At 38.6% G+C, this 288,358-nt stretch overlaps 3 protein-coding genes across 9 annotated transcripts; 1 reads left to right on the top strand and 2 right to left on the bottom strand.

Moving 5' to 3' along the window:
- Window positions 1-39,366: 39,366 nt before the first annotated feature.
- On the top strand, window positions 39,367-87,777 carry TMEM45B (transmembrane protein 45B). Of its 2 annotated transcripts, none has more exons than XM_079104142.1 (6): window positions 39,367-39,449; window positions 80,610-80,806; window positions 83,139-83,345; window positions 84,612-84,796; window positions 85,225-85,370; window positions 86,226-87,777. In XM_079104142.1, the coding sequence occupies exons 2-6, from the start codon at window positions 80,626-80,628 to the stop codon at window positions 86,338-86,340; spliced, it is 834 nt and encodes a 277-aa protein (XP_078960268.1). In that variant the 5' UTR covers window positions 39,367-39,449; window positions 80,610-80,625; the 3' UTR covers window positions 86,341-87,777. The 2 variants fall into 2 exon arrangements, with proteins under 2 accessions (XP_078960268.1, XP_078960269.1); XM_079104143.1 differs by lacking the exon at window positions 39,367-39,449 and adding an exon at window positions 41,405-41,425.
- A 2,172-nt stretch (window positions 87,778-89,949) lies between these two features.
- On the bottom strand, window positions 89,950-124,851 carry NFRKB (nuclear factor related to kappaB binding protein). 4 transcript variants are annotated; one of them, XM_079104120.1, is made up of 26 exons: window positions 124,437-124,844; window positions 123,470-123,625; window positions 121,526-121,727; window positions 118,734-118,861; window positions 117,521-117,695; window positions 116,858-116,995; window positions 116,173-116,246; window positions 115,203-115,287; window positions 114,686-114,866; window positions 114,327-114,435; window positions 113,832-113,958; window positions 113,465-113,530; window positions 104,427-104,506; window positions 104,274-104,320; window positions 103,286-103,346; window positions 102,719-102,893; window positions 101,752-101,858; window positions 100,900-101,023; window positions 100,607-100,686; window positions 100,217-100,437; window positions 99,643-99,913; window positions 98,762-98,974; window positions 95,488-96,255; window positions 92,336-92,442; window positions 91,087-91,222; window positions 89,950-90,975 (listed from the first exon to the last, which is right to left on the bottom strand). In XM_079104120.1, the coding sequence occupies exons 1-26, from the start codon at window positions 124,479-124,481 to the stop codon at window positions 90,850-90,852; spliced, it is 4,002 nt and encodes a 1,333-aa protein (XP_078960246.1). In that variant the 5' UTR covers window positions 124,482-124,844; the 3' UTR covers window positions 89,950-90,849. The 4 variants fall into 4 exon arrangements, with proteins under 4 accessions (XP_078960246.1, XP_078960247.1, XP_078960248.1 ...); XM_079104121.1 differs by having other exon boundaries at window positions 116,858-116,959; window positions 124,437-124,843; XM_079104122.1 differs by lacking the exon at window positions 91,087-91,222 and having other exon boundaries at window positions 124,437-124,851.
- Window positions 124,852-130,391: 5,540 nt separating this feature from the next.
- PRDM10 (PR/SET domain 10) lies at window positions 130,392-230,537 on the bottom strand. Of its 3 annotated transcripts, none has more exons than XM_079104125.1 (23): window positions 230,021-230,537; window positions 203,949-203,991; window positions 200,078-200,257; window positions 189,298-189,462; window positions 187,199-187,258; window positions 178,648-178,873; window positions 176,681-176,922; window positions 174,253-174,456; window positions 168,661-168,733; window positions 166,216-166,333; window positions 163,168-163,297; window positions 162,318-162,536; window positions 155,762-156,109; window positions 154,047-154,202; window positions 149,277-149,456; window positions 147,962-148,072; window positions 146,770-146,970; window positions 145,710-145,853; window positions 145,149-145,319; window positions 138,815-138,955; window positions 137,662-137,833; window positions 133,129-133,232; window positions 130,392-131,353 (listed from the first exon to the last, which is right to left on the bottom strand). In XM_079104125.1, the coding sequence occupies exons 3-23, from the start codon at window positions 200,144-200,146 to the stop codon at window positions 131,150-131,152; spliced, it is 3,438 nt and encodes a 1,145-aa protein (XP_078960251.1). In that variant the 5' UTR covers window positions 200,147-200,257; window positions 203,949-203,991; window positions 230,021-230,537; the 3' UTR covers window positions 130,392-131,149. The 3 variants fall into 3 exon arrangements, with proteins under 3 accessions (XP_078960251.1, XP_078960249.1, XP_078960250.1); XM_079104123.1 differs by having other exon boundaries at window positions 162,318-162,560; window positions 230,021-230,535; XM_079104124.1 differs by lacking the exon at window positions 203,949-203,991 and having other exon boundaries at window positions 162,318-162,560; window positions 230,021-230,535.
- Window positions 230,538-288,358: the final 57,821 nt, after the last annotated feature.

Raw genomic sequence — 288,358 nt, forward strand, 5'->3', positions numbered from 1 at the left:
GGGTGGTGCTGGGGATTGAACCCAGGGCCTTGTGCATGCTAGGCAAGCACTCTACCAACTGAGCTATCCCCAGCTCCCGGGTAGGGAACTTTTAATTTATTTTTTTAAATTTTGATTCACTGTACACAAATGAAATACAACTGTCATTTCTCTGGTTGTACACAAAGTAGAGTCATACCATTTGTGTATTCATACATGTACATAGGGTAATGATGTTTGTCTCATTCTATTATCTTTCCTTCCCCAGACCCTCCCCACCCCTCATTTCCGTCTACACAATCCATCCTTCTTCCATTCTTGCCTTACCTCCCCCTGCCCCTGTTATGTATCAACAACCACTTATCAGAGAAATCATTCAGCCTTTGGTATTTTGGAATTGGCTTATTTCACTTAGCATGATATTCTTCAACTTCATCCATTTACCTGCAAGTGTCGTAATTTTATTCTTCTTTATGGCTAAATAATATTCCATTGTATATATATACCACAGTTTTTTTATCCGTTCATCTGTTGAAGGGCATCTAGGTTGGTTCCACAATGTAGCTATTGTGAATTGAGCTGCTATGAACATTGATGTGGTGGAAACTTTTTAATATAAATGACTTCTTGCACCAATTTGCCTAAAGGACTAGATTGAACTATCAACATTGAGTTACTCCACTTTTTATGCCTTGCATTGTGATGATGGCCAACAGGGTAAAAGCCTTCAGTTATGCTATGGGATTTGTGTATCCTCATTACTGTATCGTTTGTGGGGTACACCCCTTCACTCCCCCCTCCCTTTTTAAATTAAATACAGCTCATTCTAACTGTGACTTGTGACATCTTTGGCCTACTAGACCTCCCTGCTTCATCTCTCTTACCCTAGCTCCTTCCCCCTGTCCTGGTAGAAGTATATTTAAGAAGAAAGAACAAAGCACACACCAAATGAGTCAGTTTGGGGTCAGTGTTAAAGAAGAAGTATGTTATAAACAAACCTTTTAATAACAGTTGACTATAATCACTCCTTGCCATGTCTGGCACTGAAAATAAGGGGGGAAGAAAACTACTTCTAAATAAAAGTGACAAAGAAGAGAGAGAGAGAGAGAGAGAGGGAGAGGGAGGGAGGGAAGGAGGGAGAGAGAGAGCGAGCGAGAGAGAGAGAGAGAGAGAGAGAGGAGAAAGAATGTTCCAGAAAGGGGCTAAGCGCTGCAGCTGTCCACTCTTGGGTAGTGCCTGGATATCATGCAGAGCCATCTGTAGGCCATGTATGGTCACAATTCTTAAAAGAAACTTGTCTGTGTTCTGCAGAGTAGAAGGGTAAAATAGGCAGCAAGCTTGGATTCCTTCCCAGGCCTCTGAAGGATGTTGTGCTCCATTCTTCCCTTCTAGTTTCTGGTGGGTTGATAGCAAGCTCTGGGATCCTGCAGCTTCTGCCACATCACATCACCTTCCGCTTTCATCTTCACAAGGAATTCTCCCTCTTGTGTGTGTCTCTGTCTAAATTGCTCTTGATAAGGACACCAAATATATTGGACTGGGGGCCCCATCCTACTCCAGATGACCTCATCTTAAAGTAATTACTTTTGCAATAACCTTATTTACAAATTAGCTCACATTTTGAGGTAGGATGGGTTAGAACTGCCACATATGAATTTGGGGTCAGAAGGACACAATTCAACCTCTAATATCCAATAAAATTATCTTTCAACCACGAAAGCCTAATAAAGATTTTTGCAAATTTACTGCCAACAGATCAGCAACAGAGAATAGTTAAAGGAAGCATTTTGAATAGAAGTAAAATGATACTACATGAACATTTTGATAAAAAAAAAATAAAGATCATGAAAAATAGTAAGTAGGTGAGCAAATATAAAAGTTCTTCTCATTTTAAAAATCTCTTTAAGGTATAATTGGACCTCAAGGGTCTGGTCCAACATGTAAGATGTCTGGAAGTTGCTAGTGTGTCCTAACAAGTAAAAAGTTGAACAAACTGAAAAATCAGTAACTTTCCTTACATCCATAAAAGAAGTGAGGCCCCAAGCAAACCATTGCCCCCCAAATTGGAGAGACTTTCAGGCAAATACAGAGAATCATAACTTAGCAGAGCAGGAACTCACTAGCATAAACCTCCATGGAACTAAATCATAATTGGGGATTGTTGGAGGCTCATCATGAAAAAGTCTAAGAGATAAAATTTCCAGGGGACTCAGTTATCAGGAGGCCTCCACACATTTGTGAGTTTTACCTCCTAGAGCTCAACCAGTTCTCACAGTAAATATCAGAGAAAAATTCTCTCATGGTTCTAGCAGGAAGAAGGGATAAGGAAGCATTTTTAAATGTGCCAGTGCACACTGTTTCTTAACAAGGCCTGCCCCAATGAGTAATTATTTAACCAGAGCCCATATGCTGGAGCTTATCAGAGCCTAACTGACCATGGAGAAGAAAATTACCCAAATCCAGCCCACCTTTATTTAGCTTTCCATGTAGGAGAAGGGAAATACCCAATATAGCCCATATAGCCATCCTGTTCCAAAGTTTGAAGGATGGAGACGCACATCTGAGATTCACAGTCCAGGGGTACATGCTCACTAAAAAACTGAGACCAAATCATAGGACTACAGAACACCTCCTCTCCTCCAACACCATACCTCCACTGTCCTAAAGGTCTATTCACTGCAGTTCCTTCAGCCAAATACATTGTGCCCAGTTATCAAGAAAAAAATGAGAAGGCATGCTAAAAAAATTTTTTTGAGAGAGAGAGTAAATATTAGAACCTGAATCAGATACGATGGAATTATTAGACCAGGAATTTAAAACAACTATGACAAAATGTAAGGGTTCTCCTTACATGTTGTAGCATGCACAACACCTTGGGTTCAATCCCCAGCATATTGTTTTGTGTTTTGGTACTGGTGATTAAACCAAAGGTGCTTTAGCACTGTGCTCCATCTCCAGCCCTTTTTATGTTTTATCTATCAATAGGGTCATGCTAAATTTCCCAACTTAGCATTGAACTTGTGATCCACCTGCTTGAGGCTCCCAAGTCACCAGAATTACAGGTCTGAGCCACCACACCCAGCTGGTCCCCAGAACTACAAAAAGAAAAAAGTGATACTAACAGCTCTACTGGATGAAGTAGGCAGCATGCAAGAACAGGTGGCCAACTTAAGCAGAGCAATGGAAATCCTAAGAAAGAACCAAACAGAAATGCTAAAGATCAAAAACACTATAACAGAATTGAAGAATGCCTTTGATGGGCTTATTAGGATATGGGATATGGCTTAGGAAAGAAACTCTGAGTTTCAGGATATCACAATACAAACTTCCAAAACACTGAAAGACAAACAGAAAGAAAAAAAAAAAAGATGGAGGGAAATGTCCAAGACCTGTAGAACAACTACAAAAGCTCTAACATACGTATAATGGGAATAACAGAAGGAGGAGGAGGAGGAGGATGTGGGCGGAGATAAGGAAGGAGAAGGAGAAGAAGGAGAAGGAAGAACAGAAAATTATTTGAGATAATAAGACTGAGAATTTCCCCATATTAAGGTCAAACAGCAAACCACAGATCCAGGAATTGAAGAGAACACCAAGCAGGATAAATGCCCCAAATTTGGCAGCTAGGCATATCATTTTTAAACAGAAAATTGAAAATAAAGAAAAAATCTTTTTTGAATATTCATCCCTTATAGATACATGGTTTGCAAATACTGTCTCTTATTCCATAATTTCACTTTTCACTCTGTTGTTTCCTTTGCTGTGCAGAAACATGTTAGTTTGAGAATCACTTGAACCCAGGTGTTGGGGGCCAGCCTGCAACACACTGTACCTTAAAAAAGAAAGAAAAAAAAAAAAGAGTCAGAGTCAGAGGCTACTTGGAAGAAAATGGAAAGCAGGAAAAAGAAAAAAGGATGAAGGAACAAATGGAATGAATAAAAAACAAATGCCATCGTGGAGAAATGATAGTCTTTTCAAACAAATGGTGCTGGAATAACTGTACATTCGCACTCAAAAAAAATATTCCAGATACACCTTATACCCTTCACAAAAATTATCTCAAAATGAATTATGGACATAAATGTAAAATACAAAACAATAAAATTCCTAGAAGATAACTAGGACAAAATCTATGTGATCTTGAGTTTAACAATAACTTTCTTGTTGTGACATCAAAGACATGACACCTGAAAAAAATAATTGATCAGCTGAATGTCCTTAAATTTAAAAATTTCTTCTCTGCAAAGGACACCATCAAGAGAATATTTGCAAAAGACATATCTGATAAAGGACTTTTATCTGAAATACACAAAGAACTCTTAAAACTCAAAAGTAATAAACCACATAATTTAAAAAGGCTAGAGACCTTTCTTTTCTTGCTAAAGAAAATATAGAGATGATAAATAAACATGTGAAAATATGTTCCACATCATACATCATCAGGTAAATGTAAATTTAAATGACAATGAGATACCATTGTACATCTACCAGAATGACCAAAATCCAGAACAGTGATGCCACCAAATGCCGGCAAGGATGTGGAACAATAGTAGCTGGTGGGAATGCGAAATTCAGATTTTTTTCTAATAAAACTAAACATATTCTTAACATGTCATTCAGCAATTGCGCTCCTTGGTACTTACCCAAAGGACTTAAAACTTACATTCATATAAATACTTACCCCCAGACGCCTGTGGAATTTTTACTCCTAACTGCCCAAAACTGGAAGTAATCAAGATTCCTCCCATGGTTGAATGAATAAACAAACTGTGGTACATTCAAACAATAGAATACTATGAATCATTAAAAAGAAATGAGCTATCAAGCCAAGAAGATACAAGAAGGAAACTTATATGCACATTACTAACTGAAAGAAGCCAGACTGGAAAGACTACATAATATATGACGGTCTGATGAAGGCAAAACCAAGGATTTGGTAAAAATATCAGTCATTACCAAGGATTTGCATGAAGGAGGGATGACTAGGCAGAGCTTGTAGGATTTTTAGGGCAGTGAAATTACTCTGCGTGATAGGATAATAGTAGATGCATGTCATTATATGTTTGCCCATATCAATAGAATGTACAGCTCCAGGAGTAATCCCTAATGTAAACTATGGATTTGGGGTGAGACTAATGTGTCAGTGTAGGTTCAACAGTAATAACAAATGTACCACTCTGATGGAGGATGTTGATAATGAGGGAGAATGCATATACGGGGGCAGGAATAAGTAGGAAATCTCTGTACCTTCTGCTCAATTTTACTGTATCTAAAAATGAAAAAAATGTAATTGATTAAAGCAAAAATAATAATGAATTTTAGTGTCTATAACATATGTAGAAGTATAATGCTTAAATAGTAGCTCAAAAGCCAGAAGGGAGGGAAAAAAGAGATTATTACAATTCTTTTTATTGCAAATAAAAATATAATAAATAGTATTATTTGAAGACACAGTGTGACAAATGAAGACCACACAGCACCTACTGAAATAAAAGTAGAGAAAAGAGGCAGAGCCAAAATCCAAAAGCAGTAAGTGTGCTTGTTAGAAAATCTGAAAAGAGATGAATCCCACTATCGCTCTTGTGTTTTCGTGTCATTAGAAGAAAACAGAGCCCAGCCTGAACAGTTCCAACAACTAATTATTTCCACTGGAACTGAGGACATAAAAACAAGTGGGATTGTTGGCGTGCCAGCCTGTAGTCCCAACTACTCAGGAGGCTGAGACAGGAGAATCACTTGAGCCCAGGTATTGGGGGCCAGCCTGCAAGACCCTGCATCTTAAAAAAGAAAGGTGGGGGGAGGTAGGCAGAGACAAAGTCAGAGACTTACCTGAAAAACAGGGAAAAGAAAAAAGACCAAGGAACAAATGGAACGAATAGAAAACAAATGCCAACGTGGTAGATTTGAACAAGTGTATTGATGATCCTGATACTAATTATAAAAGTACAAAGCATTCAATTACATGCTATGTATAGGAAACACATTTTTGCTCTGATTTTGATTTTTAATGCCACATAAGATAATACTTATTATTCCATTTCTTTCTTTTATTTCTGTTGGCTACAGTTATTTACAGAAAGTAAAAGAGAACTCCTGTGGCCTTATTCTTTTTCCATAGGCCATCTCAAGCTTTCTAAATATGGAACATTCAATCAAGCTGAAGGGAAAAGGGGAGCTCTAGGGAAAACTCTGGGAGAAAGGAAGCCTACTTTGATAATTGTGGCCTAGTGGGTGATTAACTGCTTACACAATTACCTCTCACTTTTAATAAATTGTGTATAAATTTTAATTAAATGTGGGGGTTCCCTTCTTAGAGCAGCTCTTCCTAACCAAGTGCGTATACCAAGTGATGTCACGTTCAGGGCAGGTGAGGGGGCGCGGCGGGAGTGGCAACCAGTCCACCTAGCAGTCTTAATCCTCAGAAGTCAGTCAGGGATGAAGTACTTGGCCCAGGTCACTGGTGACTCAGAAATTCATCTTTAAGATTACCGAAGAAAGCAAATTCCATAAAGTAGTCCTCAGTTGTTGTTGTTTCTATTTCCTGGCAAGGATTTCCTCAGCAAGCAGGTCTTAGTCAAAAACAGAATCACAGCAGTGGTGGCAGTCATTTCCTATTCCAGACCCTCTTGAAGAAGGTCAGAGCCTTCTGCAGGCTCTCAGGTTGTCCTCCCAGATGAACACACTGTAACCACTGCTGACTACCATGAAGGTGATGGAATCACGTCATTGCAGCCCTGGATCGATTTGCAGCAGTCCTTGCGCTGGTCACCCATGTCCTCCGCATGAGTTGACTTCGTCTACCCAGAATTTGTTTTTAAGGATCCCGGAAGCCAAGACACAGCATCAGGGTAGGTCCTGGATGCCTGGCACAGAGTGACCTGCGTGCCGATCTCAGTCTGTCCAGGAAGAACACAGTACAGTCAGCAGGTACTGGTTGGAGCACTCGGCAGGCACATACTCCCCATCCTCCCATACAGCCCTGACCTGCTTGTAAGAATTCGGTTGTTAAAGAAAAGTCAGGCATGGTCATCACACTCAGAATACAGTCCACTGAGAACTGGTTCTCCACTGGAGGCATGAGCTTGCTCATAGCAATCATGATTCAGTGGCCTCTTTTAGGGTGTCTCTGATGTCCTGCACTTTCCTTGCCTTCTCACTATGACTATTGCTCCTTGCAGCCTACAAGTCCTCTCCATGAAACCCGTTAATATGCAGGATCCTCATCTACTTCACAAGGGTATGTTTCCAGATTTTCCAGCACCCAGCAGCCATGGGGGTCTGTATTTCTGTTTGTCTTTCTGCAGCTGCTTCTCAACTTTTTGGTTGCCTTTATATTGAGCCTTCTGCTCACTGCTCTGGATTTCAGTCTTACTATTCCTAAGGCAGTCCAAGGAAAGAGCTGACCAGGCACTGGCTGGGTCTTTGCCAGGACTATGCTGGGCATGCTGGCAGCATGGGTCAGACAGAGGGGCACATGCTGCTCCAGGACCCCTGGGCTGCCACCAACCAAGGTATACAAGAGCAGGAGCAGAGTGAGCTGCTCAGGAAACCCATTTTGAATTCAAAGACACAATCATGTCAAAAAAAAATGGTGAGGAAAATTCTACCATAATTAACACTGATCAAAAGAACACTGGAACAGTTATCACCACTGGTATTTTATACTGTTTTGGAGTATTTAGCTAAGGTGGTAAGGTGAGAAAATTAAATAAATAATATAAACGGATGGTATCACAAAATTATATATCTTAGATCTGCACCTTATCCCACTGATATGACCACACGCCACAACTTTACTAACAGCGCTGAAACTAGTATTGTTGATCTCTTCAACCAATATATATTCAGAGGAAGTTGCTATAGTGGTTGCTGGGTTAACATTGCTTAGCATATGTCCATTACATCATCTGTCTGGTCTAATTTTTCTCACTTGATTCCTTATAATGCATAGTTTAATAGCTTCCTGATTTGCTTTGATTATAATTGGAGTTGGAAGGTTACCTCATCCTTCTTGGGGGAGGTAACTTGAATGGTTTTAATTGCTTGTTGAATAATTTCAATGTAACTTCTCAACATTTATAAAGAAAAAATAATGTGATTTTGAGGTTCAGCAAGTTTGTTGATGAGAAATGCTGTATCTTGTTTGATGCCTAGTACACCTCTTCCATTCTCCATTCCAAGGGAACACAAAGAATATCCATTAACTACGTTTTAGCCAAGATTTCACACTCTTGCCTCATCAAAGCTTTTAGCAGCAGATGCTGCCTCAGAAATTATAGAATTGGCAGATTTCCTTTCGCTGCTTCTTGGTGCTAATAAATCAAAGCATTTTTAAGAAGGAATAAAAACAAAAGCCAGTCTGATACATTATTTTCTCTGAATCCTCTAATATTTAAAACATGAAACTAAAAACTCTTTTTCTTTTTTAACTTGGTACTGGAGATTGAACCCAGGGGCACTTTGCATTCCCAGGTCTTTTTTTTTTTTCTTTTTTAATTTTGAGACAGGGTCTCACTAAATTGCTGAGGCTAGTCTTCAACTTGTAATTCTCCTGCCTCAGCCTCCTGAGAGTCAGTGGGATCATAAGCATGTACCACCACCACGCCTGGCCTTTTGCCTCACTCTTGACTTCTTTCTATTCTTCCTGAGTTCAGTTGTTTATTCCTCCCTTCTCATTGATAATTATGTTCCTATCTGTATTCCTAATGAACATATTTCAAATACAAAAATTTTAAAACAGCATATATATACACTAATGTATGACTATTCACTATTAAAGAGATGTGACTGTTTTGAAATTTTTACTTTAGGTCTAACAGGGAACATTTGTAATATACTTGATATGTGCTAGACACAGTAGGTGCCATGTATATATGGATATATTCTCATATAAGACACATATATTTTATCACATCAGACTTATGTGGTAGATGATTATCATTTCCATTTTACATATGGAGAAACTGAGATATGCATAAGCTTCTACTGTCTCACAGCTGATAATAGGCAGATTTGAGAATAATCTACATGCCAGAGTTCACGATTTTAACCTTTGTACTACATGCTGCCTCTGACTAATACAGAGGCTAGAAAATAAATTATTAAAGAGAAATGCAACTGCCCTATTGAACTAAGCCATCTTCCTTCCTCTCTGCAATTGTAAACAGAGATGCATTAACCATTTGTGTTCTATTGTGGGCTTGTTTTAGAAATACCTTAGAATATATTAATGCTTAATTTAAATTTAGGTAATTTAACTTACTCTTCAAAGAAAACGATACAGTCAAAATTCCCCCAGCAATGCAAGAGGGTCGTATTTTTCCTGTATCTTTACACTTGGTATTATCAAATCTTTAACTTTTCTAATTTCTAATTTTCTAATTTCTAGTAGTTGGAGTATCTACATAATTTTCATTTGAGGTTTCTTATTTGGAAATTTCATATTTAGATCATGTATCAAATTTTCTATCATGTTTCTCATTGTTAATTCACAAGAGTTGCTCATATGTTCCAGTATTATTCTCTAATTAGTCTTAGATATTGCAAATATATTCTCCCAATCTATCAGTTATGTGTTGACCTTAACTATAGGATGCTAAGTGTAATAGAATATTATAATTTGATGCAAACAAACCCTTTTTTCCATATGCTTTATGCCTTTGAAATCTTAGTCACAAAGATATTCTTATACAAGCTTTTAAAAATAGGTACCTTTGGGCTGGGAATATATATATATATATATATATATATAGACATATATAAAGATATATATGTATATATGTCTATATATTTATATATATCTTTATACCTTTAACCCACCTGAAGTCTACCTCTATAAGTAAGGTAGGAGCAGAGTAGGAATCCAGGTTTTATTTTTCTACATATTGTTCATATTTCCAGTATAGTCTACTGAGCACTGATTTGTGGTATCACCTTTACCATAAAGGAAGTGTCTATATAGAGGTGGGTCTAGCGCTGAACTCTCCATTCTGTTCCATTAGATTATTTGTTATCCCCGTTGAATTGCCTTTGTCTAAAATCAGGTGTCTGTTAACATTAGGGTTCATTTCTGGATTCTCAGCTGTGTTCCATTGAGCCATAGGTCTATCCTTACACCAGTTCTACACTTATGATTGACATTCGATTAATATTAAACTTTAAAATCATATAGTATAAATCCTTCAACTTTTTTCATATGTAATAAGGCTATCTTCAACTTTTTAAAAATATTTTATGATGAAAAACTGTTAATGTTCAGACGTAAAAGAAAGTGTAAAATGGACAAGTGTAGTGATACACACCTATAAACCCAGCACCTATAAACTCAGGTGCTAAGGTGGGAGGATTGCAATTTCAAGGATAACTTGGGCCACTTAGTGAGACCTTGTCCCAAAGTGAAAAATAAAAAGGGCTGGGGATTGTAGCTCCAAGGTAAAGCACCCTTGGGTTCAATTCCCAGTACCAAAAAAAAAAAAAAAAAAAAAGTGTAAAATGAACTTCCAGGTGTAAAATGAACTTCCAGTACCCATCAGCCAGCTTCACATATGCTTTTCCACCCCTTACCATTGCTGGTCATTGTTGGTATCAGATCTGCTATTATTCTCCCTCCCCCACAACATTTTACAACCTAGATTGTCAGTCTATGAACATCCTAGCCAGCTATTTGTCCACTCGTCAGCCTGTGAACATTCTCGGCAGTCATTGGTCCAGATTGTCAGCCTGTGAACATTCTCATCAGTCATTGGTCTGTTATGAGCCTGCGAACTACTTAAGAAGAGCTCCCCCCCCCCCCATTTTCTCTGTCTCCCCTCCTGGCTTTCACTGTCTCTCTCTTGCGTGTGCACATGCTCTCTATTTTCCTCTCATTTTCTCTCTCTCTCTCCCTGCAGGAAGACACTCTGCCTGTTTGCTTAATAAAATCTCTTGCGTGAGTTTTCGCATCTGAATTGGTTTCTGGGTGCTTTCAGTCATCATTTTCAATATCTTTAGTGAGGAGTAACATACATATCAGTTCACCCATTGTAACTGCACAATTTAATGAGTTTTAGTAAATTTATAACGCAGTACAGCTTCACCACAAGAATTCTTTATATATTATATATACAGGACTTTTTCAGACATTCAACTTAAATATAGCTTCTTCTAGTATATGCCTTGCACAGCATTTTCACTTTATTAATGGTATATTTTGAGTTTTTAATTTTGATAAAGTCCAATTTTTTCTTTCAAAAAATGGTGTGGTCCTTTCCAGTCCAGCCAATGCATCTATGTAAAGAACTTATCAAGGCCCAGTGCCTAATATTCCAAATCCTATTAAACTTTTTATCAATTTTCAGTTTATTGCTTGCACCAACCAGGCCTGTAACTAGGAGATAGATGAGGTACTGGTTGTCCCCAAGCTCAGCTACTTGGGGCTTGCCGAGGATGGCTTTTTCCGTGTTCTGTTCAAAGTTCAAAGTTGAGTCATCTCTGGCGGTGGAGCTGTGTACTTTTGCAGCTGGCACACCCTGGTAGAATTTCCCACCTGACAGAGGAGAAGGGAGGGGAAAAGGGAGTAGTCCCAGGCAAGATTGCTGGAGACCCCACTGTTTTTGCCTAACGTGCAGTTTTCATTAATAACCAGCTCTAAATTGGTCATATGCATTTAGGCAGCTTCCAGGGTTTTAGAAATGGTTATTTTTGACAGTTTAGTTTAGTTTTATCATGAGTTTATATGGGGAGAATTTCATGAGCTCCAAGCTTCACTAAGAGTCTCATCCATTCATCTCTCTCTTTTCAGCTTTGTAGGTTTTTTTTTCTCCAAAATTGATTAGTTTTATTTTTGGAACTTTACTCTTCATGTATACTTTTTAATGGCTTTGTTTCCCTCAAAACCAAATCTAGCCAAATCTAGACTGGTAATTGGAATTGCACTGATGTTTATGAATTAATTTGGAGACAATGGTCATCATCATAAACTTAAATCATCTTATCTGTAAATATGGGGTTATGTCTCCACCTAAATCTGGTTTTGAGGTCTAAGGTATGGGGTTAAATTTTTCCCTACAAATGTCTAATGCAAAATCTAGTAATCTTTAGGGCTTTTTTTTTGCAGGGGGTGGGGGGTACTGGGGATTGAACTCAGGAGCATTTGACCACTGAGCCACATCCCCAGCCCTATCTTGTATTTTTAGAGACAGGGTCTCACTGAGTTGCTTAGCGCCTTGTTTTTGCTGAGGCTGACTTCGAACTCACGATCCTCCTGCCTCAGCCTCCCAAGCCACTGGGATTATAGGTATGTGTCACTGTGTCTAGCTCTAGGTTTTTTAAATGATATTTTGTTGCTCTATTAAAAAGATTCTTATTTCCTATTATTTTTTAAATAATTAAATGAATAAATCATTCTATTTATTATTCCCATGTATGATTTTGTACTTTCATTGTGTATGTATGTGTTCATAAATCATATATGACTTTATATATTTTAAATTTGCATTTATATTACAAATTTGCATTTATAACATTCATCATTTTTTAGATTTATTCATGTTGACACATGAAGATCTGGAGCTTTCATTTTCATTCCATTTTAAAACTAAAACACAGGGTATTTATTCATTTCCCTAACTGGGGACAATTAGGATATCACCATTTGGGGGCTACAGGGAAGTGATGCCATGGTCATTCTTGAGCATACTTCCTAGGCAGCTATTGTCACTGTTCTGCACCACCAGGATCCCCCACAAAACTGAAGTGTGTATGCCCCCCAGCTCTTTGACAATCCTTTCTAGAAATTTCCCTCAGCTGAGGAGAGCCTCCTTGCCAATGACTATGCTCCTTTCCCAGGGGTAGACTATATCTAATGACTATTTGAGACAGAGCTATTAAGTTCTAGCCTTGTCACCTCAACTCAGGACAACTCTGAATAGCCAAGCTGCAGTGACCCTCACAGTGTTGCAGATTCTCTCTTGCTTCATTTTGCTTCTTTCCCTAGTTCCACAAGTGTTTCTGTAAAAACTATTCCCTAACTACCTTATCAAGGGCCATTATTCATCTCAGGATCTACTTCCCAGGAAACCTGACCCATAGCAATTGGAACCAGGAGAAGTCTGGAGCTGAATCATGTACTGGCCAGTTGGACTACTGGGAGGTGGGACCTAGTTAAGGAAATAGGTCACTGGGGACATGCCCTGGAAGAATTTATCTTCTTTCTGTCCTTTCCTCTCTCGCCTTTCCCTCTCCTCTTTTGTCTCTGATTCCTGGCTGCCATGAGCTGAGCTTTCCACCACAATGCCTTTCCACCATGATATTCTGCCTCAGCTCTAACCCAGATGGATCAATGGAGTTGGCTGACAATAGATGGAATCCTCAGAAACAAGGAGTCAAAATAAAACTTTCTGTCTCTTATTTGTCCTTGCAAAGTATTTTGGTCATAGCAACAAAAATCTGACTAACACTAGTGATACATGGATCATGAATAATACTGAGAACATAGTAGCAACACAGTTGTTACACTTCACTGGTGGTTAACTGGATGTCTTAATCTATATTACAAAATATTTGAGGAGGGGTAAATTTTTCTGCTACGTACAGTTGTGCACACCTGAACTTCTAGCAACTCGGGAGGCTGAAGCAGGAGGATCACAAGTTTGAGGCTAGCCTAAGCAATGTAGCAAGAACCTATCTCAAAAAATGAAAAGGGCTAGAGATGTAGCTCAGTGATAGAACACCCCTGTGTTCAAACACAATTACTGAAAAAAATTTTTTAAATTAATTTTGTTACTGGGGATAGAACCCAGGGGTGCTTTTAATCTTTTATTTTGAGACAGGCTCTTGCTTGATTGCTAAGGTCTTTCTGAGTTTCTGCCTTGAACTTGGAATCCTCCATTCTCAGCCTCCTGAGTCACTGGGATTGCAGGTGTGGCCAGTCAAATAAAATTTTTCTGCTGTACAGAAAACCATGTCAAAGAATGAAAGGTCAAGCCATAGACTAGAAGAAAACATTTGCAAAAGATATAGCTGATAAAAATACAAGAAATTCTTAAAACTCAACAATAAGAAACAGTACACTGTACTGGGAGCTGAACTCAGAGCTCACACATACCAGGCAGGTGCTCTATCACTGAGCTGCATCCCCCAACCCTAGTCTAATTATCTGAGTAGGCCAAAGACCTTGATAGACACCTCATCAAAGGTAGATGGCAAATAAGCAGATGTTCCATACCCTACGTACATGTATGATTACATGAATGGTGTGAATCTACATCATGTACAACCATAGAAATGAAAAGTTGTACCCCTCTTGTGTACAATGAATCAAACTGCAGCCTGTAAAAATTAAAAAAAAAAAAAACAGATGTTCCAGTACGTCTTCAGGAAAATGCAAATTAAGACAAAAAAGAGATACTCTTGAACTCGTCTCAAAATTGTTCAGATCCAAAATATTGACAATGACAAATGTGGACAAGGATGTGGATCAACAGTCACCTTCTGGATTACTGTTTCTGAGTTTTTCTTTTGTTTGTTAATTGATCTATTCTTGTGCCAATTCTCTGTTACCATGACTTCATAAAGGTCTAGACACTTCAGAGTTCTTCTTCAAGTCTGCCTTAGCCAATTCTTACACCTCTTACATCTTCATATTTGTCTTAAAGTCAGTTTGTTCTCTCTCTCTCTCTCTCTCACACACACACACACACACACACACACACAAACACACACACACACACAAATCCTCCGCTAATTGAGATTGCATTGCATATATACATCAGTTTGGAAAATATGACCATTGTTACCATATGAGTCTTCCAATACCTAAACATAAAATATTCCTTCTTTATATAAGACTTCTTTAAACTCTCTCAATATTATTTTACAAAATCCAGTGCAGAAATCTCCCACATTTTTGTTTGACTTATTTTATTAATGTTCATTGCTTGAATCAATCCCTTGTTTCATTAGGAATAGATGAATTGTAATTTTCTAATTCTATCATTTACTATGCATTTATTAGCTAGAATTCTTCTATAAATAAAAACTCTCCCTCATCTTCTGAGACTATTTCATTTTCCTGATACACAGTTCATATAAGAAAGTCAAGATATGTTCCTAATTCTTTTCCCTAATAACTAATTTTTAAACTATTAATTTGGGCTTCCAGCAACTTCTAAAAGTGTCTAATTAGTTTTGTTTTGTTTTATTTATCATTCCTTTTTGAATATCATTATGAATTGATGGATATGTATTCAGGATGTTTCTACAAATTGTGGACATTTTGTTGAATTTTCAAATTGTTCCATCTTTAGACAGAATGTCCCTTAAAGCTAGCTCCTGGACTTCCTTGACAAACTCCTGTCTTTACCTAGGTTTCCCTAACTCAGAGACTGAGACAGAACTTGTGTGTAGGTAGTACATTTGGAAAGGCAAGCAATGTGGGAAGTGACATCAGGAAGGAAGAACAAGTTGACCATCAGAACTTTTTTCATTTTTTCTGACAGGTACTTTTTAAGGAGCTTTTAAAAACATGTCTCAGAATTTTCTGCTAAAGAGGACAAAAGGTTGAAGCATTTATCCTTTGGCTACTACTTCTGATCCATCAAGATTGACCTCATGGGCCTTTATTCCCCCCAAATTCCCAATTGTATTGGATAACCATGAGTGGGTTCCTACCAAGTTTCTGCATTCTACTTATCTTCAGAGAAGTCTCAGGGCAGGAAGCCAGGGATCTGCAGCCCAAGCAGACAAAAGAAGTGCTCTCTGTACCTGTGCAAAGCCTGTAAAAACCGATCACTACAGTTGTGACTGAAATTAGAGTTGGAACAGAGAGGATGCTGGAGGCACTGAGTGCTGTTCACTTCAAGCTCCTCACTCCTCTCTTTTGTTAGCTCCACCACAGAGCCTCCTTCAGTGTAGTAGCTAGACACAATTTCTGCAAGGACTCCATGCAAGAGACTAATGAAACAAACTATAATCCCCAGGGCTCAATTGGTCTTCCAGGCCATGATTGGGATAGCCCTCATGCACCATCAACCTAGATTCCCTCACCCTCACTCTTGCTTCAGAAGTAACACACCTCTGAAAAGAACCATCTTTCCCCGGCCCTACTCCTGTTGAATGTAATCCCTGTGGAGTAACCAAGGTCATTTTCCATGCCTTCCTTTTATCCTTATATATGTAACACACACAAGGGAAATTAAGAAAATGTGTGCGCAGTATGATCTCATAACGGCTTAACAAATGAACAAACGAAAATGAAAGAAAATACATACCAGTACACTTGACAGGCATGTATAGAACATTCCATTCAACAATATCAGAATATACATCCTTCTCAAGTGGAAATGGGACATTCTCTAGGGTAGAACCATATATTAGCACACAAATCAAATCTCAGGAAATTTTAAAAGGTAGACATCACACAAGGTGTCTTCTCTGATCACAATGGAATGAAGTTAGATATAAAGAAGGAAAACATGAAAAATCACAAATTTGTGAAATTTAAAACAAAATATGCTTACTTAACCAAAGTGTCAAAGAAAGAAATACAAGGGGGTTCTTGCCTTCTGCTTGCTTCCTGGTTCCTGCTACCTCTAGACTGCTCTCATGGCCTCAGTGCAAGAAGACTGAGATGACAGAGGAGATCACTAAGGCACAGGTCACCCAGTCTGGTGGTAACATGATCTTTGAGAAGATCATTCACAAGGAAATCCAAGCCAAATCATTTTTTTAAATTTATTTACTTGATTTTATTGTACATAATATTTTATTTGGTTGATTCCAATGTTCACAGTGACTTGAGGAAGATGTTTTGAATTTCTATGCTCAAAGTTGCTCAATTGCTGCTGTTGCTGCTGCTGCTGCTGTTAATTTGTTTTCTTTCAGGATCAAGGTGGGTGCTTTCGTATAAAATCTGATTTTTAATGCCTTCTCTGGCAATTCTTTCCCAGATTCTTTGCTTTGCATAATTCTTTGCTTTGCTTTTCCTACAGGGAAAGCAATATCCTAAAGTCACCAAGATAAATCCTCCTACTCCAATATCATATGCTCTTCTAATTCTACCTTCCCCTTCCTGTACTCGACCAGCTCCTGCTCGGCCACCATAGGGACCAGTCTGCTCCTCCAGCCCCACCTTTCATACTCCAAGTGCCTCTGAAGTGGAAGCCATCCAATATCATTTTTAATGATGACCAGTGTCTTGTTTTTCATGTCATTTACCCTAAAGCACCAACATATTTTCTGCTACCCCAAAAGCATATATCCTAGATTTCTACAGCGTCAGAAGAAGATGGTGCAAGTCTTCTTAAACATTTAATAATTACTGGTAAGAAATATGCTGCCAAGAAGAGGATTCAAGATGGTGGACTAGAGGGAGGCTGCATTCCTTGTCGCTACATAACTTGGGTTTCAAGCAGAGGATATCTCTTGGTGAGGTAGTTTTTGCAGCTTATCCATCCCCTGCTGTTTACCTCATTTGTTTACCTCATTTGTCTACTGCGATCACCTGCAGTCTGCCCCCATATCGACTACTTTTTCAGTGCAGGTTGCTCACTGTCTGGCACCTACCATCTGCCATTTGCCTGCCGTTTGCCCATCCATCACCTGGCTTTCACCTACCCATCACCCACCACCTGGGGTTCACCTCCCAATCGTCAGACAGCAGATTGGCGTCAGACCACCAGTAGAGCACCAGCTGCCTGCTGTTGCTGGATGTTCACTGTCACAGTACCTGCAGGTTTGGTTACACATGGCTGCCGCCATTTTGAGACAACAGCCAGGACTTAGCCGGACTGACTGATTCCCATCTCCAGGATCCCTCAGCCCTACTGACCACTCTCTGCCTCCAGGGCCCTCACATCAACTGAGTGCTCCCCGCCACCAGTTCACCCAGACTGACTGACTGCACCCTGACTCCAGTATCCCACAACGAGACCGACAACACCCCACCTCCAGGACCCCTGCCCAACCAACTGCACCCTCCTCCAGGACCTCCAGCTGAACACGCCCACACCCCAAACTGCAGCTCCCCATTTGCCAACACATTTGGAAGACAGAGCAGCCATCTTGGATAATCCTGGAAGCTGTATCTCCCATGTTAGGTGGGGCAAATCCCAGCCTGAGATGCCTGCTGGAGACTGGAAGCTCATTGTCAGGTACCCCTCATACATCAGGTTACTGAAGACTGGGAGGTTTGAATACTATATGACTGTTCTAGTGTAGATTTTCCTTTTTCCCCTTATTGAAAAATTTAAAGTTTTTATTTCTTTACTTTTCTTGCTCTCTTTTCCTTTTGTTTACCTATTCCCTCAGAGTCTTGTTCTCCCTTTTTGCATGCTAACAACTGACTTCTTTTGATTACACTCTCACTCTTTCTATGATCTAAAACTTCTATATATTCTTTTCTTATTCATTAACAGCTACATCCTACAACCCTCCACATCCTCTTTGTCCTCCATTAGAAACTGTAGACCTTATTGCAAATCTATTTGTTATACTGAAGATAATAATTGAACTCATTCTCTTTATTATGACAATATTCTTAACATCCAAATAGGGGCTATTTGGTTTTGGGTTGCATACTGTCTGAACTGGGCACTGCTAATATTGATCTCCCCCTTAAAGAAAAGATTTTGGAAACCTATAGGGCCACTATAAGCCTACAGGGGGGAAACTGCAATACTCCAGATCTGCACTGCTAGAGGGAAAGATACATGAACAACATGAAAAAACAAAGGAAGAAAATGATCCAAACAAATCTAGATTCTATATTAATAGAATCCAGTGACAGTATGATAGACGAAATGTCAGAAAAGGACTTCAGATTATACATGATTAAGCTGATTCATGAAGCAAAGGATAAGATAAGAGAGCAAATGCAGGCAATGAATGATAATACCAATAAGCAGATGAAAGAGCAAATGCAGGAATCAAAAGATCATTTCAACAAAGAGAGAGAGATTCTCAAAAAAAAAAAAAAATGAAAATCCTTGAAATGAAGGAAACAATAAACCAAATAAAAAAACTCAATGGAAAGCACAACCAAAAGACTAGACCACTTGGAAGACAGAACCTCAGACAATGAAGACAAAATATTTAATCTTGAAAATAAAGTTGCTCAGAGAAGATGGTAAGAAATCATGAACAGAATCTCTAAGAACTATGGGACATCATGGAAAGACCAAATTTAAGAATTATTAGGATTGAGGAAGGCACAGAGACACAAACCAAAGGAATGAATGACCTTTTCAATGAAATAATATCAGAAAATTTTCCAAACCTGAAGAAATGGAAAATCAAATACAAGAGGCTTACAGAACACCAAATGCACAAAATCACAACAGATCCACACCAAGCCACATTATAATGAAAATGCCTAATGTACAAAATAAAGATAGGATTTTGAAGGTTGCAAGAGAAAAGCATCAGATTACATATGGGGGAAACCAAAACAGATATCAGCAGATTTCTCAGCCCAGACTCTAAAAGCTAGAAGGGCCTGGACCAACATATTTCAAGCTCTGAAAGAACGAGGTTGCCAACCAAGAATCTTATACCCAGCAAAACTAACCTTCAGATTTGAAAACGAAATAAAATCCTTCCATGATAAACAAAAGTTAAAAGAATTTACAAATAGAAAGCCTGCACTACAGAATATTCTCAACAAAATAGTCCATGAGGAAGAAATGAAAAACAACAACGTAGGTCAGCAAAGGGAGGAAATACCTTAAAGGAAAAACTATTCAAAGGAGAAACCAAGTCAAGTTAAAAAACAAAAATAAGCCCAAATGACTGGGAATACAAATCATATCTCAATAATAACCCTGAGTGTTAATGGCCTAAACTCATCAATCAGAAGACATAGACTGGCAGAATGGATTAAAAAGAAAGACCCAACAATATGCTGCCTGCAAGAGACTCATCTCAGAGAAAAAGACATCCACAGACTAAAGGTGAAAGGATGCGAAAAAACTTACCACGCACACAGATGCAGTAAAAAAGCAGGGGTTTCCATCCTTATATCAGATAAAGTGGACTTCAAGCTAAAGTTAGTCAGAAGAGATAAAGGATTTCATACTGCTTAAGGGAACCATAAATCAGAAAGACATAACAATAGTAAATATTTATGCCCCAAATATCACTGCATCCATGTACATCAAACAAATTCTTCTCTGTCGCTGGCTCTTTGTGGTACAAAATCCGTGGATATTTGTCACCACTTGCAGCAACAACTCACATGGGTCTTATGGGTGGTGGACTGGAAACTGAGGCACTTCTATCTTTCTCTTTAGTGCACTGCCTTCTTGCTTGTTTATAGAGGATAGAGGAAATGAGGTTTACTTGCTTTGAGAGGAGAGAGAGAGAGAGACTTTGCTTATCAGAGAGAAAGAGAGACTTTGCTCAAGAGAGACTTTGAGAGAAGGACACACTTTGCTTAGAGCTTAGAGGAAGAGAGACTTGCTACACCTCACTTAAGGTCTACTGCTTTTTACTGGTGCGTCCTGCATCCTGTGAACTAAGGGCGTGTCTACCTAAGGCGCTTTACTGATGCGTCTCAGTTCTCCGCTCTGTGATCTGCCTTCTGCCGCTTTTCTTTCTTCTTGCCATTTCTTTTGCTAGCTGCTGTGTGTCCCTACTAGCTGCTGTGTTCTTCTTTCTTCTGGCTGCTGCCGCCGCTTTTCCCTACTAGCTGCAGCCACGTGTGTGTCCCTTCTAGCTGCTGCCGCGCGTCTTCTTCTACTAGCTGCTGCCGTGTGTTTTCTTCTAGCTGCTGTTCTGCTATCTTTTCTGCTAATGGCTACTGTGTGTCTTCTTCTCTCTGGCTGCTGCCTCGCGTGTCCTAGCTGCTTCTGTGCTGTCTCCTTCTGCTTACGCTTATATCACCTCCAGGAGGCGGAAAGCAGGGCCACGCCTCTTACACAAAGATTAGCAAGACACTAGATGTTCGAGCAGGCACAATTAGGAGTGCTTGAGAACACATGCGCATACATTGTGTGCGTGGGCGACAAATCACCTGAGTGTGCTTATGTCAATCAACCTCCTCACTGCCGATGTGGTCAACATGGCACAGCCCCCAACACTTCTCAATTCCAGGAATCAAATAGACCACAACACAATAATACTAGATGACTTTAACACACCGCTGTCACCACTGGATAGATCTTCCAAACAAAAACTGAACAAAGAAACCATAGAACTCAATAACACAATCAATAACCTAGACTTAACAGACATATATAAAATATTCCATTCATCAACCAGTGAATTCACTTTCTTCTCAGCAGCACATGGAACCTTCTCGAAAATAGACCATTTGTTATGCCACAAAGCAGCCCTTAGGAAATGCAAAAGAATAGAGATACTGCCTTGTGTTCTATCAGATCATAATGGAATGAAATTAGAAATCATTGACAAAATAAAAAACAGAAATTACTCCAACAACTGAAGACTAAATAATGTGCTACTGAATGAAACATGGATAACAGAAAATATCAGGGAGGAGATAAAAAAATTCTTAGAGATAAATGAGAATGATGATACAACATATCAAAATCTCTGGGACACTATGAAAGCAGTACTAAGAGGAAAATTCATTGCATGGAGTGCATTCATGAAAAGAATAAAAAGTCAACAACTAAATGACCTAACATTACAGCTCAAAGCCCTAGAAAAAGAACAGAACAACACCAAAAGTAGTAGAAGACAGGAAATAATTAAAATCAGAGCTGAAATCAATGAAATTGAAACAAAAGAAACCATTCAAAAAATTGACAAAACAAAAAGTTGGTTCTTTGAGAAAGTAAACAAAATAGACAAACCCTTAGCCACACCAACAAAGAAAAGAAGAGAGAAAACTCAAATTACTAAATTCATGATGAAAAAGGAAATATCACGACAGACACCACAGAAATACATAACGTAATGAGAAGCTACTTTGAAGATCTATATTCCAACAAAATAAAAAATTACAAAGACATCCACAAATTTCCAGAGACATATGATCCTCCCAAACTGAACCAGGAGGACATACACAATTTAAACAGATCAATATCAAGCAATGAAATAGAAGAAGCCATTAAAAATCTACCATTCAAGAAAAGCCCAGGACCAGACTGATTCTCAGCCGAGTTCTACAAGACCTTCAAAGAAGAACTCATTCCAATTCTTCTCAAAGTATTCCAGAAAATAGAAAAGGAGGGAAGCCTACCAAACTCATTCTATGAAGCTAATATCACCCTCATACCCAAACCAAGCAAAGACACATCAAGGAAAGAAAATTATAGACCAATATCCTTGATGAATATAGATGCAAAGACCTTTAACAAAGTACCAGCAAACCCTATCCAAATACATATTAAGAAATAGTGCACCACGATCAAGTGGGGTTCATCCCAGGAATGCAAGGTTGGTTCAACATCCATAAATCAATAAACATAATCCATCATGTCAATAGACTTAAGGATAAGAATCATATGGTTATTTCAAATGACGCAGAAAAAGCGTTTGACAAAATACAACACCCCTTCATGCTCAAAACACTAGAAAATATAGGGATAGTAGGAACATACCTGAACATTGTAAAGGCTATTTATGCTAAGCCCACAGACAACATCATTCTTAATGGAGAAAAACTGAAAGCATTCCCTTTAAAAATGGGAACAAGACAGGGATGCCCTCTTTCACCACTTCTATTCAACATCGTACTTGAAATACTAGCCAGAGCAATTAGACTAATGAAATTAAAGGGATAAGAATAGGAAAAGAGGAACTTAAGCTGTCACTATTTGCTGATGACACAATTCTCTATTTAGAGGATCCAAATAAACTCCTCCAGAAAACTTCTAGACCTCATAAATGAGTTCAGCAAAATAGCAGGTTATAAAATCAACATGCGTAAATCTAAAGCATTTTTATACATAAGCGATGAAACATCTGAAAGGGAAATGAGGAAAACAACTCCATTCACAATAGCCTCAAAAAAAATAAAATACTTGGGAATCGATCTAACCAAGAGGTGAAAGATCTCTACAATGAAAACTATAAAACATTGAAGAAAGAAATCGAGGAAGACCTTAGAAGATGGAAAGATCTCCCATGTTCCTGGATAGGCAGAATTAATATTGTCAAAATGGCCGTACTTCCAAAGGTGCTATACAGATTCAATGCAATTCCAATTAAAATCCCTATGACATTTCTCATAGAAACAAAAAAAGCAATCATGAAATTCATCTGGAAGAACAAAAGACACAGAATAGTCAAAGTAATCCTGGGCAGGAAGAGTGATGCAGGAGGTATCACTATACCAGACCTTAAACTCTACTATAGAGCAATAGTATCAAAAACGGCATGGTACTGGCACCAAAATAGACAGGTAGATCGATGGTACAGGATAGAAGACACAGAGACATACCCACATAAGTACAGTAACCTCATCCTAGATAAAGGTGCCAAAAACTTACAATGGAGAAAAGATAGCCTCTTCAACAAATGGTGCTGGGAAAACTGGAAATCCATATCCAGTAAAATGAAATTAAACCCCTATCTCTCACCCTGTACAAAACTCAACTCAAAATGGATCAAGGATCTAGGAGTTAGACCTGAGACCCTTCACCAAATAGAAGAAAAAGTAGGCCCGAATCATAATGAGAACCCAACATACCAAAACTTATGGGATGGATCAAAAGAAGGGCTGGGATAGAATTTTATAGCTGAAAATACTTAGATTTTTTTTTAAAAAAGATTGCAAATCAACCACTTAACTTTACAACTTAGGAACTTAAAAAATGAACTAAACTCAAGGCTAGCAGAGAGAAGGAAATAATGAGGATAAGAGTAGAGATAAATAAAACAGAGAAGAGAAAAGCAGAGACAATCAACAAAGCCAAAAGTTGGTTCTTTGAAAAAGAGTAATAAAATTAACAAAACTTTAGATTGACCAAGAAAAAAGAGAAAGGCTCAAATTACTAAACTCAGAAATAAAAATGGAGATATTACTACTGATTTGGCATATATAAAAAGGATTATAAGCGAGTGCTATAAATATTTGTACTCCAACAAATTAGATAACTAATAAAAAATGGGGAGGATACATTTTGAATGTTTGTGTCTCTTCCAAAATTTGTGTTGAAACTCAATCCCTAATGCAATAGTGTGAAGAGGTGTGGTGGGTGTGGTACACGCCTGTCTTCCCAGCTACCCCTGGGGCTGAGGCAGGATGATCACTTAAGCCCAGGAGTTCAAGACCAGCCTGGACAACGTAACAAGACCACGTCTCAAAACAAAAGGGGGTGTGGCCTTTAGCAGGTAATTGAGTCATGAGGACTCTGCCTCTGTGAATGGGATTAGATGCTTTTATAAAAGGGCGTGATGAAAGGTGTTCACCCCGTTTCCCCTTCCATCCTTCCACATGTGGGGTGACAGTGTTCTCTCCTCTGGAAGACACAGCAACCAGGCACCACCTTGGAAGGACAATTGGGCACCTCACTAGTCACTAACCCTACCCATATCTTTATCTTTGTTTACATTTTTTATTAGTGCATTATAGATATAAATAAGATTGGGGTACATTTTGACATAATTATACAAGCATGGAATATAATTCTTAAGCATGGAACATAATTTTCTCCATTCATTCCCCAGTACTTCCCCTTTCCTGCCCCTCTTCCCTCTGCCTGTCCCCATTCCTCCATTCTGCTTGTCTTTCTTCTATTTATTTATATATTTTTTAATGAGTGCATTATAGGTAGAAATAAAGATGAATTCACTGTGGTATATTCACAGATGTACACAGGATAGCGTTACCAGCGTCATCCCACCTTCCCTCCCTATCCTATCCTTCCTCCCTCCCCCCATCTTCCTCCACTCCACTGATACCTCTTCTATTTTCATGGAATTCTGCCTATTTTTTTTTAATTTTTTTTCCTTATTTTGGTCCTGCTTCCACTTATGAGAGAAAATATTCAACCCTTGACTTTCTAGGTCTGACTTATTTCACTTGGTATGATAGTCTCCAATTGCATCCATTTACTGGCAAATGCCATAATTTCATTCTTCTTTATGGCTGAGTAAAACTCCATTGTGTATCTATACAACATTTTCTTTATCCATTCATCTGTTGACTAGCGTTTGGGCTGGTTCCATAACTTGGCTATTGTGAATTGCACTACTAAAAACATTGATATGACTGCATCCCTATAGTATGCTGATTTTAGATATTTTGGATATATACAGAGGTGTGGGATAGCTGTGTCATTTGGTGATTCCAGTCCTGGTATTTTAGGAACCTCCATACTGCTTTCCAGAGTAATTGTACTAATTTTCAGTTTCACCAAAAATACTTGAGTGTACCTTTTTCCCCCACATCTTCAATATAAAATGTTTTTATTATTTTTATTCTTGATAATTATCATTCTGACTGGAGTGAAATGAATCTCAATGTAATTTTGATTTGCATCTCCCTGTTGCTAAAGGTGTTAGAACTTTTTGAATGTATTTGTTGGTCCTTTGTATTTCTTTTTCCCAAGATTGTTTGGTTTTTTGTTGGTTTGATTGTTTGTTTTGTTTGTTTCAAGGGTACTGTGAATGGTTTTCCAGTTTTCTTTCTAATTAGATTCATCACTGGAGTATAAGAAAATGATTGATTTATGTATGTTGATCTTGTCTTCTGCCACTTTGCTGAATTGCTTATCAGTCCTAGAAGTCTTCTGGTAAAGTGTTTTGGGTCCTCTAGGTATAGAACCATGTCATCAGCAAACAGAGATACTTTTACTTCTTCTGTTTCTATTTGTATCCCTTTTGGTTTCCTTCTCTTGCCTATTGCTCTGGCTAAAGTTTCAAGCACTATGTTAGACAGGAGTGGTTAGAACTGGCATCTTCATTCCTGTTTTAGGGAAAATGTTTTCAGCTTTTCTTCATTCAGTATGATGTTGGTTTGGGGTTTGCCATATACAGCCTTTACAATGTTGAGATAAGTTTTTTCTATCCCTATCAGAACTTAATCTTGATCTTCCTAGCCTCCAGAACTGTAAGTAATAATTTTTGTCTTTATAAAGTACCCAATCTCCAGGATTTTGTTATAATAACACAAAGAAGAGCTAGGTGTGGTGGCACATGCCTGTAATTCTAGTGACTCAGGAGGCTGAGACAGGAGGATTGCAAGTTTGAGGCCAGCCTCAACAATTTAGCAAGGTCTTTGGCAACTTAACAAGACACTGTCTCAAAATAAAAAATAAAAAATGTTAAGAGATGTGACTTGGTGGTTAAGCACCCTTGGGTTCAATCTCCAGTACAAAAAAGAAAAAGAGCACAAATGGACTAAGACAAAAATCTATATGAAATAGGCAAATTGCTAGAAACCTAACAACCTGATAAAACTAAATTATGAAGAAATAGAAAATATGAATAGACCATAATTAGTATGATTGAATCAGTAGAGATCTCCTGATAAAGAAAAGGCCTGAACCTAATGACTTTATGGGTAACTCAACTAAAAAAGTTAAAGTTAACTAAAAGTTAAAGAGGCCAATTCTTCCCAAACTTTTCCTAAAAATAATTGAAGAGAAAGATATGCTTCCTAAATCATTTTATGAGGCCAGCATTATTACCCTGATAACAAAGTCAAACAAAGACACTACAAGTATCAACCAATATCCTTGTAAATGTCAATGCAAGATCCTTACCAAAATATTAGCAAATTAAATTCAACAGCATATTCAAAGGATTATAAATTATGAATAAGTGGCATTTATTTCTGGAATGCAAGAATATATCAATATTTAAAAATCAATCAATATAATATAACACACCAACAGGATGAAAGGATAAAAGGCACATGATCATCTCAATTGATGCAGAAAAAGCACTTGACAAAATTCAAAACCCTTTCATAATAAGAGGATTCAAAAAACTTGGTGGTAGAGGACATGCTTAGAATATGAGGGGTCCTGGGTTCAATCTTTAGCAGAGAAAGAAATAATGGGGAAGAACGGAAAGAAAGGACGGAAGGAAGAAAGGAAGAGAGAGAGAGAGAGAAAGAAAGAAATCAGGGAGGGAGGGAGGGGTGAATGTGCAGAAAACTTATGACCAAACAGGTCAAAGACTTATGAAGCCAAGCCCTTGTCGCAGAGCAGCAGAGCTGCCAACCAGGAGGGCTGGAGCGTGGGAGGCAAGCCCAGCACCACTGCCATGCAGAGCCCACCATACTGATATGGGCCTGAAGCCCAGTGAGCCAGGGCCTGCCAACCTGTGGCCCATGTGGCCTGACCCTCACCAAATGAGCAGCAATAAAACAGAAGTTGGGGCAGACCCAAATGGTGATTACAGAGCTAACCAATAGTGCTGGCACTTTTCCAAACACTGATTAGCATAAATTTGGACCAATAGCATTGACCGGAGAGCTGTATGAACCTCTAGACCAGCACACTTAAGGAGCAACCTGCTCTCCTCCTGAGAGAGTTCTCTTTCTTTTCTTCACACTTGAATAAATCCTACTCCTGGCACTCTTGCCTTCTGTTGTCCACAAATTTCATTCACTCTCCCGGCTGCCACCCTTGGAGATGACACCTGTAGGCATCCCTTTCCTTGATTACCTGCTAATGCTCAAATGGGCTTTCTCCGCCATAAGAGGCCAGCAGCTTCCAGGGACCCCCACCCACAAGCAGAAGCAGAAAATGGAATTTTCTCAAATTCCAGTTTCACTTGCACACTGAAAACTACAAAATATTGCTGAAATAAATGTTAAGGAATACATAAAAAATGGAAGTTACGCTGTGTTCATAGACTGAAAGACTCAGCATTGCTAAAATGGTAATACAACTCAGAGCAATCTAAAGAGTCATTACAATCCCTATCAAAATCCCAAAGACATTATTCTTGCAAAAACATAAAAAATAAAAATCCTAAAATTCATATGGAATCTCAAGGGACTTCAGACAACCAAAACAAACTTTAAAAAGAATGAAGTTTGAGGACTTGCCTTTCCGGATTTCAAAAGTTACTACAAACATAAGAAAACTATAGAACTGACATAAAGACAGACACGGAGACCAGAAATAAACCCTTTCATATGTGTTCAAATAATTTTTGACAAGTGTGTTTCCAAGGCTGGGAAGTTTAAGATCCAGGTGCCAGCACGGGCAAGCATGGTTGCACACACTTGTAATCCTAGCAATTCGGGAGCCGAGGCAAGAAGACCCCAAGTTCAAGGTTATCCTCACAACTTAGTGAGACCCTAAGAACCTAGTGAACTCTAACTCAAAAAATAAAAAGGGCTGTGGATGCAGCTCAGTGATAAAGCACCCCTGGGTTAAATCCTTAATATTAGGAAAAAAAAAAAAAAGTGCCAACAGGTTCCATATCTGGTGAGGGGCTTGGTCTCTGGTTGGAAGGTGGAGTCTTGTTGCTGTGGCCATTCAATGAGGAAAGGACAGTCTTTTCAATAAATGATGCTGAAGAAACTGGATATCCACATGCAAAAGAATTAAATTGGTTTCTTTCCTAATACCATATACAAAATGAACTAAAAATGAACTAAAGACCTAAACATAAGCACTAAACTATAAACCTCTTACAAGAAAGCATAAAAGAGGAGCTTCATGATATCAGATTTCACAATGATTTCTTGGATATAACAAAAGCATAGGCAATAGAAGCGAATACAGCAAATTGAACTTCACTAAAATATTTTTTACATCAATGGACACTATTCAACAGAGTAAAAATGAAACCCACTGTATGGGACAAAAGATTTGCATATTATATATCTGAATAGGCATTAATATCCAGGCTATATAGAGAACTCTTAAAACTAAACAAAACCAAAATATCCAGTTTAAAAGCAAAGAACTTGAAAAGATATTTATACAAATGCCCAATAAGCACATGAAATAATGTTCAATAGCACTAATTGTCAAGGTAATGTAAATCAAAACCACAGTGAGATAACACTTTATACCCATTAGGACAGTTACTCTCTAAAAACACATAAAGAACAAAAGCTGGTTTACATGTGGAGAAATTAGAATCCTTATACACTGTTTGTGGAAGTGTAAAATGGTGTAGCTGCTATGCAAAACAACAATAATTCCTCAAAATCTTAATCATAGAATTACTATTTGATCTAGCAATTTCCCTTCTGAGAGTATCAACAAAATGATGGACTTATATATTTGTATATCAACATTCATAGCAGCATTACTCACAATAACCAAAATATGGAAACAATTCAAGTGACCACCAAAAAATGAATATTTAAATGAAAAGTTGAAAAAACAACATATAATGGAATATTATCCAGTCTTCAAAAGGAGTAAAATTCTAATACATAGCATAAAATGGATGAAACTTGAAGACATTATACTAAGTGATAAGTCAGACACAAAAGGACAAATAGTGTGTGATTCACTTACATGAAATTCATAGATACAGAAAGAACACTGGTTATCAGCGGCGAGGGGAGTCAGGAATGTGGAATTATTAGTTAATGGATGAGCTTCAGTATTGAAAGATGAAAAAGTTCTGGAGATGGACAATAGCAATGCCCAACAATGTGGGGGTAGTTAGTGTCACTGAACTGGATAATTAAAAATAGTTAGCCTTTCTGCACAGAACCAGCTCCAAGTCCCTGAGCCAGTGCGTGGCGAGCTCCGGCCCGCCCGCAGGTTGCTTTAGAGACAAGGACAGGGCAGCCAGGGACTTCCCCAAGCAGCCCAGCTCCCTCCGGCAGGAAGTGCCTTTCTAGGCTAGCTTCTCGGAGCAGACTGCCCAGTGAGAGCCTTTCTACAGAGACAACCACAAGTCCCCAAGCCAGAGGAGACCTCCAACCGGCAAGCAGCCTCTGGGACCAGGGCAGGGCAGCCAGAGACCTCTCCAGGTCTCTCTCCCTGAAACCAGTAGCAGGCTAGGGGCAGCTTTCTTCGGAAGCACTGCATTATCAAGTTACTCCAAGACTTCAGGCTACAGAAGGCTGGGAGGTGATATACTGGAAATCCACAGGGACACTATAAGCCAATAGAGGAATTCTGCAATATCTCAGAGTCCCACTCACATCTGAACAATATGAGAAAACAAGGGAAGAAAATGTCCCAAACAAACCTAGATACTATATCAATAAAACCCAATGACAGCACAGCAGAAGAAATGCCAGAAAGGGAGTTCAGAATGTACATAATTAAAACAATCAGGGAAGCAAACGAGGAGATGAAAGAGCAAATGCAGGCATTGAAGGAGGAGATGAAAGAGCAAATGCAGGCATTAAATGATTGCACCAATCAACAGTTAAAAGAGCAAATACGGAAAGCAAGAGATCATTTCAATAAAGAGTTAGAGATACTGAAAAAAAACCAAACAGAAATCCTTGAAATGAAGGAAACAATAAACCAAGTTAAAAACTCCATAGAAAGCATAACCAATAGGATAGAACACCTGGAAGACAGAACCTCAGATATTGAAGACAAAATATTTAATCTTGAAAACAAAGTTGACCAAACAGAAAAGATGGTAAGAAATCATGAACAGAATCTACAAGAATTATGGGATATCATGAAAAGGCCAAATTTAAGAATTATTGGGATTGAGGAAGGCTTAGAGAAACAAACCAAAGGAATGAACAATCTACTCAATGAAATAATATCAGAAAATTTCCCAAATATGAAGAATGAAATGGAAAACCAAGTACAAGAGGCTTATAGGACTCCAAATATACAAAATTACAACAGACCCACACCAAGGCACATTATTATGAAAATACCTAACATACAAAATAAAGACAGAATTTTAAAGGCCACGAGAGAAAAGAATCAAATTACATTCAGGGGGAAACCAATAAGAATATCAGCAGATTTTTCAATCCAGACCCTAAAAGCTAGAAGGGCCTGGAACAACATTTACCAAGCCCTGAAAGAAAATGGATGCCAACCAAGAATCTTATACCCACCAAAACTTACTTTCAGATTTGATGATGAAATAAGATCCTTCCATGATAAACAAAAGCTAAAGAAATTTACAAAAAGAAAGCCGGCATTACAGAACATTCTCAGCAAAATATTCCATGAGGAAGAGATGAAAAACAACGATGCAAATCAGCAACCAGGGGGTATTGCAATACCAGATCTTCAACTCTACTACAAAGCAATAGTAACAAAAACGGCATGGTATTGGTACCAAAATAGAAAGGTAGATCAATGGTACAGAATAGAGGACACGGACACAAACCCAAATAAATACAATTTTCTCATACTAGACAAAGGGGCCAAAAATATGCAATGGAGAAAAGATAGCCTCTTCAACAAATGGTGCTGGGAGAATTGGAAATCCATATGCAACAGAATGAAACTAAACCCATATCTCTCACCATGCACGAAACTAAACTCAAAATGGATTAAGGACCTCGGAATCAGACCAGAGACCCTGCAGATTATAGAAGAAAAAGTAGGTCCAAATCTTCATCTTGTTGGTCTAGGACCAGACTTCCTTAACAGGACTCCCATAGCACAAGAAATAAAAGCTAGAATCAACCACTGGGATAGATTCAAACTAAAAAGCTTTCTCTCAGCAAAGGAAACCATCAGCAATGCGAAGAAAGAGCCTACAGAGTGGGAGAATATCTTTGCCAATCATACTTCAGATAGAGCACTAATCTCCAGAATCTATAAAGAACTCAAAAAACTCTACTCCAAGAATTCAAACAGTCCAGTCAACAAATGGGCTAAGGAAATGAATAGACACTTCACAGAAGAAGATCTACAAGCAATCAACAAACATATGGAAAAATGTTCAACATCTCTAGTAATAAGAGAAATGCAAATCAAAACCACCCTAAGGTTCCATCTCACCCCAATTAGAATGGCGATTATCAAGAATACGAGCAACAACAGGTGTTGGCGAGGATGTGGGGAGAAAGGTACACTCATACACTGCTGGTGGGGCTGCAAATTAGTGCAGCCGCTATGGAAAGCAGTGTGGAGATTCCTTAGAAAACTTGGAATGGAACCACCATTTGACCCAGCTATCCCACTCCTTGGCCTATACCCAAAGGACTTAAAATCTGCATACTACAGAAATACAGCCACATCAATGTTCATAGCTGCTCAATTCACAATAGCCAGACTGTGGAACCAACCTAGATGCCCTTCAATTGATGAGTGGATAAAGAAACTGTGGTATATATATACTATGGAATATTACTCAGCCATAAAGAATGATAAAATTATGACATTTGCAGGCAAATGGATGAAATTGGAGAATATCATGCTAAGTGAGATAAGCCAATCTCAAAAAGCCAAAGGACGAATGATATCGCTAATAAGTGGAGGTTGACACATAATGGGGGGGAGGGAAGGGTTAGAGTTAGGGTTAGGGAGGGGGGCAAGTATAGAGGAAGGAACTACTGTATAGAGGGTAAAGAGGGGTGGGAGGGGTGGGGGGAAGGGAAAAAAATAACAGAATGAATCAAACAACATTGCTCTATGTAAATTTATGATTACACAAATGGTATGCCTTTACGCCATGTACAAACAGAGAAACAACATGTATCCCATTTGTTTACAATAAAAAAAAAAAATAAAAAAAAAAAAAAAAAATAAAAAAAAAAAAAAAAAAAAAAATAAAGGAGAAACCAAATCATGTCAAAAAACAAAAATGAGTCAAATGACTGGGAATACAAATCATATCACAATAATAACCCTGAATGTGAATGGCCTGAACTCATCAATTAAAAGACATAGACTGGCAGATTGGATTAAAAAGAAAAATCCAACAATATGCTGGCTGCCTGCAAGAGACTCATCTCATAGAAAGAGATACCCATAGACTAAAGGTGAAAGGATGGGAAAAAATATACCATGCACACAGATACAGCAAAAAAGCTGGCATATCCATCCTCATTTCAGATAATGTGGACTTGAAGCCAAAACTAGTCAGAAGGGATAAAGAAGGACATTACATACCGCTTAAGGGAAGCATAAATCAGCAAGACATAACAATCATAAATATCTATGCCCCAAAAATTAGCTCATCCATGTACGTCAAACAAATTCTTCTCAATTCCAGAAATCAAATAAACCACAACACAATAATACTACGTGATTTTAACACACCTCTTTCACCGCTGGATAGATCGTCCAAACAAAACTTGATTAAGGAAACCATAGATCTCAATAACACAATCAACAATTTAGACTTAACTGACTTATATAGAATATACCATCCAACAAAGAATGAATACACTTTCTTCTCAGCAGCACATGGATCCTTCTCTAAAATAGACCATGTTTTATGCCACAAAGCTACTGTTAGCAAATACAAGAAGATAGAGACACTACCTTGTACTCTATCAGATCATAATGGATTGAAATTAGAAATAAATGACAGAATAAAAAACAGAAACTTCTCCAATACTTGGAGATTAAATAATACACTATTATATGATGAATGGATAACAGAAGACATCAGGAGGGAAATTTAAAAATTCTTAGAAGTAAACGAGAACAAAGACACATCATATCAAAATCTCTGGGACACTACGAGAGCAGTACTTAGAGGAAGATTTATTTCATGGGGCACATTCAACAAAAGAAGTAGAAATCAACAAATAAACGACTTAACACTACAGCTCAAAGCCCTAGAAAAAGAAGAGCAGACCAATACCAAAAGTAGTAGAAGACAGGAAATAGTTAAAATCAGAGCCAAAATCAACGAAATTGAAACAAAAGAAACAATACAAAAAATTGACAAAATAAATAGTTGGATCTTTGAAAAAATAAACAAAATTGATAGACCCTTAGCCACACCAACAAAGAGAAAGAGGGAGAAAACTCAAATTACTAAAATTCGGAATGAACAAGGAAATATCACAACAGACACGAGTGAAATACAAAACATAATTAGAAGCTATTTTGAAAATCTATACTCCAGCAAAACAGAAAGCCTCAAAGACATCAACAAGTTTCTAGAGACATATGAATTACCTAAACTGAACGAGGAGGACATACACAACTTAAATAAATCAATTTCAAGCAATGAAATAGAAGAGGTCATCAAAAGCCTACCAACAAAGAAAAGTCCGGGACCAGATGAGTTCTCAGCCAAGTTCTACAAAACCTTTAAAGAAGAGCTCATTCCAATACTTCTCAAAGTATTCCATAAAATAGAAGAGGAGGGAACCCTCCCAAACTCATTCTATGAAGCCAATATCACCCTGATACCTAAACGAGACACAGACACATCGAGGAAAGAAAATTTCAGACCAATATCCTTAATAAACATTGGCGCAAAAATTCTCAACAAAATTTTAGCAAATCGCATACAAAAACATATTAAAAAGATAGTGCACCACGATCAAGTGGGTTTTATCCCAGGGATGCAAGGATGGTTCAACATCTGGAAATCAATAAATGTCATTCACCATATCAACAGACTAAAAGTTAAGAATCACATGATTATTTCAATAGATGCAGAAAAAGCATTAGATAAAATACAGCATCCCTTCATGCTCAAAACACTAGAAAAAATTGGGGTAGTGGGAACATTCCTTAACATTGTAAAGGCCATCTACGCTAAGCCCATGGCTAATATCATTCTAAATGGTGAGAAACTGAAAGCATTCCCCCTAAAAACTGGAACAAGGCCCTCTTTCACCACTTCTATTCAATATCGTTCTTGAGACTCTAGCCAGAGCAATTAGACAGACCAAAGAAATTAAAGGGATACGAATTGGAAAAGAAGAACTCAAACTATCCCTGTTCACTGATGACATGATTATATATTTAGAGGAACCTGGAAATTCCATCAGAAAACTCTTAGAACTCATAAGTGAATTCAGTAAAGTAGCAGGTTACAAGATCAATGCTCAGAAATCCAATGCATTTTTATACATAAGTGATGAATCTTCAGAAAGAGAAATTAGGAAAACTACTCCATTCACAATAGCCTCGCAAAAAATAAAATACTTGGGAATCAATCTCACAAAAGAGGTGAAAGACCTCTACAATGAGAAGTACAGAACACTAAAGAAAGAAATTAAAGAAAACCTTAGAAGATGGAAAGATCTCCCATGTTCTTGGATAGGAAGAATTAATATTATCAAAATGGTCATACTACCAAAAGTGCTATACAGATTCAATGCAATTCCAATTAAAATCCCAATGATGTACCTTACAGAAATAGAGCAAGCAATTATGAAATTCATCTGGAAGAATAAGAAACCCAGAATAGCTAAAGCAATCCTCAGTAGAAAGAGCGAAGCAGCGGGTATCACAACACCAGATCTTCAACTCTATTACAAAGCAATAGTAACAAAAATGGCATGGTATTGGTACCAAAATAGACAGGTAGATCAATGGTACAGAATAGAGGACATGGACACAAACCCAAATAAATACAATTATCTCATACTAGACAAAGGGGCCAAAAATATGCAATGAAGAAAAGATAGCCTCTTCAACAAATGGTGCTGGGAAAACTGGAAAACCATATGCAACAGAATGAAATTAAACCCCTATCTCTCACCCTGCACAAAACTCAACTCACAATGGATCAAGGACCTCGGAATCAGACCAGAGACCCTGCAGATTATAGAAGAAAAAGTAGGTCCAAATCTTCAACTTGTTGGCTTAGGATGAGACTTCCTTAACAGGACTCCCATAGCCCAAGAAATAAAAGCAAGAATCAACAACTGGGATAGATTCAAACTAAATAGCTTTCTCTCAGCAAAGGAAACTATCAGTAATGTGAAGAGAGAGCCTACAGAGTGGGAGAAAATCTTTGCCACTCATACTTCAGATAGAGCACTAATTTCCAGAATCTATAAAGAACTCAAAAAACTCTACACCAAGAATACAAATAATCCAATCAACAAATGGGCTAAGGAAATTAACAGACACTTCACAGAAGAAGATGTACAAGCAATCAACAGATATATGAAAAAATGTTCAACTTCTCTAGTAATAAGAGAAATGCAAATCAAAACTACCCTAAGATTTCATCTCACCTCAATTAGAATGGCGATTATCAAGAATACAAGCAACAATAGGTGTTGGCGAGGATGTGGTGAAAAAGGTACACTCATACATTGCTGGTGGGGTTGCAAATTAGTGCAGCCACTCTGGAAAGCAGTGTGGAGATTTTCTCAGAAAGCTTGGAATGGAACTACCATTTGACCCAGCTATCCCACTCCTTGGCCTATACCCAAAGGACTTAAAATCAGCATACTACAGAGATACAGCCACATCAATGTTCATAGCTGCTCAATTCACAATAGCCAGATTGTGGAACCAACCTAGATGCCCTTCAATTGATGAATGGATAAAGAAACTGTGGCATATATATACAATGGAATATTACTCTGCCATGAAGAATGATAAAATTATGGCATTTGCAGGCAAATGGATGAAATTGGAGAATATCATGCTAAGTGAGATAAGCCAATCTCAAAAAACTAAAGGACAAATGATCTCGCTGATAAGTGGATGAGGACATATAATGGGGGGTTGGAGGGGTTAGCGTTAGGGTTAGGGTTAGGTTTAGGGTAGGGATAAGGAGGGTGGTAAGAATGGAGGAAGGAAGGACTGTATAGAGGGAAAAGAGGGGTGGGAGGGGAGTGGGGGAAGGGAAAAAATAACAGAATAAATCAAACAACATTGCCCTATGTAAATTTATGATTTTTAATAAAAAAATAAAAATAGTTAAAATTGTGAATTTTATGCTATATATATTCTACCACAACAAAAAAGAAAGAAAAGTCCCTCACTAATCTGTAACTTTTGACTTCAAAAATACATACTATCTCTTTTCTTGGTCAATAAACACAAATCTAATTCATCATTTTCAGTGTAATACATCATAGAAATATATACTTTACCATAGAAAGAGCATACTATAATATGTTTACTCCCATATTGAAAGAGATTTGGTATTATAAACAATGCTGCAATAAGAATCTTTAAAATTCTTATTATCTAGAGTCCCCAAATGGTGATTGCTGGGCAAAGCAAATGATATATTTAGATTTTTTTCTTTAACCCATCTTTAATTTTTGTCTGTTTATGGTCAACAAACAAACAGGAGGGAAGTTATTCTAAACTAGTTAAGATAGGAATTTAGCTTTATGTAGCAAACTTTATTATTAATGGAACAGATTGGAGGTGGACATCATAGCACTAATGCAGAGGCTACTTCATGAGATCATTCTGGATCCAAGAATCCAGTCTCCTTTCATCCACTTGTTTTCCCATTGGTCCATAATGGCTGTTCACCGAGGTCCAAGATTGACTCAGTTCCATGTCCATATCCCTATCAGCAGGACAGCAGAAGGGGAGAAGATAGCACATCCCCTTCCTTTCAGGACACGCACCACAAGTAGCCTATCTCCTTTTTCCTCTCAGCCCACTGGTCTGAACTTAGTCATCTAACTTCTCCTCGCTAAAAGTCTGACTGGGAAAATAGTCCTTATTTGTTCATGTACCCAACTGGTACCATGATGGCCAAGGGGAGACTGAATACTGAGCAGTGATCTTTAAAAAGAACAGTCAATTATACTGGGGACATTTATGAAATAAACCATTTCCTGTTCAATTAAAATCCCATCCTTTGTTTACCAAGGTCAGCATAAGGGCCTGTTTCTAGACACTAATTTGTTCTACTTTTATATTAAAATAGCTTGATAATAATTATTAACTGTATTATATTATTTTATAGTTGATTTAATAGTAATTTACCTTTTGTTAGATACTTGCTTGAAACTGATTTAGATTATTTTTACAGATCAAGTTAAAAATGGTCAAACTTATTTCAAAATGTAGTTTGTCCTAATACCTGAATATTATAGGCAGAGATTATTTTCTTAGTTCTAATTTTTTTCCACATTAAGAAGCATCTCTACCCACTAGTAATTATACAATTAAGAGGTCACACGTTTGTTTCATGATCCTAGCCTATGAGAAAAATAAAATATTACTAAAGAGAAAGACCATAGAAGAGATCTGGTGGCAGAGAATAGCCTCACCCAGGATGACAGACATCCAGGGTTCTAACCTATTATCCATTTCAAAATCCATGGGTGAAGCAAGTACCAGGGTTAGGCCTGGCACTAAGTTTGGGAACTAATGTAACCACCATGTCTCATCTTGGCACTTGCTCCCACCAGAGGAATTTGAAATGAATGAAAGGGTTGAGCCCTGAATGCTTGCCACCCTGGGAGAGGCTATTGTTCTCTGTCACCAGATCCCTCTATGGCCTTTCTCTTCAGGAATTTAAATGATGCTCCTCTGGGAATCTCCGGGCTCTGGCACCTCATGCATCTAAGATGTATGGTTTCATTATTCTTTTAACCAATAGCACAGTTTCCTGGACATTATCTTCTCACACTAGGTCCCATTCATTCTGTTTTTCAGAGGAAAAGATCTGCTACAGGTAATGTTTTGTCCTCCACAGTGTCTTTCTTTGACTTTTTTCTTTCTTTCTTTCTTTTTCTTTCTTTGACTTATGGAAAAGAAAAGCTATTTGATAAAAAGTGGCACTTGGGGATTCCATGCCCTTCTTCTGCCCAGTTCTTGGACATCCTTTTTCTTCCTCTACAACCCGAACACAAACATTAGTTTCCACAAAGCCCTCAACAACGGAATAAACTGGAAGGCATTTTAGAGCTCTAGATCTGTGGTTCTGGACCCTGACTTCTTTCTGTCACTTGAGAAGTTTTTAATAGATACCTCGGTTAGCATTCCTCCCAGGGGTGCTTATCAGTAGGACTGAGATAGAGACTTAGCTCTCTCATTCTTTTATGTCCTAAGGGGAGGTAGGAACAACATACCCTGTGCAGATGGAGGTCAATCTCTTAGTTCAGATGCTACAAAGATTCGCAGCATCTTCTACTACAAAGAAAGTCGTGAATTCTTCCGTAGAAAGCTAGCTCCCCCCAGGCCAGGAACTGTGTCTCCTTCAAGCACACAGAACTGTGTCCATCTGTCAGATTTGTGGTCAGATGAGCACGTGGCAGATTTGTTGAATGAATGAGTGAGTGAATGAGTGAGTGAATGAATGAAATGAATGAGCGAACTATGCGACACTCAAAGTTAGCTACCAAGTTTTACCCAGAAGAACTTGATTGATTCTCGACTGGCTTCCAGTGTGTTTGCAGTGGTTGATTGGCCTAGGTAAGCTGGCTTCCATCTCTGCTCTGAGTTCTTGCTGCCTCTCAGCCTTTGTGATTGTGATTGTTTTGCGTCGGAGAAGGTCAGTCCACCCAGGAACCCGCTCCTGGTAAAGCACACACTCTAGGGAGGACCTACGGATCAGAGGGGAGGAAGTGTAGGAGGGAAGTGCAGTTCCGACGCCTAGAGGTCCTACACGCTGGTAGGTGCGGGGGAAGGGCGGTCAAGGGTGGGCAGAGCCCTAGTCGCGGCGGGCGGGGCGGGCGGCTGGCTGCTGCTTTTGCACCTGCTCCGCCACCTGCCGCTGCACTTGGTTTGCGGCGTTGGCAGCGGACACCTCTGAGGAGCTCAGCTCAGGTCAGACTCCCACTGCGGGCAGAGTGGGACAGGAGCTCAAAACGGGAAAGGGAACTCGGAGGGGAACAGGGCCCGCTGGGAAGGACACTCGGACCCAGAAGTGCCCTCAGATTTGGAGCGGGGTCTCAGACTAGGAAGAGGCGCTGGGATGGGGAGGAGGGCTCACCTACGGAAGGGGCGGGAGAATGCTGCTGTCGCAGAAGCCCACCTGGGAGCCCCTCGGGGCTGGGAAGCATCCAGGGCTCCCACCTGCGCTCGGCGCCTCGGTCGCATTGCCGGCGGCCCCGAAATGAATATCATTCAGGGTCCCCAACGAGTCGGGTAGACCACGCTGCGTGGTGAGAGGAAAGCGCGAAGCCCCTGGCCTCCATTCCTGTCCTGCAGGGTGGCTCAGAGGACACCCCGCCCGCTGGGATGACTGGAACCTGGACCCAAGGACCTGGAGCTATTTTTAGTCAGCGCATGCAGCTGTGGGAGCTTGTACCCCGGCTGCCACTCCTTGTGAGCTCCGATCTACTCATGCATGAACTTTCTTTAGACCAGGAAGTCTGGTATCTAATAATGCGGGGCGATGAATAAAGTTCCAGTCACTAGTATCGAGCAATAGGCAGAAAAGCTGTGTGGAGAAGAGGCTGAGTTAAACCAAGGGAGAAGTTTGAGAGGAGAACACTCTCTGGGTCCAGAAGGATGACCCGTGGAAATATGATCTATCCCTAAACGAAAGAAAGACTTTGGTTTCAGCCAGCGAACCTAGCGCTTTATGAAATAGAAATCATTTTTAAATTTTAAGGCATGCCTTTCTCCTAAAAGTCACAAAAAATGATCATATCCTTCACTTTCTTGTCGGTTCCTACCATTTTCTTCCTCTCCAACACTTCCCATATTGCCCTCCCGGGTTCTAATTGGCTTCCCCAAGTGACACAGTCTTCTAAACCTAAAGGCCTATACCATTTTACCTGTAATTATACAGTTATTTTAATAAGTGGTATGGTTTATTGTCCATAAGAAACGTGTACTTGTTTAACCAGTTGTGCTCCGTATTCAGTAGAATCTGCGTTTTGCACCTATGTGCAGAAAACTCAGGTAGTGAAACAAAACACGGCGAGATGGGGGCCCAGAGCCACTGCAGACTTGAGTGAGCTTCTTGACTTAATAATACTGTGATCACGCTCTGCGCCTGCAGGTTCTAGACAAGATGTGGAATTGGTTTTAAGACGCTATTGAATATGGCCCCTTGCTTTTACCAGAGGAGGGAGTGCCTGAGATAAGTAGAGGGTGAGACATTCTCTCTGGTGGCACATTATTTGTTCTGGTATTGTAGGAGCCAAGCGTTCAATTTCCTTTGTTCGAAAGAGTTTGATTTCCTCTCGATTCTTCTGTGGAAGATGGTAATAGAAGAACTACTTACTTCTCCTCAAACCACACGTTTTTCCTTATATCCTGTGGGTTCCACCCCACCCTTCTGGTGGAGTTTGGTTGTGATGACTTCAGTGAAGCTTTTAACTCTCACATGTGGCACCAATTATTCTATTTGCACCCCTCATATCCTTGATTATGACATGACTGGCTTAATTGAACTTTGAGACAGAATTTGATGAGGGCTGGAGAGAAAAAGAGGTAAAGAGAGAGATTTCCATTTTTTATCTCTCCACCACTTCAAGGTAACAGTGGCTGCCATGCTTGATTGTTTAAGATACAGATGTTGTTTACATTGGGTATAATCAAAGGACTGCCTTCTCCTCAAATGCATTTGCTTGTTGAAAATGGATGAGGGCAGTTTTATCATAAGCCACTCCCATAGCCAAAGTCCTGCCATTACAAAGGTTTTTAACTGTAAAAAGCTGAAAACTAAAGTATCAACAAATACATACATAGACACATTTTATATCTGTATGTTTCTACAGGCGGGTCATAAGACAAACACTAGATTATTCACATACTAGACCATACTGAATATGAACCATTAGACACCCCAGGTAAGCACCATAATCCCATACTTCATTTTTGTTTATTTGTGTGTGAGGGGGTAAGTGTGTTGATGTGTGTGTGTGTGTGTGTGTGTGTTTATGTGTGTGTGTGTTTTGCTAGGGATCGAACCTAGGGCCCCCTGGTTGGCTCTACCACAGAGTTACATACCCAACCCCAACGTTTCTTTTTTCATGGTGCTGGAGATCAAACCCAGGGCTTCAGTGTGCCAAGCAAATGCTCTGTTATTGAACTACATACCCAGCTTTTTTACTTGAAATCATAGCTTCCTCCCTTTTAACCAGCCAGCACTCTTCCCCAAACCTTCACTGGAGCTAGAAACAAACAAAAAGAGATCATTTAAATTTTAGCTGTTTTTGTTTCTTTTTACCTATTCTCTTGTGTAAAAATTAGATAGCCACAAGGCACATTATTAGGGAGGCTAGAAAGAAAGTCAAAAGATCTACCAGCTACCTACATGTGATGCAGAATTACACTGAGGATATCAAGGCATGCCGCAGTCTTTCCCTTGCTAGAATTTAGATGTTATAAGCCATTATCAATATCTTTGGTGGTCAAATCATAATGGGGCTTTCAGTGTACAAAGTGATTTCTGTAAGCAGTCCTATGAGATAAGAGCAAACAGAGGTATTGTTTATGTGGCCCAGGGTTTTCCAGTTATTAAATAGCTGAACCAGGACCCCAACCAGAATTTCTTCCAGAATACCACAGCTCCCACTAGAGTTTTTTGTTTTTTGTTTTTTGTTTTTGTTTTTGTTTTTTTTTTTTTTGTCAGTGTTTGCTGTTTGTCTGATTTTTGTGATAGGGAATTGTGATTTGTTTCTCCTCAACATTTATTTAATATATTCTCTGACTTGAATTCTTAGAGCCTAAATTTAGAGACTCTTTAGTCCATTTCATGCCCATCTTTGTTCAATGTAATCACAAAATTATCTTAGAGCTAGGTATAGCCTTAAAGACTATCAAGTCTAATATTTAAAAAAAAAAAAAAAAAAACACTAGGTTCAGGAAAAATTAGGTAAGTACTCTATGTTGAGTGCCAAAATCTATTTCACTAAAAAGTTAGAGATAAAATCTAGGTCTCCCAGGGTTCATATTATAGCTCTTTGTGGCATGCGGTCACATGTGGGAATATAAATCTAGTAACCTATTTTGATTCACTCTATTTGTTTAAGGTCTATTGGTTTGACCATAATTTTCCTGAATCCCAGTTTCAAATATAGATGCTCCTTGACTTAGGATGGAGTTACATCCCGATAAACACCTTGTGAATTGAAAATTATCATAAGTCAAAAAATGCATTTATGCACGCCTGTAATCCCAGTGGCTTGGGAGGCTGAGGCAGGAGGATCATAAGTTCAAAGCCAGCCACAGCAACTCAGCGAGGTCCTAAGCAACTCAGCAAGACCCTATCTCTAAATAAAATACAAAAAAGGACTGCAGATGTGGCTCAGTGGTTAAAGGCCCCTGAGTTCAATCCCTGGTACACCCTACCCCCCTCCCCCAAAAATGCATTTACTACACCTAACCTCCAAACATCCTAGGTTAGTAATGCAAAACAATGTAGGCTGTTTCCCTTTGTGATTGTGTGACTGATGGGGAGCTGTGATTTGCTGCCACTGCCCAGCATCGAAAAAGAAGATTATATTGATTAGTCCAGGGACAGATTAAAATTAAAGACTTACAGTACAGTTTCTACTGAATGTGTGTGACTTTTGCTCCATCATAAAGCCAAAATTTCTAAGTCAAACTATCATAAATTAGGGACATTCCATAACCTGTAGATCCTTCCAACTGTTTTGGTCTCTGCGAAGCAAGCACCTTAACTGTGATTCCTAGCACAGTGCCCACTAATAGGCACTCAGTAAAACATGTTGAATACATGTGAAAGAAACATTTGGACAAGCATGAGATGGCACTAAAATTTTGTTCAGTTACAAGAAATAAAACCCTTCTACACTGGCTTAAACAAGGAGTTTGTTTTCCTTATATAACAACAGGTCTGAAAGTGAGAAGTTGGGAACTACTAAAGTTGTTCCAGAATGTCACCCAGAACAGGCTACTTTTTTCTTCATGCACCACTGTTCTTTGTATGTAGTTTACATGCTTGGCTCATTGAGGAACTTAGTCCTCCTGCATTTCAGCAGAAAGAAGGGCATAAGGTACTGTGCCAGCTGAGTTGGTCTTTTTTGATAATTAATAACGATATCTTTCCTGGAAGCTCCACCCAGTAGAATTCTTATATTTCACAGACTGGAACTATGTCACTTAGCCACTCCAACTGGAAGGGAACCTGAGAAAATCTAGTGTTTAACTTGGATGTATCATCAGTGCAACAAAACTGAAATTCTGTCAATAAGGAAGAAAGTAAAATGAATACTGGGTGGACGACTAGCAATGTCAACCATAGTGTATACTTTATGAGTCAGAGACTCTGTTTCCAAACGGGTTGTTTGGTTGGTTTGGTTGTTGTTTGTTTGTTTTATTTTAAAAAAGGAATAGATAATGTAGTGAGTCTAGGGGAACTTTTTAAAATTGTAGAATATGAGGTCTATCCTGAGAAATGCAGATTACAGTCAGACCTCCATATCGGGGGTTCCCCATCCACAGATAAAACCAACCACAGATCAAAGGTATTGTAAATATACAGCAGGGTTGGGTGATGTACATCTGTAATCCCAGATTCTCCTCGGGCTGAGACAGGAAGATTGCAAGTTAGAGGCCAGCTTGGGCAACTTAGTAAGATTCTGTCTCAAAATGAAAAAATGAAAGGGCTGGGGATGTATCTTAGTGGTAAAGTATCCCTGGGTTCAATCCTCAGTATCACAAAAAAAAAGTATATATTATATATAATATAACATAATCATACATAGTATTATATATTATATAGTGTATATAATCATATATATACACACATATGGTATTATGTATATTGAACATGTACAGGATTTTTTCTTGATGCATAACAGTATAACAATTATTTGCATAATACTTGCATTAGATTTGTTAAGTAGTCTAAATATACAGGAAGATGCATATAGGTTAGATACAAATAATGCATCATTTTATATAAGGGACTTGAGCATTACAGGTTTGGGGATCCTGAAACTTATGGCACATGAATACTGAGGGAAGGCAGTATTTAGGTCTGGTATGAGTCTATAAATCTGAATTATGGACTGGTAACTCCAGGTCTCTGAATGTGGGTGGCAGCAGGACTATATTTTAAGAGACACTAAATTCGGGGAAGTTTAGCAGAGGTTCCTTTATTTTATTCCCAACAGCTTCCTCCCTCAGTCCTCTAGAGATTATTGCTTTCTTTTTAAATTTTCTACTTCGGTCAACATAAATCAGTGTAGTTTCAGAAGTCATTAGTTCTAGAAGATTTCCCTTGAGTTTACTGAATTGCCTCTCCTAGCAATGCTTTTGGCTGTATTTTTCTGATATTTACCACCATGTTCCTAAATAAGCTGATAATACTGGCGATTTTGTTTTCTCCTTTCCAGTTCTGGATAGCATCTGTTGACATCCTGCCTTGAAGGAGAAGATTTAGCGCTTTCACGCCCCATCATTCCATCTCACAATCTTTTCCCTTTTTCATAAGTTGCTAATATAATCATATCCTATGGAGACTGGGTGGCACACACCTGTAAACCCAGTAACTCAGGAGACTGAGGCAGGAGGATCTCAAGTTTGAGACCTGCCTCAGCAATTTAGCAAGAATCTGTCTCAAATTAAAAAAAAAAAGAAAAATGACTGGAATGTAGTTTAATGGTAGAGAGTTCAATCCCCTGTACAGAAAAGAAAAAAAAAAAAATACATGTATATTCTAATGTCAATGGTTAGTGTTTACATTTCAATGACTAAGTAAATATAATTTTCATTGAAGATGTCTGATATACACTAACCTTTACCCTTCCTGTCTTCTTCAACCTTTTTGTTTCTCCTGGAGTTAGTAATTGCTACATTTTCTTCAGTCACTTAGGGTTTTGAGTACTCATCACCAATGCTTGCTTAAAGTTTGGCAGAATAAATTCCTCTCAATAGAGTAAAACACCGAGTTATCAATTAGTCTGATTTTATTTTTTTTCTCTTGAAAACATCCCTGGTCAGTCCTCCATTCTCAGGGACTGGTTATTCTTAGGCTCCTAGTTATACTGGGATTTCTCCTCACTGCCACCCTGGGAATCGTGCTGAATTCCCATTTCTTAGGTACCATACCCTCTAATTCCTTGGTTTTACTGGAGCATAGCTTCCTGAAAAAGGGCACATTGAGGCAAAGGCAGATTTCACCCAGGTACTGAGGAAGCTCAGGGAGCCCCTGTGAGTGCCTTGAGTTGCTTCTAGTTGTCCAGTGAAGGAGAAAACCAGTTTGCCATAAAGAAACATTGTGGGTGAATTTTCTTAAGAGATCTTAAAAGGAAGATCCCTCCATGGTCCTAGTTTGCTGTGATTTCTTTTCTCATCTAAATTAATATTCACTTTCAATCCTAATTTTGTATTTGTAATTTTAAGTCTTTTTTAAAAGAGGGCTCCCAAAATCACATAAGTCTCAGTCTCCCAAAGACCCAGCTGCTTTTTGAGACCTTGCATGTTTAAGATGCCGCTTTGCTTCCTTCACACTGGATTAAAGGTTTTTGGATATTAATTGCAAATAATTCTCTTCCCAATTTTTGAGAACATTTCTCCATTCTCTTCCACTTTCTTATGGTGCTGTTGAGAAATCGATGCCATTCTAATTCCAGATCCCTTGTGCTTTTTGTTTTTTTTTAGTTGTCAATGAACCTTTATTCATTTATTTATATGTAGTGCTGAGGATCAAACCCAGTGCCTCACACATGCTAGGCAAGCACTCTGCCACTGAGCTACAACCCCAGCCCTTGTACTTTGTTTTAACTCTGGAAATTTGTAGGACTTCCTTTTCTTTATGCCTTATATTCTGGTATTTCATGATGTTGTTATTTGGTGTTGGGGATTTTTTTTTCATTGTTCTAGTTACTTTATAGGCATTTTCTATCTTAAAATTGTATTCTTCAGTCCTGAGGGATTTTTTTTTCCCTGTTTTATAATTTCCTCTGTTATCTCTTTCTGAAGCTTACACCTCTTAGATATTGGATCTTGGATATCTTCTAATTTTAAAAATATATCTTATATTTTACTTCTAATAGAACATCCATTCTTTCTATTAAACTTTTACTTTTCTACCATCATATTTTTAATTCCCAAAAGCTTTCATTGCTGGGGGAGGACAGTACTCAATTCTAAATTTTCTCTTTTCATAGCATCCTCTTCTTATTTCACAAATATAGTATCATTTCTTTTTTATCTGAGAATTTTAACTCTATTTTTTCAACATTTTAAGAGATTTTACCTACAAAATGTGTTTTTTAATTTGTTTTAATTAGTTATACATGAAAATAGAACGCTCTTTGATACATCGCATACAATGGAGTATAATTTCCCATTTTTCCAGCTATACATGATGTAGAATTAAAGTGACCTTTTCTGTCATTTTTGGTTCTTCATTTCACATTGCAAGCTTTATTAAAATGTTCATGGTTAAGAATGGTGTACATGGTTAAGAATGGTCTATAAACTTGATTTGGAGATTGGTGGGCTTCGTGTAGTATAATTAGACAAACAGGGGTTTTTTGTTGTTGTTTTTGTTTTTGTTTTTTGTTTTTTGCGGTGCTGGGGATTGAACCCAGGGCCTTATGAAGCAAGCTCTCTACCAACTGAGCTATCTCCCCAGCCTAGAGCAGGGTTTTTAATGGCTTATTAAATGTCTCTAGCAGCTCTGTAATGTAATCGGTTTTCAGTAGAAAAATCCCATCCCTAGCAGTTTATTCCCATTTGAGAAAGGCCATTAATAACTTAGATTTATTTATTATGTAATTTACTTAATAGTAGAAGATCTCATGAGGTGTTAGTTTACTATAACAAATAACTGAGATAATCAATTTAGGAAGAGTTTGTTTTGGCTCACAGTTTCAGAGGTTTCAGTCTATGATTAGTTGCTTTGGGCCTGTGGTAGCAGATCATGGTCAGAGCAAAACTACTCTAATAGATAAGATGTGACAAGGGCCAGGCTTCCACAATCCTCCAGTGACCTGAAGACTCCCAGTAGGCCCCACCTCTTAAGGGGTACACCACCTTCTGATAGCACCAAGCTGGGGACCAAGCCTTTAACACATGGGCTTTAGGGAGCATTCCAGACCCAAACTATAGCAAGTGCGTAAGTGGTATTCCAGGACTCAAAACTAACTAAAATTTTTTCTTGACTCTGCTCCCACCTTAAAGTTACTGATGTGTTTCTGTGTATTTTCCTTTTTCTCTCTCTCTCTCTTTTTTTTTGGTACTAGTGATTGAACCCAGATTTGCTTTACCACCAAACTATATCAGCCCTTTTTATTTTTTATTTTAAGATAGAATCTTGCTAAGTTGCTGAAGCTGGTCTTTAACTTGTGATCCCCCTGCCTCAACCACCTGAGTCACTGGAATTACAGGCATGTACCACCACACCTGGCTTGTATATTTTCTTTTCTATGGAAAAATACAAATAAAAAGCCCCAAGATTTTAGGGCAATGAAAGCTCTTTGAACACATGTACAACCAATTATTTTGCAATAACCATTTGCAAGATATTCACTACCCACTTACAATGACATACTTATTAATCCTAAATAAATTAGGGCCTTTGGGGATACTCTCCATCATGTCAACTTGTTTAGGAGAAAATTCAATTAAGATGAAGATGAAAAAGTACTATTAGCACAGTGTTTCTCTCTAAGAGATTATATTGGGAAAAATATTTTCCTAATATTTCCAGAGGATGTCTTGGCAACAGAATTTGGGAAAGAATTTCTGCCTTTTCTGAAAGTAATTCTCCAAATCCATGCCATTTCTTCCTCTGTGCATTCTGACATGTGATCATCAAATTGTAGAACAGATATATCACTTCTTATGCTGGTAAAGTTTTAGAATATGAGATGGGACCAGATAATATGTATTCCAGGAATAATTCCTGGTTTCACATGCAAAGACCTCTTAATTGGAAAGCATATCATTAGTCACTAGATTTTCTACCATGGATTTTACCTTCTTGGGCACCTTCAAAGAGGACTATAACCTCCCAGAAATCCCAGTCCCAGTTCTTGTTATGTCTGTTCCCCTACCACAGACAATGCCTTATACCTAATAAGCACTCAACAAGTACTGGTTAAACTAAATTGACCCCATTATCCATTTTAAACTAGCCTTTCCTACATGTTCCTTGCTATTTCTTGTGTCTTTTATATCTTTTTACTTCACCTCCCCTTACTGGCTTCCTTATTCTCAAATCTGATGGCATGTAACAGCTATGAGAAAATAGACTTGGAAGATCTCAAGCTAGTAGGACTCTAAGTAGAATTTCCAGGGATGAAACTCTCCATCATCATCTTACTAAATTTTTAATTATTTCTTAGGTTCCTTCATTAAGCACAGTTCTATTGGGATTCTTTTCTTTGTTCAGCTTACACACCTGAACTATGGTACTTCCTTCAATTCTCTTTGATTCAAAACTTCTCTTTGATATGTCATACTATTATATTTTGTCCTTTCCCCCTGCCTTTACCTGCCATCTTGTATATCTCATACAAAGCACAATATTGACCTAATTTCAGAATACCTACCCTGCCAATCATGAAAACACCTTTTCAAACCTAACTCAGACTCAGGATGAAAGTGCATCTCTTCTGGATGTTCCTGAGACCGTTTCTGCTTTGGTCTCACTGGGGTTATTTGTAGTGATCTCAGTGCTTCTCAGTCATTACCACTAAGAATGGAACCGGTGGACATGGAGGCTTGGCTGAGAACAGCCTGGCATCAAACAAAATGCTTCTCTCTCTCTCTCTCTCTCTCTCTCTCTCTCTCTCTCTCTCTCTCTCTCTCTCTCTCTCTCTCTCTCTCTCTCTCTCTCTCTCTCTCTCTCATGTGTGTGTGTGTGTGTGTGTTCCTCAAGACTGAACCTAGGTGTGCTTTACCACTGAGCTTCATCACTAGCCCTTTTTATTCTTTGAGACAGGGTCTTGCTAAGTTGGGAGGAGAGGAACTAACCTATACACACGTCTATGGAGGAACAATACTAAATGATCAAAGGATTCATCTAGCTCTACAAATGATGTGAGAAAGTGATGGTACCTGCAACCTTACCAGTAACTAGATTCAAGACATAGTTCCCTCATGATTCACAACTAAAGCTAAGTTCCATCAATTAGTTAAGTTCAAGAACTATTTTATTTATCAAGCTTATGCTAGGTCATAAGAAATTTACAATGAAGTAAACAAGGTTTTGCTTTTTTTTTTTTTGAAGTTTCTGTTTTCACACTTTATTATTATATATACAGGGCTGATACAATCGAACACTACTTTCAAAAAATTAAATACTTTGGTGTAAAAAGTAGTGCTATCAATTGGACTTCTTAAAAGACATTTTTAACTTTTTAAAAATTTATTTTTATTGTAAACAAATGGGATACATGTTGTTTCTGTTTGTATATGGAGTAACAGCATACCATTTGCATATTCATACATTTACATAGAGTAATGATGTTTGATTCATTCCGTTATTTCTTTCCTTCCCCCCCACCACTCCCACCTCTCTTTTCCCTCTATACAGTCCCTCCTTCCTCCATTCTTGCCCCCCTCCCACCCCTCATTATGTGTCATCATCCGCTTATCAGCGAGATCATAGTTTTTTGGATTTTTGAGATTGGCTTATCTCACTTAACATGATAGTCTCCAATTTCATCCATTTGCCTGCAAATGCCATAATTTTATTATTCTTTATAGCTGAGTAATATTCCATTGTATATATATACCACAGTTTCTTTATCCATTCATCAACTGAAGGGCATCTAGGTTGGTTCCACAGTCTGGCTATTGTGAATTGAGCGGTTATGAACATTGATGTGGCTGTATCTCTGTAGTATGCTGATTTTAAGTCCTTTGGGTATAGGCCAAGGAGTGGGATAGCTGGGTCAAATGGTAGGTCCATTCCAAGTTTTCTAAGGAATCTCCACACTGCTTTCCAGAGTGGCTGCACTAATTTGCAGCCCCACCAGCAATGTATGAGTGTACCTTTTTCCCCACATCCTCTCCAACACCTGTTGTTGCTTGTATTCTTGATAATCGCCATTCTAATTGGGGTGAGATGGAATCTTTGGGTTGTTTTGATTTGCATTTCTCTTATTACCAAAGATGGTGAACATTTTTTCATATGTTTGTTGATTGTTTGTAGATCTTCTTCTGTGAAGTGTCTTTTAGCCCATTTGTTGATTGTGTTATTTGTATTCTTCATGTAGATTTCTTTCTTTATAAATTCTGGAAATTAGTGCTCTATCTGAAGTATGAGTGGCAAAGATATTTTCCCACTCTGTAGGCTCTCTCTTCACATTGCTGATAGTTTCCTTTGCTGAGAGAAAGCTATTTAGTTTGAATCTATCCCAGTTATTGATTCTTGCTTTTGTTTCTTGTGCTATGGGAGTCCTGTTAAGGAAATCTGATCCTAAGCCAACAAGTTGAAGATTTGGACCTACTTTTTCTTCTACAAGATGCAGGGTCTCTGGTCTGATTTCAAGGTCCTTGATCCATTGTGAGTTGATTTTTGTGCAGGGTGAGAGATAGGGGTTTAGTTTCATTCTGTTGCATATGGATTTCCAGTTTTCCCAGCACCATTTGTTGAAGAGGCTATCTTTTGTCCATTGCATATTTTTGGTACCTTTGTCTAGTATGAGAAAACTGTATTTATTTGGGTTTGTGTCCGTGTCCTCTATTCTGTACCATTGATCTACCTGTCTATTTTTGTGCCAATACCATGCCGTTTTTGTTACTATTGCTTTGTAGTATAGTTGAAGTTCTGGTATTGCGATACCCCCTGTTTCATTCTTCCTGCTAAGGATTGCTTTAGCTATTCTGGGTTTCTTATTCTTCCAGATGAATTTCATGATTGCTTGCTCTATTTCTGTGAGGTACGTCATTGGGATTTTAATTGGAATTGCATTAAATCTGTATAGCACTTTAGAGAGTATGGCCATTTTGACAATATTAATTCTGCCTATCCAAAAACATGGGAGATCTTTCCATCTTCTAAGGTCTTCCTTAATTTCTTTCTTCAATGTTTTGTAATTTTCATTGTAGAGATCTTTTACCTCTTTGGTTAGATTGATTCCCAAGTATTTTATTTTTTTTGAGGCTATTGCAAATGGGGTTGTTTTCCTCATTTCCCTTTCAGCTGTTTTGTCGCTTGTGTATAAAAATGCTTTAGATTTATGCGTGTTGATTTTATAGCCTGCTATTTTGCTGAATTCGTTGATGAGGTCTAGAAGTTTTCTGGAGGAGGTTTTTGGATCCTCTAAATATAGAATCATGTCATCTGCAAATAGTGACAGCTTAAGTTCCTCTTTTCCTATTTGTATCCCTTTAATTTCTTCAGTCTGCCTAATTGCTCTGGCTAGAGTTTCGAGGACAATGTTGAATAGAAGTGGTGAAAGAGGACATCCCTGTCTTGTTCCCATTTTTAAAGGGAATGCTTTCAGTTTTTCACCATTTAGAATGATATTAGCCATGGGCTTAGCATAAATAGCCTTTACAATGTTCAGATATGTTCCTACTATCCCTATTTTTTCTAGTGTTTTGAGCATGAAGGGATGTTGTATTTTGTCGAACGCTTTTTCTGTGTCATTTGAAATAACCATATGATTCTTATCCTTAAGTCTATTGACACGATGGATTACATTTATTGATTTACAAACTTTGAACCATCCTTGCATTCCAGGGATGAACCCCACTTGATCGTGGTGCACAATTTTCTTAATATGTTTTTGGATATGGTTTGCCAATATTTTGTTAAGGATCTTTGCATCTATGTTCATCAAGGATATTGGTCTATAATTTTCTTTCCTTGATGTGTCTTTGCTTGGTTTGGGTATGAGGGTGATATTAGCTTCATAGAATGAGTTCGGTAGGGTACCCTCCTTTTCTATTTCCTGGAATACTTTGAGAAGTATTGGAATGAGTTCTTCTTTGAAGGTCCTGTAGAACTCGGCTGAGAGTCTGTCTGGTCCTGGGCTTTTCTTGGATGGTAGATTTTTAATGGCTTCTTCTATTTCATTGCTTGATATTGATCTGTTTAAATTGTGTATGTCCTCCTGGTTCAGTTTGGGACGAGCATATGTCTCTAGAAATTTGCCAATGTTTTCAGTACTTTCTATTTTGTTGGAATACAGATTTTCAAAGTAGCTTCTCATTATGTTCTGTATCTCAGTGATGTCTGTTGTGATATTTCCTTTTGCATCATGAATTTTAGTAATTTGAGTTTTCTCTCTCCTCCTCTTTGTTAGTGTGGCTAAGGGTTTGTCTATTTTGTTTACTTTCTCAAAGAACCAACTTTTTGTTTTGTCAATTTTTTGAATTGTTTCTTTTTTTTCAATTTCATTGATTTCAGCTCTGATTTAAATTATTTCCTGTCTTCTACTACTTTTGCTGTTATTCTGTTCTTCTTTATCTAGGGCTTTGAGCTGTAATGTTAGGTCATTTAGTTGTTGACTTTTCATTCTTTTCTGGAATGCGCTCCATGCAATGAATTTTCCTCTTAGTACCAGTTTCATAGTGTCCCAGAGATTTTGATATGTTGTATCATCGTTCTCATTGACCTCTAAGAATTTTTTAATCTCCTCCCTGATGTTTTTTGTTATCCATGTTTCATTCAATAGCATATTATTTAGTCTCCAGGTGTTGGAGTAATTTCTCTTTTTTATTTTGTCATTGATTTCTACTCTCAGTCCATTATGATCTGATGGAACACAAGGCAGTATCTCTGTTTTTTTGCATTTCCTAAGGGCTGCTTTGTGGCATAACATATGGTCTATTTTCGAGAAGGTTCCATGTGCTGCTGAGAAGAAAGTGAATCCGCTCATTGATGGATGAAATATTCTATATATGTCTATTAAGTCTAGGTTATTGATTGTGTTATTGAGTTCTATGGTTTCTTTGGTTGGATTTTATTTGGAAGATCTATCTAGTGGTGACAGTGGTGCATTAAAGTCACCCAGAATTATTGTGTTGTGGTCTATGTGATTCCTGAAATTGAGAAGGATTTGTTTGATGTACAGGGATGCACCATTGTTTGCATAAATATTTACTATCACTATGTCTTCCTGATTTATGTTTCCCTTAAGCAGTATGAAATGTCCTTCTTTATCCCTTCTGACTAACTTTGGCTTGAAGTCCACTTTATCTCATATAAGGATGGAAACCCCCACTTTTTTACTGAGTCCATGTGAGTGGTAGGTTTTTTCCCCATCCTTTCACCTTTAGTCTGTGGATGTCTTTTTCTATGAGATTAGTCTCTTGCAGGCAGCATATTGTTGGGTCTTTCTTTTTAATCCATTCTGCCAGTCTATGTCTTTTGATTGATGAAGTTTAGGCCATTAACATTCAGGGTTATTATTGAGATATGATTTGTATTCCCAGTCATTTGGCTTATTTTTGGTTTTTAAGTCAGCCTGGTTTCTCCTTTGAGTGCTTTTCTCTAAGGTAGTTCCTCCCTTTGCTAACCTACATTGTTGTTTTTCATTTCCTCCTCATGGAATATTTTGTTGAGAACATTCTGTAGTGCAGGCTTTCTATTTGTAAATTCCTTTAACTTCTGTTTATCATGGAAGGATTTTATTTCATCTTCAAATCTGAAGGTTGGTTTTGCTGGGTATAGGATTCTTGGTTGGCAACCATGTTCTTTCAGAGCTTGAAATATGTTATTCCAGGCCCTTCTAGCTTTTAGAGTCTGGGTTGAGAAGTCGGCTGCTATCCGTATTGGTCTCCCCCTATATGTAATCTGATGCTTTTCTCTTGCGGCCTTCAAAATCCTATCTTTATTTTGAACGTTAGGCATTTTCATTATAATGTGGCTTGGTGTGGTCTGTTGTGATTCTGTGCATTTGGTGTTCTGTAAGCCTCTTGTATTTAATTTTCCATTTCATTCTTCAGGTTTGGGAAATTTTCTGATATTATTTCATTGGATAGGTTGTTCATTCCTTTGATTTGTATCTCTGTGCCTTCCTCAATCCTGATAATTCTTAAATTTGGTCTTTTCATGATGTCCATAGTTCTTGGAGATTCTGTTCATGATTTCTTACCATCTTCTCTGTTTGGGCAACTTTATTTTCAAGATTAAATATTTTGTCTTCATTGTCTGAGGTTCTGTCTTCCAAGTAGTCTAATCTTTTGGTGATGCTTTCCATTGAGATTTTTGTTTGGTTTATTGTCTCCTTCATTTCAAGGATTTCCATTTGGTTTTTTTTTTTTTTTTTTTTTGAGAATCCCTATCTCATTGTTGAAATGATCTTTTGCTTCCTGCAGGTGCTCTTTCAGCTTATTGGTATTATCATTCATTGCCTGCATTTGCTCTCTTATCTCATTCTTTGCTTTGCGAATCATCTTGATCATGTATAATCTGAAGTCCTTTTCTGACATTTCTTCTAACATACTGTCATTGGATTCTCTTAATATAGAATCTAGATTTGTTTGGATCATTTTCTTCCCTTGTTTTTTCATGTTGTTCATGTATCTTCCCCTCTAGGAGTGCAGATCTGGGGTATTGCAGATTTCCCCCTATAGGCTTATAGTGGCCCTATAGGTTTCCAAAACCCTTTCTTTAAGGGGAGATCAATATTAGCAGTGCCCAAATCAGACACTATGCAATCCTAGACCAAATAGCCCCTATGGGGACAATAACAAAATTGTTATAGTAAACAAAATGAGTTCAAATATTATCTTCGGTAAAACAAACAGGTTTGCAATAAGGTCTGCAGTTTCTAATGGAGGACAAAGAGGATGCAGAGGAATGTAGAATGCGGCTGTTAATGGGATAAGAAAAGAATATACAGAGGTTCTAGAAAATAGAAAGGGTGAGAGTGTAATCAAAAGAAATCGGATGTTAGCGTGCAAAAAAGGGAGAAAGAGACTCCGAGGGAACAGGTAAACAAAAGGAAAAGAGAGCAAGAAAAGTAAAGAAATAAAAACTTAAATTTTTTAAAAAGGAGAAAAAAGAAAATCTACTGTATAACAGTCATATACTAATGAAACCTCCCAGTGTTCAGTAACCTGATACATGAGAGGTACCTGACAATGAGCTTCAAGCCTCCAGCAGGTGTCTCAGGATGGGATTTGCCCCACCCAAAGATCAGAGCTATGGCTTCCAGGATTATCCAAGATGGCTGCTCTGACTTTGAAATGTGTTGGCAAATGGGGAGCTGCAGCTCAGGGGTGGACGTGGTCAGTAGGAGGTCCTGGAGGCGGGATTCAGTTGGTCCAGCGGGGTCCTGGAGGTCTGGAGAGTTTGGTGTGGTTGTGGGATCCTGGAGGCCGGGTACAATCAATCGGTCTGGGGTCCTGGTGATAGGGTGCAGTCAGTTGGTCTGGGGGTCCTGGCGGCAGGGAGCAGTCAGTCGATGTGAGGGCCCCAGAGGCAGAGAGTGATCAGTTGGGCTGAGGTATCCTGGAGATGGGCTCAGTCAGTCCGGCCAGGGGTCCCTTAGGGTCTGGCTGTTGTCTCAAAATGGCAGCAGCCATGTGTAATCAAACCTGCAGGTACTATAACAGTGAACTTCCAGGCGACAGCAGGCAGCTGGTGCTCCACTGGTGGTCGGCGATCAGTTTGCTGACTCAGGGTTTCTGCTTTTGATGATCCTAAGGTCTAATGGGCAAGACATATGTAAATACATAATTTTCATACATTTGTCTGTCTTCCATTATGATAATAAAATAGTTGAAGCTGGGAAATAAAAGAGGTCTAAGGGTTGGGGATGTAGCTCAGCTGGAAGAACACTTACCTAGCATGTTCAAAGCCCTGGATTCAGTCCCCATCAGCACAAAAAGAAAAGAGGTCTGCTTAGCCCCAAATTCTGAAGGTTAAGGTCATGGTACCAGTATCAGCTTGGCTGTAGTCAGGACTCCATAGTGGATGGCATCACAAGGACGGGACAGGAAACCAGAGTGTAAGAAGGACCCAGTAACAACAACCCATTGGGTCCCACCCCCAAAAAGTCTCACCACTCATAATATGGCCACACTGAGGACCAAGGTCTCAATACATGAACCCTGGGGAAACAAGCCCAAACCATATCCATGACATAACACATAGTAAGTGATAAAAATCAAAGTATGTATAAGGTACACTGGTAGCACAGAGGTGGGGCTCATGCCAAGTCCATAGAGGACTTTCTAGAGGAGAGTAATGGAAACTGAATAAAGGTATGTCAGATTAACAGAATAAAAAGATATACCAGGTGGAGGAAAGACATGAGCAAAGGTACCCTGTGAGGCTCATGATAGGGAGAAATGAGAGTTGAGGCTGAGGAAGAGTCTGGACATATGCAATACAAAGGGATGTGGGCTGACTCCCGTGGTGGTTAGACAATGGAATATATTACATTCTATAGTAGTAAATTCACATTGTAGGTGATGACTGGCTAGAGAGTGGAAGAAGGACTCGTGGGCAGTAAGACCAGAGGCATTGTAGTAATCCAGGCAAAAGACAGGAGAGCCTAAATGAGATAATTGTTGCAGGAATAAAACAGAAAAAGAGAACACCAGAGTATTTGGGGAAATGAAAAAAGCAGAATTTTGAGTGTGTGGGGGAACCAGGACACTGTAGGGAATAGTGAGGGAAGAAGAGGAATCCAGGATGATTCCCAGGAGTCTGACTTTATGTGATGTTAAGCCATTCTGAGTTTGAGATATGGCAAGAGAAGCCAATTGGTGGGGAAGGAAGATGGTGAATTCAGCTTTGGCCACGTTGTCTTTGAAGTGTCTAAGAAACATCTATGTGTGTCTGTCTATAAGCAGGTGGTTGGATATATGAGTGAAAATTAGGGATGAAGTCAGGTCTAGAGATACAGTTATGGAAGACATTAGTATACAAGTGGTACTTAATCTATGGCTATGAGTTCTGGCATGGGGAAAAGCAATTGGAAGTAAGATCTTGCACATGATGAGAAGGGCTTTTGGGTAAAGTAGAAGGTCTAACTAGCACCCACCTTGTTCACTAATGTAAGTGCTAAACCAGTTCACTGATAATAGATGTAAAATGAAGGAAAGGAGAGAGGGGAAGTAGGGGGGCGGAAAGGAGGGAAGGAGGATGGAAGGAATGAATCACCTGAACTATTTTTAAGAATTAGAGAAGGCAGAGACTCTCAGCCTCAGAGATATGTTTCTCAATGGCCTGGCATCTTAGAAATTTGTCTCAATGACTTTGGAGAGATCTTTCATTATTATTGCTCTTGAGTCTCCAGAAAAATAATTCTGAACTTAATGTATTCTTTGAGAATAATGTTAATTACTGAAAAATATTTAACTTTTTCTGATTGCTTGAAAAACAAGCAACCTTTTAGTCCCAGAGAAAGAAAACACTTTCACTCTAATGTATACTGACATGTCAACTCCAATGCATTGTGGTCGGTAATATCCACAACCTGCCTTCTACTCTCCCCTCACCACAATCCCTACATTTCCTACAATGCTCTAATTCCTACAGTTCTATTTTGTGATATATTAATAAGGACAAAGGGGATTTTAGAACTAGGAAGGGTCATAGGAAATTTCTTCTTCCAAACTACTCATTTAAAAAAAAAATAAGACCCCCAAAAAGTTATGTCTCACTCAAGGTCAAAGGGAGGTCACAATAGAACTTGGGCTAGAAATCAGGTCTTTTGACCAGAAGCCAATGACAAACAATGGAATGTAGCCTAGCTTTGTTCTTCAGTCCATAATTTAGGACTCCAGTAAGATTGCCTAATTTTCGCGACAGTTTGAAAGCAGTAAGGAGGAATAGCCCAGATCAAACACTGCTCTCTTTATAAGGCCTTCTCAGATTCTCCTATGAGTTTTGCTTTCTATTTTATGTACCCAAGGACTGCTGTCAGGATATTTCATGACATTCAATCTCAGAGAATTATACAGCTCTCTACTAGATCATAAAAAAATTTTTTTTGATACCAGGGATTGAACTCAATGGCACTTTTCACTGAGCTCTATCTCTAACCCTTTTTACTTTTTATTCTAAGACAGGGTCTTGATAAGTTGCTTAGGGCCTCCCTAACTTGCTAAGGATGGCCTTGAGCTTCCAATCCTCCTGCTCTCAGCCTCCCAAGTCACTGAGATTGCAGGTGTGCACCATTGAACCCAGTTAGGTTATAAACTTATTGAGGGTAGGATTTACTTCTTATTCATTTTATTATTTCTTTGCAATCCAGTATAACCAGATATTTAATTGAAGAGAGAGAGCTAGAGAGAGAGAGAGAGAGAGAGAGAGAGAGAGAGAGAGAGAGAGAGAGAGAGAGAGAGAGAGAGAGAGAATGCACAAGCAAGATTGAGGCCATCTTGTACTTAGGCAACAGCTGTTGTTCATGGTAATTTTGCTCCATATCATAGTGAAGTCATGCCCAAACAAGGTTCAACCTCTTATTCTGGTCTTACTCCTTCTGACTGTGTTGTTCCTAAGAACCACCTATAGAGGAAATAGAAATAATGGTAGTAGCTGTCACATTTCAAAGACCTACTTAAACTACTGTAGAGCAGGGCTATGCCTTGGCTGAAGTTCAGGACCATTACCACAGTCACATCATCCAGTGAGCAAGAGAAGACTTTCAACACTGAACTTGGGCTTCCCCTGCATTCTGTTACTAAGCAGCTGATAGAACAGGAAAAGTTATTCATCTTACTATTTTCAAGGTAACAAAAAGCTGAGTCAGGTAGGGTTGGCCGAGTTCCAAAGTAAACTCAAATAGAAGCCATCTGAGTGTTCCTGCTAGAAAGGACAGACTTAGAAAGTATAAAAACCATGTTCTGCAGCAAAATAATATCCTATGATCACCATATAACCTGCTTTAGCACTAACCAAACACATATCCATTCCTATTAAAAAGCCACTGCCCCCTCCAGGATTAGGTGATGTCAAACAGTCATTTTTTTTTTTTTTCCCCTCCTGAGATCAGTGACTACAAAGCAAAGGACAGCAGTGTAACTTAAACAAGTATACTTCTCTGAGGAGAGAAATCCAGGTTTCTCCCCCATGAACATTAAAACTAGGTACAGAGCACTAGACTTGGAGAAGAAACTCCCACTTATAAAACACTTACTCTGGTCAGCTGTTAAGATATTTTCAGTTAATCCTGACAAAACCTCTGAAGGTAGGTATTAATGTCCCTGTTTTAGAAAAAGGAGTATGAGATTCAGAGAGGTTAGGGAACCTGGCCAAGATTTTACCAGCATAAATGACCAAGACTATGATTAAATTTAGATCTGACACTCCACAGTTGATATTCTTTCTATTACGTGACTATATTTCCCTCTAAAAGAAAATTTAGGAACCCAGTTTCCTTTAGGAAAATCTAGGAAATAGAATGCACCTGTACTAATATAACACTTTACTTAACTCTTTTCTAACTCAGCCTTACATGGGCCCAGGGTGAATTGGTTTATATCTTTTGCCAGACACTCTTAGTCACATAGAACCATAACATCTGATAGATTTGACTTTTAAGTATACTCTTTTGGTCAGTCCTAATCCAACACAATTTCAAGACATAACATATTGGTGGGCCCATGGAGAATGATACAAGGTTTTTCTTGGTAAAGAAAGTAGTGTTAGGTAAAGAGAACAGATAATATTATCTGCCCAACTCTACCATATAGATTATTGGCCTTAATTGCCTCTCGGCCTTTATGTGTTATTTGCTTTTCCTGGCACTCCACCCACACTGCCTGACTATGCTTGCTTGTTTTTCAAGGAAGCTTTCATGACACTTTCCTCTATAATCTTTGCCCTATTTCCCCCAGCTGACGAGGAATCCTCCCTCTACTTTCATAACACTCAGTAGACTCTATTAAAGTATTCATTATATGTGTCATAATAGCTTATTAATCATAGTTTGAGCAGGTTAAAGCCAAATTCCTTCTTTGAAGATTCATGAAATCTACTTTCAAGAATAGAAGAGTAGATAAGGTGCCCAGACAATTGACTGAGTGAGGGTTAGAAGATAAAAGAACAGTCCTTCAGCAAATAAGTGGGACACTTGATATTCATAAGTGAAAGAATGAAGTTGAATCCCTACCTAACACCATATATAAAAGTTCATTCAAAATGGATCACTGACATAAATATAAGAAGAGTTAAAACTATAAAACTCTTAGAATATGGGGGTGAATCTTCATGACCTTTTGTTAAGTAATGATTTCTTGGATGTGACACCAAAAGCACAAACAAACAAACAAACAAAATAGATAAATTGAATTTCATCAAAATTAAACATTTCTGTACTTCAGGGAAACTATCAAGAAAGTAAAAAGACGGATTCATGTAACAAGAGAAAGTATTTTGCAAACCATTGATCTGATAAAGGAATTGTGTCTAGAATATATAGAGAACTATTACAACTCAACAAGAAGATAAATTACCCAATTTAAAATGGGGGCAATGGATTTAAATAGGTATTTCTCAAAGAAGATATGGAAAGGCTCCATAAGCACACTTAAAAGATGACCAACATCACTAATCATTAGGGAAACAAAACAATGAAATACTACTTCACACCCTTAGGATGGTTAAGATAAAAAAAGACAGACCTAAGTGCTGACAAGAATGTAGAGATATTGTAAACATCATACATTGCTGATGGATTATAAAATGATATCACCACTTTGGAAAAGTCTGGCAGTTCTTGAAATATTAAACTCTGAGTTACCATTTGCCTACTAGTACTAGGTAGATGCCCGAGAGAAATAAAAACACATGTATACACAGAAATATGCATACAGATGTCCATAACATCATTATTCATAACAACTCAAATATTCCATCAACAGATAAATGGATAAAATATGATATATCCATACAATATTATTAATAAAAAAGAATGAATCATTGATACATGCTACAATATGAATGAACCATGTAAGAATTGTGCTAAGTAAAAGATACTACATATTGTATGATTCCATAAGATTGCATTTATATGAGATATCTAAAATGGGCAAATCCACAAAGACAGTAAGTATGCTAGTGATTTTCAAAGTCTGGAGGGTTGGAAGAAATGGGAAAATGACTGTTCATGTGTATTAGATTTCTTTTTGTGTTGGCAAAAATTCAATCCTAAATTGAATTATTGAAATCTTTGTTTAAAATTAGATAATGGTAATGATTGCACAACTGTGACTATACTGAAAACACTGAACTGTACACTTCAAAAGGGTGACTTTGACATGATTCTATATTTAGAAGATCCAAAAAGTTCCACCAGAAACCTGCTAGAACTAATAAATGAATTCCGCAAAGTAGCAGGATATAAAATCAATACCCATAAATCAAATGCATTTCTATACTAAGCAATGAATCCACTACAAGAGAAATTAAGGAAACTACCCCATTCACAGAAAAAATAAAAATACTTTGGAATCCATTAAACAAAGGAGGTGAAAGACCTCTACAATGAAAACTACAGAGCACAGAAATTGAAGAAGACCTTAGAAGATGGAAAGATCTCCCATGCTCTTAGATAGGCAGAATTGATATTGTCAAGATAGCCATACTACCAAAAGTGCCAAACAGATTCAATACAATTCCTATTAAAATTCCAATGATGTTCTTCATAGAAATAGAAAAATCAGTCGTGAAATTCATTTGGAAAAATAAGAAACCCAAAATAGCCAAGGTAATCCTTAGCAAGAAGAGTGAAGCAGGAGGCATCACACTACCAGATCTTAAATTATACTACAGAGCAATAGTAACAAAAATGGCATGGTATTGACAGCAAAATAGACATGTAAACCAATGGTACAAAATAGGACACACAGAGACAAACCCACATAAATATGGTTAACTTATACTAGACGAAGGCACCAAAAACACACATTAGAGAAAGATAACCTATTCAAAAAATGATGCTGGGAAAATTGGAAATCTATATGTAACAAAATGAAATTAAACCTCTCTCACCCTGCACAAAAATTAACTCAAAAATGAATCAAAGATAGGCACTAAAAAAGAGACCCTGCACCTAAAAGGAGAAAAAGTAGGCCCAAATCTTCATGTCAACTTAGGACCTGATTTCCTTTACCAGACTCCTAAAGCACAAGAAGTAAAATTAAGAATCAATAAATGGGATGGATTCAAACTAAAAAGTTTGTTCTTAGCAAAGGTAACAATCAATAACGTTAAGAGAGAGCCTACAGAATGGGAGAAAATCTTTTACCAGACACACCTGAGACAGAGGCACTAATCTCCAGGATATACAAAGAACTCAAGAAACTTACCACCAAAAAAAATGAATAACCCGATCAATAAATGGACCAAGGAACTGAACAACCACTTCACAGAAGAAGATATACAATCAATCAACAAACATGAAAAAATGTTTATCATGTCCAGCAATTAGAGAAATGCAAATCAAAACTACTCCAAGATTTCACCTCACTCCAGTCAGAATGGAAATTATCAATAATACAAGCAATAATAAGTATTGGCGAGGATGTAGGGAAAAAGGTACACTTATACATTGCTGGTGGGACTGCAAATTGGTGCAACCACTATGGAAAGCAGAATGGCAATTCCTCAGAAAACTTGAAATGGAACCACCACTTGACACAGTTATCCTACTCCTCAGTTTATACCCAAAGGACTTAAAATCAGCATACTACAGAGACACAGCCACATCAATGTTCATAGCAGCTCAATTCACAATAGCTAAACTATGGAACCAACCTAGTTGCCCTTCGACAGATGAATGGATAAAGAAACGATGGTACATGTACACAATGGGATATATACCAGCCTTAAAGAAGAATGAAATTATGACATTTGCAGATAAATGGATGGAACTAGAGAATATCATGCTAAGTGAAATTAATCCCCAGAATCCAAAGGCCAAATGTTTTCTCTGATAAGTGGATGCTGATCCATAGCGGGGTGTGGGTAGGGAAGAATGAAGGAAATTTGGGTTGTATAGAGGGGAGTGAGGGCAAGAGTAGGACAGTGGGGACGGGAAGGACAGTAGAACGAGACAGACATCACTACCCTATGTATATGTTTGATTGCATTACTGGTGTGACTCGGCACCATGTACAGAAGAATGAGAAGTCATGCTCCATTTGTATACAATGTGTCAAAATTGCATTCCACTGTCATGTATAACCAATTAGAATAAAAAATAATTTAAAAATAAAATGGTGGATTTTATGGAATATGAATTATGTCCATTAGGGTGTTACTTTTCCCTCATGAATAGATCAATACTATTACTGCAGGAGTAGGTTCATTATCAAGGGAGTGGGTTCCTTATAAAAAGATGACTTCAGTGTCCTCTTACATGTGCACTTGCTCACTCCCTATCTTTTTCTCTCACCTCCCTCTCTTTGTCCTTTCACTCTTCTGCCATAGGAAAACACAGCAATGATGACTTTGCCAAATGCCAGCACTTTGAGATTGAACTTCCCAGTCTTCAAAAGTGGGAACCAATATTTCTGTTCCTTAGGTAATTTCTAATGCCTTGCCTCAGGTATTCTATTATAGTGACACGAAATGGACTAAGATAATTGTGGACAGAAGGTTGGCAGAAATATGAATGTTAAAGGTACTTCTGCTGATATCTTGGATAGAAATGAGTAATGTGTTATTGGAAACTGGTCAAAGGTGAGCCTTGTTTAAAGTGCCAAAGAATTTGGTTGAATTGTAGTCTAGTGTTTGTGGAAAGTAGAACTCATAAGTAACAAACCTGAACATTTAGCAGACAGGATATCTAAGCTAAGTGTTGAAGATATGATATAGTTTCTCCTAGCTGCTTACAGTAAAATGTAAGAGGAGAAAGACAAACTGAAGAGGGAATTTTTTATAAAAAAAGGAACCAAAAATTCGGAAAATTCTCAGCCTATCCATATGGAAAAAAAAAAACAGAAGGCAAATTCTGGAGAGAATATCAAGGGTATGGCTGGACATCTAAAAAGATTACCAATATGACTCATGATTACAATCAACTCTGTCAGAAAAAGTCAGTTGCAAGGGTCTGTGGAAAACCTCTTATCTAGCGGGTTAGGCCCCTGTGAATTTTGTGGGAGGATGGGTTAGTTCATTTTCCATTGCTACAATGGAATACCTGAGATTGGGTAATTTACAAAGAAGAGGTTTATTTTGGCTCACAATTCCAAAGGCTGGGAAGCCCAAGATCAGGCAGCCACATTGGTGAGAGCTCGATGCGGCTTCACAACTTTGGCAGGGAAGTAGAAGGACAAGCAGGTACATTACAGGGGTAACAACCCACTCCAGTCCCTCGAGATCAGGTTGCTATAAAGCAAGTCTGCCGCTTGCACTTTCAAGTTTGCACTTGCTTTTCCTTTTGCCTTTCACCATGGGCTGATGCAGCACAAAGGCCTTCACCACATGCTGATGTCTTGATATTGGCCTTCCCAGCCTCCAGAACCATGGGCCAAATAAACTTGAATTGTTTATAAATCATCCAGTCTGTGGTATTGTTATATCAAAGGAAAACAGATTAAGACAGGCAGATTTTAATTTAATTGCATCTTGAAAGATACTATCTCTAAATTCAGTCACATTTGGGGTACCAGGAGTTAGGACTTCAGTATCTGAATTTGGAGTACAATTTCTGCCATTTTTATGACACCATAACATCTCCTCTGGATTTAATAAAGCTTTTCACTACTTTTTTTTTGTTAACTACATAAGCCTGAGTATTTTATACCATAATATATTAACCTGGTATATAACTATAATTCAGTATTGGTTAGGTTATGCTGGATCAAAAGCAATCCACAAAGTTTACTGGCTCTCTCATGCCATGTGTTCCTCATGGTTATCTTGGGGTTCTGCACCAAGTTTCTTCCCTCTGGAATGTAGATTGTATGAGGAACTACCCTAGTGAACACTGACAATCAGTGTGGTTGAGAGAAGAGTGTTCCCAGGGAGTCATGAACTGACAATTGCATGCTTCAGTCCAGAGATAACATGTGACAGGTCTACTCAAAGTTCACTAGCCATACCTAAGGCCCAACACCCCCACTCCCCAACTATAAGGGGGCCATAAAGTATAATCCTACCAAATCCTGGAATACAAAAAGACTTAAGTACATTAAATACCTTCTATACTCTTCCATATTGCTTTTCTTACTCATATAATCACACACACACACACACACACACACACATATATATATATATATATATATATATATATGTTGTTGTTTCATAAAATGGGGTCACAATACTTTTTTTTTTTTTTTTTTTGTATCCAGAGGTGCTTTACCACTGAGCACATCCAGCCCTTTTCTATTTTTTATTTTGAAACAGAGTCTTACTAAGTTACATATGGCCTAAGTTACTGAGGCTGGCCTCAAACTTGCAATCCTCCTGCCTTAGGCTCCGAAGTTGCTGGTATTACAGGTGTGAGTCACTGCACTGGGTCACAGTAGTCTTTTTTATCTTGCTTGTCTCAATCAAGAATACCATGTGGGAAACTAAGACAGCTGGTGTAGCTCTAATTTATTCTTTTCAATGGTTATATGATATTACATGGTGATGATAATATATAATTCATTCAGTCAAAAGTATGTTTAGAACTCAGTAGTGGTCCAGGCTCTCTGTGATATTTGATAGTCTATTCATTTTGTACCCTATCACTGTAAATTGAAAGAATTCGGCTTTACCGGTTTCCCTTGCAATGCAAGGCAAGTCCCTGGTTCTCAATGCACTTCCCCCTTTTTCTGATAGTCCCATTCATCTAAACACATCTCTTCCTACTGTCCTCCTCTAAAATAAGGGGGAAATCCTGCTTTACTTTTTTTAAAGCACCATACCAAGTTTTATTTTCTAACAATAGGAAAATGGCAATCAACCATAATTTCTCCTTTCTTCTGCACCATTTCCTCTTCTAGGATTCTCCTTCCTGATTATTTCTTTTTTTAAAAAAATTTTTTTAGTTGTCAAAGGATCTTTTATTTTCTTTGCTTATATGTGGTGCCGAGTATCAAATGCAGGGCCTCATACATTCCAGGCAAGTGCTCTACCATTGAGCCACAACTCCAGCCCCTGTTTCTTTTTTATTTGTTCTTGCTAGATAATCTATGACAGCAGAGTGTATTTTGACATATCACACATAGAATAACTTTTTCCAATTAGGGTCCCGTTATTGTGGTTGCACATGATGTGGAGTTACATTGGTTGTGTATTCACATATTAGGATAGGAAAGATATGTCCCATTCTACTATCTTTTCTATTCCCATCCTGTTACCCTTCCCTTCATTCCCTTTTTTCTAGTCCAATTAACTTCTAATTTTCCCCTCCCTTGTTGTGGGTTAGTGTCCACATATCAAATAGAATATTCTGCCTTTGGTTTTTTGGGACCGGCAAATTTTATGTAGCATGATAGTCTCCAGCTCCATCCATTTACCTACAAATGTCATAATTTCATTCTTCATTATGGCTAAGTAACATTTCATTGTGTGTGTGTGTGGATATATATATATATATATCACAGTTTCTTTATCCATTCATTTGTTGAAGGGCACCTACATTGTTTCCATAGCTTGGCTGTTGTGAATTGAGCTGCTATAAACATTAATGTGGCTGCGATTTTAAGTTGTATGCCGATTTTAAGTCCTTTGGGTATAAAGTGAGGAGTGGGGTAACTGTGTCAAATAGTGGTTCCATTTCAAGTTTTCTGAGGAATCTCTATACTGCTTTCCATAGTAGTTGCACCAATTTGCAATCCCATCAGCAATGTATAAGTGAACCTTTTTCTCCACTTTGTCACCAACATTTACTGTTACTTGTATTCTTGATCATTGCCATTCTGACTGGGGCAAGATGGAATCTCAGTGTAGTTTTGATTTGCATTTCTCTAATTGCTAGAGATGTTGAACACTTTTTTTCATATTTTTTGACCATTTATGCTTCTGTGAAGTGCCCATTCAGTTCCTTAGCCCATTTATTGATTATTTGTTGTTGGTTTTTTTTATTGTTTGTTGTTAAGTTTTTTGAGCTCTTTAATAAATCCTGAAGTTTAATGCTTTGTCTGAGGTGCTGGTGGTAAAGACTTTCTCACATTTTGCAGGCTCTCTGTTCACGTTCTTGATTGTTTCCTTTGCTATGAAGAAGCTTTTTAGTTTGATACTGTCTCATATATTGATTCCAGATTGTACTTCTTATACTTTAGGAGTCTTATTGAGGAAGTCAGTTCCTAAGCCAACATGGTGGAGAGTTGGGCTTACTTTTCCTTCTATAGGCACAGGTCTCTCTGGTCTAATGCCTAGGTACTTTATCCATTTTGAGTTTTGTGCAGTGTGAGAGATAGAGGTTCAGTTTTATTCTACTACATGTGAATTTCCAGCACCATTTGTTGAAGAGGCTATCTTTTCTCCAAAGTATGTTTATGGTATTTGTCTAGTATGAGATAGTTTAATTTATATTGGTATGACTCTGTGTCTTCTATTCTGTTCCATTGGTCTCCATGTCTGTTTTTTGTGCCAACACCATGCCGTTTTTGTTACTACAGCTCTGTAATATAATTTAAGGTCTGGTATTGTGATGCCTCCTGCATCACTTTTCTTGCTAAGGATTGCTTTGGCTATTCTGGGCCTCTTATTTTTCCAAATGAACTTTATGACTGCTTTTTCTATTCTATGAAGAACATCACAGGAATTTTAATAGGAATTGCATTGAATCTGTATAGCACTTTTGGTAGTATGGCCATTTCGACAATATTAATTCTGCCTATCCAAGAACATGGGATCTCACTCACATCCCACATGGGTGAAGAAAAGGGTTCCTGTTGGAGGGATGGCCTAGCTGTGAAATAATAGCTAAGAAATTTATTTATCAGAAATAGCGACAGGAGACAGAATTATCTTTAGAATAGGGGCATGACCAGTTGAGCTGTCCAGAAGGGTCTGACTAACAAAGGAAGGAGCCCGGGCTTGGTTTATTCGTAGTGGTACAGATCAAAAGGGGGTGGGTAGGAGCTTCTTCCATGAAAAACAGATAAGGGGTGAAGTTAAGCAAGCCATTTGGTTCTAGTGGATCATTCCCACATCCAGGGCCTGATTTGAATTTCCACAGTGAACTAACACAGGAAAATCTCTTGACTCAGGCGATCTGGATCAGTTATGATAGCTGAGAGTTCCTAAGACCAGATTTTCCTGGTTAATGGTCGGCTATGCTGGATTCGAATGCAGGCCATGGGTGGCTTCCCACAATGGGATATCTTTCCATCTTCTAAGGTCTTCTTCAATTTCTTTCTTTAGTATTCTGCAGTTTTCATTATAGAAATCTTTCACATCTTTTGTTAGATCATTTCTTTATTCCCCACTCTTCCTTACTCTTACCTCCTTTTTCTCTGACCTTCAACCTTTTCTTTCATTTCACTTTTCACAAATGAGAGAAGAGACAGAGAATGTAGATTGGGAAAGAGGTTAAAAATAAGGAAAATTAGGTCAAAATCTCTTAATAAAATTATATTCTTTTTCTAGTGATCTCCCTAGATACACAATGAAAAGAAATAGTTGCCCACACCCTAAAGGTTTTTGGGCTACCAGATTTAATTCGAAGCTGCTACCTTTCCAAAACACTTCATTCCTTTTACACCTCCATCATAACTCGTGAATATCAACAGAGAGTAAATATATTGAAATAAAAATTTGGGTGAATTATCTTTGTGAAAGTATTTTTTTTTTTCCTCTTTATGACTTTTTCATCAGAGTGGAAATTTTATTGTGTAATGGCCACACCATCTGTGTATATTTGCACATCATGAAGCATTTGCCTTTTTTATATTGATTTTAAATAAATATTTGATTTAAATTATTTTTAAAGTTAGAACTTCTCAGGGGCTTGACCTTTTTGATTATCCAAAGTATTATCCAAAGTCTAAATTTTTCTTGTTCTATTTGAAGTTTGTTATTCCCTTGATTTTTCCTGGGAATAAAACTGAACCATTGCAGGGTATAGTGGCCCACACCTGTATCCCAGCAGCTTGGGAGGCTGAGGCAGGAGGATAATGAGTTCAGAGCCAGCCTCAGCAAAAGTGAGGCCCTAAGCAACTCAGTGAGACCCTGTATCTAATTAAATTAATTAATTATGTAGTAATTAAATTAACTAATTAAATTACTAATTAATTAATTACAACATGTAAAGAGAGGATGGAGCTTGACAAACTGCTATCAAGTGTATAGAGAAAGACTCAATCTTCACATGGTAAATGAGAAATGGCAGGGAGAAGAGGAAGTCAGCTTACTCATGTATGTTTTGACATATATTTGCAAAGCTGGTTTTTCTGCACCTTTGGATAGTAAAATTAAGGAGGTACAACAGGCTTGATCTTGAGAGAAATCGGTGTTAAACATTAAACAAAAGTGCAGATTTTTTTTATCTTGATTCAAAAAAAGATTCACAAAGAATGAGAAGAGAGCCTTCCAGTTATGGCCATATGACAAACTAGGCAATTTTTTTTCTACCAAAAGGAAAAAAAAATCCAAAAATGTATAAAACTAGACAACATTGTCACAACCAACCATTTCATGGAACTGGAAATTGACCAAATGCAAACAAACTGAAAAGCATTTATTCTTGAAAAGCTATTAGATCCTCATGTAAGACTGGTAGGAGACTGTGGCATTTTTGCCTAGGGCTACTTTCATCACCTCTTATCTCAGTCAGTGACTTTTTTTTTTTTTTTTTTTTTGGCAGTGCTGGGGATTGAACCCAGGGCCTTGTGCTTGCAAGGCAAGCACTCTTCCGATGAACTATCTCCCCAGCCCACTCAGTGACTTTTAAGTAAGATGGAATTGGCCATGAAAAATGGTGCCTTCAGTGCCACATGAAAGACTCAATCCAGAGAGGTGGCCGAGGGATTGAAAATCTTTCACTTGGATAGCTAAATATGGGAATGAACACTTGGAAATGAGCAATGGGAAATCTACAGCTTTGCTATCCTAAAAGCTTCCAGTCCCAGTTGGGGCAATCATCAGGCCAACTGAGAATTTAACAAAGACCCTGGAAATAAGGAAATCACAAAAGGGTTGAAATAACCCTCCACATATACCCAGCTGACTGAGCCTAAAAGGCAGGAGAGAGAAAATTAAAGAAATATTGGCTGAAAACTTCCCAAATTTGATGCAAAATATTAACTTATAAATCTAAGAAGTTCAATCAACAGCAAATTAAAAAAAAAAAAAACAAAAAAACAACCCCACAAACAGAACCACATATAGTCAAACTGCCGAAGACAACAAGAAAAGATTAAAAGCAGTAGGAGAAAAATGATTCGCTATATATAGGGGAATGACAATATGATTAATGACTTATTTCTTATCAGTACAATGAGAAGACATAAGCCAGTAGAATAATATAAGTATTGAAAGGAAAGTCTGTCAATCTAGGATTCTATATCCAACCTAACTACAACCAGGCATCATTTAACAACAAGGATATGTTCAAGGAAACACATCATTAGGTAATTTTGTTGTTATGCACAAAAGACTGCTACAATGAGAGTAGGCAATATAATCTTATGGGACCAACTGCCATGTATGCAATCTGTAGTTGATCAAAACAATGCAGATCAAATGAAGATATTTCCAAATAAGCAAAATTGAAAGATCTCACTGGTAACAGAACTTTCCTAAAAAAAAAAAAAAAAAAAAAAGGACACAACATCAGGAAGATGATAATACAAGCTTTCTACCATCTTCCCCCAACCAAAGCATCAATTTAGGCAACTATCTAAGGGCAAGTGCATCTTTGTAGGAGTCCAAGTGTCTAATGGAGAAGTTCTAGCACACTGTTGAATAATAAAATCCAAAATGGATACATTGAAGAAGTGCTGTAGTTTGGAAAAGGGTCCCCCAGAGGTCCATGTATTAAATCACTACCAGGTGGAGCTATCAGGAAGTGGTAGAATTGTTAAGAGGTGGAGCCATGTGGAGGTCTTCCGGTCATTGGGCATGTACCTTCAAAAGTTATTGTGAGACACTGGCTTCTTCCTCTTTGCTTCCTGGCTCACAGTGTAAGCTGTTACCGTTTGGATATGAGGTGTTTCACAAAAGTCTCCTGTATTGATACACAAATGTTCAGAGGTGAAATGACTGGATTGTGAGAACTGTAACAATCAGTCCATCCTAGTTTGAATGAACTGACTGGGTGGTAATGTAGGCAGGTGCACTGTGGCTGGAGGTGGGTCATTGGGGATGTGCCCTGGAAGGGTGCATTTTCTCTGTGGTTCCTTGCCCTGACCATTCTGCTTCCTGACCCTGCTATGAGCTGAGAAGTGCTCTTCTTCCTCCTGAGCCCTCCCCCCATGATGTACTGCCTCATCTTAGACCCAGAGCAATGGAATCAGTCATCTACAGACTCAGACCTCTGAAATCATAGCCCTAAATAAATTTTCCCTTTCTATAATGTTCTAGTGAGGTATTTTGGTCCTAGCAATAAAAGCTAACTAAAGCATTCCCCACACAAATGCATCAATTTAGACAACTATCCACAGACAAATGTGCTGCAACCTGCACAGGTGAACCAGAGAAATGGCAAGGGGAATTAAGAAAAACACACAGAGATATTAAGAATAAAAGGCTGGAATCAGGTGGAACACTGCTCTCTGATGGAGAAACAGTGACTAAAGAGTTGGCCTAGCAAGTTTATTTATATAGGGTGTCATAATCAAGAAGTTAAGGACTATAGAGGCATTGTTCATTGTGCACTAGAAAGTTGCAGGACTAGAAACATTCTTGTAGCTACTTCACTGTTGCAATGTTTGGGGCTTCCTGCAGCACCCAGGAATTCCATTGTCCAAAGTTTCTACTAAGCAGGCAGGCTTGAGGGTTAAAGCACTGATGAAACATTGTAGTTATTTGCTATGCTCAGAATCCTCTATCCCTGGGAGCTGGCATCTGAATGCAAAGCTATGAGCTAAAGAATTCTATGACAAGCACAGTATTCTCCCTTTTAATGGGTCACCATCAACTGGGCAGTTTTTAATTGGTACCATCCCACCGAGAAATTCCCAGAAGCAGTGCCACCTCTGTCCAGGGGTCAGTTTGAAGCAATGATTCATTCACCACTCCTGACAAAAATGTATCTTTGTAGGAGTTCAGAAGTCCCATGATGAAGTTCTAGGGCACTGTTGAATAATAAAACCCCCAGAATAGATACATTGAAGTGGTGCTATAGTTTGGATAAGTATCCCCCAAATGCCCATGCATTAAAGGCTTAGTACTTCAAACAAATAGAAAAGACAGTCTTGGAAGCAGCAAGACAAGAAGTGTTCCTTACATACAAAGAAATACCAATAAGGCTACCAGAAAATTTCTCAGCAGGAACTTTGCAGATCAGGAGAGAGTAGGATGATATCTTGAAAGTACTGAATTAAAAAAAAAATGGCCAATGCCCTCTCTCTGCTGCCTAACCACCATGAGGTAAGCAGCTTTCTTCTGCCAAACCCTTCTGCTATGATGTTCTACCTCACCACATGCCCACCAAAGGCAAGTGACTCTGAACTGAAACCTCTGAAACCAGCTGAGAGCAATGGAGAAAGGTTAAATAATTGAAGGACCAGCATCTTTTGACTCCAAAATAAGTCTTCACCAAAAGATGAGATTACAGAAAAATCCGTAGGATTCTCCAGATGTGGTTTGGATCGGGGCCCTGTATTCTGAGCCTTTCCCTTGACCCCATAGGCCTCCATTACCTTATTGGGAACAGGCAATGAAACAAACCTAATGGGTGGGAGTTGATGAAGGGAGTAAGTGGGAAAAGAGCCAGTAGGTCCTGGTTATTTGTGTCTCACTGGGAGGCCCTAGCAGGAGTATTTATCAGAAAGACAGGTTCCTGGAACTCCATCATCAAACTATCCAGGGTCACTTCATTTCATCTTCTGTGGAAGAAGTCTGTTTCTTGGTGGAAAAGATGGCATGTTCAAGATACCATGGTAGGGATCCCAGGGAACGGTGTTCCTGAGGAAACGTCTGAGAGTACAAGGCCAATCTTAAGAAACAGGGTCAAGAGTAGAGAAGGAACAAAGAGGTTTTGGAACAGTGATGATCAAGGTCCAGGTAAACTACTGGCCACTGCTCTACTGTACCTTCGATTCTGAAAGTACTAGAGCCATACTGCTAATGAGTCGTTGACATGGAAGTAACAGGGAACAGACAGCTCTGATTGGTGGGAACACAAGGTTAAGGGAATAATTCTATAAAATGGGCCTTCTGTGCTGACCCCACATGCTTTTACTAAGGAGTAATTTATGGCTAAGAATCCAAATTAGAACCAGTTAGCATGGGCCGAAGTGACCTCGAGTTGCCACAGCAGTGGGGATTTGAAAGTCTGATGTCATTTTGCTGTCAGTCAAAAGTCAAGATGTAGACCTGGGCAGGATTCTCTGGAAACCGCTCTGGGATCCCCAATAACACTGGAGTGCAGGAAAAGTCTCTGTCCCTCTCCTGAGAGGAATCACTCTAACCCGTGAGTGTTCCCCTTTCCCCTTTCCCATCCCTTGTAATAAACTCATTGCCTATCACTCTAAATGACATGTCTTAAATCTTTCTGACTTGATCACAAGAATTGGGATTTGAAAGGGGGTCTTTGCATTGCCTCAGTTTTCTGAAAGAACCCAGCCTTATAATAGGAGCACAATCTGGTCTGATTAGTAGCCTTTTTTTTCCCCCCACCATTCCACTTTCATTGCAAAAGCTCTATCCCCATGTAAGTTTATGATTACACAAATGGTATGCCTTTACGCCATGTACAGAGAAACAACATGTATCCCATTTGTTTACAATAAAATAAAAAAATAAATAAAAAAAAAAGCTCTATCCCCTATGGAATAATTCACATACTGATGCATCATGAAAGTATCTTCAACCAGATGCAATGGTGCAGGCCTATAATCCCAGCTACTCAAGAAGCTGAAGCAGGAGGCTCACAGGTTGGGGTCAACCTCAGCAACTTTAGACCCTGTCTCTAAATAAATAAATAGTCTGGAGATGTGGCTCAGTGGTAAAGCATTTGCTTAGCATGTGTCAGGCCCTGAGTTCAATACCCAATCCCAGGAACAAAAGAAAATGTCTTTGAACTTTTGTTGTAGTAAAAAATACATTTGGATTTATTTTTTTCTGGTTGGTCTGATCCAAATATTTATATTTAAAAAAGACTGCTATGGCCTAAATGTTTGTGTCCCTTTCACCCCCAAATTCATGTCAAAATCCTAATCCCCAAGGCCTTACTCCAAGGAGGCAGTGTTTTGAGGCAGGTGATAAGATCACATGGATGGAGCCCTTCTAAATAGCATTAGTGCCCTTCTAAAATGATCTCAAGGGAGTTTACTCATCCCTTCCACCATCTGAGGACAGAGGGAGAAGGCACTACCCGTGTACCGGAGAGCAGTCCTCACCAAACATCGAACCTGCTGGTGCTTTGATCTTGGATCTTCCAGCTCCCAGAACTGTGACAACAGGAAAAGTAAAACTCCCAGCCAAGAATAATTTACCAGGCAAAGATGTCCTTCAAAAATAAAGATTAAGACTTCTCAAGCAAAAGCTGAGGGAGTTTATCACCTCTAGAACTACCTCACAATGCTAATAGGAGCTCCAAGGTCTACCTCTAGGCTAAAACAAAAGGTTGATAATAAGTAACACAAAACATATGAAAGTATAAAACTCTCTGGTAAATGTAAATATGTAATCAAATTCAGAGTATGGTAATATTGCGATGGTGATATATAGACCACTTGTATCTCTAATGATTAAAGACAAGATATGAAAAATAACTATAGCAAAAACAATTAGTAAATATAGTAAACTGTGACATTTGAAACATAAAGTGGGAAATAAATGTAGAATTTTCATATGAGATGAAAGATAAATTGTTATCAGCTTAAAATGAGGTGATATATAAGCCTCATGGTACCCAAAAAGCAAAAACCTATAGCAGATACGTAAAAGGTTAAGAATATAATCAAAGCATATCATTATAGAAAGCCATCAAATCATAAAGGACAGAGGATGAAGAAAGGAACAAATGGTCATTGAAACAGCCAGAAAACAATTAGCAAAATAGCAATAGGAAGTCCATACCTTTCAATAATTACCTTAAATGTAAATGGATTAAATTCTTCAATTGAAAGACACAAAGTGGCTGAATCATTGTTTTAAAAAACCTAAATATGCTCTTGTATATGCTAAATATACAAGAGACTCTCTTCAGCTTTAAGGACATAATAAACTGAAAATGAAAAGATGAGAAAAGATATTCTATACAATCAGAAAGCAGGGGTAGCTATAATTACATCAGACAAAATAGCACTAAGTAAAAACAAAAAACTTGTAAAAAGTGACAAAGAAAGGCATCATACAATGATAAGTGGGTCAATTCATCAAGCAAATATAATAATTGTAAATAAGTAGGCATACAATATTGGAGCACCTAAATATATAAAGTAAATATTAATATTTATATAACAGGGGATTTCAGTACCCCACATTCAATAATGGATGGATTATTCAGACAGAAAATCAATAAAGAAGAACTGAACTTGAACTACACTTTATCAAATGGACCTAACACACATATATATAGAAAGTCCATTAACAGTAGAACACACATTTTTTTCAAGTACACAAGGAACATTCTCCAAGATAGCTCTCCTTATTCATGTATTACTGAATTCATTCAACTATGGGTTAAAAATCTTTGGGAAAAAAATTGTTTTTGTACTGAATATGTAGAATTTTTCTCTTGTCAGTACTCCCAATACAGTATAAGAACTATTCACCCAGCATTTACATTATGTTAGGCATTACAGATATTCTGTGAGATGATTTAAAGTATTCAGGAAGATGTGTATAGGTTAGATGCAAATACTATGCCATTTTATATAAGGACTTGAGCATTCATATTTTGCTATCTGCAGGGGGTACAAAAGCATTATAATATACATCATTAAGGCTAAAAAATACTAATGGATATCCTTTGTTTTGAAAGATGATGAAGCTAGACTTATTCAAATGGATAGGAAGGGATCAAGAGCACTGGAAATAGCAAATATGTGATTAAATATGAAAGAATATTAACAAAGGCTCAGTTTAGGATTTTTCAACTTTTTAATGGTGTAAAAGTTACATACATTCAGTAGAAACCATACTTCAAATTCTGAATTTTGATGCTTTCCCTGGATAGTGTTATGTGGTAATATTGCAGCAGCAAGCCACAACCAACCAGCCACAAAATCCTGGAGTCACCAACCAATATCGTACTCTGATGTGCTGTGTTCAGTAAATTTCACGAGATATGCAACATCTTATTATAAAATAGGCTGTGTTAGGTGAGTTTGCCCAACTATAAGCTAATATAAGCATTCTCAACATGTTTAAGGCTACACCACACGTTGAGCTATAATGTTTGGTAGATCAGATGTATTAAATGGATCTTGAACTTAATTTTTTCATCTTGTGAGTTTTTTGGGATGTAATTCCATTTTAAGTCTAGGAGAAAAATTGTATATTCATTCTTTGAAAAATATGAAATTGTTCAGAGCAATAATTGCAACACTGTTGGACTGTATGTGTATGTAAAGAAACTGCCTTTTCATTGGAATAGTTCAGTCCTTTCACATTGTTTCATGTGTGTGCGTTTATATTCATGGTATAATTAGTTCATTACATATATGTGTGTGTGTATATATAAGTACGTATTTTGACATGAAGAAAGGGTAGGAAATGGAGCCATGCTGGAACACAGTTGCAATTTTTTATCAAAATTTAGTATTAAATAGAGTAGACTATAATAAAGATACCTACTATAATCCCTGGAGCAAGCACTAGAAAAAAATTAAATATAGCCCCAAAAAGAGGAATTTAAATGGCATGTTATTATTAAACTACTTATTATTATTTTTTACACTCAAAAGACAGCAAGAAATGAGGATCAGAGGAACAAAAAATTAAATTCTAGACATTCTAACATCAGGAAAAAATCATGAGACATAGAGAACAAAATGACAGATGCAATACAACCACATCAATAATTACATTAATATGAAATGCATTGAATAAACCATTCCAATAAAAAGTCAGAGACTGTCAACCAAACCATGCATATTCTCAAAGGATCTTTTATGTACATTTTTCGAGAATAATAGAGAAATACTAATGGAGGTAAACCAAAAAAGGAAAATAAATGACACATAAAAAACAAGAGAGCCAAAATAGGAACAGGGCAAAGAGAATGTGAAAGGTGGTGCTGGATGCTCCAGGATGGCAATCAGCTCAGTTCTGGAGAATGCTCAACCTCCAGGAATAAAGCAGCTGACAATGTCTAGAATTTTATTTGGTAGACATTTGACAGATCTGTTAGTTCTTCTGTGGATAAACAAAGTTAAAAGGATGTGGGAAACTAAACAAATACAAAACAAGGCAACTGTTAACTCTGGAAAATAAAACAAGGTTGAAGAAAACAACCCTTAATATGTTAATTGGTTAAGCAGCCATTCATTTCATGGCCATTTACTGAGTACTCCCTGTTGCCTGGCCATGTTGTAGGTACTGGTCTGATAGCAATAACAAAATAGACCAAACCCCTATTAAAGGAATTACCTTTTAGTGGATGGACACAGATAACTTGAAAAGGAACCTGTCTGTAATGTAAGTGATTCATAGGTGAAGGAAAACCTGCAAATATGTATGGATTGAAAAGTGGGACACACCTGCTATTTTCCAGAGAATAGCCAGGGAATAAAGTGACACTTGAATTAAGACCTATGTAAAACAAAGGCAAACCACTGGTCCTCTGTGGAACACTGTTCTGGAAAGAACAGATAGTTCAAGGGCCTGACAGAGGAATGGACTATATTCAACTGTTTGAAAGAACAGAGGGATGGAGGGTGGCAGGAGAAGAGAGCCGGGCATTATGAAGGACATAGCCCAGGACTAGACCATAAAGGCCCTTCCTGGCCCTGGTGAGGACTTTGAATTTACAGAGCCATAACAGTGAAACTAGTGATTGAAATAGCACATATGTTGTAACCACTATGAAAATAAAGATGTAAAAAAAGAGGAAGTTGTAGGAGAGTACTAGGAAGTTGGTAGATAATGCCTAGCAATGATAAATTAATAGATTGCAGCATGCACACAGTAGCTGTACCTATGAAGGTAAATACCAGAAGAAACAGCTGAAAGAGTTGGAAGTAGCTTCACTAGAGAGATGAGGAGGGATGGAGCATGAAACTGCTGCTTTTCATCATAATTCTCTCATAATACTTGATTTTTTTGAAACTATATGCATTTTTTAAAATTATGAAAGATCTCAATGTTGGGCCAGGGGAGATCCCTTAACTGTCAATGTGCAAGATATGAAATGATCCTGAAAATCTAGTGGGTAATGACACAGAGACCAATAGCTAGGACTGAAATGGTGGTTGTGTTAGTCAGCTTTCTGGTGCTGTGACAAATACTTCTGAGATAATCAACTTAAGGGAGAAAAGATTTATTTTGGCTCCCAGTTTTGGAGGTTCCAGTTCATGGTTGGTTAGCTTGTTGCTTTTAAACCTATAGCAAAATAGTACATCATCACAGAAAACACATGATATAGCAAAGCTGCTCACATTGTGACAGCAAAGAAACAGGAAGGGACTAAAGTGTACACCCAGAATGACCTAACTTTATTCCACTAAGCCCCACCTCCTGAAGGTTCCACACCTCCCAATGGTGCCAAACTGGGGACCAAGCCTTAGCTCATGGAACTTGGTAGGATATTCCAGATCCAAAGTATAAAAGCTATGTAGATCTAGGGAATTTTTTCTCCATCAGCTTTGGTCTGTCTTCTGCTTCTATAACAGAATACCACAAACTAGGTAATGCAGAACTTTATTTCTCACAGTTCGGGAGGCTGAGAAGTCTAAGATCAAGGCTCCACCAATATGGTGTCTGGTTAGGGCTACATTCTCACATGACAGAATGGCAAAAAGGGGGACCAACCCCATTCATCAAACTCCTTTACAAGGGTACCTAATGGTTCCACGATGGAGGAACCATCGTGGCCTAATCACCTCTTAAAGACCAAACTCTCTTAATGCTACCATGCTGGCAACGCCTGAATTTTTTTTAATGGATCTTTTATTTTATTTATTTATATATGGAGCTGAGTATCAAACCCAGGGCTTCACACATGCCAGGCAAGCACTCTACCACTGAGCCACAACTCTAGTCCCCAAGCCTGCATTTTGGAGGGCACACATTCAAACCATGGTAGTCACCAAAATGGTCATGTTCCTCCTGTGCTACATATTCTTTATGCCCCAGGGAAAAATAAACATTTTTGTTCCAAATAAATCCTAGCTAACATGCATAATTTTGATCCTATAGTCTCATGCTATTGTAAATGAGATAAAAGCAAACCATGCCTGAAATCTTTTTATAATGAGGTGAGGTTTACATAATTACTTTGACATTTATAACTTTGAATCATATTAACCATATTCTTATGTGAATACAGTAACATGCCCAAAGTCAAATTCAAAATAATTTGAAATATTTTCCAAATTATTTTCAAATTAGATGAAAAATAGCATTGATTCCATTTGTACATATCTAATTACAATGAGATTTTTCATCAATTATTTTATGAATCATCTATTCATGTCTTTTGCTGATTCATTTTTTATTAATTTGTAAAAGCTCTCTAGTGCAATAGCCATTTACCATACAGCTACAGTTTGTACTTTTTTCCCCCCACTCTTTTTGGTATATAAAATGCTGATGCAGGTGGATATTTTTCTTTTTTACTTCCCTCCTGTGTTTACACTTAGGAAGGTTTCTCTAACCTGAGACCAATGAATATTTACCCATCCCCCACTGAAGTCTTTTTACTACAGTCTTAGGGTTAGTAATAATCTCTTCATCACATAACTCACCTTATGAACAAGGTTTCAGTAACAGAATATAATCTCTTATTTGATGAGAATGAGTTGACCTTCTTGATCTGGCTTATGATTTGGACTCCTCAGGCATATAATTTATTTCTTGCCAAAATACACATTTATATGTCTTCTTGAATGGTCATCTAACAGCTGTCCCCAATTTTTTAGGTGTCCTATAACGCTGATGGCTAACTTCAAAGGCCATGCTCTCCCAGGGAGCTTCTTCTTGATAGTTGGACTGTGGTGGTCAGTGAAGTACCCACTGAAGAACTTTCACCAGAAGGGAAAGAACAGCAGGCTCAACCATTACTACCAGCGTCTAGAGGTCATCGAGGCTGCTGTCAGAATTCTGTTTTCAGTCATTGGTAAGAGCAGGGTCGTTTGGTCAGGGGAATCTCCCCATCATACCCAGATGATTTAATCCATTTTCTGGACTCTAAAATAGATGTTTCACTGGCGGGACAATACAACAAGGATTTTCAAGTAGCCACTAGGCTGTTTTATCATAACACCGACTGGGTATATTGTTAATAGAGCTTTACATTGTACATAGACTATGAAAAACTACCAGATAAACTATACTCTTTGTCCTAAAAGGACACAGGTATAGGAGATTGTTGAAGCAAAAAGCATACTGTATGAAAAAGATGTAACACCAAAAAAAATTTAAAAAAAAGCAAAGAAATACATTAAAGCAGAGTAAACTTATGTACATGAAGTAAAAAGAACTAAATGGAGTTTATAGTTAGTCTAGGAAAAACCATTTTTCCCCCATTTGTCTTTCCCTCTAGAATCTTAGGGTAGTTAAACATTCAGCTGGTTGGCATGCCTTCCCTCCTGAAATCTCAAGCAACTATATGGAAGGGAAGTTTACACAGGGGGCTAATAAGGTAAGCAGAAAACCAGTCTGGAAAAAAAGCCAAAATAGTTCACAGGGATTTTCTTTTACTGTCTCATCCTGATCCTGACAAAGACCCACTCACTTTTATTCCTTGTCATCAGTTCACTACTGGCAATGCTCAAGGAAGGAGCCCTGACAACAGAAGTGTCCCTCCTCAGGATCAATCCTGCACTGCATGAAGTTAATTAGGGCTCTTGTTCCACAATTGTGCTTGGCCACTTGCCATCCTTGACCTAGTTTTCCAGGAGGGAAGGAAGCAAATAGCTTCCCTTGGAACAAGCAAAGCTCACCCAGCTGAGGTTTTATGTTCTCATTTCAGACGTCGGAGAGCTGTCTGGAGTTGAGAAATGACAGGGACCATAATGATTTACATGAAAGAGAGCCTCAATTTTGCCTAAATAAAACTAGAAAAATTGTACTTGGCATCTCAGCTGGGTGGAAGTGATACTTGTTCAATAACTATCTCTTGAGCTCCTACCATGTGTGGAAACTTCACTGTTCTGAATATTAGGTACACAACAAGGAACAAAACAGACTCCACTCACAAGGTTTCTATTCTGCTGTCACTGGCACTTTTCCTAGGTCATTTTCACCAATGAACCCTTATGAGTTCAGAAAGGGGCTGGTTTGAGAAACAAAGGTTTGGGGAACAGCATCCAGAATGTTGTTGTGGAGGATTCCCAGGCTTCCCCAAGAACATTTTGAGTACAGGCAAATCTTCTAAGGGTGGTAAGAGTACAAGGGACAGGAACTGAGACCTGCACTGGGTTACAGCTGCAAAAACTTCTGGCCTGGCTTGCTTCTTGGACAGTACGGCCAAAACAAATTGCAACACCTTCACCCTATCAGTGTGCTTAAACACAGGGCTGGAGGAGCCCACAGGTTGCAAAGTTTGCTTGATGCTGAGGACCCGTTCTTGAAGTCACCCCTACAGACACATGGGAGCTGCTGCCCTCCCTCAGGTATTTACAGGAATCCTCACCACAGTGTGTCTCTGCTTGGAGTCTAGTTCAGCCCGATTCTTTGGGGATACCTTTCACGGCTCACTTGGCAAGGGAGCCCAAAGATTAGTGATGAGCTGCATTCTTACTTAAGTGGTATGGCCTTGTATTCATCTCTGCTTCTGAACAAATTTCCTGGGGACCTGTATGTGGCTGCTTATCTTTCCCCACCCACAACTCCCTAAAAGGAGCAACAAAGGCCGGTTATCTACACAGATTACTTGGCCAATATCTTATTTCATACTGAAGGAGCAAAGGCCCAAGGTAGCAAAGCATGGGCCACCCTCACCCCCATGTAGACTTGATTCATGCCTTTTATGGTTTGGGTGTGAGGTGTCCCCCAAAAGCTCTTGTGTGAGACGATGCAAGAAAGTTCAAAGAAATGATCGGGGTGTAAGCCTTAACCCAATCAGTGAATTAATCCCCTGATGGTATTAACTGATTGGTAACTGGAGGAGGGAGGCACTGGGTGTGTGGCTTTGGGATATGTATTTTGTATCTGGAGAATGGAGTCTCTGCCTCCTGATCATGTGAGCTGATTTCCTCTGCCACACTCTTACACCATGATGTCCTGTCCCCACCTCAAGACCCAAGGAATGGAGCCTGCTATATGTGGATTGAGACCTCTGAAACCGTGAGCCCCTAAATAAACTTCTACTCCTCTACAGCTGTTGTTCGGGTCTGGCCGTTCGGTCAGCAGGGACAAAGCTAGCTAAAACGATGCCTTTGGGTGTTTATTATTTAAATTGTCTTGGAGCTACTCTTCTATTCACTTTCCACTCTCATTTCTGGCAGGGATCCTGGCAGAACAGTTTGTTCCTGATGGGCCCCACCTCCACCTCTACCAGGAAAACCACTGGATGAAGCTAATGAACTGGCAGCACTGCACCATGTACTTATTCTTTGCAGTCTCAGGAATCATTGACATGCTCACCTACCTTGTCTCCCACGTCCCCCTGGGGGTAGACAGATTGGTTTTGGCTGTGGCAGTATTCACTGAAGGTAACTTAGTAAAATGGATGGAGAAAAGGGAGAGTCAGACAAGTTGAATTTATGAGATCAGAACGTAAATGAGCAAAAATATTGCAAATATAAATTACCTTCCCCAGAAAGTCAAACCAGGACTTTCAAACTTTGAATAGGACTTCATCCTATGCTCTGGATGGTTCAATCACATATTCCATAAATCAGCTCATGAAAGCTTGAAGCTTGTAGACAGTTCTCAAAGGTTCTGGCTAACACTGCAGACCCTCCCTGCCTTCCTACTGCTACCAACCCTGCACTTAAACGTGTGCACACTCCTTCGCATGGGCACACATGTGCACATACACTCACATACATACAAAATGCTCAGGGCTGACTGCCACTGTACATGGGGTAAATCCTTTTGGTTAAGGAAGACATATCATACCCCACTCCACCACTTGGGGTGTTATTACATTGGCCTCCACTACAAGTCTCAAGAAACCCACTGTATTAGTCAACTTTCTATCACTATTATTAAACACCGGACATAAGCTACTTAATGAAGAGAGGTTTATCTGGCTCATAGTTTTGAAAGTTCAAGTCCAAGACTGAACAGCTCTGTCTGTCCTCAAATCGTGAAGACTGCATATCAAGGCAAGAGCACATGTAAGAGCAAAATGGTCACATTTTGAACCAGGAGCTAAGAGAATGAGAGATTGGGTTTCTCCTTGAAAAGAGACCTAAAAACCTCCCACTAGACCCCACCTCCTAAAGATCCACAGCTACTCCTAATACCAGCACCTGGGAGCCAAGCCTTTACATTTTGACCTTTGGGAGACACTCAAACCATGGCACCCACCCAGCTGCTCAAAGATGAGGGGTGGAATTCCAATATACCTCACATTAACTGAAGCATGAAGAAAGCATTTTGTAATCTAATCACTTCTACCTCAGCAGAGTTGAAACAGAAGGTTGAAGGAGGGCAAAACTGAATTTCAAGTATACATATACACAACTTGTTACAAAGCAGCACCATGTATCTATCACCTATTCATTCTGTATGGAACCTTACCTTGGATTCTGTAGATTGATTTTTTTAAGAATACATCCTTCTTGATACTCTTACTATACCTATGAAATAAACTTAATCTGCACCCATTTGTTGCCCTGGAACACTTCCTAAATGAAGATTCTAGCTTTGAGACAGATCTAGGAGGAAATTCCAATAACAGGAAAAGCCCAGGGTAAATTCTGAAGTATTAACAAGCAAGTCTCTGATAGCTGTCATTTGGTTCCTGGCAGGTTTTCTCTTCTACTACCATGTTCATAACCGACCTCCACTGGACCAGCACATCCACTCACTCCTGCTGTATGCTTTGTTTGGAGGGAGTATCAGTATCTCCCTAGAGGTGATCTTTCGGGACAATATTGTGCTGGAACTTTTCCGAACCAGTCTGGTTATCCTTCAGGGAACTTGGTTCTGGCAGGTGATTATTCACACCAACACTCTTCATATGCTGAGTCTGGATTGAGGAGACCCCTCAAGCACGCCCAAGAGAAATCCTGAAGGCAAAACATTGTCTGAAAATGCAGCACACACACCCCCAACCCCCGCACAGCAATGGTTCAAATGTTTCCTTTCTCCCCAGGCCCACACCATGACCTATGTAATTTTCCTATTAATATTCTGCTGCTGCATTAACCTGTGGAACACACATGGCAAGCCTTCCCCAGTGCAGGCACCGGTACCTTGTATAGGGTCCAACTTCCTAACTTTCTCACAAGTAACATTCCTGTGTGAAAAGGCCTGAGGTAGTGGGGAGCTTGAGTCAACCTGATGGCCACTGGAGAAGGCTGTGTTGCTTCTCAGGACAACTAACCAAAAGACCAATTTCTTCTTCATCTAACCCAACAGATTGGGTTTGTGCTATTCCCGCCTTTTGGAACACCTGAATGGGACCAGAAAGACGAGACCAACATCATGTTCATCACCATGTGCTTCTGCTGGCACTACTTGGTTGCCCTCTGCATTGTGGCCATCAACTACTCTCTTGTTTACTGGTATGTTTTGAGAGAATAAAACTTTTGTCAAGTGCTAATCACAGTAACCCAACAGACCAAAGTCTCACATGTAGTTCTGCTAGATATTAAGGCTATAGTACAATGGGGAAAACTCTAAAGTAGAGACCACTATTGGGTTGTAGACCCTGCTGTTACAGTTCATCTAGGACCCATCACTAATTTCTGGACTTGCTTTGCCTATTCCCAGAAATGTTACGACTATCAAAACATATGCCAAGGCAGAAAGTACTCTCTAGAGTGCTTCTTAGCAGTACACAGACTACAACTTCCTGTCACTGTGTCACAGGCATAGCAAACTCTCAAAACTGTATCACCCCACTTTGCTCCATAGCTTTATGATGAACTGTTAATTTTTTACAGATGGGGAAATCAAAGTTTCAAAACACTGAGTAACTTTATCAAGGTCATCCAATCAGTAAATGTCAGTGCTGTGCAGTGCAAAGGTGACTTATAGCATATGGTTTTACAGTTCTATTGTTGTAGCTGCCCCTCCTTTTTTCCTAGGTGCTTATTTCCCTAGACCCAAAGCAAACACACTACACCCAGAAGAGTCCACACAGACCAAACAGAAGGGAATTATAGTCATGGTCACCATCAGTCTACTCCCTGGTCAGTGAAACCGCAAACTGGACAGCAGACCCGAAATGTCAATTATGACATTTCAGTGATCCCGAGTATTGCCTGAGATGTCAAACATGTAGACACATAATCACACTATTTAATAGAGATGTGAAGAAAATGCATTAAGAACCAATAGGTGCTTTCACATCTTCGAATGAGGAAGGAGATTTTTTTGCCTAATCTGATTGGACCTCACTGGTTTTTCTATTACAGCCTTCTGACACGGATAAAGGAACGTGGAGGAGAAATCATTGGGATTCAGACACTGAAGTCCAATCACACTTACCAGACTGCACTTTTGAGTGGCTCGGATGAGGAACGAGATTAGGCTGTGGGGTCATGGGAGACCTCCCATCCCTTTGAGTCCTAAGGGGTGAATGTAGCTTATCTCCTCATTTTGAGGCTTACCTTGGTCTTCTCCTAAGGCTCCATACATTTGTACCTCCTCATTTAATACAAGGCTGGAGGCTCTAGTAAAGGAAATGAAGCCTCTGGTGTTTTGTGTATCTTGTTGTTTGGATTTTTAAACATAAATTAACTTAGTTGTGTTAGTGTAATATCCTTCATAAAGAGAAATGAAGTAAGAGCTGTAAGAAACAAGCCTGTGCACCTGTGGAGAGAAATCCGAGACTGAAAACCTGAAACAGGAAGTGACCTTGTAAATGAAATAGAGTCCAGTAGGACAGCACACTTTTGATAACTTGCTGCTTTTCCTTCAAGAAAACAGGTACTTTCTTACCAGAAAAACATCAGGACATATGTGAATGACAGTGCCTTTACTTTAGAGCTACAATTCTAACTTGTATTTTGTTTTTTTTAAGTAAAGCAATTTACAAGCTTTGGTATTTTAAATATTACTTGTAAAAACATTTTCTAACTAATCTACAGCACTGCAATGCCACTGTTGATAAGGGACAAAATTGGGCCAAAGATATATATACAAAATATATGTATTTTAAATCAGGAAGCTAGTTAGTGGCCCAGCCAAGGGTGTGGAACTCAGCTTTCTGACTCCTAAAGTCACCCAAAACAGGGTGCCAAAAGGAAATCTGAACAGTGAGGTACAGAGAAAAACATCAGGTTACGGAAGGCCTTGAATTTCAAAAGCAAAAGACATGAATTGCGAATTAGTAATTTAAAATCATGATATTATAGTCTTGGTTCCAGATCTGTTTTGTCTTTTAAACTTCTTTCAACAGGTATTTATTAACGTCCAGTTTGCACCAGCTCTGAAATGGTTGTCAGAAGTAATGAAATATGTTTCCAGCAAGGAGCTGACAGTCTAGTGTTAGGGGGAGACAGTGCAGGCAGTTACACAGCGTGGTGGTGCTTTCAGGGTAAGTACAGACCATGACGACAGAGGAAGCAAGAGAGGAGTTCCTACAGGAAGTTTGCCCTACAGACAGCTCGCTCCACGTACAGAAAACAATACGTGCAGAGGCAGTGAAAAGCAGGGAAGAAATTTGATAATTAAACATATGAAGTTCTACAGGCAGATAAAAGTGGGCTATCACAAAGCTGAAGGGTCTTAGAGACCACCTACCATCTTTTGTTGGTACAGCACTTTCTGGACGAGATGCATGCACTCATTTGGTTCTCACAACTGTCTTTCAAAGTTGAAGTCACAGCTTAGGGATTAAAAATGAGCTACTAAAAACAATGATTAAGTTACTAGAGAACTGGATCCCCTTTTACCATCCACCTTGGTCTTGCCAGCTGAATGGGAACTGAACCATTCATTCAACAGTGCCAGGCACAGTGGTGCAGGCCTGTAATCCCAGCAGCTCAGGAGGCTAAGGCAGAAGGATCACAAGTTTGAGGCCAGCCTCAGCAACTTAGTGAGGCCCTAAGCAATCCTGTGTCAGAATAAATATATAAAAGAGGGCTAGGGATGTGGCTCAGTGGTAATTACCTCTAGGGTCAATTTCTAGTACCAAAAAAATAAAAAAGTACTGAAGGACTCATTATTAGCAATTAACATAAAATAGATACTTTCTATGGGGACTGGAGGTAGGAAGAGGAACCTAGTTTGTTTTATTTTCACAGGAAAGATATACATTTGAGATTTTTTTTTTTTTAAGGGGTAGACTAAGAAATATAATACTCCCTAGAGTGAGGGATTGAGGTGTGAAGATCAGATATGATATAAAAATTTATTTTGGGGCTGTGGTTGTGGCTCAGTGTAGAGCACTTGCCTAGCATGTGTGAGGCACTGGGTTCAATTATCAGCACCACATATACATAAATGAGTAAAACAGAGGTCTATCAACATCTAAAAAAATTTTTTTTTAAAATTATTTTGCTGCATGTCATGCATCATGGTTTGAGGTACCTTAATGGAAGTGATCAACCCTGGCATAAATGTTCTTAGATGTGATATTGAAGTCCAAATGGACCATGTTGCTGTCCCTCAAATCCTCTCTTGGATATGCTGTCTGAATAATTTTACCAACCTCTGCCAACCAGCTCAATGGCTGTTTTAAGAACTGTTCCCACCACAGCTGCCCCATTACCTGGAGCCCTAAAGCCTACATTTGAAGAAAGCATGTGTGGTACAAATACTGGTGCTCTCACCAAGAACAACTCCCACAGGAGTTTCCCATTCTGTGCTATTCCACCGTGGGATCAGGTAGTGCCAAAATTAAATTTCTCAGGGAGTCAACCCACTCTGACACCCTGAAACAGGCCTGCATTTCACATCCCTGCTCTCTAAAACACACGTCTGCAACACAAAGCAGCTAGGTAACTTCGGTAGATTAACACGTAGGGTAGGGCTGAGGCTGAATGCCACAGCTACTTTTATGGCATCATTTGTTAAGTAAATTCAGGTTTGTTCTTAACCAGCAGTAAACATCTGAGACAGAATATTTCAAATTTCTATCTTTTTCTCTTTTGTGTCACATGCCACATGGCTTTCTATGTGAAAAGTGACTCATGGAAATAACGATGCTCTATATTATAAAACACAAATGAACCCTCCTTTACTCAGGTAAAGCATCCTGTTGTTCTCTCCATGTAGTCCCTACCTCTTATCATTTCCAGTCATATTTCTGTGCCAGTACTCCACACACCCATCAAGAACTCTATCTTACCTCTGTCTCCTCAGCCCTCTGTGTAATTTAAAGTTCCCACTTCCAACTCTGATTGTTCCCAAGGCTCAGCATGATATATCCTAGCCATCCTCCCCTTAAGAATGCAGCAGAGAAGGAATCTTAGATCAGAAGTCTAAGTTTTCACCTTGGTTCTGTTTGTCTTCAGCTCACACTCATCTTCTCAGCTAAAAGGAGGATGATACACCTATTATACAGAACTACTATATGAAATTGTAAAACCACTGGGTAACCAACAAGTCACTCTAACTTTTTGTGCTCCTCAGCACCTTGCCTAATGCCCACCTGCAACATAGCTACCCTCTAAACCAGGCCATTTCCATTCTGTCCTCCAGTTCTATTTCCCCACCCAGATCCCATATAAGACTATCACAACAGTCCACAGGTTCAAGATAAATTTCTTAATAATATGAATAACTTCCAAGAGAGATAGGGAAGCCTTATCACTGTGAAAAAGCATTCCTATTGACCCCTGTCCCATGACAGGAGAGGTATATGTTGGTAATGACCAGTGCCTTAAGTACTTAGGACATTTTAAAACATTATTCTGAGTTCCACCTATAGCTGATGATGGCTGAGGACTGCAATAGTCAGGAATACATGACTTCAAATCCAGACTAATCTCTTCTGAAGTTGGTAAAGCAAGGTAGTGCCCAACCTTGCACACTGCCAACTCTCCACCTGCCATCCTTCCTGCCTGCCAGAGATCAACATACTTTTTCTTAAAGGGCTATAAAAGAAACACTTGAGGCCATAGTCTCTATGACATCTACTCAATGCTGCCTGCTAACATGAAAGCAGCCACAGATAATACATAAACAAATGGGTGTGGGCTGTGTTCCAATAAAACTTTATTTACAAAAACTGGTGGTTGGGTCCAAGGGCCTGGGGTTTATGACTCCAGCTCTAGAACAAAACAGAACGCAGAATCTCTCAACTGCAACAAAGTTGGTGTTGTAAAACAAGCACATCTGTGTCATTGTCCTACTCTGCCCACTGGCTCTGGACTTCCATATGAACAGACTTGACAAGGACAGATGGGCAGACGAAGGTATGGACCACAATCAAGATCCCAACAAAGAGGTGATGCCGGAACAATTACATTTTGAGGAATCCACACTACCTAACTTCTATGTTTCTTCCCATTTTACAGACTCTCAACTACTATACAGTTATCAAATCAACCACCAACTGGCTAGGATTCTCTCATTCTGGTCAAAAGAACAAGTGGTCATTTTAGAGGGGGGCTAAAGCCCATATTTCTATTTGACAAAGATGTGCAATAGGATTTTTAAAAAAATAAGTTACACAAAATTTTCAGAACACAAAACTCATATCTAGATCACAAGTCACAAAGAAAACCAAAAACTAAAAAATACAACCCTTAGAACAAGGCTTACACACTGCCTGCCCACTCTAACTAATAAGCCTTCCCTGGGCATCCTACTCTCAGGAGAGAACTTTGGCTTGAATGATGGAACCGTGACCTTCCACAACTCTAACAGAATCTTCTCCTGGATTGGTTAGAGCAGACTCAGGAACCTGGAGGAAGCCATTCTCAGGGCTCCATTGTGGCGTGTGGCAGCAGAATCGAAGCCGTTGCTATCATCCCCCACTGGCATGCCTTCAACAGACAAGCCTGGAGGAATAATGTAACCTCCCTGCTCCCTTCCTCTGAGCCAGGGCAGACCACAAGTGGTCCTTTATGGAAGCCACCTCTATTACAATCACTGCTGTTCAGGTGCCTGTTTAGGAGATGGAGCTGTGGTCACAACAACAGTGGAGACTGCTTTGGAGGAACCAGAAGCTGTGCCTTGCTGGAGATGGGATGCGGGGACAGTCTGGATGCGCACCTGTTTGCAAAGAGAAGGTACGGTCAGTGGACTACAAGTAGGTGCATTGGTTAAGAACAGCAAAGGAAACAGAAAAGTCTGATGTGGCCAAGAGTCTGCCTTGGACCTTACCTGTGTGGCCTGACCTTGTTGCTGAAGTTGCTGCAACTGCTGGGCAGTGAGGAAACTAACAGGCTTATTGCCAGCAATGAGCTTAGTACCTGCTGGCATGGTGGTGAGGATGATATTGCGGCCCAACCCACTCAGGCTGTGGAGGGAAAGCAGGAGTAAGGTATGACCATATTACGGGATAGTCTCTCTGGCCCAGATTTAGGCCATGCATTGAAGGACAACAGGGAGGTCTGGTGCTCAGTGAAAACTCCAGCATTCTGGATTCACCTGGACACAAGCTGCTAAGACCACTCTTCTTTCAGTTTCTATGCTTTCCAAGGAAGAAAAGGGCAAGCACAGAAAGCCCTAGCACTCTGGATAAAATGATCCTAGACTCTACACCCTAACTAGGAGGAAGATAGGACCCACAAGGGTTGGTGCTCCTGGCAAAAAACCCTCCTGAGCCAGGTGCAATGTTGTGTACCCATAGTCCCAGCTACTCAGGAGGCTGAGACAGGGATCGCATGAACCCAGAGTTCAGGGCCAGCCCGGACAACACAGCAAGACCTGAACTTTTAAAACAAGAAAATGGGCCAGGCACGGTTGTAAATGCCTGTAATCCCAGAAGCTCAAAAGACTGAGGCAGGAGGACTACAGGTTCAAAGCCAGAGTTGGCAACTTAGCTAGGCTATAAGCAACCTAGTGAGACCCTGCCTCAAAATAAAAAATAAAAAGGGCTGGAGATGTGGCTCAGTGGTAAAACACCCCAGGGTTCAATCCCTGGTACCAAAAAAAAAAAAGGAAATAGGAAAAAGAAAATAAAGCCCTCCCCCAAACAGCCGTATTACACACGCTGGTGTGACAATGGTAGACTGATTTCATCCTGCCCTTTATCCTTTTAAGTCAGGACCACAGGAAGTCGTCATTCTCTGAACTGTCCTGGGTTCAGAGCTCAATGTCAAAGGCAGGCTCCTCACACTCCCTTTCTACCACTTAGTACATTAGTTTTCTTTTATTATTATTATTCCTCTCCCCATTCTGCATTCTAGGTTTGGAGACAGCACAGATTTTTGTCTATTTTATTTACAGCACCTAAAACAGTATTAGATGTTCAATAAATATTGATGAGCACGGAAAAGAAGAGGCATTGGCAATGGCAGGGGGGCACAGAAATACAAAATTGCTGTTCCATTCTGTGTCAAGGGCTGACACTTACATGCTGCCCCCACCTCCACCCCAGAGTTTGCTCCTTCACTACAAAATGACTCACTTGGCTCCAAGGTTGCCTTTGATGATAGGGGCTGTGACCACACTTTTGCCCTTCATTGGTTGGCTAATCACAGAGAGTGGAACTGTGATCCGCGTAGGCAGCTTCCCCTGCAGAGAAAAAGGAATCAGTTTTTGAGGAATAGGAGGTAAGGAAGACCACAAGTGTCACTATAGGGAACAAGAAACGAGGAGCAAGCACTGCAGATACTTTCATTTCCTATTTCTACCATGATCCAAATATTCCTGAGGTCTGGGCCCAGGCGGCCCTAACATAAAAGGTTTCACACTGGTAGTAAGATGTCACCTGGTCTGTTATCATATTAGCACCTTCTTTGGTGGGGATAAAACCTTTACCTGAACTACAAAGGAAAGTGTGTGTTCACTCACCATGGTCCTAAGTTCTGAGCCCCTAGGAGGGGGGTCTTATGCATCTCAGTATCCCCCAACACATGGTGCAGCGCTGGGCACACAGTAACTATGTGGTGGAACAAACATGAGGAAGGACAGAGAAGCCCAAGAGTTAATAAAGAAAGGGCACAGCTACCCGCTCACTGCAATGCAGGCTCACTGAGGGGGAACGAACAGCCAGGAATGCAGGATGAAGAACAAGTCACATTTTCCAAGTGCCTTCTGTTTCTCCAAGATAAGAGAGGTCAGTTAGGGGACACCAATAATAAACTCAACCAAGTGAAAAGTTCACTAAAGCTAGTAAGTCACAAGAAGAACCCAGATGAATAAAAGGGTAAAGACTAATATCTTAGGGGCTTTGGGAGAGATATAATGATCACCAGTTCCCATGCATGAGAACAATAAAATTTCTAATGCATGGTTTCTAATGTATGGTTAATAATACAATTTGTTTTGGGCAGTGCTGGGGATGGAACCCAAGGCCTCATGTACATCCCTCTGAGCTATACCCCCAGCCAAGTAATACAATTTCTATGTAGTAAAACCTTAGGTAAATTAAATCTTAGCTTTTAAAAAAATTCAAGAGGGGTGGCTGAGCCAGGTGTGGTGGTGCACACCTGTAATCCCAGCAACTCCAGAGGCTGAAGCAGGAAGATCCCAGGTTCAAGGCCAGCCTGGGCAACTTAGCAACCTGTCTTAAAACAAAAAAGGACCAGGGATGTAGTTCAGTTATAGAATGCCCCTGGGTTCAATCTCCAGAACCACCACCTGAAAAAAGAGGGACACAGTTGGTAGGATGCCAAGTAAAGATATGGACGGGCATGCATATAATTCTAATACCTGGGGAGTCTGAGGGAGGAGGACCCAGTTATATTTGCCTAGACTGAGTGTCTGAATCTCACAGGGAGATGCCACTGGGTGGGACCTTCGGTATCAAGAGGAGAATTTAGGAGGGCAGAGGTAGATTGGGTAAGCATGGTTTCCTCACTTCCTTCCTTTACCCTTCATGATTTTGAAATTTAAATATTTTTCCTTAACCACACTATGTAAGGGTTTTTTTAGTTTGTTTCTTTGTTTTAAGAACATGTATATCCACATTCCTTCATCACCCTGGCTTTTATCCTAAATTATTCAACTTTTCCTATGTAGCTTGCTTAGAAAAATGAAGACATGTTTTATATTCTCCATATATTAGAATGGTGCTCCTTACTCAGAGACCAAAGAAAACACACATCTAGAAAGACATTGATGTTGATATGGGGAATTGGTTCACAGTAAACAAAGACTTTCATGTTGGTGAGAAAAGCATAAACTGGTTGATGATCTGGGGATAATTTGAAAAATACGAAATGAGATCGCCACTGCATGACACTCACAGAACTGTTTCAAATGGACAATAACTTACAGACTCTTTTTTTAACTCAGAAGTTTATGAAAAAAAAAATTTTTAGTCATCTTTATAACCCTGGAGAAAGGTAGGCACAGGCACAAAACCTAGAAGATGTAAAAGCAAAATGTTGATAGACCTAATCAATATTATTGCAAATACCTATAAAGTGAGAGGTACCAATTCAAGGATGAAAGATGACAGATGACAGACTGAAAGAAACATTTTCTATACACATAAAGATATAAAGGTCCACTCCCAAAAATATGAAAAAACAAATACCTCCCTTCCCTCAAAAACAAGCAAAAATTTATTCTCCACTACAGAGCACATGCCGATCTCCACATGAATGGATGCTTAACCTCATTCTCGATCAGGGAAACAAAGGAACGTCCTTTCCACTAGTAAGACAGGAACATAAAGTTAAACAGACTTCTAACTTGAACCAGTCAGTTCTGGTTGTGGTTGAAAACTTGCTGATAGGAATGTAAGATCATGTGTGGTCTTTCTGATAGCACAATTGGAATATCAAAACCTCCAATGTCCCATTGTGTATCCTCCTCACAATTTCCATCCTAAATACAAACAACTCAGAAGTACATACATATTCAAACACACATACCAGAACATTCACTGTGGTGCTGGGACAGTGGAAATGTATTTTTTTTTTTGGTAGTGGGGATTGAAGCCAGGGGCACTCAACCATTGAGCCACATTCCCAGTCCTTTTTGTATTTTATTTAGAGACAGGATCTCACTGAGTTGCTTAGGGCCTCACTACGTTGCTGAGGCTGGCTTTGAACTTGTGATCCTCCTGCTCAGCCTCCCGAGCCGCTGGGATTATAGGTGTGCACCACCACACCCAGCTTGGAAATGTATTCTTTAACACAATCCCTTTTATGGATTGCTACATCATCAGCCAGAATCTCTCTGTGGCCTATGATCCCCAAGACTTCTTTAAAAATATAGAGTAGGTTATTTTTTTACTTTTCTTTAAATTATGTGCATATGTACGAAAATGTATAGGAAAAGGACTCGTGGGATAAATGCTGCATTACTACCAATAATTAGTAGTTATGAAGGAAGAACTGGTAGGGGGATGAAATAAATTTTACATTTTACTCTATACTGTTAGCACTTGAGTTTTATGTAAGAATGTATGCACGTATTACACTACTATAAATTGTGGTTCAGAAAAATATATAAATCGGCTTGGATCAAAGAGAAAACAGGACTTCTAATTTCCATTCCTAGAAAGAAGTTTCTTTGGTCCTAGGGAGTCTTCTGAGGGATGGGGAGCAAACAACCTTAAGAGATTTCCTGAACAGAGGGCTACTCTTTACCACTGATATTACTCACAGCCTGGGAGGTGGACACAACCGTGGTGCTGACGGGAACCTGCCGCACAGTGGGGGCTCCTGTACCGATGCTGATGGGTGTGTTTGCAGCCCCAGAAGCTACAGCCACAGTCTTGGACACGGCAGCATTCATACTGGGCAAGGATACCGCTGAAGAATGGACAGTTCCAGACCCACTGGCCACTGAGGCCCCTTGCTTGGCATGGGCTGCAACAGTGATGGTCTGGCCTGCTTTGGGAGGCATCACTCCCAGGCCCTGCACGATGCGGATTGTGGCAGCTGGTTTCGCTTCTGAAGAGGCCACTGTGTTTTTTCCCTTCTGATCTGCCACACTCACACCAAGGGCTGGCATCAAGCGAAAAGCTGAACTAGAGGGCTCTGCTGGCTTGAGGTCAGGAGTCACTTTGACCACAGTGGTGCCTGCTGGAGCAGATGAAGGGGCATTGGCTGAACTGGCCTTGGCAGGGCTATCAGTTGCATGGACTGGATTGGAAGTGACGTGTAAGGTGGCAGAGATGCCTTTGCCTGCAGTACCGCCTCCTGTCCCGAAGAGGTCCTGGGTCAACTTTACTGTGGTAACCTGGGACTTGGCCAACGTGGCCATCATGTCCGGTGTGATTCGCAGAACCGTCTGGCCCTTGGCATCTGTGGTGATGGAAGAGGGCGGCAGTCTCAGTACATCCTTACCCTGAATACGGAAGTTCGTGGCTGTGAGAGGAATGCTGTTGCCTGTCTGGGGCTTCACACCAAGCTGCCCAGTGATGGCCACCTGTATTGGGGGAGACACAGCACTAATGAATGGGTTCATGTTGAGCTGGTTACACAGGAGAATTAGGCAAGTCTCCATTTCATATATGTATGTTTCATACATCTTTACCTTTTAGTAGAGAAGAGCATAGCATATACCCTTCTCCCAACTTCATGAGTAATCACTTTGAATCCTTTCCTGCCTTGGGAAGAGAAGGGTAGAAGGGAGGAACTATAATTTTTTGTGGAGTGGATGTTGGGGTTTAAACCCAGGGCCTTATCACTAAGCCACACCTAAACCCTTAGCCCCTAGAAACTGGAATATTTTAAGGTAAATCCAAGATTGACCATTTTACTGATCAAGACTTATCTATACAGAAGTTTAGTAGATTAGACAAAAAGGAATGAAGAGAAGGGAGAAAGGATAGGAAAGACAGTGGAATGAATCTGACATAATTTCCTATGTATATGTATGAACACACCACAGTGAATATCATGTACATCCACAAGACTAGGACCTTAATTAGAGTAAGATATAGTCCACATTTGCATAAATATATCAAAATAGTCTACTGTCATTTGTAACTAAAAAGAACAAATAAAAATTTTAAAGACTTATCTATACATTCCCTAACCCAGGAAAGGACTTTAAAAAAAAAAAAAAAAAAAAAAACACAGTGCTATCATCACTATCTAACGTAATTACATCTACATATAATCGTATTTCTCCATCAGTCTCCAGCACATTTCATCATATTTATGGTTGGGCACCTTGGTTTTGAGAGCAATAGTGTGGTGAGGAAGCTGTAGTACAGGCTCTGGAGCCAGACTCCATGGGTTCGCAGCAACTCTGAGAAAAGGTCAACTGTCCCATGTATTACAGATCAACACTTTTAGCCTGCTCGGGCCTTCCTCTCTATGGCTCCTCCACTGGACCACTGCCAGAGACACAGACATGCCGTGACACTGCCATCCTAAATAAAAACAACCCTGGCTCTGCTCCTTACTGCCCCCCCTCCTCCGCTCCCTACCCTCCACATTCCATTCCAATCCAGTTCTCTGCTCTCCTCTCTGCTTCTTCACCTTACACTCTTTGAACCCATTCCCCAAAAGCCCCAAATCCCTGGAACTAGTCTCATCCTTCAACTACACACAGTGAGTCTCTTCTCACTCACACTCACCATACCCAAAACAAGTACTGCCTCCTCCTGCATGAGCACACCTTTCTGTCTGCCTGCTCTGTAGTCCCACCTCAATTTTCTTGCCACCAAGGTCCATGGGGGCCATTTTTAACTCCCTTCTTTTGAGCCATGAAGCTTGAACCACCAGCATTGGCTCTACCTTCAACTTCTCACCACTTCCAATAACTGCTCTCACACCTCTCACCTGGGCTACTGCAATGGCTCCTCCCTAGTTTCCCTACTTCTGTTCCTGTCCCACATAGCTCACCAGACACAGCAGCTAGGGGTTCTTTAAATGTACACCAGATCTCGTCACACCGGCCCACAATCTGCCAGCAGTTCCCCATCACGTTTAACATAAAAATCAAAGCCCAATATAATCTCTAACCACTGGCAACCTCTCCTGCCCTCACCGTCTAAAATGTTCATGCCCGCTCACTAAGTTCCAGTTACAATGGTTTTCCTGTTGTTCCTCAAATGTGTTCACTTTCCATGCCTAAGCCTGGAATGCTTTACCTCTCAGTCATCATTGTAACCAGAGCACACCAAATTTGTCTCCCTCAAATGTCATCTCCTCATGGAGACCATCTCCCATCTTCATGGATGAAAACCACTGCCCTGTCTATGGACCCTCACAGTATCTCTTATTCTCTGACACTGATGTAGTTATCTGTCTCCTTGTCCTATGAGAACACGAGTTCCACAAAGGCCGGGGCCCAGTCTACTTAAGAGACTACTAAATCCCCAATCCTTCACATAGTGAACAAGAGACAGTGAACAACTGCTGAGTGAAAGGCTACTCCATTGTTATGTAGCTCCACTTCTTGATCTATGCAATGAGGAAAACAGAAGTGTCCACCTCCCCCCAGTGCTTGGGAGACAGACAACTAACATCTACTAAATGCATGGCATGGTACAGGCACACAGGCAGCACTCCTGTCAGTACTCCTGCTGGTTTGCCTCAGTTCTTTGAAATGCAATGATGGTCCTTTTATATTCAAAACTAAGAAAATATGTCTTCTACCTTTACAGGTGGTAAACTGAAGGGTCAGTTAAAATATTGCCATGGGAGTTTAACTAAATAAATAAGTCCATGGAGAGTCTACACTAAATCCAGAAACTACTACCAAATGCTGAATTATATGGAAAGAAACGGAAGAAATCCCTTGAGCATCCACAGAAGTTGCAACTGCCTTGGATGGAAACTTATACCTGAAGTACCTATAACAAAGGGCTCAAGACGACAAATCTTTTTTCCACAGACATCTGTCTGTTCAAGGACCTCCCACTCCAGTGGTCCTTTGCTTTGGGACAAAAAAAGAGAACCACCTGGAGAATTCCACATACCTGCTTGATGATGTTCTGTCCTGTAACATTTTGAATGACTGCAGTTGTGGAGGCACTTGGAGCTGAGCTCCCAGGGGAACTTGTGGCTGGCTTGCTCACAGGGCTGGCTGCAGTAGGGAGACTTGACACCGTGAGCCCTGTCTGCATGGGTCCAGGCCGCTGCACAGTGGGTGCCCCAGTTTGTGCTTTGATTGGAACAGTGGCCATGACTGCCTAGTTCAAGGTGTGAGGCAGACAGCTCAATTAGACCCTGAGATAGAAATCAGACTCGGAAGCAGGTCTCCCCATGTGACCGACCACCCAAGATTCTTCTAAAAGTACTACTACTCTCTCAGTGTTCAAGGCTCAACACTGTCTGAAACGGACACTTCAAATTTCCTGTATTTGTATAGAACACTTTAATTTTCAGAACATCTTTACATTTAACATCTTGTGTTATTCCTACATACCCAAGGCAAATACAATTATATTCCTTTTGCATACAATAAAAGAAACTGAGGTAAAGAGGATAAAAATTTTGTGTAAAATCATACAGTTGATCAGTGGCATGGCCAAGACACATGGCTACAGCATAAGGGAAGGAGGCTGAGATTTAGCTTAAGAAGGTTTAGATTTATATCCCACCTCCACAAGGGTCCTATTGTTTGAACCATGGGAAAATTACTAAACTTCTCTAAAGATCTGATTTCCAACATATAAAACAGAATACCTAAAAATGCTCCCACAGCTTTGAACAACAAATGAGTTGTCTTGGTGAACTTTATCCTCAGTAGCAACAATCTATGATTCTTGGGTCCTTCCACAGACTCTGACCATTTGACTCATCAGCCTACCTCACAGTCCACAGTCCTGTTTCCCAATGACCTGCAGTTTCCATTTACCTGGGGTACTACTTTGGTCTGTGTGGCAGTGGCTGGCACCCGGATCTGTGGTCCTCCTGGCATCTGTGGCAGCGTCTGTGCTGGCCCTGCTGACTGCTGGGGGACAGCAGGAAGGCTTGGCTGGGCCACCACCCGCACCTGAGGCAGTCCAGCTGAACTAGAGTGGCTTACAACCCGGGCAGCAGCCTGTGAACTGGGTGGAGTCTGGCTGGAAGCTGGGGATAGCATTGTTCCTAGCTGTGGCATTGTTGGTGAGGACACCAGAAGAACCCTATGAGGAATATAAGGGAGGGGAGAAAAAAAAAGAACTTAGGTGGTAGCGCACACCTGTAATTCTAGCTACTCAGGAGGCTGAGGCCAGCCTGGGCAACTAAGCAATACCCTATCTCAAAAACAAAATTTTGAAAAAAGGGCTGGGGATATAGCTCATATAATGCTCCTGAGTTCAATCTCCAATACTACCAAACACAAACACACACAAACACACACATACACATACACACACACAACCTTACAACATGCATACAAGAGGATTTTGGAGGGGAAAATACAGAAATGAAACAGAGGCACTTACCCTGAACTAGACTTAGCTGGTTCTGAGACAGAGGTAGGGCCACTTTTGTTCACTGATGACACAGGCGGAGGGGAAATTGGGGTAGTAGGCAATGCTGGTGTGGTGGGGGTTACAGGAGTGACTGGGGTGGGTGGCATACTTGAATCACTGAGGCTCATCTGGCTCTGTTCAGAAGGTCCACTGCTGAGGATTTTTAATGAGGTCTCCTTGCTATTGGACTTCTAGAAAAGATGAGAAAGGGAAATTTACCACAGCTGTCGTGAAGGCTCCAGGAAGGAAGATGTGCGCTCGGCAGCTCTTGCTGCAGAGTTAAGTGAACATTGAATACCTAGACCTAGTTGCTCCGCCCCAACAAGACTCCCAAGAGGGTGCTTTCATAAGATCACTTACCACCTTGGATGGGGGCTTGGGTTTTTGCTGAAGGGCTTTTCTGGCTTTAGCTGCAGCTGCTTGTGCTTGGTGAATCCGTTCTATAAACAAGAGTGGGAAGCTTCAGCAAGAGTTGGACCTTAGCATACTAAAGGGGTGGGGGTTGGCAGGGTTTGCCAAAAACCCAGGGCCTTCCTGGTGGTAGGATCCTGCTCTATAATCCTATCCTGCCTGAATGCCAATGATGGAACTGTGACAGAAAGTCACAATCATCACTGGTCTACTTGGACACACTACCCAGAAGCCTCACACACCAAACTCTTCCTCGCTCCGGTCACGATGCAGGTAGATCCACAGTTTCCGTCCAATGTCATATTTCACACAAGGATCTTTTTCATAATGTAGTCGATCCAGAGCACCACTCACAACTGTGTTCACCTGAGAAGAGAGGAAAGGGATGTAAGGGTCAGGTCAGACCCAAGGTAATACAAGCTATCTGGAATCCAGAGAATAATTCCAAGATGAGTCACAGCTGATAAACAGATTACATCTCAGTATAGCTATGTCTTCCCAATGGCTCACCAAATCACTTGGCAAAACAAAAATGCTGTAAGATTCCTGAGACAATGATATTTTCACTATAAGAATATTGTAAACTCTGACTATAGTGACTTTTCCTTTACTATAAGCTGAAAGAAAGCTTACAGCCGCATTTGTGCTTCACTGACAGTAGGAGTTTTGGTCGTCACTGTCTGCATTTTTCAAGATGTCCTTTTTTTCTGTTCTTCATTTAGTTGTTTTTTTTTCTTGAGACTCACTTATGTTGCCCAGGCTGGCATCAAACTCACAATCCTCCTGCCTCACCCTCCTGATCAGCTGGAATATAGGTACACACCACTACACCTGGCTTTCTTCATTCAGGCTTTATTTTTGGGGGGTGGGAGGTGGGGGAGGGTGTGACCAGGGATTGAACCCAGAGGTGCTTAACCACTGAGTCATATCCCCAGCCCATTTTTATTTTTTATTTTGAGAAAGGGTCTCACTAAGTTGCTTAGGGTCTGAGTTGCTGAGGCTGGCTTTGAACTTGTGATCCTCCTATATTTCCTAATAAGTTTTCTTAACTCCATTCTGGAACAAAGCAAAGCCAGGTTGTTTCTCCAACTTACCTGAGTGCTGGTAACATCTGGTGCAAGAAACTGGGAGTCCTTGAGCAGTTCACAGATCTCTGCCCGTGTGCCTTCTCCATTGGGCAGCCGAGCTGCAGCATCCCGAACTGATGACATTAGGAAATGCAAAGCCCAGAAGTCAAGCAACATCCCCACACTTGCTCCAGTGGGGTGGTACTCCCTGTAGTTAGTGCTCCTCAGCCTCCCAACTCAGCATCAGTGGCACACTGCCCCCTAGTGGCTGGCAGCTCTGCCACTGGTATTTCCTACACACTTTTCACACAGGCAAGAATGAAGGTCCACAGACACCTTAGAATTCAGTAGGTCCACAAATTCAGGTAAAAAAAATTTATCTTTCACTGAAATTTAGCATCTCCTTTGATTACAAATACAAGATCATAAGCCATGTATTGGCAATGCTTCGATGTAAGAGAAATCAAATATTTTCATATATTACAGATGTCAAACACAACTCTCTATCTGGAAGTTAAAGAAATTTATAAGACCTGTTGCTTGATCTTGTCATTTAATATTAAAATAAAAACTCACATTTCTGCACACTGTTTTAATTATTTTGATAACTATTTCAACATGATTGGCTTCTTTTCTAACTGAAGCATTTTATTTTATGCATTTAGAATTAGCATAACTGTGGGAAGGGATCTCTAAGTTTCACCAGACTGCCAAAGGAAAAAAAAAAAAAATCTTTAAGGAAGCAAAGTGCTACCTATTCAGCGGGCCTGTGAGCACTTCCTGAATGAACATAAACAGGAGCACAACTTCAAGAAAATAACACTGATTCTTGCCATCCATCTAAAAGGGCAGAATTCCCTCTTCATCTCCCAAATCCAAAGCTTCTGAATGCTATGCAGTCAACCCCCAAGTAGAGAAGGCGGGTGGACGTATGCAGGGAGGACAGAGTTGACTTGAGAAAAGATTCAAGATGAAAAAATAAAGTGCCACATACCAAGAGACAGGATGGTGACATAGGCAGGCCGATCGGAGCGCAGTAGGGAATGCTCACGAGCTTTGTTGAGGGAGGTCTCCTTGTCAAACACACCCTTCACTGGCCCCACCACAGACTCAAAGCCATGCATGCGAAAGGTGAATGCCTTATGGGGTTGGCTGTATCTGTAACGTTCCTACCCAGAGAAAAGGGAAAAGGCTTCTGAGTCAGAATCAGTAGTGTTCACTCTAGATCCACATGGGGCAATTAAAACAGGAAGGGAACAGAAAATTCCCCTATGGATGAAGAGCCATTCACAGTGGGAAAAGGATGGACCTCAGAACCAGTCACTGAGCAAAGGATGAGGAAGTAATATTTTCATTTTGCTAAAGAAGTCATCAAAGTAGTTCACACTGCCTTTCTCCATACCACTTCTGCCCCAGTTATCAATCCCAACCAACAGAACATCCAAGGTGAAGGTATGAATTTCCTCTAAGAAGGTGAACTCAAGGAGAGTCAGGCTCAGCACTTCTCTCTGGAGGGCCTCACAGAGGTAGAGACTTACTCCAGCTTCTCCATATTTCTTACCTGCTCCTGGAAAACCCGTTTCTCCTCCCCTGTGCTGGGCCGCACCACATAGTCAGTTCTTCTGAAACAAAGAATTTTAACTCTGAGTGCTAGCAGATGGGTCACAGATCCACCTCCCTTAATACCCAGAACCATTCTCTTTGCAACGTGAAAAAAATGTCCCTTCAGAAATACCCCTTCAGAAGAACTCAACTCTTACAAAGTCCACTCTCCAGCTCCTACCAAGTAACTCTTGTTGGTATTTCCAAAAATTACTTGACTCTTAGAAATCCAGAAAAGTACTGGGCAGGTGGAAATTAAGCTGACATCTTGCTACTAAGTCCAATTTAATGGCAATAAAAAATGTTAGCTAGTAATGAAATTTTTCCTGGTTCCCAGGAAAATTACACAGAACTTGAATTTTACATTCACTTCTAATAAGTACACGGGTTGGGTCCAGTCCAGTGCAGCACTGGCCTAACATGCATGAGGCCCTGGGCTCAATACCCAACACTGCAAAAAGGAAAAATAATCTAACGGCAGAACCACACCAGATAGGAAAGAGCAGTATGAGAGGAGTCAAGGGATGTAAATTCTAGTGGAGGTCATTCCTGTCACTAATCTTCAGCTAATCATGTAACCTCATAACCCAATTTCTTTATGGTAGAAATGAGGAGGTTGGATTAGATAATTCATTCTCAAATGGGGAAACCTAGGAGGACTACATATGGAAAATAGTATGTTCACGTACAAGGTAGATCAAGTCCCCTCAGAGACTCTACTCCACACCCTCTTCTGGAATCAAGAACTCCTTCCACAGGGAGCCACTCATATCAATGAATATATATTGCCCTCCTTAGGTACATTAGGCAGGTGAAAATTAATGGTTTCGTATGATCTCTCAGGCCCACTACAGCTCTAACATACTAAGACATGTCAGCAGAACCATGGCAGTACCAGGAACCATGTTTTCATGGGACACCACCCACCATTAGAGTGCTATACTCACACCCGAGGGATAGGTGTTGTGGCATCTGAGCTGTCTTCATTTTCTTGCTGGAGAAAAGGAAAACATTAACAGGTAAATGGACTAGAGAATTTTCACTAACTTGAGGGTTCTGGAAACCCAAAAAGGAAGAGCTGGTATTTTTAAAAACCATACCTTACAAAAGGCCTGGTCTTTAGTCTCTAGCCATAGCTGGAAGAGTGCAGTTAATTCCTTTTCATTATCTTGAGACTGGCCTATAAGAAAGGGGAAAAAAAAATAGACAAAATCTAAGGTGTTACTTGAAATTCCACTTTCTCTTTACTTGCCTTATCTGTGACAAAAAGAGACTATATCAGGACTGCTGCCAAGACCCTTTGCGCTGCTTTTCCCCTCACGGCCCACACCATTACTGCTTAATGTCATCTCCTTAGACAACTGAGTAACCACCTTGTGCCAGGTACTGCATGTGGAGAAGCTGTAGTCACCCAGTGAATTCAGTCTCTGCTCTCACGGAGTTTATAGTCGAGTGAGGAAAGAGTACATATTAAATAAAGCAAATATGGAAAGTGGTAGGCATCACAAAGGATGTTATGAAAACTTACAACAAGGAATGACGAGTGGGCCACAAAGGCATTACACACTGGCACAGCAATATTCTTATTCCCTGCCTAAGGCAGGGACTCCTGACCTGCCTATAAAGGAAAACCACTCTGTCTGTGCCCTCCTCTCATGTCACTTTGTTCAGACTCTTTCTCAAGCTCTTGGAACATAATGTACCTAAATCTCCTACCCAGGCTAGAAGTTGTCATGTAATCAGCATCATCCAGGTCTGCTTGTGAAAGAATTCCCAAAGAGGTCACATTCACCGAGATGCTTTTCTTTGATTTCACTACTCAGCACACAATACCACCAACACCTGTCTTTAGGAACCTCTGTGTTCTTCCTGTACTGCTGTGCCTTCCATTCAAAATCAGGTGGTTCCCGTATCACCCCATCTTTTTCTCCTATTTAGTGTTCCTTATATATTTTATTTTAGATATTAGCCCTTTATCACACATATGGTTTGCAGGTATTTTCTGAGGAGAAAATTGGTTCTCTCTTAATCATTAACTGTGGGGAGGCTGACTGCTCATTCTCCCATAGCCATGTCCTTCAATAGAGTCAGGAGGCAGAGGTGAGATTCTTCAAAGATTTCAGACATCTCTCCTAGTTTTTTTAGAAAAATAAAAACAAAAGCCTGTTCCCCAAACACAGAACCCAGAAATAAACCCACACATACAGTCAATTCATTTTTGGCTAGGGTGTTAAGAACATTCAATGAAGTAAAAACGGTCTGCAAAAAGCAGTGTTTGAGAAACCCGATATCAACATTTAAAAGAATAAAATTGGGGCATGTCCTGGGGCTCAGTGGTAGAGTGCTTGCCAGCATGTGTGAGGCACTGAATTTGATTCTCAGCACACATTAAAAAAATATAGAGATATCATGTGCACCTACAACTAAAAATATTTTTTAAAAAAAGAATGAAATTAGGCTCTTACATCACACTAGGTGCAAAAAACAATGGTTTAATGATTTAAACGATGTGGCCTGAAACTATAAAACTTTTATGAGAAAACAGTGGAAAGCTCCATGGATTAGTCTCGATTTTTTTTTGATATGATACCAAAAGTACAGGCAACAAAAGCAAAAACAAGTAAGTGAGATTGCGGGAAACTAGAAAGTTTCTGCACAACAAAGAAACAATCAACAGAGGGAAAAGTCAAGCTACAGAATAGAAGAAAATTATTGCAAACCACATATGTGATAAAGGGCTAAAACATCTAAAATATATAAGGAACACTTACAAATCAATAACAAGAAAACCACCAACATGAGCAAAAAAGGAACAAAGAACCTAAATAGATTTCTCATATTTCTACTCAAAAGAAGAAATACGAATGGTACACGAAAAGGTACTCAACATCACTAATCAACAAGGAATTACAAATCGAAAGTACTATGAGATATCACTTCACACCTGTTAGGATGGCTACTATAAAAAAAGAAAGAAAGAAAAAAGTAGTGGCATGGATGTGGAGAAAAGGGAAACCTTATGAATTGTTGGTAGGAATGTAAAATGGTGCAGTAACCATGAACAATAGTATAAAGTTTCCTCAAAAGAATTAAAAATAGAACTACCACACAGTCAAGCAATCCCACTTCCAAATGGAAGCCAAATAAAACCCTGAAATCAGGATCTCAAACACGTCTGCATTCTAATGTTCACTGCAGCATTATTCACAACAGCCAAGATATGAAAACAACCTAGATGTCCATGAATGGATGAATGAATAAAGAAAACATGCTATAACATAAAATAAGAGTATTATTCAGTCTTAGAAAAGAGGGAATTCTGCCATTTGCAACATGGATAAACCTAACAGACACTATATTAAGTGAAATAAATCAATCATAGGACAAAAACTGCATTATTACACTTATACAAGGTGCCTCAAATGCTCAAATTCACAGAAACAGAAAACAGAATGATAGTTACCAGGAACAGGAGTGATACAATTAAAACACGGAGCAGCTGCTCCACAGGTATGAGTTTCCACTAGGAAATGTCAAGATGAGTAAGTTCGAGAGACCTGCTGTAGGACACAGACCTATACTTAATAAAACTGAACTGTGTACTTCAAAATTTGTTCAGAAGATGCATATCATGTTAAAGGTTCTTACCAGAAAAGGGGCGGAAGCGGATACAGAAATTTGAAAGGTTTGGCTGGGACTATTATCTTGACTGTGGAGATGATTCACAGGTGTATACATATGTCCAAACTCAACAAATTATATACATTAAATAAACGGTTTCTAATGTATCAATTATATCAATAAAGCTGGGGAGAAGCCTGTTCCCTGAGGCTTTTGCTCTCCCCCGTACACCCCAATCCCCACTCCTGCAGTTTTGCACCTAATCCTTCCTCCTCACAGGCACTGGCTCACCTTCTCTCACCACTCCACACCCTGCCACTATGTGCAGTACATGGGCAGCACACCCGATATTCTAACCCCTCAGTTGGTGAGAACTCCTCCTCCATAGTAACCTCCTCCCTCCACTCCACTCCACTCACTCATTTCCACAAGCACAAGTGGACTCTACCATTTCCTAAAGATGCTCTTTTTTCAAAATACCTAGTTCAGTGTTTCTCAACTAGGGTTGCATGTAAAAGAATTACCTGAAAACATGAAAACTCAGACCCCAATTAATCAGAATCTCTGGTAAGGCCCAGGCATCAGTATTTTTTAAAAATTCAACTGACCAGAGTACACAGTCAGCCAGGATGGAGAATCCACACTCTGCTTTCTAAACATAATGGCCTGGACTTCACCTGGCCTGCTTGCTCCCATCAAAGCTTCACTTTGACCCAGCAGGATGGTTCCCACTGACACCTCTATTCCTCAGCTGCCAGATCCATCTCTTTTCTCTCCCTTCAGTGCAGATTCCAGGTCCACTATTTCAGTAACATGCTTCCCAAAAAAGTAATATCTTTACCTCTACACGCTGATCTTCTGCATCATTCCAATCTAGCAAAATTCAAATTCTGCTAGATTCACATTCTCCAGGCTTCAAACCAAGCAGTTGAAAGGCTGCCAGAGAAAATGCACACAAACAGGCAGAAGAGAGCCAAAGAGGTAAACAATGAGCAGCCACACAGCTGCCTGGTTATCCTATGTCACCTGTGGTCACACTGCTTCGCACACTCCACAATGACCATCTCCCACTCTCCTCAGACCTCCCTTCTCATGAGCAACAGAAAACCTCACCTCTCTCACCTCCTACTTCACAGTGAACAGTCAACAGACCAAACTTCCCACAAAAGACCAATAAGCCCACTGCTATGTATTCATTATTTCCTTCTTTCCTCCTGCTGGATAAGAAGATTTGTGCTAGCTCCTGCCATGCAGAGCCTACCCTCTCCCCACTTCTAGAGGATGTATGTGATGCACTTTCCCTTCTCTCCTACACGTTCAATCTTCTCCTCAAGGTCCACAGTACCCTTCCCTTCAACATTTAAACTCACTCAAGGTTGCTCCCATTTAAAATTCCTCTCTTAGCCACAAATCTCCTTTACTACCCTGCCCTTGCCCAGCTAAATCTCTAGAAAGAACTGTTTAGATTCACTGGCTCTTTAATAGGTGATATAATGGCAAATGTTTAACTGGTTACAGAAAAGGGGGCCTGACTGGTCACACCTGCAGATTTCCATGGTGTACACTAATATGCCAATCCATATATTAATCTCATCTGAAGGCGTACTACACTCCTGAGCTGTCCCATCTCTTGGTCTAAAAACTGATGCTAGCAAACCAGTCACCTGCTTTTGCAAATGTGTTTTTGTAGAACACAGACCCACCTGTTCATTCCCCTACTATCTGGATCTAAGCATTATAATGGCAGAACTGAGGGGTAGTAACAGAAGCATCTACTCCACAAGCTTAAAGTACTTACTACCTAGTCCTATAAGGACAGTTTGCAGAACCAGTGTAAATATTATCACTATGGCTGACTCCAGTCACCAAGCTGAAGACCACAGGCACAGCAGCACCATGAATCACCTTCAATTCACACTGTCTTCAACCCTCATCCTTTCACTAAGGATTCACTCTTACTAAAAAATTTGCAATTTCTTCCACATCCACTATCTCCTACCTTTACCCTACTGCATCTTTTAGTCACTTGGCTCCCAAGAGTCAACAATCTCAGGATTTTCCTCCTGTCTCTATAACCATGTCCTCTCCACATGAGCTGCATTCAGCTGTCTCTACTGTGGAATTTCTCAAGGCTTAGTCTTCAACACTCTTTTTTCCTCACTTGACAGTTTCTCCCTAGATGACAGCCTCATCTGTGCCCTTCTGGTGCAGACAGCCAACAGTCTGGACCCACAGGTTCCATGTCTGTGAATTTTAGTAGAAAACCAATAATGAATTGAATTACTCTCTTATCACCATCACCAGGTAACAGCCAAGTTACTTTAGGTGCATCTTACAACAATAGAGTAAACAGGACTTTATAAATTTAAAACAAAAGTACCCTGTTCATTAGAAACAGCTTTACTTGGGGCAGTCCTATATCTCACTGCACATCATCCATAATGGCAAAGCCCATTTTTAGTAAAGAAAAATAACTATAGGGCTGGGGAGATAGCTCAGTCGGTAGAGTGCTTGCCTCGCAAGCACGAGGCCCTGGGTTCGATCCCCAGTACCGCAAAAAAAAAAAGAAAAGAAAAATAACCATATTACAAATTAATCCCACACCACTGATATGCTTAATATAAATGTCAATGCTATTGTAAAACACCATCACCAGACTATATCATAAAATATACCATCACCAGACTATATCATAATAAAAAGACTATTCCACTTCAGCTTTGGGAGAAAAGTCCAAATGGGAATAGAGACGAAACCCATACTTTAAGAGTACAGGGGTCTTATACACTATGCCACAAAGAAGCCATTAGTAAATACAAAAAAATAGAGATACTACCCTGTATCCTATCAGACCATAATGGAATGCAATTAGAAATGAACAATAAAATAACAAAAACTACTCATATACCTGCAGACTAAATAATATGCTATTGAATGATGCAATGATAACAGAAGACATCAGGGAAGAAATAAAAAAATTCTTAGAGGTAAATGAGAACAATGACACAACATATCAAAATCTCTGGGACACTCTGAAAGCAGTACTAAGGAAAATTCATTGCATTGAGCTCATACATTAAAAAAATAAAATGACCTAACAACTAAATGACCTAACATTATATCTCAAAGCCCTAGAGAAAGATGAACAGATCAACACCAAAAACAGTAGAAGACAGGAAATAATTAAAATCAGAGCTGAAATCAATGAAATTGAAACGAGAAGCAATTCAAAAAATTGACAAAACAAAAAGTTGGTTCTTTGAAAAAGTAAACAAAATTGATAAACCCCTTGCCACACTAACAAAGAGAAGGAAAGAGAAAACTCAAATTACTAGAATTCGTGATGAAAAAGGAAAGATCACGACAGACACCATTGAAATACATGACATAATTAGAAGCTACTTTGAAAATCTACACTCCAACAAACTAGAAAATATAGAAGATATTGACGAATTTTTAGAGACATATGTTCCTCCCAAACTGAATCAGGAAGGCGTACACAATCTAAACAGATCAATTTTAAGCACCAAAATAGAAGAAGCCATCAAAAGTCTACTAACCAAGAAAAGCCCCAAGACCAGATGATTCTCAGACAAATTCTACAAGACCTTTAAAGAAGAACTGATACCAATACTCCTTAAAGTATTCCAGGAAACAGAAAAGGAGGGAACCCTTCCAAATTCTTCTATGAGGCTAGTATCACTCTGATATCAAAACCATACAAAGACACATCAAGGAAAGAAAACTTCAGACCAATATCCCTGATGAACATAGATGCAAAAATCCCTAACAAAATACTGGCAAATCGCATACAAAAATATATTAAAAGGATAGTGCACCATGATCAAGTGGAGTTAATCCTAGGTATGCAAGGTTGGTTCAACATCTGGAAATCAATAAATGTAATTCATCACATCAACAGACTTAAAGTTAAGAATCACATGATTATTTCAATAGATGCTAAGAAAGCATTTGATAAAATACAGCATCCCTTCATGCTCAAAACACTAGAAAAAATAGGGATAGTAGGAACATACCTGAACATTGTAAAGGCTATCTATGCTAAGCCCACAGACAACATCATTCTTAATGGAGAAAAACTGAAAGCATTCCCTCTAAAAACTGGAACAAGACAGGGATGCCCTCTTTCACCACTTCTATTCAACATCGTCCTTGAAACACTTGCCAGAGCAATTAGACAGACCAAAGAAATTAAAGGGCTACAAATAGGAAAAGAACAACTAAAACTGTCACTATTTGCTGATGTCAATGTTTTCTATATTTTCTATTGTCACTATATTTAGAAGATCCAGAAAACTCCACTAGAAAACTTCTAGAACTAATAAGTGAATTCAGCAAAGTACCAGGATATAAAACCAATACACATAAATTTAATGCGTTCTATTCATAAGTGATGAATCCTCTGAAAGAGAAATTAGAAAAAACACTCCATTCACAGTAGCCTCAAAAAAAATAAAATACTTGGGAATTAACCTATCAAAAGAGGTGAAAGAACTCTACAATGAAAACTACAGAACACTGAAGAAAAAATAGAAGAAAACCTTTGAAGATGGAAAGATCTCCCATGTTCTTGGATAGGCAGAATTAACATTGTCAAAATGTCCATTCTACCAAAGGCGCTATACAGATTCAATGCAATTCCAATTAAAATTCCAATGACATTCCTCACAGAAATAGAGAAAGCAATCATGAACTTCATCTAAAAGAACAAGAGATCTCCAATAGCCAAAACAATCCTGAGTAGAAAAAGTGAAACAGCGCAATACCAGACACTAAACTATACTACAGAGCAACAGTAACAAAAACAGCATGGTATTGGCACCAAAATAGACAGGCAGACCAATGGTACAGAATAGAAGACACAGAGACAAAATCACATAAGTACAGTCACCTCATAATAGACAAAGGAGCCAAAAACATACAATGGAGAAAAGATAGCCTGTTCAACAAATAGTGCTGGCAAAACTGGAAATCCATATGCAGTAAAATGAAATTAAATCTCTTTCTCTCACTCTGCACAAAACTCAACTCAAAATGGATCAAAGACATAGGAATTAGACTAGAGACCCTGCACCTAAAAGAAGACAAAGTAGGCCTGAATCTTTATCATGTTGGCTTAGGATCAGACTTCCTCAACAAGACTCCCAAAGCATAAGAAATCAAAGCAAGAATCAATAAATGGGATGGACTCAAACTAAAAAGCTTTTTCTCAGCAAAGGATACAATCAAGAATGTGAAGAGAGAGCCTATAGAGTGGGAGAAAATCTTTTCCACACACACTTCAGATAGAGCACTTACCTCCAAAATTTATAAAGAACTTACAAAACTTTACACCAAAAATACTAAGAACCCAATCAATAAATGGGCTAAGGACCTGGAAACTTTACAGAAGACACACAGGCAATTAAAAAATATATGAAAAAGTATTCAACATCTCTAGTAATTAGAGAAATGCAAATTAAAACAACTCTAAGATTTCATCTTACTACAATTAGAATGGCTATTACCAAGAACACAAACAATAATAGATGTTGGTGTGGATGTGGGGAAAAAGGCACACTTTTACATTGCTGGTAGAGCTGCAATTTGCTGCAGCCACTCTGGAAAGCAGTATGGAGAATCCTCAGAAAACTTGGAATGGACCCACCTTTTGACCCAGTTATCCCACTCCTCGGTTTATTCCCAAAGGACTTAAAATCAGCACACTACAGTAACACAGCCACATCAATATTTATAGCAGCTCAGTTCACAATAGCTAGATTGTGGAACCAACCTAGATGCCCTTCAACAGATGAATGGATAAAGAAACTCTGGTATATATACACAACGGAATCCTATTCAGCCATAAAGAATAATAATATTATGGCATTTGCAAATAAATGGATGGAACTGGAGAACATCATGCTAAGTGAAATAAGCCAAGCCCAAAAAAGCAAAGGCCAAATGTTTTCCCTGATAAGTGGAGAATGATATATAATGGGGGTCGGGGGTGGGGAGTGAGAAGAATGGGGGGAACTGTAGATTATGTAGAAGGAAATGAAAGGGAGCGGGGGTAAGGAAAATGGTGGAATGAGACAGACATCATTACCCTATGTACGTACATGTATGATTACATGAATGTTATAAATCTACATTGTGTACAACCATAGAAACGAAATGATGTACCCCATTTGTGTACGATGAATCAAAATGCAGTCTGTAAAAAATTAAAAGATAAAAAATAAATAAATAAAAAACAAAGCCAGGCTGGGCGTGGTGGCACACCCCTGTAATCCCAGCAGCTCAGGAGGCTGAGTCAGGAGGGTGGCAAGTTCAAAGCCAGCCTCAGCAATTTAGGAAAAAGAAAAAAAAAGAGTACAGGGGTCTTAAAGGAGTCCTTTAAGACAAAATAAAGTCTAATATTGCCCTTCTTGCCAGCCTCCTGCACTGTATTGAGTAGAATACAAAAGAAGCTGGGGAACATGAGAAAGGTAGGTAGGTAATATGAATTACTTACCAAGCAATTTCCACTGCTGGGTTTTCTCTTTGAATTCAACAAATGGAGAGAAACTGGAAGGAACAGCTGCAAGAAATAAATCACAAGAACAAACCACACAGGTCACAGAGCGTCCTAAACTCAGGACAAAAGGTGCATCCCTGAGCTCTGAGAGCTTCTGAGAACATTATGGTATAGCAGAAGACATGACGTGAAGCAAAGGCAAAATGGAACAAATGCTCATTTGGTGGAATGAGCTTAAGATTAACACAGGGCTGGGGATATAACTCGGTTGGTAGTGCTTGCCTTTCATGCATAAAGGCTCTGGGTTCAAGCCCCAGCACTACAAAAAAAGAAAAACAGTGACCCTTCAAAACAATGACCCTACCTCGACTTTCTCCAGCAAGATACTGGAGGGCAGGCAATACCAACTCGGCCCAGTTGGGGGCTGCAGAGAACCAGCTGTTGAGGGAGCTGGCTGGAGATGACTGCCAGTCCAAAACTCGTTCTTCTAGCTGAGGAAGAGGAAAGGCAGAAGTCAGAGTTCTCTTCTACATCAGCATTTCAAGATGTGTCAGTACAAGTTGGGTTCATTTGCTAAGGTTGCCCAAATCCCAGAGCAAGTTGGCTACAGAGCTTTGGAAGGAATCCCCTCAAGCTAGGGATTTCAACAATTTCCAAACTTTGATGTATAAGGATGGGGTTGTGGCTCTGTGGTAGAGCGCTTGCCTAGTATGTGTGAGGCACTGGGTTCAATCCTCAGCATCACATAAAAATAAGTAAATAAATAAATGAAATAAAGGTATTGTGTTCATCTATAACTATTAAAAAAAAAAAAAAAAAACCAACTTTGATGTACATCTGATTTTTCCAAAACTCTTACCATAGGAAGGCTAGCCTGATTCTCCAAAAGCAAGATCTCTAATAGAAGAGAAAAAAAGCTGGAAGATATCTCATTGATTCCAAGGCAAGGCTTGAGGTCTTCCAGGGGCCTAATGAGGAAAGAAAAATAAAAGAACCACCAAAAAGACCAAGAACACATTCTAGATTTGTTCAAGTCCCCCAAACCTCTGAGCAGTTATAAAAGCTCAAGAAAGGGGCACACATTTTCCTAACAGGATCCCTGGCACTCAGGGCTTGCAGGTCCAACTCTCAGCCAACTCACACATGACCCAAAGGAACTGGTACAGACCATGGCTTAATCTCCCATCCTGAGCACCATGTAATCTGTTGCTCACTTACTCTTCCTTGATAGAAGGTATTGCCAGAGGAGATGGGGCCTGTGAGAGAGGTGGGACCCCTTCAGTGTTGCTCAGGGTCTCAGCCAGATCCTCTGCCTCTGATTTGATCAGCTTTATTTTCTTCTTCTTCTTTTCCTCTTTCTCCTTCACCTTTTTTTTAAGGACAGCCAAGTCATATAAGACTGGGAAGAAAAAGGAACACAAGTCACTGAACTGCTTCTTCTATATCAGGAAATTAGGGGTTTATCTGCATATTTCCCAAAACCCACCGAAGACAGAAAAGTCTCAGTAATAAGCTAGAGTTTTTAAGACGAATGGAATGAGTGATTTACAGCTTAATTTTAACATCTACTGATCCTTTGTACTAATTCTGAATTCCTAATGGCAGTAACAAAGCAAAAGCCGTCAGCGTGAAAGATGTCGATTCATTTATTTTTGCCACATGTAGACAGACTCATACAATTTAACATCACAGTCAGGTAAAGACCATCTGGAGGATGGGACCCACAGTCCTTTACCTGCTAGTGAGCCCTTCCTGCCAGCATTTACTCGAGTCATGATGTCACTGAGGGTCAGGTCCCCTGTCAAAAGGTCCGGGTGATCCTAGATGTGATATTCAGAGATGTGGTTATGGAGGCCCAGAAAGGGAGCAAAAACTGATGGTGACTGTGTCAATTTACCTGACAACCAGATGTCCCAGACACCTGAGGAAATCATGTTGAATTAAAAATAGAGATAAAAATAACTGCTCTTCATAATGGTTCACAGGGGAAACTCTGGCATTCTGTTGCATGGCATTTATTTATAAAGCTCTTCTCCATTCCTTATTTCATGTGCTCCTCAAGCAGTCTTCCTATTATTGTTATAGCTTTTAAAAAGTCTAAAAAAATTGTTCAGAGGAGTTAAAGGATTGGCTCAATGTTCTGACTTCCAATGTGCTCTTCCTATGTCACTATTCTGCCCCAGATTGATATCTTTTCTCTAAGGTACACTCTGGCTTGATTTAGTTGAGTGGAAGAACAGAAATATTAAAAAGTGGGGACATGAGCTGGGGAGATAGCTCAGTTGGTAAAGTGCCTGCCTCGGAGGCACAGGGCCCTGGGTTCGATCCCCAGCACTGCCAAAAAAAAAAAAAAAAAAAAAAAAAAGTGGGGATTAAACCAGGGTCTGACTCTCGCTCTAGCACTTACTGGCTGTATGACTGAAGATGAACACCTTAACCTTGCTGAGCACTGAAGACATGAAGACAATTCATTCATATACCACAAAGTGTCATGGTGAAACTTGAAGCTTGCCTTATAAAGCCAAATCACCTGTCATCCTCTCACCTCTGATGCTAATTATAATTATCCTCTCTAGTTGATCCTATCCCCTAAGAATAACAGAGATGCACAAAAAAGGTGATGACTACTAGTATCCTCCTTGGGATAACCATGCCAATGACAGTCAACTGAAAACCACAAATGGCCACACCCATCCCAATCTTACTGGTTGATGTTTCCGCTTCTCATGGTGCTTCTTTAACATTATCTTCAGGTCACTGTCCCCCAGTTCTATTTTATCTGAGAGAAAATGAACCAAACCACATGGACTAGGAAATTTACTACAATGATGCTCTAATTTAAGTCTTCCTGGTCACTTTTGACGTTCAAAAGTAAGATACTCCTCTGAGTTTCCCTTCTGATTTCTGTGTACTACAAGTACCAAAAACCTTTAGTTAGTCACAGACAGCACGTCTACTTTTCTATATACTGGCCACTAAGTGATTTTGTTATTTAGCTGGTTTAAAAACACACTGAAGTTTCTTAACATTCATCTTTGATTCCTATTCTAAATTTGAATTCTTCTCCAAATTCGTAGACCTTCAAAGCTATGGTTATCCCTTTTGATCTATGACTGAATTCTCCCCTAGTATTGTTATTTCAAGATTCTGCTTTCTATAACCCCAAATACCAGCTGATCAGTTCCTGACAATTTTTTTTTTAAATGTAAGAAGGGCTACCTCTAGATATAAAAAAGCAGAATGATACATAAACTTCTCCCTGTCGCCTTTATTTAAGGAGCACTGCTTATTTCTGGGAAGGCAAGAACCTAGACAGTACCTTCCTTTAAGGAGTTCTCACTTCTACACAGTGATTTCCCAGAACAGCAGTGGCACCAGCTCAGTTCTCACCTGTGGTTTTCATATCCGTGGTGGAAAGCGTGGGCACCACCCTCAGGGGCACCGCAGGACTAGGAGAACGCGCTGGAGAGCTCGGAAGCCATGAGCTGAGATCTTCAAAAGAAAATTTTTCTTGTAAATCCAACGTGGCTGTGGACTCCAATAGGGGAGATTGGGTAAGTGGCCATTTGGGTTCAACAGGGCTAAGTCAACAACATGGAGGCCAGGGTTCCACATTCCTTTCTGACCCTTCCCCAGATGAGCTGGAGCACACTTAGGTCATTTAAACGGCTCTTCCAGGAAGAGAGACTTCAACAGAGTGATGGGGTCGCATTGCAGCAGGCCAACAGTCACTACTACTCTCCTGTAAGGGGAAAAGCAGTTCTCTCAAGTGGCACAATGGCACCAGAAGGCCTACTGTGGAGAGACCCTGCCCTGCAGGGATTCATCCAAGAGGTTCTCGTCTAACTCAAGTGCCGCATAAGCAGAGTAAAGACGGCATGGAGTCACTCCCACCTAACTGCAGTATTTCAGTGACTCAAAGACCACGGGCTAATGAGTCCCACTATCCACCCCCCAGACAAGTCAACTCACAGAGGACTTCTTCACTAAGGGGATAAATGGCTACCACTGGCTCCAATGCCCCAGCTAACCCGAGTGCCCAAGGACACTCACCCTCTTCATCAGAGGACAAGGCTGTGTCACCACACTCCTCCTTCACTTCCCTCAAGACTTTCAAGTAGCGCTGCTGGGTCCGCCACTCCCGCTCCTCAGGGCTACGGGATGGTGAAGGACGCTTCTGTCGGAAGGGAAGGGTTGGGCCACTCCGTCGGGCCATCTCCAGTAAGTCCTAGGACGAAGTCAGATGGGGATACATGTGATCACCAGACCTTTAATGTACACTCTGTAAGTCTACATTTCAAGTTTAACTCCCCACTCCATCACAAAGGAAGATGCAGATAGGTATGTCAAATAAAAAGGACCCATATTAATTACAGGTTGAGCATCCCTAATCCAAAATCCATAATCTGAAGTGCTCTAAAATCCAAAATTTTATGAGTGCCAACATGCCAATGAAAGTGGAAAATTCTACACCTGATTTCACTTAAGAGGCTTAAGTCAAAACAAAAATGTACTGAAAATAGTGTGTAAATTACCATTAGGCTATGTATATAAGGTATATGTGAAACAGATGAATTCATGTTTAGACTTGGATCTCATACCCAAGATATCATTATATGTGTGCAAACATTCCAAAATCTAAAACAAAAATTAAAAAAAAAAATCTGAAATCCAAAACACTTCTAGTTCCAAGCATTCCAGATAAAGATTACTCAACCTGTATTACATGATGAAAAATCCCAAATCTGAATATTGACTTGCTCCACAGAAAATGAATACTTATACTACATCCAAATATTTCTGTATTTCAGTTCAAAAAACTACTTAAAGAACTCAGAACAACTTTGCCTCTGAGAATTACCTGGCTGGAAAAGACCCAGAGGCCACTGAGCTTTATGTTCTACAGGTCCATCACAGCAGAGACCTGTGCACACTTCAATTCCAGAGCATCCTAGTTTTCCTCAATAACCCAGGATGAGTCTGAAATCCATTTGTTTATCTTAGTAAATAAGAAGGCTATATTTCATTAATTTTAGGAAGCACTTACTGTTTCATGTTTTAACATCTCTGAAATCAGAACACATCTTAAAAATGATAAGAAAAAAAAGACATAGCTGGGGAAGGAAAATAAAAAGATACAGCTTAAATGTACTGTAGCATTTTTCTCTTAGTGGTTATCTTCTACGTTTTGCCTCTGACTTCTTAAAGTCATGATACCTATGAGTGTGCTGCCCACATTTTATATCCAGTTCCCATCATTACTTACACTCCGGGAAGCAAGAATCTGCTTTAGCAGTCGATGGAAATACTGCTGCTGAGAGCTGAGGTATCGCTTGTACTGTGACTTGAAGCAGAGCTGTCGATACTTGACCACCTCAGGGTTAAAGTGTCCATCTTAAAAAAAAAAAAAAAGAGGTATATAACCAAAGAAATGAAAAGTTGCACTCCGTTTGTGTACAATGAATCAAAATGTTATGTATAACTAAATAGAACAAACAGTTTTAAAAAATAGGGGTACTAGTATATTTACATCAGTTAACACATATTTAATGAGTGTTTAAGGTACAGCTGTAGCACAGAACTAAAAGGAAAAGTGAACATTTAAGAGAATCAGAAAAGAGAATCAAAAGCAAAAGAATGCTGGAAATGATAGTTCAATTAAGACTTATAACCACAATAACCATGTGTCTCAACAACCAAGCAACACAGCTGTAATCAGCAAAACTAGCACTGAAAGATGGCACTAGTCGAAATTGAAATATACAGAAATGTCTGTCCTGACATTCCTTGTTTGTGTCCTTACCAGACTACCACACTGTTTGGAGGAAGCATGTCACCCTTACATAACCCCTCTAAATCAACCAGATTTCCCTCACTCTGTTCTACAGGAGAGGACAATGTACTCCCACCTGAGGCCCCAGCTTCAGCAAAGACTCTTGTCAACCACAGAGGAGAAATCCTCTTTAAGTTAATAACGAGATGGGAGGAAATGTGCCCAGGAGTGGAGTATGCCTATAGTCCCAGCTATCTGCGAGACTGAGATGGGAGGATCACTTGAGCCCAGCAGTTCTGGGCCAGTCTGGGAAACACAGCAAGCAAGACTCTGTCTCAAAAACTAACAGGAGTCTGGGGGTGCGGCTCAGTGTTAGAGCACTTGCTTAGCATGTTTGAGGCCTTGTGTTCAATTCCCAGCACCATAAAAACAAAACACAACACAACAAAAGGATAAAATGCTAATTTTAAATCCTTAAGATAATGAAATATTTGAAATTAGAAGCCTGTTCTCTGTAGTCTTTAGCAATTGTCAAGTTGACCAATTTAACACAACGCAAGATGTGCTGCCCTTTCAAGGCATCCTGCCAAAACAAAATCACCCCATAAATAAAGTGGGAGCTTCTTGTTCCTCTCCTTAGACCACACAGCAAACTATGACTTAAGTGTGGCCATTTTGAAAACCTCTGAATAGTTGACTTGGGCAAGAATCAAAAATGAAATAACTAGTACGTAAACCAAAGGTTTTAAAGATATAAGATTATCACGTGAGACCAAAATACCACTCCACAGATGGCCTATTAATTACAAAGGATAAAAACTGCCTTTATAATCAGAGGTTGAACAGACACTACTTAACCAAGTGATCATACATCACACTACCAACAATGAAAAAGTAGCACAATGTGCCTCCTGAAATGATGAAATGGGAAGAACATTTTCCATATGGTGTTCCTATCAAAAGCATTTGACACAAATCTAATCTTTAAGCAACAAGAAGACGAATTCCCAGAGAGCAGGACTTTTACAATCCAAGTGTACCAGGCCCTTCAAAAATGCCAGTGTCACTGGGTGTGGTAACACATGCCTGTAATCCCAGCAACTCAGGAGGGTGAGAAAGGAGGATCACAAGTTTCAAGGCCAGCCTTGGCAACTTAATAAGGCCTAGAGGCCCTAAGCAGTTTAGTGAGACCCTGACTCGAAAATAAAAAAAAGGTTGAGGTTGAGGATGTGGTTCAGTAGTAAAAAAACAAACAAATACCAATGTCTACAGAGACAACAAAAAAAAGGGTGAAGGATTCTCAAGGCAAAGAACAGAAAAGACACAAGACCCAAACAAAAGCATGAACCCTGAACAGATCCTGGATTTAAACAACTTACAGAAGACAATTTTTTAAAATCTGAACATGCAATATTCTGTATTATTTGCTCTATATAAAATTTTCTTGGGTCAGATAACAGGATTATGATTATGTGGGAAAATGTCCTTGTTAACAGAGATACACAGCAAAGTGCTTAGTAGTAAAATATTCTGATGGAATAAAAAGCAAATGGCAAAAAAAAAAATCCCTGGGGGTACCAGGGATTTAACTCAGGGGCACTCAATCACTGAGCTGAATCCTCAGCCCTATTTCAGATTTTATTTAGAAACAGGGTCTCACTGAGTTGCTTAGCACCTTGTTGTTCCTAAGGCTGGCTCTGAACTCAAGATCCTCCTGTCTCAGCCTCATGAGTTGCTTGGATTACAGGTGTGCATGCACCACCAAACCCAATGGCAAATTGTTTTTTAAAAAACTTTAAAGCCTGGTCATAAAGAGCACCTCTGGGATGCTGGTAATGTTTATTTCTTGTTCTGGTTCTGGGAATAGCTAAATTCCTATTATGTATTTTCTATATATGTCAATAAAACTTTAAAAACATACCATAGGCAGCAAAGTATTACACAATGCAATTCTCTACTGGGTCATTACCTATACATGAAAATAAACAGAATAAATCAAAGACAGAGCTGGGTGTAGTAATACACACTTGTCCACCCCACCTGCTCAGGAAGCTGAAACAAGAGGATCACAAATTTGAGGCCAGCCTAGGCATATTAGCAAAACCCTGTCTCAAAATAAAAATAAAAAGGGATAGGAATGTAGCTCAGTAGCAGAGCACTTGCTTAACACAGGTGGGGATCTGGGTTTGATCCTTACAGAAAAAAACAAAGAAAGGCATAACTACAAAGTGAACAACCCCTCCCCCTACTCCACACTATCAAAAATAGAATGCTGAGCTTCAGACCTCGGAAAAGCTTCTGAGCAATGTGCAGAGGGTTTCCAAAGCGAAAGTTCTCCCCACTGAATAGAGCTAGGATGAGTTCATTCTGCTGCTCCACACTGTCTGCAGGAAAATGAGGCAGAAACTGCTGGAGGTGTTCCCGCTGAGAGTCGCTTAATACTTCCTGCCATGTTGAGAGGCTGACGACATCAAAGAATATCTCAGGCTAGGAAAATTTAGGGAAAAAGTAAATAACAGGGAAAAAAGTTTACGTTTATGTAGTAAAATAAATGTAACATCATTTATCATTTTTAAGGGTATAGTGTAATGGTTTTAAGTATATTCACATTTGACTTTTTGGGTTTTTAAAAAATTTTTATTCTCTTTTTTACTTTGGTTTTGGTTTTGTCTTTATTCTAGTACACTCACATTTGTTATGCAACCATCACTACCATCTAAGTTTTTTGCTGTGTTTTGGTTTGGTTTTTGGTGGTCCTGGGGATTGAACCCAGGGCCTCCTGAATATTAGGCAAATGCACTACCACTGAGTTACATCACCAGCACTTTATTTTGAGACAGGTTCTCACTAAGTTGTTCAGTGTGGCCTCAAATTCTTGAGTTCAAGTCATCTCCCGCTTCAGCCTATTGAGTAGCTAAACTACAGGCATGAGCCATCACACCTGGCTTACAAGCATGTTTTATTACAGTTTAACTGTACCTCATATACTCTTCTTATGTATGATACATTTCATCTTCTTTTAATTAAAAATTTTTTTCAGGCAATGTCTAGCTAGATAAAGTAAGGATAGGGAGGACAGAGAAGTAAACAGAAGAGAGAAATAAATAATTTATAAACCTGTTAGGTAGTTATGACTTTATTCCAAGCATAAAAACTAGCCATGAAGGGTTTAAGGAAGAGACAACCAAGTAATCCTACTACCTACCAGGCATCTTTGCTCAAGTGTATCAAAAGCACCTCAGACTCAATGTCTAAGATCTTCCCCTACAAACCTATTTCTGCACACCATTTTATTCCTAGTTCCTAACTCAATGTCTCACACAGAGCAGGTATTAATAAATGTTTGCTGAATCAATGATGACACAAAAAGATTTCCTTAAAAGATATATAAAGAAAATATAGATGTGACTGGGCAACATAACTAGACCTCATCTCAAAAAAAAAAAAAAAAAAAAAAGAAATCTATATATATATATATATATGAACTATATATGCCAAATGCAATACAGTTGCTACTGCAAGTGGAATGGAGGATCAGAAAAGAGCACAATAATGGCCCTCATTTTCTCTATGATGTTTGACATTTTAAGAAGAATCTAGAACAAATATGACTAGAAATGATGTCCTAAAACTGAGTGATGCACAGGTACATATTTGCATATCTGATTATACTATACACCTACATGTTCAAAATATGGCAAATCAAACGTGTTTAAATGAATGTCTTCACATACATAGGCCTTGCACATAAGCACTTTATAAATGGTAACCACTTTAATGATGATGATACATCTTAGCTGTGAAAGTGATTAAAGGCACACTGACATCCTATCCCAGGACATGTACTCTTACTTGACTGGAGGGTTAACGAATACACAGAGATAATATGTCTGGGTTTTGTTTAGTGATTCCTAACATAATAACCATTTTAATGTAAGCATATATACAATTATGCTCTTAAAACATATAACCTTTTTAAATTAATATTATCTTGTTAAAAATAGTGTTTACACTACCAAATTATTCTGATATGTTATATATTCTTCCTTAATCAGCATAATAAATAGACTTCACACTTAAAAGAAAAAAAGCACTGAGATCACTGTCTGCGATGCAGAAAATAAAATGAATGGAAGCACAAAAAACTAAAAACTTAGGAAAATGTTCAGAATAGCTGCTATGGGAAAGCTGATAAGGGGGGAAATGCTTGCAATGATGTTACTACTTACATCCTCCAGAAGGTCCTCGGGTAGACTAACCCTGGTGCCTCCCAGGAGGCAGTCCTCCATGATTCGTGTTCCATGGCCATCTCCACATGGACCAAGTTCCAGGGGATCTGTCAGCATATGGTCCAAGGAATCCATTGTTTCTTCTTCACCGGTATTCTAGACAAATAGATAACTTTTGAGGCAGAAAGGCAGAAATCCCAGGAAAGCAACATGCTTCCAGAAAATATTCAATCCTTACTCCCTAACAAGTAAATGGCTATTCTTCCTCCATTCCATCACAGTATTCCACTGCAATTTTCATGTACTACCAGGACTCTTTGCTCAAAATGCTTCTACAATAATTAGTAAGTCACAAGTTTCTTATACTTTCATTTTATAGAAGAATAAAATGATTCAGAAATTAAACAAGAAGATCCACAGAGTTCCCAGGTCAACAATCTAACACAACATTATTTAATAGTTTTTTGTTTAGCAATTAATTCTTTGCTGCTAGAAAGTTCACTGGAAAGCCACGTACACTAGTAAAGCTGAGACACTAGCTATAACAAGTTATTTCATGATTGCCTATTAAGTGCCAGACCTTTCACATATCTCAATTCTTACAATTGTGCTTATTATACCTACTCTCTAGAAATTAAAATTGAGGATTAAAGTAACTTTCCCAATCCCAAATACAGTACTGAAATTCTGCATGCCCACAAATCCATGTTCTTAATACTATACACAATACCTCTTCCATAAAATCTCAATTTAAATCATGAAAAAAAAAAAAAAAGCTTCTTGACATGATTTTATTGGTCCACATCAATTCCTGCAGCTCCAAGTACCTGACCATGACAACCAGTGAAGTTGGTGGCCAATCTACCTTTATTTGGTCCATCTGATCTTTATAACCACATAAATTAATGCAACTTTTCTTTCCTACAATAACCTGAACACTACTGACCACCTTTGGAAAAATACATACCAAAACATTTTCAGAGCATCTCACAAAGCTGATGGCTGGAATCATGAGTAAAGTTGAGACCACAGGAACAAATGCCAACAGGACCACAGGGAGTTTGAACTCACTCTACATTTACTAAATCCATTCTCTCTAGTTCCTAAATCCTACCAAATGGGCTAACAAGCGTGCTAAAATGGGAAGAAAAAAAAAAAATGGACTTAGTCAAAATATAAGACTTCTAGCCTACATCTACCACTAATTCTCAATGATTTTCCACAAATCTTACCTCACCAGGTGTCAATTTTCTAATCTGTGAAACAAAGAGGAGTTGGACCAGATCTTACCTACTGTTACTTCCAATCTTGGAATCTTGCAATGAAGGCTCTCCAGCTAAGTAACAGCTTATATCACTAATGTAGAACTTCTCATTTCCAAAACTCTTATATGATAAAGGGCAGACCTCTTTCATATACCACATATAAAATAATGCACCTTCCCACTCAATTATCTCAAGTTCTCCTAAAGTGATTTCAGATTTATGTAAATACACAGAAAGATTAGTGTTAGATCAAGGCAGCTGAGGGGTCCCCAAGCAACTGTGCCCCACCCATTACCCTTCAGCACACGATGAAATTAAGACATCGTGAACATGTTTGGTGCTTAAGTAACTAAGGCAGGTAAGAAAGCCCATGGCACATGTGTTGAACAAAACTTTAAAATAGAAGGAAAATATAAAAGCAACCTGATGCTTAGAATTAATCCTCTTAACAGAACTGGCACACAACAGTCACAAATGCAAAGTCAGTGTCCTGGCTGACACTCATATACACAACTTACACAACTCGCTTACAAGTTTCTTCAATTACGGCGGATATTTAGCTAAATTTAATATATTCCAGTGACAGTCTTTGCCCTGTCACTATTCCAAAGAGGATCTCAAAATACCAAAAGCAGCAGCTACTAGAGAGTTGAAACCCCGGAAGCCATCGAGTTCTGTCTTGGAGCGCCCCGGACTCCTCACTAGAGCAGAAGGCTGATTCCACTGGCCTTTCCTCTGCACCTGAGCTAACGTTCCCATCGAGACCCTTCCCAAGCAGAAGTCAGACCCTTACCTTCTTCCGGAGCTACGGCCCGCTCTAAACCCGCGGACACCTGCAGCAAACTTCACCTCCCAAACCCGCCTGGGGCCGAGGCCTGAGTCCCGCCGGTCTAGACTGCGCCCCTTGCCCCGCCCTCCCCCACACGGCGCCTGACCCTAACCCTCACCCCCCCGGGCCGCCCGGCTCCCCGCGCCCCGCTGCCCAGCCTCAACGCACGGAGGCGACGACCTCGGACCGACTTCCTCCCTCCGCCCACCGGTACACTTCAGCCCTATCACTGCTCCCGGCCCGCCCTCACCTGAAGCGCAGGCACAGGTCTCCTAGCCGGTGGCCCTCCTCCAGCCCCCCACTCCCTGACGAGCACGCTCCCGCAAAGCGTCCGGGTGCGTGCACGCTCCAGGCTCGGGCGGCGGAAGGGGCGGGCCTTGCGGGGCGGGCCGTAGGGGGCGGGCCCGGGCCGGGTGAGGCGGGTGGGGCGGAGCCTGGAGCCGCGCGAGCCGGGTCGCTAGCGCGCCTGGAATTCACTGCCTGCGGCGGTCTTTAGGATGCTGGTGGCACGGTTTGGAGCTTCCGAAGGGTCGAGACAGCGTCGGTTTTTTTTGCCTGGCCACAGATCAAGGCTTGGGAAGCTAACGCATGAAAAGCACACCCTGCTCCCCACCGCTCTACGCTAACCACTTTCGAACTACTGTCTTTGTACTGCGCCCGTGAGCTCTGTGCACTGAGTGCCCCTCAGAAAGTGGAGGAAATCATGGTTTCTCGAGATTCAATGAGAATGCGGACTTCAACCTGTGTCTCCTAGTGTTCTCCCTCCGCTCGGTCCCCGGGCTCTCAACGTCCAGAAAGTACAAACATCGAAAAAATATATCTTGAAGTCTATGATGCTCTTCTTAATATCAAGGTTCCGTCCCTCTTATTAACTGGGTTTTATTTAGAACGGCTTCAGATTACTTATTCCACAATAGACAAACCATCCTCAGGTTCCCTTGGTTGAATGGAAAAAGTCAGAGAAACCGGTGAGCCAAGTTAACGTTCCTCCCTTGATGGAAAACAGTGCCTTCAAAAAAAAAAAAACCGATCTCTGCTTCTCTACTGGCCGTGATGCCCATAGTTCCTCTTAGACTTGAAAGTTTCTTGAATTATATAAACCACCATGTACAAAATGGCACTGGGACATCATTCCACAGTTGTCATATTTCCCTTACCTTGGGACTATTACCAGACTGGAGATAGAGTGCAAGTCAAAACACTAGAAATTGTAATTTTCAGTAGACTTTTTAGAGCAGTTTTAGGTTTTCAGCAAAATTTAACATATCAGAGATTTCCCATATACTTGCTAATTCCATACATGCATACCCTGCCATTACCAAAATCCCCCACCAGAGTGGTACATTTCTTACAACTGATGAACCCACCTTGACTCATCATTAGCTACCATTACAGTATAAATAGTTTCACTACCCTAAAAATCATCTGTGCTTCACCTATGCATCCCGTCTTCTCCCCTACCCTAGGGAACCAGACAGATTATTGCTCTCTTAAACTATGGTTTTTGCTATTTGGTATGTCTTATAATCTTTTCTGGATAGCTAGACAGAGTATATAGATTTCAAAGCATTTCTGCAAGTGAGCCTTTAATAATGTGATAAGGGGTAGGGAGGGGACATTTTCAACAGCCCTGTTACTTGGTCATAGTATTCTAGTGAACGAACCTGTGTATTTGAACATTGACCTTCACACATGCTTCTCAGTTTTCCCCCTTAGCTGGTGACTGCTAGGAGGAGTTGGGTATTTTCCTTCTCCCAAGTCAGTTTGGCTGTGATAAAACCTCTACAGGTTAAGGTCCAGTCTCTCAAGAGAACAGGTCTTGTTAAGAAGTAGTGCTCTGCTATATTTCAAAAGGGTTCCTTTTCCCTTACCTCTCCAGCAGCATGAGGGAATTTTTCTCCAATATTCACCATGAGAACCTACTCAAGTTCATGGAGGTAAAACTCAGAAAAATCTGGGTCTCTTCCTCTCCCGATGACTGGGTTACCTGGAGCTTTTGTGTCTCAGGCTTGTCCACAGTAAGCTTTCAGCAATTCATTTAGTGCAATTTAGTACTACCCTGGCACTGATTCCCTTAGAGGTTTCTGTTCATAGGTTTTTGTTCATGGATTTCTGCTGATTTAGGTTGTGATTCTGCATTCACTTGTCAATCTGTCCAATTTTGAGGGTGGCAGTCTGTTCTGATGGATCTAAGAAGAGTTGTTGAGTCACATGTAATGGAACATGCATGCATTCCCAGTTACTCAGGAGGCTGAGGCAGGAGGATCACAAGTTTGAGGCCAGCCTGAGCAACTTTGAGAGACTCTGTCTCAAAAGAAAAAAGGAAAAAGGGCTGTGCATATAGCTCAGTGGCAGAACACCCCTGAGTTCAATCCCCAGTATTGAAAAAAAAAAAAATTAAAAGTTCTTGATTTTTCAGTTTTTTCAGCTTTTTGTTTATTGGTAGGATGGAGTAGCAACTCCCAAGTTTCTTAAATGCAGATTGGGAACCAGATATTAAGTTGTAAAATTTAAAAGGGGAAAAAAAAGTTTAACTATCTCAGTAGCTCTTGGCTTTATATATACAAACAAGAAACATGTTTATTAAAAAAAATATTTATTAATTTTTACACCTGCTGTGTAGCACAAGACTATTAACACTATAACTCACTGAATGTACAATAAATGTTCACATTTAAATAATAGGATAGGGTCAACATTTTCAATCAATGGGTCAGCTTTAGCATCTCATGAAGTGCTTTTTAGCCCTAGCTATAGTAAGAGTTTTCTGAAAGGATAATTCCAAGTCAGAAAATAATTCAAGATCAAAACAAAAACTTTTTCCAGAAGAACAGGAATTTTACATGATGAAATGTCTTTGTCTGGGTATAAATCAAACAGTAAAAATGTAAAATTTATATCCAACCTACTCCAAAATACCACACTGCACTGAATGAAGTCTACAGTGTCAATGTATCTTGGGAGAGGCCACAATACAAACATTGGCTACATACATGTTTCCCAAATTAGGTCTTCACAGGAATTATAGTCTGCTATCTCTTCAAATCCAAGTCCTTTTGAAAATATTACCTTGGAATTAATGTGCACAATATCTGATCCTAAAGCAGTGTTGTTTGGCTTTACAACCACCTGCATCTCTGGTTGATAACATATGTTAATTTTAGAGTCTTTATTCTACATAAGGACCAGAAAAGACAACGAAGAAAAAATTAGAAGGGAAAGAGACAAAAGAAGTCCCTCAACAAGATCTTCCTCTCTGTATTTTAAAACTTAAAGTAACTGGCATAAAACGAACATTCTATTTTATTTTAATCAATAAGTTATTCCTGAGAAGAGGGAAAATTCCTTGCTGGATCAAATTAAAAAGAACCCAACAGGGCCAAATATAAGTTACAAAAACCCAAACTGGACCTTTGGGAAAGTCTAGTATTCTCCTCCTAGCAAGTCTTTCTAGAGAATAATAGGTTACTTACAATCATTACATTGTGGAACTTTGGGAACCAGAGTCTGCATTTTATGACTCGGGGTCAATATTGATGTTACCTCTTTGTCACCAAAGATAGAAAGTCCATTTTCAGTTTCCACACATTTTTGAAGAAACTTTCTTAAGTTCTCCTTAGTGCCTAAATTTTCAGAGATAGCCATGAGAATGAGGTCTCAAAAATAAAGTGCAAGATCTACATATTAGTAAAGTTAGTTCAAAAGAACTCTTTTTACTTTTCAGAAAGATATCTTTACCATAAAGAAGCTACTATGCTTCTTAATTCATCGGACCAGTTTTTACTCAGAAATATAAATAAATTAACTAGTTGACTTCATTTTAAACATATTTAGGTCTTCTTGATCTGGATTGATAAATTCACTATACAATAATTATTCTAAAAATGCATGTCACAAAATGTTGCTAAAATATGTACTGATTGAAATGTTTCACGGGTACAATCGGAATGTACAGTAAAAAGAGGGTAAATACTTTTCCCACTGAATTAACAGCACACAAGACTCCTAAACAGGAACACATATAAGACAAACCATCATCACAGCAGATTGCTTTTCCTCTCCCACCTGACAGTATAATATTCATAAAGACACAATTTCTTTCAGATCCTTTAGTATTATCCTCATGTATTATATAAATGGTCCCTGCATTTTAATTTTCCCCCAAGTGTAAAGTTGGTCATCTTATAAAAAGGTCCAGATGAGTTATAATATGTTTAAAATTAAAAGTCTTTAGAAATAAGGAAGGCCACCTTTCCATCCACCTTTAAAGAATGTTCATTTTAAGACAGCATTGAAAGTATTAAAATACACTGAATGCTGTGAATAAGAGTTAAATGTAAGGGCTGTGGGTGTAACTCAGTGTTAGAGCACCTGCCAAGCATGCTTGAGGTCATGGGTTTAAGCTCAGTACAATCAAAAAAAAAAAAAAAAAAAAAAAAAAAGAGAGAGAGAGAAAGAGAGAGAGAGAAGGAGTTAATGTATACTTGGTAAGAACAAGGATTTCATCTTTTACCAATTCATGGTAAATGGATCCTACAAGGCAGGACAGGGTTTCAGGTCCCCCTGCCCCATAATAAAGTTTTAGTTTGGGTAATTTCTCTTGGTACCAATATCTCCTTAATACAACTGCAACCAGAGAATGGGAGGCAAAGGTTTAATGTAGGGGCTTAAATTCTGCTAACATCAAGCAGTCTTTTTCTCTTTTTGAGAGTCCACTCTTGTAAAAAAATAAAGTAAGAACAATCAAGACATGAGGTTCTACCCTAATCTGCTGAGGGCCAGAATCTGTGAAAAGCATTACCAACCGCCAACCATAGTCTTCAACATAGGAAAAAAAAAATCATGGTGGCCTGCCTGTAATCCCAGTTACTCAGGAAGCTGAGGCAGGAGGATCGCTTGAGCCCAGGAGTTCAGGACCAGCCTAAGCAACATAGCAACACCCCAATTTAAAAAAAAAAAAGAAAAAAAGAAAAAAAGAAAGAAAAAGAAAAAAGAAAAGGAAATCAGCAATAAGAAATTTTTAAATGACAGTTTTTCCTTCAGAACACTACTGTCAAACTTTGTCTCATCATTTTTATTTTCTTATCCAGTAAGCTTCCTCTGTTAAATTACCAAAAACTAAACTTACAAGTCCTGATTTAAATCACGCCTGTGAAATGCCTGTTCTCCTCTGGTGCCATGGCTTGGAATTCAGAAGTCCAATGACCATGGACTTGGCACATCCTGTCTCCACCTTTGGTATGAACACAAATATGCCACTTAATATTTCCACGAAGGGAAAGTAAGGCTTATCAGTGTGGTAAAAAACCAACTCAAGAGCAAGGCAAAGTTTCTCCATCCTGAAATCTACTTTCCCCTGAAAGATCTCCATTCCGTGGCAGAAGCCCTGAGGGCTTGAAGAGTCAATTTGGTAAAGATGACCTTGGCAAAATAATCTCCATGTATGTGTGGGCATCAAAATTGTAGTCTTCAAACTCTTTGAGTGAATAATAAATCTTAAAAAAGAGGTCCAGATGTCAGAAGCTTCAGACCTATGAATGAAAAAAGACATGATGTGAAGGCTCCACTCGAGGTCCAGGGTGAGAACTAGGGTTTAGTGATGTGCACTTCACTGCTTCCATTCCCATTGGTGGTGGTGGTGATGATGTACTGTGTGGTCTGCTGTTGGCTGGTGGTCTGGGAATCCAGAGAGTCACTGTGTGCAGATGTCTGAACCTGGACTCCACTGGAAAGGGCAGAAGTTTGCTTTTCCTCCAATTCTGGTTGACTGTCTGATAATACATAATGACCCTAAAGCAGAAAAAGAAGAATCTTTAGAAACTTAGAGCCTATGAGGGAGGAGTTGGGGCTACTGGAGGAGAGGAAAGGGGAATATGTAAAGAAATGTAAAGAAATGTTATAGAGGATCCAAAATAGGCACCTATAAGAGATGCTTTACCTACATCCTTTAGAGAGGATGGGTCAGTCACAGTAACTGAATACAAAGATACCTTTGCTGTTACCAAATGATATAATAAAGAACTTCAGGTATAGAAATTTGCACATGGTGGTAACCTATCTGGCAAAGAAAATATGCACTTTTGTACTTCTCCTAAGAACTTATAATTTCAGAGGAAAATTGCTGTCAATCAAATGTTAAGATTACTACAAAATGGATCAAAGAAGAGATAGTCTCCTTACAGAGGCAGACTGGCCTCTAAGACAGATGGTCAAGATCAGTGGTTCCCAGACTTTAAAATTTCAAAAACCAGCAAAATTAAAAATTACATTAATGGTCCCAAAATTTTGTTTTGCCAAGTAAGGACAATTAAAATATGCTACCATCAAATTTCACTTTAACATTCATGAGTATAGGAAGGGGTGACTCAGAAGGCTGAGGCAGGAGGATCTCAAGTTTGAGGCCAGGCTAGGCAACTTAAAAAGACTGTCTCAAAATAAAAAAATTTTAAAAGGGTTTTTGCATGTAGCTCAGTGGCAAAATGTCCCCGGATTCAAAAAAAATAAAAATAAAGTATAAAATATCAGGTTTACGAGATGACTAGACAACCCTACCACCCCCTTGGGAAATAATCTTCCCCTGGGACTATTCCAATGTCCCTAGCCACTTAAGAGTATTGTTCTTTTTTTCCTCCCAGCTTCTTAAAGGTATAAATGAAAAACAAAATTGTATATATTTTATGGTATATAACATGATATTTTAATATATGTATATATTGTGAAATAATTAAGTCAAACTAACATAAATGAAAAAAGGAATAAATCAAGCTAATATACCCATCACCATATACTTACCTCTTGTGTGTATGTGGTAATAACATTTTAAATCTACTCTCTTAGTAATATTCAAGTTTACAATGCATTACTATAAGCTATAGTCACCATTCCACATCTGTACTCTAGCTCTCCAGAGCTATTAATCCAAGAGTAATTTTCTTTTCTTTTTTTTGGAGATAGGGATCAAACCCAGGGTCTCATACCTGCTAAGCATGAAGTCTACCACCAAACTATACCCAGCCCAAGAATATTTTTCTTAATTTAAATTTGTGTACTCTGTCTCCCTAAAATTTAAGAGGTAGACCAAAACAAACACATGAAGATAAAAAGATAAGGAGTACATACAATCAATAAACTTGCCAAATTCAAGTATTATGGAAATGTTTTTTACCTTGCAGTAGGTAAATTATTTAAAATAGCTCCATAATTGATTCATTATATTATTCTCTCCCAGACCAGTTGAAGGTCAATAGTTTTGAGGACTTGTAACATTTCCAACAAATGCATAAAAAAGTGATCATATGATGGATCTAGGAGGCTCATTATAGTTATGGATCTAGGAGGCTCATTATAGTTATTAGTTTAATGGATTTTTTTTTTTTTTTTTTTTTTTTTTTTTTTTTTTAGCATTTGCTATAGTCTAGCCTCCAGAGAAAGGTAGAGGATAAAGTGATAAAGACACGGGTTTCAAGAAATCATATACTGAGAAAATAGAGAATAAAGCAATAAATAAAGAATAAACCATGACAAGCATTCTAGCACAGCATTACAGTGTGGACAGAATGGCTTACCGGAGTAACTGCCTTCACTTGGCCAGAAGTGACAGGAGTTGCTACACCACTGTCTGTAATCACAAACTGACCTGGGGGAAGTGTCATCATTTGAATCTCAGATGCTGAAAACAGGAAATACATAGATATTTTAATACAAGTTCTAAAAACAAATACAGATGCTCCTTTACTTATATGATGGGGGTCACATTCCAATAAACCTATCCTACCTTGAAAACATCCTAAATCATATATGCATTTAATACACCTAACTCCTGTATTATAGCTTAGCCTTGCCTGACTTAAACATTCTCAGAACATTTATAACGGCCTACGGTTGGTCAAAATCATCTAACACGAGATCAATTTTATAATGAAGTGTTGAATATCTCATGTAAATTAGTAAATACTGTACTGTCAGTATAAAACAGAATATGGCCAGGCATGGTGGTGCAAACCTGTAGTCCCACCTACTCACGAAGCTGGGGCAGGAAGATCTCCTAAACCAGGGGTTTGATATCAGCCTAGGCAACACAGCAAGACACCATCTCAAAAATAAAAACAAAAATCTCAGAATGGTTGTATGGTTATGCTTCTGCATCATCATTAAGGTGAAAATCCTAAGTTGAACCATAGTAATTGAACCATCTGTACCAGTGGCCATAGTCTTCATTTAGGTATTTCCCACAGATTTGCTTGCTGTGAGAGTCTTAGGATGCAGTAACTCCTTGATAGACTGAAAGCATCTCGGATAAGAATCAATCATATAAGAAGGCACTACTACAAAGCTATTGAATGTTAGAGACAATCTTCACTCAAAAGTGGCTTCCAAATATCTACAAAGACAAATACTCAACTATTTTTAAAAACCTAGAAATATATTACAAAGGCTCACCATTTAGCTCAAAATTTTTAGCTTTTAGATTCAGGTCTGAATTTATGACACAAATATATCCATAGTTGCCTAGTAATCACAACTAAATCTAGATTGAATTATTGTTATTAAAGAAAATCAAAAGCAAATTTCACCCCAGCACCCTAGGTGAAAAATAGTCTGAAAAATATTTTCTACTAAAAGGAATTAAATATTCTTGGGAAAATGGATGATTCCAGCTCTGAGCAGAAGATGTATGAGATGAGCATGGAACATCATTGTCTTACCAGCACATAAGATGCTATAGGGTCATGTGGGAAAGATGCAGGAGACAGTTTGAAGAGACTCCTGTTAGGCAAAGATGGAGTAACCTGAACATCAATAAGGATAATACTGCAATAGGTTCAAACATGTCATGTGTTGAAATGCATGAGTACAAAATGACACTAAGCACACATATCCTTTATTCATTACTGTGGCTAACACTGGAAAATCAACTCATTATTTTGAAAACTGGTAAGTAAAGGTGATTAATCAGGTATCTAAATCATTTATCCTCCAGAATCTGTGCTGCCTCAAGAATCATCTGGTAATTAGGGTAAAATGTTTTTCTTTATAGAAGTTTTCTAATTAGTTAATAAATAAGAATGATAAAGGGCTGGGACTATAGCCCAGTGGTATAGTGTTTGCCTCACACACGTGAGGCACTGGTTTGATCCACAACACCACATAAAAATAAATACATAAAAAGACTTTGTGTCCATTTTCAACTAAAAACATTTTTTAAAAAAGAATGATACAATCCAAGTATCATTACTTCATAAGCCTTAATAAAATAAGAGCTAAGGAATAAGTATCATTGACTCCTTATATCACAAAAAGACAACCAAACATTGTATGCCTTCAGATGGAAGCACACACACCTGCTGTAGTACGAACCTAAACCTGGTCAAGTCTCTAGATCTAATGGCCAGTCTACAGGAAATAAAAGAGATGGACAAAGTATATCAAAGGACAACAATGTGCTGGGCGGGGGGTGCACACCTACCATCCCAGTGACTTGGGAAGCTGAGGCAGGAGGAACACAAGTTCAAGGTCTGCCTCCGCAACTTGGGAAGATACTCTCTCGAAATAAAAATTAAAAAGGTCTGGAGATGTAGTTCAGTGGTAAAGCACCCATGGATTCAATCCCTAGTATCAAGGGAAAAAAAAAAAAAACAATGACAATGTCTGGTCCTTATCTGACCCAATTTGAACAAACCAACAAAAATATTAAAATTTCTGAGACCATCACAGAAATATGAATACTTACTAGATATCTGAAGTAAATTCGCAGGTATTAAAGAATTATTTTCAGGTGTGATAATGTTGTGTTGTGATAATGTTGTATGTTTTTTAAATGCTCTTTTGGGCTAGGGATATAGTTCAGTGATAGAGCACATGCTAAGCATGTGCAAGGCCCCTGGTTCAATCCTTAGTACAGCACCCCCCGCCACACACACACACACACACACACACACACACACACAACAACAACAAAGAACAAAAACAACAGAATTTTTAATTTTACTTATTTTCTTTTCTTTTGGTGCTAAGATTGAACTCCAGGTCATGTTACCACTGAGTTACATCTCCAGACCTTTCCATTTTTATATGGAAACTGGGCCTCTCTAACTTGCTGAGGCTGACCTTGAACTTAAGATCCTCCTGCCTCAGTCTTCTGAGTCACTGGGATTACAGGTGTGCACTACCATGCCTAGTCAACTTCTCAATTTTAAAATACTTATGGATGAAATGATACAATGGATTCTTACTGATTTGGAAGATGGAGGAGAAGGATGGGGTAGAGAGGAGGCTGGACATGACTTGGTAACTACTGAAGCTGAAGGATGAATACAGGGATTCATTATACTATTCTACTCATGTATAATTTTGGAATTTTTTTCTAATAAAAAATTTCAGTTCCAGAATCTTTTCTTCATGTTAGAATGTTAACTCATACTATTAGCACCATGGATAGCTGGGTATCTTTACCATCCTACTGTGTTTCACAGGAAACAAACCAAACATAAATGTCAAGTCTATTTCCCAGGATTCTACTGGTATTTACTCTGGAGTCAGAGACTCTTTCTCTGACCATAAACTAGATTCAGCCCTCAATGGAACCACCAGTATTTCTATAAACAGATTTTCAAAACAATTAAATGGCAGAGCTCAAATCTGACTCCACAACAAATCTATATAACACAGCCAAGGATCAACCATAACAGTGATGGGCCCCCCCAAAAAAGAAATCAAGACTACTTCCTCCCTTCTTAGTGCTCAGAACTCCTACTTGCTACTATCAAGGTCAATTATCATTCTTCCTGTTCCTTTCACATTTTCAATAATAAAGTCTCACATACTTTCTAGCCCATACCCAAGGTTTTCATCCCAACCTTGATTTCTATCTACTCTGACTTCAGGCAACTAACTTGTTACTGTTTCTATAGCACTAACCTCAGGGTTTTGTAATATGCTACTCATATATGCATTTCCTCTGCTAGATGATGATCTCTCTTTCTCTCTTTCTTTTGGTACCAGAGATTGAACCCAGGAGCATTTTACCACTGATCTACATCCCCAGTCCCTTTTACTTTTTATTTTGAGACAAGGTCTTACTAAGTTGCTAAGGGTCTAAAAAAGTTTCTGAGGCTGGTTTCAAACTTGCCATCCTCCTGCCTCAGCCTCCCAAGTCACTGGGAATAGAGGAGTGTCCACCCTACAAAACTAATGATGATCCCTTTGACCCAAAGACTATTTCATGAGAAGTGGCACAGCAGGGTGATTTGGAGCATTGACAGCCTGGGTTCTAGTTCTCCGGTGACTAGCTACATCTCTTAGATAAGTTTTTGTGACTAAACACATTTTGCCTCATCGGTAAAATGCAATTAACAACTGTACTTATCTTGCAAGTTATTGTAAATACTGAATGTGATACATATAATTTCAAATCATTCCCAGCATATACTAAGCTTAATGAAAGTTGGCTTATAGCTGGGCATGGTGGCACATGCCTATAATCTCAGGAGTTTGGGAGGCTAAGACAGGAGACTCACAAGTTCAAGGCCAGCCTCAGCAACTTAGCAAGGCCCTAAGCAACTTAGTAAGATGCTGTCTCAAAATAAGAAATAAAAAGAACTGGGGATGTAGCTCTGTGGTAAAATGTCCCTGGGTTAAATCCCCAGTACCCAAAGAAAATTTTTTTTAAAAATTATTATTGACATTGACAGTATTACTGGGTAGTATTATTGATATTAATGTCAACATTAATCTTTGTATACCCAGGGTCTAGCACAGTGATTGATATACAGGCATTTAATAATTATTGATGGAAGGGATGAACCATTACCATCAACATACTCTTTCTCCATCTATTCTATATAAGTCACCTACCTACACTTCCTCTAGCAACATACCTAATGTATCTGAAAATGTCCTGTCAAACTGGCTCTCTGAGGTCAAAATGCTGCCTTGAATTTTGTCATGAAACTCATTCAAATACATACACCATAGAGGGGGAAAAAATGCACAATTGATATTTTAATCTAAAAACCTATTATAAAGCTGATGAGATGAAAACACATGGCTGGAGTTCCCCTCATGACCTATACAGCACTGTATCCATTTTTCTTACTCACAGTAGCCTCGGAAAGAATTCCAAGCATTGGGAAGGTATGTGTGCTGGACAGAGGAGTTTTGCTGCTGCTGCTGCAAAGTCTGCCCCTGTGTGGAAGAACTGCCTTGTATATGGGAGGGGCTGAGCCCCTGCTGAGGCTGCTGTGCAGAAGGGCTCAGTGGCTGCCCAGTCACCTAGGGAGAGGGAGAAAATAAGAGCAGGAAATTATGAAATTTTACTAGATTTAAGACTTGCAAATAACTGAATGAAATAAAGCAGAATAATGTGAATTTTATAAGACAAACTATATTGCTGCTAAAGTAATTATAGTTTTAATTAAGTATGGAATGAACAAAAAGCAATCATAACCCTGAAATTCTAATGTTTTCAGAAAATAATCTACAGAGGTATAAAAAATTAATTTCAATAAACTTGTTAGTAAGATAAATTAATGAAAGTATAATTGCCTATATTATATAGGATTCAGACATCTAGTGTAGGTAGAGGCTTACTCCTGACTACCAGATATCAGACCACACTCTGTTGCCTGCTGTTCAAGGTCCTCCAGAATCCAGCTCCAAGCTACCTTTCCTACTTTCTTTCCAAACACAATTTCCTATTCCTAAACAGAATCATTCAGTTTCTTCCAAATGTACTACAATTTCACAACTCTGCATTGTAACTCTGCATTGTAAGATCACAATGCCTCTTTTGAATACCATGTCAAAACCATACCCTCTCAAGACCCAATTCGAAGATCATATCCACACATAATTTCTACACAGTCTGCTATATGTAAAACCTCTCTCTCCTTTGAACTCCCATGCTTACTTAAACATCTCAATGACAGATTCAAACACAACAACACAATAGTACTCCACAAAGTCATTGTTCCAAATCATAGAAGCAATTTAGCAATTGCATTTAGAATGATAAGAAAGGCTAGTGCTGTTCCTAGGATATCATACCACAGAGTTCCATTGGGACAGGGAAGTTAATAACTTAATGCAAATGTGTCTACCATATTAATATAAGAAGTAAAGGCAAAGGTAAAACTTATTAATTAAGGTCCAAAAATAATAACATAATCTCAATAGTGGTGAGTAATGTTTTTACTATCTCTTACGGTCCCTGAGGCCACATTAATTCCCCTGAACAGTCCATAGAGAAGATACCTGAGATGATGACGGGGCTGAGGTGGTGGGCTCAGTGACTTGGATGTGCTGCACCTGGATAGCATGCTGTGTGTAGGTCTGAGGATCATGGAGCTGGCCAACATCCACAGTGGACTGCTGAGACTGGTGAGGAGAAGTGGCCTGGTGGGAGAAAAAACAGGCCCAGAAACCAAATATATATCAGCTGAGGTTAAGGGAAATCTTACCAGAGAAAAAGTTCAGTTAAAAACAATGACCCCTACCATCCAACCAAGAGCGAATACACTTTCTTCTCAGCAGCACATGGATCCTTCTCTAAAATAGACCATATATTATGCCACAAAGCTAATGTTAGCAAATACAAGAAGATAGAGACACTACCTTGTATTCTATCAGATCATAATGGATTGAAGTTAGAAATAAATGAAAGAGTAAAAAACAGAAACTACTCCAACACCTGGAGATTAAACAATATGCTATTATATGATGAATGGATAACAGAAGATATTAGGAAGGAAATTAAAAAGTTCTTAGAGGTAAATGAGAACAAAGAAACATCATATCAAAATCTCTGGGACACTATGAAAGCAGTACTTAGAGGAAAATTTACTTCATGGAGCACATTTAATAAAAGAAGTAAAACTCAACAAATAAACGACCTAACACTACAGCTCAAAGCCCTAGAAAAAGAAGAACAGAACAGCACCAAAAGTAGTAGAAGACAGGAAATAGTTAAACTCAGAGCTGAAATCAACGAAATTGAAACAAAAGAAATAATACAAAAATTGACAAAATAAATAGTTGGTTCTTCAAAAAAATAAACAAAATTGATAAACCTTTAGCCACACTAACAAAGAGAAGACAAGAGAAAACCCAAATCACTAAAATTCAGAATGAACAAGGAAATATCACAACAGACACAATTGAACTACAAAACATAATTAGAAGCTATTTTGAAAATCTATACTCCAACAAAATAGAAAATTTCGAAGACATCAACAGGTTTCTAGAGACATATGAATTGCCTAAACTGAACGAGGAGGACATACACAATTTAAATAGACCAATTTCAAGTAATGAAATAGAAGAAGTCATCAAAAGCCTACCAACAAAGAAAAGTCCAGGACCAGATGGGTTCTCAGCCGAGTTCTACAAAACCTTTAAAGAAGAGCTCATTCCAATACTTCTCAAAGTATTCCAAAACATAGAAGAGGAGGGAAACCTCCCAAACTCATTCTATGAAGCCAATATCACCCTGATACCTAAACCAGACAGAGACACATCGAGGAAAGAAAATTTCAGACCAATATCCTTAATGAACATCGACGCAAAAATTTTCAACAAAATTTTAGCAAATCACATACAAAAACATATTAAAAAGATAGTGCACCACGATCAAGTGGGTTTCATCCCAGGGATGCAAGGTTGGTTCAACATCTGGAAATCAATAAACGTAATTCACCATATCAACAGACTTAAAGTCAAGAATCACATGATTATTTCAATAGATGCAGAAAAAGCATTTGATAAAATACAGCACCCCTTCATGCTCAAAACACTAGAAAATATAGGGATAGTGGAAACATTCCTTAATATTGTAAAGGCCATCTATGCTAAGCCCATGGCTAATATCATTCTAAATGGTGAAAAACTGAAAGCATTCCCCCTAAAAACTGGAACAAGGCAGGGATGCCCTCTTTCACCACTTCTATTCAATATCATCTTGAAACTCTAGCCAGAGCAATTAGACAAACCAAAGAAATTAAAGGGATATGAATAGGCAAAGAAGAATTCAAACTATCCCTATTTAATGATGATATGATTATATACTTAGAGGAACCAGGAAATTCCACCAGAAAACTTTTAGAACTCATATGTGAATTCAGTAAAGTAGCGGGATACAAGATCAATGCACATAAATCTAATGCATTTTTATACATAAGTGATGAATCTTTGGAAAGAATAATTAGGAAAACTACCCCATTCACAATAGCATCAAAAAAAAACACTTGGGAATCAATCTCACAAAAGAGGTGAAAGATCTCTACAATGAGAACTATACAACACTAAAGAAAGAAATTAAAGAAAACCTTAGAAGATGGAAAGATCTCCCATGTTCTTGGATAGGAAGAATTAATATTGTCAAAATGGCCATACTACCTAAAGTGCTATACAGATTCAATGCAATTCCAATTAAAATCCCAATGATGTACCTTACAGAAATAGAGCAAGCAATTATGAAATTCATCTGGAAGAATAAGAAACCCAGAATAGCTAAAGCAATCCTTAGCAGGAAGAGTGAAACAGGTGGTATCACAATACCAGATCTTCAACTCTACTACAAAGCAATAGTAACAAAAATGGCATGGTATTGGTACCAAAACAGACAGGTAGATCAATGGTACAGAATAGAGGACACCGACACAAACCCAAATAAATACAATTTTCTCATACTAGACAAAGGGGCCAAAAATATGCAATGGAGAAAAGATAGCCTCTTCAACAAATGGTGCTGGGAAAATTGGAAATCCACATGCAACAAAATGAAACTAAATCCATATCTCTCACTATGCACGAAATTAAACTCAAAATGGATTAAGGACCTCGGAATCAGACCAGAGACCCTGAAGATTATAGAAGAAAAAGTAGGTCCAGATCTTCAACATGTCGGCTTAGGACCAGACTTCCTCAACAGGACTCCCATAGCACAAGAAATAAAAGCAAGAATCAATAACTGGGATAGATTCAAACTAAAAAGCTTTCTCTCAGCAAAGGAAACTATCAGCAATGCGAAGAAAGAGCCTACAGAGTGGGAGAATATCTTTGCCAATCATACTTCAGATAGAGCACTTCTCCAGAATCTATAAAGAACTCAAAAAACTCTACACCAAGAATACAAATAATCCCATCGACAAATGGGCTAAGGAAATGAATAGACACTTCACAGAAGAAGATCTACAAGCAATCAACAAACATATGGAAAAATGTTCAACATCTCTAGTAATAAGAGAAAAGGAAATCAAAACCACCCTAAGATTCCATCTCACCCCAATTAGAATGGCGATTATCAAGAATATAAGCAACAACAGGTGTTGGCGAGGATGTGGGGAGAAAGGTCCACTCATACATTGCTGGTGGGGCTGCAAATTAGTGCAGCCACTCTGGAAAGCAGTGTGGAGATTCCTTAGAAAACTTGGAATGGAACCACCATTTGACCCAGCTATCCCACTCCTTGTCCTATACCCAAAGGACTTAAAATCAGCATACTACAGAGATACAGCCACATCAATGTTCATAGCTGCTCAATTCACCATAGCCAGACTGTGGAACCAATCTAGATGTCCTTCAATTGATGAATGGATAAAGAAACTGTGGTATATATATATATATATATATATATATATACACACACACACACACACACACACACACACACACACACACACACACAATGGAATATTACTCAGCCATAAAGAATGATAAAATTATGGCACTTGCAGGCAAATGGGTGAAATTGGAGAATACCATGCTAAGTGAGATAAGCCAATCTCAAAAAACCAAAGGACGAATGATATCACTAATAAGTGGATGATGACACATAATGGGAGGTGGGAGGAGTTAGTGTTAGGGTTAGAGTTAGGGTTAGGGAGGGGGGCATGAATGGAGGAAGGAAGGACTGTATAGAGGGAAAAGAGGAGTGGGAGGGGTGGGGGGAAGGGAAAAAAAATAACAGAACAAATCAAACAACATTACCCTATGTAAATTTATGATTACACAAATGGTATGCCTTTACGCCATGTACAAACAGAGAAACAACGTGTATCCCATTGGTTTACAAAAAAAAAAAAAAATTAACTGGTTAAAAAAGAGAAAAAAAAAAAAAAAAAAAAAACAATAACCCAACAGAAGAATAGGTGAAACTTCAGATCTAATGATATATATAACCTCACTGCACTCCCAGAGGGCACACACCTCTAAGCCGACCTGGCCAAATGTAAAGTTCCAAAAATGCTTCTAAAATATAAGCTACTAAAATTCTGGAAGACAAGGAGAAAGAAGAAATACGGCTCCTAATAATAAGCTGTATGACAGTCAGGTGCAGGGTGCATGCCTGTAATCCCAGCTACTTGACTGAGAGCAAGTTTGAGACCAGCTGCAGCAATTTAGTAAGATTTTACCTCAGAATAAAGAAGTAAAAAGAGCTGCTCAATGATAGAGCAACCCTAGGTTTAATCCCCAGTGCTGTAATAATAATAATAATGAATATGATGATGATGATGATCATGATATTAGTAATAAATTACATGAGAAGCTCTCAGAAATCAACAGTTTTTCCTTCAAATTTCACTAAATTTAGTGGCCTATCACTTAAAGAGACAAAGGAGGAGAATTTGCTTTTAGTTTGCCACAACCTGGAATACACTATCTCCAGGTATCCTTGTAACTATGTCCATAAAAGCAAGAGAAAAAGTAACACTCCAAGAGTTAAAAAAAAAAAAATTAAATGAAATTCCACATTTTATGAGCAGTTGTACACAAAACTATTGTAGTGTTTTGAGACAAGTGTCTCTTAATCATGATAAGTTCATAAGTATAAAATGTATAAGTTTTTACTAAAGCAAAAACTGTCTCCCTTTAAATTTAAATGTTGCCAGCTGACTGTATGATTCTGATTAAAAAATTAGACATGAAATCCTTGGCTATTAATTTAAAAAGCATTACTTTAAAAGATATGCCAATAATTATTTCCAAATGTGGGTGCCCATCTTAATAGTTTTCTTAATTAGAACAGTTGAGAAATGAAGAGAATAATAGTGCTGTTATGTTCGGATCCACTAAAACAGTGGTCCCTAACCTTTTACATTTCACAAACATGTTTGAAAATTAGCCAAAGTATTGCTGGCCCCTTTTTCCAGTTGCTATATATAAATATCGTGTATATATATGGGGTTTTTTGTTGTTCTTCTTTTGTTTTGTTCGTGGTACTGGTGATTGAACCCAAGGATGCTCTACCACTGAGTTACATTCCCAGCCCTTTTAAGTTTATATTTTGAGACAGGATCTCACTAAGTTGCTGAGGACAGCCTCAAATTTGCAATCCTTCTGCCTCAAATTTGCAATCCCCCTACCTCAGCCATTTTAGTTACTGAGATTATAGGCACACACGCCACCATGCCTTTCTTCACATCACGTTTAACACGCAATCATGAGGCCTCATAGATTCTTAGCACAAAGCTAATAACTGTCCCATATGGGGCAGAGGGGCAGAGTAAAGAATAGTTGCAGAGCACAGTGACACATGCCTGTAATCCTAGCTACTCTGGAGGCTGAAGCAAAAGGATTGCAAATTCAAGGCCAGTCTGGAAAACTTAGTGAGATCCTATCTCAAAATAAAATTTAAAAGGCTGAGCATGAAGCTCAGTGCTATAGCACTTGCCTAGTATGCATGAAGCCATGGGTTCCAGTGCTGCAAAAACAAACAAGAATAGTGAATGACAGTGGTAACTTTCATACTGGTTTTAAATTTTTCAAAAACAATGGATTTCAAAGCAACAAGTTCATTTATGTTTTGAATATACATCCTCACAGCATAAATAAAGGAAAAAGTCAAGCATAGTGGTGCACATCTGTAATCCCAGCAACTCAAGAGGCTGAGGCAGAAGGATTCCAAGTTCAAAGTCAACCTCAGCAACTTAGCAAGGCTCTATCTCAAAAAAAAAAAAAAAGTCTGGGAACATAGCTCAGTGGTAAAGCACCTGAGTTCAATCCCCAGCATCAAAACACACATACAAATGAATAAATGAAACAGTAGTTCCAAGAGAATGTCTTCTTTTAGCTCCCTCATGAGTAAAAATGAGCTACTCATCATCTAGTAAAAAGAACATAGTTATGATTCTATACTAACAAGATACTAATTAATAGAGACTGAATCAAAATTATACTTTACAACTTCTCAAATGATAGAAGCCATTTGATGCCTGAGTAAGATTTATCTAACTGGTGCATTATCAAGTAGTCAACCTGGATGCTAAAGGACAAGCATCCAGCATCTTCAGAAGAGGCTAGGTGCCGTTAGTACCTGTACACTATATATGCTAGAACCTAAAAATCTCCTGACTAGAATAGAGAGAAATCTCTTACACTGCCAAGTCCAAGTCCAGAGCCCACATCAGCCTGGGAAGGGTGGTGGCAATGGTGTTTCATAAATTCCCTAATCTCAGAACTTCCATGTAGAAGCACAATATGTAAAGCCCAGGTTCTGAGACCTGGCTGCTTGTGTTGACTCTAGCCACCATTCTGGCTAATAGCAATATGGTGCTTATAAAGATAAACAGAAGTAAATGCCACACTGTACCGGGGCCACCTGCACCACTTGAAGTTGTATATGCTGAGGTTGCTGGAGACCGGATGCAGACTGGGACACAGGTATGTACTGAATCCTCTGGTAGTCTCCCTGTGGTGTTCGGTAATCTGTTGTTAAGGTCTGAGACAGTTCTGTCATCGCTTGGGTTAGCAGGTCTGTTGTCTAGAAAAATCACAGGAAACACATTAGTTGGTAAAACTACTGATTAGTAAGAGCTATCTTAGTACTCTTAAATCTTGTCAAAATTTCATTAGTCATGCTGGTGGGTTGTGGAACTACAGACTAATCCTGAGTGTCTGTCTCCTGCTCAATGGAGCTGCCCTAGACATTCTGATAATATTGCAGTGAAGGTGCAACACTGAGAATTCCTTGCTATTTCTTTGACAGACAGCTTTGGAAAACAATGACTAGGAGACCCAATCATAAGCATAATGCCTTATGTAGCAAACTGAATAACAGGCTCAATTTGTAGTCAATTAAATAACAAGACAGGTGTTTAAAAATATGATGAGCATCGAAGGAAATGAAATGCTTTCCTGGTCATGTACTTACCACCACAGTCTCTCCAGTGGCACTATCTGTCGTCAGAACAGCCGGAGTGGCACTGATCACAGCTGTTGTCAGGGGTGTATGGATGGTGTTGGGAAGCTGGGCATACTCTGGATGTTTCTTTCGAATATGTTGGACCATCTTGGTCTGAAAAATTGAAGTAAAAATCAAGAATAATTATTAAAATTAGTAGTTTTCAATCTTTCTCATATGCAAACCAAAGCTTCCTAAGATCTTTTAATTTGTGCCTTTACAAAATAAAAAATCATGGGCTAGGGATATAGTTCAGTTGGTAGAGCACTTGCCTCATAAGCACAAGGCCCTGGGTTTAACCCCCAGCACTGGAAAATAATAATAATAATAATAATAATAATAAAATAAAAAATAAAAAAACCAGACAGGCTCCATGGCATACTCCTATAGTCCCAGCTACTTGAAAGGCTGAAACAGAAGGCTCCCTTGAGTCTAGGAGGCTAGCTAAACAACATAGTTAGACCCTATCTTTCAAATTAATTAAGTAATTAAAGGGAAATGAAAAATCACAGCAATACTAACTCTGTGCCTGCACTTCCAAAAGTAACACAAGAGTGTGAAGGGGTGGGGGGAATTAGGTAGAAAAGTAAAAACTTACATGATCCTACACCATCAGGCAAGTCCAAAACCTTCACAGCATCCCTCACCTCACTAATACCCATAACAATCAGTCACAATCCAAAATGACCCCTTTTCAGGAACTACCATTTCAGTCCCTGCATAATGCTTCCACAAGCCTAAGCTTATAAACTGTGAGTGCGGAATATTCAGATCTGAGACCCTCAGCAGGCCAAGGACAGAAGAGAGCAGTCAGGTGCTCAGGCTATCAGATGGCACTGATTCCAGGGAGTCTACGACATTCTCCTGCCATTCTTCACTGTGGTCCCTGCTTACAGGAACTAGAATAGTATCTCTTTCAACCCCATCACTTAGGAGGGAGCCATCTGGCCCACCTCGATGAGAAGCCTCCTTCTGTCGCGACACTCCTCACGGAGGTCTCACTGTCGATGGGTTGAAAGCGATGCCATACCTTGCTGCTATACTGCTTCGAGCAGTGAGGGCAGCAGACAGGAGGCGTGGCGATGGTGCCCGTCAGTTGGGTGTGGGTGCTTAACATGGGGTCTGGCTCTCCAGGACCAGCAGGACGAAGTTTCCGAATGCTTGGTGGGAGCTCAGCTCCTGGATGGTTCTTCAGAATATGGGCTTTACGCTTGCTGGCACTTTTATAAACCTGTAGGTTCAAAGATTTTGCCATGAAAGCAGTGTACAATTCCATTTTCTTGATTAAAAAAAAAAAAACAACTAACTAACCATGTCACTCTAAGGAAATATAAAAAAAAAAAAAGTACCAATAATGCCCAAAAGAAAATATATTAGCAGATCTTTTGAAGGATAATATAAATATAACATATAAATTAAAACAAGAAGATAATATAGATATGCCAGGTATCTTCCTTGAATTTTCTATATACATCTAAGATATTAACTGTAAAAATATCCTTTACCTGAAAGCTCAAAAGGAGAATATAAAGAAATTGAGATTTGTCTTTAATGCCAGTTCATCCTTGGTCTGTCTGTAAAAGCTCTCTTATGATGTATGTAACTGACTACTAAGAACCGAAGAATCTTTCAAATGGCAAGTTTAATAGCCACTAGTACCTTTGGTAGGGACTCTGTGTTTGTTTAAAACATGTTCTTTACTTTCACTCTGATGTAGCTACATTATACAAGACTATATCATATATACTATTTTAATAAACAATAAATAGCATGTTCTCTTTTTTGTAACTGCACAAAAATAAAGAATGGAATAGTAGAAGTAGAATATTCCAACACCACAGAACTTTTTCACATCCCACTCAATCTTCTAGAAATGCTAGATCTACCACATATTTACAAGTAAGATGATAAACACCCTCATTTTGAGAGCTGAGGAATAAAATGAATTCATATACTAGGCTCTTGGTAACAAGACTCTTCTTTTGTAACAGAAGTCATAGAAAGAAGGAACAATAAGAAAAACAAATTCAAAGAATTCTTAAGAAAAAAAATTTGGCTCAAAATGAAGTTGCATTTGTAGCTCTTTCTGGTCTGAATGGAAAACTACTGAGAGGCAGGGAACCATCTGCTAAGAGTAACGAGTATACATTTACACACGCAGACACGCTGGCTCTGAGCAGGGTTCCCACAGTGGCGTACCAGGATGGATATTTTGCTCTTACCTTATCACAATACTGACAAAAATAATCCCGGTTGGGTTTTATGATGGGTAGAGTTAACTCTGGCACTTCTTCTATCTTCATGTCTGGATGCCTCTTTGATAAGTGATTTACCTAAAGTGGGGGGAAAAAAAAAAAAAAAGAACAAATGAGAAAGAGACCCCATTATTACGGACAAAAGATGAGTACTAGAAGTTGAAATTCTCTGACACAATGCCTCAAAACAATAAGGCATTTGCCCAGAACCAACATCATCAGACCCATCTGATACCAAAGAATATTAACGGTCACTAACTTAGCAAAAACTGAAGAGGAGATAGTCACCCCAGGTCCCACTGAGAGTCTCCAGCTAAAAGAACTACCGTTAGAAAAAGGAAAATTAAACTAACACGAACTTCTCTAGTGAATTCTGATGCAACCTGTCTTTCACTGGAATTTAGTTGCCCTAGCTTTACTGAGAATGCTGAATGAACTGATAGAAAGTCAGTTTCTGAATTTTAAATATTGTTATGACTTTCTAGCTCTTATAAATACATTTTGCAACTGTTACAAAGTCAAAATAAGTTAAGAGCAGTGAACTGACTGTTCCGAGGTTACCTCTAGCCTGGGACCACATACCCTCCTGCTCTGATGAAGAGATTCCTCCTATTGCTCAGTTTCTTAGCTGGAAAAAAGAGGCAAATGGGGGACAAAGATTCTGCCAAAAAGTATATTAAGGAACATGAAAGGGAGGAGGGAAATAAAACAGGATGGGCGGAAGGAAGGAAGGAAGGAAGGAAGGAGAGAGGAGAGAGAGAGAGAGAGAGAGAGAAAGAAGAAAGAAAGAAAGAAAGAGAGAGAGAGAGAAAGAAAGAAAGAAAGCAAAAACCTAGTAATGAAAAGTGGTAGAGAGCTGAAGCTGTGGCATGAGACTTTGGGTGGAAACTCTAGCACACACACAAAAAAGGGGAGGGTGGCAGAAAACGACCTATTTTAAAGGATCACAAGTTTGAGGCCAGCCTCAGCAACTTAGCGAGACCCTGTTTCAAAATAAAAATTAAAAATGGCTGAGGCTATAGCTCAATGACAGAGCAATCCTGGGTTCAATCCCCAGTACCACAAGGAGAGGAAAGGTGTCACCTAAGAAGTGGTACTGGAGGGCAAAGGCAGATTGGAAAGAAGAAAACTCCAAACTGGGAATTGTTAACCCCTTTCTTCCCCTAACTATTGATAAAAGCTACTGACAAACATAACTTAGTACCCAATAAAAATACCAAAGCCGCCATCATCGACAGAAATGAGGTTTGGAGGCAGAAACCTGCCACCATCTGGCACTGACCAGCATGCCCCGTCGCCGGAAGCCCATCATGCAGAGGCGGCACTTGAATGTGAAGCTGTCGTAGTCTGTGGATGTGATACGAGGTTTGAAGGTCTTGGAGCGGCTAATACGGTCGGCTTTCTTGGCTTCCCTCTCAGGATTATGCATCCTTTGCATGTGTTCCCGTAGTTTGTCTTTTCGCTATTCAGAAAGAAGTTTTAGAAAGGGAATAGGGTAAGAGTAAAACATTTTTATTTGAAGGAATAATAGAAAATATCAACACAAATCATCAGTCACCCCAACCCACTGAGGGGCATCTGAGTTGCTGGAGTGCTGGGAAATACATAGGATATGTCAAAAGTGGCTGGGAATCTGTTCGTTAGCAAATAAGTGCCTTCCAATGAGCCTTGGTTTGAAATTCACCAAATATGAATGATACATACTGATACCTCAGAGGAAAATTTTGCATTTATGTAGAGGCAAAGGGTACATGGAATAAGTTTGGTATTAAGAACTATAATATACGCTGGGTGCCATGCTACACACCTATAATCTCATCAACTCTGGAAGATGAGGTAGGAAGATCCAAGTTTAAGGCCAGCATTGCCAACTTAGCAAGACCCTGCCTCAAAAAAGAGCTGGAAGTCACTCAGTGGTAGAGCACTCTTGGCTTCAATCACCAGTACTACAGAACAAAACTATAAGACAAACTAATAATGAAGGATAGGCAATACTGGATTTACATGTGTGCATTCAATTCCCACACATTTCAACAAACATAATGACGTTCTTCTAAATCCCAAATTAACTTATATAAGAAATCTCTCCATTTGTGGACTTAGAAGTTCAAGTAAACAAGTATACTGTCCACTATAGGTAGACATCATACTGATACGAGGCCAAAGAGAAATAATAAGCTGAACCCATCCTGAACAAAACAAATTCAAAAACTGCCAATCCCTTATCCAGTAGGGCTCTCTGCTCTTGAAAATATGATTAAACTGTTATTCATCTTGTAAAGATTTTGAATCTTCCTCTAGGATCAGTACTTCTGCTGGGGTTAGTGGTGAATGCCTGTAATCACAGCAATTCAGAAGGCTAAGGCAGGAGGTTCTCAAGTTCCAGGCCAGCCTCAACAACTTAGTAAGACCCTGTTTCAAAATAAAAAATAAAATATACACAATGGAATATTATTCAGCTATAAAGAAGAATAATATTGGCATTTGCAAATAAATGAATGGATCTGAAGAATATCATGCTAAGTGAAATAAGCCAATCCCAAAAAACCAAAGGCCTGATAAGTGGAGAATGATATATAATGGGTGTGGGAGTGCAGGGAGTGAGAGAAGAACGGGGTAACTTTAGAATATGTAAAAGGAAATGAGAGGGAGTGGGGGTAAGAAAAATGGTGTAATGAGACAGATATCATTACCCTATGTACATGTATGATTACATGAATGGTATGAATCTACATTGTGCACAACCATAGAAACGAAATGATATACCCCATTTGAATGAATCAAAATGCAGTCTGTAAAAAATTTAAAAAATAAAAGTAAGTAAAAATTTTAAAAAAAGAGCTGGGGATATAGCTCAGTGGTAAAGCATCCTTGAGTTAAATCCCCAGTACCAAAAAACAAAACAAAACAAAACAAAAAACTGGGTTAAGGACACTGTTCTAAATAATAGTATTTCTCTCAGTTCAGACAATGATAAAGATCCACTGCCTTTTCCACCTTTTCCTGACCTTCAGTGTTGAATGTTTCCCCCATGTACTCCTTTTAACAGACCAATTCACCTTAACCAAATAATGTCCTGAATCTCAAAGCCTAATACTAATACTATACATATCACGTCATGTATACAGTCACAAGTGTTTGAATGCCAAAGCTCCATAAGTTCTTTCTATCCCAACATCTCCAAAAACAGATCTGTTATCTCCGGACTCTCTCTTCTGCCTATGTCTAGTGCCTTGGTATCCACCCTCCCGGCTTCACCCCCTCACCCAGACCCAAGGTCCTGTGAGTTCTCCTTTCAATGTCTGGCTTTAGTATGGACCCTCTTCTCCCACCTTGAGATTACGCTCCACTCCAAAAGGCCTCCGGCTCCCTTCACCAAAACTCTGGTTACTCAGCATAACAAACTGGCTTAACCTGGCTCTCTGGCTTCATGCCACTGCCGGCCTCTTCACATGCCCCTCACCCACTCTACCTCTCACCATCTTATCTTCTGAACATGGCATCACCTTAATCCCTGCTGCTCCCTCTGCTCTGAACTTTTCATCCTTCCCTTGTAGCTCATCCATTTCACTTCGCCAGTAGGCAAGCTCTTCCTCATCCTTTAGTGAATCCAAAAGTGTCACTTTGGGCTGGTGGTGCAGGTCAGTGGCTTACCTAGCACATGTGAGACCTGGGTTCCATCCCAATACCAGAAAATAAAAAAATCAGCTCATCTATGAAGGCTCCTCCATCCCCAAATCATAGCTCCCTCAGCACTTTGTCCTTTCCTCTATTGTAATATCAGTAATATTTTTAACATCTGACTTTATAATTAAGGTGTGCACTGCCTAAAGTCAGAAGTTCCTACCTTATCTTTATATATATATATATATATATATATATATATATATATATATATATATATATATATATATATATATATATATATGCTGCCCCCTGGAATGAACAGTTAGCAAGACAGAGAGTTGCAATATACAAGTATTGGGCTACCACCAAAAGGTCTTATGGGAATTCATAGAAGAAACACTTAACCCAGGGACCAAGAAATGTTTCAAATGAAGTGACAGCAGTCAGGTGAAATGATGAGAGTCTGAAAGTTTATTTCAAACCAGGAGTGGAAGGGAAAGCAAATGTCAGGGCCCAAGGAAAAATAGTACCCCAGGATGAAGTAGAGCCAACTAATTCAGTAAAGACAGAGTGCAAAGTACAGTGGAAACTGGGGAGAACGTGAGAAACCAGGTTTTGTACTATCTTTTAAGTGGTAAGAGCTTTGGGATCCATCTGCCTGAGGAGCTATTAAAGGATTTTTCAAAAGGGTCATGACATCAGATTTGTTTTTCAGAAAAATTAGTCTGGTTATAATCTGAAAAAATACAGTATACGGTGGTTTTGTGGTGTGTCAACTTGATTAAGGTGAACTGTGTTTAAATGGAATCCCCTTCCAAGCATTGTTCCAGGTTAGAATTAGCCAAAAGAAACACTGGCATCAGATTGGGAGGTGGGAATGAAGCCACCTGGAGGTGGTATTGGTATGGAGGTGCCAGTGGATTCCCACTAATCCTCTCTCCCTCCCACTCAGTCCCCAGCTCTCTTCCTGACCCTGCTGGTCAATTCCAGGCAGGCTGCCAGATGCAGCCACAATGGACTTCCATGGACTATGCCAGCTCCTCCTTCTTGAGCCTACCCTGCAGTCGGAGGAGTTGCATCTGTCCACTCAGAGTAGTGCTTCAGAGATTGCACTGGGGACATTTTAAATCAGAGAAATTCTCCCTTCAGACCCTTAACTTCTCTAACCTCTCCTACAATTAATTTTTTAATCCTTTAAGAAAATTCCTTATTCTATGATAACTATGGTAGTTTTGCCTCCATGATTGAGCCCTATCTAATATATTGTGTGAAATTAAAGGATTAATGAAAGAAGAAAGTTTTTTTTAATATTCATAGATATTAAAATAATATCTAGCATGAAATAGGTAACCAGTACCATAAATAAATAAGAAAGCAGATAAAACCCAGATCACTTTTATTTTTCATAATAGGGTCCCCTACACAGTTCTAAATCATGCTATTATATATTGAAAGTCATCACAATTATGTTTGGTAACACACACAACAAAAGATAAAAGCTTTGAAACATACTTCCTATAATTATTTTCACATCCTATACAAATATACCTTGAGTTTTCCCTTCTTAAATATCCACTACTGATTATTTTCCAATATCCATGACAGTGTGACCAATAATCATATTCCACAGTGTCTCTCAATGACATTTTTCCAGAATTGCCTGATTTCTTCACACACACACACACACACACACACACACACACACACACACGCGTATATATATTATTGTTTTCACGTTTATTTATGCAACTCTTACCTCTGAGTCTCCTGCCACCTTTTCTTTTTGGTCTCTTCTAAATTCTAGTAAGATTAGTGATACTTATTATTTTTTACTTTAATCCTTTTTACTTTAATCATTTACATTCTCCAAAGTGGTTTGCACCCTCTCAATGTCCTTCACATTTCCCACCTGTTAGACGAGAGTCCTACTGCCTGTGGGCTCAATTACAGGCTCTTAATAAGTGTTCAATAAAAATCTCTTGATTTGAATGATATGTAAATGTATTGGTCTCTTAGGAATTCCTCAAGAGCACTTTAGTATACATTTGCTCTTATAATCATTATAGATTTGGATTCTTTCAGGATGCTCATTATGAGTCCATTTGAGGATCTGAATTAGTTATCTTGAAAAAAAAAAATCAAGCAAGGTAAGTGTTTCCCTTAATTTTATAGCTAAGTCAAACAGGCAGCCCAAAATTCATCCCAAACCCAGTATCCCAGTATTTCATAAATGGGTGATAAACTGGTGAAATGAACAGGCTTTTTTTTTTTTTTTCATTGGCAGCATTAGAGATAGAACCCAGGGCCTCACGCATGCTAGGCAGACGCTCTACCACTGAGCTACATCCCCATCCCTAAACGGACATAACAGCATAATTCCACTGGCCATGAGTACCACACCTCAAACTGTATGTTGGCTTCATACCTTAAATTGCTTCCCACAGGTAGAACATAGGAAGTCTTTGCGGTCCGAATGCCGGAGCATGTGGAGTCGCAGTTTGTCAGGGCGACAGAAGGCCTTGTCACACTCTGTGCACTGGTAGATCTTTTCTGAGTGGAAGCTGCGCACGTGTTTTTTCACCTAGCAGTAAAAATCGGGGAAAATTCAGGTCCTCTGACACCAAAAGAAATGACCAAAGGCAGCTATCAACGCTAGAGGGAGCCAAAGCATTACCATGGATTTCATCAACCTGGTCATGCCATCCAGTCAGATGTGATAATTGGCCTCACTACCACATACTGTCCCTGTCACAAAGAAACAAAATAAGTAGCCAGAAAACCTTACAAATCTTAACCTCTCAGGTGACTTGAAGAGTAGAACAAAGTGTTGCTTGGTCGAAGACCTGATCATCCGGTGCCCATTTCCTTTTTCTTTTTTTAAGACTAAGCAGGGTTCCTTTAGATTTGAATGCATCTTGCTAAATATTATCTATGGGAAGACAAAAAAATAACTCTTCCTCATTTTTTTTCTGCCTTCAACACAAATTGAAGTAATTTAGCCCCTGTTAGTAAACGATCTTTCTACATCTTCCTATAAATCAGGTTCTAGCAGGGTTGGGATATATAGTTCAAGTGGTAGAGCACTTGCCTAGCATGCATGAGGCCCCCAGCACTGAAACAAACAAACAAAAACATTAGGTTCTGAAGAACTAAAGACATGAATTAGATGACAAAGAAATACAACACTTGGGTCATTTCTACTAAATTGGACATTCTCCCTTTGCTTTTGGATAACCTGAATTAAAGAATATAGCTCCACCCTGTGTTCAATTTCCAGCACACCCTCACTGTCCAAAAAAGAATATAGCTTCTGAACTCAGAGCCATCAAAATCACATGAGGAAGAACTGTGGATGTAAGCTAAGTAGTGAGTCAGACCAAACTATTCCTATAAAACACTTTGCTTCATTATTTTTGGAGTTTCTTTCCCCATTAAATTCTGCCTTTAGCAACCTTTATAATTGTTCATGTGAAGTAAGAAATTTCTAAGACTAAACACTAGTAGAGCTATAATTAAATCCTAGTCTACTTTTGCTTTGGAAATTTTTTTAAATGTATTTTTATGTTAGTTATTCACTGACTAGCATATAAAAATATTAACACTTGAAGTCCAAATGGAATAATGAATGTTGTGGGATTTACCTTCACCCATTTTGTTCTAACAGACAAGGAGACAGTCAGTGCTTGATAAAAATGTATTAAATACTAATATGTTTTCTCTTATTTCCCTTTCAAAATGCATGACCTTAAAAAGCAAGCCAGGAAACCACAATGTAGGAAGATGTTTCCAGGAAATGGGAGTGTATCTTTTATAGATTCTATTATATGAGAAATGGATATTAACAAGTTTACAGTAGACATTTTAAAAATTCTAACCAGATCTGGGCATTTATTACTTGCAATATGACTCGAATGTTTAACACCAACGTCTGATCAGGACAATTAAGTGTCATAATACTCTTGTTTATCAAAAGTAGTGTGACTGAAAAAAATATTGTTCTCAATTATAAAGCTATTTCAAAGAAATGATGAAAATGCAGGTATTAGGCAGTCTCCATTTTCAAAAAAAAAAAAAAAAAAAAAATCAGTTTCTTTTACCAAAAGAAGGAAGCAGACATGAATCTCAGTAGCAGACACTCACCTGGATAAAATCTGGGAACCGTTTCTTACAAGTTGGGCAGGTGAAGTAGCCATCATTGATATGAATGGCCACATGATCTTTCAACAAATCAAGTCGGTCAAAGGATTCTGGGCAAAAAATGCAAGAGTAAGTCTTCTGGTCCGAATGGAGCTTCATGTGGCTCTCCAAGGAGGCGCTGCTGATGAAGCCCTTGTTACAGAGATCACAGGTCAATGGGCAGTTCCCCTCCCGCCCATGGAAGCGCAAGTGTTGGTCCAATTTGTCCTTTTCCCTGAAGGCCTTCCCACACTGCAAACACTTAAAAGGCCGGAAGGATTTCCGAATAAACAGATGTTGAAGAGCTGCGTTCTGAAAGACATACACAAATACAATTATGTAGTGAGGAAATGAGTATGCATGTGGATCACACTTCCACAGGGAAACAAAGAATGATCCCTGTGGGACATCCACAGTGGAAAGATTTTTCTGGTGAAAATGCTGGAAATGAATCCCTCCCCAAAAAAAGTTTATCTCAAAAAGAAAAAAAATTGTGGTTTGTTTTATGTCTATGTGTTTTTGTTGTTGTTGTTGTTTTGTTTTGTTTTGTTGTTTTTTAAAGATTGAGATGGCATTCAAAAAAGCATTCCCAACAAAGTATTCCAACAAACCCCAAAGTGGAAAAAAATAAAAACCAGATATTTGGGGGAAAAAAGATGGAATAAGTGATATATGCATGAATGAGGTTGTAGAATGTTAGTCAAAAATTACTTCCTGAAGCCCTTGATAGGAAAGAATTTGAAGAATAATCAAAACATCTAGCAAAAGAAGATAATAAAGAGAATCAAAGGGTAGTTAGCCCTTACCAGGAGTTGGAGAAAGGGATTTGGGGTAAGAAAAATGTTCTGGAATTACAGTGATGATTTGAGATAAATAGAGATAGATAGATAGACAGATAGATATCCATAGTTATAGTGATGACAGTTGCACAACTTTAAGAATATTCTAAAAACTACTAAGGGTGAATTTTAGCTGGGTGCAGTGATACATGCCTATAATTCCAGTGACTTGGGTGGCTGAGGCAGGAGGTTTGTAAGTTAGAGGACAGCCTCAGCAATGCAGCAAGATCCTGTCCCAAAATAAAAAAACAAAAAGAGCCAGGGGCAGGGTACATGCCTGTAATCTCAGTTGCTGGAGTGGGAGGAGGGTGGCTGAAACAGGAGGATGAGGAGTTCAAAGCTGCCTTAGCAAAAGTGAGGCGCTAAACAATTCAGCGAGACCCTGTCTCTAAATAAAATACAAAATAGAGCTTCCCAGCTCAGTGTCGAGTGCCCCTGAGTTCAATCCCTGGTACCCCAAAATAAATAAATAAATAAAATAAAATGAAATAAAAAGGGCTGGGGACATAGTTCAGTGGCAGAGCACCCTGGGTTCAATACCCCAAAAGAAAAAAAATAATAATAAAATAAAATAATAAAAGAGTAGATTTTAGTGCTGGGAGCATAACTCAGTGGTAGTGTATTTGTCTATCATGTGAGAGGGTTTTATCCCCAGCACAAAAAAATAAAAACTGAAAAAAGTGTGTGCGTGTGCGTGTGTGTGTGTGTGTGTGTGTGTGTGCATGTGGTGTATGTACATATGTATGTATATATATACATATGTATATACATGTATATATATATAGTGAATTTTATGCTATGTAAATGACATCTCGATTTAAGAAAAAAGAACTGAAAGGGGAATGAAGAATTCAGATTTATGTGAATGTTTGTTCATGAGACAATGACTCGTAAGCACAAATCATAAACAGAATATATGCATTGCATCACTTCCTACATAGAAAATGCAGAGAGGACAAGTTCCTGAGGTAGCCAGTTAGGTCTACTGGTTAGAATGCCATGCTAATGAAGTTAAGCTTATCACTGTATTTCCTGTCTAGACAGGGCAATTTCTCCCCCTCTCTCTTACTCTCTCTCTCTTTTTTCTCTCTTTTTTTTTCCCCCTCTTTGGCAGTCACAGATTGCACTTCCAACTCTGATTAGCCATCTTGTAAATTCATGTAGTAGTTACATGGAATTCAAGTGAGAAAAGATGGATATTCAGTGCAAATCCATCACAACTGCTGGAAAAACATCCGTGCTCCACTGAGAGCAGATCCACAGAATCATCTTTCACACAGAGAATACGGAATTAATATTTAACTGTGCTATAATGAAGTCTCAATTGTAAGTTCCTCAAAAACACCAAGGGAAACTCTAGATAGCTTTAAGGGAGAAAAATCCTTCAAAAACTGCACCTGTGAGCCGGTATGCCTTTTACTATAAAGGAGTAGTAATTGAAGGATTAATGGAATCTTAATGCATTATTTGTGCAATGAAGAAAGTACAGTGAACACCACTTTAACTCTTAATTACTTAGCAGCAACTTGTACATTAATGTGAAATAATCATTTGGGAGGAAAAGAAAAATATTTATATTTGATCTATTAAAATTTCTGAACATACTTGATTCCATATAAAAGAAAATTGCCTTCTGTGGCTTTCTCTAACAGGGCTAAGAGAGAGATTTAAAGATGATACCTACTAATTTATCTTGAGTAGGTAAATAGCAATTCTGCCCTCTTCCCAAGCTTACTGGGGTTGCTAAGGGGAGGGAGAGGACATAATATTTTATTCATTTTTTGTATACAGATCCCTTAATAAACTGCCTAGCTCATAGGAAACCTCCAACAACAGTTTGAAAATTAATAAAATATATTTCAAATAAAACTCGAAAAATTATTTCTAGGTTTGTTTTTTTTTTCCTATAGTATCCATGAAGATCTTTATGAATAGATCTTTTCAAATCAGCCACTGAGGTTGCTTTCACTTACACTGCTCAGCAGTCACCTCATCTTTTTACTCTATCTGGACATGTATTTACGTTACACAAAAGCTTTTACTATTTTGTCTACTCTCAAAACTTTATGGAAAGATGTCATATAAACAGATACTATTCTGAGCCTGAGAGAAGATTCAAGACTTAGAGCATGTCTTCCATGGAAGAATCATTTCCTTTATCCACCTTTGGTCAAGTTTCCAAGGACAGACACAATGCACAACAGTTGATGATAGTTCCAATGAGGATTCCAGATCTGCTTGGGTGCCAAATCCAGAGCTCAGCTTTGTTTTGGTCCACTATACTAATCAGTTTTCTGTCATTTCTGATTAGCATGAGTACCTTCAGACACTTGATTTAAATTGAGCAGCCACCTGGCTCCTCTTCCTTTGCTCTATTGACAACTCTTATCATCCCTTTGATTTCCATGGAGCCCTGAACACTAAGTGCTCAAGAACTAGTCTGTATTTCTCTGAGCTAATGATACTCATGTGATCCTCATATTACAAGGTAGAAAAGTGCTGAAACATTTCCCACCCTTTGAACCACTTTCAGGCCAGTTCTGCTCTAAGGTAGCTTCTGCAGTATAGAGCCACACCTGGTACACTTTCTAGAAGAAATAATAGCCACTGAAGAGGCAGCACATAGATCTATCAGGGTCTTCTGTTGACGGGACACCTGTTAGTCAACCATACCACACCGTATGGGATGTCTGTTGTTCTAAGGATGCCAAAACAGTATCTTTGCTAAGTTCTGTAAATCACATTGCAATGAATTCTGAGACAAGATTCTTTGTTTCTAAAATGTGCCTCAAGTTTGATATTAATAGCTAAAGGAGTGCCTGGTGTGGTGGTGCAGCCCTCTAATCCCAGTGGCTCCAGAGGCTAAAGCAGGAGAATCACGAGTTCAAAGCCAGCTTCAACAATTTAGTGAAGACATCAGCAATTTAGCGAGACCCTGTCTCAGAATAAAAAATAAAAGGGCTGGGGATGTGGCTCAGTTGTTAAGCATCTGTCCCTATGTTCAATTCCTGTTTACAACAACAACAACAAAAAGCTAAAGGAACCTACATTATTGATTGATTTTCATACTATTTTAATCCTGAGTCTAAAAAAGAAATCAAATCATCATGCTTGTTTGTTGGTTGTTTGTTCTTAATAACTTTCCTCAGACTATTTTAGGCTTTTAAAACCTTTGGTGGACTAGACTTGCTGAACATACCTCACTCTCCACTATCCTTCACCCATCACCTACTCTAGGGTCAAGCTAGTGTTTGTACTGTCCCATAACTACACCAAGCACATCCCTGTGTCTGGGACTCTGATTTGAAGGCTATACTCCTCTAGAATGGTTCACCTTCTAGAAAAGACATTCTCTTTTTCAGGGACTCAGTCTAGATCTCCTTCATCTATTAATTATTCCCCACCTCCTCCACCTTTCTTTGGTCTTTCATTCCTCCAAGTTCCTAGAGCAATTATAGGCTATACTTTTACATTTCACACATAACTGTAAACAATCTTATGCTATTTTTTAGACTGTCAGCTCCTAGATACAGAGCTCAAGGGAAAGTTCTGTCAGATACCTAGATAGTTAGAATTCAGAACCACTCCATAAGCAATTCAAATTATTTTAGAACTGGAAGGAACCTTGGAGATCACTTAGTCCTAACCTCCATTTCATACAAGAAGAATCTGCAGCCCACAATTTACTCACTAATCTATTTGCAAATGAATTATAATTATTCATTAATTTGCATTTACTGGAGCAACCAAATTGTGCTTTCCATCAGGATTTAGTAAATACAGGTTGCAATGAACAGCAGGTCAGGCAAACACTTAAATAACATTCTGTTATGTGAAACACAGGAAACAAACCTACCTGCAGCTCCAACTGAGCAGGCAGCATTAGAGGAGAGAAAAATAGTTACATTACCAATTGGATTGGAAGACTTCCCTTCAGTTGGTCATTACCAATCTGGATAAAAAAGATGAAAAAATACATAGCCCTACTTTTTAGAATGTGTGCAAGGAGAAAACAAGATAGGTCAACTAAGACTGACTTCTAAAAGTCACATGCCTGTGGCTTTTGTTTCACACAAGGAACCGTATACAGAACCAGTATCCCAACTTGTCCAAGAACAAGTACACAGATAGCTAGACTATGCTTGTACATCCACAGTTCACTACATGTGTGAGCTTAAAGCTTTTGCCTTCAAAGAAAAAAAAAAAAAAATCTAGCAAGCATTTCTCTGGACTTAGTAAAATATCAGAATAGACAAAGCAGAAAAGATAGCAATTAAGCAAGAGAAAAAAGGGAAGATTGGGAAATAAAGCAGAACAATGGATGAGAAGATATTCACAGCTTTTTGTTTTTCTGACCTATATTTATATGTTTACAGATCCTTTTGAAGTTGTATACACTGAGCCAAACTGTATGTGTTTCAGTTTATAAGATCCTCATAGAGGGTATTGAGACAGAGTTCTTAAGAGTAGTCCTTCAAAGCTGTCATGTGGCTATGAATGTTTAAAAGTATTTTTACATGAAGGCATGGACTATTTTTCAAGGTCCCTTCTAGCCTATAGGTAAATAAGAACACCTAAAGAGGGAGGTGAGTCCTCTCTCTCTTGCTCACAGCAAGATCCCTTCACAATGGTAGCTGTACCTATTACCATGGACCATCTGAACATAGTCTAACTTATCATCTTTTTAAAAAAAGAAGAAAAAGAAGACCAAAAGAAACATAATCTAAACCAATCATCCATTTAGAACTTATAAAGCCTAGAAGTTGTATGAAAAATCTCTTTCATCTACAAGTCAAGTGCAAATCAAAATCTTTTTATGCCCAGTTGGCCACAAACATGGGTTTTATGTCATTGCTTTTTGTCTGCATAGACACTGCACAAAACTATATTGTTTTCTACATGTAATCCCTGCAGTCACTGAGACTCAAATGCTGACTGTGAAATAATAAGAGAAACACATATCTTAACTGGAAGTCATGGAAGCCCTGTAGCCTCAAGATCTAGAGTTAAGACACAGGTAATACAAGTGAGATGCTGACTAGCTCCTGAGATACAACTTAACTTCATACCGTCCCAGGTGTGTTGACTCTACCTGCCATATCGACTTGGACACAAGATCCCCTCACATAGTAATGACACTTGCCAGTCTTCCCTTGGAAACAGTAGATAACCAAGTTTAGTTACCTGCAATTAACTTGTGAGCTATGGTTAGAAACAGATAAGCCTGGCTTAAAATAATTTATATAAGTAATTAGGGCTGGGGATGTAGCTCAGTGGAAGAGTGCTGACTAGCACACAGGAGGCCCTAGGTTCTACCCTCAGCACCAAAAAGAAATAAAAGAAAATATAAATAATAATTATAATTAAGTATACGTTATTTCTCCATTTCTAATCTATGAATTTAGGGATGTGGAAAGCTATCTTATTTTAACTGTACTAGTCCAGGAGCTGCCAAAATCCAGGCTTGTGTGTTATTACTAAACTGCTGGAATCTAGGACTAGCTATGACAGCCTGCCATAGGACATGGAGACATTAAGAAATAGAATTTTCTTGCAAAATAAGGGATTCAAGCAGGTAATGAACTAGATGAAAGATTTCAAAGTGGATGGTGATCAGACTGGAACACCAAGCGTTGAGGGGAAGAGAGAGACTGGCAGTTAAGAAGGAGCATCCCACTTACTCGGATGCGTTTGGCCCTGCGCATGTCATCGGCGGTCAAAGTGCTCTGGGTGGGAACGACGCTCTCTTCATGCTGTGGCTGCAGGTGTAGAGTGTGGGTTTCTGGTTCATGCTCCAGAGACGACTGGGTTTCCTGTGGCAGCTGAGGGATTGGGATAGTGGTCTGTTCCGGTTGATCCAGCCCATTCAGACTAGCTGGTTCAGCCTCATCAAACTGCTCCTTTGTGGGAAAATGTAGCAAGTCCTGAAATTTGTAATAACCAGGAATTATATCCCTACCTTAGATAGAGATCAGTACTAAAAGGAAGGACTACCAGCTGAGATTTAGAATTGCTGCCTTTTTTTTTTTCCCCTTAAGAGACAGCACTTTGCTGTTACCCAAGCTGGGCGGGAAATCCTGTACTAAGTGATCCTCCCAGCTCAGCTTCTCAAGCAGCTGACCACTGTGTCCAGCTACTGCTTAATTTTAAATGACCAGATTTATAATGGTGAGAAAGAAAATACTCTCACTCTGGGAAAATTAGGTAAATAAGCCAAAAAACAAAAACCATGGGATATTTCAGATGTTTCTTAGTAATGGTTTAAGTTGATTTAAAAAAAAAAAATCCCCTGTCTAATATCTCTGGCCAATTTCAGATTTTTAGGGCAGCAAATTTGAGTTTTTGTTTTAAATAACACTCGAAAATACATGCTTTTCGTCTTTCTCCAATCACACTTTAATTAACAAGCGGCAAAGCTCTGACTCATTGACACAACTATTAACATACGAAAGGTGTGTGTTCAAATCCAGGACCGGCTCTGTGAATTCTCTGAACAAGCCTCTAAGAATGAGTTCTCTCCCTCCCCAGTACCTGTGTCCCTTCATCACTTTTTTCTCCATTTTCACTGGTTATTTCCAAGCGGATAAATTTTGGAGGACGCCCTGGCCGTCGACCTGGGCCAAATCGCCTCTTGCCTCGACCCCTTCCTCTGCCTCTTGTTCTGGGGACAAGAGATTAGGTTACAAATAGTTATAGTTACATCATGCTCCATAAAAATATTTCCAACCCCAGATTTTGAGTTCCTCTCACTTGATTACTTTCCCCGTTTCTTTTCTCTAATGAAAACAATTGTTTTGCTAATACACACTTTCTAAAGTTCTCATCTTTGCCTTCCCTAAAGCAAAAAAAGGTGTCTTCGAATTATTCTTGAAAAAAAAAAAAAAAAAAGGCTATATAAACACAAAGCACCAACAATATTTCACTTCTGAAAGGAGGTAAGAAATGCAGACAGAACATGCTAAGCCTAGTGTTACCTTAGGACATGTTACCTAAGGCAAGATTCCATCCTTTCTCTATTTCCCCCTTACCTCAGTTCAGATTCCTTTCACAAAATATAGATAAACTCAAAGTATTTTGTTTTACCAAAATCTCTGGGAGTGTCAGAACAAATTTCTTACTCAACTATTCTATAACATGCCTAGCAAACACCAAATTATTTTATTTTATTTTATTTTGCTATTGACAATGTAACTGGCACAACCCTTTAGTTTCCACATTTTTTACACAAGGAATCTTGTGTAAAAGGTGGGATCTAGTGTTATATATTCATCTATTGTTACATATTCATACATGCACACAATATAACAATATAATTTGGCCAATATCATTCCCCACTATTTCCCCTTTCCCTCCCATCTTCCTCTCCCTGGTCTCTTTCCTCTACTCTGCTGATCTCCCTTCCTTTTATGAGATTCCCTTCCACCTTTCCTTTTTCCTCTCCAGTTTCCACATAAGAGAAATTTATGGTCCTTGACCTTCTGAGTCTAGCTAATTTCACTTAACATGTTCTCAAGCTCCATCCTTTCTCCTGCAACTAACGATTTCATTTTTATTTATGGCCGAATAAAACTCTGTTATGTACATATGCCTATTTTTTTTATCCAGTCATCCATCAATGGATACCCACTTTGTTCTACAGTTTGGCTAAGATACCAAATAAATTTTACCTCATTTAATGGATTTCTAACATATAAAAATTCCTTATTAAGAGACTCCAAAAGTACATCACAAAACATCTTTTAGATGAGGGGGGTTATATATGATATACATCAGATCATGTTTTACTCTTCTATGTATCTATTTAACAATTTTTTTTCCAGAAACTTTTTTTTTTTTCTCCTAATGTTGCCCAGGCTGGTCTCAAATTCCTGAGTTCAAGGAATCCTCCTGTCTCAGTCTGCCAGGTAGCAGGGACTACAGGCACATGTTCCCCAGCACCGAAAAAAAAAAAAAAAAAAAAAAAAAGATTTTTATTATGGAAAATTCTAAATATAAGCAAATGTAGAGAACAGTATAATGAGCCCAAGGTACCTATAACCCAATTTTAATACTTATCAATTCATGGCAATATTATTCCATCTATATCTCTACATGCATACCTATTATATCCCAGACATCATTTCACCTATAAATATCTTTGCATGTATCTCTAAATCATAAGTACTCTTTATATATGTATGTGAATATAATACAATACCATTATCACACCTAAAAAAATCAGGTAGTTGCTCAGTATTATTTTATCTAGTCAAAATTCAGACTTTCCTCATTGTCTCAAATTTCTTTTAACAGATGGCCAGTGAAGATTTTATCTACTATGTGTCACACACTATGCATGGCACTAAAGATATCAAGTTATAGGTGATCTTATCCTCAAAAGTCTAGCAGAGAGACTGGGGTTGTGGCTCAGTGGCAGAGCACTTGCCTAGCATGTGCAAGGCACTGGGTTTGATTTTTAGCATACATATCGATAAATAAAAGTAAAAGTCTATCAACATCTAAAAAAAATATTGTAAAAAAATTTGTTAAAAAAAAGTCTAGCAGAAGCAGCAGGCCTATAAGCCAAAATCCTAATATAAAAAAATGCTACAATAGAACCATGAACAGTTTGGGGAATACCTAGGAGTGAATAGCTTAACTCTTATTGTGCCCATCCCCTTCAGATATTTATCCCCAAGGTCATATCCTAGACCTGTTGTCCTCAATACAATCCCACTACCCCTGTTTTCACAAAGTGCCCATTCTGACACTATCTCCTAGCTCTCTCCAGCTCACTCCCTTCAATACCCACACTCAACAACCCTTCCACCCCACAGCATCTCCAATCCATCCTTCCTTCTTCCACAGCACATTTCTAAGATCATTCACTGCAATCAATCCCTTTTATCTGCTCTGATCCCGAGCCTAGGTGTTGCTTCTTTGTTGTCACTGTGTTGAATGCTCTTAGTGAAACCACACCTTGTGTAATCCAGTTCCCTGCCTGTATTGCACCAGCAACTTGCACCTGGATGGCGCTGGAGAACAATATACAGACTTGCTTGTGGTCTTCTGTTTCATGACCATGAACCTCATGTGGACATTCAGTGTTGCAGCAATTGTATAGTACTCCCCTAGAATATTCTCTTTCCCACTTGACTAAGTAAGGTTTCACACCATCTTGTATCTTTCCAAATCCTTTAAGTGAACAATCCTACATCTGTCCAATTGATACCACCCTATTCTAAACAACACTTTTTCCTCACCTGCACTGTTGCAATAGCTTCTGAATGAACTCTGGGGTCTTCCCTCTTACTCCAATACACCCTTACCCTGATGTTTATATGCTATCTGAAGGATTCTGATTTCAGAATCTCTAGTTAAGGGAGATTTAACTACAGTAAGAAAATTTTCCATTGCTGGTTATTGATTATACTAGAAAAGCAATAAAGAGTAAATAAGGCAGGGGTTGGGTATGAAAGATAACCCTTAATAGCTACCTACCTGGTTACCTGTCTAAGCATACACACTCATTAGTCTATATACAGAAATTATTCCAAATCTTTAAGAACTGATTTGTGAGACTTTCATCCTCATACATACCTGCTAAATACATCCAGTTTCTCATCATGAGAATTGAGATGCTGCTGCAATTGCTCTGAGCTTATAAACCGGCGGTTACATTCATAACAGGGCCAATTCTTCTCTTGCTCTCGAAGAACTGGAGTCACAGAAGAGAAATCGTGAAAGCTGATGATCAACAGACACCAGGAAAACTCAGATGCCTGCTATCTCTGCCACTCTTATCTCACCGCAGACAGTATCTGCTATTTGTATTACTTTCTTGTTATAAAATCAAAGGCTAGAATTTGGCAGAGAGGTGGTTTATAGGCTTTTATTTTCTGACACATTCATGCAGGACATCAAAGGAACAAAAACCTCACACTGCTTTCTCTCACTCTACACACACCCCTCACCCAGAAAGACAGAAAATGCTGCAGGAGATCTGTATTCAGATAACCTAATGATTTGGATCCAAGTTTCATATTTTTTTTTTCTTTTTTGGTACTGGAGATTGAATCCAGGGGTGCTTTACCACTGAGCTACATTCTAGCCCTTTTTTATTTTTATTTTGAGGTAGAGTCTCTCTAAGTTGTTGAGGGTCTTGCTAAATTGCTCAGGATAGCTAGTCTTAAAAATGTGATTCTCCTGCCCCAGCCTCCTGAGTCAATAGAAGTACAGGTATGCACCACTGTGTCCAGCCCAAGTCTCATAATTTAAGGGTATATTTTATCAAAAATAACTTAAAAGTCAATAATGACTTTAGCAAAATGTTTGGAAGTAACTACTAAAGCTGAATATATGCATACCATAGGACCCAGCAATTCCACCCCTAGATGTACACCTAACAGAAATGTGCATACATGTTCACCAAAAGGTATGCATAAAAACAGAGCAAGCACTCTTCAAATCAGCTCAAAACTACAAACAATCCTGTTGTAAGATAAAAGAATCTGGCTAGCCTTAGTCCCTGGTTCCCGGGAGGTAACCTCTAAGTAGCTGGAATTTCCTGATTGATAGAAGTGCCTTTGTTATCAACACCGCCCCTCATTCTGCCTAAGTTTATGCTATGGAGATGACTCAGAGTCAGGGCTGGCAGTGCCAGAAAGCCCAACCTTGTGATTAGGTTGGTGCTTTGCCAGGTGCTTGGCACACACCTGTAATCCCAGCCACTTGGGAGGCTGAGGAAAGAGAATCACAAGTTCAAAGCCAGTCTGGGCAACTCTGGGAGACCCTGTCTGAAAATAAAGAACAAAAAGGGTTGGGGATGCAGCTCAGTGGTAGAAAACCCCTGGCTTCAAACCCCAGTACTACAAAAAAAAGAAGGCTGGTGCTTTGAGCCAGGTGACACCAGCCCTACCTCCCACAAGAGAATGAGAGCTAAAAATCGAGTCCAGTTACATGACCAAAGTTCAGTCATGCCTATATAATAATGCCTCAATAAAAACTCTGGACAGCAAAGCTCTGATGAGCTTCTATGATTGGCAGTGATAGACACATCAATGTGCCAGAAGGATGACATATCCTGAGAGGACACAGAAACTTCATTTAGGACCCTTTCAGACCTCACCCTAGTTCTCTTCTTTTGGTTGATTCTCATGTATATTCTTTATAAGAAAACTGAGATCATTAAATAAAGTGCTTTCCTAGATTCTGTTAAGTCATTCTAGTTAAATATCAAACCTGAGGGGCACTAAGGAACCCCCTAAATTATAGCTAGTAGTGTAGATAGCTTGGAAACTCCAGAGACTGCATCTGATATCTGAAGTGAGGGGAGTCTTACTGAAAACTGTGTCCTTAACCTGTGAAATATGACCAGGTTCTGGGTAGTGTCTATGATACCTGCATTGCACAACCAAATCTACAGCAAAATTGTAAATGAATTGTTATATATTTATACAACAGAATACCAAACAATAAAAATGAATAAATTGCAATCATATCCAATAATATGATGAACCTGACAATGCTGAGTAAGATGCCCAGGCTACAAAGGTGTACAGATCATATCATTCTATTTATGTGCATTTCAATAACAAGCACATAAGTCAGGAGAGTAATCATGCTTGGGAATTTACACAGATGTGTTCACTGTAAAAATTCATCAAGCAGCATACATAACAATTTGTTGACCTTTCTATACAGAGAAGGCATTTCAGTAACATTTACATTAAAAACAAAGTCAATGCCTGCTTTACTATGTCCTCAAAGATGTTCAAGTCCAGATAAGAACGGTCCTCTGATCTAGGTTCTAATTTGGTATTTGCAGGTTTTCATTATATTAAATACTATTTTCTAGCACATATGAAAGAAATGTAAATACGTCATTGTAATTTGATCCTAGAGTTAGTTGGAGATGTGTATCTCTAAGAAACCTGGAATATCTTCTGAACTATACTGAGATGGAAAAATTAGAAGTTGCATGAAGATGTAACATATACAACTTAGAATTCATGTAAAAAATATATAATATAAAAGTCCAACCACCTTTCCTTTCTTCCTCAGAAATGTCATGAATTTTCTGGTTCACAAACTCAGCATAGGATGCAGCATACCACACCTGCAAGAACCAAGGACATCAAGGACTAAGGAATATCACCAGATGTGCTTTGCATGCTTACATTATTTCTCCCCAAATGAAACAATTCAGGCTTTTCCACAGCCCATTTAAAAAAAGAAAGAAAAAAAAATCACACTGTGAACTCCGCCCCCCAACACCTGTCTGGCAGATCATCTGTCAGGAAGTCCATTTGTCAAGACACAGTGCCTATTTTCTTTTCCCTTTTTAAAAAATTTGTGTTGTTTTTATCAATAACTCCATAAGAACTTTATTCATAAGTCTCTTCATCTAAATAAAACAGCCTCCTCTGATTTTTTTTTTTAAATTTAAACTATATTTAAACACATATTTGAATACAGCTGCAATCACAGTGGCTGACCAAATAGCTCAACTGGGATCAGCAATGGGACTATTATCAAATGCTTCCAGATTCTCCCAGGGCTCTTCTCTCTTACACCAATGGTAGCTGCTTCTCTCCTACCCCAGTGGCTGCTTTTGCAACATTCACCTTAGCTGGCTCCTCTTCTACCTAACTTTTCAATATTGGTGCTCCTCAAAGTTTAATCCAAATCCTGGGCCTTCTTATTTTTCCTTCCAGTGATCACATCAATTTCTAACCAACCCTATGTTAATGACTCCCAAATTAACATCTTTATCCCAGATGTCCCTTCTCTGATCACTCTAAGCGCATTCTACTGCTGACCTAATATTTGGTATATTTCACCAAAAGCTCAAATTTAGCATGTCCAGAATGGAATTCCTGATGTTTCCCAACTCACATCTCCATCTCTACCTATCTTCTCCATTTCAACAATTGTCCCACCTTCCACCCAAGTGCTCAGACTTAAAACCTAAAAGATGTCTTTGCTTTCTCCATTTGCTTCTGTAATCCTTCAGTAGTACTGTCACTTTCTCAGATGTTCTCCATCTCTGCTTCTTCCACTTGAGGCAAGCCAACACCATCTCTTGCCTTCAAACTAGCCTCCCCTTTTCCTTGCAATCCACACAGGAGCCACAGTGGTCTTCTTAAAACACAACTGAATTTTGTTGTACCAGAAATGGCTTATTTCATAAAAAACCTGAAATATTCATGATAATCCTCCAAGGGCTCCATGATCTCCTCTATCTTACTAAGAAACTTCAGCCCTTGTCACTTTGCCCACCTTTGGGCCAAGATGGCCTACACTCAGCAACTCAAACATGCCCAGTGCTTTCCCCAAGCCTTTGCCCTTGTTGTCTGACCCCTAGGAATGCAGGGTTCTTCTCCTTTGCTTTCCCGTAACCCTCTGAAGGGCTGGTCCCTTCTCATTCCCAGACCTCAGTCCATCACCTCTTCAGCAAGGCTTTTTCTATGCAGCATATCTACATTGGTCCCTTCCCTGTTATTTGCTCTTTCTGCACCATGACACTTAATTCCTGTTGGATATTATTTGCTTGTTTGCATCTTTCAGTCCACCTCCCCCTCTAGAATTCAAGTTCCCTATGTATGAAACACAGGAGTTCAACATATTAATGACTAAATGACTTAATCATACAAAACTTTTATAGAACATTCATTTAAATATAAGGGAATATTTATAAAGGCAGACTTCATTTTGAATGGTGCAGTAATATTCTGTAGAGCCTGTATTAATTTACTTAACTGTGCCCCTATGGTTGCACTTTTAAGGTAGTTTATCATTTTGCTGTTACAAATACTACCCTAATCCATCAATTCCAAGATGTATATTTTTTTTCATATTTAACATCTCAGAAATCAGAAAGCATCTCTCACTCTGGCATCCTACAATCTTTGTCCTGATGCAGCACTCAGCACCTGTGCAAGGCTCCGGCACAAGTCTGACCCAGCTCTCTGCACTGTTCTTACCCTGTTCAGTTATAAGCACCCCCTTGGTTTCCAAGACTTGTTGACACCTGCCAAGCACTGCAAATGAAGGCCAAAAAAGTTGCCATTTCCCTTGGAATAAAAGAAATTTCAAAGTAGTAAGAGACTGGTTAGCATCCTCCAGTCCTCTCATTAAGGCTTCGGTCAGACCTGTCAGAAGCTTCCTGCTGACTTGATCAAAAACCACTTTGCTTCCAAGGACCAGTGATTCAATTCAAGAAAAAGAAACAGATGAATTCAAATGAATGGGAAAACACAATATTCAAACTCTCTAGGGGTGTGGCTCAAGTGCCAGGCCTGATTTCAAGCACCACACACACAAAAAGTTATCTGGTATGGAACAACATCCCAGGGACAAAGGTAGAATATTTTTTTTAATATCTTTATTTATTTATTTTTATGTGGTACTGAGGTTCAAACCCAGTGGCTCACACACACTAGCAAGCATTCTACCACTAAGCTACACCCCCAGTCCTGGACTATTTATTTTTTAAAAGATTGTGAGGAGAGGGTTATGGCTTAGTAACAGAACAAAATGTGAGGCCCTGGGTTTGATCCCAGGCACCACATATATGTGTAAATATATTATATATATACACACACACATGCAACAATATCAAGGACTGGGGATGTGGTTTAGTAGTAGAGCACTTTCCTAGCATGAATAAGCATTGCAAAAAAATATATATATATTATATATATATAAATATTTCAACAATATCATCTTATCATCGAGTGGTACAGAAGATGGCAGAAGATAGAAAAGCAAAAACATGAGGCCCATACTTATAATCCCAGTTACTCAGGAGGTTGAGGCAGGAAGATCTCAAGTTTGAGGCCAGCCTAGGTAACTTAGCAAGACCTTGTCTCAAAATAAAAATAAAAAGGGCTGGGAGGTAGCTCAGTGATAGAGCATTTGCCTCAGATGCAAGAAGCCCAGGGTTCAATCCCCAGTACTGCCAAAAAATAAAAAAAAGGCACAGACATTATGATGTAAACCAGTGATTGAAAGGGGAAAAAGTCACACTGCATTCAAAGCAGTTTTTTTATCCTAATCTTTTACCTAAGTATGCATTTTTATGCATGCACAAGGATGGTATGATTTTAATATTATTGCTAATTAAATCTAAATTAGCTCCTGAGAAGTATAAAGTAACCATGCTTATCAATTTAACAAATGCAGGCAGGGTGGGTGGCTGGGCCAGCAGTGGTGGATACAAGGTCAGTTCTGGGTGCTCAGGGTCCCTATTATGAACAAAAGAAGGACATGGCTGGCAGGAGAAATGGCAGCAGGAAGCAAGCCAGAAGATGGTGGGAACAGCAACAGCAGCCATGTAAAGACTTTTTTACTGAAAAAGTTGATTGAATGTCTGCCAAAATATTCAAGTCTACCAAAAGAGGGGCACTGTTGTGACACTAATGAGAGATAATGATACAGCTGTTCTTTTGGATTTCTTTTTAATAATGTGACCTTCACCTTTGATCCCCTGACCTGCATTACTCAGATAACTTTTCATGTTTTAATTTAATTTCATTTTTAAATTTTGGTGTGTATGTTGGAACATTTCATCTCTCAAAGCATAGCACATTGATTTCCTTTAAGTGATAATGAATTTGCAAACTGTTGTCTTCATGTTCTATATTATAAATCATTTTAGTTTAGATAGATCAATAAAAATTTTTGGGCATTTTAAAAACAGTTTAATTGGGAACATTTTTTTTCTCTTTTCTTTTTTGGCCATTCTGGATATGGAACCCAGGGCCTCACACATGCTTTGGGGGAAAACAAGGTAGAGTAGGCAAGCACTCTGCCTCTGAGCTGCACCCCCAGCCACACCACACCCTCACGCGCTATTGGGGAACGAACTCAGGGACACATTACCACCAAGATCTATCTCCAGCCCTTTTTCTTTTTTATTTTGAAACAGGATTTCATTATGCTGCCCAGGCTTGTCTCAAACTTGTGATCCTCCTGCCTCAGCTTTTCAAGTCACTGGGGTTACAGGCTGCACCACTACACCTGGTTTAAGGGTAATTTTTTTTTTTAACATTTCTTTGCTATTTTTCCTTTTCTTCTTTAAATAAAGTCTGTTCCTGGCATTTGTTCATTTGTCCATCTGGCTGTAGTAAGGATGGAGGTGTACAACTCTTTGTCTCAGTTATCATACTTAAAATCTTTTTCCCTGTATTACAAATATTTCCCCCACTCTCTCACTTCCTCTTGTCTGTTATTTCGGTTGTTTGTTATACTCAACTATTAAATTCCCATTTAATTGTTGCTGTTCATCTTAATCTCTACAGTTCCACTTACTGGTTTACAAGAGACAACAGAGCTAGGATATAGTTCAGTGATGCAGCACTGGGATAGATGCCATGAGATATTAATCTCCTTTGACATTCTTTTTACATATTTTCTTCATGGTTTATGGATTATCTAGCTGATGGTTTCCAAGACAGAGGTTTTGTAGCTTTTGAACAAAATCCAGGACTGTGCTCTCCCCGTAAAGAAGAGGAATCAATTTCTAACTTTTTCACATTGAGGTACCATACAATTCAGTGTTCATATACTCATGTATTCATTCCTCATCTATTTTGTCATTTACATCAGGAAGTCAAAGAATACTTTGCCCCCCCACCCCATTTTGTTCATGTTCCTAATATAAGCTAAGGAAGGAAAGGAGGGAGGGAGGGAGGGAGGAAGGAAGGAAGGAAAAGAACCTGGAGGAGTTACTCAGTGGTCAAGCACTTGTCTAGCATGTGTGAGGTCCTGGGTTCCATCCCAGGTATCACAGAAGAAGAAAAAAAAAAAAGAATTTTTCTTTTGTAATCATACCAGAATTTCATTATGTCATCGAGTCAATATTTAGACAAATTCTAATAGGGTTACTCCCAAAACACATATTTCTAAAATCAGAAGTCAGAGAATTCTTTGAATAAAATGAAGTATTTAGATAAAGAAAAAGAATCTTGCCATCCATTTGAATTTTATTTTACAAAATCTCATGTTTCATAACAAATTCCTCTTTAGTTAAGTATAAATGACATTAAGTGACACCATCTTTAATTACCCCGTCACAAATACCAGTCTGCTCCCCATACAATCACTTTCTTATCCCTAGACCTAATGGCATTTGATGAACACATTTCTACTTTTCATTGTTTCATTTGCAGGATTATTATCAGTCTGTAGTAGATAGTATAGTCAGCCCTCTGTGTCCATGGGTTCCCCCAACAGCTGATCAAAAATATTGTCCAAAAAATTTGCATCTGTACTTAACATACAGAGTTTTTTCTTGTCATTAGTCCCTAAACAATACAGTATAACAACTATTTACATAGCACTTATATTTTATTAAGTATTGTAAATAATCTAGAAATTATTTAAAATATGTGGAAGAATGCGTAAGTTCTATGCAAATATTACACCATTTCACATACGGGACTCAAGCATCCACAGATTTTGTTATCTGTAAGGGATCCTAGAACCAATTCCCCTAGGAATGTCTCCAGAAGTAAGTAAATTACCAGTAAAGGACCAGTTTAGTAAGAATCATACTTTAAGGGGAAAAAAATAGGAAAAGTTCTAAATAATTACTCTTTTTTAGCAGAGGGCCCTCCAGATCCAGCACTGTACCTTCAGTTCCTGCTTGGGTTCCACATTCTTAATTGTTGTATAATAAACATGGTGGCCGTATTGGTAAGCCACCAGGTTCTGTTCTAGGTGGTTCTGGGCTGGACGTACAAACATCATCCAGTTACACAAGGTTTCATCAGATAACTCAAACCACAGGTCTTCATGCAAATCCCTGTCTTTTCTGTCCCCTTTATCAAGAGAAACCTGCAACCGAAGAAAAGGTTAAAAATAAAAAATAAAAAATAAAAACTTCAATATACTATTAGCAATAATGTATAAAATATTTCTCCTTAAATTAACCCATACATCTTCCCTTTGTATCTAGAAAGATACTAGAATTGTAACTTAACAAACATAAAGAGAAAGGATACTTCCTGAAACCTCTCTGACCTGTAACATTACTTGGCAAAATCTAAAAGTTTACCAATCTAACTACATGACTTTAGTTAATATTTCACAAAACTAGCACAACCAAAACTGCTGTAAATAAAATGCAAGCATAATACTTTCCAGTTCATTATAATTTGCCTTCTTTGGAGATTCAACTGTGTCCATTTGTAATATTCAGCCAAGAGACAAGTAATATTCTTGCTTGGAGAGCTTTTTTTTTTTTTTAAGATGTTAACAGACCTTTATTTTATTCATTTATTTATATGTAATGCTGAGAATCAAACCCAGTACTTCACACATGTTAGGCAAGTGTTCCACCACTGAGCTACAACCCCAGCCCCTTGCTTGAAGATCTTGAGTATTAATTTAAAAAAAAAAAAAAAAATCCTCTCTACAACAGCAGTTAATTTCTCAAAGAATACATTCCAGATATTCACCCCCCTTACTGCCCTTTCTTAGCTCTTCAGAGTGGCTATACAAAGAAGCAGATAGTAAAGAGGGTTGGGTAGAAGCAAAAGCATTAAAAATAAAGAATGCAAATCAAAATAAATATTCTTCAACATACAGTAAACTATTATTTTTTGTTTTTTTAGGGTGGGTTTTTTGTTTGGTTTTTGTTTGTTTGTTTTTGCAATGCTGAGGATCAAACCCAGGTCGTGCACATGTTAGATAAGAGCTCTGCCACTAAGCAACATCTCTAGCCCCAATGAACAATTATTTAACAGAAAAAAATTCAGTAGGACAGAACCTGTTGTAATATTGAAAAGTGGTTTTTCACACAAACATTCCTGGCACATAGATTACATACACCCATGTAATTTTGTTTTTGTTTTTGTTTTTCTTTGTGGTACCAGAGACTGAACCTAGGGGCACTACACCACTGAGCTACATCCCAACACTATAATAAATTTTTTTATCTTTTAAATTTTGATACAGGATTTTGCTAAATTGCCCATTATATGGTGCAACTCGTGATCCTCCTGCCTCAGCTTCCCAAGTGGCTGGGGTCACAGGTGTGCACTACCATGTCCAGTCACATTCCAGAGTTCATTTTAAAAAGAGAGAAAAGGACTGGGGTTGTGGTTCAGTGTGAGGCACTGGGTTTGATTCTCAGCATCACACAAAAATAAATAAGTAAAAATAAAGGTTCATCCACAACCAAAAAAAAAAAAAACAAAAACTTCCAATACCTCTGTTATGTGTTGAATTTTGTGTCCCTCAACCCTATGACTCCCAGTACTTCGGAATGTGACTGCATTTGGAGATAGAAACTTTAAAGAGGTAATTAAGTGAACATGACATAATTAGAATACACCCTAATCTAATATGACTGATCCAGTTAATAAGAGGAGATTAGAAAAGACACACGTAAGTACAGAAGAAAAACCCTGTGAGGGCACAGTAAGAAAATAGTCATGAACAGTTTAAGGAGAAACCTCAGAAAAACCAAACCTGCCAACACATTATCTTAGACTTCTACCTCCAGAGAAAAAAGAATTTCCATTGCTGAAGCCTCCCAGTCTATAGCATTTTATTATGTCAGTTCTAGCATATTACTACAGACCCTCTCAGGGAGCTAAAATTACAACCTCCATTTTACTGGGTGGGAGACAAGGTGGGGGGTGACATTTCCATTTCTAATTCACAATGTGGGGGTGGCGAGGGAAGAATAGAGTTACTTTAGACTAGCTAGAGGGGAGTGAAGGGAGGGGAGAGGGTATGGGGGGAGGAAGGAGAGTAGAATGAATCAGACATTATTACCTTACGTACATATATAACTATACGACCAGTGGTATTCTACATCATGTATAACCAGAAGAATGAGAAATTATACTCCATTATATATGATGTATCAAAGTGCATTCTACTGTCATGTATAACTAAATCAAAACAAATTTTTAAAATGTTTTAAAAAGAAAAAAAAATATATTAGCAAATGACTGCTATGTAATGAAAACAAAAGACTCAGCAGAATAAACGAATGCCCTTTGAAAAACTGTTAAAGAACAGGAGTAAAATGGGAAAAAGTATAAATTACCTTTAGATGAATGTAACAGTCTTTCAGTTCAGATCCCCTGACAAGGGGTCCCTCCACAGGGCCAAACTGGGTACGCTTCGGAATGCGCCTTTTAGAAAACACTCCTCCAAGGAACCTGTCTATGTAGAGGACCAGTGGGAGACTCGCTCTTGCCCGAGTGAGCACAGGCCGATTGGGGATGGGGTGCAAGGGGCCATGCTTGGGGCACACTGAAGAATGGGCATTATTACATTCCTCACACCCTGCAAAAGAAAAAAAGCCTTGAATAAAAGTCAACTTTCTTGATATCATTTGCTCTCAGGTAAAAAGTTTTGACCTGAAAAATCCCCAAATCTTGTTTCCAGGCCAAAATTCCATGAACTCCTACCAGGGCACTACCCATTTTACTGTAATACATTAGCTTGCACAGACAATAAAAATGTGTAATTTTCCTCTGAAATCAGGCAAAATTTGGTTATGCCTTCCAAAAATAATATTCAGGCTGTGACTTATGTCACTGCTGGATAGTAATTCAAAGAGTGGTCACTAAATTTATGAATCAACAACACAGCCAAAAAGAAAAAAGAAATTATTAGGCTAACTTACTAATTTTGGTCACACAAAATTATCTCAATAAAGCTGTTAGAAAAAACAAAAACAAAACCCTGATAATACAGTTTAATTAATTTCCTCAAAGGGAGTTAGAAAACCTTCATTCCGAGGGTAGGTCTAACTCAAATGGAGAAAGTATCAACAATTTGGATTTCACTGCAAACTGTCTCATAATGTATTCCCTCCTTTATTCCATCCTTCATTCACTTGGACATAATTAGCCCAGACCTGACAGGGCATGCATTTCCAGCTCATTCTAAAAAACTCAGTTTGCACCAAGCCAGTCACACTCCCTCTTTGCCAGTAGCACCCATGTGTACATTATCCACCAGAATGAGATGCACATAACCATAAAGCAGGGGGGACAGTGGTTGGATCACAAAGTGTTCACATTCATGTTTCACCATTTCACCTCTTTCAGCAATGTGGTAACCTGGTTTGGATATTTTAAATTTCTGTAGTTCTCATATAATGGAGAACAACTTTGTATTAATATTTGTATATCAAGTGGCTTTCTGTGCATTTGACTTAGGAGTTACCTTGAAAACTTCTGAATTCAAGGAAAAATTAAACGAAGTTTTCTGTTGGGTAGGAATTTAGTGGAGGACTAAACACTGACCTCCTGCAGAAAGATCTTACCAGCACCACATGGAAGGCCTAGGAGTTGTAGTACAAGGCCACAAAGCTCTGAACAGCCTCCGTCACTCAAATGAATGAGGTTAGAACTTTGCTATCTGGGTATGAAGATCCATGAAGAGAAACAATGATTTGGTAATGGAAATTCTTTTACTTTTTCTTTCTTTTTTTTTAAGGACTAGGGAATGAACCCAGGGATGCTTTACCCCTGAGCTACATTCCCAGTCCTTTTCATTTTGAGACAGGGTCTCACTAAATTGCTGAGGGTCTTGCTAAATTGTTGAGGCCGGCCTTGAACTTATGATCCTCTTGCCTGGAATTACAAGTGTGTGCCACTGTACCTGGCTGGGAAGTTCTTGTTGCGAAGAAAGAGGCAAAATAAACTTGTTAGAACTGAGGTGGCTGAATAGTCCCAGACTGGGCCAACTTACAATAGAAGTTTGGTATTAGAGTGACCAGGCTTGGATGTCTAACCCGTCACCCACCCCATGTCACCCAGAGCAGACAGCCTAACCTCTTCTGGGCTTGTTTCCTCATCAGGAAAACTGGAAAACAAACACAAGTCTCATGATCTCCCTCCCATGGCTGCTGTGAAGATGAAGTGGGATGATGCACACAGAGCACGTGGCACAGTGTGTGGGATATGGGAAGGATCGGTGCAAGTGAACCAAGTTCACATCCGCACACAGTCATGAGAAAGAGCATGTGGCTTCCTTTGAGAGTCCAGTGCCTGCACTTACATAAGTCATGGGGGTCAAAGGGCCGTGGTGGGTCTGGCTCCCAGTCATCCAGATCTGTGTCTTCACCGTCTTCTTCCTCTTCTTCTTCAGTATCCTCCTCCTCCTCTTCCTCCTCTTCTTCTTTTGCCTCCAGTCTAGCTATTGGATTCTGCAGAGTTGCCAAAGGATCGGAACCATCCACACTCTCGATGGGAGGCAGTACCTGGTTATGCACAGGTAATGAGGCCTGGACAGAGTGTAAGGTGGAAAATAAGCAGCACCTGCTTTCAGTCAGTTGACACAAATGCACACACAGAGGACAGGCTGGGGTGGAATACTTCAAGCTAGTTCTCTGTGAGGCCCTGGAAAAACGGTTTCCACCTGAAGCCTATAAGGAAGAGTCTGACTCTTTCAGATGTCTGCACTCACAGCTTTTAAGCTCAGATCTCTCCTTTCCCATTCTGCCTGTTATCTGGGAAGGCTGAGAAGAAAGCCTGGGTCTCTCTCTTTTGATGCCAGCAGGAGGTTCAAACTGAACAAGGCCCTGATCTTAAGCATCTAGCCCCATTCCTTAGACCTGGTGATTCCCAGGTCCTCTCCTTACATAGCACCCACAAGCCAATGCGCACATGCTCTAGAGGACCACCATGCCTTCTCAGAGACTTACAATACATGCAACAGCTTTTTGTCACCTCCTGGGGTTGGTGGATCTTCAGTCTTCACATTTGAACTAAATTTGGGGTGAGGTCCCTCCTTTCCTTTCAGGGTACCACCACACAAAGGAGGGAATGACTTGGCTGCTTTTCAATCACTTTGTTTTTGTTTGTGTTTGTACTGGGGTTTGAACCAGGGGCACTTTACCACTGAGCTACATCTCCAGCCCTTTTATTTTTTATTTTGAAATAGGGTCTCACTAAGTTGCTCAGGTTGGCCTTGAATTTGCAATCCTCCTGTCTAAGCCTCCAGAGTCACTGGGATTACAGAACTGTACCATGCACCTGGCTTTTTTTTTTTTTTTTTTTAAAGAGATGGGGTCTTGCTATGTTCCTCAAACTGACCCAAAACTCCTGGGCTCAAGTGATTCCTTGTTTCAGCCTCCTGAGTAGCTGAAACTATAGGTGTGTACCCAGTCTGCTTCATTTTCATAACTTTTGTGTGTGTGTGTGTGTGTGTGTGTGTGTGTGTGTGTGTGTGTGCAGTGAGAACTTAGGGTCTCCTACATGCTAAGATGCTAGGCAAATGCTCCATCACTGAGCCACATCCCCACCTCCTACTTCACTTTTAAATCCAAACATGGTGCAATGCATGGTTAGTTTAATTTCAAGGTTGACAGGTCTCCTTTCAAACAGTTCAGAGAGTTAAGATTTTGAAGAAGTAACAAAGGAGGTACCTTGCAGTCAGTCTTTTGCAAATAAGACAAGGTTTGGGTGACATATTGGAATAATATTATCTTACCAAATACATGGGTAGAAAATAAATGGCATCTTAAGAAGTTCTCCTGCTTCTCATGTGTTATGGGTTATATTATACCCTAGTTTCCTTTTAGCCAGTCTTGTCTCTTCTGCCTAATTAGTTCATAGGCATACTCAAATCATGTACTCTCCCCTATTCAAGGAATTAAGATCTAAATATACCTACTCCCTTTTTCTTTATCTTCTCATATGCCATTTTCCTCTCTTAGAATGTTCTTCTCTCACCAATCTTCTAAATCAAATTATGTTCCAGTTTCCCAGTGAACCCTACCTGCTGCTTCTAGGCCTCCCTGACTGAACCACCTATGCTCCAAATTCCTATAGCGCTTAAGTGTCACAGAGTCCAGATCTCCTCAACCCTGAGCCTCGTTCCCTTCCTCACCAGGCAGCCCAGATCATTCTGCTTAGTCTAAATCTCCCCACACACATTTTCCATGCATTGGTCAGGGCCTAAGACTTTCCTCTGGAATTAGGTGGAATAAGTCTAATCCTTCTGTAACATGAATTAAATACTTGAGGACCAAAACTCTTAATTCATTCAATCATTTCTCATGTGGCTGAACTCCCAGGTCTCTGATCCTCTTGCCTTCATTTATTTCTCAGTGGATTCCATATTTTTATGAATATAGTATCAGACAGCATTAGCATCTATGACAGCTACTGTTCTAGTATAAACTGAACATGAACTTGCAGATAACTACAACTGCCAAGTTCTTTTTGTCCCCTCACAGATTTATTAAATCATCTTTCCCCTCCTCGGGACTTAAATAGCTGTTTTTTCACTTAAATGGGGGATTTTGCATTTATCTCCAGTAAAGTTCATTTTATTATTTTTATCTGTTCTTCCAGTCTGCTAAGATCTTTTAGAATCTTGATGCTGACATCTCGCACATTAGCCATTCCTCACAGCATTGTATCCATTGTCAAACACCATCTACTTTGTCCCTGAGTAAGCATTCTCACAAGTCCTTCATGGCTCTCCAACTATGCCTTGGGAAATAAGCCATGGGCTCAGGAGTCCGACAGATTTAGAATGATTTAGAATAAAGTCCTGGCCCCACAACTTAGCAAGTTACTAAATTTCTCTGAACGTGTTTCTTCATTTGTCAAATGGACACTCAAATATATACCACAATGGTTGTTGTGAGGATAAAGTGAAGCAATATGCATATAAGGCAGTAACAGAATGGTTGACACTTAATAGGTACTCGGTATTATTATAATTATTACAATTATAATCTTAACTTCATTAAGGACCAAGGTGACATCATACACTTCCTCTACAACTTTAAAAGAAAATACGTTGGGCATACAGTAGTTGTTCAACGAAGACTGAATATAGTTTGTTGAACTATCTGTGGCCCTTTGGGAAATGACGCCAATCCCTTCAGGCAACTGGAGGAACTCCTTGCTGCTATTCACAGAAACAGCCTTTTTGTTGTTGTTGTTGTTGTTGTTGTTGTTGTTATGAATCAAAATCTAAGAGCTCAGGGCTGGGGTTGTGGCTCAGTGGTAGAGCGCTTGCCTAGCATGAAGCACTGGGTTCGATTCTCAGCATCACATATTAAAAAAAAAAAAAAAAAAATCAATAAAATAAAGGTCCATCAACCACTAAAAAAAATTAAAAAGAAAATCTAAGAAGTTAAATTCTATGAAGAAACAGTAATGAAGGTATCTATAGAACCCAGCCTGCTGTTATAGTTTAAAGACCATTGCTCAACATTTAAAATATTCTGGCTCCAAAAATCACATAAAATCACCTACCTCAAGTATAATGCACATGTTTTATTTTTAATTTTTTAAAAAACTTTTATTAAGGGTTGGGGATATAGCTCAGTTGGTTGAGTGCTTGCCTTGCAAGCACAAGGCCCTGGGTTCAAATCCCCAGTACTGCAAAAAAAAAAAAAAAAAAAAAAAACTTTTATTAAAAGATGAGGTCTCAGCCAGGCACCATGGTGCATGCTGTAATTCCAGTGGCTCAGGAGGCTGAGGCAGGAGGATCACAAGTTCAAAGCCAGTCTCAGCATCTTAGCAAGGACCTAAGCAACTCAGCAAGACTCTGTCTCTAAATAAAATATAAAAAGATCTGGGGATGAGTCACCACTCCTGGCCTGCCTCAGCTTCAGTAAAAACAGAAGAAAATGCTGCCTGAGGGTGAGAACAAGGAGACAGGGGACAAGACAGGGGACTTGTGGCAATGCAATGGCTTTGGTCTGCTCGTCAAATCCTACAAGAAAGCTACTTCATTCTCGCTGTCTCAGGGCAGTTTACTATGTTGCCCTTCATTCTGAACCACTCAGATTTCATGCCAGCATTAGTGATGAATATTATCACACACTGCACAAACCAAAGCTCCTCATAAACTCTTCATCTCTCTGACAAGTCAAACTGGAAGAATGAATTCAGCAATTCAGAGTTATTCCAGAAAAGCTGAGATGATATATTTTTTCCCCAACAGATGCTGTTAGGACTATGATTCAGTAAGGTGACTGTTGGCTTCTGGCCACTGCTGAGAAAGCTGACATTAAAATAGCATCAACAATCTTCACCTCCCCCATGCTGGGACACTCCCAAAAGACTGTCAGAGGAAAGACTTGAATGCTTCCACATTATCCTTTAAGGACTGATGCTAAAGCAGTCAAATGTACACCAGAATCAAGGAAACTACTGTTGAAAAAGGGAAAAAAAGAATGATGATGATCATGTCTATGTAAGAGCTATATATTTCCAGTAGTATAGACCTGAACACACGGTAGGATACACTGCAAATTTGTTTACTTCAAATTCAACTGACATTTACTGAATGCCAGGCATATATTTAAATCCTTTGAGGCCAGGTGTTATCACACAGCTCCTAAGTGGCAGAGAAGAAATTCAAATTTTGCCTCTGCCCTGCTTTTTCCACTATATCACAATGGCCCCTGTGGAATTCAGAATGGAATTCAGTCTATTCAAGCAGGGCAGCAAAGGTAAACACCCTTATACCTTGGATGCCAGGGCAACACACATGCTCATAAGGTAGTAGCCAGGCAGTGAGTTGGTAAGCAACATGTGCCTATTTAGAGAGAAAGAATAAGAAATGAAACTATTTTAGTGTCTATATATTTTATCATGTACAATCAAATACAGAAAATGGAAAAGGAAATGGTTTAACTTATGATATACTTTCTTCTTCCATTTAATGCCACTCTATAATTATTTCTGAAGCTACACAATGCATTTTAGGATACAGTTTATCTGAAAAGTGGAATATGAAACGCCACTGGACAGCAGCAAACATGACAGAATGCTTCTTGGTTCCTACTGAGACCAATTATCAGTACAGCATATTTTCTTCTCAGTGTGTGGGGAGTCACACATGTTCAATTTCAGAAACAAAGTGGAGACTGTGCTTCCATGTCTGGAGACCATGAGTTCCTTTCTTAAGGACAGAGAAGGCACATATGAAAAAAGGACTTTAAACAGATTTTGCTACCACTAAAAACAACTGGAAATAGAAACCTTTTGGCTAAGGCAATAATAACAACAACAAATGCAAACACCATCTGTGTTAAACCCTCACCTTAACATTCTATCCAGAATTTATCCAGGTCATCGAATAAAATGACAACTGCTGAGGTGTGATAATCAGAAATAAAAGCGGTGCTGGTTGAAAGAAAAATTCAATAAAGAAAGATGCTGGGGCTCAGTGATAGAGCATGTGTTTAGCATTCACTGAACTCTGAGTTCCATTCTCAGCACCAAAAAAAGAGAAAAAAAAAAAAAGAAAGAAAAAAGAAAAGAAAAGAAAAGAAAGGAAGAAAGGAAAAGGAAAAGAAAGATGCTAAAACAATAACGACACTGTCTTACAATGCCAGGATTCATGGAGCTAAGAGCAACTTTCCTTTCGTACAAAACATGAAACAAGCAGATTGTTTTTGGAGATTGGAGAAGATAAAGGGCACTTTGAGGTGAAAATAATGACAAGACCTTTAATTAAATCTGTGCCTTAATATTAAAACCCTCTGACCAACAAAATATCATTTTGCTTATCAGATTGGAAAATTTTGAAAAGAATGTAAATACCCAATGTGGCAAAAGAGTGTGTAAATTGGCATACTAACATATTTTTGATGAGAATATACATTTTTTCAGTATCCAAAAAACAACTTAAAGTTTTATCAAAATAGTTTTCCCATTTATAAGAACAAATTTCAAAAATACGTCAAATAGAGAATATTGTGATGAACCTCATGTACTTGCCATTCAACTTCAGTAATTATCAACTCATAGCCAATCTTACATCAACTGATTCCCTACACTTTCTTCCTCGCTAGATTATTTTGAAGCAAAACCTAGATGTTATACATTTTCATTTGTAAGCAGTTTAATACATATCTATAAAAGAAAATTTTATATTTCATATATTATCATATCTAAAAACAATTCCTTAGTATTATCAAATATCCAGTTAGCATTACTATTTCCCCAATTGTCTCATAAATACTTTTACCTTCAATCTGTTCAAATCAATCTCCAAACAAGGACCATATATTGCATCTGACTAATAATGTCCCTGAAGTCTCTTAATCTTTTAGCTCCCCTTCCTCCTCTTTTCACTTGTGATTTATTTGTAGGAAACAAAATCAAGGGCTAAGGGTGTAGCTCAGAGATAGAGCACTTCTTTAACATATATGAAGCCCTGGGTTCCATCCCCACCACAAGAATAAATGAATAAATAAGCCAGGCCATTTGTTCTAGAGTTTTCCATAGGTCAGATTTTGCAAATTGCATTCTTGTGTGTCTTTTTAATTTGTTTTCATTAGTCTACTATGCTTTCTATAATCTGGCAGTTGAATCTAGAGACTCAATCTGATTTAGGTTTGATTTTTGGAGGATGAATACTTTACATATGGTATACAGTAATATCGGAAGTACCCAACACCAGGAGGCATGTAATGAATGAATATCTCTTTCAGTGATACTAAGAATGGTCAGAGGGTTAAGTTGCTATTATCCTAATCTATTAAGAAATTCCAAATTAAATCACCTTTTCTTGGTGGTTATAGTCTGCTGTTGATAATCATTGCCTAGATTCCTATGTCATTAGGGAATGGAAATGGTGCTATATTTATTAGTTCTACAAGTGTAACTCCACATCATGTACAACCTCATGAATGGGATTCTAATTAGAATAAGTTATACTCTATGTATAATATGTCAATATATGTATAATATGTCAAAATGCACTCCACTGTCATGTATACCTAAAAAGAACAAATAAGAAAGAGAAAAAGAGAAAGAAAGATAAAGAAAGAAGAAAGAAAGAAAAGAAAAGGGGGGGGTAGGGGAGAGGGAGGGAAGGAGGGAGGGAGGGAGGAAGGAAGGAGAAGGAAAGGAAAGGAAAGGAAGAAACCTTTGTGAAGTAACTGGTTACCTGAGTACTTCCAGGGAGAGAGGCAGGATTCTTTCCCTTCATTTACCAGTTTTCAGGATAGTGTGGTGGTCCCTAGCATCCTCAAAAAAGTGACCAATGAGTTATTTCTTTCAATATCAAAATGAACATGCAGACCATATGTATGTTTAAGTACTTTTAATCTATTATAGATATTAGCCTTTCTGACAGGTCAACAGTCCTATTTTGGCCCCTGCAAATTACATCTTGAGTTCCTTCCATAGGACACCAGAAATTTTTAACAGTTCCTTTGCATTCTGAGAACATGAGTTGCTCCAAGTTCATCTTATATATTCCTTCCCACAGTTCTGAAATCTGACATTTCTCCAAGGAGCCCTGATTGCTCAGAGCCCTAAGATCTGTACTTAGGGACCACATAGTGGGGTGTTAGGGATGCTCAGTGCTACTAGACTGATCCTTGTGTCTAAACCTCTGCAGTGGCCAGAACTACAAAACGTTTTTTGCAGTGCTGGGGATCAAATCCAGGTCTCATGCATGCTATGCATATGCTCTTCCACTAAGGTATAGCCCATCTCTAATAACACGTTTTTTTTTTAAATATATCTTGAGTTCATATTGATATTTCAATTTCAATTTGGGATTCTGGGCCTTTATTTCTTTGATTTTTATACCTGTATCTTAATGCACTTTCAAACAAAACCTTGGTTCTTATTTATTTTTATCTTCACTGCTGAGGATCCAAACCAGGGCCCCAAACATACTAAGCAAGCACTCTACCACTGAGCTACACCCCCCAGCCCAAACTTGGTTCTTAAATAAATTAAAATGTGAATATCTTTTGTCTCTACCATTTCTCCTTGGGAAATCTATCCAAAGGAGATAATCTAGTATGATATTCATGACAGTGTTTTTTATAGTATTAAAAAAGAAGAGAAAAATCAAGAAGAATTTCAGTTTTACAGAAGCCAGAATGAAGAAGGCTATCACCAAATTGATATATAATTTTAGCAGATTTTTTTTTTTTAGTATTTAAAAATAGAACAAGTACAAAAACATTTCCAAATTAAAAAAAAAAAGACACATTAAAAATTCATCATTATCAGAGGGCAAGGTGGTGCACACTTATAATCCCAATTGTTGAGAAAGCTGGGGCAGGAAGTATGCAAGTTCAAGTCCAGTTTTGGCAATTTAGTGAGATTCTGTGTCAAAATAAAAAGGGCTGGGGGTATAGCTCAATGGCAATACACTTGCCCAGCATGTGTTTAGGCCCTGGTTCAAACCCCAGTACTAAAAGAAAAAGAACTTCTTATTCTTTGGAGCATGAACCAATTATACTATTTATATCCTTTTTTTTTTTTTTTTTTTGAGAGAGGGAGGATCTCACTATGTTGTCTAGGCTGGTCGCTGGTCTCAAACCACTGGGCTCAAGTGATTCTGCCTCTGCCTCTCCAGTATACGCTTATTTTTAAAACTTCTCTAACAAATCACTTTTTACTACCAGTCATTCCAAAATATACTGACTAGAGTGTGTTAGTATTATGTTATGTTTTGCTTTGTTTCCATGAAAAGAAGCTCTCAGAGAATGTTTAGTATTTAAGAAAAAAAAAAGCTATCCAGAATGGCACCAGGCAGAGGGTCAGAGGGACACTGCAGGGAACTAAGAATCACAGTATTATCCACAAACAACAAAAAGGCAAGTCATTACCTGCTGAGCTGTAGTATCCTGTTGGACATAAGCTACCTGGCCTGGATCTGTAAACAGAGTCTAGATAAAAAGAAAAGAAAGAAAGAAATAATCAAAAGATCTTTAGACAGCTCACCTACATAGGAAAAATTATACTACTGCTAAGCACTAATGCTTAGGAGAATTACCTTCCATTACAGCTGGTAATCCTTCATTAATAAAGAACATATAGATAGCAATCTTACATTTGGCTAAAGAAAGCTTTCCATTCACATGGCTCCAATGAGATGGTATGTCTAATCACCTCACATGGCTAACATGTTTCACTATTTCTTTTTTTTTTTTTTAAGCTGGGGATTAAACTCAGGGGCACCTGACCACTGAGCCACATCCCCAGTACTATTTTGTATTTTGTTTACAGGCAGGGTCTCACTGAGTTGCTTAGCGCCTCACGGTTGATGAGGCTAGCTTTGAACTCACGATCCTCCTGCCTCAGCCTCCCAAGCCACTGTGATTACAGGCACGTGCCACCATGCCCCACCACTATTTTACTTTTAAGCAAAGCTTGTCTTGAGGTTGAATGTCACAGCTAATTAAAAAGGTATATCATGCAAACATACAAGACATGTTATGAACAAGGTTACATATATTCACACATAACACCACTCACTGGAACAGATTTGTGATTCAGTGAAAATGCAAAGAGATATATAAACACAGAGAAGATCATCATAAAAACGGTGTTCAAATACAAACACGTGTATATTATCAGAAGAGAAGGAGAAGGAATATAAATTGAACTTAATATCAATAAAGCCAGTAAAGTCATAATGAAAGTTAAAAAAAAAAAAAACTGATCCCAATTAGTGTGGTCACACTGCAGCAAAGTAACTAGAGAAAGAAAATCTTCAAGACTGTTATAACTAAGGCACCATGGTCAACATCCTGCCCCAGAAAAATATGCTTTCTTCTAAAGCTTTTCAAAGATCTTAATTTGCCCAAGATTTTAACAGACCTATGGGAATAAGAACTATGGTTAAATTTTGATTCCAGAAAAATATAAAGAAGGGTTTCAGGCAGTATCAGATTTCTCATATTTGATTTTTAAAAATTATCAAAATTTGATGTTTAGTAACATCATAACCTGAAGTTGGGCACAGGACATTCTTTACAAAACTTGTCTGGTCTTATTTTAATACAGTTAGAGGACTAAACCTAAGCAGAAGCATTTGAAAAGTACCATCAAAGTATTTGGCAATTTCATCTTTAAATAGATTAGAGAAGTATTGATCAGGTGAGCCTCACATCTTCTTGGGAGTGATTTGAGTCTCTTGATTAAATATTGCATGAAGGCAAATTTTATGATGGGGATCCTACCACAAAGTATATATATATATTTTTTTTTTTTTTTAATTTTTATTTTTTTAATTGTGTTTGGCAGTTGGGAGTAGGCTCAGTGGTAAAGCATGTGCTTGGCAGGCACAAGGCCCTAGGTTCAATCCCCAACATTCAAAAACAAATAAACAAAAACATGCTTAAAGGCACCTTGTACATTGTGAAGTATAAACAACAGAAAATAACATTTGTATACTACAGAATATTTGTGTCATATCTTTGGAAAGTTCAAGCCACTGGGGGAAAAAAATTAAAGAACTTATAATTGTATAGTTTTTACCAGTAAAAACAATGACTTCTGTTATAGACTAAGAATCAGTAGGCTATTAATAAAGGGTAATTAATAAGCTATTAGAATCTTTTGCTTATACCTTTAACTGAAATAAGCCATACATTTTCACTGAGCCATCTCTGATTAAGCTATATAGGACTAAATGTCTGATTATGGATACTCAGAAAAAGTAACAAATTCACAATCTAGTCACTGTACAACAGAATTGGCACGAGGCTAGTGCTCTACATAGTTATTACCCTAAATTTAAATTAAATGAATGATCTCTTCCTCTGCTGAGTGGGTAATGAGATCTTTGAGAACACAAATCTTATCTGAATGTTTTCTGCTTCACCAGTACCTAGCACAATGACTGGCACAGAGTAAACATCAGTAATTGCTGAATTGATTAATTAATTAATCAACAAATTTAAAACAATAATCTTCCACGTGCCTGTGCAGCTTCCACAGGATGGATGTATACCAGTGTGTGCTCAGGACCATCCACTGAAGTGTAGGAGGCACCATCTGCCGTGTACACCACCTGCTGGGGTGGACGGACCTGGTCATCGGTGTAGACAATCTGAGCCACAGTACCAGCATCCGGAACAAAGTGCACCTGGGGCAAAACACAGGCAAGTGTGTAGCAATTATTCTCGTAAAAAATTATTCTTATAAAAAAATCAATCTCACAAACATACATGGCCAACCAAGTGCATTTGCACTGCTAAAATATCCCCAATGAAAGAAGAATGAGAATCTAGGCAGTTTAATCTACTCTGAGAGACTAGGAGACATGTACAAGAACTGTGTCATAGATTTGCCACTTAATGTGAGAAAATCACTTAAATTCCTCTGCCTCAAATGTCCAACACAGATGATTCCTTTGGGGAGTCACAGGTGGTAGGGGGTTAAATGATCCTGGAATAGTGACTGCAGATTCCTGTTTGACACCACTACCAAAATACAAGACACAAATTATTCTGCAATGTGAACTTAATGGTTAATTTGAATTGTCAACTTGATTGTATTAAGAGATGTCGATGATTAAAAGGCTTCTGGGTGTGCCGATGAGGGCGTGTCTAGGAATGTCTGAAATGTGGGATAGGAAATAAAGTGGAGCCCCTCCCTAAGCATGGGCAGCACCACCCAATAGGATGGAATAAAAGTTGGAAGAACAAGGAAGCAGATGCAGATGTGAGCCTGACTCTTCTTGAATGGGTTCTGGATTGCTGCTTCGATCATCTGAGGATACTGGACTCTCGTTCCTTCACTCTTCCAAAGTGGACTTGGCCAGTGATTCTCCAGGTAGTTTCCAGAAGCCATGGTCTCAGAGTAGGATAGCATTGTTGATCCTCCTTGGACTTCCGCTTCTTGGACTACGCAGCTACTGGTTCTTCCAGCTCTCCATTCTATAAACGGCCACTGTGGACTATCCAGCTTCTGGTCATGTACGTCAATCTAATAAATCCCCTTTTTATAATCATATTTCCTATTGATTCTGTTCCTCTAGAGAACCCTGACTAATACAGTGAACAAATATGTCAAGACTTCAAAAGCCAATTGCTCTCAGCGCATCACAAAAATTCTATTTTATAACAGTTTTTTTCAGTTGACATGTTAAAATAAGGCCATATTCTTTCCTACAAGTTCTTTCACACTAAAAAAACATACTGGAGGCATATCAGGAAATTTCTGTGGAATCAATGAATGAATAACAAAACTATTCCTTGCCAGCTAGGTAAAGACACAGAAAATTCTTACAAGAACTTTTAAGGAGTTCTGGACTAAATATTTAGTTGTCACCAGGGTAAATAATATTCTCTCTTCCAAAACCTAAAGAACTAAAAGCAAAAACTAAGTTTTATAAAATACTTATAAATTCCTTGTCTGATACTATTTTAATACAGTTAAAGGACTAAACCTAAGCAGCCAGCATGAAGGACTACATTTGGAAGGGCTATAGCTTGGCATGTGGCCTAATGCCCAAGACTGGAGGTCTGGAAATACATGACTGAAGCGCACATTTAGGAGAGAGACCATTTATGTACTAATGTGGAAATCAGTGCTCAGGTTGGGATCCTTACTTTTCCACTGCCTTAGCAGTGGACATAACATTTTTGTCAGTTTTCCCCAATGAGGAATAACAGATTCCAAAACTGATATAAACTAACTTAATCTCCAGAAAGAAACCTAGAAGTCAAATGTAATTAAGCATCACAGAAATACAGCAAACTTCCACTTCTATACTAAATGATTAGTCTGGCTTCTGTGTAAATTTGATTTATCCATGAAGATAAAGTTTATACATTGGGAAAATAAGTTTCATATCATATTTGTACAGTTTCCTCTGCTATAAGACAATTTTGTGACTTCAGGTGTATAATTCAGGTGAATTCAGGTAAATAAGTCCTCTAGATTTGTTCATTAACAGAATTTTGAACTAGTTCCAGTACTTTAAAAACAAAAAAAACATTTTCCAAAAGATGAGCCATCTAAGATCTCAGCTTTTTTGCTTGGTCTTCCTCACTCAGATACTGCCAATCAGAATTTGAAGAATTAAAAAAAAAAAAAAAGGAAAGAAAAGAAAAAACCACCAGAATTTGCAGTCTGATTTTCTAGCCAAGAGCACAAATGACTAGGAAGGAAGAATATAATGGGACAAGTACGGTGGCACATGCCTGTAATGTCAGTATCTCAGGAGGCTGAGGCAGGAGGATCATGAGCTCAAAGCCAGCCTCAGCAACTTAGTGAGGCCCTAAGCAACTCAGTGAGACCCTGTCTCTAAATAAAATTGAAAAAAGGCTGCTGCCTTTCACCTACCCATTACCCACAGCCCGACGTTCACATCCTGATCGTCCGACAGCAGTCAGCAGACTGACCACAGACCGCCAGAGGTGCACCAGCTGCCTGCTGTTGCCTAGAAGTTTACTGTGACAGTACCTGCAGGTTTGGTTACACATTGCTGCCACCATTTTGAGACAACAGCCATGACTTGTAGGACCCCTGGCCGGACTGACTGAGCCCTGTCTCCAGGAACCCTCAGCCCGACTAATCACTCCCTGCCTCCAGGGCCCTCACATCGACTCACTGCTCCCCGCCACCAGGACCCCAAAACCGACTGACTGTGCCCTACCACCAGTACGCCCAGACTGACTGATTACACCCGACTCCTGGATCCCACAACCACACCAAACACACCTGACCTCCAGGACCCCTACCTGACCAACCGCACCCCACCTCCAGGACCTCCAGCCCACCACAACCACACCCTGAACTGCAGCTCCCCATTTGCCAACACATTTGGAAGCCAGAGCGGCCATCTTGAATAATCCTGAAAACTATATCTCCCATCTTTAGGTGGGGCAAATCCCATCCTGAGATACCTGCTAGAGACTGGAAGCTCATTGTCAGGTACCTTTCATACATTAAGCTACTGAAGACTGGGAGGTTTGAATATTATATGACAGTTATAGTACAGATTTTCTTTTTTCTCCTTATTGAAAAATTTTAAGTTTTTATTTCTTTACTTTTCTCACTTGCTTTTCCTTTTGTTTACCTGTTCCCTCAGAGTCTCTCTCTCCCTTTTCCCATGATAACAACTGACTTCTTTTGATTATACTCACTTGTTCTATGATCTAGATCTTCTATATATTCTTTTCTTATCCATTAACAGCTACATCCTACACCCCTCCACATCCTCTTTGTCCTCCATTAGAAACTGTAGACCTTATTGCAAATCTATTTGTTATACTGAAGATAATAATTGAACTCATTCTCTTTATTATGACAATTTTGTTTATGTCCTAAGAGGGGCTATTTGGTTTCAGGCTGCATACTGTCTGAACTAGGCACTGCTAATATTGATGTCCCACTTAAAGAAAAGGTTTTGGAAACCTATAGGGTCACTATAAGCCTATAGGGGGGAATCTGCAATACCCCAGATCTACACTGCTAGAGGGGAAGATATATGAATAACATGAAAAAACAAGGGAAGAAAATGATCCAAACAAATCTAGATTCTATATTAACAGAATCTAGTGACAGTATGATAGAAGAAATATCAGAAAAAGACTTCAGATTATACATGATTAAGATGATTCGTGAAGCAAAGGATGAGATAAGAGCGCAAATGCAGGCAATGAATGACCATACCAATAAGGAGTTGAAAGAGCAACTGCAGGAAGCAAAAGATCATTTCAACAAAGAGATAGAGATTCTCAAAATACACCAAACAGAAATCCTTGAAATGAAGGAAATAATAAACCAAATAAAAAACTCAATGGAAAGCACCACCAACAGACTAGACCACTTGGAAGACAGAACCTCAGACAATGAAGACAAAATATTTAATCTTGAAAATAAAGTTGCCCAAACAGAGAAGATGGTAAGAAATCATGAACAGAATCTCCAAGAATTATGGAACATCATGAAAAGACCAAATTTAAGAATTATCGGGATTGAGGAAGGCACAGAGAAATAAACCAAAGGAATGAACAACCTATTCAACGAAATAATATCAGAAAATTTCCCAAACCTGAAGACTGAAATGGAAAATCAAATACAGGGCTTACAGAACACCAAATGCACAAAATCACAACAGATCCACACCAAGGCACATTATAATGAAAATGCCTAACATACAAAATAAAGATAGGATTTTGAAGGCTGGGAGAGAAAAGCATCAGATTACCTATAGGGGGAAACCAATACAGATAGCAGCAGACTTCTCAGCCGAGACTCTAAAAACTAGAAGGGCCTGAAACAACATATTTCAAGCTCTGAAAGAACATGGTTGCCAACCAATAATCCTATACCCGGCAAAACTAACTTTCAGATTTGAAGATGAAATAAAATCCTTCCATGATAAACAAAAGTTAAAAGAATTTACAAATAGAAAGCCTGCACTACAGAGTGTTCCCAAGAAAATATCCCATGAGGAAGAAATGAAAAACAACTATGTAGGTCAGCAAAGGGAGGAACTACCTTAAAGGAAAATGCATTCAAAGGAGAAACCAAGCCAACTTAAAAACCAAAAATAATCCCAAATGACTGGGAATACAAATCATATCTCAATAATAATCCTGAACGTTAATGGCCTAAACTCATCAATCAAAAGACACAGACTGGCAGAATGGATTAAAAACAAAGACCCAACAATATGCTGCCTTCAAGAGACTCATCACATAGAAAAGACATCCACAGACTAAAGATGAAAGGATAGGAAAAAACCTACCACACACACGGACTCAGTAAAAAAGCGGGGGTTTCCATCCTTATATCAGATAAAGTGGACTTCAAGCCAAAGTTAGTCAGAAGGGATAAAGAAGGACATTTCATACTGCTTAAGGGAATCATAAATCAGGAAGGCATAACAATCATAAATATTTACACCCCAAACAACAAAGCATCCATGTACATCAAACAAATCCTTCTCAATTCCAGGAATCAAGCAGACCACAACACAATAATTCTGAGTGACACTAACACACCACTGTCACCACTGGATAGACCCTCCAAATAAAAACTAAACAAAGAAACCATAGAACTCAATAACACAATCAATAACTTAGACTTAACAGACATATATAAAATATTCCATCCATCAACAAGCGAATTCACTTTCTTCTCAGCAGCACATGGAATCTTCTCAAAAACAGACCATATGTAATGCCCCAAAACAGCCCTTAGGAAAGGCAAAAAAATAGAGATACTGCCTTGTGTTCTATCAGATCATAATGAAATTAGAAATCAATGACAAAATAAAAAACAGAAATTACTCCAACACCTGGAGACTAAATAATATGCCATTGAATGAAGCACAGAAAACAGAAAATATCAGGGAGGAAATTTTAAAAATTCTTAGAAGTAAACAAGAACAATAATAAAACATATCAAAATCTCTGTGACACTATGAGAGCGGTATTAAGAGGAAAATTCATTGCATGGAGGGCATTCAAGAAAAGAATAAAATGTCAACAACTAAATGACCTAACATTACAGCTCAAAGCCCTAGAAAAAGAAGAACAGATCAACACCAAATAGTAGAAGACAGGAAATAATTAAAATCAGAGCTGAAATCAATGAACTTGAAACAAAAGAAACAATTCAAAAAATTGACAAAACAAAAAGTTGGGTCTTTGAAAAAAGTAAACAAAATAGACAAACCCTTAGCCACACTAACAAAGAGAAGGAGAGAGAAAACTCAAAATACTAAAATTTGTGATGAAAAAGGAAATAGCATTACAGACACCACTGAAATACATAACATAATGAGAAGCTACTTTGAAAATCTGTATTCCAACAAAATAGAAAATTACGAAGACATCCACAAATTTCCAGAGACATATGATCCTCCCAAACTGAACCAGGGTGACATACACAATTTAAACAGATCAATATCAAGCAATGAAATAGAAGAAGCCAACCCTACCATCCAAGAAAAACCCAGAACCAGACAGATTCTCAGTCAAGTTCTACAAGACCTTCAAAGAAGAACTCATTCCAATCCTTCTCAAAGTATTGCAGGAAATAGAAAAGGAGAGTACCCTACCGAACTCATTCTATGAAGCTAATATCACCCTCATTCCCAAACCAGGCACATCAAGGAAAGAAAATTTTAGACCAATATCCTTGATGAATATAGACGCAAAGACCCTTAACAAAGTACTGGCAAACCCTATCCAAAAACATATTAAGAAGTTAGTGCACCATGATCAAGTGGGGTTCATCCTGGGAATGCAAGGTTGGTTCAACATCCATAATCAATAAATGTAATCCATCATATGTCAACAGACTTAAGTATAAGAATCATATGGTTATTTCAATTGACAGAGAAAAAGCATTTGACAATTACAGCACCCCTTCATGCTCAAAACACTAGAAAAAATAGGGATAGTAGGAACATACCTGAACATTGTAAAGGCTATTTATGCTAAGCCCATGGCCAACAGCATTCTTAATGGAGAAAAACTGAAACCATTCCCTTTAAAAATGGGAACAAGACAGGGATGCCCTCTTTCACCACTTCTATTCAACATCGTACTTGAAATACTAGCCAGAGCAATTAGACAGACTAATGAAATTGAAGGGATATGAATAGGAAAAGAGGAACTTAAGCTGTCACTATTTGCTGATGACATGATTCTATATTTAGAGGATCCAAAAAACTCTTCCAGAAAACTTCTAGACCTCATCAATGAATTCAGCAAAATAGTAGGTTATAAAATCAACAAACATAAATCTAAAGCATTTTTATACATAAGTAATGAACCATCTGAAAGGGAAATGAGGAAAACAACTCCATTCACAATAGCCTCAAAAAAAAAAAAACTTGAGAATCGATCTAACCAAAGAGGTGAAAGACCTCTACAATGAGAACTACAGAACACTAAAGAAAGAAATTAAAGAAAATCTTAGAAGATGGAAAGATCTCCCATGTTCTTGGACAGGCAGAATTAATATTATCAAAATGGCCATAATTCCAAAGGTGCTATACAGATTTAATGCAATTCCAATTAAAATCCCTATGACATTTCTCATAGAAACAGAAAAAGCAATCATGAAATTCATCTGGAAGAACAAAAGACACAGAATAGTCAAAGCAATCCTGGGCAGGAAGAGTGATGCAGGAGGTATCATTATACCAGACCTTAAACTCCACTATAGAGCAATAGTAACAAAAACGGCATGGTACTGGCACCAAAATAGACAGGTAGATCAATGGTACAGGATAGAAGACACAGAGACATACCCACATTAAATACAGTTGTCTCATACTAGACAAAGGTGCGAAAAATTTACAATGGAGAAAAGATAGCCTCTTCAAAAAATGGTGCTTGGAAAACTGGAAATCTATATGTGGTAAAATGAAATTAAACCCTATCTCTCACCCTATAGAAAACTCAACTCAAAATGGATCAAGGATCTAGGAATTTAGACCTGAGACACTTCACCAAATAGAAGAAAAATAGGCCCTGGATTTCCATCACGTTGGCTTAGGACCAGACTTCCTTAACAAGATGCCCATAGAGCAAGAAATAAAAGCAAGAATCAATAAATGGGATAGATTCAAACTAAAAAGTTTTTTCTCAGCACAGGAAACAATTGATATTGTGAAAAGAGAGCCTACAGAGTAGGAGAAAATCTTTTCCACACACACTTCAGACAGAGCACTCAACTCCAAAGTTTATAAAGAACTTAAAAAACTTTAAACCCAAAATACAAAGAACCCAATCAATAAGTGGGCTAAGGAAATGGGCAGACACTTCGCAGAAGAAGATATACAGGTGATTGACAAATATATGAAAAAGTGCTCATCATCCCTAGTAATTAGAGAAAAGCAAATTAAAACTGCCCTAAGATTTCATCTCACTCCAATTAGAATGGCTATTATCAAGAACACAAGCAATAATAAGTGTTGGCGTGGATGTGGGGAAAAAGGCACACTTGTACATTGCTGGTGGAGCTGCAAATTGCTATAGCCACTCTGGAAAGCAGTATGGAGATTCCTCAGAAAACTTGGAATGGACCCACCAATTGACCCAGCTATCCCACTCCTCAGTTTATACCCAAAGGACTTAAAATCAGCATACTACAGTAACACAGCCACATCAATGTTTATAGCAGCTCAATTCACAATAGCTAGATTGTGGAACCAACCTAGATGCCCTTGATGCCCTTCAATTGACGAATGGATAAAGAAACTGTGGTATATATACACAATGGAATATTACTCAGCCATAAAGAAGAATAAAATTATGGCAAATTGCTGGTAAATGGATGAAGTTGGAAAATATCATGCTAAGTGTAATAGGCCAAGCCCAAAAAAGCCAAAGGCCGAATGTTTTCTCTAATAAGTGCATGACAATATATAATGAGTGGGGAGGTGATGGGGGAAAAAGAATGAAGGAACTTTGGATGGTGTAGAGGAAAATGGGGTGGGAGGGGGTGGGGATGGAAAAACAGTAGAATGAAACAGACAGTATTACCCTATATATATATGTATGGTTACATGAATGGTGTGAATCTACATAGTGTACAACCATAGAAATGAAAAGTTTTTCCCCACTGGTGTACAATGAATTGAAATGTGTCTGTAAAAATAAATAATATTTTAATTTTTTAAAAAATTGAAAAAATGCTGGGGATGTGGCTCAGTGGTTACATGCCCCGAGTTCAATCCCCAATACAAAAAAAAAAGAAAAAAAGAGACAGAATATAATAGAGGTTCCTGGCCTTAGCTTTTACATGATTATCCAGAGATGGGGCCTCTGGTCATATACCACATCACAAGCATATTCTCCTTTGTTTTGCTTTTTGATAAGCAAAATATATCAAAACACTATGAAATTGTCCCTTTTGTTTTTGGTCCTGGGGATTGAACCCAGGAGTGCTTTAACCTGAGCTATGAGCTACATACCCAGTCCTTTTTCTTTTTCATTTTTAGACAGGTTCTTGCTAAGTTGCTGAGGCTGGACTCAATCGAACTTGTGATTTTCCTGCCTCAGCCTCCCAAGTATTGGGACTAAAGATATGTGCCACTACACAACTGCATTTTTAAAAATTTTCAGACTGAAACTTTTCAATCATACCAGATGATCAGTTTTACATTTTATAATAAATATGATATTACTTAAATTAAATAAGCCTTGCCTATTTGAATGTTTCAATGTTTACTTCCTGATTTTTATGATAGTACTGTGGTTATGTGATTGAATAAATATTTGAATAAAAATTTCACATTTATCCCAATGTATAAAAATTAAGTTTTAAAAAATAACAGAATGAATCAAACATCATTACTCTATATAAATGTATGAATATGCAAATGGCATGCTGTTACTCCATGTACAAACAGAAACAACATGTATCCCATTTGTTTACAATAAAAAAATAAATTTAAAAAAAAATTAAGTTTTATACTTTGGTCACATATAAAACATGGCTCCCTAGGACCCATTCTAAAATTCAAATCCTCACCCAAAAATGTGGACATTTGCCTGTACCATGAAAAGTCAAAAGAATATGCAGGTGAAGCCAGGGAGTCAATGGCATGAGCCTACAGTCCCAGACACTCAGGAGGCTAAGGCAAGAAGATTGCTTGAACTCAGGATGAACGTATGAGCAACGTATGAATCCCCTTTGCAAAGAAAAAGAACATGAAGCTGGTTCCAAAATAAATATAAGAAAGGCTGGAGATGTAGCACAGTGGAAGAGTACTCTTCGGGGTTCAATCCCCAGTACTGAAAAAAAAAAACTAAAAGAAAAAGCCGGAGATTATCAATGACAACAGCATTTGAATAAATGACTGACTAAAATTTGTGACTCATAATGGGATAATTTGCACTTAGAAATTTACATTTTAAATTAAAAAGGACACTCACTTTATAAACATACATTGTACCTTACTTATAACTCTCAAAGAATCAAAACCCTATACTGTATGACATTAATAGAAACAACACTTTGAGGCTTTCAACACCAAACACAAAAAATAAAGTAGGATATAAAAACTGAAACCAAGAAGAAGGCAGAGAAACCTGGAGTGTGTGTTGCGGGTGCTCTTCTAACTCACAGTGAACCATGGCAAGGCAGCATTCAGAGTACTGAGACATTCCCTTATCCTTATGCACAAGTTCTTCCTGTCAACTCCCTTCCAACTGCTTATTACTATAAAGTAGCTATTATTTCTTTAGCTGTCAGTAAACTGAACCCAGCAAAAACACAGAAATTCAGTGTGGAGATTCCCAAGAAAACTTGGAATGGACCCACCATTTGACCCAGCTATCCCACTCCTCAGTTTATACCCAAAGGACTTAAAATCAGCATACTACAGTGACACAGCCACATCAATGATTATAGCAGCTCAATTCACAATAAATAGATTGTGGAACCAACCTAGACGCCCTTTAATAGATGAATGGATAAAGAAAATATGGTACATATACACAATGGAATATTACTCACCCTTAAAGAAGAATGAAATTATGGCATTTGTAGGTGAATGGATGGAATATCATGCTAAGTGAAATAAGTCACTAAAGGCCGAATGTTTCCTCTGATAAGTGGATGCTGATCCATAGTTTGGGGGGGGGGGTGTAGGCAGGGAAGAATGAAGGAACTTTGGGAGGGGAGAGGTGGGGCAGTGGGGATGAGAAGGATGGTACACTGAGAGAAAAGAAACCAAACAAACAAACACTAATATCAATAGCCAGCTAGAGAACACCCTTCACCTGTGCAGCATTCTGTTCATGCTCTGCAGAAGTTGGCCACACATGTGAGCTTTCATCTTTGGAATCCATATTTTCCTTCTGGACAAGTCTGGGCCACCTACAGCAGCACAGGGCAGAGGACGGTCATCTGTCCAGCAAGTACGTGTTCACGAAGGACAGAAAGTTCTCTCTGCAACTAGTCTGAGAAGAGAAAGAAAAGGAACCAAAATTTTAAGTTGATGAATGCATTTTAATAAATTGTAGTTTTACCAACAGGGGGATGGGGGAAAGCTTTGTTACAAGGCAACACACCTGAGCTAAAAGGTAAGAATGGAATTATTTAGAATGATAATATAATGCATTGTGTGTTTGGTGTGTTCTAGGCACTTGTTGGGGGGCAGTGCAAATGTGTGTACACTGTATATATACTGTAACCCTCATTAAAAATGCTGAAGGTAATTTTAGTTCTCTTGAGAACAGTTTTCCAGATGTTAAACAGGCAAGTGATAAGTTCATACCCTAATCTGATCACTGTGTTGCCCAAGCTTTTTTATGGCAGACACTACCTACCTAAACCATCTCTACTAAAAATGAATAGAAGAAAAGTAAAAGTCACAAAACAAGGGGGGAAATGGCAGGTATAGGGAACTAGATTTCCTGGGCCACAATTTGGTGAGTGAAAATATAAATTTGTTTCCCATTTGGTCAGTATAGGAGTGATCAATGACCAAATCAAGTTTTACTTAGCATCAATATGCATAAAATCCACATCTTATTCCTTTCCAAAATAGACTTTTAAAGCAATAATCTTCCTATTTGAAAAATAATACATTGACATTTTAGACATCAGATGAGAAATGCTGTGTTAACAGGGCAGCAGCCAACATGATACACTTCTTCCCAATCTCCTAGTAAAGTAGCAGACGTAGACAGGAAAAGGTAAGATGATCAGAACACCAATAAAATCAGGTAAAAAAGATCATGAGCCAACAGCCAGCCAGAATGTTCTCCATTATTAACCGAAATACACTGAGAAGCACACATTTAGACCACACATCCTCTAATCTCTGAACCAGAATAAATCCCCAAAAATGAAAGATACTAGAAAACCCTATGTCTGTGCCTGGCTCTGGAATAGAAACTGTTGTGTCCAAACTGCAAGGAAACCATCTTCTGAGTACCTCAGGAGCCTGTTCCTGCCATCCTCATCCCTCCTACACCATCCCCCACACTTGTTCACCTGCCATATAGCTTATTCTTCCTTTCCTCATTCAAAAGGTACTTAACGCCCTTGTCAACAACTGAATGTATAAACAAAGGGGCACGAAGGAACTTTCTGAACAAATGGCAATATCTTTTATCTTGAATCTGGATTGAAGTGATGGTTACATAGAGAATTTTATGTATCAAAAGTCATCAATTAGGCCAGGTGTGATGGAGTACATCTGTAATCCCAGTGGTTAGAGAGGCTGAGGCAGGAGGACCAGGGAGTACAAGGTCAGCCTCAATAATTTAGCGAGACCCTAAGCAACTCAGCAAGACTCTGTCTCTAAAAAAATATAAAAACGGGCTAGGGAAGTGGCTCAGTGATTAAGCCCCTCTGCATTCAATCCCAGGTACCAAAAAAAAAAAAAGTCATCAACTAGTTGACTTCAGTAGTGCATACCTAGAATTCCAGCTACTCAGAAGCCTGAGGCAGGAGGATTACAAATTTAAGGCCAGCCTGGGCAACTTAGTGAGATTCTGTCTCAAAATAAAAATAAAAAGGGCTGGGAATGTAGCTCAGTTGCAGGGAACAAATCTAGCATGTATGAGGCCCTGGGTTTAATCCCCAGTACTAAGAAAAAAGAAAGGAAAAAAAAAACAAAAACTCATTAACCTCTTCAATCAAAATATGTGAATTTTATCATGTATAAATTATACCCTAATAAAGTTGATTTTTAGTAAAATGCCTCCTTTAGATAGTGGCACTATTTAAAATGTACGTAAAAAGATCTTCAGGATGAATTGCATATGGTATGTAAATTAGACCTCAACAAAGTTGTTATTTAAAAAAAAAAAAAAAATTAAGAAGCCTAGGGAAAAATGTCACCAGTAATATAAATATCTATAAAAATAATAGTAATAAATAGTAAAATAAATACCAATAAAAAGAGCCAGGCATGGTGTTGCACACCTGAAATCCCAGCTACATGGGAGGCTGAGGCAAGAGGATCCTGAGTTCAAGGGTGGAATATTGTTCAGTGATGGGGTGTCTGCAAGTGCAAGACCCTAGATTTAAACCCAGTACTATGAAAGGAAAAAAAAAAAATTTTTTTTAAATAATTTCAGACCGAAAAGTTACAAAAATAGTACAAAGAATTACTGTATTTTTCAAATGCTAAAATTTTACCATATTTGCTTTATTATTATTCTCTTTTTTCCCATATGAACCACTTGAGAGTAAATCACAGACCCAATGCCCTTGTACTCTTAAATTCTTAAGTGCCTAATTCCTAAAAACAAAAATATTTTCTTATAACCACAGTAGTATTACCAAAACCCAGAAGTTAACATTGAATTGGATCATCTCAATTATCCAATTTATAGACCTTATTCAAATATGGCCAATTGTCTGATTAATGTCCTTTATAGTCAAAGAAACATTTTTCCTTCTGGCCCTAATCCAATCTGGCATCTCACACAGTGTATTCAATTGTCATGTTCCTTCAGTCTTCTTCAATCCAATAGATTTCTGCTCTCTTAAGTCATCTGTGACCTTGACATTTTTGAAATGCACAAGCCATTTATCTTTCAGAATGTTCTTCAATTTCAGTTTGTCTGATGTTTCTTCATGGTTAGATTTAGGATGCATATTTTTAGCAGGAATATCACAAAAGAGAAGAGTCCTTCCAATAAGGGAATTTGAGATTTTCTCTTTTTTTCAACTTGGTTCCTTGATTGCACAAACACTTGAGTGCACACTATGCTAGGCACAAAGTAGCTGTGGGGATCAGGCAGGCATAGCCTACGACTTCACATGACACAAAGCCCAGAGAGTCTTCCTGCCTTCATTTTCTCAGTCACAAACAGAAACACACTATTAGGGCTGCAGTGTAGCTCAGTAGGAGGTCCTGGGTTCAATCCCCAACACCAAAAGAAAGAAACATAACTATGATTCCTTACCAAGTCCCTTTTCTTTAACACCTTGTTTGTTCCATATAACATCATACTTTTTATATTGCTGCACATCTCTATACAATGTCCTTATTATTTATTATAGCTGCACAATTTCATTGTATAAATATATCATAATTTCTTTAACCAATCTTGCACTGAAAAACATTTAGGTTATTTCTAATTTCTTACTATTACCTGCAATACCATGATGAATAACTTTTGACATACATTGTTTTACAAGTGCTAGTACCTTGTATTGCATGTGCTAGTATACTGTATCCTTTTGGAAACTTTTTTTTTTTTTTTGGTACTGGTGATCCCAGGGGTGCTTTACCACTGAGCTACTCCCCCAGCCCCTTTTATTTTTTGAGACAGGGTCTCACTAAGTTGCTTAGGGCCTCCCTAAATTGCTCAGACTGTCTTTAAACTTATGATCCCCCTGTCTCAGCCTCCTGAGTTGTGGGATTATAGGCATGGGCCACCATGATCATCTCCTTTTGGAATCTCTGAGGGTAGATACTGAAGCAGTTAAAGTTGTTCTATGAAAATGAAGTCATTATTAGTTTCTCAACACACACATTGGTGCTATTCTATGAATAGTGCTTGAGACCACCCGAGACACAGACCAAGTACACTGAAGCATGTAGGGGCAACAGACAGAAGAACAGGCAGAGGGAGGAAGGACAGGAGCTCGGAATCTGGATATGGGTAGCTACTCTGAGGCTTAACTGACCTTGGGGTAGATCACATAAGTCTTCTAAATTTCTCTTCCTTCCCTGTAAAACAAGGGTCATAAGATTATTAAGAGAATGACATAAAATAATGAACACAAGTGCATATAGCACACTGCTTACTATATAGTAATCAGAATGAAATTATGGCCTTTGCTGGTAAAGGGATGGAGTTAGAGAATATCATGCTAAGAGAAATAAGCCAAACCCAAAAAACCAAAGGCTGAATGTTTTCTTTGATATGCAGATGCTAATTCACAATAAGGGGGTGAGGGCCTAGGGAAGAACAGAATTACATCATATTGGGTAGAGAGGAGTGGAAGGAGGGGAGGGGATATGGGCATAGGAAGGATATTAGAGTGAAACAGACATTATTATTACCTCATGTACATATACTGCATGACCAATGTGATCCTACAATATGTACAATCAGAAAAATGAGAAATTACACTCCATTTATGTATGATTTATCAAAATGTATAAATACATTCTACTGGCATGTACAACTAATTAGAACAAATGAAAAAATTAAAAAAAAAAAGTTAACCAATCAGCCAGGGCATAGTGGTGCATGCCTGTAATCCCAGCAGCTCAGGAGGATGGCAAATTCAAAATCAGCCTCAGCAAAAGCGAGGCGCTAAACAACTCAGTAAGACTCTGTCTCTAAATAAAATACAAAATAGGGTTAGGGATGTGGCTCAGTGGTTTAGTGCTCCTGAGTTCAATTCCCAGTGCCAAAAAAAATTTTTAAGTTATCCAATCATGTTGCATTTTCCTATCTACTTGTCAGCCTCCTCTTCATTCCTCAAGGTCAAGGAGTATGTTTTGTTAACTCCTGGCTTGTGGCAGACCTAGATGATTTCACTGAGTGGTTTAAAGATACCATAATGTACAGTGGGGACAGGAAAGGCTACCTACTCCAAATAGGGGTGGTCAGGGATGACTTCTTGGAAAAGATGAAATTTGATAGATGAACAGGAGGAAGAGAGCAGGAGTAAGAAGGGACAGGACAACTATTCCAGACTGAAGGATCTCTTCTGATCTTACCAGTATTCAGAAATGATGCATGACAAAACACTGGTAAACTGGCGGATGATGAAGTGGGCAGAAGGGAATAACTACTTAGCAGATAGGAGAAAACAAAATGGGGGGGAGTTAATCTGTTACCAGGAAAACATACCAGTAAAATTTAACAATAAGGATATGAATTACTGTCTGTAATGGCAGCTCTCAATAAATTTAAAATCCTCTAGCAAATAAAGCCCAATGTGATGTAAAATACACATATGTTTTTGTCCCCTTTACCCAGTATACAAGTCCTAAAATTCCTGGATCTTTAAAGGGTAAGTGTCTTTTGACATGACATGATCAATGGCTTAGGATGGGAACTGGTCACCAGAAAGACCGAGGCAGAATTAGAGGGTTAGGACTTTCAGCCTGGATCTCCAATCTGGGGTTATATATGGAGCAGACAGGAGGAATAGAGGGGAGGGGGGCTGAAAAGGTTAACCCAATCACCAAAGGCCAGTAATTTAATCAAATATGCCATGCAAAAAACCCTAAAGGACAGAGTTTTGCAAAATTCCAGATAGCTAAGCACATGGAGGTTCCTGGAAGGTGGAACACCCAGAAAGTGCCCATCTCCCCTACCCTACCCTATGCATCTTTTCATTTGGAATTAATATCTTTTGTAATAGCCTTTGTGATGTGCTAGTAAATAAATATTTCCCTGAGTTCTGTGAACCACTCTAATAAATTAATCAAATCTGAGAAGGGGGATGGGAATCCAGATTTATGCAGGTCAGTCAGAAGCATAGGTAAAACAACCTGGGGCTTATGATTGGCCTCTGAAACAGGGGTAGTCATGGGGGCTGAGTCTTAAACCTGCAGGACATGAGCTATCTCCAGACAGATATGGTCACAGCTGAAATGGATTAGAGGACACACAGCTGGTGCAGAATTGATTGCTTGCTGGATGGAGGTGGGGGGTGCGCCCACACATTTGGTCACAGAAGTTTTCTGTGCTGATTGTTGAGTGAGAGTATAGGAGGAAAGTGAGTTTCTTTCTTTTTCTATTTTCCCAAGATGGTGAAAACACTCTAATTCAAAAAATGTCTGGACTGGGGTGTCACTCAGTGGCAGCATGCTTGTCTAGCATGCATGATGTCCTGGGTCCCATCCCCAGTGCACAATAAAAAAATGTCTGGGATCCAAAGTATTGACACCAGATATCCAGTTAGTAGTTCTTGTTCTTTAAGATATGACTATAAAGGGGATGGGGACATAGCTCAGTTGGTAGAGTGCTTGCCTAGTATGCTCAAGACCCTGAGTTCAATCCCCAGCACCACAAAAACAAAACAAAACAAAAAAAAAAGAAGATATGGCTATAAGACGCATGAAGTTTCTATAACTACTAAACTACTTGAAACATCAGTATAATATTCTGTCATTCTTTATTATTTAATACATTGTTCAGGAAAACTGAACTCTAGGCATGATTCGCTACCAAGCAAATCACCTTAAATCCTCTGGACATTTGCAAAATGAGAGCATAAAAATGGTTTCTAAAGTCTATTAGGGTCTGGGGAAGTAGTTCAGTGGTAGAGCACTTGCCTAGCATTTATGAGTCCCTGGGTTCAACTCCCAGTACCACGAAAAAATATATATAAAAAAAAAAAAAACTGGTCTATCACATTTCACATTAGCCAAATCTCAGACTCAACATCATCATATGTAAAATAGAGATAATAATTACTTCCTAAAATTATTGCGAGGGCTAAATTATATTTTTGACAATTCTGGGCACAGGTCTAGCCCATCATGGATGCTCAAATGTATCAATTTTCAAAATTTGTAGACAAATATGCAGTGCTTCTGCATTTTCAAAACAGAGTCTTTCAAAAAACAATTATTAGTCCATCCCTCTGCAAAAATTTCTTTTGTAATAAGAGTCTATACATAAGACTTGTCATGCTCATTTTCCTTTTCTATGTATTTATTTACTTTTAATATTTTATTTATTTATTTATTTTTGCAGGGCTGGGTATTGAACCCAGGGCCTCAGGCATACAAGGTAAGTGCTCTACCACTAAACCCATATTTATTTTCTTTTTAGCTGTGAAATTTATAGAGCCTGTTGATGATTTATAGGAAACAGGAAGAACTCCTAGAGACATGTTAGTGCTGTCCAGCAGGCAGGTGCTGATGGGCATGGACTTCTCTCTACTCCTCCACTTTATTTATCTGCTATAGATCTGACAGGAGAACCACCTACACCTTATCTAAAAGATAGCATCCCTTTTCTCTCCTCTCCCATTGTCCAAAAAGAGATACTTCAACCAGATGTGGTGGCACATGCCTGTAATCCCAGGAGCTCAGGAGGTTGAGGCAGGAGGATCACAAGTTCAAAGTTAGCCTCAGCAACATAGCGAGGCCTTAAGCAACTTAGTAAGGTCCTATCTCAAATACATAAATAAATAAAAGGACTGGAAATGTTGCTCAGTGGTTAGGAACCCCTAGGTTCAAAACCCAGTACAAAAAAAAAAAAAGGAGTTAGAGGCTTCATTCCCAGGAAGAGGACAAGTTTGCATTTCTACCTCCTAATGATCAACTTTACTCAACAATGTTTACTGAGTACTTTATACATGCCGGTCATTGTTCTCAGTCTGTCAGAAACACCAGTGTAAAGGCTGAGGGTGTAGCTCAGTGAGTTCAAACACCAGCACCACAAAAACAAAAACATCAGTATATCAAAAGAAAGAAAAGAAAAAAAGCCAGGTGGAGGACACATCCCTGTAGTCTCAGCTATTTGGGAAGCTAAGGCAAAAGAATCATTTGAGCCCAGGAATTCAGCCTGGGCAATACAGCAAGATATTACCTCAAAAGAAAAAAAAAAAGACCTACCCTCCTAAAACTTTACTGTTTTTCAACAATGTTGTATAGTATAGAATGGGAGCTTTAGAATCAGACAAATCTGAAGACTGAGCCCTCAAATCTATCAAGTATTTGGTAGTTGTGATGTTAGTAGTCACACACTCTGATCTTCTGTGTCTTCATTGGAATATCCAAACTATCAGCCCTGCATTGTTATTTTAAGAATTATGGATCTGTAATATTAACAGTCTGTGCATATTTCATCAAATCTATGATGCATTTTTCCACCACATTTTAACGCTGTTGAAATAGCGAACTATTTCACACTCAATGGTATGTCTCAATCACTATCATCCAGGTGCAATCAGAAAGTAGGGTAACTGCTGGTTCATGAGTGACCTCCTTGTTCACTGTGGTTTATTATGAGTCTGGCTTCACTTCAACTGTGATAGTGGACACAAAGAATCTTAAGTGCTTTTTTTTTAACTTTTTTTTTTTTTTTTTTTTTTTTGGTCAGTGCTGGGGATTGAACCCAGGTCCTATGTACAACTGAGATACATCTCCAATTCACTTTGTTTTGTTTTGTTTTGTTTTGTTTTGTTTTGTTCTGTTTTGTTTTTGAGACAAATTGTCCAGCTAGGCCTTGAACTTGTGATCCTTCTGCCTCAGTCTCCCAAGTAACTACAGGCATGTGCCACCACACTCAGCTCTGTGATTTTAAATGTCCTCAAAAAGATCACTATAATTTAAGGGAAAAAAATAACAGAATGAATCAAACAACATTACTCTATGCAAATTTATGATTACACAAATGGTATGCCTTTACGCCATATACAAACAGAGAAACGACATGTATCCCATTTGTTTACAATAAAAAAAATACATTATAAAAAAAAAGAAAAAAAATTAAAAAAGAAAAAAAAAAGATCACTATAATTTGATACTGAAACTAAAAGTCATGGAAACCATAGTGAGGCACAAACTTGATTAGGGAAACAAATCTCCATCATTGGAATAATGACCTTAACAATCAAGTCTTACAGGACCTGGAGAGAAAAAGATAGCCCACATGGAGAAAACTGCATGATGTATTGCCATTACTGAGATTTGTGGGACAGAATAGCTGGCTACAGACCAAATAAGAAAACCCCAGGATCAAAACTTGCAGAACGGTATCAGACACAACAGATTGCTGGAGACAGCGGTGTACCCTCTTAAGAAATGCCACATCACTCACATTCTTGATAGCAAAGAGAACAACACTACATTGGAAATTACCACATCACAAACTCCAAATCAAAGCAATTCTCATAAAGCAGACTCTTAGAGTGAAGAAATCTTAGAAATACCTTAGTCAATTTATCTCACTTAGTTTCCCTTTCATGTATGCACATGATATGATTTAAAAATCTATATGTAAATAAATCTCAAAGAGCTCTTTCAATAAGTATATAACAGGCCTGGGGACAGCAGGAGAGCTCAGTGGAAGAGCACTTGCCTAGCATGCACAAAGTTCTGGGTTTGATCTCCACACTATGATGATAACAGAAAGTACATAATAAACATTCTAAGTCAAAAAAAGCATTGGTGCCCGAATTTAATTAACAAGGGTTTTTTCTTTCTTACTGATAAATAAAATATTATGTATCTTCCCATCAGCATCTCAGATTCCATAAAACATGGCAACATTTATAATCTTAGCACAATGATGAACATTCAAGAAATGGTAGCAATGAAAAAATGGTAGCAATTTTCTCTTGCCTGATGAACATCAAACACATTTCTTAGTACATGGCAAGCACTGGGGTTAAAAAAAAGCAAAAATCCTGCTTCTGTGAACCTCACCATCTAGTAGGAAAGATGACAGCCCACCTCCAAGCTCACCCTAGGTGATACCTACAGGGTAGCACTGATGGTAATAGAGAGTAAGAAGAAGAAAGAAGGAAAAGAACAAACTCCCAATTATCCAGCAAGTTCTATCACAGGGCCCCCAGAGAATGGAGTCTCCTAATATGCCCACCTCCACAACTGCTTCCCTCCCAGGAGTTTCTGAGTTACCATCCTGCCGCCCATCCCACAATTCTATCCCCTTATCATACACCAGTACCAGTCTTGTACCCACCATCCCAGGGTCCTTCTCTACTAAAGCCACTACTCTAGTAGCTCCTTCATACAGAAGAGGAAGTGGCCCAGCTCCATCTTCAAAAGAAGATGGGTTCCAGGACTCCAGGTTGAACTAGAAATGCAATTTTCACTTTAAAAATATTATGACACAGCCAGGCACAGTGGCACCACTTGTAATCCCAGTGGTTTGGGAAGCTGAGGCAGAAGGATCACAAGTTCTAGGCTAGCCTCAGCAACTTAGTGAAGCCCTAAGCAACTCAGTGAGACCCTGACTCTAAATAAAATACAAAAAAGGGCTGGGGATGTGGCTCAATAGTTGAGTGCCCCTGAGTTCAATCCCTGGTATCAAAAAAAATAAATAAAATCATCATCATCATCATCATCATCATCATCATCATCATCATCATCAAGAAAGGTTTCTGTACTGGCCCGGCCCCTTTTATGCTAGACATACCATTACTGCTCTGGAAAGATGCAATATACACTCCAGAGAATGCACTTACAAGTAACTTGTCTGGCTCAGTACAAACTAACTAGCATAAATTGATGGCTCCTTCCTGAAAGTTAAAACTAGATATACCAAAGAAATAAAGTACAGGGAAAGTGATGGACCTGCAAAATGATCATAAAAACTCTAAGAAAGAAAATGGACGAGGTTGAGTCTCACGTCTGATTAGGAGCTGTAGATGGACTCAGGATACAGCCCAGACACCACAGAAGCAGGAGGTGGAGACAGAATTTGTCTGCTGTTCTCTCGCTGGTATGACTCTAAGTGCCCACGGCTCATACCTGTGCCCATCAGCACTGAAAAGCCAGGTGATACCCAGTAGTGGGGAAGCCTCAAGGCAGCACAAGAAGGTGAGGTAGGGAGTAGATACCAAATGCGAAGAGAATGGCTAACTGCTGGACATTCTCTTCTGCCACATAATGCCTCCCCATCACTAAGGAATAAATGTTCCTCTAGTGTAAACAGGAAGCTGCGAGGCCCAGAGACTCTCTGGCCTGATGAACAAGCAACTGCTTACTTTAATCTTTCACGTTTCTTTCAATGAATATGTTCCAGCTACATAGTGACTTCTGCTGACTCAAGGATCAAATGAACATTTTTCTAGAATATTTACATAGAAATTGGTTTCTATTTAAAGGAACAATGCCTGAATTTGTTTTAAATGAATGACCATATGTACTACAGTCACTGGATTAGGAATTTGGATTTGTACATATTGATATTAGAGCAGGCTTTAGAATCAGACAGCATGTCTTAAAATTTTGGATGTGTTACTAACAGCTTTTGGCAATTTGCTTTATCACCCTGAGCTCCAGTTCCTTTATCTATAAGGAAAAAGAACCTAAAAATATTACATATTTAACAAATAAGTATCAATTATAACTAATGTACATATATAACACAAAAACACCATGATAAGAAACAGGAATCCCTTGTGAACTCATATTTAGGATCAAATTACACTTGGTAACTGAAAAAAGTGTTTTCCCTCTATGTTACAGAGAAAACTTCTTCACAACACTGAGTTATAAAAAGGGGGAAAGATGATGTGAAATCCAATTCTATGTTATAGAATAACAGAACTGGTTTCAGTATTAGAAGAGAAATTCCAGGCCCCTGGTTCTCAATTACAGTCAGATGACAGACCTCCCTTCAATTATAGTACCATGAAATATTAATATATATGTTTACATCACAAAATAAGAAAAGCTAACACTGTACAGCAACCATGTACCAGGAATGTACTGGTTCATTTAATTCTCATAATAATCTATAAAAGTTTGGTACATTATGTCTCCTATTTACCTTGGCAGGCTGCCTAATGTGGGGTTTTGATTGACAGTGATTTTCTTCATCATTACTCTGCATAAAACTTTTCTTTGATGTGAAGGTGAGGGACTAAGAAGGAGGTTAAGTGATTTGTCCAGGGTCACAGATCCAGGACACAGTGAAGCTACAATGTAAGCCAGGCTTTGGATGCAAGTCCTTGTATTTAACCAGTATCTACACAACTTCTCATCCCATACTAAGAACCGTTGGCCTATGTTACAATTCCAGTATAAAGGAGTCCATTAATGAGCTATATAAAAATCACATCCAACCTTACTTTGCTATTTAAAAAATTGTTAGTTTAAGCAAAATTAGGTATTCCTAAATTTCCCATTAACTTTTTCTACTTGTTCACTTATTATATCTTTGAGTTGGCCAAGATGATAAGAAGCAATAGCAACAAAAAGTTAAGGTCACCCAGGCACAGTGGCAACATGCCTACAACCCCAGCAACTTGGAGGCTGAGGCAGGAGGATCCCAAGTTTCAGGTCAGCCTCCAAAACTTAGTGAGATCCTGTCTCAAAATAAAAAATAAAACAAACTGGGGATGTACCTGAGTGGCAAAGCACCCCTGAGTTCAATCCCTAGTACCACAAACCACAAAATTAAAAAATAAAAAGGTCAAAGTAGCTGATTGCCAATACAGGTCCTTTTAAAATTCCTGAGAGCCAATCAACAACTCTACTATCAGGGTGGTTACAATACTGCACCTTCAAGAAACTTGGCACATAGTAAGCAAACAATAAATAGTTGTGATTGCCAACAGTGCCCGTACCCTATCAAACTTAACCTCAGTATTACTCTTCCACTTCCTAAGCTGTTGTGTTTAGTTGTACTAAAGGTGGGTCATGGGGAAAAGGCAGTGATATTTGGTCTTTTACAATACAACATGTACATAGGCACCTCTAAGACACGTTTGGGGTGAGCAGGACAAAGAGAGAGAGAGAGACTGCAGAGGCTTCAAACGATGCCCTCATGCAGTTCACAGATGAATCAGCATAGTACCACAGACCTAGCTGAAGAGCTTCTTTTTCCCCACCTCCTGGGTTTCCTAACTCATAAATTCTCAGGCTCCGGTTTGAGGTTTATTTTTTTGGATCTCTGACTTCTAACCTAATCCATATGCTTTATATGCAGGATTTTGGGCAACTCCCCCAATGCACTAGCCACACTAGAAACTACAAATATAAGGCAAGGGGAAAACAATGGATTCAGGGCCAATCACAGGGACAGTACATGAGGACAGCTCACACACACCGAGAGCTTACCATATGCTATACACTGGCCCAGGCAGTTCACACTTATCAATTGACTTAATTACTTAATGCCCACACTAACCCAAAGAAATTGTTTAAAACTCATGTACAGAAAACATAAAATTCATACAAAATAAAAAACTACTGCTGTACTGACCAGCTAGTTTAAAGCAGCTAAATTTGAGAGTCATAAAATGAGACCAAGTACAAAGAAAATAAAGAGCTTCTAGTGCATTCACTCATTTGGAATCAGAAGTGGAGATCTTTTATTTAATTGATGTCTGGAACAAATAGTTCCAGAAATGAAAAAAATACTGGAGCAGGGTGAGGTGGCACACGCCTGTAATTCCAGTGACTCAGGTGGTTGAGGCAGGAGGATCACAAGTTGGTGGCCACTTCAACAACTTAGCAAGACCCTCAGCAACTTAGCAAGATCCCGTCTCAAAAAAAAAAAAAGGGCTGATAAAATGCCCACAATGCCCAGGGTTCAATGCCCCATACAAAAATAAAATAAAATAAAAAAACTTGAACAAAACAAAACTAGGTGAGCGGACAATGGAAAAATATTTTAAAGTAGAAATTTTTGATGTTATTAGGCTGAGTTATCTCATGCAACCCAAAAACACATCCTAAAAAATTTATTCCTGCTAGGCAGGAACACATATACACCTGTGGTCCCAGCTACTCAGAAAGCTGCAACAGGAGGATTGCTAAGTTTGAGGCCAGCCTCAGCAATTCAGTGAGACCCTGTTTCAAAATAAATATTTAAAAAGGGCTAGGGAGGTAATTCAGTGGTAAAGCAAATACCTAGCATATGCAAGGTCCTGGACTCAATGCCCAGCACTGATAAAAAGAAAAAGGAAAAAGAAAAGAAAAAAAGAAATGTTCCTCATTTGTTTCTGAACACCATTTGGAAAGATACTGTGGGGGCTGGGAGTGTAGCTCAGTGGTAAAGCACTGGCCTACCATGCAAGAGAACCTGGATTCCACCCCAGCACTGCAAAAAAGAAAAAAGAAAAAAAAATTATATATATATATATATATATATATATATATGTAGTATACACACATACACACACACATACAGTGTAGCCAGACGAGAACTGAACAAGCCAACCACTCTGAAAACAAACCAACCAAGAAAACCCCACTAGACTGGAAAAGTGGACAACAAACGCAAGCAAGCACAGGAGTGAAGCGTATCAAGCAGGCCTGACCATCCCTCTCCAGCCAGGGGTCCTCTGTCCTCAAGGCCAGGCAGTTAACTCCTCCTGCTCTTCCTATGTGCTTCAGGGAGTGTCACTAAGGATTTTCTTCTATGAAAGAAGGTTCTTTTTTCCAGTCAAGATTGTGGCACTCCTTTCTTCATGCTTCAAAAGAAATGTGCAATTAAATCTTTCTTCATGTTAACCCAAGAAATGTGGACTTTTTTTTTTTTTTTTTTTTTTTTTTTTTTTGCCCTAGTTCGGATAAGAACTTTTCATATACCAAAAAACAAAGACAGATCCTCCCACCCATTTTGATAGTGATGCATCAGGGCCCATGTAGTCCTTCAAAAGATCCCTTACCATTCACTCAAAGAAAAGAAAAACCCAGGCTGAGAGACTTGGGGGTCTGAGCCTGACAATCCTACATGAAAATTCTTGTGAGTTCAAAAGGAACCAACAGTCAGTATGAGTTCTGAGGAATGACAAACCTTGATGTTTGCCTTTTCCTCTTTATAAAGAATAGCTGGTTGGCTGGTAAAATGTGAAGGCAATTTCAAAGAGAAATCTGTCAGGGGTCCTCCAGTCTACTCTCGAAAGATGTTAGGTAGAAACCTCAAAGCAGCTGAGTGTATCCCGTGCCTACAAAAAACTGCACAAATCATAAGCGACTGGCTTGGGACATGCTCATAAATAAATGCATCTGCCTCATGGCTTCATGCCCTGAAGCACTGTGATGCCCTCCAGGGAGGGTGCCCACCCTCTTTCTCCCAGAGTCACCTGTCCTCTGGTGGGCCGCAGAGCGGAGGGCAAAGCACTGAGCTGACTCAGGCTGATCTGTACTCTCTGTTTGCCCCAGGATCTGATCTTCCAAAGCTTCAAGGGAAATTCTGCAGTATATATTAGAAAGCCTCTTTCTTGGTGGGCCTCAGACCACACGTTCTGTCTCTTTAGCACCAGGAGACTACCACACACCCAGCACTTGTCTGCAGCTGTGTTTTAACTTCTTACCTTCTGACCAGCTCTGACAACTTGGTAAATATCTCAAGGAGAAACCAGTGCTGGACTTCAGGCTCCCTTCCCTAAACCTCCCTACTCCAAATGTTGACCTCTGGGTTCTGACTGCCTGCCTTAGCAGCCCTTCTACTCAAATTTCTTATCTCCCCAGTTCCCTGAAATTGCCTAAAGCGCTCAAGCTTCTCTGCCTCTTAGCAGCCCTTCTGATCAGCTCTCCATCCTTTCCTCCCATCCCAAGGATAAGAAAATGCCCCAGGAGGAAAAAGCAGGTGCAGAAATTGTATTTCTTTTCCTAAGCATCCCTCTCTACAAGGGTCTGACCAAGACCTGGCTGGCCTGATAGGAAGCTAATGGCAATCCTGAAGGTGTGAGATTATAAAAATAAATAAATATATATAAAAATCCTTCTTTTTACTTTATAACTGTTTATCAAGAATTTGAAAACTCATGGATCCCAGTCTAGGCAGACTGTGGTAAGAAAAACACTGTCCTATGGTATATTTGACATGACAAAGTAAATCTTGCAATCAAAATACAACCACAGGGGCTGGGGTTGTGGCTCAGTGGTGGAGTGCTTGCCTAGCATGCATGAGGCATTGGGTTGCATACCCAGCACCACATAAAAAACTAAATAAACAAAATAAAGGTATTGTGTCCATCTACAACTAAAAATATTTAAAAGAAAAAAAGGGGGGGGGGGGCTGGGGAGATAGCTCAGTTGGTAGAGTGCTTGCCTTGCAAGCACAAGGCCCTGGGTTCGATCCCCTGTACTGCAAAAAAAAAAAAAAAAAAAAAGATACAACCACAATCACTGAATATGTCTCAAGGGGCACACAAGTGATGAAAAAGTTTTAGAATATAAGCAGTATCTAAAAATGTTCTATTGTTATTAAAATATAATTCTACTAAGTTTAAGATTAAATGTCACATGCACAATTTTCTACATACTCATTTTTGTTCGTTTGTTTTTTGTTTTTTGATCCAGGGATTGAACCCAGGGGCACTTAACTACTAAGCCACATTCCCAGACCTTTTTTATATTTTATAAAAATAAAATATTTTGAGACAGGATCTTGCTAAATTACTTAGAGCCCTCCTAAACTGTTGAGGCTGGCTTTGAAATCGCAATCCTCCTATCCTCAGCCTCCGAGGTTGCTGAGATTACAGGTGTGCCCTGTGCCCAGTTCTTGTCTGCTCTTTATGTAGGTGAATATTCTTGAAATTCAAATCATACAATTCCTGCTAATAGTAAAGGTTTGTCTAGCTAAAAAAAAAAGAGAGAAATTATGGCACATTATAGCTTCAGAAAAGGAGCTGAACATAAGGGATGGGGGTGATAAAACACTACCTAGCATGCTTGAGGACCTGGGTTCCACCCCCAGTACCACAAAAAAATTTTAAAAAATCCTAACCACAAGACGAGTCAACCACCTTTTATGCCATGTGAATAAACTACACAAAACTGCCCCTGCAAAAGACCTGCTGGTTCCTATTACTCTCACTTTTGTAATATATTTTCATTTTCTCAATTTCATTCAATGGTAGAGCACTTGCCTAGCATGTGTGAGGCAATGGGTTCGATCCTCAGCAACACTTATAAATAAAATAAAGGTATGGTGTCCATCTACAACTAAAAGTGTTTAAGCTGGGGAGATAGCTCAGCTGGTAGAGTGCTTGCCTCGCAAGCACAAGGCCCTGAGTTCCTTCCCCAGTACTGCAAAAAAAAAATAAATAAAAAAAGAGGCTGAGCACAGTGGCCCACACCTGTAATCCCAGCAGCTTGGGAGGTTGAGACAGGAGGATAATGAGTTCAAAGTCAGCTTTAACAATGGTGAGGTGCTAGGCAACTCAGTGAGACCCTGTCTCTAAATAAAATACAAAATATGGTTGGGGATGTGGTTTATTAGTCAAGTGCCCCTGAGTTCTATCCCCGGTACCAAAAAAAAAAAAAAAAAATACAAAATGCTGTAGTCACTTTGGAAAACAGTCAGACAATTCCTCAAAAACTAAAGAGTTACCAAATGACCTGTGATTCCTTACCAAGGTATAATAAGCCCAAGAGAAATTACATTTCTCCCCCCAAAACACTGTACATCAATATTCATAGCAGCATTATTAATAAGAGTCAAAAAATGGAAATAATCCAAATACCTACTAACTAATGAAGGGATACATAAAATGTGGTACATCCATAAAATAGAATATTATTTGGCCATAAAAAGAAATGAAAAATTGGTACATGTTATAACAGGGATGAACCCTGTTATGAGATGAAAGAAGCCAGTCACAAAGGAGGACCACATATTGAATGATTCTAATTATGTGAAATATGCAGAACTGGCAAATCAACAGAGACAGAAAACAGACTAGTAGTTACCTAGGACTTGAGAGGCATTAATGGTGACAGCTAAAGGGTATGGAATTTCTTTGCTTTTTTTTCTGGTTTAATTTTGAAACAGGGTCTTGCTAACTTGCTTAGGTCCTCACTAAGTTGCTGAGATTGCCCTCCAACTTGCAATCCCCCTGTCTCAGCCTCCTGAATTATTGCTGGGATTACAGCATCTGGCCCAAAGCTTTTTTTTTTTTTTTTTTTTTTTTTTTTTTAAAGATAAAAATGATGGAAGTTTAAATCAATAAAAACTTTCTTAAAAGCAATGTGGAAACAAACATCAAGAAACTTTACATATATAGAGGGGGGGAGGGGAGTATGATATTTGCCATTAGAGCAAACATGAGTGCAGTTTTGACAAGTTTTTTAGAACATTCCAGGGCAATAAATTAAGATTATGCTTAGGGACTAGAGACTATGACAGAGAAAAACCTCAAACAGTTAAGATGGGTCTAAAAAGACAACAAGTGCAAGATGAAAAATTTAAACTTTATTCAATTAACCTACAGTTTGCAAAGTTCATGGACTAGTTTTACCAGGATCCAGGAGGGAGCTAGTTGAAAAATAAACTCTAGGGTCTCACCCCAGAAGATGGTGATGGAATCAATTACAGGAGTAGGAGGAAGACAAAAATCTGTTTATAGACCTCCCCAAGTGATCCTGAAATGAGCCAAATCTGTCTTAACGCCTGCACAACAGGGAAAGAAAAATACCTCATCATGGCAGTGACAGTTTGGGAAATCACTCTAGAAATAACATGAGGGACTGATTACAATGAGGTCAAGGCCACTTTTGGTAAGCACTGGACAAAGATTAGAGCTCTCAATTCTACTCCAACTTAGTGACATTAATAAATATTCTTAAGCTTTCAATGGCCAAAATCACATCTTTAAAAAAAACTTTTTTAATCACTAAACAAAATTTAGCAAGAACCTATACACCTTCTTTCAAAACAACAAATCAAACTGGGCACAGTGGCACACACCCTGTAATCCTAGCAACTTGGGAGGCTGAGGCTAGAGGATCCCAAGTTTGAAGCCAGCCTCAGTGCTTAGCAAGGCCCTAAGCAACTTAGTGAGACCCTGTCTCAAAATAAAAAAATAAAAAGACCTGGGGATATAGCTCAGGCAAAGTATCCCAGTTCAAAAAACAAAACAAAACAAAAAACCTAGAAACAAAATATACAAATCACCAGCTTCCCTTTTTACTTGGAAAAGGCTGGGCTAAGTAAGGGTGAATATAATTGTTTCCCCTGTCAACTAGATTGCTCTCGTGGGGATTACCTTCTAGCTTCCCTTTACCATATGATAACAGGCAAATCTGCACCGTACACCTATCAGAATATCTGAAATGAGCACTGAATGTAAACATGGATTTGCAGAGGACATTTAAAGACCGAAAAATTGCTGCAGAGGACTCACTGAATCATTCTGAACATTCGTGTTTTTTACTAAGGATACTAGATTTGCAAAGCTCCAAGCGCATTTCCTCCAGGTCCCTTCTCAACAGCAGCATTCATTCACAAAACAACTGGTAGGGAGACAGATAGCATCTGTGGCTCTGGTATACCTCTGCATGGAAGATATCTGCCCCACATATCTCAAGTTCTTTTGTTGAAGTAGCAGTTGCAGTAACTAGGAGACTTTCAGGTGGGTCCTCTATGGTCTAAAAAGATTTCCTTACCGTTGATTCTGGATAAAATTCTGTATAATGTAAAAAGAGGTACAATCTTAAGTAGTAAGTTGTTTCCTTAATAAATTCAGGTGTTTTGAAATATTTTGACTAAGAAAAAAAATGTATTACAATTGCTTAGAGAATTATTTTAGAGCATAGCTTTCATAATTAACATGAGAAAAAACATAATATAATTACTTGTTCACTCTACCTCAATTCCTGAAAAATACAGTCTTATGTTCAAAGAAACTAAAACATAACTCTGACCCAAGGCTAAGAAGCAAAAAGACATTGGTCTGAAGTAATTCCCTTTATACCTAGTTCCTACCTGGTATAAAGAGGTTAATGTGGCCTGTTTTCCATTTTCAAATTCCCATTACTCATCCACAATCCCTTGTTAGCAAAGTTAAATGTGAAATGCAGAGTGATAAAAAAATAAAATAAAATAAAAATTTTAAAAAATACAAGTGTTTTATTACCAAGATGGTGAAGCAGGTAGAAGACATATTAAGGCAGGTAGTACCATCATAAAAACTCAATCTTGGGTTGGAGGTGTGACTCAGTGGTAAAGCACTTGCTTGGAAACATGAACAAAGCCCAGTGTTCTATCCCCAGCACTGCAAAACAGTGGAAGGGAAAGTCTTGGCAAGGGCTCAGTGGTACAGCGCGTACTTTGCACATATGAAGCTGTGGGTTCAATCACACACACACACACACACACACACACACACACACACACCGCACGTGCACGTCAGGACTATTGGCCCTTCCCTATAATCCCACTGACTCAGAAGGCTGAGGTAGGAGGATCACAAGTTTGAGGCCAGCCTCAGCAACTCAGTGAAGCTCCAAGCAACTTAGCAAGACCCTGTCTCACAATGAAATTTTAAAAAGGGCTGGGGATATAGTTCAGTGATATGTGCCCAGTTTGTTTTTTGGTATTCTTGATTACAGCCATTCGTATTGGGGCAAGATGAAATCTCAATGTAGTTCTGTTTTGCATTTCCATGATGGCTAAAGATGTTGAACATTTTTTCCAGAAAGTCTTATTTATTTCCATTATTAAGCAATTGATTTGGGAATAAACATCTCTTGACTATAAGCATAGATTCTCTTTCTCTTTCATCAGAAAATACATTTCGGGATGGGGAGATAGCTCAGTCGGTAGAGTGCTTGCCCTGCAAGCACAAGGCCCTGGGTTCGATCCCCAGCACCGAAAAAAAAAAAAAAAAAAAAATTCAACTTTAAATTGGTAGAATTTTCAGACTATGTGATTAGCAATATTTTCCACATTGGAGAGATAAAATAGAGGCATTCAGGTTTAGAGCAATCAGCAGTAAGTATTCTTTGCAAATACATAACTAGACCATTTCATTCAGGTATAGCCTAGAACAGGCTAGATTCCTTTGCAAATGCACTGAAGGAGTTAAATGAGATCACAAAATTGGAATCTTAACAAGTGCAGTTCTTTATTTTAAAAATCAACCATAATCATAGGCCATTTGATTCAAAATGTACACTGTGAAAATGCAGTAACTTAAGTAAACAACTAGTGGATTATAACAATTATAGCTGCTGCCATTTACTGAGCACCTTTTAAGTGCCAGGTACCGTGAGATGTTCTTTAAATACTAGCTTTCAAAACAATTCTCACGGCAATCAAGAACGGTTACTTGATCATGATCATAGCACTAAGTGGGATTTAACCCCAGATCTTTGTTACTACAGAGTTTGGACCTCTTCTTTCGGCAGAAACAGCTTTCATCATAGGCAAAGCTGCCAGAACCCCAGCAGGAAATGGACTGGCTACTGTCTCCTTGTCTTGCACTGGATGATGCAATCAGGAAGCTAGACTTCACCTCGAGGGAACTAGAGGAGGTTTTAATTTACTAAACCCACAAGCAGATTTAATTGAGCAAATTGCTCAACAGCCAGAGTTGGGTAACTCTGAAAAAAAAATTTGAAAAATACTTTTTAAAAACACAAGGTTTATCAAATGCCTATTCTGTGTACAGCATTGTTTTAGGAACTAAAGAACACAATGAATGGAACATTTGTGAAAATATTCAGCAGTAAAATATTCAGCAGAGAGGGATAATATAAATAACATTTATTCACTGCTGTTCAAAATAAATAGCTACCTATGTGTAGAGGTCACAGCAGCCCTCAAATATTAATTGAATCAATTCAGATCATGAAAATAAATTATTCCAAGTATTCTTTCTGATTCTCATGAGCATGTATTTCTCTAATGATGGAATTCTAGGTATAACAGTAGGCGTATTTTTTTAAAATTTTCTTGATAATGCTGAATTGTTCTTCAAAATAGTTATACTGATTTAAACTCCTATCAGTCATGTATGAGAGTCTCTATTGCTAAACATCCTCAGGATCTGGTATTGTCTACCTTAAGATCTTAGGTGCACAGTGTTATGGCATCATGGCTGTAATTTGCATTTTCTTTGTTGCTAATAAGATGGAAAACTTTTTCATATAGTTATTAGAAATGTGAATTTCTCCTTTTCTGACGAGCCCGTTCAAGGCTGTGCCGCTGTTCTATTAGTGTATGAAGCATCTTGCTCATGAATCCCTTCTCTATACTACTAAAGCCATGAATATACTCTTCTATATTAACTTTAAAAAGCTTTATTGTTTTACATTTCATTTCCCCTGACTCCTGGGTCATTAATCAAGAGTTAGCATGTGGATGAGACTATTTCTGAACTCCTTATTTTTTTTTTTTATTGATCTAATACTATTAATCCAACTGATGCCAATATCACTAGATCTCTAGTATAGAAGCTTTCAACTTCTCTTTTCTTATTCAAGGGTGTTGTGCCATGACAAACATTTTTAAATTGTTTAGTTTTTAAAAATTTACTGGGATTACACTAAATTTATATCAGTTTCCAGAAGATGAACACCTTTACAAAACTGAATCTCCAATCCTTGAACCACTGTGCTGTACATTTACCTAGGTTTTATTTAAAGTCATTCAATTGTTTTAGAGGTCTCGCTATAAAAATCTTACACATATTCTGTTACACTTAAAATACATCTGCAGGAGACTGGGGTTGTTGCTCAGTGGTAGAGCACTTACCTAGAATGCAAGAGGCCCTAGGTTCGATCCTCAGCATCACATAAAAATAAAATAAGGGTATTGTGTTTACCTACAACTAAAAAAACCAAAATATTAAAACAAAATATTTTTTAAAAAATACATCTGCAAGGCTAGAGGTGTAGCTCAGTGTAAGAGTACTTGCCTAGTATGTGTGAGGCCCTGGGTTCAATCCTCAGCACCACATAAAAATAAAGGTACTGTGTCCATTTACAACTATACACATACATACACACACATCTGCAGAGCTAGGGGCATAGCTCAGTGATAGAATGCTTGCCTAGCATAAGCAAAGCCCTGGATTCAATTCTCAGTATCACAAATAACATAGTCAATAGTATGTATATACCACTGACTTAAGCCCAGCATAGTGGCACGTGCCTGCAATCCCAGTGACGTGGGAAGTGAGGCAGGAGGATGTTAAGTTTGAAGCCAGCCTTGGCAATTTATCAAGTTCCTTTGTCAAAGTAAAAAATAAGAAGAGCTGGGGATGTAACTCAGTGGCAGTGTACCACTTGGTTTGAAAGAAAGAGAAGGAGAGAAAGAAAACCAGCCAGTCAGTCAGTCATGAATCTGAATAAAGGTATTATTTTTTAAGTGATATATGAAAAGATATAATTTTTTTGGTGAGTTAACTAGTGGCATGGTTTGGGTAAGCATCTCCCAAAAATCCATGTATTAAGGCTTGATCCCCAGTTTGGTGCTATTGGGAGGTAGTGGAAACTTTAAGAAGTGGTGAAGTCTTCAGGTCACTCAGGAAATGTCTTCAAGGACGTCTGTGAGGAGAGCAGTTTTGCTACACTAATGCTCCTACCATGATTTGCTGCCTCATTACAGGATCAAAAGCAATGGGGTCAATAGATTAGGGATTAGAACCTCCAAAACTGAGTCAAATAAACCTTTTCTGTTTACAAGCTTATTATCTCAGGTATTTGTTTCAGTAATGCAAAGCTAACCAACACACATAAAGCATAGAATGAATATATATAAATATGAATGTAAAATTCCTTAAAATTTTTAAATGAAACGAAGTTCATCAAAATGCAATGGCTGCTACATAATTTCATTTTAACTCTCAAACTATAAATACAGTTATATAATAGTTATATAGTAGTTATGCAATATCTTGCTTTGGCAGGTTTAAGGTACTTGAGATAACTTGCAGGTCATATAAACAAGTGTCTTAAACATTAATGTTTGTAAGTTATTACATTTATCAAACGATGAAGTACTTAAAATCCAGGGATTGGACGCTAAGGATGTAACTCAGTGATATAGTGATATATATACATATACATATACATAGTGATATATATGTAACTCAGTGATATGCTTGCTTAGCATGCTCCAGGACTTGGGGTCAATTCCTAGTACCAAAAAAATACCTGTTTTCAAAATCCAGGGGCAGGGGTTAGGGGTTTAAGGTGCAGTTCATTGGTAGAGTGCTTGCCTAATATGCACAAGACCTTGAGTTCAATCCCACCACTAATAAAATAAATAAATAATCCAGGATAATTTGCAACTCATCAACTTCAACGGAATAAAGGAAAAGATTAACAAATAAAGACAAGGAGACGGAAACCTCATTAAGACATATACCATTGCTGGCAACTGAGAACTCAGTCCTTTGTTCCTATTGGCTATCTCCCCATTCTTGTCTAATTCACTAACTTCTGTCTTCTTTTTCTCATTTGTAAAATTGAACACTTCCGTAAATGTCACATTTTAAGAACTGAATATAAATAGGTGCCGTTGGAAAGGACGCTTCAAAAGTTAGTCAAACACAAAGCAATAATTAGTCAAAGGAATTACAACTATTCCCCTACCAGAAGTACATTATATTAAGGATGCCTATAATCATGGTTTGTGACAAGATGGAAAATAACCCCCAATAAATTGCCTTCAAAATCTTCAAGGAATGGTAGAATTTGCTTTTTTAAAAATAATTTTTAGTCTTGCCATGTGATGCCCTCCCAGATGTTAGGATGCAGCAAGAAGGCCCTCACCAGATGCCAGCACCATGCTCTTGCACTTCCAGCCTCTGGAATCATGAGCTAAATAAAATTCTATCCTATCTAAGTTTAAAAACAAAATTTTCTTTTCAGAAGAAAAAGACTTCTAAAACCATTTTGAATGTCTTAATCAATTCACTTCTGCCAGACTTGGTGGCACAGGCCTATAATCCCAGGGACTCAGGAAGCTGAGGCAGGAAGATCACAAATTTGAGACCAGACTCAGCAACTTAGTGAGGTCCTAAGCAACTTAGTGAGACACCCTGAGTCAAAATAGAAATTGAAAAGGGCTGGGGATGTAGCTCAGTGGTAGAGCAGCCATGGGTTTAATCCTCATTGCTGCAAGAGAAAAAATAAATAAATAGGTGGAATTAATTGTAATAATATATTTTATTTAACGCAGTCAAACCAACATTATCTTTTCACCATGTACTCAATATATTAGATACTGAAGTATATTTTTTCATACTAAATCTGAAAATCCTTGTTATATATTTCACACCTGCAACACTATCCAGTTTCAAATGTTCAATAGTAACAGGTTTGAACTGCGTACACTATAGATCTAAAGGATAGCTCTTCTAAAGATCACAGCAAGCGACAGGCTGTGTGGACTGTAAAAGTGGGCAAAAAATAGGGGCACTTAGTTCCAATATTCTAATGTCTGAAGTAAATGTCAGTTCAATTAAAATATACATAACAGTAATAGACTATTTTAGCAGCCAGTAACTTTCTGGCAATCCTTGCATTCAGATTTTTTGGTCTTGTTTTTGTTTTGCAATCCTGGGGATTGAACCCAGGGGCATCCTACTACTGAGCTGTATCCCCTGCACTTTTTATTTTTTACTTTGAGATAGGGTCTCTCTAAATTGTGGAGGCTGAACTTGAACTTGCAATTCTCCTGCCTCAGGCTCCTGAGTAGATGGGATTACAGGTGCGCACCACCAGGAACCACACATTTATTTTGCTTTTTTTTTTTTTTAATAAATATAGATACATATAGATACAGATATTTGATATTAAGTATTTTTTCTTAGCTATCTATTTATTGATTGATTGATTGAACCCATGGCCTTGCACATGCTTGGGCAAGTACTCTACCACTCAATTTTACCCCCAGTTCCTTTTGGGGGTTCTTAAAGTCCTGTGCAGTATTGATTTTTTAACAACTGTTTCCACATTTTAACTAATCTTGCTTTAATTCTAATTTGAGATAATCCCTAACTCTATTCTTTGCTCTCCATTCTTCTCAAATGCACACACACCTTGATTCCTTAATCTGTTTCAAAGTCATCTAAAAAGAACCTACTTTCAGCTGCTTTCTACAACCTGAACATATTTAAAATCTACACAGGTGTGGACGATGGGAAGACACTGAACATTTTGGAAAGGGAATGGATGTTTTAGAACTAATGAAATATATCACAGGAGTTGTAGGAAATAAACTAGAGATGACACAGTTCAGAATGGGCCACACAAGTCTTGAACCAGTGTTATAACATTGAAAATTTTAAAAGGACTGACGTCAGATACCCTTCAGTCATGTTAGCAGTGATCTGACTATGTAAACAGCTTAATGCCAGAGTAAGGAAAAGGAAAGCATCTTCAGTATGAACGAAAATAATGAAAAGCTCTTCACTCACCCTCTGTTCCTTCCCCAAACTCCAAGATCATGGCAGGACCCTTGTGGAAAATGTCCTTTTTTATTTTTGTTTTTGTTTTTGTGTTGGTGGTGATGGTGGAGGTACTGGTGCTGGTACTGAGGACTGAACCCAGGGCCTCCCATATGCTAAACACACACTCTACCACCAAGTTATACCTTAGTACCCCAACGTTTTTGTTTTTTTTTTTTTTTTTATCCATAAGCCAAATTCTCTTTAGTAATTTATTAAAGTGCCTACAACAGATTTTCTTTATTAGTTTTTTTTTTTGTTTGTTTTTTTGTTTTTTTTAGGGGGGATTTAACCCAGTGGTAATTTACCATTAAGTTCCATCCTGAGTCTTTTTATTTTTTGAGGCAGGGCCTCATTAAGTTGCTAAGGCTGGACTCGAGTTTGCAATCCTCCTACTTCAGCCTCACCCCATACCCAGCTCTACACCAAATTTAAACAATAACTTCTGCTTGTGAAAAACAAATTGCTGAACTGGGTATGTTTATACTTTTGCAGGTGGGGCTAGAAGAAGACTGTGTATTTTAGTGGCAATAGGTCAAAGTACATTAACATTCAAGTTTAAAACAAATTCTGGCTAAAAAGAAGGGGTGGTTTAATACTTGTTTTTCCCAAATCATTTTTACCAAGTTAAATTATCCAGATATCATCTATTTACCAGTGCTTAAAATGTAAATTTACTGAGGAAACCAAAATTACAGCTAAATAGTTCTCAGCCCTTTGATTAATTCTGCTTGTTATCCAGAAACCTATCACTGTCAATTAGGTTAAGCTTTTAAAAGGTAAAGTGTAAAGGTAAAGTGTATTAAAATATTATTCTCCCAGTGGCTTAGGAGGCTGAGGCAGGAGGATTGCAAATTCAAAGCCAGTCTCAGCAACTTACAGAGGTCCTAAGCAACTTAGCAAGACCCTGTCTCAAAATAAAAATTTTTTAAAAGGGCTGGGGATATAGCTCAGTGGTATAGTGCCCTGGTTCAATCCCTGGTACCAAATAAAATATTCTTTTAGTTCAAAGAACTTCATGATGCCCTCCTTCAAACAATGGGAGACACTACTGAAAAAATGGCAAATCATCAGTGAAGTCTTTAGAACCTAGTAAAACAAAATAGATACTACACTTAATGTTACATTTGTGCAAATATTTTATGCACATACACAAAGATTAAAAACATTAAAAATATCAGCAAGGAGTATCTCTAATAATTATATTTTAGGGTTTTTTACTTTTTATGCTGTTTCTATATTTTCTGTTTTCTACAATGATCATGCATTATTGTTAGAAGAAAAATAAAATTTAGGCAAGTAGAAGCTGAGGCAGCACCAACCAATTTGGGATTACATTGGATTGACATGCATACATTATGTGGTGAAGCATGCTGCAAAACAGAGAAAGTAAATGGTTTTTTGGAAGAACGGAGCAATTCAGCACCCTTGCAAAACAAATAACATAACACACACAGAATAATTAAGAGGAGTCATGGGCTGGGCTTGTAGCTCAGTGGTACAGTACTTGCCTAGCATGTGTAAGGCACTGGGTTCACCATATAAAAATAAAGGTACTGTGTCCATCTACAACTAAAAAATACATATAAAAAAGAAGTCACATTTCCCCCCCAGTACTGGAGTACTGAACCCAAGGGTGCTTTACCATTGAACCACACCAACAGCCCTACTTATTTGAGACACTGCTCACTACATTGCTGAAGTTGGCCTGGAATTTGGGATCCTCCAGCCTCAGTCTCCCTAGTCACTGAGATTACAGGTGAGTGCCACTCTTGCTGGCAGAAAAAAAAATGTGTCCAAAGTACAAAATGTAAACCTTCTACTAAATACCACTTAATTGTTCACTTTAAAATGGACCCTATCACCTGTGCCCATTATAATCTATAAGTTTTAATAATTTTCATTCTGGATCTGAAGAACAGAGATCCCCAAAGAGGATTTTGGATTTTCTTAAACCTCAGAATTAGAAAATGTCCTGAAATTTGTCCTTTTAAAAATACTTTGGGTGGTGCTGTCATATTCTTACATGTGGCATTCTGTGATTAAATCTAGCTTACTATAAATAACTAAATTTTGAAGAGCTCCAATTCTAATTGTCCCAATATGACCTCAAGGAAAAGGAAATAAACTTTTATTCGCCCACTATTTTGTTGGGCAGAGGTATTTAGAGTATGGTAGAAAGAACAGGCAAAGATCTGAACCTTTCAAAATGGAAGATATGTTCCTATAACCTATTGTTGATAATGTCTTTTTGCATAAGTAAACTTTTTCAAAAGTTTTAAAAAAATGGTTCGTTTTATGTCGATTCCACAATTTGTGAAAAACCCAGCAAAGTCGACTTGCTAAATACACCAGATTGTATAAACACCTTATACATTGCTTTGACCCCAAACAATCCTAATTTTCTTTTTAATCTCGTCTTCCTCATTCTAGAGCAACAAAGCTACCACAGTACTGGCGGTGGAATGCATAAATACAAAAGAATACAATGTAATCCGGTCTACTCTGCTGCCTTCAAGAAGCTTACAGCCCTGGAGTGATAACATCAAAGTGGGGAACAGGTCAGAAAAAGAAACCACGAAACAGGAGTAATATTTTAATGAAGGTAAGTATTGTTGCGTTAAAAAAAGAACCTAGGGGTGGTGAGCAGTCAAGACTTGGAACAGGTGAGAGAGAAGAATCAGGACAGGGGACTTGGCTGAGCGATGTTTAATCCTACATGACAGCACACAGCCAATCCTCCTCTTGCTTTAAGTGTACACAAATACTGATTGAAAACGGGTTAAAATCCAACTATTCTGTGCAGCAAAACCAAAGGAACAAAACCCAAAATTCAATAGCGCCGCTTCTGTGTGCCTGGAGGGCAGACGGTGACTATTCCACTTCACTTAGCAGAGTACCTAACACCTGGCTACACACTTAAAAAAAAAAAAAAAAAAATTATTTTTTTTAAGCCGACAGTCTGGCTGGACTGTCAACCCGCTCCCAAACACCAACTGGCTTCGCTGGCCTTGGCACTGCTCCGCGGGCGCAGACTGTCAGAGCAGGCCCGCAGCACACCCTCGGCCTCCGCCCTGCCCATCCCAACCCGGCGTTTACGGGACAGACCCGCAGGGCCGCCCCGCACCCCTGCAGGCGGCTCCCCCTATGCCCGCGACGCCAACTTGCAAATAAAGGCTGGAGGACCAGCTATCAATGGCAGGTGGGCGGCGCGGCCTCGCCAGACAAAGCTGGCGCCCCATCCTACAGCCCTCGGCCGTGCGCTCCCGCTGCCCGCCCGCCACGGGCCAGCCAGCCAGCCCCGAGGCCCTGGCCGCGCCACCACCCCCCGCGCCGGCCATCGGTGCCCGGCCGATGGAGCCCGACGCCGCACCCAGTGCGCCCGCACAACCGCCGCTGCTGGAGCGCGCAGGCAGCCTAACCGCCGTCCCGGCCCAACCAACGCGGGCAGGGGAGGAGAGGTGCGCGCGGCCGGCAGAGCGTGCTAGCCACTCGGGGGTCGCAGGGGGGAGGCTGAGCGCGGGGAAGGAAGGGGCGAGGAGGCGCTGAAGCCATCGCTGAAAGCAGCGCCAGGAGGGCCTCCCGGAGGAGGTTTTGCCCTTTTCCCCTTAGAAGGTGCAGATGGTTTGACCCCCCACCCCGAGAGAGGTGCCTTGTCCCAGCCCCGGCTGGACTGTACCATCGGGCGGTGCCGCCGGGATTTCTCCCCCCCACCACCACCATCAATTTCCCCCCCCACCCGGGTCCGCGGTCGGTTGGCCCCGGCCGGGCTCTGAGACGCGGAAAGAGCTGGGCGCCATTTTGGGTGGGACTAAGCAAAGACGAAACACCCTCCCAGACGATGGGGTACTCCGGACCCTGGCTTATCCGGTTCCCTTAATCCTTTAGGTACTTACACGACGTTGGATGAGGGGAGCTGGAAGATCAGCGGGTCCCCGATCCTCTCTCCCTAGGGGTGATGGAAATCAAACCCCCCCGCCACCTCCAGGTGGTTCTTCCCGCCGCAGAGTGGGAGCAGCATAAAAGGCGGGGCCTTATTAGCATAATCTGCCTGGCAACCTGATCTCGACGTTATATGATTGGTTAAACTCTGTAAGCTCCATGCCGTGCCTAGAGACGAGAAACGCTGGGGCGAACTGACAGGCCCAGATTTAAGAGTCATGACGAAGATCCTGAGACGCTTATTCAGTCGGCAGAGAAGCCAAAAGGAGAATCACACAATGGCCCAATGACTGACGGCCTCTTTATTTCGTGCTCTGCTGTTCATGTAAAGTCCAATCAAAGAGCGGGTCTCAGGCAGCGCTCGCCTGCGTTTGTACTCTAAGCCAATCAGAAAGCCCGACTCTTAGCATTCAGGGTCAAGCCCTCTCTGCCCGCCTGGGCGCGGTGGAAGAAAATGTCCCGGGTGTCCACAATGAGGGCTGACTGTGCACTGGGATTCTCTGCCCGTATTCCCGCTGGCACGGAAGCACACCGGGGCTGTAGCGGGACACACGCCAGCTGGGTGCTTCCCGCCCCAGCAGGAGTTTACATCCCAAGAGGCCTGCCTGCCTCGCGCGGGCAAAAACCAAACACTAGTGAAACCCTTCCAGGCTCAGCGCGCCCCGGACACGCCTCAGTTTTCAGTTTCCCAGGGTGCGCCCTGCCGGCCCGAGCGCGGCGGGACCCTATCTGCGCTCAGTCCCTGTCAAACCAGAAAGCGCCTTCGCTACGGCTCTCCTTTCCCCTTTACCACTCTGAAAAGGGAATTGAAGTCCATAAACAGTAAGAAGCATGAGTCAAATCTGTTTTAAACAAGTGACTTTAGTCATTCATTTCTCAATCTCAGGCTTCCACATTACACCCTCCCTTAAATCGCCTACTCAAAGTGCAGCAGAGTACATGCAGACGAGCTCACGCTTTGGGATACAACACCCAATTCTAACTGTCCACTGGCAGTAGGAAAGGCAACTAGATTGCAAAGACCTTGGACCTTTGCACCTTCAGGGAATAGTTTTCCCATCCATGTATTGAAGATTAAATAAGATCTCGCTTTAAAATACTGAATAAAGTGCTTTCCTTAGCACACTGTCCAGAACTTGAACAGAATGCTGATGATAAAATCTTTAGAATGGCTAAACTATTGTCTAACCAGGAAAAAGAGGGAGAAAATACAAAAAAAAAAAAAAAAAAAAAAAAAAAAAAAAAAAAAAAAAAACGCACAAACAACAAAAAAAAAAAAAAAAAAAAAAAACAAACCTTGAGAACAGAAAATACCCACAGGGGAGAAACCCAAAATTTCATTTGATAGTCCCTTTGATGATTTATTTGCTTAAATAATTGAAAATAGTGAAGAGAAGAGAGCATTCTATTTTTTAAAACTCCAAAACAGGAGGGCATAGTGAGACAAGCATGTAATCCCAGGAGGCTGAAGCAGGAAAATCACAAATTCAAGGCCAGCCTCAGCAATTTAGTAAGACCGTAAGCAACTTAGTGAGGCCCTGTCTCAAAATAAAAAATAAAAAGGACTGGAGTCTGGGGTCTGGCTCAGTTGTTAAATGCCCCTGGGTTCAATCCCTAGTACTAAAAAAAAAAGAAAAGAATAAAGGTTATCAGCAATAAACCTTGTTGAATTTAATTGAAAAAATATATAAGGGGTTTGATGAGGTAGACTTGAACATTTTTAGTGAGAAGTGATATTCACTATTTTTTCTGAGTATATGAATAGGGAAGTCATTTGCTTTAAGAATGAATATATTGGCTTAGAGAGTCTTTAAACAAATTATGCCAAAGATCCAACAAAAGTTCCCAATCCCTATAACCTTTAGCCTCTGGAGAATTCATTTTGATATTTTACCGTATTACATTCTACCGAATGAATTAAAAGTCTCTGAGGTCTGCTGACCAGAAATGACAGGAGAAACCAAAAGAAAACTCACAGTGCTTTGTGGGCCTATTTGGACCAGAGAGTCCTCATGGACTTATAGAAATGTTCTAAAACTTAGAAATACACAAATATTACAAGTAGATACCATCTCACAACTTGTTTTTATTCAGACGGTCTGGGATGAATCTAGGAATCTGCTTTCTATGTGACTTTAAAATGATTTCTTAAAATTTACACAGTATAAGTCATTCATTGTGGTGTACACAAAATATTTATTATATATGTACTGTGTACTAGTCACTGTTCTAAGCAATGAGGATAGACAGGGGAACAACAACAAAAAACCCACCCCCCATTCTCATGGAGTTTTCATCCCAGTGAACCCACCTAAGAAAATTCATAAATAATTCCAAGTGACGGCCACAGTGGCACACTGTAATCCGATCAGCTCAGGAGACTGAGGCAGGTGGATCACAAGTTTAAAGCCAGCCTCATCAATTGGCCCTAAGCAACTTAGCAAGACCCTCACAATAAAAAACAAAAATGACTAGGGATGTAGCTCAGTGCAAAAGCGCCCCAAGGTTAAATCCCCAGTATCTAATAATAATAATAATAATAATAATAATAATAATAATATAATTATTAATGTAACATGATAAATATAATTTCTCTATTATAATTAATATGCTATGATAAACATAATAATTATTCCAGGTGATAAGTGCTGGGAAGAAAATAAAGCAGGAAATGCAAAAAGGTGGGAATGCTGACAATTTAAATAGGATGTCAAACAACTCCTTTCTAAGATACTAATGTGAACTGAGCGTTAAATAATGGGGGGTGGGGGGAGGAATCCAGCCATGTTAAGATCTTGGAGAACATGCCAGTCCGAGAGAACAACAGATATAAAGTCCATGAGATTGATTAAATAAATAAATAAAAGTAGCATAGCATGTACAAATCATTTCTCAATTGAAAAAGTATTAATTGGGTGCTTACTATATGCCAGGCACTGTACTAGGTGCTTTAGGATTCATTAATTAATAGTCTAGACCAAAGGAAAAAACACAAAAATCCATGCCTTTCTGGTGCTTTCACTCTGACACACTAAAAAAAAAAAAAAGGAGTGCTGGTGGTAGAGAACCAGAGTTGCTAGAACAGAGGGCAAAGGGCTTGGTGATACAAGACAACTTGGAAAAACAGGTAGGGGATAGGTCATATGAGACTTAGCGGTATTGGAGTTGTTTGAAGTTCATTTTAAGCAAAGGAGTGAAACACTTTTTTCTTCTGCTTTATTCTATTGCTTATTTTCTTGGTGGAGGGTGCGAGATACTAGAGACAAGGACTATCTGTTCCAATGTGCTCTAAGCAGAAAACGATGGTGATCTTGACCAACACAGGAACTTGAATGAGGGGACATGCATGGACACAGATATATTTTGAAGATGAAGCCAGAGAACCTGCAAGTGGATAAGATATGGGACAGGGTGGTGTTTGCTGATACTGACAAGAAAATGATCAAAAATGACTTACAAAATTGAGACTTCACATGCCTGTAATCCCAGGGGCTCAGGAGGTTGAAGCAGGAGGATCATGGGTTCAAAGTCAGCATCAGTAAAAGCGAGACCCTGTCTCTAAATAAAATACAAAATAGGGCTGGGATGTGGCTCAGTGGTTGAGTGCTCCCGAGTTCAATTTCAAGTACTAAAAAATAAAAATGATCCTGTGCCTGGTCTATACTGTGAATGAGGAGACATGGAGAAGGAAAGAAAATAAAGAGGGAGGATCTTTCCAGAATCCAAAGAGATATACTGTAAAGGCAGCTCTGTTTCAAGGGAGAGATTGGGGCTAGAAATACAGTTTTGGAATTACCAAATTTTAAACTGTATTTAGACACATAGACTTAGAGCTGGGATGTAGTTGAGTTGGAGCATTGCCCAAATACACGGGCAATTTAGCCAAACTCTGTCAAGTAAAATAACATAAAATATAAAATATAATAATGGCAGGGTATGTAACTCGGTAGTAGAGTACCGCCTGGCATGTATGAAGTCCTGATTTCTATCCCTGTTATAGTTTAGATATTAGCATGAGACAATGCAAAAAAGTTTAAAGATTAAATGATTGGGTTATGAAAAGTTTAACCTAATCTGTACATAATCCCTGATAGGGATTAATTTGATGGTCTATAGGCAGGTAGGTGTCACTGGAGGAAGTGGGCCCCTGGTGACGTACCTTTGGGGTTTGTTTTTTGTCCTTGTTGAGGAGAGTTCTCTCTCTCTCTGCTTTTTCCTTTTTTTCCTGGGGGCAAAGGGGTGTACCAGGGACTGAACTCAGGGGCACTCAACTACTGAGCCACATCCCCAGCCCTATTTTGTATTTTATTTAGAGACAGGTCTCACTGAGTTGCTTAGTGCCTCCCTTTTGCCGAGGATGGCTTTGAACTCATAATCCTCTTGCCTCATTAGAATTACAGGTGTGGGCCACCCAGCTCTCTCTGCTTCTTGGTGCAATGTCCTGAGCCACTTTCCTCCATCACACTCTTCCCCATGATTTTCTACCTCACCTCCAGCCCCAAGGAATGGAACCAGCCATCTATGGACTGAGACCTCTGAGACTGTGAGCCCCAAAATAAATTTTTCCTCCTTTAATTGTTCTTCTCAGGTCTTTTGGGTAACAAAAAAAAGACTAGCTAAAACAATTCCCTATACTGAAAAAGAGAGAAAGAGAATAAATAGAGAGAAGACAAGAGTTTTAGGACTAATTAAGCTTTTGGAGCTGCTAAATTTAGAGGTGACAGGAGGACAGCCATCAAAAGACGGAGCAGAACCAGACATGGTGGTATGTGCAGGTAGTTCCAGCAGCTCCAGCTTTGGAAGTCAGAGGCAGGAGGATTACTTGAGCACAGCAATCCGAGGCCAACCTGGGCAACAAAACAAAACAAACAAACAAAAAACACTAAAGTTATTGGGGAAGAAAAAAAGCTCATCATTACAAAGTAAAACAAAAGGAATGCTGGAGGAAAATATCATATGACAGTAACCATAAGTATTAAAAATTTTTCAAGCAAGAATTTTTCATGGATGCTAAAAATAATTGGTGAAAATTTCATACTTCAATATCAGTATGATCTCAAAGTATCTCTCAAAAAGAGCCAAGCATGGTGGTACATGCCTGCAATCCCAGTGACTAGGGAGGCTGAGGAGGATAAGAAGTTCAAGGTCAGCCTTAGCAACTCAGCAAGAACCTTAGCAAATTTAGTAAGCAAGCACTTGTCAAAAAAAAAAAAAAAAAAAAAAAAAAAAAGGAAGAAGAAGACCGGGATTGGTGGCTCAGTGGGAAAGAACCCAGGGTTCAACCCCCAATACTCACCCCCCCAAAAAAAATCCCCAGAAAGATACTCCCTGCCTCCCTTGGCAGTGCTAAATTTAAGAATCCACAGCCTAGGCAAGCCCTTGACCACTCAGCTACAATCCCCCAACCCTACAAAAGATACTTATTAATTACAAAGAGAAAAATAGTCTGTAACTTCACAGTAGAGAAATTCTGCAGATATTATCTTAACCTGTTGATCAAAAGAAATATACTCACAGCTTGATGTACTCACTGCCTTAGCCTCCCTAGTAATGGGATTACAGGTGTGTAATACCACACTCAGTGATGATTGAGTTTTAATGTCCCAATGAAATGTGTCTCCCTCCACACTTGTTATGATGTGGGCACATCCTATGTGAAAAAAAGTAACAAAATATTTATGTTATGAAACACAAACAAAGCCCGAAGAACTGTTGCAGACTAAAGGAAACTAAAAAGACTTAAGTAAATTCATACTCTTATTGGATTGGAAAAAAACTGGGTTTTTTGTTTGTCTGTTTTGTTTTATTTTTGTTCAGTATTGGGGGTTGGATCCAAGGGTGCTCTATCACTGAGCTACATTCCCCAGGCCTTTTTATTTATTTATTGTTTTATTTTTGAGACAAGGTCTTGCTGAGTTGTTTAGGGCCTCACTAAATTGCTGAGATTGGCCTGGAACTTGTGATCATCCTGCCCCAGCCTCTCAAATCACTGGAATTACAGGCCTGCACCACAGAACCTGGGAAACACATTAAAAAAAAAAAAAAAAAAAAAATATATATATATATATATATATAAAATATATATGTATGCTATTAGTGGGACATTTGATCACATTTCACATGGAAGTAAGATCTATAGATTAACAATAATCTCATGAATGATAATTTTCTGATTTTGACCATTACATTGTAGATACATAAAAGATGTATCCTGGGCTGGGGATATAGCTCAGTTGGTATCATGCTTGCCTCACAAGCACAAGGCCCTGGGTTCAATCCCCAGCACCAAAAAACAAACAAACAAACAAAAACCCCACATCCTTCTTTCAGGAAATATACCTTGAATCATTTATACTCAATTCAGAAAAGAGAAATACACACACACACACACACACACACACACACACACACACACACAGAGAGAGAGGGACAATTAAAAATCTTACATATGGGAATTCTTTTCTGGGCAGGGGTGAGATAGAGATTGAACCCATGACCTTGCACACACTACCACTGAGCTATACCTAACTAAATATGGGAATTCTTGTATTACTTTTGCAACTTTTTCTGTAAGTTCAAAATAAAAGAAGATACTACTAAAAAAGTAAAAATCAAGTGGGACATAGTGGTACACACCTGTAATCCCAGCTACCCTGCAGTTTGAGGCCAGTCTGGGCAGCTTAGTGAGACCCCATCTCAAAATTTTTAAAAAATTTAAAAGCTGGGGATGTGGTTTAGTTGATGGAGTGCCTGCCAGGCATGCACAATACCCTGGATTCAACCCCCAGTTCCACAAAACAAAGAAACAAAAAAGGCCAGTCATTTGGTTTCAGGTCTGCATGGCGAGGTCAGACAATGACAGCAGTAAACAAGGGATGTGGCAACTGGGTGGGCTGCAGAGAAAGAACCAAGGAGTTTGTTTCCCAGCCAGAGTTGTTCAGAGCTTCAAATTCAGGATAAAAGAATTCAAGAAAAATCAGAGTCTAGGTGTGGGTGGCTACGAATGTAACTGGGAGTTCAAAATTTATGCCAAGGTTAATAGTGTCCCCCAAATTCAAATAGGGAGTCTGCTAATGTGACTTCATTTAGAAATAGGATCTTTGCAAATGTAATCAGTTAACATGAGGTCATACGGGATAAAGTGAACCCTAACTCTACAGTTGGTGTGATTATAACAGAAAACACAGGCAAGTCCTATGAGACAGAGATGGGGTACAATGAATCCATAAGCCAAAGAATATAAGGAATTCCAACAACCGCCAACTCAAGAAGGAAGGAAAGGGTCCTTTCCTAGAGGTGTCAGAGAGAACATGGCCTGCCCCCAATTTGATTTTGGACATCTAACCTTTAGAACTGAGAGAATATCTTTTTTGTTGTTTTTAAGCCACCCTGTCTATGGTACTTTGTTATGACAGTCATAGATAACTAATCCAACATTATAAAGTGAGTAAAACCAATGTGGTACAAGATTACAAGGGGAGGAGAGAGAAACTATCTGAATGTAAATGACTGAGATTTTGAGTCAGCAACAGTGTGTGTGTGTTTGTTTTTGTACTGGGGATTGAACCCAGGGGCACTTTGTCACTAAGCTACATCCCCAGCCCTTTTTTAGTGAGATTACGGGATTATAGACATACACCACCATGCCCAGTGCAACAGTTTTTACATTTATTTATTCATTTTTGTGGTTGTTTGTGTTTGATGATGATAATATTGTTCTCATTTGGGTTGGAGGATTTTCTTTGTAGTGTTGGGAATTGACCCCAGAGCCTGGTACATGCTAGGCAAGTGTTTCAACCACTGAGCTACATCATCCCTATCCCTCTTCTTTTTGCATGTGTGTTACTGGGGATTAAACTCAGGAACATTCTACCACTGAGTACCAACCCCTTTTTAAAATGTTATTTGAGACAGGATCTTGATAAGTTTCCCAGACTGATCTCAAACTTGAAATTCTCCTGTCTCAGCCTCCCAAAAAACTGGAATTACAGACATGGGTCACCATGCCCAGCTCGGATGTGATTTAATATGAAAGATTCAGGTCTTAATTTAGACTTTGAATAAAGGAAGCAGTTCCTATGTGTGCTAATGAGTTATCTGGGAGCTGTAGCTTCAGGATGGGGCTGTTCACCTGAAAGACCAAGTCTAGATTAGAGGGTTAGGACTTCCAGCCCCATTATCCCAAAGGTTAAACTGACTAACAATGGCTAATGGTTTAATGCCTATGTAATGTGACCTTCATAAAAACCCAAAAGGACAGGCTTTGGAGAGAGCAGGTTAGCTGAGCATGTGGGGGTTCCTGGAGAGCAGCCTACCCATAGATGGCTTGAATGCTGTTGTGATTTAAATATGAGGTGTTCTCCAAAAACTCACATGTGAGACAATGCAAGAATGTTTGGAGTTGAAACGATTAGATTATGAGAGCTGTAAACTAATCTGTGGATTAATCCTCTTGAATAGGTTAACTGGGTAGTAACTGAAGGCAGGTTTGGTGTGGCTAGAGCAAATAGGTCAGTGGATGTGTGCCTTTGGTGTTTATATTTTGTTCCTGGCAAGCTGAGCTCATGCTGCTTCCTGGCTGTCATGAACTGAGTAGCTTTCCTTTACCATGCCCTTCCACCATGATATTCTTGCCTCACCTGGGACCAAGTCATGGAGTTGGCCAGGCATGGACTGAAACCTCTGAAATCCTGAGCCAAAATAAATTTTTCCTTCTCTAAGTTGTTCTTGTTAGGTATATTGGTCACAGTGATGTAAAACTGAGTAAAACAGATGCTTTGTATCCCTTCTGTCGTACCTTGCCCTATGCATCTCTTCATCTGGTGTTCATTGATACCCTTTGTAATATCCTTTAAAAAAAACTTCAAACATTAAATGTTTCCCTGAGTTCTGTGACCTGCTCTAGCAAATTAATGGAACCAAAGAAGGGTGTTGTGAGAATAACCTGGGATTTGGGATTGGCATCTAGAGTGGGGGACAGTCTTGAGGACTGAGCCCTCAATTTGCAGAATCTGACACTTTCCAGGTAGACTGCTTCACAACTGAATTGGATAACAGGACACCCAGGTAGTGTCTAGTGCTATAAAGTTGATTGCTTGCTTGATACAGGGAGAGGCAACTCCCACATTTTTGGTAGAGAAGTCTTCTGTATTGATTGTCATGTGGAAGTATAATAGGAGAAACCAAGTCTGTTACGTTTCCTCAATGTATCCTCATAGCTATGTTCATCATATTCGTAGTGCTCTTTAAGGGCAATCATTTTGAGAAGACTTCTCTCAGATTTAAGTCAACACATACCTGAGAACTGAGACTGAACCTGGGACCTGTGGCATGCTAGGTGAGTGCTCTGCCACTGAGCTCCATCCCCATGCCCACTAATACTCTCTTGAGGTTGGGGGTGGAGCTGGGTAGTAAAGCATGTGCCTAGAATGCTTGAGGCCCTGAGTTCAAGGTTTAAGCCCCAGCACCAAAAAAAAAAAAAAAAAAAAAAAAAAAAAAAGCCCCAAATGTTCTCTTGAATCCCATCCTTTTTTTTTTTGGTACCAGAGATTGAACCAAGGACCACTTAGCCACTAAAACACATCCCCAGCCATTTTTAATGTTTTATTTTGAGGCAGGGTCTCACTAGGTTGCTTACAGCCTCACTAAATTGCTGAGGCTGACTTCAAACCTGTGATCTTCCTGCCTCAGCCTCCTGATCTGCTGGGATTATAGGCATGCCCCATCCCTTGTTCTGCATTTAAGAAGCTATATCTGAGTGATAGATGTGGAAAGGCCTTCAACTATAATTGAAAACTTCACACGCATCATTCTAGGAACAAGCCTATGAAAATGGAAAGCTTCTAGTCAAATGTCAAGCCTCATTAGACACTAAGAAGACATGCTGGAAAGAAACCCTATGCTTGTAAGAAAAGTGAGAAAACCCTCTGTAGCAAATCAAATCTCACAGAACATGAGAAAATGCACAAAGGAAAGAGATTCCCTATGTGTATCAATGTAGAAGTGACTTTAGCTTGAAAGAACACCTGATTAAAGATTGGAACATTCATACTGGAAAGAAACCCTATGAATGTAATGAATGTGGGAAATCTTCAGTCAGAAAGAAAACTTTATTATTCATCAGATAATACATACAAGGTAGAAATTGTTTGAATATAGTAACATGAGAAACCTTTTAGAAAGAATCCAGGCCTCTTTAGAAATAGAGAAGTTATACTTAAGCACTAAATGGCAAATCAAATTTCACTGGGGATGAGAAAATTCATATTTGAGGGATGCCCTATAAAGATAATGAATATGCCACAATCTTCAGGCAGAAGCTGTACCTCACTAAATATTATAATATTCCTCCAGGAGAGAGACCCCTGAATGTTGGAAAAGGATGTCTTTCCAATCACATTGCTTATTGTTCATGTGAGAACCCATACAGGTGGTTGCAGATCTGGAATGTACCCCAAAGTCTCATGGGTTAAAAGCTTGGTTCCTAATGCAGCAGTTTTCAGAGGTTGGGAAGTGATTGGATCATGTGAGAGCTCTTATCTCATCAATGGATTAGTCCATTGATAGTCATAGCTGAATGGACTTTCATGAGGTGGTGGAAACTATTGGTGGACCTAGTTGAAGGAAGGAGATCTTTTGGAACATGTTTGGGAGGGCTGTATCTTGCCCCAGGCCCTTTCCTCTCTTTCCCTGCTTCCCAGACACCATGAGACAAGTAACATCGCTCTATCGTTCCCTTCCTCTATGACATTACTGTGTCACTGAAGGCCTAGAAACAAGGGAGCCAACTGGCCACAGATTGAAACCTCTGAATCCATGAGCCAAAATACATCTTCCCTCCTCAAAGTGGATTTTCTTAGGTATTTTGTCACCATGACAAAAGGCTTACTGACACATAGCCCATACTCAATGGAAGATATGCAATAAAGTCTTCCCTCAATTTTTAGTTAATGCTCTACCTGGGAGCACTGATCCTAATTGGGGGGAAAAAGAAACTCTTATAGTAGATATGTGATAACTCTCAAATGGAAGTCATGCCACATTAGAAACCAGTGAATTCGTACTCATTAAAACCTTGTAAATATCTCGGATTTAGAAAAAGATTCAGGAATTCATATTTTATAGCACATCAGATAATTCATTTAGGAGCAAATTCACAAGAAACCTCAAGCAGCAACTTAATTTTGTAAGATGCCAGAAATTTTTAATAAGGAGAAGTTTCATCAGATAATGGAAATTGGGTCTAAAACACTATCGCACAAACATTAATGCTAAGTTTTAAAAGCACTCCATTTGAATGTTAGTAGCAAGTGATGGATGCTATTACCCTACTGCTAATTCACATGGTCCTGGAGAGAGTAAGCAGTGCAATCTCTTTGTATGTTTACAAATATATAAATAAAAAGACTAAATTAAAGACTTAAATATGACAATAAAATAGTTAAAATCTTACAAGACAATCTAGTATATGCTCTCTTCTACAGACTTAAGTGACCTTTTTCACCAAGATTTGAAACCAAGGAGTTCTAAAGGAAAAGGTTAAAGAAAAATTTCAAAGCTACAATGGAGACAATGGGCATATTTTAATTAGCTATAAATAAACATTTTGAATGCATATATCATAAACAAGTTCAATAAACAATGCATGAAGATTTTTGCTATACAGAGAACAAAGAGCAATTTTCTTTCTTTTGTGTGTTTTTTTGTGGTTATGGTGTTTGAGCCTAGGGTCTTGCACATTCTAAATACATGCTCTAATGATGAAGCTATATCTGCAGCCCAGTAATTTCTTAAAAATTTATAAGAAGCAGCTGTGGGTATGGTGGTGCATGCCTGCAAATTCCAGCTATTCTGGAGGCTGAGGCAAGAGGATCACTATTTGGTTCAAGACCAAATAGTCTAGGGAATGTATCTCAGTGGTAGAGTGCTTTTCTATCATGGGTTCAATTCTTATACTGGGAAAAAAAAAAAAAAAAAGGAAGAGGCCAACAACCCAATAGTAAAATAAACAAAGAGTGTTAAACTTTCAGGGAGAAGGAGAGCTAGGGATATGACCCAGTGGTAAAGCATATGCAAGGCCCTGGGTTTGATCTCTAGCATCTCAAAATGAAAAAGAGGGTGGGGGCAGGAAAGCAAACTTCAGTAACAGATGAATCCAGGTGCCCAAAATCATATTCAGAGATACTTAAGCCAGACTTGGTGGCTCAGTTTTGTAATCCCAGCAACTCAGGAGACGGAGGCAAAAGGATCTCAAATTCAAGGCCAGCCTGCACAACTTAACAAGACCTTGTCTCAAAATAAAAAATAAAAAGTGTTGGTTCAATCGTGAGTACCGGAGGGCGGGGAGGCTAAAATTTTAAGTATCATGAAAATTAATTATTAGATATCACTAATATTCTTCAGAGAAAAGAAATTTTAAAGCAATAACATCTATTTTTAGAGTACTCGCTTTTGCATATAATGTTGGTGGCAATATGAATTGTTCTAGTCTACTTGGAAAGCAAGGTCATAACATCAATTAAAATTAAATATGTTTATAGGTATTTAGATATTGCAGGAGATATCTATGTTGGGGTTCAGCAAATGATCTTTCCAAAATGGCTTTCTAGTGTATGGATTATTTTATTTATTTATTTTTGGTACTGGGAATTGAACTCAGGGGTACCTTACCTCTAGAGTTACATCCTCATTTTTATTTTTTGAAATAGGGTCTCATTTAGTTGCTGAGGGTCTCACTAAATTGTTGAGGCTGGCCTCAAATTTTCAACCCTCCTGTTTCAGACTCCAGAATTACTGGAATACAGGCATGTACCACCACACCTGGCTTATTTTAAATTATAAGCCCTTGAAGAACAGGAGATGCCAGAAGAGGCTTCATTCTGACATTTCTTTATCTGTTTAAAAATCAGACAGATCCTCCAAATAATAGAACAGTACCTTTGGTCCTTCCCTGAGTTTTTATTAACCAAACTCTTATCTGTAGAGAGGAAGATTAAAGAATGTAACCACACCTGATAGATTTTGTCACAAGACATTGGCCATCTCCTAGGGCCCATTCAATTCCCAAAGAAAATTATTTATTAACTATTGTCTGACTATTGCGTCCCCTCATTCACCTGAAATAATTCACTGTCCCTCAAAATAGATGTCTTCCCCCTCTCTGAAGAAGAGTATATAAGCATCTGGACCCCACTGGGTTATTGGGTAACAACACTCGTGAGATTGTTCCCCAAGCACATTAATAACTGTGCATATTTTCTTTTCCTTATTAATTTTTTGGCTTATTCCAGCAAATATTCAGAGGAGGCAGGAGAAGCTTTCCTTCTGCCTCTACATTTATACGATCAATTTAACTCAGCAGTCCCCATTCCGAGATTCTACCTGAAAGAAAGAAAAGCACCAATACAAGGTATTTAATGCATCATTTTTCATAATGGCAAGAAATTAGAAATAGTCAAATAAAAATGGTATATCATGCCATAAAATAGTATGCTGCGGTGAAAGATAATGAACTAGAGTTATATCAGTAGACTTGGAGTAATATCGTAGAGAAACTGTAGAATAAAAAAGACAAAATGAGGGGAAAAAAGTGTACTGTACCAGTCAAGGCTCAAGTAGAAAAGTAGAACTCGTAGGAAACATCTTAAGGAATTTATTACAGGAAGTTGGCTCACAGGATTTGTGGGGCTGGCTAGGCAAATCTGAAATCTGTAGCCTGGGCTGTCAGGCAGGTAGCAGGCACTCTGGTATGCTGAATGTACTGTCCTCAGGTGGAATTTCTTCTTCTCAGAAGGCTCAGTTCTGTTCCTAAGGCATATTTCTTTCATTTCTTTTTCTTTTCTTCTTTTCTCTCTTCTGTTTAGTGGTGCTGGGAATAGAACCCAGGGCCCAGTGCATGCTGGGCAAGCCTTCCACCTCTGAGCTATACTCTCATTCCGTTAAGGCCTTTCAACTGACTAAATGAGGCCCGTCAGATCATCAAGGATAATCTCCTTTCCTTAAAGTCACTTGATTATGGACCTTAATAAATACAAAATACCTGAACAGCAACACCTAGATTAGTAATTGATGGAACAAGCAAGTCAACACATAAAACTGAAAACCCATGTGTACTATTTCATTTTATTTCTACATTTGATCTTAGCCAAAAGGCTTGGAATCAATGAGACATTTCATTTTTGTAAAGCAATGAGAAAAACCTGCATGATACGTTCCCCTTTGTCCACAGTTTCAATTAACTGTCATCAACTGGACAACAAAACTAGCAAGAATTTCTTCTTCTTTCTTCAGTTTGACAGATTTGTTGCTGTAGATCCTGGCAACCTCTATTATTTTTCTTTCCTTAACAACTTAAGAACTTTCATCTTTTCACTTAAAGAGGAGTTTAAGTCATATTCAAATAGCCAGTATCAATACATTGTGCTTTGGGGCCATTATTAGGTAAAATAAAGTTTAGTTGAATACAATCATTCCAATTCTCCCAAAAGTTGATCTTCTAACTGAGATAGGTAGTATTTTGAGAGACAGAGAGGTCATATTCATATAACTTTTACTACAGTATATTGTTATAATGTTCCATTTTATTATTGCTAATCTCTTACTACACATTTGCAAATGAAACTTTATGTGGGATGTAGGTATAGGAAAAAACGTGTGTGTGCGTATATATATATATATATATATTTCCAGACTATCCACAGTTCCAGATATTCATTTGGAAAATCTTAGAACATATAGATAAGGGGGTCTACTATATATTTATGCATGTAGATGTATACATGTAGACTCAAATATCTGTATATTTGTGAATATATATACATATATAGCATATGTATGTTGTACATATGGTTGAGCTTGGAGAAAAAAATATTGTACAGTTACCTGGGTATGTGGGTTAGAGTGATATAGGCAGAGGGGTAGAAGAGAACCAAGTAAACATGGCGCAGTGGCACACGCCTATAATCCCAGCGACTCAGGAGGCTGAGGCAGGAGGATAGCAAGTTCAAAGCCAGCTTCAACAAAAGCAAGGTGCTAAGCAACTCAGTGAGATCCTGTCTCTAAATAAAATACAAAATAGGACTAGAGAATGAATGTAACTTAGTGGTTGAGTGCTCCTGAGTTAATTCCTAGTACTCCCCCACCGAAAAAAAAAAAAAAAAAAGAGAGAGAGAGAGAACCAAGTTCAAAAAAAAAAAAGCAAAATGGAAAGTCTGCAATATGGAAAACATAAAATCCTGATATATAGTATGATCACATTTATGGATTTATATAAAATAATCTATATGCATATAAAAAGACAAAAATGATATACATACACTTTAGCAAGTATTCAATAGATTCTAATAAGCCTTTGGTTAAAAAGTATTCATTTCTTATTGATTTTTTTAAACTTTTATTTCATTTTTACTCTTTTGTAGTACGGGGGATGGAACTCAGGGGTGCTCTACCACTGAGCTACATCAAAAAGAAGTGCAAGTGTTTTTCTTAAATACCTATTTTAATTTTAATTCTTAAAAGGCGGTGAGACCCAAGATTGCGCACTAGAGGGAGGCTGCATTCCTTGTGCTCCTTAACTCAGGATTCAAGCAGAATCACCCATCCTCTGCTAACATTTTGCCGCCTTTTGAGTGCAGATTGTTCACTGACTGCCACCAATCATCTGCCATTTGCCCATTTGCACGCCTCTTGCCTGCCCATCGCCCGCCTTTCACTTACCCATTGCCCACCACCCACTGGCTGATCGTCTGCCATTAGCCTGCAGACTGCCTGCAGACCACCCACAGACTGCCAGTGGATCACCTGCTGTTGCCTGGAAGTCCATTGTCACAGTTCCTGCAGGTTTCATTACACTTGGCTGCTGTCATCTTGGGACACCAGCCAGGGTCTGCAGGTTTGCCACTGTGTCCGACCCCTTCTCAGGACACAGCCATCTCCATCTGGGGCCTCAGGCCAGGGCTTGGAGATACATTGGGGTACCTGCAGGTCTGGTTGCATCTGAGGGCTTTCTATTTGATGTGGCAGTGGCTGCCATCTGGCTGCCTCTTTGTAGGGTTGCTCCTCCTTTGTGTGAGCACATCCCTGGTGGTCTCTCTGCAAGTTAAAAGGGTGAAAGGGCACTGAGATCTTGGGACTGCAGCAAGTCAGGGCCTTGGGAAGCTGAAGACCAGGTTCAATAGATTGCCGATGGATTTGCATGGGCCAGTCTGGGTCTGGTGAACCTGTGAAAAGCCAGAGATTAGGGGCAGTACCCTGGGGGGAGAGGGGGAGGAGCAAAAGTTGAAAAAACTGGAGAAAACTGAGCTCTCTCTAGCTCAGTGAGTCCTGAAGTGTGCAGGGACAGAAGGTGTCAGCTACAATGGGCGGGAATACTGTAAGAGGGTATGAGGGCATCTTGCTATGGGCTCACCAACCCAACCAGTCGGGCACTGACTGGACTGGAGCTAACATCAAACTACAAACAACCCCAACTGTCATCTGAGAAGAGGACCTGAGAAACTTTGTGAAAGCCAATGGAAGCAATCATTCAATTTTACACTGAGACTTTCCTCCTTTTTATTCTTTTTTTGCCCTTTCTCACACTTCTACCATCTTTGAATCCAAATACTTTTTATACATCAATTTATTGAGGAATAGGATGTCTAAATAATATATGACAGTTTTGTGGTATATTTTTATATTTTTACTTTTTAAAAAAATCTGTACATATTTATTTCTCTCACCTACCTGTCTCCCTGGATTCTCTTTTTTACTTCTCTCATACTAACAGCCAACCTCTATTAATTCCTACCTCGCTCTTGCTATAAATTTTTACCTCTATCTTCTCTCCCTCTCCCTCAGAAACATTACATCTTACACTACTTCTGTTCCCTCATTATCCATCATTTGAAATGGTAAACTCTTTTAGCAAACTTACTGTTTATATTGTACACAATAATTGAACAATTCACTTCTGTCTATTGTCACAAAACTGTAAATAGAAGCCATTTGGTTTAAGGTGGTAGATTGTTTGCATTGGGTGCTGCTAATATTGGTCTCCCCCTTAAAGGAGAGGTACTGGAAGCCTTCAGGGACACTATAAGACTGCAAGGTAGAATCTGTACTGCCTTAGCTCCATACCACTAGATGAGAAGACACACAAAAAAAAAACATGAAAAAAAAGGGAATAAAGTGCCTCAAACAAAAAAGATATTCCAACATTAGAATCCATAGACAACACAGTAGAAGAAATGTCAGAGAAGGAATTTAGAAAATACATAGGGCTGGGATTGTGGCTCAGTGATAGAGTTCTTGCCTAGCATGTGTAAGGCACTGGGTTTGATCCTCAGTACCACATAAAAATAAGTAAAATAAAGATATTGTGTCCATCTACAACTAAAATAAATAAATAAATAATTGAAAAAAGAAAACACATAGATTGATCTTTGAAATAAAGAATGGTATTGGATAGAAAATACAGGAAGTGAAAGATCACTTCAATAAAGAGGCAGAGATTATAAAAAGGAATCAAGCAGAAATCCTCGAAATGAAGGAAACAATAAACCAAATTAAAAATTCAATGGAAAGTATCACCAAGAGACTAGACCACTTGGAAGAGAGGACCTCAGACAATGAAGACAAAATATATATTCTTGAAAATAAAGTTGACCGCACAGAGAAAATGGTAAGAAACAATGAACAGAACTTCCAAGAAATATGAGATAACATGAAAAGACCAAATTTAAGATTTATCGGAGTAGATGAAGATGTTGTGCCCAGTGGCTCGAGACCCCACAAAGACCACCAGAGACCACGATCAATGCAAGCAACAAAGAGTCATTTATTGGCAAGCTCGAGCCTGGTCCTCTGCGCACACGGTAACCCGGTGATGCTAAGAGGCCCTGAGCCTTTGTTCAGCAGGCTTTTATAAGGAAAGGCAAACAGTTTTACAGTGTTCTTTTTAATTGGTTAACATTTGAACAGCTAAACATTAGTCCTCCTCTGGTTGGGTCCTGCCAATCTATTTGATTCTCATTGGGTCCCACCAGAACTGAACGGCCCTAGAGGAAGAAGGGAGGAGGGAAGGGGTGAACTGTGCAGGAGATGAGTTGCAGTTAGGCCCCCCTGTCCTTGATAGATAAGGTTTCTAGGCAGCTGCACATTTCTCAGGCAAATATTTCTTAACAACCTCGATAAGCATGGGGGCCCAGCAGTCCTGTTTGCGCTGTATTGGCTTTTGAGGGAGCAGTCGCAACTGCCTGCATCCTGGTAATTAAGACAGCTAGCTGCACAGATATCACCCTGTTCTCAACATTCCCCCCTTTCCAAGAACATTTAGAGAGCCAATCTTGGGTCTCTATAGTTACAGCTAGTAGCAACAATACTAGGGGTCTCACTATAGTGGACACCAGAGTAGTTAACCAAGGGGAAAAATTGAACCAGAATTTAAACCAGCTCTGACTAGCTTCCCGTTTTTTCTTTCTGTTTGCTAGTCATTCTCTGACTTTTGTCATATTATCCTTGATTATCCTACAGTGATCTATATAAAAACAACATTTTTCTCCTAGGGCTGCACATAGACCTCCTTGCTTACAGTCTTTAAAGGCAGGTAAATTTGGTAATCAATGAGCTTTGGAGACCCTTAACATTTTATTCTCCCAGGGGCAGTCTTCAACTTCCAGAGGCAGATGGGTTTCATGGCCTTCATTTCCTCGATTTGACCCGATCCCCTATTTCTACACTAACTACCTGTTCTTAATTCTGGCTTTATTTCTCCCTCTAATCTTAGGAACTCCATGCTGCTGGGGAAGAGGGTCGATGACCTTTCTGACTTCTTCGAGCTGGAAGTGGGTGGCGTGGGGCAAGCAGCTTGGAGTTCCTTTTATTATTATTATTATTTTTAAATCGGGTTAATCGAGGAGTCCAAGGTAAAAGTCTGGCTGTGGAAGAGCAGGTTGTAAAGTCATCTGGGGGTGGGTGCTTCTATGATAGAAGAACAAAAAGACATGAGTACTGAAATGAGATAAGTACAAAGTAAATGTTGAAGCATCTGAAACATGCCACTGAGTATCATGAAAATGACGGAAGTCAATTTTTCACCAGGAGGTGGAAGAACTGAGAAATTGTTCCCATAACTAGACTTAGCAAAGGCTGGAGAGGACAAGGCCTTCATTTGGGGACTTTAACATTGTCCAGGTTATCAGGAATGTAAACACAACATTTAACTCTTAATGTCATAGATGTTCCCAGAAAATATAGTTAAGCTACTTAATGTCATCTGATTTTTGTAAAATATCCTTTTATTGATATAACCTGTGTTTAGTAGAGATCTCTATACTTCTGTTACTTAGGGCTAGGTAATCATACTAGCAAAACATAGATTAAGTCTACCTGTATAGCTTAGGAAGGTCTTAAACTGACTAAAAACTTCTGACTCTGGCAGTTTCTTTTGATAGTTATCAGGCACATTTGCTGAAGAATCTTTTTCTCATTTGTAGCTTCCAGTTTTTATTCTAGTGGGCTAATACAAGTGTACATCTTAAGTTACATTTAACTATTATTTCTTTTAAATGCCCAAAAATGACTGTATTTTAGGTTTTAACTGTTTTGCTGGGTGTCTAAGATGAAGCTGGTCAAATTGACCCGGTTCCTGTCTTGTTAAAGAGTCAGCTGAGTTCCCACAGGGGTCACTCGTAGAGAACTTAAGAGCACCTTCTTAGCTCCACCAGTGCCATTGGTTAGGTAGGGTCTTCTTGATGACGTGGCTTTCCTTGAAAGCATCAGGGATGTCTCCCTTTTTCCATGACTTTCCTCTGCAGCAGATGCACTGAGTGATTTTTCATCCTCTAGTCTCAACAATCTCCTTGATCAGGAGGTTGTGTGACCCAGAGTTGCAGCGCTCCTTAGAGAAGTCCCCTTATTCCCTGGGTTCAGGCTGACTTTGAGGGCAAGATACTGTTTTTTTCTTGGCCTCTGTATTTAATTCCAATTTCTAAGTTTGATCTTAATCATCCAGCAAGCCAGTCTCACCAGTCATTAAGTAAGAGTACTGGGCTTTAACTTTAATGTCCATAACTTTACAGTTATTTACCCTTTTATCTAACTGGAGTCTGTATTAGTACTGGAAGTTACCACTATCTGTTCTATAGGTGATGGCTTATTATCACAAGTTACCTAGGTTGTATATTCTGGAAGCAGCTACTTCTGCAAAACAGTAACAAGCAACAGTTTTACAAAATGAGATTAGCAAGAGTAAAAACATATTCAGCTTGTTTAATAGCTATCTTGAATTTGGACTGAGAACCACATTATATCCCCTATTTGAGATCATAGTAATTTTATAACAAAAACCAATCTTTTGACTATAACTTTAAATAAGCTGAAGTCTGGCTTATTTTGGAGTCACTCTAATATGCAGCAGGGTGTGGCAGAGCCTTATCTTAGGTAAGGCAGGGCTCTTCACAAATCTTAAGTAAAATGTTCTAATCCTGAAGCTAATTTTTTCCCCTTTTGCCATAACCAGCATGACCAAATTTTCAAGTTCAGTGAGGGGCAAAGGAATATTAGAAAATAAAGGTTTATAAATACAGATTTTGAAGATTAAGCTGAGATCAGATGGAGCTCTGTTCTCTGATGGAGATGCAGATCCAAAGAGTTATGTTAGCAATCTTTATACATGTCTTATTATTAGGTTGAAGACTATGTAAGCATTATTCTTTGTTTTCAGGAGAGTTACAGAGACTAGAACATCTACGTAACTTTTTCCACAACTGCAAAGTGCAATGTTAGGAACTCTGTGTAGCTCTCAAAGAAGTCCACTGTCCAAAGTTACTGTAAGGTGGGCAGGAACTAGAGAAGGGAGCTGATGAAACACTGATTATCTAGCAAAACAATTTTTTTTTTTTTTCTCTGCCCAAGAGCTGTGTGCCTGAGATCAATGTAAGAGCTGAAAGGACTTCTGTATAGAGCCTCCCCAGGGAGGGCACTGCCACATCAGTTAGGCATTTTGTGCCCCTACACAGGAATACTTCCAGGCACCAGGCATGCTACAGTCATGTGGTCAGAGACCCCAATCTCAGTCATTGTTGTCTCATTTTTGCTATTGCGCATTATACTCTTTATTAAATGTCATTTTAAGAAGTTTACATATATTGATTCCTGAGTCTATATGAACATTAGTTAACACAGACTAACATTATATCCAAAACAGGAATCAATCAAAGAATGGCTGAGAGAGCTTTTAAGTTTTCTTTTGTATAGCAAAATGCTTTCACCTTCTATGATATGAACCTTTAAACAAATCAGTCTGTCACTAACTCTTAGATATACATTTACATTTAAATTTTTATCTCAGTGAAATAAGTAACCAATTTTATTTATATCTTATTGATAATAGGTCCCATAATAGAATATTAAGTGATAAAAATAAATTCCCAATAAAATGTACTCCTTAAGTTTAAGATTACCATTACAGACAAGTTTATTCTGGAGAATAGCAACACTTGATAAATTCCCTGCTTTAAAAACTTGTATACCTGGAAAATATGAACACATTTAATATGCAACTAATGACTTTCACAATTACCTTGACACTTTTTTTTTGTCTTACCAAATTTAGTTTTTAAAGAAAAATGTAGGCTCTGTAACATAGTACAATACTCTTAACAGTTGTTTAACCATAATTGTGTATACCCCAATTTTTAAGACTAATTGTTCTAAAGAATAAAACTTAATAGACACAAAGTTAAGAGAAAATTAGTGTTTCAAATCCTTGTTATTTTACCATGTCATTTTACCATATAGATTAGACTTCAGTTTATATCAGAACATTAGTATTTTTCCTTAGGAAAAACCTTAAATAGCTTTAACCGATTGTCTCACATACTTGTAACCAACTTAGTTTCATGCAAACTTGTTGACATTTGTTCTTTACTTACACACAGACTTTCTTAGCACTTACTTAGACCTTCATGTATTTTATCACATAAACACTTTTTTACCCAGAAACATTTTTTTCCCTTTTACTAAATATATTTTCATACCCAGAGCCTTTTATTTTTTTCTTTCCTTGCTGTCGACACTTTTTTTTGTTCACATTCTGAAACAACTCTCATGAAATTTCTGAATTTAGATAAATTACTCCATTTTAACAAGATAAAATACCTTGTTGTTTATAGTACTCTAACTGAAACACAGTGAGAGGGGAGATGGTAACTCTAAATCCAAACCTAAGAGCTCCTTGGAGCTTTGCAGAACTGGAGGGGGAGCAGGGGGAAGTGGTAAGGAATCAGATGGAACGCTCACCCTCCGGGTTGGGCTTTTACCTGGTAGGACATAACTCTTAATAACCTTGTTTTTAGTAATGACACAAAGCAATTTTAAACACTTTTTAGTTTACCAACCTATGAAAACACCAATAATGTTTAGGTATGATACCCCATGGAATTTAAGGACTTAAGAGTACTTAATGTTATTTAACAATTAGCATTTTAACTTTGCAAATTAATCAGATGTCTTTACAAACACATTTGAGTAGTCCTATACATGTTAAATTTAATTTACTTATTCTGCAAAAACCAAGATATCAGACAAGTGTCCTGAACAGTATTTGCTGTCTCTTTCCTGTTGAAGAAAAGTCCTAGAAACAATTGATATTAGACATTGTTTAACATCAACATTGCATTAGTTTGACTACTTAGAGACTTGCGAATTATTTCTGAAGACATTTCACTTTTATTAGTTTACCCAACTTAAATTGAACCCTTTTAAATCACGTGAATAAAAGTATTTGGATCCATTTTTAAATTTTAATTTTAGGAGCGCTCAGTTTTGATACAGACAAAACATGACATCAGACACAAAAACAAATAACATAAAATCAAAGGCCTTGTAACTTTACTTACTGGAGAACAATCACAGATGTTTAAAAATAACTCTAGAGTTGGATAAAAATAGAACTGATAACAAAAAAAAAATCATTAACCTAGGTATGTAGGATCAAAATTATGAGCTCAGAAATACAGCATTAAAGAAAAACAAAACAAAACAAGAATCCTAGAGAATGAGTTAGATCTGTGTAGCAGCCCGGGAGTTTAAAACGCGCCTCTTTTTTTTTTTTTTTTTTTTTTTTTTTTTTTCAGGTTACTCCCCCCTCTCCCACTGAAACTGCTACAGTTCACATTCCAATGCAGACTTCAGCAAGGCCAGGCAGGGGGAAGGGAGGGATTGCCCAGGACTTTTTAACCCCTTTTTTCCTGGTTGAGAAATCGGGTTAGGTTTGAATGCAGAAAATCACAAAACATTATTTCCCACTACTTTTGGAGAATAGAGCTGCTGAGCTCTCCGCCTAGGGGGATTGGAGTAAACAAATCTCTTAGGAACAAGGAGAAGGACTGTAAAGTACCCTGCAATGAGTATCCCTAAGCCTAAGAATAGGGGACCTGAGGGAGGACAAAGGGAGCCCATCCTCCGACAAACAAAGAGGTGCTTAGGACAGACTAGTGACGGGCAACTATGCAAACAAAGGGAACCTGGGCATTTCCATACTAATTGTCCCAGGTCTTATTCCTACAGTTTGGATTCCTATATCTGACCAGCAAGGGAAGGGGAGCATCCAGGAGGGAGTGGATGTGCAGGAGTATTGTGTAGCCCATTTTACCCTCCAAAAATGAAGAGACAGAAACCAGCACCTCAAACAGATGTGGGGTGCATGGAGAGAGAAGCTTATTTATCTCACTCGAAGTAGATCTTGGTGAAGATTGGCTACTCCATGGAGCAGAGTGCAGCAAACTTACCCTCCTTTAGGTGTTCACACTGAAGTTCTTTCCTCTGGCACAGACCTCGAGAAGTGACTCAGGAGGAAAGTCTTAGGAGTCACCTGAGCCTATTCCCTGTATAATTCCAAAAGGATAAAATGAATTTGACCATTGATTAGTATTTCTCCTGTCTATCAGGAGAATCATAGACCCGTTTTCCTCCAGATTGGAGATGAGAAATTTAAGAATGAGAAACAGTGAGAATAGTAGCAAACTGACACAATGAAGAATTCAATAGGAGGCAAGAGTAAAGACCATACCATACAATACACAAACAGACAGACATATAGCGCGCTAGATCAAAGTTGGCTAGTTGGTATTTTGTCGACAAAAACAAAGGCCCAGATGCGACAGAGTCGCCCAGATGCAGCACAAAGGCTGCCCAGATTGCAGCCCAAAGGCTGCCCAGATGCGACAGAGTCGCCCAGATGCAGCACAAAGGCTGCCCAGATGGGTCGAGGGGACGTCTCCCGAGACCCTGCTGGGGTCCTATAGCGCGTCCGCCAGGACTTTGCCAGCCCAGAACCAGAACCTGCAGGCAATCCAGACAGAAATACGGCAATGCCTTACTCACCGGCCAATGATGTTACTTATGACTCTATGATCAGGTGTCTGGGTGGGCTTGGGGTATCCCGGACGAGCCCCCATATGTTGTGCCCAGTGGCTCGAGACCCCACAAAGACCACCAGAGACCACGATCAATGCAAGCAACAAAGAGTCATTTATTGGCAAGCTCGAGCCTGGTCCTCTGCGCACACGGTAACCCGGTGATGCTAAGAGGCCCTGAGCCTTTGTTCAGCAGGCTTTTATAAGGAAAGGCAAACAGTTTTACAGTGTTCTTTTTAATTGGTTAACATTTGAACAGCTAAACATTAGTCCTCCTCTGGTTGGGTCCTGCCAATCTATTTGATTCTCATTGGGTCCCACCAGAACTGAACGGCCCTAGAGGAAGAAGGGAGGAGGGAAGGGGTGAACTGTGCAGGAGATGAGTTGCAGTTAGGCCCCCCTGTCCTTGATAGATAAGGTTTCTAGGCAGCTGCACATTTCTCAGGCAAATATTTCTTAACAACCTCGATAAGCATGGGGGCCCAGCAGTCCTGTTTGCGCTGTATTGGCTTTTGAGGGAGCAGTCGCAACTGCCTGCATCCTGGTAATTAAGACAGCTAGCTGCACAGATATCACCCTGTTCTCAACAAAGACATAGAGATACAAACCAAAGGAATACACAATCTTTTCAATGACATAATATCAGAAACTTCCCAAATTCAAAGAATGAAATGGAAAATCAACTACAAGAGGCTTACAGGACCCCAAATGTACAAAATTACAACAGACCCACACCAAAGCACATTATAATGAGAACAACTAACATACAGAAAAAAGATAGAATTTTAAAGGCTGCAAGAGAAAAAAATTAAATTACATATAGGGGGAGACAATTTGGATTGCAGCTGATTTCTCAAACCAGACCCTCAATGCCAGGAGGTCCTGGAATATGTACATCAAGCTCTGAAAGAAAATGGATGCCAACCAAGAATTATATATCCAGCAAAACTAAGCTTCAGGTTTGAAGATGAAATAAAAACCTTCCATGATAAATAAAAGTTAAAAGAATTCACAACTAGGAACCTTGTACTACAGAACATTCTCAGCAAAATATTCCATGAGGAGGAAATGGAAAAAAATAAAAAGCAACGACAACCAACAAAGGGAGGGACTGCACTAAAGGAAAGGTCAATCAAAGGAGAAACTAGGTCAAGTCAAAAACCAAAAACAAATAAAAATGACCGGGAATATAAATCATATCTCAATAATACCCCTGAATGTCAATGGTCTACACTCATCAACCAAAAGACATAGACTGGCAGATTGGATTTTTAAAAAAGACCCAGCAATATGCTGTCTTTGCAGACTTACTTCCTGGGAAAAGACATCCACAGACTTACGGTGAAAGGTTGGGAAAAAAATATATCACTCACATGGACTGTGTAAACAAGCAGGAGACTCCATCCTCATATCAGACAAAGTGGATTTCAAACCAGTTATTGAGCTCATATATTAAAAGAATAAAAAGTCAACAAATAAATGACTTAATATTACATCTCAAAGCCCTAGAAAAAGAAGAACAAATCAACACCAGAAGCAGCAGAAGACAGGAAATAATTAAAATCAGAACTGAAATAAAAGAAATTGAAACAAAAGAAACAATTGAAAAACTTGACAAGACAAAAAGTTGGTTCTTTGAAAAAATAAATAAAATTGATAAACCCTTAGCCACACTAACAAAGAGAGAGAGAAAACTCAAATTACTAAAATTTGTGATGAAAAAGGAAATATCACGACAGATACTATTGAAATACAGAAGATAATTAGAAACTATTTTGAAAATTTATACTCAAATAAAATAGAAAAACTTGAAGACATTGACAAATTTCTAGAGACATATGACCTATTCAAACTTATGCAGAGGACATATACAATTTAAACAAATCAAACAATGAAATAGAAGACACCATTAAAAACCTACCAACCAAAAAAAGCCCAGGACCAGATTCCATTCATATGGGGTAGAGAGGTGGGGTTTGTAACCAGACAAAGAATAATTAAATATAAATTAATAGTTTTCTTTAAACAGTAACAAAAACCATAAGATATGCTATAGGAAATATGTTTATGGTGAGTCTACTCTGCACTTTGGTTCTTTAAGAAATAGATGTGTGAGATGATTCAGTTATGAGGAGTGATTTCTGGAGGGTTGACATTTCTGACCCAGTCATGTTCAACCTGCTTCACCGTTTTACCTGTGGTCTGTTCATTTGCCAAGGTTACTTATGTCCTCTCTGTAGCCCTCCCGACAGCTGAAGACACAGCTGAGCAATCTGTGATTCTCTTTTCTCTGATCACACTCATTGGTCCCAAAGCAGTTCCTACCAGGGGCCCATCCTTATGCTTTTGCTTGGGGGTAAAGAACAGCTGGATTTCTAGTTGTTTACTGGAGAAGGTCACTTTCTAGCCAAAAGTCAAGCGCTGTATTAAATATAAGCTATTTTAAACAAACTGACCCACTTTTTCCTTCTTTTTATTCAGCTTCACTTCTAGTGAACAATGATAGGGGAAATGTCAGAAGGGAACAATAGGAATGTAAGAGAAAGACAACTGTTGATTTTAAGCCAGTGGTTTACTTGTTTTCCTTACAAATAAAAGCAGAAAGGTAGTACTGGGGACCAAAATGGCAAACAAGAAAAATAACAAAAAAGACTTTTTGAGTAGGCTAACAAGATGTGAAAGACTACTTTTCAAAAAGATCACTGCCAGAGAACGTTGAAGAAAACACTTTCTAAGAATTTTCACCAACTAAGCATACAAACATCTTTTTTTGGTTTACTTAAATTTTAATTTTTAAAACTCAATCCATGGCAAGGTATTTGTTTTGAGTAACCTCCTTGTTTTTATATAATGCTCTCCAGCTTGCCTTGTCTTTCCTATGTATAGCCCCATTTGATCCAAGTGAGATTGCAATTATAGCGGCTGACCAAATGTTAAACTAGGGTGAATCGTATGCTGAATGTGAAGAAAAGAAATGGAAAATTTTTTAGAAAATGGAACTCTAAGCCAAATATAGCAAAGATTAAGATCCCTGGGAACATGGTTCTGAATATTTATGGGTAATCCATGAATAATCCTTAGAAATAGATATTGCTGATGCAAATCAGATGAAAAATTTGGATGGATTTTTCCATCACATATGGCAATAAAGCCTATGAGAAGACTAAAAAGACAGTGATATTGTTATGAGGGCTATGGATGCATAATTTTAAAGACTGACAGAAAACAAAGTACCACTGGTTAGAGAAATAATCCTTCTCTGCTAGTAAAGACAACATTTCTCTAATGATTAAAAGTAGGGCTGGATGTGTAGATCAGTAGTATAGCATTCCATAGAAGTTCTGGATTTGATCCCCAGCACTACAAAAAGACAAAGAAAAAAGAAGGAAGGAAGGGAGGAGGGAGGGAGGGAGGAGAAGATCAGGGGACAGTAAGAAATGAGGGTGAAAAAATCCATTGTATTTTAATGCCTGACATGATACTTTTTGTGTTAAGTTGCTCAAGGTTTCATTCCTTCTCAGCAACATAACAAGAAACAGATCTTGCATAGATTTAAATTTAAGTAAGAAATTTCCTGCCTAACAGCATTTTTAAAAATTATTTACTCTACTCCCATGGTCATGGATAAATATTCTCTTAATTGCCTTTCCTTGTCACATTAAACTAACCCTTAGAGAACTTGAGAACTAAGTGAGATACTTTGTTCTCAAATCTTAATATTCCAAAGTGGCAACCAATTGCTTTTCATTGCCATCAAGACCAAATCTAATTTAAGTTTAATTCTTTAAATTTCCTCACCAGAAAGAAACATTAATCACTATTACCTAAAGTACAGTCATTGCTGGTGACCGGATTTATAGAGAAAATAATTTTAGCTATATTTTTTAAAATAAACTTTTCCTTCTCAGAAAAGACACATTCACAGGTAAACATCTCAACAGCTCGTGTTGTGTTCACAACCTGATCACTCAGTCCATTCATAAGCAATATGTTTAAAAGTATTTGCCCAGGTTAGGGAAGAAAATAAGCTCCTAGATTTAATCTTAAGTCTATAAGACTTATGCAAAATAGGTTTGAAATCATACATGTATTTATTCTTAGGAGAGACTTGATAGTCTCTAGCACATTCTTCAAGGAGTCCAAGACCCCATAATGACTAAAAATTGTTTGCCTCATAGTTACTAAAAACCAAGGGACTTCTGTGTTAAATTCACAGATTTTCTTAATTGGCTACAGCAGTATTTCCCAAATTTTTATTCAAATAGAATCATCTGGGGATTCTGTTTAAAATGCAGATTATGATTCAGAAGGTCTGGGGTGGGATGTAGAATTCTGCATTTTAAACAAATTCCAAGTGATGTTGTTTATGCTGGTCCATGGACCATGCTTTGAGAGATAGCAAAAAAATATATATGATACACGTAAAGAATGTGTGCAGAGTTCAGAAAATTTCACCCATTAAGAAAATTCTATTGTATTCATCAATATACACTAATGTCCAGTAAAGACAGGAGAGCAAGCAATTACCAGCATTGACTTTGCCAAACTTGGAATAAACAAACATGGAATATATTCATGAGATGGAAAGTTATACCAGTCATCACTAGTTAGAGGTCTGAATCTAATTTTCACAGATGTCATATATCAAGAAGGTCCTCTGAATTCTCTAGATTTTGTTCTGTAGGAGTTTAATAAAATGCTGTCTCTTCCCCAAATACAGCCATTGATAGAAATTGATCATGCTCTTGGTCATATTTTATATTAGTGCATCACAGTTATACATAATAGAGGGTTTTAGTTTGACATATTCATAAATGCATATAACAGAGTTCAATCCCTAATTGGGCATTAGTTTTTAAAAGTCATTGTTGCCTTGTCCTCAGCACTGTGAAATACTGTCTTTTCATTCTTAGGCATAAAAAGCTTTGTTATAAACTAGTTTAGAAATAGGTAAAATTGCTAGAGGTATAGCTCAGTGGCAGATACTAACATGTGCAAAGTCCTGTATTCAAGTCCCAGCACCACGAAAAAAAGAAAAGTAAAACAAATATATTTCATCATTCCAATACAGACAAATCATCTTTTTTTTACACATTCACCTTATTTTCTTCTCATCTACTTGTTATGATTGATTTACCCAAGATTATCAATACCTATCTGAAAGTTTTGCCAACATCTGAAGCCTAGTACAAAAAATTAAACCAACAATTACCATTTCTCACGAATATGTATGTTCCTTAGTTCAAACAACTCTGTGATCAAAACTTCCATTTTTTACTCTCCGTCAAACTCCCCAAATAACTGTTTATCAAATACTATTAAATCATCCTCTCCATTGTTTCCTAGAGCTATCCAGAATTTCAAATGGGAAGGAAAATAAAGAACTACATCAGTTTTCTACCCTACAGTCATAATAAAAAATGCAGCCTCCTCTCTGAGATCTGAGGGGAAAAGACAACCATGAGAATAAGTTACAAAGAATGGAAATGGGATTAGCAGGGTGGCAGCAGCTCATAACCTCAGTGAAGGGGATGTTGAGACAGGAGCATGACAAGTTTGAGGCCAGCCTCAGCAACTTAGCAAGACCCTATCTCAAAATATCAAAATAAAGAGGATTGGAGATATAGCTCATGGTAGAATGCCTCTGAATTCAATTCTCAGTATGGGGGTGGGGTGGCTAACACAGGGCTTAGCGTATAGTGAGCATACAATAAATGTTAGTAATTTATGTCATTTGCAGGCAAATGGATGAAATTGGAGAATATCATGCTAAGTGAGATAAGCCAATCTCAAAAAACCAAAGGACAAATGATCTCACTGATAAGCGGATGATGACACATAATGGAGGATGGGAGGGGAGCAAGAATGGAGGAAGGAGGGACTGCATAGAGGGAAAAGAGGGGTGGGGGGTTGGGGGAAGGGAAAAAATAACAGAATGAATCAAACACCATTACCCTATGTAAATTTATGATTACACAAATGGTATGTCTTTACTCCATGTACAAACAGAGAAACAACATGTATCCCATTTGTTTACAGTAAAAAAAAAAGTTAGTAATTACCATTGTCATTGTTACCACTGGCTTCTTCACTTCCCACCTCTGGGCCTCAGGACTCCAAGGCCTCAAGCATGCTAGGCACATGCTCTACCACTGAGTGGAAACTCCAGTCCCTCTCCCCTACCTTGAGTGCAAGCTTTTTCTATTCTACTTCATTTCCACACCATTCAGCCAAATTGAGGAACTCATTACATTCACCCTGGATTATGATGATCAACCCATTGAGTATTTTAGTTATATATCTTTAAAGATAAATTATTTTAGATAGGCAGATAGAAAAGATGAAGATTTTATTGTTGAGGGAGAAAATTATATCAACACAGGTAGGGAGGTAGGAAAGCAGAATTTAGCAGAAATTCCATGTTTTTATGGAGGATTAATGGGAGATACCATCGTAAACTAGGTTGGAACTGAATTATAGGGGGAACTGAATTATAGGCAAGTCAAGGAATTTGGAATACGTTTTCTCATGGAAAAACATTTCCAGTACTGGGGATTGAATCCAGGATCTAGGCAAATGCTCTACCGCTGAGCTTTGTCTCGGTCCTTTTTATTTACTTTATTTTATTTTTATTTCTACTTTTATTTTGCAATACTGGGGATTGAAACTAAGGCCTTGTACATACAGCTATTTAAAATTTTATTTTGGGACAGTATCTCACTAACCTGCCCAGATTGGCCTTGAACTTGCAATGCTCCTGCCTTAACCTCCAGAATAGCTGGGATTACAGGTGTGCACCCTGTACCTAGCCTGAAAAAATATTTATTTTTGAAAAGGAAGGTAAGATGATTAATCCATTTTGTCCCATCGTTCCAGCTACAAAAACTCACATAATACATAATATAATTATATAATATATACTGTTAGTAAATAGCAATAGTAATATATTAATTAACAATATAATAACATTAAGTTTAGATTGTGATTTGCAACCTATTTTAGTGCACCTGTGTCAATTTCTTTGAAATATTCAAAGACTTGAGAACTTGGGACTTAATGAGTTAAAGAACAGTCAGAATACTTGATTTACTCTTTTCTTGGTTATGTTGTTTAACTTCTCTGGAGTTTTGTTTGCTCAACTGTAACATGAAGCAGTCAAAGCAAATGCTCTCAAAGATCTATGCTGATTCTAAAATTGTAAGATTTATTGGAAATTGTTAAAATGTTCTAACAATATTGAAACTTCAGTTAAGGACCTCACATTCAATGTGAGCCCTGGCTTATTCTTCTGTTCATATATTCTTTCCTTCAGCAAAGTGCATTTATTTTATGCGGCATGTTTTGCATATATGGAACCCTGCTACTATGTCAAGTCTCATTGGAAACCAACCTTGATTACTATAATCATCAAATAATCTTTCTCAAACACTTCAGGAATCTATAGCAACAAGCCTGGGACCACCTACTTTAATCCCCCTTTGTCAACCAACATGGGCTCTTGTCAATCTCAGCTCTCTCCAGTCTTCTTTCTCCTACCTGCCACCTCACACAGGAAGCTAGATTCCAAGTTGAACATAACATTAATTTACAAATCAAATGTGAGGGAATAGTACAAATGGTTTAATAACTAGTAGATCTGTCATGCTTATTTTAAAAAAATCATTGTTATTTTTCAATTAAATTAATAATGCCAATCATATGAGAAAATAGAAGAAATATTTTAAAAGAATTAGAAGGTAATAACACCACTATCCAAAGGGGGAAAAATTGTTAACTTTTTGGAATATATCTTTACAAGTTTTTGGGTGGCTTTTGTGTAATTGCAATCATTTTGAATATATAACTTACTTAACATTATAGTACAGATATTTTCCATGTTATTACATTGGCTTTCCATGTAATTATTTTATATATTTGATAGTTACATAATTTTTTATAATTTAATTTTTTTTTTGCAGTGCTGGGGATTGAACCCAGGGCCTTACACATGTCAGGCAAGAGCTCTACCACTGAGCTACATCCCCAGCCCTTTTTTCTTTTGAGACAGTCTTATTAATTGCCCAGGCCGTCCTCATATTTGAAATCATCCTGTCACAGCCTCCTGAGTGGCCGGGATTACAGCCATGCACCACCATGCCCAGTCCTAAATTTGTTTTTTGTTTTTTGGGATTTTGGGCACTGGGAATTGAATCCAGGGGGTCCTTTACCATTGAGCTACATCTCCAGCCCTTTTGACTTTTATTGTGAGACATGGTCTCACTAAGTTGCTTAGGGCCTTGCTAAATTGCTGAGGCCTCAAACTTGCCATCCTCCTGCCTCAGTCTCCCAATCTCTGGGATTACAGACATGCAGCACCACATCTGGCTCCTAAACTTGTGTTTTATTTTTTAAATATATTTTTAGTCTTTAGGGTTTATATATATATATATAGTATATATGGTATATATATATGGTATATATGGTGTATATATGGTGTATATATATGGTATATATGGTATATATATGGTATTATATATGGTATATATATGGTGTGTGTGTGTATATATATATATATATATGTATATATACTTTTTTTTTCCTTTCTTTTAGTTGTAGGCAGACACAACACCTTTATTTTATTTTTATGTGGTGCTGAGGATGGAACCCAGGGCCTCACAGTGCTAGGTGAGTACATGACTACTAAGCCACAACCTCAGTCCCTAAATTTGTGTTTTAACTGACATATAAAAACATGAAAATTGTACTTGTTTATGGGGTACCGTGTGATGTTTTTATACATGTGTACACTATGTGATGTTTGTTTTGCAGTTTTGGTTGTTGGGCACTGGGGATTACCCAGGAGCCGGGTGAGAGGCTTTACTGCTGAGCTACATCTCAGCCCTCTTATTTTTTTTATTTTGAGAGTCTAAGTTGCAGAGGCTGGCCTCAAACTTTTGATTCTCCTGCTTCAGCTTCCTGAGTGGCTGAGATTATAGGTATGCACCACTATGCCTGGCTCACTATGGGATGTTCAAATCAGGAAATGTCTTCCTCAAACAGTCATCTTTTCTTTATGGTGAAAATATTCAAAATTCTTTCTACTACGTAACGTTTTAAATTTGACCCAAACTACTTAAGACATACCAAAAGACGTAGAGAATAATAGAATGAACATCCAACATCCCTGCTGAGTTTAAGAAATAAAATAAAACATTACTGGAGCTGGAGATGTACATCAGTGAGAGAGCATGCACAAGGCCCCGGATTTGCTCTCCAGAGCCAAAACAAAACAACAACAACAATAACAAAATAAATAAATAAATAAATAAAATAAAAAAGAAAGAAAGAAAGAAAACATTACCAATGTAATTCATACCCTCTTTGGAATCCTTATTTGCAGCTTCCTCCTTCTTTAATATTATGTAACCACTTTCTGAAACTTGATGATTAGCCAACCCATGCATTTCTTCGTATTTTATCATATATGTATATATCCATTTGTGTATGGGGGGGGTACTAAGGATTGAACACAAGGGCACTCTATCACTGAGCTATATCCCCAGCCATTTTTGTAATTTTGAGACAGGGTCTCACTAAATTGCCCAGTCTGACCTCACACTTGCAATCCTTCTGCCTCAGCCTCCCCAGTCAGTGGAATTACAGGTGTACACCACCATGCCTAGCTTGTATGTACCCTTAAGAAATATATATAAATATTATATATAAATATATATATTACAAATATATTATATATAATTAGTGACAGTACATATTCTACAACTTTCTTTTATTTTTCTCAAAATTATGTTTATGGGAGTTGTGTGTGTCAATTCATGTCTGCTAGTTAATATTTTATTAAATAAACATACAATAGTTTCCCTTGTGTTCTCCCATTGCTCAATATATAGGTGGTTTGCAACCTCAGGTAAAGTTTTTTTTTAATTCTTTTAGTTGTTGATGGACCTTTATTTTATTTGTTTATTTGTATGTGGTGCTGAGAATCAAACCCAGTGCTTCACACATGCTAGGCAAGCTCTTTACCACTGAGCCACAACCCCAGCCCCATCAGGTAAAATTTTGACACATACCTTTTGACAGGTTATATTTAGTTTTTCCTCATTTAGGATTATTCCCTAGGTACAAATCCCAGAAGTGAAATCACCAAAAAGATAAACATTTTTAAGGTCTTGCACATTGTGCCATACTGCTTTCCAGAAGGAGTATACAACTTCTATATTACCACCAGATATGTATTAGTTTCTTGTTTTATCACGTACTCACCAGCTATGCATGATATCATTAATTTTTTCTTGAATTTTGGCTAATTTGCTCAGCAAAAACTGATATTTTAATTTCTGGTGTACTTAAAATTGAATAACTTTTCCAGTTACTTATTAATCATATTTCTTTTGTGATCTTTTTATGCCTTTTGCCTAACAAAACTATTGAAGACAGTCTTTATCTCATTTTAGTAGTTTTTTATGTAATAATATATCAACTCTGCCAAATTTGCTACAATTTTTTCTAGATTTTTTAAATAGTAGTTTGTTTGTTTGTTTGTTTATGGTACTAGGGATTAAGTGCCTGGGTGCTTTACCACTGAGCTACATTCCCAACCTTTTTTTTTTTTTAATTTTTATTTTGAGACAAGGTCTCACTGAGTTGCCCAGGCTGACCTCCAACTTGCAATCCTCCTGCCTCAGGTTCCTAAATTACTGGGATTACAGATGTGCATCACTATACCTGGCTTATGGTTTAGTTTTTAAATAATGCCTACAGTATGTAATTAAACCATCTTGTAATTTTGTGAACTTGCTTATAGGACTGGTCATACACATAACAGAATTGAACAACATGGTTGAAAAATTATTAATATATAACTAAAATTTGCAAATATGTCAGCTAATCTGAAATTGGCTAAATTTTGTAATTCTCTTGGTAGTTTTAATATACCCATTTCCCAGAGTAGCACTGATGGACTGTTCAGTGTTTACCTCCCTGTAGTTTGTAAATTATAAGGTAACCTATGATGTCAATGGAAACCTTTCTTTCGTATTTTCTGCCTTAGTCTATTTTGTATTGCTGTAACAAAATACCTGAACTTAAATTTTATAAGGAAAAGATGTTTATTTTGACTCACACATTTGAAAGCTAAAAAGTGTAAACTTGGATGCCACATCTGGTGAGGGTCTCATGCGGCCTCATAATATGGCAGATAGCATTACACAGTGGGAGCTGCAAGCAGCATATGTAGAAGGTACCAAAGAAGTGAAATGGCCTTGCTTTATAGCAACCCTCTCTCATGGTAACTATTCCCTCAAGATCTAATCCACTCCCTAGAGATGAGCATGAATCCCTTCTGAGAGCACACCCCCATGACCTAATTACCTCCCACTAGGTCTTACCTTCTAAAGATCTCAATACATTTACATTGGGGACCAAGCCTCCAGCACATGAACCTTTGAGGGACAAACCATATATCAAAACCATAGCACTTACCTCATGCAATCTGGGCATTTGCTTTACCAATGAGTTACCTTCCTCACCCCTTCCTTTATTTTTATGTTTTCTTAAGAAAATAACTAGCAGCAGTTCAGGTTTAAATTACCATTAAAGTTTTTCAAGTTACAATTCACTAAATTAGCTGATATTGGAAAATTGGCTATTTATGTATATTTTTGTTTGCTAGTTCTTTGTCAATTTGTTCTACTTTGAAGGGTTGACTCTTTCACAATTTTAAAATGAAATTAGAACTAGAGGTGTAACTCAGTGATAGAGCACTAGCCTAGTATATGTTAGGCCCTGGGTTCCATGCCTAGCACAGGGGGGAAAAAAAGATTTGACCTTCAAAAAAATTTTAAGACATAGGTTGAATTAATCAGTGATCAGTGATTCTACTCTAAGGAGAAAAGTAAAAATAGACAGTAATTTATTTCCCACTCTTACACCTCTTGTGTTATGAAGAAAGGCATAGGAATTAGTAGAAGCTTCCTTTGAAGAGAGTTTTAATATAGCTCTTGACAGGTCAAAGCACCTATCAACCTAACAAGTATTATTGAATAATTGCTTTATGTTCAGGCCTGAGGCAGATGCTAAAAAAATATAAAGACAGTGAATAAATAGCTTTTTCAAATAGAGAAGACTGGATGAGAATAGTGAGAAATCACATTGCTGAATCAGATTATAGATGATCCCTTATGTTATGCTAAAGAATATGGATTTTGTTCTCCAGCAATTAACAGCTTTAAAGTATGTTCTTTTACTTTGATCATCCCACAAGTCAGCAGGCATCTGCAGTTTCATTTATGTATTTATGTATTTATTCATTCATTCATTCATTTATTGGTACTGGGAGTTGAACACCAGGGCACTTTGTCACCGAGTTACATCTCCAGTTCTTTTTTCTCTTTCTTTCTTTCTTCCTTTCTTTCTTTTTATCCCTATCTTTATTTCTTTCTTTTTTAAATTTTGAGACAGGATCTTGCTAAGTTGTTGAGGCTGTCCTTAAACTTCAGATTCTCCTACCTCGGCCTCCTGAATCATTGGAATTACAGGTATGAGCCACCATTCTGGGTTCAGCAAGCATCTTTAAAATATAAGGCTTGGGGTGTGTGTGTGTGTGTGTGTGTGTGTGTGTGTGTACATCTACACGTATAATCTATCTCAGGATAGAGCATTTGGCTCACATGCTCAAGTCCCTGGGTCTCACTTCTAACTGCAAAAAGTAAATAAAATACAGAAACACATTTAGAACTATCTGGTCCTGTTTGCAACACCATAAATCTACTTAAATAATAAAATGCTATTTTCCCTTGAATTAAAAACAAATGTGTATTATAAAGATAATACAAGAGGAAGTGTAAGAAATGGTCTGGATAGAGGAGATATGGATAGAGAGCAGCTGTTGGGAGACTGATTGATTGCCACAGTCAAGGTGAGATATGAAGAAGGTCTGATGTTACAAGACATCATGCCAGGCACTGCAGGGAAGACTAAACTGAACAAGACATGGCTCCTGCTGTTAAGGATAAATGAATGAAAATGCCAAACTCTATGCTTGTTTACCCTAACATAATGTCCCTGGAGGCAGTCACGTAGAAAGATACAAATAAGAGAAGGTAGACTTTTTTAGAAAAGCTTGCTGAAGAGAAAGATTATGGAAAGCAATAATTTTTGCACCATCCTTTAAAGTTGACTAAGCATTTCCTGTGTCTTTATATTATCAGTCTACATACTCTATGTTGGTATTTTGACCAACCATATAAAACAATACAATGGGAACAATGTGGTCAGCTGTTGCCTGAACTTATTGGTAAATGTGATTTCACTTGCTATTTCAGAGGGAAGAAGAAAATCAAAAATCTCTCCCAGCCCCATGGCTGGCCAAGAGATTACAGAAGTGTCAAAGTCTACAGTGGTGAAAACTTTTTTTATAGTGGCCTGCTTATTCATGTGTTGTGTCACTAGTTAGTCTGGACTGAAGTTCTGTTCTAGACTTAAAGAAACAAATGAGTCATATAAATGATTTCCGGGGCGTAGTATACTGGACCATGTGACAAAAAAGACTAGACATTCCATTCTCCTTCCCTGGCTTGGGGCACTATTATTCACCTTTCTCTTATGTGGATTCGCAGACTCAGCTAAGCTTCCATGGTATAGCTGTTAAAGAAAACAAATACCCAGAAAGAGCTCATTCCTTAATAGAAAAAGGTTGGGATTTAGAAGCAGATAGAGTTGAAAATGTGCCTTCTCAAGGGAGAATGACCTGCTGTGAGTTAGTTTACCTCTCTTGCAGCCACAGTTTTCTTACTTCTAAAACAATGCAACCACACATACCGCATGCCTATTCAAAATAGTAGATGTGTAATACCTCTTACCCCTGTACTTTGCTAGTTGGAATGTAAAATGCTGCAGCCACTTTGGAAAACAGTTTGGTAGTTTCTTAAAAAGTTAAACATAAATCTACCATACAACCCAGGAATTCTACTCTTTGACTTGGTAATACAATGCAAGTCCCTGAAATTTGTGTGTGTGTGTGTGTGTGTGTGTTTGTGGTGTTGGGGATCGAACCCAGGGCCCATGCATGCTAAGCAAGTGTTCTACCACTGCAATACTTCGACGCTCCCCTCCTTTTTTATTTTTTATTTTTCGTGGTACTGGGAATTGAATCTAGGTGTACTTTATCTCAGCCACATCTTCAGCTCTTTCATTTATTTGAGACAGAGTCTCAAAAAGTTGCCCAGGCTGGCCTCAGACTTGGGAGCCTCCTGCAGCCTTCAGGATTACAGGTGGGTGATACCATGTCCTGCTTTTTTTTTTTTTTTCTTTTCTTTTTGAGAAAGGGGTCTTGCTTTGTTGCCCACGCTGTCCTCAGGTGATCCTCCTGCTCTTGCCTCAGCTTCCCAAGACGCTGGGACTACAGATATACACCTCTATGCCCAGCCAAGGCCCTAACCTTGAATGTTTCCTTATAAAGTGAAAACACATACCATAAAGTTATTTTTATTTTTATTTTTATGATGATGATGAGGCTTGAGATTCAACCTAGGGCCCTGTGCATGTTAGGCAAATGTTCTACCACTGAACTACATCCCTAGCCCCACCACAGAGTTCTGTAAAAATGTTTCCTTTTATTATTGTGATAGAAATTTTTGATGGAGTACTTTTTAGAAATTGTTTTTCTTATTAAGAGACATGTATCTGTTTCAACTTTTCTCAGAAGCAAAAAATTAAATGAAAAGAGCAGTTTGTAAAATCACATGCAATATGATTCATTGTGAATTTTAAAACACAAAACATGTGTTTTACATATGGTTCATGAATATATGCATATATAGAAAATTACTTAAAATGGATGGGAAAAGACTAAACTCATATTATGGTTACTTATGAGACTGGGAAGGATATACAGGGGACTTTGGTGCTGCCATAGTGGCTTTTTTGTTTTTGTAGTGCTCGGAATCAAACCCAGAGCCTTGTGCATGCTAGGCAAGTGCTCGCCACTGAGCTATACTTCCAAGCTTTTATTTCTTAAAAAAGAAGGAGAAGGAGAAGAAATATGCAAAGCAAACATTACAAATTATGAATAACTGTACAGTCTGGGTATTAGTGTTTACTATATTATTCCCTGTGCTTCATTAAAAAAAAAAAAATCTTAAAAATGGTGCAGTTTAATGCTGAAATTTGGAGAAAACAGAAAAAGATAAAGACAATAACAATGATAACTTTAACAGAAATAACCACTGTCAACATATTTTGGCATATGTACCTCTCATCTTTTTCATTCATTTATATGTACAACTTAAAAATGACTGGTTAACTTTATTTTGGGATACTTAAGTCACCTGCTGGCAGCTGAGTTGTAGTGCCTTTGGCCTAGGTGTCAAATGGCAGGTCTTACATAAATAAGACCATTCCCACTCCCTTTTATTATTAAAGCTTCTGGTTTATAAACTTGCCCTTTACAAAAGATTTGCTGTGTAGCATGTAAATATTTAATTTAATCCACATCTACTTAGGCCCAGCTGATGTTTGTTTTTCATTTATATTTCACTGTATTGCATAATACCAAATTCATCTGCCAAGTCACTCCATTCCTTTTTTTTTTTTTTTTTTTTTGGTGCTGGGGATTGAACCCAGGGTCTTGTGCATGCAAGGCAAGCACTCTACCAACTGAGCTATGTCCCCAGCCCCCATCCCATTTATTTAAAATAAATAAATAAACCAAAATTGTTTGCCAGTTTTGTGTAGATACCAAACGTTCAAGTGATCAATTACGTTTTTTCCTTTTTAGCTACTTCGTTTGAAATGATATGTCTTCCTTCTACCTTAATACGAATATTTTTCCCTCTCCTTCTTTTTACTTCTTAACTACCTTCTTCCTTGATTTTGAGTATAAACTTAAAAACTGGTTAAGTTTTCAACAGTAAACCAATCAAGAAATCTGGATTTGATGCCTATTACATGGAAACGCCCCTGAGAGTCTAGAACTGCACTGTCAAATATAGTAGCCACTAGTTACTTAAGGCTATTTTAGTTTAAATTCATTAAAACTAAGTAAAAATTGAAATTCAGCTACTTAGTCACACTAAGCACATCTCTCTCTTTTTCATTCTGGGGATTCACCCCAGGGCTTCTTACACCGTCAGCCCACACTAGGCACATTTCAAGTGCTCAACAGTCACAGTGCCTAGCAGCTATAGTACTGGTTGCACACGTACAGAACATGTCCTCCTCTCTATTGGATGGTGCTGATCTGGAATTAGGTGGCAGCAGGCAGCTATGGTCATTTCCTGCACTTTCCGAATCTCCCACTTTCATTTTCCTAGTTTTGTAAACCTCTGCAGTTTGCTCGATCACGATGAGCAAACTGCAGGTGACACACGAATGATGAAGACAGAGCTTATCAGAGGCAACTCTGCCCTTCCCTAGAGACTACTATTCTGCTTTTTTTTTTTAATGCTGGGAATTGAACCCAGGGCCTTTAGCATACTAGGCAGTAGCTCTACCACTCAACCCCCTGAGACTGCTATTTCTGGTAAGCCTCTCAGGCTCTGTCCTAACCCACAGCTTGAAGATTTTCAGATAAAGATCTTACCAAGAGACAGAGTAGATTCATCCATCTAAGCCTCCTTATTTTGTTTACTTGTGATAGAAAGAGTTCAAGAATTTGAAGCCAATATGTTAGAGAATTCCATTTCATCCCCAGAAAAAACATCTAGTTTCTGGATCTGTCTATAGACAGACTTAATGATGGTTTGACTTATGACTTTTTTATTTTACAATGGTGCAAAATGATAAAAATGATAAACATTTAGTGGAAACCATACTTTTATTTATTTGCAGTGCTGAGGATTGAATGCAGGGCCTTAAGCACGCTAGGCAAGCTCTCTACCACTGAGTTACATGCCCAGTCCCATACTTTGAATATAGTATTTTGATTTTTCTCCCCCTTTGGTTAGCAATACTTGGTATGATCCTCTCTTGCACTTCTGGGCAGTGGCAGTGAGCCACAACTCCCAGTAAGCCCCAAGGTCAGGAGGGAAAACCACCAATACTCTGTAGCTTACTGTGTTGCTAAGCTAGGATGTTCTGTAGGCTAGGTGCATTGTACGATTGTATGCATATTTATTTATTTATTTTTGCAGTGCTAAGGATGGAACCAAAGGCTTCAATCATGCTAGACCAGTGCTCTACCCACTGACCGAGTTATACCCCCAGCCTTGACTTTGAGGAGCATCTGTACTTCCTTCTTGGAAAGAAAACTAATGGTAATTTGTACAAGTGGGGTATGGAAAGCAAGAAATTGGCAAATAGGTATTAGGTGAGTCCAAAAGGCCAATAAGTGGTCACAGGTAAGAGTAATTACTACTTTTATAAAGGACACACTCTGCTGAAAGACAGGGCAAAGAGATAAGTTAACACCTCCTAATCATTGCATAAAGGAAAAACAATTAATGAATGAAATTTCTGATGAAATTAACTTTCAAAACTTAGGAGGGTTGAGGATTAGTTCAGTGACAGGGCATGTGCTTAACATGCATGAGGCCCGTTCAATGTCTAGCACCCCCTTTATCACCCCCCTCAAAGAAAAGGAAACCAAACCCATGAGATTTCTCTTACAATTCTTTCCACTGCTTCTGAGATTTCACTTAGTTTACCAATATTTAATTTTTCATTGGTTTTATTCTCCCCCTGGATTTTTCCATTTAAATTTTCCAGGATTCTGTTGCTATTCTAAAATGATTAAATATACCATTTAAACCTTAAATCACCACATTTTATTAGAATACCTACAAAGTAGTTATTATTTCCAATTAATAAAAGTATGTCCTTTGCAATAATTACCTTTGGCCATAAGCACAAAGTTAAAAACACTCAGTTATGTAAAACTATAAATGTCTTCAGCAGATGACAAATGTGTGCTTTAGGCATTAAGCCATTTTAAATAATTTTAAAGCAGCTTTCACAAAATACTCTTGTGTGGAGACGCCAGCTGAGGAAAGAGAAATGTTGGCCCAAACTCTGAAAGAAGCCAAGCTGGGGGCTTTACCAGGATTGCAGTGGGGAGAAAATTATGTACAGAAGGGTTGTTCATGGAGAGGCCTGTGCAGTTCTCGTTTCCTCTTATGTAAACGGAACATGGAAATTGTAGGTAGATGTGGCCTACCAGATCTCAAATGACTGCAGCACTGCAGAGGGAAAAGGCAGTCTCTGGGTAACCAAATCCCAAACCACCTAAGTCTTTAACAGACATGGTCCACACTTACCAATTCTCCTTTGAAGCAAATAGGCAGCTTGTCTAGGTCCCTAAAGACATATTTAATCTCCTATTTTCAGAGTTTTGGAAGTAAAGGAAATAAATCTGATTCATCTTTATTTAATCTTGTGTCTTCCTCTGAATGCTGGGCAAATATTAGCAAGGTACGTCGCCACCGTTGGCTCCTCCTCAACTCACTAGGGGCTAATCATCTCTTCCAGCTACTCATCTTTGCCTCTTTGTATTAGCAATAATGAGCTCGGAAAGAGGATCTGAGAAGGCACTTTGATTTTAATCAGCCTCACAGACTTACTGGTTACAAACAATCTCACTTGTTGTTGAATATGTTATTTAGGGCAATGCTCAGATGCCCTGAATAAGAATAGTTGCATGCTTATGAAAAAAAATATATTCTTGAACTCCACTTCCAATGCATCACAATCTTTGGAGAAGTGCTAGGAATCTGTATTTTTATAAGCTTTCTTTGTGTTTCTTAGGCACATTAAAATTTAAGACTGAATAGCACACACCTGTAATCCCAAGGACTCTGGAGGCTGAAGCAGGAGAATTGCAAATTCAAGGCCAGGCTTGACAATTTAGTGAGACCCCATCTCAAAATAAAAATTAAAAAAAAGGCCAGTGATATGGCTCAATGGTAAGGTGTCCCTGAGTTCAATCCCTAGTAGTGCAAAAAAGAGAGAAAGAAAGAAAAAAAAAAAAGATTGAATGGATACAAATTAAAAAAAAAAAAAAAAAAAAGATTTTATATACCTTGTACCATGAAGAAACAAGACAAAAGCAGAAATTTTCAGCTAAACCTCTGGGCTTGATAAAGAAAAATCAATAATTGTGAAATCATTCAAAGTCAAAAGCAGAAGTAGGAAGATTTCGTAGTTTACTTTTAAGGCATCCAATGATTTGGCGAACAGTCCTGATGTTATATGCCTCTCATTTTTTAAGCTAGTCCCAATTTCAAATATTGTGTTCTAGGTTCTGGGGTGCAGCTCGGGGATATAGCATTTGCCTAGAATGTACAAGGCCCTGGATTCACTCCCAACATTGAAAAAAAAAAAAAAATTGTATGTTAGTTGTCAAAACCATCAGCAAGTGTTTGCTTCCTCTTTATTTTCATTTCTTATTTGTAAAATAGAATTTTCTGTCCTATATACTATTTATAAAGATTGATCAAATGAGATCACATGTATGAAAGCAGTTTGCAAACAATAGAGTGCTTTACAACCACTATTAAGTCCAGGGAGTAGTGAATTGTATTGTTTCATTGACTAATTCTTTGTCCTTTTGAGGAAAATCAGCTACTAATTCAATATTCTCCTTTGTGAATTAGGGCCGTGTCTTTGAATCACGGGTGAGCTATATTGTAGCACAATGAATCTATTCAGTGTTTGTCTTTACAATTGAGTTAACCATGTGATAATTTACAATTGTGGAGATACTCAGCTAAGATGTGTAGCTTAGGGGGCTTCTTTTTTTTTTTGGTTGTTGTTGTTTTGGGTTTTTTTTTTTTTTTTTTTAGTTGTAGATGGACTCGATACCTTTATTTTATTTATTTATTTTTATGTGGTGCTGAGGATGAACCCAGTGCCTCACATGTGCCAGGCAAGTGTTCTACCACTGAGTTATGGCCCCAGCCCTTGGAACTTTTCTTAAGTATAGACACAATTGAAATACTCATCCCTCTCGCCTTTCTTCTTCATATTGTTAATTTTCTCTTTGTTGTTGTTTTTCACTTTTAAGTTATTATTGATTTGGTTTTTCAAATAAGTAACACATTTGAAAAAATAAAAAAATAGCAAGGCACAGTGGTCCATGCCTACAATTCCAGTGATTCAGGAGGCTGAGGCAGGATGATTGTAATTTCAATGCCAGCCTCAGCAACTTAATGAGCCCCTGTTTCAAAATAAAAATAGAAAGAGCTAGAGATGTGCTCAGTGGTAGAGTGTCTCTGGGTTCTTTCACCAGTACTGCCAAAAAACAAAAACAAACAAACAAAAACAAACAAAAAACCACACACACACACACACACACACAGAGCTATAAAATAAAACATCTCTCTCTCACTACTACCCATCCCATATATCTAGTTCCCACCTACCCTTTACAGGCAATCACTGTCATTGGTTTCATGTGTATATTTTAAAATTTATTTTTATTTATATGCAAGTATATAAATATATATCACTCCTCTTTTATTTATTTTTGTGCTGCTAGAATGAAATCTAGGGTCTCACATGTGCCACACAAATGCTCTACCACTTAGCTATAGCCACAACCCCTCTTTTTGCTTTTTAGCATATTACATACACAGTTCTGCATCTTGCTTGCTTCACTTAACAAAGAATCTTGGAGATCTTTTTCCATAATAGAACACAAAGTTTTCTCAGCCTTTTTTCAGATGGATTTTAATCTTTTGCTCTTGTAAAATAATGTTATAACAAATAAACTGGAACATTCATTATTTCCCATTTGTGGGAGTACATCTGTAGGATAAATTCCATATGGCTTATTTTCTAGCCTCTGAATGTTTTGGTTGATTTTTTGGGATGATTCCCAAGTTGTGCATATCTTTTTTCAATTAGGGAAGCCAAAATTATACACAATACTCTAAGAATAATCTTCCCAGTGCTGAATATATCAGGATTGCATTTCTCCCTTTTTGTTCTAGTGAATCAGATTTGCCAGAACAATAAAGCATTTTTCAAAATGGCCTAAAAACTGTTCCAAAAAATCAAGTTTATTAAAAATAATGACCTAACATTTCTGAAGAATGTTAAATATCTGAGCACCATGATGTCCAGTTGTTTTGTTAACTTCATTTTTAAAAGTGTTTTAATTAATTAATTTTTAATGTATTTTTTTTTTAGTTGTAGGTTAACACAACACCTTTATTTTATTTTTATGTGGTGCTGAGGATCAAACCCAGAGCTTCACACAGAGCACACTACAACTGAGCCACCCAATCCCAGTCCAACTTCTTTTTATCGTTAACACACATTCATTGTTTTGGTTCCCATCTTAATGGAAGCATTTGATTAAGGCCAGAGCTGCCCAATATACAACAAGGAAAGTAAATATGAACAGGGAATAGAATGGGAAAATATTATAGCACACATTCAGAATGTATGGTGACTAATGATCTGATTTTAGATATTTCATCTCATGAGGGGTCGTGGTGTATACCTATAATCCCAGCAACTCAGGAGGCTGAGGCAGGAGGATCACAAGTTCAAGGCTAGCCTAGGCAATTTAGAGAGAACTTGTCTCAAAATAAAAATAAAATAAAATAAAAAATTAAAAGGGCTGGGCTGTAGTTCAGTGGTGGAGCACCCCTGAGTTTAATCCCCAGCCCTTAATGTTGATTAATACACAATAATTCAAAGCTGCTTAGTGGCAGGCAGAATTTCAAGCATTTACTGAATATATATAAAACCAACAAGTCCTGGATTTTTTTTTTTTTTTTTTTTTTTTTTTTTTTGGGGTGAGAGTTAGAACTTAAATGGAAAGGCTACAAATAACACCCAAAGTTCAGTTTAAGTAATTGTCTTGCTATGATTTTCTCTGTTTTAACTGTTCTTTTCTTCCTTTCCTCATTGCCAAATGCCCTTTTGCCAGAATTGCTTAATCAGGGGTAAAATAGACTAAAACAAAACAAAACAAAAAAATCTGTCCTTGCATTTCCTCTAAAAGGAGGATTAGTTTGAGAAACTAAGACAAAGGTCTTAGACAACACATAAAATAGATGGATGGATGGTTGAAAACCGACTTTGGTTTTCATCAGACAATTCTGCAGTTAGATTGGAATTGACACATAATATAAACTGAGCGATAGAAAACAAGAGAATTCAGGATTGAACATCCAAAATATTTTTCTAAAGAACTAAGAAAATTGGCATATAGATGAGGAATTAGATGGAAAACCATTCTTTACCTATTCTTGAAGGCAGAAATCCTTAGATCTGTTGGTACTGCACCCTTGATCACTATAAATTCAACCTCAGACATCCAGAAAGCTTCGCCTTTAATCCATCTAGGGCAGCAGCCAAGAGCAAAAGACTAAAAACAACCGCTACAAGAATAACTTCTCCTTGCAAGGATGGGTTATTGCCCCATACATCAGTCTTCGTGACTTGAAACGGTTACAATCTTTTTATTTGATGACTGTTAACTCCATCTTGTGATATACAAGTATCACTTATTCTCACCTAACATGTCAGCTCTTGATCTATGTGCCTTATAGATTGTCTTTACTGCAACTTCCATGCAAATAATTTCTTTCTGTGTGAAAGGTTGCACATAAGGTCCAATAGTGACTTAAAAAACAGGTATGAGTAGCTGGGCATCGTGTCACATGCCTGTAATCTAAGGAACTCCAGAGGCTGAGACAGGAAGATGGCAAGTTCAAAGCCAGCCTCAGCAATTTAGTGAGGCCCTCGGCAACTCAGTGAGACCCTGTTTCAAGATTCTAAAAAATATGGCTCAGGATATGCATGTCAAGAAGAAGCCAAGAAGGATGGGGATATAGCTGAGTTGTTAGAGTGCTAGCCTCACAAGCACAAGGCCCTGGGTTTAATCCCCAGCACACACAAAAATTTTAAAAATAGAAAAGGTGGGGGATTTGGTTCAGTGTTAAGCACCTCTGAGTTCAATTCCCAGTACCAATTAAAAAAAAAAAAAAAAAGAGACACTTTTGTATTTTTATTTATCATTTAATATGAGTATGCACATATTAAATATTCACTTGTCTCCTTGCAGTATCCTATACAGGCAACCTCTTACTTTTCAGTTTCATCCCTAAATACTTTTTGGTATTCATCTCAAAGGGAAAAATGGTATTTTTATCACATAACCAGAATGCATTGTTACATCTAACAAATTGAACAAAAATTCTCAAAATGAGTCTTGATTCTGTAATACATTACCATATCTATGTAATCCAGTCTGTAAACACCAGCAAAGCAGAGGTGACAACAACTTTGGTTTTCTGAACAGATCTGGAGCAAATGTTAACAGTCCAAGATTAGTATATCTGAAGGTGTGACAGTGGTATTAGTCACCAAATGGTGACTAGTGCTTAATCTAATCTGCAACTCACTCCCAAAAGAGTGAAACACAGCTTATTGTAGTAGGTCAGGAAACAGCTCAAGTCTTTTGTAGCCTTCATCATGTAAAATGTAACAAGGGATTTAAAAGCAAACTTTAGAATATGTTTCTGGACTGCTGGATGCAGAAGTCTTTTTATCTCAAAATAGTACAGACATCATCAAAAGTCCCTGTAGGGCAGGCATCCAGGGGCAGCTTTGAATGCTGCTGACTGTGCTTTTAAAGAGGCGTGCCAGAAAATGTGATCAAGAACCAGTTCTTTTAAGAAGTCAGGAGAGAGAGTCACATGAAAGGCCTGCCAGAGTTTGGAGACCAGGAGACCTGTCTGAAAGTAAAATTACTGATTTGGTGTACACTCTTTTTTCAAGTAGTCATCTGTCGTGGTGAAAATGTGGAAAATACCAATTTTTGACAAATGAACAGTGAAATATTTGGTACAGTTTGAGCAGCACATGTCTAACCTAGTACTTTAGAGAGAGAGAGTTCTAGAAAGAAGCAGACCTGAGTTCAAATCCTCTTGCTTCCATCTATTTTCTATGTAATGTGGAACACATTAGTCTCCCTAAGCCTCAGAGAATTGCTATATGAAAGTAAAAGTTAATATTACAGTTTCTCAGATACCTTGATATTACAAAGGATGTTTACCAAATAGCTAATATGAAATCATTAATTGATGTATATCTTTTGGTTCTACATGGCAATTCTTTTTTGGCAATCTCTTGAGATAATGTTCCCCCCACCCCCCAGCACTGGGAATGGAGCCCAGGGCCTCGCACCTCTTGCATGCTAGGCAAGTGCTCTACCACTGAGCTATAACCCATCCCCAGAAGCTTATTCTTAATAGTCAAAAAGTGGAAAAACCCAAATGTCCTTTAACTGCTGAAGAAACAAATACAGTATATCTATATAATGGAATGGTATTTGGCAATAAAAACACTGAGAGTATAGTTCAGTGGTAGAGTGCTTGCCTAGCATGCAAGAGGCTCTGGGTTTTATCCAAGCATAAAAACAGAAGTAGGAAATACAAGTCAACTGCAATGTGCATGCCTGTAATCCCAGTGACCTGGGAGGCTGAGGCAGGAGGATCACAAGTTTGAGACCAGCCTCAGCAATTTAGTGAGACCCTGTCTCAAAATAAAAAATAAACAGGACTGGGGATGGACCTCAGTGGTAAAGTGCCCCTGGTACCAAAAACAAACAAACAAAAAAAACAAACAACAACAACAACAAAAAAAGGATGAAATACTAATACATGGTACAATATGGTTGAATCTTGAGAACATGCTAAATGAAAAAAAAAAATCACAAATATCACATATTTTATGATTCCATTCATAGAAAATATATAAAAAAGGCAAATCTATAAATATGCAGAGTAAATTAGTGGTTGGGTGAGGACTGGAGAGAAACTGGGAGTGACTGTCTACGGACATAGTGCTTCTTTTTGGGGTAATGAAAATGTTCTAAACCAGGTGTGGTGGTGCAGGCCTATAATCCCAGCAACACGGGAGGATGAGAGAGGAGGATTGCAAGTTCAAGGCCTGCCTCAGTAATTGAGAGAGGCCTGTCTCAAAAATAAAAAATAAAAAGAAAGGGCTGGGGATGTGGCTCAGTGTTAAAGCACCCCTGGATCAAAAATCTGGTACCAAAAAAAAAAAAAAAAAGAAAGAAAGAAAAGGTTGTCAAAATAGTTGTGGTAATGGTTGCACACTTCTGTGCATATGCTAAACCTCACTGAATTGTATATTTTAAGCTGGTTAATTGTATGATATGTGAACTGTATATCAATAAAACTGCTACATAAAAAGTAAAAAAGGGCTGGGGTTGTAAGCTCATGGTAGAGAGCTTGCCCAAGGCACGAGGTTCAATTCTCAGCACCACATAAAAATAAATAAAAGTATGGTCCATCTGTAACTGAAAAAAAAATTTAAAAAGGTAAACAAAAACAGAACAATAACAAACAATAAGTTAGGAATATACCTTGAGGTTCCTCCAATTCCCTTATTCAGGTCTTCCTGAGATACTAGCGGGTCTTACTTTCTAGCATTTTAAAATAAAAATATCAAATAAATAATAATGTCACAATAGAAGCCAAATAGAAATATGAAGATGAGCCCTTTCTACATCTTAACTTTGACTTGGAGATTTTTGAATTTAATTTCAAATTTCAAAGTAATTTAAAGTTGAGGGGTTTCATGTACTCTACTAAATCAGAATATATTCAGTGATACACGGAATAACAAATACAGAACAAAAAAATAAGAGAACTAGGAAGAAAATATGGGAAGGAGGAAAGATGGAATTTGTGTCTAACCTGGCAGTAAGCTCCAAGCTAAACTGAAGATTGAAAAAAACAGTAACTAACAAACATAACCAGTCTGTTGCCTAGTTAGCAGCCTATCCCCAATTTCCCCTTCCAGTTTGATTTTCATTTAGTCATTCACCTCTCACCCATTTCCAATTCCTTGAGAGTCTTGATTCTTTGAGATACTCAGCACATTTCTATTTTCACCCTCTCTGTCCACCCACATCGCCTAGTTATTGATTCTGGGGTGGGCATGTGACCTAACAAACCAGAGAATCTCAGGACTATTGTTTGAAAGGCTGGCAGAAGTTAAGTTTTCTTCTGGACAGTTTCCTGTGCAGTTGTAGAATAGGACCTGAGACTGTAGCATAAGACTCCCTCAGCCTGCTGATGAAGCAGCCACACCAGCAAGAACAAGAGGGTCATAGACACATCAACTAAAGACCTGATTGGAACCATGCCTAATCTCTACCCCTTCACCTTTAGACTTGTCCAGTTAGATAAGCCAATAAATACTATTGTCTAAATCAGTCTGGACAGTTATATTATTTACAGTCAAAAATATTCTAATGATACATGGGTTGTCTATAATTCTAATTATTTTATTTTATTTTATTATTTTATTTTTGGTGCTGGGGATCAAATCTAGGACTTCAAGCATGCTAGGCCACCAAGCTACATCTCTAGCCCTTGAATGCATTCTAAATGAGTTAATATGTATTCAAAAGCTTAAGCCAGGTGTGGTGGTACAAGCCTGTAATCCCAGCAGTTCGGGAAGCTGAGGCAGGAAGATGGAGAGTTCAAGGTCAGCCTCAGCAATTTAGTGAGGCCCTAAGCAACTTAGTGAGATCCTGTCTCAAAATAAAAAAATAAAAAAGGGCTGGGGATGTGTGACTCAGTAGTTGAGCACCCCTGGATTCAACTCCTGGTACCAAAAAACCCAAAAAACCCAAAAACAAGCTTAGAACAATGTCTGGCATGTAGTAAGTACTAATACCAGATAGTTGTAGTTATTATTATCAACAAAAGTGTATTGTAGGGCTGGGGAGATAGCTCAGTTGATAGAGTGCTTGCCTGTCAAGCTCAAGGCCCTGGGTTCAATCCCCAGCACCGCAAAAAAAAAAAAAAAAAGAAAAAAAAGAAAAAAGTGTATTATAAAATGAAGATTATAATGACTACCTAATTTGGTATTGCTGAAAAAGCAGAAAAACAAAAGAGAAGTGAATCCTTACTCTCTCCATTATAAAAGTAATACATATTCATTATAGAAAATTTAGAAAACACAGAAATACATTAACAAGTATGAAACAATTACTTAAAATTCCACTATGCAGAAAAAATAACATGTTGGCCTATTTTCTTCTAGTCTAATTTATATGCATAATTGAAATTATTTTATATATGTAATTTGCATTATAGTTTTTAAAAATTTATCATATCTCAAATGTGTTTTTCATTATTTATTTTCACTTGGATTATTTTCCTAGAATGGAGTCCTAGAAACCAAATAAGTAAGACTTTTGGTTCTTTTGAATATGAAATGATTAATGGATACAAAATAAATTTGAAAATTGAAAAACACTGTACAAGTATGAGCTATTTAACATTTTCTTTTCTTCCCCCAAACTTACTGTACCACCCCAAACAACTATCACTACCTACTGTCCTGTCTGTACTAAGTACTTATTATGTGCTGTGTGCTGAGCTAACACAAAAGCACTTTATCCATTATTCTATTTAGTCTTTATAAGACCCCTGCTAAAAAGGTGGTATTATCCTATTTTACAAAGAGAATATGGAGCTTTGATGAAATTAGAGTAGCTAAGGGCACATAGCCAGAAATAATAGAGCCAGGATCTAAACCCCTGAATTTCCCTGAATCTGAACTTCATGGTGCTATCTGCTATCCCACCCTAACTTCAACCAGCCTCCACCATTGTGCTGCGCCCTAGGCCCTTGTATTTCTTCTGTATTCCTCAAGTCATGAGGTGAGACAGTTTCTAACTCCTATGTCAACTCGCAGGACTACTTCCTCTTGCCTGATTCACACTCTTTCTGTATTGCCCCTAGATTATTGCAGTCATCTCCTGGTTTGGCACATCCCTAATCTAACCTCTAGTCAACAGAGTAATCTTTCTAAAATGCAAACCTAACCATCATTTAATGGTCTCCTATAGCTAGTAAAATATAGGACAGGGCTAAGGATGTAATTCAGTGGTAGATGCTTGCCTAGCATATGTGAAGCCCTGGATTGGATCTCCAGCATCAACAAAAAGCAAATAAGGGACAAAATCTTTGTCTCAGGATTCCTCTTTTCTCTTCCCACACAGATGTTTCTTTTCTGGACAGTGCATACTTAGCATGAAAAATATTGTGCTCAGTTTTGTAGTCCCCATTTTGATGGGTTGACTGACAAATTGGAAAGTATGTCTCTATATACATTCTTTTTTTTTTGGTACCATGGATTGAACACAGGGGCGCTTAACCACTGAACCACATCCCCAGCCTTTTTTTGAACATATATTTTATTTAGAGACAGGGTCTCACTGAGTTTCTTAGGGGTTCACTAAATTGTTGAGGCTGGCTTTGAACTCGTGAACCTCCTGCCTCAGCCTCCCAAGTTGCTGGAATTACAGGTGTGCATCACTGTGCCTGGCTCTATATACATTCTTCTTTTTTAAAAAATATTTTTAGTTACAGATTGACACAGTACCTTTATTTTATTTATTTATTATTTTTTTTTTTTGTGGTGCTGAGGATTAAACTAGTGCCTCACATGTGCTAGGCAAGCAATCTATCAACTGGACTACAACCCTAGCCCTGCTATATACATTCTTGATTATAAAAATTATTAGGATATCTGAAAACAATGTCACATGTAAAATGGTTTTTTAAATATATATTTTTTAGTTGCCAACGGATCTTCTGTTCAACTTTTTATTTACATGTTTTGCTGAGTTTCGAACCCAGGGCCTCACACATGCCAGGCAAGTGCTCTACCACTGAGCCACAACTCCAACCCCATAAGATGGTTTTTAAAAGGAGTATATTTACAGTAAAGAAATAATTTTGAGAGTGAGGAGGCTGAATAAAGAATGACAGTTATCTTCAAATATGTGAGGGAGAGCTGGACATCAATGGCAGACTCCTGTATTCTCACCCTCACCTACTTGGGAGACTGAGGTGGAGGATCACTTGAGTTTACCAGTTCCAGACAAGATTGGGCAACAGAGCAAGACCATGTCTCAAAAACAAAACAAAAAGACAAACAAAAGACAACAAAAATTATGCAAAATTGTTCAACTAAAAGACAAAATCTCTAGCCAATGGAGCTGTGAGTTTCTCTATCTTACCATTATAGACATTGTAGGTTAGTTTTTTCGTTCTGTTTTGTTTTTTTCTAGTGCAGCTGGGACTACAGATTTATAAAATCTCAGCTGGGTCTACAAAAGATATTATAGAAAGGACATGGCACAGAGTAGAAAGATGATCCAAATACTTTCAGACTCTTACACTTGTGGTATATCAGACTAATTCCACATCAGCTTTTCTGAAAAGCAAGTACCATGCAGAAATCACCAACATTAAGAACTTTTAGAGTAGGCAGTTCCCAGCACTGAAGTTTTTACTTATATTTTCTTCACTGAAGGCAGACAAAATCATTCCAAGAAAGAGCAAACAAAAGCACTAAAATATTGGCATTGCTATGAGTAGCTGAGAAAATAACCACAGCCCACAGGTGGAATAAACAAACTAAAGTGCAAGGAATGGGTTGGCTTCTTTCAAATAAGACTGAGGAACAACAGTAAATGAAAGAAGCTGAACAGGCTCACATACAATGACAACTGCTCCAAACATGCAAACATGATTTGCTGTCAGAAGTAGTTTTTCTGCAGAGTTAATGAACAGTAAGTTTCATGGCCACTCTGTTTTACAGTCTTTTCCAAGGCTTTGGTAGGAACCCTCTTAATCTTACATTATCTCTTTCTTTAAGAGAGCTCCCTAGATTGTCCTTACAAAACCTGCTTGCTTCAACACTGTAAACCAGTTTACCAGCAAAACAAAACTTGGTATGTGCATAGGGTGTTTAAAAGTTTTTTTTCCAAGCATTTGATTTCAGTCATGTTTCCATGTGTAGATTGTAATCAGTTCAAACCATATTATCTTTTTTTTTGTATCATGGAGTGACAGGAGTACTTGACCACTGAGTCACACACATCACCAGTCTTTTTTTTTTTTTTTTTGACAGGCTAATTTTTGAGGCTGACTTTGAACTTGCAAACCTCCTGCCTCAGCCTCCAGAGTTGCTGGGATTTTAAGTTTGAGCCACCATGCCTGGCTAGGACTTGATATTTTTCCCTACTTGACTTATTTGATAAATCCCTTAGTCTAAAGCAGCAGGAGGTAGTAAAAAAAAGACTATAAATTCAACTTGTTAAATCTTAATGATGCATTCACGTGATAAAGGTATGACTCACCTAAAGTTAAACCTGTTCTGTTCTAAGCAACTGCATTACTTCCCTCTGAAAAGTGATTCCACCTGCTTAGCATAGGTGCAGACAGAATACAGAAGCATTCTAGGCAGGAGAAAAAGATTGGACAGTTAGAGAACCTTCAAACTCCTGTTGAGTCACATTTTTAATTAGCAATAATCACACCTCAGAGAGACCTCATTGGCTACGATACTGACACTGTGCAAAACTGCAAGTCACATTTTTGGTTTGTTTGTTTGGTACTGAGTATTGAACCCTGTGGTGCTCTACCACTGAGCTACATCCCTAGCCCTTTTTATTTTTTTATTTTGAGAGAAGTCCTCACTAAATTAATGAGACTTGCCTCAAACATTTGGTCCTCCTGCCTCAGTTTCCAGAACCACTGGGATTTCAGGTTATGAGTCACATTTTTATGGTGGCGTCTCCATTTATTATTAAAAGCGTGATTTTGCCAGGTGCAGTGGTGCATACCTGTGATCCCAGTGGCTTGGGAGGCCAAGACAGGAGAATTGAAAGTTTAACACCAGCCTCACGAACTTATTGAGGTCCTTAGAAATTTAGTGAAACCATATCAAAAAAAATTTTTAAAAGGGGATTGGTGATGTAGCTCAATGGCAAAGCACCCCTGGGTTAAATCTCCAGTATCTCCCACAAAGAGTGATTTTTCAGAATATCACAGTCATAATAAAATGCAAGTAAAAGCTGGATGCAGTTGCACATGCTTATAAATCTCAGCTACTTGGGATGCTGAGGCAGAAGGATCACAAGTTCAAGACCAGTCTCAGAAATTTAAAAAAAAAAAAGTTTTTTTGAAGAGTTGGGGATGTAGCAGAGTGCCCTGGGTTCAATCCCCAGTGCTGCAATCAATCAATGTTTAAAAAATTTTTTAAAATGCAAGTTAGAAAAATGCCAAGTCATTGGTACATTTTTCATGCCTATTGAGGGATTTATCAGACTAATATTTTCTAATAGGAGACAGCTAATGGAGATGTGGTTAGAAGATCATCCACTTCTGAGTCAGAAAAGACAGGTTTCAATTTCCTTCTCTGCTAGAACTGGTTTTGTCTATTGATAAATTATTTAACCTCTCTGAGCCTCAGTTTCCTGATCTGTAAAATGGGAACCATGCTCATCTTAAAATTTCAAACATCTCTCTTGGTTTTCCAGTTTCTCTCCTTCTACCAGCATGTTCTTTTTTTTTTTCGGAGTTGATTTTTTTTTTTTTTAATTTGCTCTTTTTACCAGCACTTTCTTATTAATAGCAAACAAAACTCCATACTACACAGGAGGCACTGTTTTTGTTCCCTCTTTCAACAGGGAACAGCTTGGAAGAGATGACTAAATTGTTAGTTAGCCTCACTGAGGAGCCACTTAAATCTTTGTTTTCTGCAAGTAGCTTTTGTCTTTACAAAGAAATAACTAATGACTAAGTTCAATGGCCTTCAAGTTTAGTGGTCCTCTCTTTGTCCTCATGTTACTTTTCTAACTTCTTAAAAAAGTTATTTGGGATTGAATCCAGTGGAGCTCTACCATTGAGTTACACCCCAGGGTTTTTTAGTTTTTATTTTGAGGTAGAGTCTGCTAAGTTGTCTAGGCTAACCTCTTTTCCTTAGCCTCCGAAGCATCTGTGATTACAGTGTATGCCACTGTATGGTGACTTTTATAATTTTTTACTTTATTTTGTGATGATAAATATTGATTGAATGAAAAATAACAGGTCCTTTTAGTTTCTTTCTGCCTTTCTTGTTGCATTCTATACTGGCTATCTTTTTAAAAAATATTTTTTAGTTGTTAATGGATCTTTATTTTATTTATTTATCTATATGTGGTGCTGAGAATTGAACCCAGTGCCTCACGCATGCCATGCCAGGCAAGTGCTCTACCACTGAACCACAACCCCATCCCCATACACTAGCTATCTTATGGATTTAATTAATAAACTTTGTGTTGGTAACTCTTCATATTTTAATTCTGATTCCATTCTCTCTCTGAGCTTTTCCCCCAAGGAACTTCTAAGCATCTCATGCTGGAAATATTGCTGGAATTTCACGTTTTCACCTTCCACCCATCCCAATAATAATATTTTCCTTATTTCTGTCAATGGTATTTTTATCACCATGTTCTAGGCACCACTTTTGGACATTCAAGTTTCTTTTCATTCCTCCTCCCTTTCCTCCACTCTACTCCACTGATTCTCCAGGCCAGTGATAGGCCAAGACCACAGATTTTTACTTTTTCACCTGTCTCCTTTCTAAGCCTAATGCATCTCTCTCAGATCTGACGTACTGAATTTTTCCCCAAGATTATAGTAGATACTTAGCTGCCTCCTTACCTCCAGCCTCTAGTTAATTCCTCATGTAGTTATCACATTCATTCTTGCCAAAAAGTCAAAAATTATGTCCTTGTCTAGAGAGTTCTATGATTCCTTTCGGTGAACCCACCAGACTGTGCTATCCTAACCATGTATGATGAACTCTGTGTTCTAATTAAGTGAAATGTTTACACATTTGCTTACCCATTTCACATTTTTCCAGTCCCATGTTTTGCTTGCACCGTTTCTGCCATACTTCATGTTCTCTCCTGACACTACTTATGTATATCCTGTATATATTCCCATGAAATTTCACAAATCTCCTTTATGATCTTTATCTGAAGTCCTTACATAGGTATAAACAACTTCATCCTCCTCTGCACCACCTCCCAAAGCCTTCAGCTCTCCTTTTAGGCATTTATGACTTTCCACCTAGTTCTATCTTATGCATGCACAAGTTTCCTCCTCTCTAGTAGATTGTAAAGCTCATTTGATTATATGTTCATTCAGTGATTTTTTTTTTTTTTGATGCTGGGGATTAAACCCAGGGTCTCAACCATGCTAATCATATGTTCTATCACTGTGTTACATTCCCATTTCAGTAAATTTTTTTTTGAATGCCCACTAAGTACAAATACAATGCTAGATTGTGGAGGTAATAAAACACAGTTCCTCTCTTCAAGGGACTCATGATAAAAATAAATGATTCATACTTAATTTACAAATATTGTGATAGAGATGTGTACACAATGTTTTGGGAGCACAAAAGAGATGTTCCAAACTTATCCTGGAAGGGGAAGGAGAAGAGATGAAAATTCCCATAAGCAGATGAAAACCAAATCAAATCTTAGCTATGGACGCAGTCAAGCCTGAGCGGGAAAAAGGCAATCTGGATAGAATGAGGCAGATATTTCAAGACTACCAGTAACAGTCCAAGGTATATAACTGATTTACACTTCTTTCCCTTACTGCACAGGTTACACCTGTGTTAAACAGGACTGTTGTATTATTCTGATCTGTAATGAGAATAATAATACATCTTATCTAATTTAAAAGTTTTAAAATCATAGTCATTCCTACTATTCGTTGTTAAGTGTTCTTTCTGTAATGAAATGGTGGTGATAATAAGTCATGTCTTCATTTAATAAAAAAATTTTTAAGAGCTGGTGTCTCCGACTGGAGATGTAACTCGGTGGTAGAATGTCTGTCTGGTAGGTACAAGGTTCTGGATTCAATGGACAGCACTGAAAAAGAAAGAGGGAGTGGGTCTCTTATGTCGCCCAGGCTGGGTTTGAACTCCTGGGCTCTTACAAATCTACCTCAGCCTCCTGAGTAATTGGAATGACAGATTTACACCATCATGCCCTGCTAAATGTTTTTATTTAAAGAACTAAAAATATTGGTAATTTTTTTTTTCTGATCCTTTTTTTTT

Source organism: Sciurus vulgaris, assembly GCF_902686455.1.
Source record: "Sciurus vulgaris genome assembly, chromosome: 11".
Taxonomy (NCBI): domain Eukaryota; kingdom Metazoa; phylum Chordata; class Mammalia; order Rodentia; family Sciuridae; genus Sciurus; species Sciurus vulgaris.

Coding starts and splice junctions, on each gene's coding strand:
- NFRKB (XM_079104119.1), bottom strand. CDS start 124,481: ATGATTCCAGCCATCAGCTTTGTGAGATGCTCTGAAAATGTTTTG. Junction 121,728..123,469: donor CCGAGGACCTTCTGGAGGAT/GTAAGTAGTAAC, acceptor AAATTTTCCTAG/CCTGAGATATTCTTTGATGT. Junction 104,507..113,464: donor CCAGCAGTGGAAATTGCTTG/GTAAGTAATTCA, acceptor CCTTTCTTATAG/GCCAGTCTCAAGATAATGAA.
- TMEM45B (XM_079104142.1), top strand. CDS start 80,626: ATGGCTAACTTCAAAGGCCATGCTCTCCCAGGGAGCTTCTTCTTGATA. Junction 80,807..83,138: donor AATTCTGTTTTCAGTCATTG/GTAAGAGCAGGG, acceptor CATTTCTGGCAG/GGATCCTGGCAGAACAGTTT. Junction 83,346..84,611: donor TGTGGCAGTATTCACTGAAG/GTAACTTAGTAA, acceptor GGTTCCTGGCAG/GTTTTCTCTTCTACTACCAT.
- PRDM10 (XM_079104124.1), bottom strand. CDS start 200,146: ATGGATTCCAAAGATGAAAGCTCACATGTGTGGCCAACTTCTGCAGAG. Junction 176,923..178,647: donor CTTTGACCCCCATGACTTAT/GTAAGTGCAGGC, acceptor TTTCTTTTGCAG/GGTGTGAGGAATGTAATAAT. Junction 166,334..168,660: donor TTCTGAGGAAGAAAGGAAAG/GTGGTTGGACTT, acceptor CTGTGACTCCAG/TTCTTCGAGAGCAAGAGAAG.